At 39.7% G+C, this 288358-nt stretch overlaps 16 protein-coding genes and 2 long non-coding RNA genes across 30 annotated transcripts in view; 11 read left to right on the forward strand and 7 right to left on the reverse strand.

The window, feature by feature from the left end:
• Positions 1-7793: 7793 nt before the first annotated feature.
• LOC115434612 (uncharacterized) lies at positions 7794-60088 on the reverse strand. The gene is made up of 8 exons (XM_030156647.1): positions 59800-60088; positions 44080-44768; positions 25320-25484; positions 19199-19361; positions 13078-13205; positions 12307-12428; positions 9994-10098; positions 7794-7851 (listed from the first exon to the last, which is right to left on the reverse strand). Exons 1-7 carry the CDS (start codon positions 59876-59878, stop codon positions 10002-10004), a joined length of 1443 nt encoding a protein of 480 aa, XP_030012507.1. The 5' UTR covers positions 59879-60088; the 3' UTR covers positions 7794-7851; positions 9994-10001.
• Positions 60089-62445: 2357 nt separating this feature from the next.
• Positions 62446-68639, reverse strand: aifm2 (AIF family member 2). The gene is made up of 9 exons (XM_030156909.1): positions 68532-68639; positions 67221-67406; positions 66787-66902; positions 66254-66373; positions 65985-66077; positions 65760-65868; positions 65534-65686; positions 64824-65024; positions 62446-64681 (listed from the first exon to the last, which is right to left on the reverse strand). Exons 2-9 carry the CDS (start codon positions 67402-67404, stop codon positions 64530-64532), a joined length of 1128 nt encoding a protein of 375 aa, XP_030012769.1. The 5' UTR covers positions 67405-67406; positions 68532-68639; the 3' UTR covers positions 62446-64529.
• A 2054-nt stretch (positions 68640-70693) lies between these two features.
• ninl (ninein-like) lies at positions 70694-107223 on the forward strand. 5 transcript variants are annotated; one of them, XM_030156736.1, is made up of 34 exons: positions 70694-70836; positions 72658-72830; positions 73690-73901; positions 74095-74191; positions 74962-75161; positions 78906-78972; positions 82181-82275; positions 82360-82506; positions 84182-84352; positions 84997-85133; positions 90419-90559; positions 90642-90816; positions 91080-91190; positions 92738-92824; positions 93214-93222; positions 94509-94662; positions 95129-95191; positions 95343-95467; positions 95540-95620; positions 95694-95821; positions 98210-98347; positions 99257-99383; positions 99762-100687; positions 101162-101266; positions 101436-101505; positions 102212-102379; positions 102973-103089; positions 103169-103282; positions 103363-103509; positions 104078-104227; positions 104636-104749; positions 105610-105813; positions 106537-106650; positions 106757-107223. In XM_030156736.1, the coding sequence occupies exons 3-34, from the start codon at positions 73719-73721 to the stop codon at positions 106946-106948; spliced, it is 4857 nt and encodes a 1618-aa protein (XP_030012596.1). In that variant the 5' UTR covers positions 70694-70836; positions 72658-72830; positions 73690-73718; the 3' UTR covers positions 106949-107223. The 5 variants fall into 5 exon arrangements, with proteins under 5 accessions (XP_030012596.1, XP_030012594.1, XP_030012597.1 ...); XM_030156734.1 differs by having other exon boundaries at positions 99257-100687; XM_030156737.1 differs by lacking the exons at positions 99257-99383; positions 99762-100687.
• On the reverse strand, positions 80569-82530 carry LOC115434673 (uncharacterized). The gene is made up of 3 exons (XR_003937575.1): positions 82396-82530; positions 81856-82294; positions 80569-81418 (listed from the first exon to the last, which is right to left on the reverse strand). It is a non-coding gene; the product is annotated as an uncharacterized LOC115434673 (long non-coding RNA).
• On the reverse strand, positions 83597-107360 carry LOC115434672 (uncharacterized). The gene is made up of 3 exons (XR_003937574.1): positions 107257-107360; positions 90758-90765; positions 83597-83609 (listed from the first exon to the last, which is right to left on the reverse strand). It is a non-coding gene; the product is annotated as an uncharacterized LOC115434672 (long non-coding RNA).
• Positions 107361-109206: 1846 nt separating this feature from the next.
• Positions 109207-113962, reverse strand: gins1 (GINS complex subunit 1 (Psf1 homolog)). The gene is made up of 7 exons (XM_030156743.1): positions 113756-113962; positions 113398-113462; positions 112566-112664; positions 112400-112490; positions 109686-109802; positions 109536-109610; positions 109207-109346 (listed from the first exon to the last, which is right to left on the reverse strand). Exons 1-7 carry the CDS (start codon positions 113828-113830, stop codon positions 109278-109280), a joined length of 591 nt encoding a protein of 196 aa, XP_030012603.1. The 5' UTR covers positions 113831-113962; the 3' UTR covers positions 109207-109277.
• Positions 113963-113975: 13 nt separating this feature from the next.
• On the forward strand, positions 113976-129151 carry abhd12 (abhydrolase domain containing 12, lysophospholipase). Of its 2 annotated transcripts, XM_030156742.1 has the most exons (14): positions 113976-114095; positions 115326-115485; positions 119320-119441; positions 120327-120432; positions 122941-123060; positions 123622-123652; positions 123727-123772; positions 124677-124806; positions 124991-125028; positions 125950-126029; positions 127130-127212; positions 127292-127370; positions 128558-128685; positions 128776-129151. In XM_030156742.1, exons 2-14 carry the CDS (start codon positions 115328-115330, stop codon positions 128810-128812), a joined length of 1158 nt encoding a protein of 385 aa, XP_030012602.1. In that variant the 5' UTR covers positions 113976-114095; positions 115326-115327; the 3' UTR covers positions 128813-129151. The 2 variants fall into 2 exon arrangements, with proteins under 2 accessions (XP_030012602.1, XP_030012601.1); XM_030156741.1 differs by lacking the exon at positions 113976-114095 and having other exon boundaries at positions 115196-115485.
• Positions 129152-130342: 1191 nt separating this feature from the next.
• On the reverse strand, positions 130343-147149 carry pygb (phosphorylase, glycogen; brain). The gene is made up of 20 exons (XM_030156740.1): positions 146743-147149; positions 143762-143863; positions 143579-143657; positions 142185-142288; positions 141799-141933; positions 140470-140581; positions 140153-140235; positions 139395-139538; positions 139017-139109; positions 138792-138938; positions 137946-138109; positions 137749-137863; positions 137565-137666; positions 136518-136665; positions 135611-135669; positions 135389-135530; positions 133657-133864; positions 132088-132222; positions 131846-131912; positions 130343-130992 (listed from the first exon to the last, which is right to left on the reverse strand). The coding sequence occupies exons 1-20, from the start codon at positions 146983-146985 to the stop codon at positions 130828-130830; spliced, it is 2547 nt and encodes an 848-aa protein (XP_030012600.1). The 5' UTR covers positions 146986-147149; the 3' UTR covers positions 130343-130827.
• A 1936-nt stretch (positions 147150-149085) lies between these two features.
• Positions 149086-151674, forward strand: LOC115434670 (barrier-to-autointegration factor-like). The gene is made up of 4 exons (XM_030156744.1): positions 149086-149146; positions 149253-149288; positions 150799-150929; positions 151528-151674. Exons 3-4 carry the CDS (start codon positions 150804-150806, stop codon positions 151672-151674), a joined length of 273 nt encoding a protein of 90 aa, XP_030012604.1. The 5' UTR covers positions 149086-149146; positions 149253-149288; positions 150799-150803.
• A 459-nt stretch (positions 151675-152133) lies between these two features.
• entpd6 (ectonucleoside triphosphate diphosphohydrolase 6) lies at positions 152134-167153 on the reverse strand. The gene is given in 21 exon segments (XM_030156745.1): positions 152134-154019; positions 155367-155399; positions 155401-155480; positions 155666-155722; positions 156806-156857; positions 156859-156940; positions 157026-157128; positions 158305-158370; positions 159237-159279; positions 159281-159318; positions 160391-160465; positions 161983-162030; positions 164079-164130; positions 164132-164155; positions 165308-165334; positions 165336-165441; positions 165763-165850; positions 166875-166928; positions 166931-166972; positions 166975-167080; positions 167082-167153. Coding segments are annotated over 21 exon segments (1296 nt in total). The 5' UTR covers positions 167118-167153; the 3' UTR covers positions 152134-153935.
• A 22893-nt stretch (positions 167154-190046) lies between these two features.
• Positions 190047-195341, forward strand: vsx1 (visual system homeobox 1 homolog, chx10-like). Its single transcript, XM_030155528.1, is given in 10 exon segments — positions 190047-190291; positions 190294-190368; positions 190371-190406; positions 190409-190510; positions 191561-191636; positions 192359-192482; positions 192918-193113; positions 193952-194103; positions 194106-194161; positions 194163-195341. Coding segments are annotated over 10 exon segments (1104 nt in total). The 5' UTR covers positions 190047-190080; the 3' UTR covers positions 194239-195341.
• A 2837-nt stretch (positions 195342-198178) lies between these two features.
• On the forward strand, positions 198179-202537 carry LOC115433940 (zinc finger protein 596-like). 3 transcript variants are annotated; one of them, XM_030155525.1, is made up of 6 exons: positions 198179-198372; positions 199051-199226; positions 199598-199655; positions 199724-199784; positions 199933-200624; positions 201620-202537. In XM_030155525.1, exons 1-6 carry the CDS (start codon positions 198244-198246, stop codon positions 201851-201853), a joined length of 1350 nt encoding a protein of 449 aa, XP_030011385.1. In that variant the 5' UTR covers positions 198179-198243; the 3' UTR covers positions 201854-202537. The 3 variants fall into 3 exon arrangements, with proteins under 3 accessions (XP_030011385.1, XP_030011386.1, XP_030011387.1); XM_030155526.1 differs by having other exon boundaries at positions 199051-199178; positions 199601-199655; XM_030155527.1 differs by having other exon boundaries at positions 199051-199177; positions 199600-199784.
• A 1580-nt stretch (positions 202538-204117) lies between these two features.
• acss1 (acyl-CoA synthetase short chain family member 1) lies at positions 204118-242737 on the forward strand. Its single transcript, XM_030155530.1, has 14 exons — positions 204118-204736; positions 212099-212195; positions 215122-215321; positions 220896-221071; positions 222540-222692; positions 227421-227565; positions 232816-232956; positions 234258-234350; positions 237707-237819; positions 240323-240449; positions 240747-240874; positions 240990-241053; positions 242024-242145; positions 242305-242737. The coding sequence occupies exons 1-14, from the start codon at positions 204406-204408 to the stop codon at positions 242476-242478; spliced, it is 2064 nt and encodes a 687-aa protein (XP_030011390.1). The 5' UTR covers positions 204118-204405; the 3' UTR covers positions 242479-242737.
• Positions 242738-244594: 1857 nt separating this feature from the next.
• Positions 244595-248584, forward strand: LOC115434796 (gastrula zinc finger protein XlCGF57.1-like). Of its 3 annotated transcripts, none has more exons than XM_030156936.1 (6): positions 244595-244797; positions 245363-245429; positions 245692-246124; positions 246319-246557; positions 247046-248000; positions 248054-248584. In XM_030156936.1, exons 1-5 carry the CDS (start codon positions 244690-244692, stop codon positions 247969-247971), a joined length of 1773 nt encoding a protein of 590 aa, XP_030012796.1. In that variant the 5' UTR covers positions 244595-244689; the 3' UTR covers positions 247972-248000; positions 248054-248584. The 3 variants fall into 3 exon arrangements, with proteins under 3 accessions (XP_030012796.1, XP_030012799.1, XP_030012798.1); XM_030156939.1 differs by having other exon boundaries at positions 247046-247971; positions 248134-248584; XM_030156938.1 differs by having other exon boundaries at positions 248125-248583.
• Positions 248585-249398: 814 nt separating this feature from the next.
• Positions 249399-258654, forward strand: apmap (adipocyte plasma membrane associated protein). The gene is made up of 9 exons (XM_030156040.1): positions 249399-249682; positions 250116-250232; positions 250965-251080; positions 251162-251254; positions 251543-251659; positions 251950-252124; positions 252211-252345; positions 255004-255196; positions 255914-258654. The coding sequence occupies exons 1-9, from the start codon at positions 249591-249593 to the stop codon at positions 256121-256123; spliced, it is 1248 nt and encodes a 415-aa protein (XP_030011900.1). The 5' UTR covers positions 249399-249590; the 3' UTR covers positions 256124-258654.
• A 2911-nt stretch (positions 258655-261565) lies between these two features.
• Positions 261566-269891, forward strand: syndig1 (synapse differentiation inducing 1). Its single transcript, XM_030155194.1, has 4 exons — positions 261566-261737; positions 262987-263644; positions 265049-265186; positions 269107-269891. Exons 2-4 carry the CDS (start codon positions 263051-263053, stop codon positions 269263-269265), a joined length of 891 nt encoding a protein of 296 aa, XP_030011054.1. The 5' UTR covers positions 261566-261737; positions 262987-263050; the 3' UTR covers positions 269266-269891.
• A 2167-nt stretch (positions 269892-272058) lies between these two features.
• cst7 (cystatin f) lies at positions 272059-275645 on the forward strand. Its single transcript, XM_030155294.1, has 4 exons — positions 272059-272185; positions 273151-273341; positions 275026-275145; positions 275520-275645. The coding sequence occupies exons 1-4, from the start codon at positions 272080-272082 to the stop codon at positions 275625-275627; spliced, it is 525 nt and encodes a 174-aa protein (XP_030011154.1). The 5' UTR covers positions 272059-272079; the 3' UTR covers positions 275628-275645.
• Positions 275646-276955: 1310 nt separating this feature from the next.
• Positions 276956-288358, forward strand: part of cul9 (cullin 9) — a 26288-nt gene continuing 14885 nt past the window's right edge. For all 4 annotated transcript variants that reach the window (XR_003937502.1, XM_030156170.1, XM_030156171.1 and 1 more), the window contains exons 1-11: positions 276956-277098; positions 279849-280526; positions 281881-282035; positions 282417-283022; positions 284776-284920; positions 285267-285457; positions 285528-285714; positions 286440-286649; positions 287223-287451; positions 287718-287919; positions 288104-288294. Coding sequence is in view for 3 of the 4 variants with exons in the window: in XM_030156170.1 (XP_030012030.1) it covers positions 276957-277098; positions 279849-280526; positions 281881-282035; positions 282417-283022; positions 284776-284920; positions 285267-285457; positions 285528-285714; positions 286440-286649; positions 287223-287451; positions 287718-287919; positions 288104-288294 (2936 nt within the window). In the remaining variant the exon portion in view is untranslated. The remainder of the gene's footprint in view (positions 277099-279848; positions 280527-281880; positions 282036-282416; positions 283023-284775; positions 284921-285266; positions 285458-285527; positions 285715-286439; positions 286650-287222; positions 287452-287717; positions 287920-288103; positions 288295-288358) is intronic.

Consider the following 288358-nt stretch of genomic DNA (forward strand, 5'->3'; position numbering starts at 1 on the left):
TGACAAAAAGCTCTGACACTTCTGACACTTATAGAAACACACACCTTCATCAAACTAAATACTTACATACAATTAGGGATGTAACGAATACCGGTATAGCGATAAACCGCAGTAAAATTGCAGACGGTTAGTATTACTGTTTAAATTCTAATTCTCATGATAACCATGTTTGATTGCCACACTTTTCTGGAGAAAACATAAAGATCTACTTTTATGTTAAAAATTTGAGTATAGTTTTAATTTATTACAATTTTAATTTTCTATACCTAATATTTGGAACCAATATTCACTTTTAAAGTCTTTGAAAAGGTTCGTTAACCATCTGTGTGTCATTTATGCAATAAATTATATAAATTTTTCAAATCGGATTTTATATATTTTTTGTGTGTTTTTTGTCCTTTTATGTTTTTATAGTAGGTTAAAGTGAAAAAATAATAGACAGATGATATAGATGAAGTTGTGCTGAAAAAACAGATCCCAAACATGGGAATAGTAAACATTTGTTTATATAGTATATAAAGGACAAATCAAAAGGACTGAAAAACAGACAAAATAGACTCAGACCACTAAGGGTTAATATTTGAATGTTTCTGACACAGAAGGGACATTGTGCCTATTGTTTTATTTGTTTTTTGTTTGTTTTTTTAAAAATACAACTTGGTTAAATTATTTCAGTGTGTGTATCAGTACTTTTTGAACATTTTGAGCACAATTACATCCAATACCGTGATAATAATGATAACCGTGATAATTTTGGTCACAATAACTGTGATATGAAATTTTCATATCGTTACATCCCTAAATAGAAACATATATAAACCACATAGAAACATATATAAACCACATAGAAACATATATAAACCAGTTCAGCCTCAGTAAACCACACCTTGGCAGATCTCTCATATCTTGTTCATCTACAGTTCCATTATTAGCCAACTTTGCATCATTTCAGTTCAGCTAGCTGTTGGTAGTAACATCAAACTTTTTTTTTTTTTTAATATTATAAAAGATTGCATCCCTCTGTAATTGGATTACTTTTCTGCCTCCTCTTCTAAACTGTGCAGCTCAGGTCTTTTCCTGCTGATAAACTCTCCATCCTTTACCTGGATGTTCAGTTCTCCACCTGTCTGACTGTCCCTCACACACACACATGCGCAGTGAGCACCGGTCTGGGAGAGCTCACCTGAGAAATTACAGAGGGGGGGGGCAGTTACGTTTTTTCCCTCTCATTTCTTTGTTTTTAAGACAATTAATGAGAAGTTATCCTGTCCTCAGTTACCAGTCTATGCGTGGGCTCCGCAGCCCTGGTCCTCCACAGCCACTGTCCTGCATGTGTCAGATGTTTCCCTCTCCCAGAACACCTGACAGTCGTTATCAGGCTCCTGCAGAGCCTCATGATAGGCTGATCATGTGAATCAGGTGTGTTGGTAGAGGGACACATCTAAACCAGGACAGTGGCTCTGGAGGACCAGGGCTGCTGAGCCCTGGTCTATGTCATGGACCCGCACGCACGGACACACATACGCACGCGCATGCAGGTAAACAGACACATGTCCAAATGTACATGTAAATGACACCTCTGATATTCATCTAGCTGACGTGACCCAGGCACAACAAATACAAACATGTTGACAACTTTCGCTACTTACGGTTGGAGACACAACTTCTCCTGTCAGGTCCAACTAGCGGCTAACTGTAGCTTTTACAAGTAGGTGGAGTGACAGCGGGAACGGCCAATCACATGTACGATAGCAAAACCGCACAGCCAATCGGAGAGTGATAATTAGATTAGAGGCGGGACTTCTAGCAGAGACAGACTGTTAACCCTTTGTGTGCCAGAATCATTACCTGAACACCAGTGATGGGACTGTTGGCTCTGTGAAGGAGTCATTCAGCAGACTGGCTCTGTTATGTTTTTGGCATTCTTTTGAAACCCCAGTGTTTGAATGACTAAATAGGCTACATGTGATGTTTGACATTCCATTTTAAAGGTGTTTAATTGGAGCAGCAGTAAATATTATCTGACTGTAAAACAGAATGGTTAGTTCAGATGTGTGGGTTAAATCCATGACACGAGAGGAGACATTAGACAAATGATGGAACTGGAGCAAAAACATCCCAGTACATTCTGTGGACTAGTGTGTAGAATAAAAATGAAGAAGAAAATAAAACATTTTCTTATGAAATAACATTTTATTCTCCTCAAAACAAGAACAATAAATGTGTGTAAACATACGGAAAAAACTGCACAAAACACAACAGTGATGAATCAGTGCAGTTACTGAAATGCCTGAACTGGAGTCACATTCTCCAGTGTCATGCCCATCTTTTCTTTCTGAAAAGTGCATCCAAATCCTCCTCCTTTTTCTTTGGCTCATTACTCACAGGTGCTCACTCACTCACTCACTCTCAAACTTTTCTCTAGTTTCCTCCAGTCTTCCAGCTCCGCCTCCTCCAGTCTTCCAGCTCCGCCTCCTCCAGTCTTCCAGCTCCGCCTCCTCCAGTCTTCCAGCTCCGCCTCCTCCAGTATGCTCACCTCATGCTTCAAACTGTTGTTTTTTTTGCGAACTTGTTGCCATCAGACATGCTCAGTGCACTCTTTTTTTCTGCTGGAGCATTCTCCTCCTGCTCATTGCCTCCCCAGTGACATTAAATTGACAGGCAATCAGACACTCCCTCTTTAAAAAAAAACAAAATAAATAAATAAAAAATGAACGGCTCTTTACAGACTCGGTTCCCATTGTTCATTTCAAAGAGCCGTTCAAAAGATTCGATTCGTTCATGAACGTCACATCACTACTAAACACTATGAACAGCGGTTGGATTGGCAGGGACAACACAGTAGCGGCTGGATATTGTAAGGACATGTCCCTAGCGTCCCTGCGCAATTCTACGCCCCTGCATTGTTGTATGTATTTTTCTGGTCATATTACTAATAAATGAATGAACTTGTAAGTAGTGATGATGACTTGTTTGCTAGAAGTGCACCTTTACTTTATTCTTTACTGAACTTCACTCCTTTGAAATTGTAGAGGACCAAACCTAAGGGCCAGGACAAAGGTGGTAAAATTAGGAAAAATAATAAATTAATAAAGTTAGAAAAATGCTCAACAAAAGCTCAAAAAAATGTCAATTAACAAAATGAACAAACTGAGGTCAACTAAACCAGAACTGCCCTCACCAGACAATAAACTAAGGTGGGCTTAAACAGAAGGGGACTAACCCAAATCAAACACAAGGGGGCAGCATTACACTAAGAAATTAAACCAAAATATTCACTTAGTCAAAATAACATAAAAAGCAAATAATCATAACTAGGCACAAAATACTAACTGTGAAATAAGTGTGATGTAAACCAAGAATTTAAGCAACTAAATTCACACAAAGAAACGAACAGTTGAGTTTGACGTGCATGACTCAGAGCTGGGATTCTCAAATGTTTTCCAGTGGAGTGTCCCCTGAAACAGACATGTTTAAGCCAAGTATCCCCAACTCTTGCTTCAGCATTTTTGATTGAAAAAATGATTAAAAAAAAAAAAAAAAAAATCCTGTGCCAAAGTTGTCTGTTTTTATTTTCAAAATGTTGTAAACAAACATATATTTAACTTTAATATATTAAAAATAACAAATCTTTATAAGTAAATTTCGTGTGCAAAAATATAAACTGAAAAGTGCCGTCTTCATTGAAATGGAAAATAAATTGATTGGACATTAATAAATAAATGAACCTTTCATCAGCAAAAAATAATGATCTAATTATTCACATAAACTCATCTTGAATAATATAAAATAGAAATGTTCTTAAAATGTCATCAAAGCTTAGGGTGGGCTCAGAGTTTTAAAAATATTGAAATGAAATCAGGTCAGAAGTGTCAGTTTTAGCAGATGAATGTGTTTATTGTGGTTTATATTTCTGCAGTAATTCTCATTATTTATTTTGTATTCACCACATGACTACTTATTTAATGCATTTTCCCCAAAAAACTTCAAGTGCCCCCTGGGCGTCTTCCAAATACCCCTGGGGGGGGGGGTACACGTACACACATTTGAGAAAGACTGGCCTAGAGGATGTAACACCAGCGATGAAAAACACAAAGTCCAAACAATAAAAATAATTGAACAAATGAATCTTTACTAAATGTCTGTTTAATTTTTCTTTATTTTGAAAAATAAAGTTGAATTTGGATAAAAACAAATATAGATACTGTTAGGGTTTGGGTTCACCCTGATGTCAAACAAAGAAACATTGGCATAATTTACATATAAAATGTATTTTGTCTTAAAATTCCATGTACATCCCTTGTATTGACAGGATACATCATAGTATAAAGTACAGTTAAATACATGAAGTTTAACCACACTGGAGTAATTTCTGATATTATATGACATATTTCTTAAACTCAAAATATATTGAGGAAGTACAGTCAGTTTCTATTGTGTTGTATTTAAAACAGTAAAACATCCATCACTATATGTGCAGTTAAGGAGAAGCTTTGTCTGAAAATATTTTCCTTTCTGTTAACCGATGTAAAAGACTGAATATTATCTCCATCTGTGGAGTAACGCCTCCCTGACATGTCCACACCGTCACCTTATATTATTTAATGAGTTCAGCTTTAATTATATCATTGATTTTCTGTTTCTATCATGAATAAAAGGATCTGATGGGTCTGAAAGCATTTAATCTGTATTCTAGATATGACCTGCAAATAGGAAATGTTAGGTTTAGACGCCTGAGAACGCACATTTAAGGAACTCAACCACTTTATTGGTTATGGGGTCAGCCATTCAAGTGGAGCCACTAATTACTGATAACACTGGTCAACAACAAATTAATTGTTTCAGTTTTTGGAGCTGATTTAGGATCATTTTGGTGCTGAATCCAAAAATCACATTAATTTTGCTCAATCAGGTCAATTTTCTGAACTATGCTACATATTGGCTTTTGAACATTTTTGCTTATATTTATGGGCATTTTCACATCATATGATACAAAATTCTTTCATATTTCTTGCAATAAACGAGTTCTGAAGATTTTACTTTGGCCAATTTATGATTGTTTTTTTTTAATATTACAGGTGAATGAAATGGCTTCGACTAGAAGATCTTGCAAAAATAAGCCTGACGTATTCTGCTACATCTGCGCTGAATACACCATTGTACCTAACAGGAATCAAGTAATCAAATTAATTTTTTTCTCTTAAAACCTATTCTGGGTGAGAACTATATCAAAAATCAACTGATAAAGTCACAAAAATGTAATCAATTTTGTGAGAAGATCAAATTTTTCAAAATCAAATTAGCAAAAAAACCTGACCTGATTGAGAAAAACAGATGTCATTTTTGGATTTAGCGGTGCAAAATGGTCCTAATTCAGTTGAAAAAACCTAGAGAACTTGCAAAAAACATTTTTTTGTAACCCAGTGTAATTCACTGATTAATAAAGGAGGAAGGACTGCATCCAACCAGAGGGTGGGACTTCCTGTTGAGTTCAGGGTTTTTCACGTGTCTGATGAATTCTATTGATCCATTTCAGGCCACATTTCCACAGTCCTGTAATTCTACAAATACCATTTAGATCACAGGTGTCAAACATGCGGCCCGGGAGCCAAATCCGGCCCACCAAAGGGTCCAGTCCGGCCCTTGGGATGAATTTGTGAAATGCTAAAATTCCACTAAGATATTAACAATCCTTTTAGTTCAGGTTCCACATTCAGAACAATTCAATCTCAAATGGGTCAGATCAGTAAAATACAACCCAATAACCTATAAATACACATACATCCAATTTTTTCTCTTTGTACATGTAAATATTTTCATGTATTTACACTAAAACAAAGTATAATTTTGCAAAAAATGTGAACAACCTGAAATGTCTTAAGAGAAGTAAGTGCAATTTCAACAATGTTCCACCTGTTACTAATGTTTTGTGTATTTATAGCTCTACTGTGATCTGTAAGTTATATATAATGAACATGTGGAAATGATAAACTGAAGCATGAAATTGTTAAAATTACACTTATTTTTTCAGTTTGTTCATGTTATTCACATCTTTTGAAAGGATAGTTTGTAGATGCAAACATTTTCACAATGTAAATTAACTTTTTTCGCTCTAAAATATAGAGAAAAGTTTGGCATTGACATTATTTATATATTATTCTGTTATTATTTTACTGGTTCGGCCCACTGCAGATCAAAGTTAGCTGAATGTGGAACTGAACTGAAATGAGTTTGACAGCCCTGATTTAGATAAATGTTCAACGCAGTGATGGTTAAATGAACGGGACTAAAGACACAGATTAATAATCTATGAATTTGAACAAGACACACAAAAAAAAAAAAAAAAAAAAAAAAAAAAACGGCACAAACATCACATTGTGTTTTTGTTTGTTTCAGGGTTTGTGCAGACCAACTCTGGAACATCTACAGTCACAGAAAAAATTATTAGACCATCCAAAGTCATCCAAAATAATGGTTCTGTAATCCAGTCCTGACTCCTGTGTGTGTCATGTGACTAAAACAGACAGAAACGAAAACATGGAATGTCTAAAAGCACTGTTTTTGTCAGTACAATGACATAGATATTGATGTAAGAACTGAAGTGATTTTGGTTTTTATCAGGAAAACATGTTAAATGAATAGATATCAGCTCTATAATTAAACTACTATGAGCTAGTTTTGTTGTTCTCATTATATTTGTCCAAACAAATGGACCTTCAGTTGGACCAGGCATTAAAATGAACAAGAAACTGAAGAAAACAAGGACGGTCTAAGAATTTATTTTGCGACTGTATATGTATATGTATATGTATATGTATATGTATATGTATATGTATATGTCAAACCTCATGTAGAGGTTCAATTGTTAAATGTTTGTAGGGAGCGCTGCTGAACCATGTCACCACCGCATCCTAAACCAGACCCATAAAATACAAATGTAAAAACTGCACCTCTGAAACATGTGCAAAGTTAGAAATATGACTCTTATGCGAAAAAAGAAGGATCTGAAAAACTCTGTGTAGCATTTTACCTTTAAACAAGTTTAATTTAACTGACTTTAGATATTCTTACACTATCTGATGAACCATAACAGCATTTAATTTATGTGAAAACAGATCCTTATTATTATTATTATTATTATTATTATTATTATTATATTTTAAAACATGTGAATCTTTTCTGGCTCTATCCAGTGAATTTCCGTGATATAAAGCTGTAGTGGACAGTCGATCGTAGCATTAACTTGTCAAACCCTGTTTGTCGTTAACAGTGTATGAATGGGTTTCTGAAATGTAAATATTGATGGAAGCAGATATTTGGCAGAAGAGAACGTTGTCTGCAGTTAAAAGGAGTTTGAGGGTATTTGAGATGTTCCATAAGATGTAACAGTGGTATTTTGTCTTAGGTCTACATGTTAAGATGATCACCCACACATAGTATCTCCATCACGGTCTGCACACACAACCTACAAAGTGACTAAAACGTTTACATCAAACTGAAACTGACATATAAGACGTATATGTTTCACATTAGTTGGATTTGTACAGTTTTTGCAACAGTAATGGAAACCTCTGCTGCTGTAAATAGTATGATACGGTTAAAATATGTCACAGTGTGGATTATTTGTATTGGATATTAGCCTGTTCCTTTCATCCTAAACATCTCTTTCCATGTACAGAAACACATCTGACGTAAACTCTACTCTTCTTTTTAATGCAGCAGTGTCAGTCCTCATACTCAAGTCCTTTCCTCAGCTCTTGATTCGTCTTTTCTCCACCACCATTTCTTTTTCCCTCTGTGAATCTTTGTGGAAGCTCCTGGATTCTTCTCATGTGACTTATTTTATCTGATCTGTGGAAACAGACATACTGATTTGAGACTGATCATACAGACTCACAGATCAACAAGTAGCTTTTAGAGATTCCAAGAAAATAACTAGAATTTTGGCCACAGTCTGAGGCTTCATCCACAGGAAGGACTTCACATTTTAAACACTTGACATTTCATAAATAACATTGAGTCATGTATGTAAAACATCCCATGATGAGGTGAACTGATAATGCTGCTGAACTTCACTCCTAAGCAGTGGCGGCTGCTCGTCTTTCAGAGAGGGGAAACTCATTGTCAGCTTACATAAAAAAAACTGTCAAGTTGTTTAAACATAAATTCGGCCCACCATCCCTTTTTAAGAAAATGGTCAGTGACCTTATCGTACCAAGTAGGCGTCTTTTCCAGAAACAGCTGAAATTATGTTAAATTGAAACAAGGAAGTCCAATGAGTGTGTTTTATTTACAGTGCAAGAAATGAACAAGTCATTTGGTTTGTCTGATTTCCCAGCAGAATGTGCGACGGTATTAAACTGAACTGTGTCAGTGAAGGAGTAGATCTGAAAACAGCTGTCAATCAAACGGGATTCAGCCTTTAGACTGATCCTCCAATCAGCACGTGGAAGCTCAGCGTCCATTCCGGCCGAGCTCCGCCCACAGCTCCATTCACCCCAGAGACACCAAGCATCCGGGGCCGGACAACATCATGGCATTTATCCAATTAGCGTCCAGTTTAGAGTCAGTTTAAAGCAGTTCCACTCAGTCCCATTGAAGTGCATGGACGCTGAGCGTCTACGGACAAATGCACTGAGCAGAGATGGAATGAGAAAACAGAGACGGGAATGGAGGAGAAGTGAACAACATCTAGTCCACCGATTTGGGATAAAGCTGATTCTGAACCAACTGGTCTGAGAGATGAACGTGTTCCAACACATTTGGAGTCAATGAAATGAAAACAACTGAACAGATTTGAGCATTTAATTTTCGGAATTTTAGGGGAAGCTGAGCTTCCACTGCAGTCTGAGAGAAATTGCCTCTGCTCCTAAGATTTAAAGGGCTCAAATTTCTCTGAACCCACTTTTCTTAGTCTGTGGTTCATTTATTTGTGTATTTGAACCCTAATAGTTCATACAGTTTGCATTTGAACCCTCCAGCTGCTGCAAAACTATCTTTATATTCATTTGGACTAAAATTGAGTGGATTTCTACAACCTGTTTTAACCTCCTCAGACCCAGCTATGGGTTTTCTGTCCACATTTGTGGACAAGAGTTTCACAACTTTATCCAAAAAAAAAAAGAAAAGAAAACTGTCCACCACAAAGGACATTCCATAAAAAAATTTAAAAACTGCATCTGAAAAAACTGTTGCATCATGATGTTTTCAATATAGGCACTGATTTAATAAAAAAACAAAAAAAGCTGGTACTTTGCTGACATTTCCTGGGTCTCAGGAGGTTAATTATTACCTCCGCCAGGAGGTATTGTGATTACTTCGCTTTGTGTTTGTGTGCGTGCGTGTTTGTTTGTTTGTTTGTTAGCAAGATAACTCAAAAAATTATGGACAGATTTTCATGAAATTTTCAGGAAATGTTGATACTGGCACAAGGAAGAAATGATTACATTTTGGTGGTGATCGGGGGTGGGGGTGGGGCCACAGGGGCCCACTGATCTGCCTTGGCAGAGGTCTGCACTCTCCGAGTGCTTTTCTTGCTCTTTCTTAATTAGTTCCGTCTATAACTACTTCTGACATTTGCACATATCAGGTCCAGACTTCAGACGAACATTTCTCAGTATTTCTCCATAATTGTTTGTCAGCAGCAGCAGCTGTAGTCCAGACTGAAAATATGTCCAAACTTGGAGCCGATTTACCTACAATGTTCAGCTGTTGGTTGAATGGGACAGAGCAGCGCAGCCAACAACCTGGAGGGGGCGGGGCCTGAAGTGTCTCATGTGCATTTAAAGGAAATTAAACGGAATTATGCATTTCCAAACATTTCCCTGTGGTCTACATAAACTAAATGCTATGTCTGGGTCTGAATTCTTCATTAATTCCATGTCCATGTCATCTGTGCTGCACCATTGACAGAGGTCACAAAATTTGTTCTTGAGGTCATTAAAGGTCGAATTGGATTTTTGTATTAAACTGTGGACTCAGAAGTGTCTGTACCTGAGTGTTTACTGTAACCAGCTGAAGTCCAGTTTGCTGTGGTGTCCCAGTGCGATCATGGAGTTCCTGTTTCGTACTGCAGGTTCCACTGGTCCCAGGTCAGGTCTGAGGAAAACCGACTGTTAGTACTGAAGGAAGGCTGATTTTATTTCCAGTTATGAACACATGAGTTAAAGTTCATGAAAACTGACCTCAAAATAAAACCTTATGATGAAAAAAATGTATTTAAATGACTGCGATGCAAATGGCTACAAAGAACAATCTATAAATGATGATAATGATGATGATGATGATGATGATGATTATTATTATTATTATTATTGATGAGATTTTAGGTGGAATGATAAAGGTGTAATTTGTATGTATTGAAATCATACCTTTCCAGTATACTCAGAATGTATTGACAAAGTTAAATCTGCTGATCTAAACTGCCCTGTAGGGGTCCCACAAGGCTCTATTTTTAGTCCATTATTATTCCCACCTTGTAATCTGTGTAAATTTGGGGCACTGTATATAAAACTAACATAGACCCTATAATTAAACACCAAAAAAAAAGCTATTAGAGTAATAAATAAAGCTGGTTATCTTCAATCAACTAATTCATTTTTTGTAGGATCTGGTTTATTAAAATGTCCTGATATTGTATATTTAAAAATGATGGAAGTAATTTTTCGTGCTAAGAACAAAAGTCTTCCTGTTTGTATTCCAAAAAATTCTAAGTTAAGAGAAGGGAATTATAATTTAAGACAGCTGTTTATGTTTGAAACATGTAAAGTAAGAACAAATGTTAAAGATTGCCGTGTTTCTGTTATTGGTGTCAAATTATGGAATCAACTGAAGGATGAATTGAAATTGTGTGGCTTGTCAAGTTTTTAAAAAGCCATAATTTGTCAAATTCTCAAGGGCTATGAAAGTAAAATAATCTCTGAGTAATTTAAGAAACTGAATGTAGATTAATTTGTGTTAATGTTTTATTTGCTGCAAGCTCAGGTAATTCAAAAGATGGGAGTAGGAGAAGCAGAAATAAGCCTCTGGTTTCAGCTACTGTTTTCTTTTCAGTTACTAACTGTGTTAATTGTATGTTCTTTATATGTTTGTGTTTCGTTCATAACTGAAATAAAAAATATTCATACTTTATGCATTTATACTGTTAGGACATTTCTGAGCCTGAACACTTTTATTGCAGTAAAGTAGCTGAATCAGTACTTGTACTTTTATCACACTCTAGTTTTACACTACTGTCTGTCAAATATTCGTATCTGTATCAGTGGTTTGGAAGCAGCATTGATCCTCCATTCAAAGTGACTGAGCTGCTGGTCTCTAAACTTGTGGACTAACTGAACCCTCACCCTGTCTCAGCAGGCCTGTGTTAAATCCAGGGGGGATTCTGCTACTCCTTCAGGGTTACCTCAGACCCCCTCCCCCAGGTCTGTCTGGGTCTGGGTCTGGGTCTGGGCCAAGTCCTGGAACACCTCCCATCACAGGGCTGCAGCAGAAACCCCCCAGACCAGTCAGAACCCAAGCTAAAAGCCTCTTTCATGTGACTCTGAGTCCCATCCCAGTCTCACCCTGAAAATACCTCTTTCCCTTCACACTGGCTTTTATTTACTGTTCTCAAATATCTCACATTCCTCGTCCCTCAAACAACATATGAAGAATGTTGCTGTTTTTAACACAGCTACTTTTCAGAGGTTTTCAACTGGAGATACTTCAGCAAAAACAACACAACACATCCACTGTGAATTTGTCTGTTTAGTGTTAATTTAGAGTATAGTTTAGAACAAACTGTGGTCACAAGTGTTCCGTTTATATTGTCAGTTAATATTTTATACTGTTTACATTTCTAAGTATTACAGCTCTCTCAGAAATGCAAACCCAACTGGTTTGACCATGTATATTTATGGGATGACCTTTACTTTCCTGTTTCTTCTTCGGATGTGAAACTTGTCAAACTGAGCCAAATACAGTGATTTTCAGATAATTATTACCATTATAAGATAATTATTACCAAGGTTTTAATTATAGTTTTCATATTTAACTAAGGCTTCTTCACATCAACTTTTTTTTTTGATCAATCAGACATGTTTTTTTCCTTCTTTTCTCCTGTGATTAATACACACCTGTAACAGTGATGAAAAGAGGTGTGCAGACATGTGGACTTATTGGGTTAAGGGCAGGGTTAGAGTTAGAGTTAAGGGTTAGGTTTAAGGGTTAAAGTTTTAGGTTTAGGTCAGAGTTAGGGTTAGGATTAGGGTCAGGGTTATGTTTATGGTAGGGTTAGGGTTAGGTTTGGGTTTGGGTATTTCTGCAGACCTGTACAGCTGTGGGCAGGACATCTTCAGAGAACTGGAGCTCATTTCCAGTCTGCTCTGGTTCCTCAGCTTCGATCTCTTCACCAGATCTTTGACTCGACCCCACGAGTAGTTCTCGCTCAACTGTTGACAAGGACACACAGACACATCAGTCTGAAACACATTTCATTCACTCACACCTTAATTTAAGCCTCAAATCACTGACGTTTCCCTCATCCCTTTAAAAGACAACTGAAGCAACATCAAATAACCCAACACCTGTAAACAATTCAGAAGACAGGTAGACATAAACATATGATATTAGCAAACACATGCACACACACACAGGCATACACAATTATAATTAGGTTTATTTATTTAATATTATTATTACTTTGGGGTTTTTTTTTTTCTGTTTTTAATTTTAATTTGCAGTATTGTTAGTATTGTTAATGTTGTTTTGTTTGACTGTTGAGTGTTCTTAAGAAGGAAATGTAAGGGTGAATCACATTGTTTTTATGCTTGTAAATGGATACGGTATGTCTGTTTGGAATAGGATGACCCCAGGAAGAGTTGCTGATGTCCTGCATCAGCTAATGGGGATCCAAATAAATAAGTAAATACATACATACATACATACATACATACATACATACATAAATACCCCATATTCTCAACATAGTAGAGGTGTATGTGTTTTCTTCAGTTCTGAGGTGTTTTGACACACACATCTATAAAAGTCTTTCTGCTGATGATGAACAGCAGCATTTGAATGTAACATGACCTAACTCACCCTGCGCTGGGGGATGCAGAGCCCCTCGGTGCTGGAGCCCAGGAACCGAACCTCCCCCTCGGTGTAACTCCTTCTGTTCAGGCCTCTCCTCCAAACAGGAATGGGTTTGAAGCCCTCACCGTTCAGATCTGAAGAAACAACAGGAAGCAGTTAATGTGTGGATGAGTTCAGCTGAAGACACAGTCACATGCGTCTGTTCTTTTATTCAGTCTCCGTCTGTCGGGGATGTTTCTCAGGGTTTTTTTTTTTCTGTCAGTTGGATCATGTCAGGTTCACTTACGAGTTCAGCTCGGACTGGAAAAACTGCTGCAGGACAGTTCTTTAACCACTAGGAGGCCCCAGTGAACTGAAAAAGCTGTCATGTCTCTATAGTAGGGCTGCACGATTAATCGATTTTAAATCGAAATCGGATTTTTTAATTAGGACGATTTTTAAGAAAGGGAAATCGTAAAATCGATTTCATCTCTCTCGTGCCTGCGGGCCGTGCGCTTGCGGGCTCCCGTAGGCTCCTCCTCCTATCAGTGACAGCGGTCTGTCACAGAACTCCGTGTAATGACCGGACTTTAAATGTGTTCATGAGCCCGCAGTACTTATAGCACTGTAAGCCGTGGCTTCACGCACGGATCCCGCAACTGAAATAGAACTGCATGCGGATCACTCATCTTCCGTTGTCCCGGATCCGTACCGTACTGTCTTCTTCTGATCCGGGTCCGGGTCTCGGGGTCATCAGCCTCAGCAGAGGAGCCCACACAGCCCTGTGCCCACACACATCCACCTGCTCCAGGATAGAATCCCTCCAGTGTGTCCTGGGTCGGTCTGTTCCACACACGGATCCCCCAGTTTAAACAGAACCGCATGTGGATCACTTATATTAACCTGGTCCACGCACACACACACGCACGACTGATGCCTGTCACTGACTTACATTGGTATCACTTCTGTGGGCCCAGATACCCAGGAAAAAATAAATCAATAAATAAAATTTAAAAAACAACAACAACAACACACATATATATATTTTTTAAAAAATTAAATAATTAATTTAGTCCTCTTACTTGCTAAATTTTTCATTCACAAATGTAAGTTCTGTAACACAAAACCAAATATTATTTATTTTTTGAAAGATGTTGAACTTTATTTAAAGCTGTTAGATAAATCTGGAAACAAAAAGGCTATAAAAAACATAAGTATTTGCTCTGATTTGGACATTGTATTATAGTGTATTCCCCCTGGCAAACTTATGTTATTTTCTTGTTGCATACATTGTTTGTATACTCTATTTCATTCAATAAAGATTTAATTAAGAAAAAATAAACTTCTGTGGGTTCATCACGTGATACCATCACAGATTTGAGGTCAGAGCAGTGCCTTGCATTGTGGGCTGCTCACGAAAACGACATGCTGACTTCTGTTGTCTTTTGTAGTTTTACCCAAAAATCTAAATCAAAATCGAAAATCGAGTTTTTAGAGGAAAAAATCGGGATTTTTTTTTTTGCCAAAATCGTGCAGCCCTACTCTATAGAAATGCTCTTTACCAAAGTGACAGAGGATTTTAAAATACTGGGAATAATGTGAGTTTAATCCAGGTCAGATCATCACATTTAAGGATTCAGATTCATGTGAGTTCTAGAGTTTTAACTTAGAGACGGAAGTTGAATGATGACACTGTCCTGCCTGTAGGGGGCATTAAAACCACTACAATGCTTTAACCACAGAGGAAGAAGAACAGAACAGAGTAACAACTGTGTGTTTATCATCATCATCATTATCAGTCTCAGCATGTACATCACTTCTCTCCAGACACAGCACACACCAAACTGGACATGTTCAATGTCTCATTAAATCCAACATCTCACTGGTCAGATAGCTATCACCCTGGTATCACCCACACATCCCCCAGGTATCACTAGGGCTGTGTATTGGCAAGAATCTGGCGATACGATACAAATCACAATACTAGGATCATGATATGATATATCACGATATATCATCATACTGTTAAAAAAGCAACTTTTTTGTTTGTTTCTTTTTTTTTAATATTATTTCCTGGAAGAACTGAATTACACCAGAATGTACAAATATTAAATACATTTTTATTTGATCAGAAAAGGATCTAATGCTATATCACAATTTTTTTTTCTAAGTCTCCTAGTTTCAAAAGGAACTAAAATGTGCCTCTCTCAGACAGTAAAAAGTGCTTTTAGGATGCTTCAAAAAACCATTATTGAATAAAACAGTGTTAAATAATAATAAATAAAATATAAACAAAAAAGAAAAACAAAAATGAACCTCTGCCATTTTTGCATTTGAATAAATACCTAAAAATATCGATACAGTACTTTTTCATATCAATACAGTATCGTGAAATGAAACATTGCGATATATTGCAGAACCAATATTTTCTTAAACCACCAGGTATCATCCACGTATCACTGAGCTATCACCCAGGTAAGACCCACATATTAGAATTTATTTTGACGTATAAGATTTGTTAAGTTACTTTGAGGAACTGACATCTGACTTTGTGATCAGTAGGAAAAAAAATGGGGTAAGGGGGGAGGGAGTGTATAAGTTGTACTTCATCCTGCTCCTTTTCAAATGTTGGTTGTTTTTTTTTTACTTTGTTTCTTTTTGGTTTTTTTTGTTTTTGTTTTTATATTCAAAATAAAAATAAAATATCACCCAGGTATCACCCACTTATCACCAAGGTTATTATAGTTTTGCATTTTTCCTTGTAGTTTAATTTTATTTAGTTTTGACTTTTTTTTCTCTAATTCAGTTCGTTGTAATTCGTTTTTAGAGCAGGTTTGCTAGTTTTTATTAGTTTAATTTTTTTTCTAAATGCTTGGTTTTAGTTTTGTTTTAGTTTCGTCATATCTTTTATCTTCCTCACCGTCGTATTCAAATAAATCCCAGACAGGACTCTGCTGCTTTCTCCCAACTTTAGTCTCCATGTTTCCAGGTAGAGTGGGGACCAGAAGACGACTGGAAACCACAAGTGACGAGAAGTGACGGAGCGTGAAGTGTTGTATGGTGCCGCTAGCTAAAATTGCTCGAGTGAAATAAATCGATTTCATATCAATCCTACATTGACAAAAACAAAAACGAAGGGAATTTTATCCATAATTTCTATATCTTTTAGTTAGTTTTGTAAGCACACAATACAGTTTCAGTTAGTTATCATTTTTTTCTTTTAATTATAGTTTTTATTTATTTCAGTTAACAAAATGTTTTTACAACTCTAGTTTTCATCATTTTGTTAGTTTTCGTTAACAATAATAACCTTGCTTATCATCCAGGGTGAGGGTTAGGGTTGATACCAGGCATCACCCATCACTCTTCATTTACAACAGACTGATGCTGAGACAAAACAAGTATTGATGTTGAATGTGTCATGTTTGTTTGAGCTAAGACTAAAAACCTCTAATATCATGTTCTCTGTGTCTCTGAGACATGTGTTTGTTCACGTGTCGAGGTCTTTTTCTGCTTTTTGAGAAGGGAGTGATGACTGCTGTGAAAAATGATGATGGAAGTCAGAGCCGCTCTGTTATTTGCCTCCTCTGCCTGTATGAGCTCATGGTTTTTACTGACAGACTGGTTGAAAACAAAAACAATGTAAGCCTGGGAGGACTATAGACTCATTCACACAAACTAAAAGTAGCTGAAAATACTCTTTGTTGTATGATAGTAAATTAATTAAGTTCCCGGTGGATTAACCCACACAAAACCCAAACATCCATCGTTAACCAAAACCATCTGCTGATGTAAAATATTTAATAATTGTTGATCCACTAATCCTATCAATACATGGAAATAATTGGTGTAAAATGCAGTTTGTCATCTTTTCACGGCCATCAGATATGACCCTTTCAGAGGCTCTGTGGTTACCGTGGAAACACAATCTTTTACAACATTAATTCACCAGTAAAACCCATGGAGTTTGATAAATGACAGTGCTTGAAGACACTTGGTTTATGTTCAGTTAATGATATATTTGACTCAAAAAGTTACAACTTCAATTTGATCTTTAATGAATCAGTGAATTAAATATAGGAAAATACTTGATTTTCACTTAAATAAATGCAAAATACAGAGGATAATATTAGAATAAAGGGTGACAAATTTCCCTCGGGATCAATAAAGTATCTATCTATCTATCTATCTATCTATCTATCTATCTATCTATCTATCTATCTATCTATCTATCTATCTATCTATCTATCTATCTATCTATCTATCTATCTATCTATCTATCTATCTATCTATCTATCTATCTATCTATCTATCTATCTATCTATCTAAATCACTTAAGAAAGGTTCAGTGGGGAGAAATATTAATTCGGGAGCTGCCACAAAAGTAGTGCTGGGTCTTTATGGGTTAAAAGTGAAAAGTGTGTACATCTACGTTCATGTGTGGAAATATTCCCTACATTTGTTTACACCAACTTCATTTACGTTTTATCCAAACAGCTTCTTTTCCTACAAGTAAAAATGATCTTGGGGATGTGGTCATCATTCTGCTCAGGTTTCTTTAAAACCAGAGTTTAATAGATGTAGATGCACCCTATGATGGTCCAGGTGACACTGAACTGTGACTCTCCGATCACACTCTGAACGTCCGAACTCTGTTTTTGTGTTTACTACTGACTACTGGGGCCCCTCCGACTCCTCAACCTCTTCTCCAGATCCAGTTTCCTGCCTGTCAGAGGAAAAAGGAGTGTGGCATTCCTCTGTCCACAGGACGTTCTGTGTTCCCACTCCAGTCATAATTCCATCGCTCCCCCCACGGGACCTCAGAGCCGCTCCGAAAACACTACAGTACGATAACATGTGGGCAGATGACTAAACGTCACCTGGAGAGGGTGTACGATGACAAGGTCAACAGAAAAGGCAGAAAAACAAGTGAGGCTGCTGCAGGTCAGCCTGAAACTGAAGATCTGCTAAAGCTTTTTAATAACACACCCATTAGATCCACTAACACTGAAACTCAACCTGTGTGTGTTTGTTGACACATCGCACTGCAGCAGGTTATTAAGGCTGATCCAACTACTAATTAAACTGTAGGGTTAATTACAGATAGCTTCACTCGCCTCTATGGAAACAAACACTATCACATGTCTCATAAAAATACAGTGTGGAACTCCAGTGGGGGGTCTATTCACAAATTACCATCTGCGTAAAACGGTAATTGATCTGTTTGTCACACCATGAAAATATTACATTAACTATGTACAAGTCGCCTCCATAAAGTCCATGATTCTACAGCCGTGAACAGACCTCTTCTGTCTGTGTTACATCAGGTTGATTTGGTTTATTCCACCTTATTTCATCCTAAAGTTTGAGTGATTTTAATTAGTTGTATCATCCTTCTACCAGACAGAACATCAGACTGTGTAATTAAATAAATATATAACACCGTCAGAACTATCCTACTCAGCTCACATTCACTTTAAACTGTCTGTTTACCAGTGAATTTATAATATTTTACTAAAAGCATTAGAAATATGTTTGTACCAATAATGTCACTAGGAAAGTGAATTCAAATCTGTTTATTGTGTCACAGATGTTAGAGTATCAATATAAAGAGTTTATGTTTGTGCATCGTCTTATTTTTCTAAGACATGAAAACAGTGATTTTTACTAAAATTGAAGAGTGAGACATTTCTGGAACTTCTGGGTGAACATATGTATGTATACATGTATATATGTATGTATGCATGCATGTATGCATGTATATATGTATGTATGTATGTGTGAATTTATGTATGTATGTATGTATGTATGTATATGTGTATAAATTTATGTATGTATGTATGTATGAATGAATGAATGAATGAATGAATGAATGAATGAATGAGCGTATGCATGCATGTATGTATGTATGAATGTATACAATTTCCCAGACTGGGATCAGTAAATGCTGTCTATCCATATATTCAATGTCTCTTTGTCTCTGAGTCACAGCTTTGGGTTAAACTTGGTCTGGAACAGCTGGACTGTTTTTAATTTCTACCCATTTTGTGTTAGTTAAGAAAAATCACCAACTTTCAGACAAATGTGTAGTTTATGGTGTTTTACTGCTGTGAGTGTGTGAGTGGTGCGATCAGCTGTAAACGTTTACCCGTGGTGGCTGACATGAGCGGGTGGCAGCTGACCTCAGGGATGGTGGACAGGTCAGACAGAGTCCCAGGTGGAGACAGACACTCACTTGTGGACTGTCTATTGTGAATGTCCTGAAAAGCCAGACCTGCTGCTCCACAGCTGCAGTGCTGCTGGAAAAAGTCCTGTTCACAAAGAAAAGAGCATACTCAGTATACGTACAATTTGGTTTAATAACAGCATACATGCACTGTTGCATCACCCTAGGACAGGGGGGTCAAAGTCATTTTAGTTAAGGGGCCGCATTAAGCCACATCTGATCTGCAGTGGGCCAAACTAGTGAAATAATAACATAATAATATATAAATAATGCCAACTCCAAATTTTCCTCTATGTTTTAGAGTGAAAAAAGTACAATTATGTGATGAAAATGTTTACATCTACCAGCTATCCTTTAAAACAATGTGAATAACATGAACAAATTGAAATGTCTTCAAAAAACTAAGTGCAATTTTAAAAAAAAAATATTATCTCTCAGTTTATCATTTACACATGTAAATTACAACTTACAGATCACAGTGGATCTACAAATACACAAAACATTTAATAACAGGCAGAATATTGGTAAACTTGCACTTCAGACATGTCAACATGTTCATATTTGTTCAGGTTATTCGCATTTTTGTGAAATGATAGCTTGTTTTAGTGTGACTACAGTAAAATGACATGAAAATGTTTACATTTGCAAAGAGAAAAATGTGGAGTTGTGAGTATTTATAAGTTATTATGATAGTATTTTACTGATTCGACTCACTGCAGATTAAATTGGTCTGTATGTGGAACCTGAACTAAAATGATTAATCTCTTCAGTGTAATTTTTGCATTTCACAAATTCATCCCACAGGCCAGACTGGACCCTTTGGATTTGGCCGGATTTGGCCCCTGGTCCGCATGTTTGAGACCTCTGCCCAAGGGTTATATGGACTAGGGTTAGGGTTATAAGGGTAAGGTTCAAGGTTCTAATAGTTTTGGATTTTTCATTATAGTTTAGTTTTATTTTGTTTTGACTTTTTTTTTTTTTTTTCTCTAATTCAATTAGTTTTAATTCATTTTTAGAGCAGGTTTGCTAGTTTTTCTTAGTTTTCATTTTTTCCCTAAATGTTTAATTTTAGTTTAGTTTTAGTTTCTTTATATCTTTTCTCTTCTTCTCTGTCATCGTATTCAAATAAATCCCAGACAGGACTCTGCTGCTTTAGTCTCCATGTTTCCAGGTAGAGTGGGGACCAGAAGACGACTGGAAACCACAAGTGAACACAAGTGACGGACCAAAAAGTGTCGTATGGTGACAGCAGCTAAAATTGCTTGAGTGAAATAAATCGATTTCATATCAATCCGACTTTGATACAGACGAAAACGAAGGGAATTTTATCCATAATTTTTATACGTTTTAGTTAGTTTTGTTAACATGCAATACAGTTCCAGTTAATTATCGTTTTGTCTTTTAATTGTAGTTTTTATTTATTTCAGTTAACGAAAATGTTTCTTCAATTCTAGTTTTCATCATTTCATTAGTTTTTGTTAACGATAATAACCATGGTAGGGTTATATGGACCAGGGTTAGGATTTTAGGGACAGTTCTACAGAAGACATGCCATGGGTCACATGGGTGCTACTAAAGTCAGAGGATGCGATGTGTTTTTTCCTGCTCTACTGTATGAATCATTCTATTATTGTGAGGTCCAAAAGGCTGGTGAGTTGAAGTCATTTCCTGATGTGTTTCCCAGAGTTTTGTGGAGTTACCTTTCACCCACTGTGGAGGGTTTGTTCGGGTCCATACTTCTGGGCCTCTGGAACAACACATCCATCTCACATCAGCCTACACACATTCTGCTCCTCATATCTACACAAAGCTCTGCTCCCATCTGTATTACATAACAGCTTCTCATTTACATCCTCACACAGATCTGGGGTCAGATCTAAGCTGCAGATGGTGCTGCGGCCTCATCATTTGTGTTTTTTTGTTAAAGTTTTAGGTGTTTTGAACTGTTCGTATTAATTCAGCTCTCAGAGAACAAACATACCGAGCATTAAATACACAGTCAGTTAGTTTATGTATTGGGATTGGGTTGCGTTAGAATCCAAGAGGACCCCCATGGAGAACCAGATCACAAACACTGTCCAAGTGTTTCCCAATCACTGAATACACCAAAGTTTTAATAGTTTTGGATTTTTCATTATGGTTTAGTTTTATTTAGTTTTCACTTTTTTTCTCTTTAATTCAGTTAGTTCTAATTAGTTTTTAGAGCAGGTTTGCTAGTTGTTATTAGTTTTCGTTTTTTTCTAAAGGCTTAGTTTTAGTTTAGTTCTAGTCTTAGTTTTAGGGTTTTTTTTATAACTTTTCTCTTCCTCACTGTCGAATTCAAAGAAATCCCAGACAGGACTCTGCTGCTTTCTCCCAAATTTAGTCTCCATGTTTCCAGGTAGAGTGGGGACCAGAAGATGACTCTAAACGACAAGTGATGGACCATGACATACACTGTAAAAAATTACTGTGGAATTAACACCAAAGAGTTGTAAAATTGCAACATAAAAAAACTGTAAGTGACAATACAATACAAAGGTGGTTATTTGAAAAGATTTTTATGTTAACGATTAAATCAAATATAGCTGTAGTTCTTACAGGAAGAATATGTGAACAAAACCAGATTTGTATGTAAAAATTATGTATTTCTATTGTTTTTAGAAAATAAAGCTGTAAATTGAAAAACAATGTGGTGCTGTTTAAATTGCAAGACCATAATGTTGAAATAATGGCCTATTTGCTTTTTTTTTTTTTTTTTAATAAAAAAAGTTATAAAAAAGTAAACATTTAACAATTTAACATTTTAAACTTGTAAATTAATCGGTTGGTAGAGTTGGTCAAGCAGCTCGTCCAATAACCAAAGGGTTGGTAGTTCGAATCCTGGCTCTGACTGTCCATATGTCCAAGTGTCCATGGAAGACACCGAACCCTAAATTGTTCCCAGTTGGACCTGGAGGCTTCAGAAAGTGCTTTGGACACCATGAAGGTGGAGAAAATGTGCTAAATAAGTGCAGTCCATTTACCAGTTAAATCCAGTGTTAAATCTACATGTTTAAAATGTTAAATCTACATGTTACTCCGTAAATATGTTTACAGTTGGATGTGTTTTTTACAGTATTGTTCTAGTAACCACAGCCAGTTTGTTTCTGTAAAAACAGGATTTTTTTTTCACAGTGTACCATATGGTGCCACCCGCTAAAATTGCTCAAGTGAAATTAATCGATTTCATATCAATCCGACATTGACAAAGACGAAAACGAAGGGAATTTTATCCATAGTTTTTATATATTTTTGGTAGTTTTGTAAGCACACAATACAGTTTCAGTTAATTATTGTTTTTTTCATTTAATTATAGTTTTTATTTATTTCAGTAAACGAAAATGTTTTTTCAATTCTAGTTTTCGTCGTTTCGTTAGTTTTCATTAACGATAATACCCTTGGAATACACACGTTAAAAACTGACATGTGTCATCTCTGTTTTGTTTTTTAGATCTGGTGAGGCTTCTTTCCAACCTGTAGTTGAGTATTTCTGTTTCTGCTTTAATTCCTACATGTTCCACACACTGTAGGTCTGTTTTCTATTTTACTGCTGTCCGTCTTGTGAACGTCCTCCCGTCTCCAGCTGTTCCTGATGCTGATCTCCACACTTCAGAACATTGCGAAGGTCCTTTTTGACCTCGGCCTTTTCATGTGTCATCTTTGACGTGGACTCGTCTCACAGCAGGAAGGAGACAAAAGAGAAGCCGGTGTGTTCCATCACAACACAACGATTCAGACTCTTGGACTACCATTATTAAATCAGCACAGGAAGGTGAAAATACTGAATGTGAAGTTCAGCGCTTCCTCTGTCTCTGAGTCGACGCTGTTCTCAGAGTTTCTTTGAAGTTCTGACCTCCTGCTGTTCATCTTTACAGCTGTTCTGGCCTTTTGATCCAAACTGACTGCTCTGGTGTCACTCCAGGTCTATTCATCTAAAATCCTTCTTTATATCACACCAAGACCAAGCTTTACACCAAGGCCTCGAACTGGAACAGGGGCATTCCAGTTATTATAAAAACTCAGAGTGACACAACACTGATTATGATTAAAGAAGAACCTGTTTTATTCAACGTTTCTTTAAAATTACAGTAAAAACTGACTAAAACTATACAACTGTCGTGATCTGACTTTGAAAACATTCAACAGATTGAGTTAGACTATTCAGGTAAATATGTCCAAAATGTATCCTAATGTCCCACTAAGACGTACATGAGCTCATGGGGTGAAATTCACTTGTCTTGGCTCTAAATTTAAGTAGTTCATCAGTTAGTTGAACGAACCAGAAAAACAGCATCATTTTAATCTCATTCTGGCACAATATAAATGTATTTTCCTTCATTTGTTTAGTCATATTTAATGTTTTGAGTCTACAGCTGCCACACAGTGTTTCACTGGTATTAACTGACCTTGAATCCAACATGTTCGATAAAATGGGTTAGAGTTTAGGGTTACCACTAGGTCAGGGTTAGGACAGTGGTTCCAAACATTTTATGGCACTTGACCTCATCTTAACATCACAAATTAATGGCGACCCCAGACATTCAAAACGGAGACATTTTTTTGCTAAAATTAATTTGTTTTTGATCATGTAATACTTTGCAATACTATGCTGCAAATAAATGTTCATTTTTGATGACATTTATTCTATATAACGTATATAATGCACCTTTTTGGTGTCTGCTTCTCAGTTTCTCTTGTAGATGACTTAGCAGGGTCAGGCAGGCAAAGAAATCTTTCCATTCTCTGTTCGGTCTGATTTTCTGACTGTGGCTCTGTCTGAGCAGGTTGAAACATAGTAACATAGTAATGTAGTAACTTGATTTTTATTACAAGAAGTGTGTGGTGTTTTAATTATAATGAAATATATATTGAATCATTTAAAAAAAAATGTTTGTTTGTTTTTTCAGACTGATTACACTCTATGTATTCATCATAATGTACTCCATGTGTCATCCCCCCCCCCCAGTCTCTCTATATCTCTATCGCTCTCTCTTTTCTCCTCCTTTACTCTCTCTCTCTCTCTTTAACCCCAACTGGTCAAGGCAGACAGCCATCCTTCAGGAGTCTGGGTCTGCTCGAGGTTTCTGCTGTTAAAGGGAAGTTTTTCCTCACCACTGTCACCAATCACAAGTGTTTGCTCCTGAAGGATTCTGTTGGGTCTCTGTAAACTTAATTTGATTCTGATTTGAATTGATAAAGCACTTTGTGACTCTGTCTGTGAAAAGTGCTCTATAAATAAAATTTACTTTACTTTACTTTACTTTTTTTGTATCAATTACTAGAAATTTCAGGTAACCCCATTTGAATTCCAGGCGACCCCACATGGGGTTGTGAACCCAAGGTCAAAAACACTGGGTTAGCGGTTAGGGCAGTGTTTTTCAACCTTGGGGTCGGGACCCCACATGGGGTCACCTGGAATTCAAATGGGGTCGCCTGAAATGTCTAGTAATTAATAAAAATGAAAACTTACTCATAAAAAATATATGGTGAGTTGACAGAGAAAATCCCAATCCATACAAGACAAACTGTGAAGCTGAAACTGCATTTATTGCGGTCAGTTTCAGATGCTGCAGCTCTTTGATAATTCATAGTTTCAGTTCTTGTTTGTTCAGTATTAATTGTCCTCCTTGTAAATCACAGCTGGACTGACTGTACATATCCTGACCAAGGAAAATAAAATTCTTCCTTTGTGCAGTAATCTACACCTGGATTTACTGCCTCCGTCCAAAACAATATGCATTATATAGACTAAATGTGTCTAAAATTAATGATGAAACTATTACACGATCAAAAACAAATTAATTTTAGCAAAAAAAAAAAAAAAGTCTCCATTTTGAATGTCTAGGGTCAGCAGAAATTTGTGATGTTAAAATGGGGTCAGGAGACAAAAAAGGTTGGGAACCACTGGGTTAGGGTTACCACTAACCCCCTCAGGTTAGGGTTAGGGCTAAGGCTAGGGTTAGGGTTAGGGTTGTGGTTTCCACTAACCACTTCCGGTCCTGGTGCCGTTCCTCAGACTCACCTCCTTGGTCTTGGTCACCCTGCCGTCCTTCTGCAGACCACAGATCTGTCTCTGCAGTTGTAGGTTGGTCTCCTGAAGCTGTCCGATCTTCTCCAGGAGCTGGCAGATGTGTTCCAGATAACCCAGCCCTGATCCCAGAGGATTCTGGGAACTGGTCTCCTGGGCCTGGACAACCACAGGACAGACACATTATTCAGACAGAAAAGCACAGGGTTTGTGTGGTTTGAGGTTTTACTGGTGTTGAAATAAAACAAATAACAGATAAGAAGAAATGAAAAAGTGTCCAGTAAAGTTCCACATATCAGAAGGTAGAACATTCTGTTGATGAAGTCAACATTCTTTGTTTTTTATTAAAATGGAAGGTCTGCTTTTAGTTTTTGCTTTGAAGACACTGAACTCTTTAAAAAGTAAAATTAGTACAGGGTGATAAATTAAAATCCATGAAAAACAATCACTTTTACTTTTTTGTGAACTGTATTATTTACCTGCTTCAAGACTTCAGACTTTAACTCTCCATCATTCAATATGTTTTATTTATTCAATCACTCATAAACCTCTGATGGGTTCAATCGAGTCAATGTCTAATCGTGATAAACTGATAGATACTGCAGGAATCACCATAGAAACCACTGTCGACTTGTTATCTATTAAACTAAGTTTTCTCTAAGTTTTTTCTCACAGAAATAAAAAGATGAAACTCAAAATGGAGAGATTAACATTTTGCTGAGGCTCAAAGCTGAACATCACATGATAAGGTGGGGAAAATGGATTTGTTTTATTAAAAACAATTAATGTGTGGTTTGTCTCATAGTCCTGTGAAATGTTCTATAAACTGCTGCTCTAAAAATTTAATTGTGTATCTTGATTGCTATTTCATAAATGTAACCTAAATTATCTTTACTATTAGATTTTGACTATTATCTATTGCTGATTGTTGTTTGTTATGTTCTCTACAACAAAATGATAAATAACTAAAAACTAAGTGTCAAAATAAAAGATGAAACTGGTAGGTTTTTTTGTTTTGTTTTGTTTTGTTTTGTTTTGTTTTTTTTACCATTTTTCAGTCCAACATGGTGGAGGTTTAACTCTGCTGATACACATTGATGTTACATCAATCACCAGGTTTTCATTTCTTATCAAGAAAAATAGGTTTATATCCACAAAAACTAAACCCAGAGGGAAACACATGAAGCTCTACTGCTGTTTCAGATCTACCTTTAGTCCAGAATGGTGGAAAATCATCTTGCTGTGTGATTTTGTTGAAATGGAAAAACATGTGACATGAGGATGACTGTGCAACAGATACATTCAACTATATCTGCTGATATTTTCCAGTCATGTATTTTGTCTTGTATCTGTTTGTATTTTATTACAGAACTGTCTTACTGTTTGGTTTCCATCTCTGGGTAGCAGATAAAACACTGGGGCAAAACAGGGAAAAATAACATTTATGGCTGCATTTCAGCTTTAATGTTATGTCCAGACATTATATTCCACTCCCTACAGTGTTCCTGCTTTGTCTTTGTATTTTATGGCTCCTGAAACATCTTTATAAAAGGTGTGTGAAAGCATTCCACTGCCACAGAACACAGATCTGTGGGTAAATTAATGTGAACATGAAGAATAAAAAGGACTGATGTGCTGCCTCCTTATCTTCACTTAAACTCATACACCCTTCGTTGCGTAATCACTACATACCACAAACAGTTTCTGACTGATTTTAAAAGGTCTTATTTTCCACATTCCCATGTTGGAAGTGGGTTTAGAATGAACACAACTGAGTCTTTTCAAGGTCCACACATGACAATCAGGTGTTTAAAGGTTTTAAAAACACTTAAAACAGAAGGATCAATCCTCAAATCCTCCAAGACCAGGGTTAGGGTCTTTAATGTTAGGGTTAGGGTCTTTAACTTTAGGGTTTGGGTCTTTAACATTGCGGTTAGGGTTAAGGTCTTTAACGTAAGGGTTAGGGTCTTTAATGTTAGGGTTAGGGTCTTTAACTTTAGGGTTTGGGTCTTTAACATTGCGGTTAGGGTTAAGGTCTTTAACGTAAGGGTTAGGGTCTTTAATGTTAGGGTTAGGGTCTTTAACTTTAGAGTTAGGGTCTTTAACTTTAGGGTTTGGGTCTTTAACTTTAGGGTTTGGGTCTTTAACATTGCGGTTAGGGTTAAGGTCTTTAACGTAAGGGTGAGGGTCTTTAATGTAAGGGTTAGGGTCTTTAATGTTAGGGTTATTGTCTTTAACTTTAGGGTTAGGGTCTTTAACTTTAGGGTTTGGGTCTTTAACATTGCGGTTAGGGTTAAGGTCTTTAACGTAAGGGTTAGGGTCTTTAATGTAAGGGTTAGGGTCTTTAATGTTAGGGTTATTGTCTTTAACTTTAGGGTTAGGGTCTTTAACTTTAGGGTTTGGGTCTTTAACATTGCGGTTAGGGTTAAGGTCTTTAACGTAAGGGTTAGGGTCTTTAATGTAAGGGTTAGGGTCTTTAATGTTAGGGTTAGGGTCTTTAACTTTAGAGTTATTGTCTTTAACTTTAGGGTTAGGGTCTTTAACTTTAGGGTTTGGGTCTTTAACATTGCGGTTAGGGTTAAGGTCTTTAATGTAAGGGTTAGGGTCTTTAATGTTAGGGTTAGGGTCTTTAACTTTAGAGTTATTGTCTTTAACTTTAGGGTTTGGGTCTTTAACATTGCGGTTAGGGTTAAGGTCTTTAACGTAAGGGTGAGGGTCTTTAATGTAAGGGTTAGGGTCTTTTATGTTAGGGTTATTGTCTTTAACTTTAGGGTTAGGGTATTTAACTTTAGGGCTAGGGTCTTAAATGTTAGGGTCTTTAACTTTAGGGTTAGAGTCTTGAAATTTCGGATGTTTCCAGTTTCCTGCTTCTGCTTTGTCAGGGTATTTTGTAAACATTCATTCATTATTTCTGATTTATGTTTTCATGTTGATGTGGGAATTACCGCACAAACGTGTTTTTGCGTCACGTCACGCAACAGTTCTTCCAAGTATGAAAAGAGGATGTTTGACACAAATATTTATCCCCTCGTCAACATTCCTACAAATGTCCCAACAAAAGCAGGATATGAGCTCAGATGAGTCTCCGCCCATTTCCCTGCAGAGAAACTCCAGACTGGGAGCTGAACTGGAAACACTGGAAACACTGGAAACAATGGAGCTCAGTCCAAGTTGAGCTGACATCACTCACTTCCTCTGAAGATCACCTTCACACAGTTCCCACAATGCACTGGTATTTTTATTCCCACCTCCTTCATTTCACGTTCAGTTTACATCATTAGACACATTGCATTTATGTGAATTCATGTGAACTTTAATACACACTTGGGAGTATTTTTCACTTTTGATGTAAAAACTATGAAAAGTGTATTTGTTTCACACCCAAACCAAGGTTATGATAGTTTTGGATTTTTCATTATAGTTTAGTTTTATTTAGTTTTGACTTTTTTCCCTCTAATTCAGTTAGTTTTAATTAGTTTTTAGAGCAGGTTTGAAAGTTTTTATTTGTTTTCATTATTTTTCTAAATCCTTAGTTTTAGTTTAGTTTTAGTATTAATTTTAGTTTTTGCGTATCTTTTATCTTCTTCGTCATCATATTCCCATAAATCCCAGACAGGACTCTGCTGCTTTCTCCCAACTTTAGTCTCCATGTTTCCAGGTAGAGTGGGGACCAGAAGACGACTCTAAACGACAAGTGACAAGAAGTGACAGACCATGAAGTACCGTATGGTCTCGTTAGCTAAAATTGCGAGAGCGAAATAAATCGATTTCCTATCAATCCGACATTGACAAAAACGAAAACAAAGGGAATTTTATCCATAATTGTTATTAGTTTTAGTTAGTTTTGTAAGCACACAATACAGTTTCAGTTATCGTTTTTTCTTTTAATTACAGTTTTTATTTATTTCAGTTATTGAAAATGTTTTTTCAATTCTAGTTTTCGTCATTTCGTTAGTTCTTGTTAACAATAATAACCTTGACCCAAACACGTTAAACTCTACTGATCAACATTTATATAAAGACAAAAAAACACTAAAACATATGAGGTTAAAACCACAAAGCCATCGTATACCTAGTAAAAATATGTCCTCGTGTCACTGTGTCAATATATGAGGTGATGTGAAAGATGTCATATGACCTTAACCATAACAGACGACGCCATGGTTTCAGCGGGTTAGGGTTAGAGGTAGGAATAAAAACAACTAAACACAACCCTGGTCTCTTTGGTTGGTCCACTATAGTCCTTCCAGCCATGCTGTTTACAATATGGTTAAAGAAAGAGAGCAAAATAATTATCTATGACTATCCTGATCACCTATCTGTTTATATCGGTAAATGATATTCTCTTTCATCTATATACGTGTATTTGTTTTTATTAGTGGTTTTCGTATTTTGAGATCCAGGTTGGGTTGGTATGGGGGTCGCCACTGGTTCTGGGGGGTGGGGTTTATACTTTGTCTGTCACAAAATCTTATATTATAAAATGTGAATTTCTTTCTTTTTTTGTATTGTGCTTTTGGATATGCACAATGAAAACAAATTTTAAAAAATGTATAAAAATAAATAAATAAAAATAGTCCTTCCAGCCTCCTACTGCTACAACCTGCCAAGAGTTTGGGGTTTTAACCCTTTAACCCCTGATGAAGTTCTGAATATATGATTTATTTAAATATTCATAAAAATTCAACCGTTTGTTCAATAAGAAAAATTTCCAAGCGTGCTGATGGAATAGACCTTGTTCTTTCCATAGACATCTGAACATGCTCAGTTCACCCCCTGCCACCTGTGGAATGGGGGGCAAAACACAGAGCAGTGAGTGAGACCGACTCACTATAAAAATAGACAGTTTGGGCTTTTTTTTTTTTTTTTTTAAACATAATTTTCCTTGTGGTTTTTTGTTTTTACTATTGTTTGGTGTTGTGGTGATTTTCCTTTATCATTATTATTTACTGTATTTTAACTGAGTTTTGATCATGTAAACGCTTTTTGGAGTTCAACCAGGTGTAAAAAACAGCTAGACTGATTTTGAACAAAGGAGCCCAAAACTAAAACTACTGGGCCCAAATTCAAATCCTTGTTGTTGTTCAGTGTGTTCCAGTTCACAGTTGATGCTCCACATCCTAAATCTCTTATTGATGTACATTCTAAGTGCCTTATTTATTCAAAACCTGTCAAACTTCAGTTCCTCTCTTTGTCTTTTTTCTGTTATTCCACCAGTTTTGACCCTAAAACACACATTAAAACAAAACCACTGAAGAGAAGGAACACAAGCACTTACTCACAGCAGCTTTAATGAACCTGAAACACACCAAGGTTATTATCGTTAACGAAAACTAACGAAATGATGAAAACTAGAATTGAAAAAACATTTTAGTTAACTGAAATAAATAAAAACTATAATTAAAAGAAAAAACAATAACTGAAACTGTATTGTGTGCTTACAAAACTAACGAAAACAGATAAATTATGATGGTCCGTCACTTGTCGTTCAGAGTCGTCTACTGGTCCCCACTCTACCTGGAAACATGAAGACTAAGTTGATAGAAAGCAGCAGAGTCCTGTCTGGGATTTATGTGAATACGACAGTGAGGAAGAGAAAAGTTATGAAGAAACTAAAACTAATACTAGAACTAAACCAAAACTAAGCATTTACAAAATAATTAAAACTAATTAAAAAAAAACTAGCAAACCCGCTTTAAAAACTAATTAAAACTAACTGAATTAGAGAAAAAAAAGTCAAAACTAACTAAAACTAAACTATAATGAAAAAACCAAAACTATTAGAAGCTTGAAACAGCTGACAGTTCACAGCAGCACCTTTACCTGGAATCATGTCTGAGTGGTTTAAGGGTTAACACAGTCACCTGGTCATTGACCTCTGGCTGGTTCCCTACATGTTGAAAAGTGACTCTATAGGAACCTCAGGTGTTGAGGTATGACTCGGACGGCCCAGAACCAGGTATCAGGATTTGACGATGTATGCTCGGGATGTTCCAGCTCTTCCTACAGGGTTAGGGTTAGTTCACAGTCTGAGCTGAAAACAGGGCTCTTGGTTGAACGGGTCCGAGCGGTGTTGGAGTCCACTTCATGTCATACAGCACCTGTTCATCAGAAAACTGATTTCTGCGCTGATACTGTCTGACGGTGGCCTCTCTCATTCGGACCCTCCCTGTTTCCAGAGCTCAGAGCTGGATTTATCAAATAGGTGTCAAATATCTGAAATGACTCGCATATTTAGGAAGATAAAGGCCCTTTGATTGGTCCTCGGGGGCCCCTGGAGGGTGGCGGGGGGCTTTTAGGGGCCCGGCTTCACAGGGTTTAGGGGTTCACTGCTGACAGGAGTCCGGTCTACTGTCATCATCTTCTTCACTTATCACCACGGTTAATAATGTAAGTCCTCAACAGCACAAGGAGGCTGCACTTTCTCTCCTCAAAAATGTGAACATGACAGTTTCTTATTCTTTGACATGTTTCAGTGAAGTTCAGTAAAGCTCCACGTCAGTACAAACAGTGTCATGTAGAGCTCGGTAATACGGACAAAAATACTGTATCAGTCAACATACAAATAAGAGATCATAATAAGTATAATCTATAGTCTGTAAAAATACTACTGCACAACTGGTGCTTTTAACGAGTATTTTATTACATTTTGCACTGTTCTTTGCCTTTTGCACGGCCTCTATTCCACTGTGTACATATTTTACATATTTTACATTTTACCGTCTATATTCTATATTTGCATTCTACTGGAGCAAGTAAATGCAACAACATTTCACTGTGTATATACTTGTATATCTGAAAGACAATAAAGTCTAAGTTTAAGTCTAAGTGTCAAATTATTAATAAAGTTGACAGCGGATTTTTAGTCCTAAATGAGGCCACAAACCAGGATCACAGAATAAAAACCACATAAATGACAGAAACACATTAAAAATACAACAGGAAAAACATACTGGCACAAAAATGTACCTACAGTAATAACAATAATTATTATTATTACACTAATAACAATAATAATTATGATATGACAATAATAATTATTATTGTTGTTATCATCATTATACGTCAGACTTAGTTTGTGTTTTTCAGGACACTCTGAAATGTACCTACAATAGTTGATATTCTGATTTCCTGCACATTATATCACAGTGTAAAATAAATCACAACATCAACTATCCTCTTCACTCACTCAGCTGCAGAAATCACAGATCTGCTAAAGAGGGTGGGTTAACACTAACACCAACACCAACCCTAACACCAACACCAACACCAACACCAACACTAACACTAACACCAACACCAACACCAACCCTAACACTAACACCAACACTAACACTAACACCAACACCAACACTAACCCTAACACCAACACTAACACCAACACCAACACCAACCCTAACACCAACACCAACACTAACACCAACACCAACACCAACCCTAACACTAACACCAACACCAACACCAACACTAACACTAACACTAACACCAACACTAACACTAACCCTAACACCAACACTAACCCTAACACTAACACCAACACCAACACCAACACTAACACTAACACTAACACCAACACCAACACCAACCCTAACACTAACACTAACACCAACACTAACACTAACACCAACACCAACACTAACCCTAACACTAACACCAACACTAACACTAACACTAACACCAACACTAACACTAACACCAACACCAACACCAACCCTAACACCAACACCAACACTAACACTAACACCAACACTAACCCTAACACTAACACCAACACCAACACTAACACCAACACCAACCCTAACACCAACACCAACACCAACACTAACACTAACACTAACACCAACACCAACACTAACACTAACACCAACACCAACACCAACACTAACACTAACCCTAACACTAACACCAACACCAACACTAACTCCAACACTAACGCTAACCCTAACACTAACACTAACCCTAACACTAACATCAACACTAACACTAACCCTAACACTAACACCAACACTAACCCTAACACTAACACCAACACTAACTCCAACACTAGTGCTAACCCTAACACTAACACCAACACTAACACTAACACCAACACTAACACCAACACCCACACTAACTCCAACACTAGTGCTAACCCTAACACTAACACCAACACTAACACTAACACCAACACCAACACTAACACCAACACCCACACCAACACCAACACTAACACTGACACCAACACTAACACTAACGCTCCTCTTTATCTGCTTTAATTTACCAGCCCTTTATCTTTTTGGATTTCAACAAACTCCTGAAAGATAAAATATCTCAGCTTAGATTAAACATCTTGATAAGTGAGTGAAGACCATACAACACCGACTCAAGACATGAAAAAACTAAATGACCAAATCATCACATTTTGTCCTTTTGTTTAATTATGTGATTTTCACCAGTGGATTCACAGGTCAGGGTTGGACATCTTCTTTTCTATTTCTTATTATCTGATATATTTCGGCTGGAATGGGTCTTTATCTGAGCTGGACTTGTCTGTAACTGTCCACCTTCCTCTGCTGCTGACTCATTTCAGTCTGGGGTTCATCATCCTGTTTGTCTTTGACAGATGTTGACGTTCCATAAAATGCGGCAGAAAGTCGAGGAGCGTTCATGACCTTATCGTACCTTCCTCCCTGCTGCTTCATTCCTTTCCCACACTGTCATGTTTGGCAGATAATGGAAACATCTAGGGTCAGAGGAGGCTTCTGTTTCCACGGTAACCTCTGTGTTATTTATCTCATCACGCCAATATTCTACATGTAAGTGTGGAAATACAGGCTCAAAGAACCAGGGCAGGTTTTAAACAGTGAATAATAACCAGGTCAGTCCCAACACACAATCAGATTATTATTATTATTATTATTATTATTATTATTATTATTATTATTATTATTATTATCCACAAAACCTGTTCAGTACCAGCAAAATCTGTGTCACAGAAACTCATTTTTAAAAGAGTGATATTTAGCTTTTTTTTTTTTTTTTTTTAAATGGAATTCTTCATTTTTCCACATTTCCCTGTGGTCTCCATAAACTGTAAATGCTCTGCTTGGGTCTGAATTCTTCATTCATTCAACTCCACAGGTCCATCTTCAACCCTATTTCTGACTAGAGACACCAGAAAGGGGATTTGAAGCGCTGGCTCTTTAAATGCACATGAGCCACTTCAGGCCCCGCCCCCTCGAGGTTGTTGGCTGTACTTTCTGTCCATTCAGCCACTTGTGTTTGTTGATTCAACCAACGACTTAACATTTTTAGTAATCAGCTCCAAGTTTGGACATATTTTCAGTATGGACTATAACCGCTGATGCTGACCAAGGGTCTAATAGTTTTGGATTTATCATTATAGTTTAGTTTTATTTAGTTGTGACTTTTTTTTTCTCTAATTCAGTTAGTTTTAATTCATTTTTAGAGCAGGTTTGCTTGTTTTTATTAGTTTTCATTTTTCTAAATGGTTAGTTTTAGTTTAGTTTTGGTATTAATTTTAGTTTTGTCGTATCTTTTCTCTTCTTCTCTGTCGTCGTATTCAAATAAATCCCAGACAGGACTCTGCTGCTTTCTCCCAACTTTAGTCTCCATGTTTCCAGGTAGAGTGGGGACCAGAAGACGACTGGAAACCACAAGTGACGAGAAGTGATGGATCAAAGTGTCGTTTGGTGCCACTAGCTAAAATAGCAAGAGCGAAATAAATCGCTTCCATATCAATCTGACGTTGACAACGACAAAAACGAAGGGAATTTTATCCATAATTTTTATGTTTTAGTTAGTTTTGTAAACACACAATGCAGTTTCAGTTAGTTATTCTTTTCTTTTAATTATAGTTTTTATTTATTTCAGTTAACGAAAATGTTTTTACAATTCTAGTTTTCGTCATTTCATTAGTTTTCAGTAACGATAATATCCTTGCTGCTGACAAACAATTATGTTGAACTGGAGAAATGTTCGTCTGAAGTCTGGACCTTAAATGTGCAAATGTTATGATGTAACTAGTTATAAAACGTAACAAATTAAGAAGGAATTCAAACAGGTTGTAGAAATCCACTCGATTTTTGCTAAAATGAATATAAAGATAGTTTTGCAGCACCTAGAGGGTTCAAATTCGAACTGTATGAACTATTAGGGTCCAAATACACAAATAAATGAACCACAGACTAATAAAAGTGGGTTTAGATAAATATGAGCCCTTTAACTTATAAATTTTTAAACTCATTTATTAACTATATAAACTTACAGCTCTGAACCTCTAAACTCCCCAACTATTAGGCGTATCCTGCTACTTTAATTTTAACCAATGGTCAGAACAGACAGTTTTATTTAAGGGAGAAATGACACTAAATCAGCTCCAACATGAGAATATTTCTAATAAATGTATAATATCATAAATGAAACAATGCCAAATGGGATGTGAAGAGGTTTAGTGAAGGTTTTACCCGTGATTTTTTTTTTCTGTTTTCTGGTGTGAATGAGACACATCAATACTTTATACTTGCAGTAAATGTTTCATGTATATCTCATTTTAAGTATTTTAAGTATTTATTTATTTGCACATCACAAACAACAAGAAAATCTATATATTTTTTTAAATTATCATGCAGGTAACACCACTGTGTAGGAAAAGATAGAAGCAAAAAAGTGTTGTATAAATACCTCCTCAGAAATAAGCAATACAGAAAAAAGAAAAAAAGAATAAAAATAGGATATAACTGAAATAATAATTAAAACATAAAAAATACAAATCAAATGATATTAAGCCTTGAATTTTTTTTTCATAAATTACAGACCTTTTCAGATGCTTTTTAAATAATGATAAAGAAGATGATGATTGAAGTTCAGGATGTAGATTATTCCAAAGATGTGTTTCATCATGTAGCGTTTGTGTTTAATCATTCCATGCATCGTCTTTTCTGTCTGATTCTGTTTCACTCATTTAGGTTGAAGTCAGTTGATGAATGGGGAAAAGGGTTGGGGGATGGGGGGGGTTTACAGTTTGTTTACTTGTGCTGAAGGAAACTGTTGTCATCAGATCATAAGCTTGGTTCAGACTGAGTGTCTGGTGTTCAGGGCTCATTCTGCAACTGAAAACCCCTGTGGTCATTAATGAGGATGAGCAGCGACTTGTTTTCATTCATGTTACCGAGAAACAGAGTGCGCTGGTGCAGACTGAACACCTGACAGCTGTGGAAGCTGCAGAGTCATAATCACCTGTTTGATGTTCCTGAAAACCCTCAGTCCGTCCTTTCATTACCTGCAGCTATTACACTGAACATCTGATACAGCCACAGTTTCCATATGAATGCCCTCTGTTGTTTCAGGCAGCAGCACGACACGTTTAGACACAGGGTTTAGAACCGACGGGTGACAAATCAAAGAAAAACCATGTGTGTGACACAGCTGAACCACCGCCACATCAGCCACTGTTTTTCAGGCCACAACACATATGAACTGGAAACCAGATTTGTTTTAAAGGAGTGATATTTTGCTATTTTAAAGATTTTGTTTTTCAGTTTTCAAATAAGCATTTACATCAGTATAGGACATATGAACTAGTCCAAGGCAGAGCAACACACGCAAACAACAAGCCCAAACCCACCCAAAGGTTCAGAGAGAAGGAAAAATAAATGAAGAAAAGAAAAGAAAAGAAAAGAGGGCACACAAACTAGCTTTTATCATGAAAAAAAGAAAGAAATTTAAATAAATATTACAGTCTGATGGATAATGGTTGTGTTAATAGTCTGTTTTTTTGTAAGTAGTTCTGTGATACCAAGGTTCACTGCAAAGATGAGGACAGAAATGAAAAAAGAGAAAGAATGAAGAAGTCTACTGGAAGGGCATTTTTCTTTTTTAAATGGAATTCTTCATTTTCCCACATTTCCCTGTGGTCTCCATAAACTGTAAATGCTCTGCTTGGGTCTGAATTCTTCATTCATTCAACTCCACAGGTCCATCTTCAACCCTATTTCTGAGTGATGACACCAGAAAGGGGGTTTGGAACGCTGGCCCTTTAAATGCACATGAGCCACTTCAGGCCCCGCCCTCTCCAGGTTGTTGACAGTGCTTTCTGTTCATTCAGCCACTTGTGTTTGTTAATTCAACCAACATTTTAGGTAATCAGCTCGAAGTTTGGACATATTTTCAGTACGGACTTAATTCAAAAAATCTTGTCAAGTGAAATTCTCTTGCTGCATGGACAGATATTTCACTTGTTTTCAGTACCTTTTCCCTCAGATTTAGTGTTTTTGTCTTGTTTTTAGACACCTCTTTTTTCCGGTGTAGCATTTTACTTTTCTTTTTATATATAGGGTTAGGGTTAGGGGTACCAAGGTTATTATTGTTAACAAAAACTAACGAAATGACGAAAACTAGAATTGAAAAAGCATTTTTCGTCAACTGAAATAAATCAAAACTATAATTAAAAGAAAAAAGATAACTAACTGAAACTGTATTGTGTGCTTACAAAACAAACTAAAACGTATAAAAATTATGGATGAAATTCCCTTAGTTTTTGTCTTTGTCAACATCGGATTGATACGAAATCGATTTATTTCGCTCAAGCAATTTTAGCTAGTGGCACCATATGACACTTGACGGTCCGTCACTTCTCGTCACTTGTGGTTTCCAGTCGTCTTCTGGTCCCCACTCTACCTGGAAACATGGAGACTAAAGTTGGGAGAAAGCAGCAGAGTCCTGTCTGGGATTTATTTGAATACGACAGCAAGGAAGACAAAAGGTATGATGAAACTAAAACAAAACTAAAACCAAGCAGCTAGAAAAAAATGAAAACTAATAAAAACTAGCAAATCTGCTCTAAAAATGAATTAAAACTAACTGAATTAGAGAAAAAAAGTCAAAACTAAATAAAACTAAACTATAATGAAAAATCCAAAACTATTATAACCTTGTGATGTACATATTATAGTGTGTGTGATATTTTATCTTGTTTTTTTGTATTTAACTTGTACCTTAGCCGAGAACTACCTGCCTAAATTTTTAACGTTCACATATGATGACAATAAAAATGTTTGAATCTTGAATCTTTAGATCCCATTGGTCTGTATGTGGACCCTGAACTAAAATGGATTTGACACCCCACCAACTGGATTTCTCCAGGCCATGAACACAACATCTGAACACGTTCTCCTCATGATTCAGACTTACAGGCTCTGGGTGAATCTGTGCTCTACTGACTCAGTGGACCAAGCCTTTATTGTTGGCCCATTAAGATAAGGAGGGGTATTCCTTCCAGCAGACGACCCTCACTTCCTCTGGGTTAGTTGTTGATGGGGGGGGGGGTTGATAGCTGTTGATCTTATCCACCACTCCACAGAGACCTACTGAGTGATCCACAGACGGGAACTCAGACCAGGATCCAGGAATGACCCCGGTGGCGTGCACAGACCCACTTAGAAAAGAGCAAACACACAAACAAACACACACCCTGCACTTCCTCTGAGTCCACATCCACATGAGGACCAGACTGGAGACTACGGTCAGGAAAGAGAAATAAAAGCCTCCAGCAGAACCAACCAATCACTCAAACTGAGTTCATATACAGCAAACAGCAGATATCACACTATACTGACTTATTAAAAAACATAAAACCTCTGCCTTGATCGTCTTACAAGGAAATGTCTTTTCTCATTGAATGATCCCGTCTTTCCTCAGTATCAGAAGCTCAAAGGATGGTGGATTTACCAAAGCCCTAACCCTAACCCACTGAGTTTAGACCACGGCTGTCAAACTCAGGATCCACATTCAGCCCAATTTGATCTCCAGCGGATCAGACCAGTAAAATAATGGCATAATAACCTATAAATAATGACAACTCCAAGTTTTTCTCTTTGTCTTAGTACAAAATTAATGTAATTATTATTATACATCATTATGACTGTTACTATTATCACCACAATAACTTAATAACTTTATATACATATATATATATATATATATATATATATATATATATATATATATATATATATATATATATATATGTATATACACATAAAGCAAAACCATCTATTTATCATTGTTATTATTGTTATGGTTATTAGGGATGCACCGATTCCGATATGAGTATTGGGTATCGGCTCCGATACTCAGTGTGTGTACTCGTATTTGTACTCATAAAAGTAATCCGATGTAAATGCACCAACACCACTTACGGCTGTGTGACATTCACAGTTCAGTGCAGCAGGTACAAGGAGGAGGAATACTGTGTGTGGAGTGTGAAGAGTGTGGAGATTTTTCAAAATAAATGACGGTGATAAAAGTAACGCTGACTGTAAGTAACGCTACAGACACAGACAGATACGGACGCAGTGCTCTGTCCGTCCTCTGCATACATTCCATCCGTTTTCCAGGTGCTAGCGAATGCATACCCAGACGGAGAGGGGTACGGAGCGGTGTGGACCGCCGCCAGCGGAAGTGAAAACCAAACTTATCGCTCATTTCTCTTTTCTCTTCCTGCTGGAGCTTCGCTTTTAAACCTTACCAGTGAAAACGCTGCAATATTAGTTTCACATTGGTGTTACCTCTGTTGTCTCCATGTTTGTTATTACTGACTTTCTTCTTATTCTTCTCATTAAACTTTCCTCTTCTTCGTGGTATTTGTCCAGTATGGTTAATTCAGAGCGGCGCCCCCTGGTGGATTAATTGACAAACGCTCATTCCAACACATTAAATGTCAGTAGCAGCACTTTGTTCCAGTCAGACTAATGACAACGACAATAAAGCACATTTACAAAAGGAACTAACGACTGGAATGGGATTATTAAGTACTTGTATCAGTACTTGGTATCGGCAAGCACTCAAATGTAAGTACTCGTACTTGTACTCGGAATGGAAAAAAGTGGTATCGGTGCATCCCTAATGGTTATCATTACTTTATCATTACCACCTTGCTGTTTTTATTAGTACATTATGATGTGCAATTGAGTGTTTTTTTCAAATACTGTTTGCTTTTTAGAGTTGTTGTTTTGCTATATTTTTGTAGTATTTCTTATGTGTATATCCAGTGTTGTGCTGCTATTGGAACCTCAATGTCCCGAGGATTCTGTCCAAAGGATCAATAAAGTTCTATCTAATGTGATCTAAAAAAATAAAATAAAATAAAATAAACAAAGCATTAAATTGTGAAAATATTTACATTTTACAAAAAACTGGAAACAGCTGAAATTTCATAAGAAAAATGAGTGCAATTTTAACAACATTATGCCTCAACTTATTATGCATTACACACAATGTTACACATACTTTTGGTAATGGGCAGAATATTGTTAAAATTTTGGAGTTTGGAACTAAAATAAGAATAATATCTACAATACTACATCTCAGCTTATTATTAACACAACTTACAGATCACAGTGGATCCAAAAATGCACCAAATATTTAGGAACAGGCAGAATATTGTTAAAATTGTGTATTTCAGGTTGTTAGTATTTGTTTTTAATTATGCATTTATTTGTAATTTATTGTGAAAGGATAGTTTAAAAATTGTTGATATTTTCATTGAGAAATGTTGTTGTTTTTTTCACTTTAAACCAAGACGAAAATTTTTCATTATTTACAAGTTATCATGGTATTATTTTACTTGAGATCACATTGGTCTGTATGTGGAACCTGAACTAAAATGAGTTTGACACCAAAGGGTCATGAATCTTATTTTGGGGTTAGGGTGAGTACTCTGTGTTTGGTGGTAAAAGTTTGTTTTGTTCTGTGTGTCAAGACAGTATGAGTTCGGGTCATGACTCTTATTTTAGCTGCAGTGATGAAACCTCCTGATGATACAATGTCTGTGAAGAGTTTACAATTTGAGATAATGACAGAGGACATGAAGTCAGTTCGGTGTTCATCCTCACACTGGAAAAAATCTAAATCTTACCAAGTCTATTTTTCTCATTTCTAGTCAAAATATCTCATCACTCTTAAAATAAGACATAATCACCTAAAGAGTAACTTTTCGGTGAGATATAGGAACATTTTTTAGACAATAGATCTTGAAAATCTCAAGAAATCTTACCAAGATAATTTTTCACTTGTTCCATTGACAGATTATTAATTATTATTATTATTATTATTATTATTATTATTATTATTATTATTATTATTATTATTATTATTATATTATTAATTCAATATTTTTTTGTTTAATTTAAGCAAAAAAATCTGCCAATGGAACAAGTGAAAATTATCTTGGTAAGATTTCTTGAAATAAGATTTTCAAGATCTGTTGTTTAAAAATAAGTTCTTCTATCTCACTGAAAAGTTAGTCTTTAGGTGATTATGTCTTATTTTAAGTGTGATGAGATATTTTGACTAGAAATGACTAAAATACACTTGGTAAAATTTAGATTTTTTTTATTGCACATCTGAAGTCACCATAACATTTCTAACTCAACACATGGCACTGTCTGATATGAACCCATTAGGCTGTTTTAATCTGCTGTTTCATCCTGACTCTGTAAACCCTGACAACATGGAGCTGTAACATGTAAAAGCCTGTTTGGACAGAAAATCATCTTAAAGGTGGATAAATCTCACTGTTGGCGCCACTGGAAACCAACAGACGTAAACTGTCAGGACAGCGTGGACGGAGGCAAAGACAGATGAAACTATTTCATATTAGAAAACATTAGAGTGTTTCTTTACAAACACTTCACAGCAAATGGTTGTGTTCAGTATTTACCTTATTAGACTCTGTTAATTACCACATACATAATTACACATGATGTCAAACTGTTTTGCCTGTTTTGTGATTCTTATGTAAATGCACTGATGTTGACATAATCTGGAATCTTTTTGCATAAATAAAAAGATGATTCGGTTTGTTTTACAAGAGAGTGAATCCTAAAAACTGATTTATACTTTAGTTTAACTCTAATGCAGGCTTGTAGAACATTTTATCCCACACACACAACTACTCTGTAGGTTTTAATTCAAAGTTATAAGTCCAGTTTCCCTTCTACATGTTTGTGCAGGTTAATGTGGTTGTGTTCTGCTTTAATTATATTTACCACTGGGTTCATCTTACATTTAATATGGTGAGAAAAGTGTGACCCATACACCTGGGTTTACATTTCATTACAGTATTCACAATCAAATATTAACCATAAATCCATTTTATTTGTTTAATCCATTAATTAAAGTAGAGTAAAGGTGGCTAGGTTTACCTATCATTCTCAGTCATTGTGAATAGGACCAGAATAAATACAAAACCAGACTTTTCTTAGATCTAATGGTTGCAATTGGTCTTCAGTTGAATGTATGAAGTTTTATGTTTAACCATACTGACTTGTGTCTGTTCATGATCAGCTCCAGTTTCTCCAACACGCATATGGCAATAATGACACTCTATACATTATATATGAAATTATGATTTTCTTTTTAAACTGAAAAGCAAAGTGGGTTGATAATAAGTGCTGTCAGTCATGTGTTTAAACCCTATCTGTCCAGAGGAACAGCAGAACCCAGTTCCTCTTAGACCACCTGAGTTACAACATGATGAAAAGACATTTTGACCAGAGATGAATAAATAACCTTCAGGTGATCTGGTGATGTGGGGGAAGACACCCCCCCCCCCCCCAAAAAAAAAAGGGAAAAGTAAGCAGACCTTACTAATACCCCTGCCCGTTTGAACAACACTTTGCCCCATGCTGCCCACCCAGGGATTAATTTTGAGTCTAAACGTTCAATCTTTTTAAAAACTTTTCAAAAATCTGTAAAAACAACAACAAAAAAAAGCAAAAATTCAGAGAAAGGCAAATGTAAAGAACGTGTGTGTGTGTGTGTGTGTGAACTTTGAAAAGAATTAGGAGAATAATGTTCAAGAAATCAGTTGGACAAATTATCTTGGCTGAGATTTAAAAAAAAATCCCAAAATTGAAATTTCGCCATGAATCTGCACACTGCACCTTTCCTAGTTGTAAAGAACATGTGTGAAATTTTAAAAGAATTGGGTGAATAGTGTCCAAGGAATAGGTTGGACAAAAATCATAAGTTGAAATTTTCAAAAATCTGTAAAAAAAATCCCAAAATTGAAATTCAGCCATCAAACTGTGCACTGCACCTCTTCTAGTGATACAGAACATGTGTGTCAAATTTGAAAAGAATCAGGTGAATAGTGTCCAAGAAATAGTATCCAAGAAATCAGTTGGACAAATTGTCTAAGTTGAAATTTTAAAAAATGTATTTTAAAAAATCCCAAAATTGAAATTCAGCCACAAATCTGTGCACTGCACCTTTCCTAGTTGTAAAGAGCATGTGCATGAAATTTGAAAAGAATTGGGTGAATAGTGTCCGAGGAATAGGTTGGACAAAAATTGAAAGTTGAATTTTCATAAATTTGTAAAAAAACTATCCAAAAATTGAAATTCAGTCATCAAACTATATACTGTACCTCCTCTAGTGATACAAAACACATATGTCAAGTTTGAAAAGAACTGAGTGAATAGTGTCAGAGAACTCAGTTGTCTAAGTTCAAATTTTTAAAAATGCATTTCTAAAAATCCTAAAATTGAAATTCAGCCTGAAACTGTGCACTGCACCTCTCCTAGTGGAACAGAACATATGTGTCGAATTTGAAAAGAATCGGGTGAATAGTGTCTGAGAAATAGGATGAACAAAAATCTTGGACAGATGGAATTCCTGGTATATCTATAAACACCCCACCCCCACCCCCACCTGTCCTCTATAATAAGAACAATAGAAGTGCAGAGCTTACCTCACTGAGTCTGCAGCACTCGTCCATGTAGTGGTCCAGGCTGTCGCTGGTGGACCTCCTCCTCAGACCTCCCTCTGGGGTGTTTACTGTGGACCGACGCCTACTGCTGTCTGATTGGATGGCTTCTACAGGCTCCTCACACATCTGCTCATCTCCTCCAGGTTTATTATCTGAAGTTCCACACTTGTCCACATCGTCTTCAGAATAAGAGTCTCTGAGTTCTTCTCCAGGTCCGAGTTCTGTTGTATCCACTGAGCCTTCTACCGGTTCACTCTCACAGCCCTGTTCATGGGTCTGTAGTGGTTCTGTCAGACCTGTAGACTCTGAGTTCAGGTTTGCTGAGTCGCAGGAGGACTCTCGGCTGTGGACCACGAAGCTCTGCTCAGACCCGGTGGGTGTGGATGGAGAGTTGGCTCCGCTGGGCAGCTCCACTCCAGAATCCTCCGACTCAAATTTATACAATCTGGGCAGCTGAGAGTCCGAGAAGATGGAGGACAAGTAGTCTGATCCAGACTCCACCTGAGGGTTAGGGGTAGGGTGGACCTCAGAGGGTTTGTTGAGGTCTTGCTCAGAAACAGTCGAGATGGTGGACACAGAGTCATCGGAAATCAGCAGCCGCTCATGAAACGTACTGAATAGTTTCAGTTTGGTCAGAACCACCTCACTGTCCAGAACCGTGTCAGATTTACCTGTTGAAACAAAAAAAAAAAAAACAACAAATCCAGATGTCATGTGCATGGACGTATCTACAACATCAATTTATCCACAGCAGGGATCTCAAACTCCTTTTCTTCCAGGGGCCACATTCTGCCTGATTTGATCTCCAGTGAGTCGGACCAGTAAAATAATAGCAGAATAACCTATAAATAATGACAACTCCAAATTTTTGTCTTTGTTTTAGTATATAAAAAAACCATTAAATTATGAAAATACTTACTTTTATGAATTATCCAAACAAAAAAGATGTGAATAACCTGAAAAAACTGAAATGTCTTATGAAAAATAAGTGCAATTTCAATAATATTCTGCCTCAACTCATCATTTCTACATGTGCATTATGGATCAGATCTACAAAGACACTAGACACTGAGGAACAGGCAGAAAATGGTTAAAATTGTGCTTAATTTTCTTTAGACATTTCAGGTTGTTCATATTTGTTCAGATAATTCACATTTTATTGTTACAGGATAGTTTGTAAATGTAAATATTTTCAGAATTTAGTTTTAATTTTTGCACTAAAACAAAGACAAAAATTTGAAGTTGTCATTATTTGTAGGCATAGTGTAATATTATTTTTTTCACATCAAACCGAGAAGAAAATAGAGTCATTATTTTTTGTTGGTTATTCTGCTGTTATTATTTTACTGTACATCATATTGGTCTGTATGAGGAACCTGACCTAAAATGAGTTCCACAGGCTTGACAGTGGAATTTTTACACTTTGTAAATTCATCCCAGGGGCCAGATTGGACCCTTTGGCAGGCCGCATTTGGCCCCCGGGCCGCATGTTTGAGACCCCTGATCTACAGGCTGAACCGCCCATTCAAACACCTGCTCAGTGCTCCACAGCTCCATGAATGTTGTAAAAACACCTCAAATGAAACAAAAGACCCCAAAATACCTGAGTGTGGGCCAAAGTTAAAGTGTAGCTCTGAGCTGCCAGAGAGTGGATTTACTGGAGTGCAGGTATTTCAAAGATAGCTGAATTATATAATCACTGGCTGAAGTATGGCTGTAAAGACTTTTAAGGGCATTTGGAGAACATGATGAACACACTGTAATATTCTGTTCATCTGATTTAAACACAGAGCTTCATCACAAACTCACACAGTGTGTCCGTATTGATAAGAGTGAATACCTGAAGGAAACCTGAGACCTGCCTCAGTATTATGACCTTCAGTCCAGCTTTGATGTGAAGCTCAGACCATTACAGTCTTTCCCCCAGGGGATATCTGATAGGTCTGCTGTCAATCTAAAAGCATTTCTACACCTTTGTGTTTTCAGAGAACAGCATTTTCCCCTCTGGGGCCCAGGGTTAACATTTAAGCTCCAGGCTGTTGTATTTGTTTGGCTGAAAATTAAACTCATTTCAGTATAAAATGCCTCCAGAGGGTTGATCACACCTCAACAAAAGAGGAGGCTCAGCGACTTCCTGCAGCGCGACTCAGAGAAGTCGCCAAAGCAAATATGAGATTAGAAGTTCTTTGAAGTGGTAAATCCGACATATTTAGGAGGAGGAGGAGGGGGAGGAGAAGGAGAAGGAGGGGAGGAAGAGGAGGAGGAAGAGGAGGGTGAAGAGAAGGGGCATTTTTTAAAATTATTAAATGGAAAAAAAAAAACTCATGAAGTTTATCGGTTTGTGATAAACTGAAGATATGTTCAATAGGGTTAGGGTTAGGGTACAGTCTGGAGTTAGAGTTAGGGTTAGCCCAGCCAGCAGGTCATTGTGGGCTCCAGAAAGGTTACATCTGGGCTGCATATTAGGGTCCCATGTGGGTTTGTCGCCGTTTCCATGGTGGCCCCACATGTGTTTGCCCATATCAGAATCAGAATCTAAATCAGAATCAGAATCTCTTTATTGTCATTGTACCAAGTACAGCAAAACTGAGGTAAAGCTCTCAGGTTCAGTGCAAGAATTTACAGACAGACAACAAATATCAGTAAAACAACAACAAATATCAGTAGAAGGCACAGTTATTTACATTGAAAAATAAAAAAGCATTGCAAACTAAGATATTTATAAAACAGAATTTAAGTCGTGCAAATAACATGAGGAGTAGTGCAAATGACATGAAAGATAAATATTGTGGGATAAATAGTGTGAAGAATAAATAATATGACATATTCAGATCTCTGATTCTGATTCTCATATGGGCAAATACATGTGGGGCCACCATGGAAACTGTAGACAAACCCACATGGGACCCTTATATGCAGCCCAAATGTAACCCTTCTAGGGCCCACATGGACATACTGGCTGGGTAGGGTACATAGTGTACAGTTCGGAGTTAGGGTTTGGGTACAAAGGGTACAGTTTAGAGTTAGAGTTCAGGTTAAGGTACATAGGATACAGTTTAGGGTTAGAGTTAGGGTACATAGGGTACAGTTTGAAGTATGGCTAATAAGAGTTAAATAATCAACTAAAACACTTGTGTATAAACATTAAATGCACCTGTTGTTTCATTCACATTCAACCCATTACAACCATTGAACCACTATTACTATAGTAATAAAGAGAAGATCTGTTTAACAGATAAGGAGGAGATCGACTTCAACTGTTTCATATCTGTAGATGTTAAATTATGATGAAATATCAAGGCTCCAAACTCCAACCTGGTGGGTTTCATTGTGTTCATCCACTTTGACCTGTAATGGATGGGACCTTTTTTGCAGAGGAACTGCAGTACTTGGATGGTGTGCACTGGTACTATTACAGAAAGCAAACAGCAGCAGCTCTGCCATAACACTGATAATAGTCTGACTCACACCAGCTTTGGAAACACGTCTCTTCCCATGTTAAACAAAAGCTCCCTTTTCCCACCATGGTTATACCGAAGAAAAACAAGCACATTTACAGTTAAAAATCAGCTCTCTTGCATTAAACACAGTTTGTCCTCTAATAAAAGGTCAAGATTAAATAACAAAATTCAACAAATACCGCAGTGAACAATTCCATGAAACTACACTATTTACTAACAGGTGTAGGTTAGTGGTGTGAGGTAAATAAGTTTCCTTAAATCCAAGTAAAAACAGGTTGAAACAGAGATAGACGCTGCAGAAACACGATATCATGTTTATTTCATTGTAAATGATTCTGAAAAATGCATAACAAATTTGAGAAATCCAAAGTATTATAAAATTATCATTATCCTACTGATTTTCTTTTGTTATTAATTGTCACAGACTCTGGATGTAATGAGATCTTGTCTGCTGGTATTAAAGAAAAAAAACAAAAACAAAAGCTGCTCATGTTTGAGGAAAAAGCTCTAGCTGTCATCTCTGAAAACAAATTCTGCTCTGTGAAAACTAATTTCCTGTTTTTGGCAAATTGTGGGAAAACTGTGTGCAGTCGTTTCCACTGTGGCATCAGCATGTCACGCTGAGGCTTATTGTTTTAAAGCCATGGCCTCGGCAAGTTGAGAGGATTTAACACTGACTGTGGGTTTATGTCTGTACATAAATAAATTCGAGTTTACGTCATGAAAACGTGGATTTTCTGGTGACGACTTGACAGAATGAAGGTATATGAAACAAATGTAGAAACAGATGTTAAAAATGGACGTTAAGTTTTCAGAAAAATGTAAATCTAAGTCTAAAATCTTTACATGTATACCCAGATTGTCCATAAAATGTCAATGTGACTGAAGACCATGGTTGTTAATATCTGCCATCATCTGGTCTGTGTTTTCCACTTATATGAGATTAGATCCTTTAAAGCCAGTGTAACGGAGCTGTGACGGACTGTAAACTCTGATAACCAGCAGATACACAGGTCATCTCTGAGGTCAGAGATCAGGTTTAATCACTGATCTGCTAATATAGGAGTTACAGAGACACCGGTCACATGGAAAGTGTCTGAATATACACATCCTGTCATTCAACAAAACCCTTGAGTCTCCTAATCTGCTACAGATCTGGATTTTATCACCTTCCATTGACTCTTCTATTGGGAAACAGGTCAAATTTACACAGAAATCAGAGTCTTTAAAACTGTTGACTTCGAAGATGTTGACTTAGGGGGCAAGTTTTAGGGCTAGGGTTAGGGGAAGTTAAGGTTGGGGTTAGGGTTGGGGGGGGTTAGGATTAGGGAGTAAGGATGGGTTTGTTTGGTAAAATATCCATATAAAGGGTTTGGGTTAGGGGACATGTTTTAGGGTTAGGGGTGAGGGGCTTGTTTTAGGGAAGGGGTTAGGGGTGTTGGGGAGTTAAGGATAGGGTTAAGGGGTTTGCTTTAGTACTAGGGTTAGGAGATGTGTTTTAAGGTTAGGGAGGATGGATGGGTTTGTTTGGTAAAACATCCATATTAAGGCTGGGGTTACAAGGTTAGGGTTGAGAGGCTTGTTTTAGGGCAGGGGTTAGGGGGCTTGGGGGTTTGATTTAGTGCTAGGGTTAGGGTTGGGGGGTTTGTTTTAGTGTTAGGGTTAGGGTAAGGGGATTTGTTTTAGTGCTAGGGTTAGGGGCATTGTTTTAGGGTTAGGGGGGTTTGGGGTTAGGGAGGATGAATGGGTTTGTTTGGTAAAACATCCATATTACAGTTAGGGTTTGAGAGTTAGGGTTGGGGGGCTTGTTATAGGGTTTGAGAGTTAGGGTTGGGGGGCTTGTTTTAGGGTTTGAGAGTTAGGGTTGGGGGGCTTGTTTTAGGGTTTGAGGGTTAGGGTTGGGGGGGCTTGTTTTAGGGTTTGAGGGTTAGGGTTGGGGGGCTTGTTTTAGGGTTAGGGTTGGGGGGCTTGTTTAGGGCTAACCCTTTGTCTTAACAACAAACCTCCACTCTGGTTCAATGGATTCTCCCTCTTTCTGTCCCTCAGTTTTTCTTCTACTTTAACGTTAGATTCTTCTGTACTCAGAGTATCTGTTACTTTTATGGAGGTGCAGCCAAATTTCATTACATGGAAATACAATGACAGTAAAGCCTCTTATCTTATCTTCAACATTTTCTCCTCCTCACCCAAGAACTCCACCCACTTGAGGGCCTCAGGCTGAATGACCCTGATTGTGGTGGGCTTCTGGTCAGGGGTGTTCCAGGTTTCATGTACCAACATGTGAAGCGTCACCGCAGCATCTGTTCACCTTAACACGGACCTGTTAAAGCCTCATAAACTGACCCAGTTTTCACCCAATCAGAAGGTCTGATCAGACATTCATTGACCGTTTCTTTCTGAATTGACCTCATTGTGCTTTAAATCTTCTTAAAGTTTTGATTTGTGGTGATTTTAGTCTGAATCGCCTCAGAACAGATCGAACACAGACGACTGGAATCTGAATAATGCTTTATATTATGAGGCAGGTTTCCAACAGCGTTATGTAGGTCAGTGCTGGTCTCTGATCTCACAGCGATAGGAGCAGGTTCTGTTTCCATATCCTCTACTATTACCTGAAGTCAACAGGTAAAGGGGAGGCAGATGGAGAAGCTGCGTCCGACTTCACAGACGTCAGTAGAAACGTGTTCAGTTGACCCACTTCATCACGTTCAGTTTTACAGTTTATGTCAACTGTGAGTCAGAGGTAATAAAACTATCAACACAAGTGAATCATTTCACAGATGAGATACTGGTGAACACTGTCACTACAGGTGACGTCTGGACAAAAGAATTCAAACTGCAGCAAAAACATGAAATGAAAATAAAATAATCAACTAAAACAGAAAATGTTATTATAGGTTAGAAACACTGATAATAATGGGAAAACCAAATGCTGTGTAACTGAAGATGCATCGTGAATATTCAATGAAGTAAAAGTTTAGTTTGAAAAAATGACTTCAAAAATCATTCCAATGGATCCTGCACTGTTTGTTTTAAGACTTTATCCAAAAGGTCATAAATATAACAAAAGTGAACAAATATTAATAGATATGTGTCTTTTACATGCCAAAAGATCCATTGCAATGTTTTGGAAAAAGATTAGCAGGTCGAGTATTATGTACTGGGTGAATCAAACGTTGATAACTTTTCCTTTGAACAGATATACAAAAAGGAACAGACATACAAAAAGGAAGGCAGGATATGTTTGAAAAGATAGGGGAACCTTTTAAGATGTTTGTTAAAAGTGTTGATTTAGTAAATGACAATGAGGAGGAATAAATATTCAATTGTGTAAACCTTACAACAGGGTTAATGAGTTCAAATACCCGTAATTGTAAAAGGGCATTAAATTATGCACAAATGTTTATGACTGAGAAGTTTGTGATGTGTATGTGTATTGTTTATTTGTAATTTTTCTATTTTTTTGTTTTTGCTTATAGCACTTGTAATGTTGCAGGTGCCTTTGTTAATGAGGCACAGGTCTATAAGCTTGTTACAATTGTGTGTATATTTACAAGTGTATGTGTGTATATGAAAAATGTGTTAATAAATATATTGTTAAAAAAAAAAGTTCAGTTTAATGTACACAGTCCAAGTCTGGTATACAACATGTGATATTTTTTTTCATTTATGTACTTGATGTTGTTTTGAAGCTGCTTTCTGAGAGCGAAACTAAATGAAATGTGCAGACGTCGGTCATTCTGAATAATCTGAACAATTTAATGCATTAGTGCAGATTCCCGTCACTTGCTCTGATACTGATCCGCATCAGCTGCATCATCTTTTCTCAATTACAGCTTTAAGAACATTTATTCTCAGTGACAGAACAGCTTAGGAATTTCTTTCCGAGAAACAGGAATGTGGAAACTACGCAAAAGTTCCTGAGCTCTGAATCTAATTAACGGACGGATCAGTGTCTTTTAACCCTTCGCGAGTCTGTTCAGGCCTGTGATTCTCCACATAGTTTCTTTCAGATTTCAGACTAGACAAAGGAGCGTCTTGACTTTAATGACACAGTGAAGTCGTTCCTCCCACTGGGCTGTGGAAGCGGACTCGTTGTCTTTGTGATAAGGTGGTGGCGGTTCAGGTCCAGGTGTGGGTCTTTATCCTCCCAAACACAAACACACATTGTCCTGTAATCGTCTCCACTCTGACTCAACCTGTTTTCACAGTAGGTGTCTGACTAAACCGACAACATGTCATTAAAGCTGCTGTGGATCTGCTGCTGTGAGCCTCTGGTCCACAAACATCCACAAATGGGTTAGATCTGGACCTGAAATAGGGTCAGATCTAAACCTGGGTTAGACCTAGACCCGAGTTATAGTCAGATCTAGACCTGGGTTAGATCCAGACCTGGATTAGGGTTAGATCTAGACCTGGTTTAGGGGTCATTAAAGCTGCCGTGGATTTGTCCTGAGCCTCTAGTCCACAAACGTCCTGCAGCCGTTTCCCATCAGCCCCCTTACATTCCACCACTCCCTACTGTCACTCAGATGGGTTTAAACTCAGGTTCAGCTGGTCCAGTCTGGTCTGAAGAAACTCAAGAGACCTGATCTGCCTGAGGGCTGGATCCTGGAGCTGGATCCAGGGTCTCGGAGACCAGGGGCTGATGGGAGTCTGTCTTTTACACTGATTTCACCTCAGTTAATGAGTCATGTGTCCTTAAAGTATGAAGCTGGTGGATTTGGACCAAAGTTTACAACAGATTTGATGTTTGTTGTTGCGGTTGTTTGTACACTGTAAAAACAAACCTTTAGAATCTACTCAGTTAAAGTGAGGTAACAATTTGCACTCATTTTGGTTGAGTAGATTTTACCCCATATTTTGAGTAAAATGTGACAAAATTTAACAGCTATAACACACTAAAAGAAATCAGGTAAAATCCACCAAACACATCCCAATAGATTACACAACAAATTACTCATAAAAAGTGGGTAATATTAACTCTCAGTTGTTGATAGAAATATGTTCATCCACTTAATTTAGGGCTGGGAGGATCAATCTAAATATTGATAGTATCGATATTAAGGTGTTTGCGTATTGGCATTGGATCGATACTAGCGTGATGAAATCGATACATTTGATGCAGTTTCTATTCTGTACGTCCAGCAAATCACTCAGTTTTCCCCTCTCTCTCTCTCACTCGGAGAATAATGAAACAAAGAAGCAACTGAGCTCATGGTGCAAGAATATGCAACTCAACAGAAATATTCATACAACAAAAAAACTAATCAAAACAGTCAAACACACCATAACGGTGCCATATATTAAAAGAACAACACTTCTTATCAACTCAGAATACTGTAAAACACATAAAAACTGTCCCCACTAGTTTGTCCCAATGAATGCTGGGAAACTCCCCCCAGCTGCTCCTCACGTCACAATATTATGGTGTAGATTTTATATTATTTTAAGTAGCAATTGTTACTGTTAACAAATAGGTAGACTTTAACCAGTCAGAACAGATTTCACTGGCTGACTATTAATGATGATTAAAATGGAACTGATTTCCATAGTTTGTATTTACCAACCCCCAAAACTCTTTTTCACAGTGTAACAAAGAGTGTAAAGTATTCTGTTTGTGACCTGCTCATCATATCCAGGTTTCAGAAAGCTGACTAGTCTTCTCCTCAGTCTGGATTATTCTTCCTACTGTAGCAGAAATTTAGATGGTCGTCTATGTGAACATCTAATCCTAGTTGTTGACCAGTGCATACCAGGTGGGAGATGTTTGATGTCAGAGAAAATGCATCATGAATGCATCATGGGCTCCAGTACCTTTTCTTCTCTCTGTGTTTAATCTTACTTCATTTTCTTTCTCGCAAATTTTTTTTTTAGATCCTTAAAACCTCTGAACAGTGAGACGTGAAGTTTTTCCCAGTCACAGTAAATAACTGATTTTCTATCACGACAGAGCGCACATTCCATTTTTACATCGTTTATCACAGCTGCTTTTCTGAAACAAATGTGATTAATATGTGGAACAAAAAGTACTAATGGAACTAATGTAGAAAACGTGATCATGTGGATTTTAATTGAAAATCATCTTGTTTTCTACAGACATCAGATGGTGTTACCACCTGAACTAAAGGTAACTTTTCCTTCAACTTTTTTTTCTGTATAAACATGAACTAAAACTATGATAAGTGTTTGGTGTCCAACAGAACCTTCTCATTTAAGATCAAATAAGAACAGGATTCTGGTTTAAGCGGAGAATGATCTGATAATATACATATACCTATGCATACTACATGATGTATAAAATTAACTCCTTTGCACATTTAATGTTTCTGTCTTATTTTAAGTTCTCTATGTTTTAGGACCTAGTGGTTCATTTGATCACATTTTAGGTCATTTTTGTTACAGATGTAGTGTTTTTTAAAGGCTGATAATTTGGAACAGAATCAGGATAGCTGTGAAAATGTCCCATTAATAATGTATAATAGTTCTATAAAAAAAGATCAGACTTGTAGGATACGCCGTTGTGTACATATACAGGTTTGTAAATGATTCGTCTCACTGTGGAGCAAAAAACATTGGTGATAAATGTGACTTAAAAAATCAGAAGACACATGAAGTGTCTGATTAGCAAATGTAACAAAGGAACAGGCTGTTTTTAATGACAACAAGAACTGGAAAGAGTTAATATTCAGACAAAAAATGAAAAGGTCATGTAGAAGAACCTTTGGATTCCTAAAATGTGCAGGTTTATTGAGCAGGTGAGTCGTCCAACCCTACTTAACAGGTTTACGTGTTTTCAGAGGATTTCAGGGTAAAACTGTGCTGGTTTGACCCTCAGGCTGAATGTCGGCTCTTATGGCATCTGAACAGGCTCAGACAAGCTGCCTGGTTTTACAGCCCAGGTGGGTTATGGGTAAGCCAGCACTGTTAACTCTCTGGGTGGTCAGATGGAGGAGGATGGACACTCGGCTGTTCATTCATTCATTCAGTTCATGCAGGTACACTGAGATAGAGGTTTGATCTGCAGGAAATTCAGTTGACAATAAACTGGTGAATAAGAAACATGGATAAATAGTAGTGATTGAGTTAATCTAGTAAACACAACAAAACATTAAGACTAGTGAAATGCAAAATTTACAGCAAACAAATCTGCTAAAACCAGAGGTAAAATGTGACGATATTCAAATATATTTATGACATATGTACTGCTTTAAAGTTCAGTTTAATCCTGTTGAGTTCAGTTTAAATGTAGATTAACAGTGTTTAAAGTAATATGAATTTATTCATGTCTTTTTTAATGTTCGGGTTAGGAAAGGTTTTTACGTAAGATCTGATCTGATCAATGATCAATGCTCAGAGATATGAGCATCTAGACCTGGGTTAGGGTTAGTTAGTAAAACTGTCAGGGACACCGAGGCTGTTTGGATCCGGGTTCAGAGCTCCTGCACATTCTTGTCTTATCCTGTTGGTTTCAGTTTGTGATAGCGCTGAACAGTGGTAGGCCTCCGCTAGCTCCGATAAAGAAAGGGAGTCTGGGTAACGTTAGCTGACGGTGGAAAACAGAGGAGTCTGGGTAACGTCCTTAGCTGATGGTTTAAACAGAGGGGGGTCTCTGCTGGACCACAGATCACTCAGGAGTTTCAGGACCTGGTGCATCAGCAAATGTAGACCTTCATTCTGAAAGAGAGATATAGTCCACACAACATCAGCCACAACCAACTGAAATCCAATCATAATGAACCAAAGTCCAATTGCAACAAGCCAAAATCCAACCACAATGAACCGAAATCCAAAACCAAAATCCATCCACAACAAACCAAAATCCAACTACGAGGAACCAAATTCAACCACAACAGACCGAAATCAAAACACAAAAACAAAATCCATCCACAACAAACCAAAATCCAAAAACAAAACCAAAATCCAACCACACTGAGATGAGTTTAATCTGTGACGAGGTCAAACTAAACACTGATGTAGGAAATTCTGGCTTCATTTTCTGTGACCAATCAGTGAGAGGCATCAATCATAACACTGATATATGTCATTTTAATAATAATAATAATGACAATGGTTTAGACTTATATAACGCTTACATTGGATCCATTATTCATTCACTGGTGGTGCTAAACTCCATCTGTATCCACAGCTGCCCTGGGACAGACTGACACAGACGGCCCCTCCCACCACCAACAAACATTCATACATATTCATACACCAGTGTGAGTGACACTGGAGGTGAGGTGGGTGAAATGTCTTGCCCAAGGACACAACAGCACATGACTAGGACAGACAGGGATTTGAACTGCCAACCCTCTGGTTATTGGACAACCCGTTCTAACATTTTCATCTTGTGAGGATGGACTCAGCCGTCATCTGTTTTATGTGTTATTGTTTCACTAAGTAAAAAACAGACTTGTGTTCATGCAAAATAAAAATAATGGATGATTCACCTCATATGAGCCTGTGGTGAAAATGTAAGGAGTATAAAAAATACTTCAAATACAATACATAAAAATGCATGAGTTACAGAAGAATAAAAGTAGCTATATTTAGTATTTAGTAAGTATTTGTAGACTCTTATGTTCTACCTTTAGGCTGTAAAAATGCAGACTCTAACAAACTGGTTGTTCTCCATTTTTTCAGCCTCATAAAGCAGAAAACCTCAGATTTCTGTCCAGTCTTTCAGTGTTATTTCATCCAGACTCAGCTTTCCTCTTCAACCTAAACAGCGATGAAACGATAACAGACAAACACAAGAGAAGCGCCAATAAAAAGCTGCTCCCCACTGCACTGTACACAATGTAAGTGTTATCTTTACAACGGGCCTCTTCTTCCTCCTCTGAGGAACATGGCAAACAATGTGAGTGCTGTCAAATAGAGCACAGAGCTGCTCAGAGTCTCAACAATGGGCAGATTTATCCTAACCCTAACCCTCCTCCCACCGCCGGGCGGCCGCAGACTCTGCAGCTCAGCAGGTGTGGACGCTTGTACTGTAAATACGCCGACGGAGAAATCTGAGAGAGGAATGTGAGGCAATCTGACACTGGGATGAGAAACAAACAGGGATGAACCGGAGATCTGCAGCCGAGATTTACCTCCAATGATCACATGGTGACAGGTTTTACAGAGTCAGCCACGAAACACAGGGTTAGGAATAGGGTTAGGGTTAACCTACCACTAACACTAACCCAGAGGAAACAGAAGGTTAGGGTTAGGGTTAACCTACCACTAACACTAACCCAGAGGAAACAGAAGGTTAGGGTTAGGGTTAACCTACCACTAACACTAACCCAGAGGAAACAGAAGGTTAGGGCTGGGGTTAGGGTTAGGGTTAACCTACCACTAACACTAACCCAGAGGAAACAGAAGGTTAGGGCTGGGGTTAGGGTTAGGGTTAACCTACCACTAACACTAACCCAGAGGAAACAGAAGGTTAGGGTTAACCTACCACTAACACTAACCCAGAGGAAACAGAAGGTTAGGGTTAGGGTTAACCTACCACTAACACTAACCCAGAGGAAACAGGGGGTTATGGTTAGGGTTAGGGTTAGGGTTAACCTACCCCTGACACTAACCCAGAGGAAACAGAAGGTTAGGGTTAGGGTTAGGGTTAGGGTTAGGGTTAGGGTTAACCTACCCCTGACACTAACCCAGAGGAAACAGGGGGTTATGGGAAGCCTCAGTCTAACCCTAGCCCATCACCAGGAGTGAACTGACAGTGTGTTTTAAAGGAAGCCTCACCCTAATGCAGTGTTTCTCAACCTTTTTTGAACAAAGCCCCACTAGCTAACTAACTAACTGTCTAACTGTCTAACTAACTAACTGTCTAACTAACTAACTCACTAACTAAATGACCACACCCCCCCGGGTTGAGACCACTGATCTAACGTAATGCTTTAAGTTCTGATAAAGTCTGCATTTCAATTCAGTCCTTGTATTAAAGCAGAATGACATGTGATTCTAAGGGCCTTCACCATTTTCAGGTGCTTGTGTCTTTATTTGATCTTTATTTGACTTTATTTGATCATATTTAATTTTACCGTATTTTATCTTGATTGAGTTCAGCTGGTCTAATATAATAAGGCTACGGTTGTATAATAACAGATTTGTAACGTTTCCTTCCCTCATATTAAACTCATTTAACCTCGGTTCTTCTGCTGCTTTTGTCTCATATACAAAGAGTGATTAGAAGATGCTTGAATTTCCTCGTTGTTTAGACTGTTCCTCTGTGACAGCTGTTATTCTATCCCGTCCTGATTTTACAGCAAACACATGGAGCAGGTCAAATATACATGTGTTTTATTGTTGGAGAAACCACAGCTCAGACTATGTTACAGCTCAAGTTTAATTTACATCAACTATTGAGATGTGATGAGGAGAGTTTATGAACCTTCACACGGGTTTCATCCTTGTGACTGTTTACATGGTTCATTTTATGACTTAAAATATGAGAATGCTGTTAAAACCCTTATTACACAGAATGATGGAGACGTTTCTGTGACTGGAGATGTGACGGATCTGCTTCAAAACATCTCTTAAAGCCTTTTACAGCTTTTACTCGTTAAATAAGAACAGAACAAAGCCCAGAGTTAATCAGCTTTTAGAAGATGAATACAGAAGAAACAAATGAAAGGAGGCAGTGATCACGTCAGGATCAAATACAACGACCTGCACAGATGGATGTAGTAGGAGTAGGAGTAGGAGTAGTACTGACCTTCTACTGCAGTAAAAGTACAACATATTGAAATGTAAATGTGGTATTTCAACATTTAAACGCCTCTGATGTCTCATTCTCCATGTGAGTTGTAGCTTCATACTTAGAGTTAACCCTAAACTAGAAGGTACAGGAGTACCGATCAGTTCTACAGTTCTACACCCAATGTCTGTATGGTTTTAGCTTCAGGTCAGGTAAAGCACTTTGGTTAGGGTTCAGAAAAGGTCCTAGTTCAGTTTAAAATCCAATAAAAACGTAGTATTTTTCAAATCTGTATTTTAAACGAAACACTGGGATTTTTTTTCTAAAGTGAATCATAAACAGTTTAACCCATAAAGACCCAAACATCTCTTACCAACCAACGGCTTCTGCTGATGTAAACTGTTTAATACCAGTTGATCCACTAATCATATCAATACATGTAAATAATTGGTGTAAAATACAGTTTGTCATTTTTTCATGGTCATCAGATATGACCCATTTGGGCGTTCAGAGGCTCCGTAGTTACCATGGAAGCACAGTCATCTTCTACAACATTGATTCACCAGTTAAACCCATGGAGCTGGATCAGTGACAGTGGATGGACACACTGGGTTTATGTTCAGTTAATGATATATTTTACTGAAATAGTCATTTTCTCGGCAGTTTTCACTGTTTTTGATATAATAACCCTCAACTTTAATCTGAGCTTTTATGAACATCGACATGGTCAGTAAATTAAATACAGGAAAATACTTGATTTATACCGATAGAATGCAAAATACAGAGGGTAATATCATAATAAATGGAGATAAATCACTCAAGAAAGGTTAGATATAGAGAAAATTTCATTTGGGAACTGACACAAAAATAGCACTGGACTTTTATAAGTAAATAACGTCTTTTTTTTCTTTTTTCTTTTTTTTTTTTTTACAAAAGAACACAATTTTTTAAATAAACTTTTGCTGATAAAACCTAAACCTAAACAAAATATACACACTATTTTTACCAATTTACTTTAACCACATGTTAATCAGCAACAGTTAGTGAAAAAATAAACCCTCTTCATCTAACAAAGAGACATCAGTTATCAACTACCACTCAGATCAATGTGTATTTTGACAGATAAATGTAGTGACGGGAAAAGTGCAACATGTGGAGTAGAAAATACAGGAAATATTCAAGTATAAGTACCTCAGATGTGTATTTTAATGCAATACTGCATTAAAAGTTTTAAGTTAAATTCCATGTCTGGAAGTATTTGTACTCACTAAAGCAACTCCCATGTAAAAATACCAAGCTACACAGACATGAATGTATATTTACAAGTTAACTTATTATTGGATAAACTACAAAAATGATCAAAATCCACACATGAGACTTGAACTATATGTGTCCTCAGGCGTCTTTAAGATCCACAATGAGAAGAACCAGTTGTTTTTTGCTGACAGTAAATAAATGTGAGACCAGCAGAGCAGTAGAAGTGTAAGAAACAGTACAAGTAGCTCTGACACAACTGAGATCAGATGGAAAAGCTGAACGTACCTTTTCTCCACGGAGTCAGGATGGACAAGGACTTGTTCCAGCTGATCACCAGACCAGCCTTCCTCCTCTTCACACTCATGGTCGAGTCAAAATCCCAGAGTTCCAACAAACTGCCAATGTGTCGACAAGATGATGAAGTTTCAGAGGCTTTTCATCCTGACGTCAGGGTTCGGATGGAGTTGAAGACCCCCACCAGCCTCCTCATGGTCCCTGATCCTGGACTCCCAATGAAGACCCAGTCCCAGTCCTCCAGCTGAGCAAAGTGAGGAGGGTTGAGCTGTACCGGCAGCATGAGGAGGAGGAGGAGGAGGAGGAGCAGTAGGCGGAGCAGGAAGAGGAGTCTGATGACCACTTAGATTTACACTGAAAACCCCAGAAGAAACAGAGTGAGGAGGGCTGAGCTCCACAGAGCAGTTCAGAACCACAGAGCAGTCCAGAACCACAGACCAGTTTTAAACAGTATCAGTTCATTCATAGTTTTATTGTTTTAAAGTGAATAATTAAATCATTGGTCGTTAAAGATCCATCCGTTTTTAATGGGTTAATATTGACTTTCTCTTATATTTGATATCAACATTTTTAACTAATTTGTTCTTGTTGTTTTTGGACATTTGTTGTGTACATTTAATTCAATTACATTTTATAGAAGACCCATAAGATGGATGTTGGAGGAATTACATTTAATTTGCAATCACTTTCTATTCTTAAACAAAAACCAGTGAATTTATATGTATTTATGTCATTTACTTGTACAAATGTTTTCAGAATTCATTTTGAGCCTAATAATCAAATGTGAGTTTTGCTGCACATTGTTATAAAAGCTATTAAAAACAGCTCCCATTAAGTTTGTAAACTTCAGATGATGTGTTTCTGACGCGTCAATCAGACATTATTCAGTGATACTAGTTAATGAATAAACAAGTATTTCATGAGTCAAATCAATATAAATTCCACTGTGATGAAACGTGTCCTGGTTTGTTGGCTCTGAAACATCCGATGGTCCTGAGGGCCACATGACTTTGGGTGGAGACGTTAAAGTAAACTCATGTTAAATCCACGGCTGATATTGAATCTGTGTGAAGGATTTACTGAATGAAAGTCAGCTGATCTACTTTATCTGGATCTATTACAACAATACATGAGCTCAGCTTAAATGACACCAGATGAAAATACACCAGGAAGTCAGGCATTTTAGAAAGTAATCTAATCACAACATCCAAATTAAATGGAAGAAACAGCAACACATACAACAGCCAATTCCTCTGTGAATCCATCAAATATCCCAAAAACCGTGCATTAACAGACTGTGAAGCCAGTGTGTTAGGGTTAGGAACAGGGCTAGGGTTAGGGTCTAGTCTCACCAGTATTTATCTCTGTGACCTTCCGTCTCTCACCTGTTTCCCAGTCTGTCATCACCGTCTATATTTCACAATTAACATCATTCCATCATCAGTTCATCATGTCCTCCATCCTCCAGGAAAACACTTTTCTTTTTGTTGTAGTACCACGTGTGGCCACTGGGGGCATTAACATGAAATCTATGTGATGCACTGGGATCCAGGAATTTTTAAATTATATCATTACTATTATTATTCATTCATTCATTACCTGAATTTATTGAATGTATCATTATTATTATTATTGCTATAGATTCATTTAATGATAAAAACAACTTTACAGCCCTGTGAGATGAAAAACTCACAAAATCCTTCAATCCATCTGTTTAGACATGTGAAATACAGCACTACCTACTGACCACGTGAAACAGTCTCGTACAATATATTTACGACAAACACTTGAGTGAAAATTCAGAGCTTTTTTCTGATTTCTTGAGTGTGCTTAAAGTTTCTTTATTTAGGTCCGTGCGGTTTAGAACAGAGGTCGACATTCGCCGTCTGAACGTCATTTATGTTCTGAAACTAAAGGTTTCAAAGGTGGAAATCACATGTGTGGAAACAGCATGCTTGAACGTGTTTGAGCCAAAGTCTGTCATTAAAAAGAGCTTGTTTTCTCTAAAAATAACAGTAGAACAGGTGGAGACACCCAGTGTTTCATGTCTAAAACCCCCTGAGCAGTGTTTCATAGTTGTTCAACATACAATAAAGACTTTCTGATCAATAACAGAACAATACACTCCATAACGGAACAGAAGAAAAACAACAACAAAAAAACTATATAGGAGGGTCAGTAATTTACCTCAACTCATTCACATTTACTTCAGTTCCATCATGTTTTTTTTAATTTCCTTTTGGTCTGATTATGTCATTTATGTCAGACTGTAAATTGTCCTCCATTTTGTCCACATGATGCTGACAATGTGGAGGTGTTTGGTCTTCTCTAATTCTTCCCATCAGCCCCAGCTCTAACTGATAAGGCGCTAAAGGTCTGAGTCGGAGTTGTGTGGTTTGGCTGCTGCTTTCAGAACCATGCAGGGCCAGAGGTTCCATAATATTATCAGAATTCATCATGTTCCTGAGAACCAGGACTTCAGAGGGATCGGCAGAGTCCGTCCTGTGTGTTTTGGCTCGTCTGAATCCAGGAGAAGATTCAGGGATAAGAGAAACCATGTGTGTGTCCAAACAGCCTGTGTTCTGTTGAATTAATACTTCTGCAGCTGATAAAACAACACAAACACATGTGGACCCGATTGGATGTGATTTATTCCATGGGACCAGGTTCACTGCACACCTGTCCATGTTTTATTAATTTAGTCATGAATCATAACGGAGTCGAACAACATTTTAACACTTTAAAGTCATTACAGTTTACAAAAGTTGGTTTTTATTTGGGTCTGAGCTTCAATAGCAGAACAGCCGTCTTGTAATTATTCAGATTGTTATCATTGTTTTTTGACAAAGGGTCACATTTGGAGGCCCAAAACCCTGCACATGCATCGGAAGAGGTGAAGGTGTTTATGGGTTTGGAGAAACAGCACCACATCGCCCTCTACAGGAATAAACCGGGCTCTCATTCAGTTTCAGATGAAACAGATCTGGTCTACACAAATGAAACCCAAATAAACCAAAAGCAAAAATGGTCTGTGATCACAATGAATTTTTTTATTGTTTTAATTTTATATAAAAAATGAAGAAAAAAAATGAAAAAAACAAATGAAGAAAAATGAAATGGCACAGGCTTTCTGTATCCATGGAACAGTGTTTCCCATACAAAGGTTTATGGTTAAGGATAAGGGTTAAGGGTTAAGGATAAGGGTTAGGATTAGGGTTAAGGGTTAAGGGTTAATGTTAATGTTAAGGGTTAGGGTCAGGGTTACAGTTAAGGGTAAACGGTTAGGGTTAAGGGTTAGTGTTAGGGATGAGGGTTATGGTTAAGGGTTGTAATTGGGGTTAAGGTCCCTTACACTGTCTGGTTGTTGGTTTGTTTAAAATAAACGTGAGTGAAGATTTGATACTTTTCTTTCTTTAGGATTACGGTTAAGGGTCAGTGTTAGGGTTAATGGTTAGGGATAAGGGTTAGGGTTAAGGTTAAAGGTTAAGGTTAAGGGTTAGTGTTAGGGATAAGGGTTAGGGTTAAGGTTAAGGGTTAAAGGTTAGGGTTAACAGTTAGTGTTAGGGTTAAGGTCCCTTACACTGTGTGGTTTGTTTAATCTTTTTAAAATAAATGTGAGTGAAGATCTGATGCTTTTCTTTCATTTAATTGTCTTTTTTTTTAAACTTGTCTCTGGTGTTCATTGACTGACGATCATCTTCTCCAGCAGAACGTTGTTAATGTCCATCACTGACAAACTGGGACACATCTGTGACATTAACAGGTGTTTTTTTTTTTATACAGCACACCTGGTTTTAGAGTGTGTGTGTGTGTGTGTGTGTGTGTGAGTGTGAGTGAGTGAGAGACAGAGAGAAAGAAAGAAAGAAAGAGAGAGAGAGAGAAGAGAGAGAGAGAGAGAGAGAGAGAGAGAGAGAGAGAGAGAGAGAGAGAGCAACATTTCTGAAATCAAATCACAGTTCAATAACAGAAAACGTTCAGTGAACATTATTTTATGGAGTTTAAAGCACTAATACCATGTCTGTGTGTCCTGATACTTTCTGCATCAAATACAACTTCAGTAATTGTACACAAACATTCCAGTCGATTGCTACAACACTTTCTGATTAACCTGCTCATTTCATTATCATTTCTTTTATAAATCTACAGGCTATAATAGTTTCATTTGACGTAGATTGTACTCAGTATCATCTTCTACAAATTAAAGAAAAAAATACATTCTCATGTTAGAGAAGCTGCAAAATGTTGGATTAATAAGGAATCAGAGGATTTATGACATTATTGAACAGTTTCATCAAATATGAAGCAGTAGATACAGTACGCTCTTATAACATATATAAAATGTAATAGATTTATGTTGAATATATACCTAATGGTAATAGAAATAAACTGCTAAATAAAGTAAACTCTGTCTATAAAACTCAAAGTAGAGGTGACTTGATATATTTTTAATTAATCTTTTAATTAATATTAATGTTGACATTCAAATCAGTCTATTCTTTGTTTGTCTAATGTATTTTATTGAACGTAATAAACCAACAAGAAGGAGGATGAATGGAAGGAAGGCACAAGAACTCTGACCTTTGACCATAAATGACCAGATTTTTGGTCCAGCCTCAGCCTCATAGCTACAGGATGTCATGGAGATGTGATGCTGTGCGGGTTCATCCAAGGATAAAGACCGGGTCTCAGGTCCTGAGCGAGGTCTGAGGAAAATGTTCAGGTCACGGTTGTTTCTGCTCCATTTCCCTCCAACTCTTCCACAGCAGAAGATCTCTGCTTTTCCCCAGAGCGACAAGGCATCGAGGCAGACGCAGCCCGTTGAACTGACCCACGCCGTCATCTCGACCCATCGCCAGCAACATGGTGACACTCCCTGCAGCATCACAAACATGGAACGGACGAAATGAAACGTCATCAGATAAATGGAAATGTCATCAGGCAAAAGGAAACACCCTCAGGTAAACACTGACTTTCAGATGATGATGAGGCTGAGGGTGGAGGGTGAAGGGAGTTACCTGTCCGATAAGACGTCAGTGGTTTGCCACTCAGACTATTGCTGATATTGCTAACAGCGACGGCGGCATGCAGTCCGGCATGGTATGCCATCTTTGGCTCTGCGATGTTGGCACAGTCGCCCACAGCGAAGATGTTAGAAAAACCTTGAACCTGTAGGTGTTCATTGACCTTCAGAGCTCCGTCATCAGCCAGACAATCGGCTGCAGAGACAATGAAATGGAGACACAGAAACAGATACATCGGACACGTGTCCACGTCGAATCTCCTGGACAGACCTTCAGGTTGGACCATGAACATCTCAGAAAGACTGTCTACTGAATCTAAAACCAACTGAGCAGATCAACCAATCACATGTGATTGTGGAGGGGTGAACTACTCCCCCAGAACCAAAGACACCTTTGAGCGGACAAGCTCCAACTATGTCCATCCAACGTACAGCACACAGACCACGGAGGACAGATAGACCATGTTTCTACTCACTGATGGATGATGTCTCTACTGACAGATGGACAATGTTTCTACTGACATATGGACAATGTTTCTACTGACAGATGGACGATGTCTCTACTGACATATGGACAATGTTTCTATTGACAGATGGACGATGTCTCTACTGACAGATGGACCATGTTTCTATTCACTGATGGATGTTGTCTCTACTGACAGATGGACAATGTTTCTACTCACTGGTGGAGCTGTTTCTACTCACCCAGGTTAGATGCGTAGGCTGCAGAGTTGACCCTGACTCCGGTGCAGCAGATGATCAGGTCTGTGGTCAGAGTCAGGCCTTTATCTGTGGTGACCTCAGTGTTTTTTCTGGTCACGTTCAGCTGCAGCTGCGACAGGTTTGTCACCTTCTGCCCTGAAACACCAACATCAGGTTGACACACCTGTAAACCTGACAGAATGCACATGTGTGCTCAGGTGAGTCATACCCAGCAGAAGCTCCACCCCCTTCTCCAGAAGAACCTCCTTGGCCTGTTGTCGAACACTAGGGAGCAGCTCTGAATCTGCCAGAGCTATCCTGGAGTGGACCAGAACCACCTGAACACCAGAGAGGAAACACCACCATGAGCAGGAGTTGAACCTGTTGTGAACCTGGAGGTGAAGGTCTGATGTAGAGTTTAGAGAAACAGTTTCACTTTTACTGAGTTAGTCACCTTCTTCTGTGGATATTCCGTCTTTATCTCTGCAGCCATCTCCACTCCAGTGGAACCTCCACCGATCACCAACACTGAGTCTGCAGCCTGCATCTGAACGCATCACGCATTAAACACATAACAGTAACACGAAGGTGAACAACACAACAATATCAGGATGTAAACACCACAACAATAACACAATGTAAATAACACTTGTATGTCTGGTTGTTGGTTCCACTGATCTCTGATCTGTTTTCATGCAGGTTTTTCTGGCAGTCGGTCTGTACCTGAGTGACCATGTCGTCATAGGCCTGGATCGCCGTCTGAAATGATGCCTCTGTGTTGAACTTCCCAGGAAATGGACCATCAGTCCCAGTACACAGGATCAGGTGGGTGTACTGGATCTCCTGCAGGGCCACAACATTACAAACTCATTTCAGAATGAGGTTCTGAAGGACCAGGATCACAGCACCAAACTGGTGAAATAATGTCATCCAGCAGATCCAGACGAATGCACCCCCCCACTCCCCAGGTTCCAGGTTCACCCATTTTAGTTACATGTTCTCAATAAACCACTTTTGATCCAATGATAACTTTTATCTATGACTGTACATTAATTTCACTGAGACAAACCTGGACAGAAAACACAACCTTAAACGTTTTCAACAGTTTTTACTAGATTAAACCACTAGATGGCAGCAAACTAGATCTTTTGACTGTTTTAACTATATTTGGTGAGGGTGAAGTGTATTTTTAAGGATCTAGAACCAGAAACAAGCAGATCATTAAAGGGTTAAAGTATCTCAGTGTAAAACCTGACCTGTCCATCGCGTAGAATGACCGTCTGTCTGTCAACGTCCACTTGTTCAACTCTACCCTGAACAAAACTGTCCTTGAACGTCTCAGCGAACGGGATGAAGGTGCTCTGAGCAAAGCCTGGAGGACACCACAGGGTCAAAGGTCACAGCGACAGGGGTCATGAACATTAAACATGTGATATATGTGACATGAATATTAAATAAACCCACGATATGTGACATGAATATTAAATAAACCTGCAACATATGTGACATGAATATTAAATAAACCTACGATATACGATATATGTGACATGAATATTAAATAAACCCATGATATGCGACATGAATATTAAATAAACCCGCGATATATGTGACATGAATATAAACCCACGATATATGTGACATATATTACTTAAATACATGTGCTGTGTCGGTGGGACGTGGTTGGTTTTACCGGGTTGAACTGACGCTCGCAGTGACGCCACATTGTGATGAAAAGCATCTCTCATATCGATCAGAGTGAAAGGGATTCCTTCAGATTTCAGACCCTGAGCAGCAGCGATGCCCCCAAATCCCCCGCCGACCACGACCACACGAACCCCCTGGAACCGGTCTATGGAGGACGACTGACCCCCCATGTCTGTGACACAAAGGGTGAAGTTAAATTTCATCAAATGGACCAAGGCAAGGTAGGTTTATTTATATAGCACATTTCATGTGCAAGACAATTCAAAGTGCTTTGCATGAAACATTAAAAGCATTACAGCAGAAGGCATGGGAAAAACAAACAAACAAAAATCAGAAAAATAGATAAAACGGATAAAAACTTTTTGCTTAAAAGGAACAGTGCAGATCTGAACTGTTGAATAAAAACTATTCAAATGTAGCTGAGAACAGATGGGTCTTTAACCTGGACCAGGATGAAAATGGAGCTGCGGACAGTTGTACAGTTTTCATATTACATTAAATTAACTAAATGAGTTCAATCTATTTTATTCAAGAGTTAAACATGTTTAAAAGTCCAAATTTTTACGTTTCTGCGTTGGTACTGTCTGACCCAGTTCTACTTTCGATTCATATTCAATTCAATTCAGTTTAAGTTCAATTCAATTCGTTTAAGTTCAGTTTAATTTATAGAGCCCAATATCACAAGGTCGTCACACAGGGCTTTACAGAAATTGTTGAATTGATAAACAAACAAACAAACAAACAAAATTAAATAAAATGAAAAAAAAAAAAAAAAAAAAGAAAATGAAAATGAAAATAACCAGTCTTATTTTTACAACAGTATTTTAATCCATATCTACTGGACCAAAACACTGAAACTGGTTTATTACAGAACAGCAAGGAAGATATTCAGGAATAAATACATAAACTTTTTTTTTTTTTTTGCTGTATCATCTTCTTATTAAAACACGCCATTTATCCAGTTTACACATCCACTCCCTCACAGGTCAACCCTGTTACTACATGCTACAACACAGACTTGAACCAGGTCTGACCAACAGTTCATACAGAACCTTAACCATGACATACATCAACTGTAAATGTTTATAATAAACTCGCTGTGTGTCTGAATAAATTAGCTGCTGCCTTTTTCGGTTTTGCGTTTGTTGCTGTACGTTAGTATTTATTCAGTGCTCAGCTGTTTCTAAAGTTAACGGTAAACCCTTGAGTTTCTAAGAAATGCTTCCTGTTGCTTCATAATCTCAGAAACTTTCAGATCGCGTGATTTCCCACTCACTGCGGTGGTACATGAACTCACCTGCTCAGGTTTTAACTGTACTTTTTCAGATTTTAATGGAGTCTTCGTTAATTCTTCATCTATTCTTCATGTACGCTGTTAAAACATTGACAGGGTTGTTGTAATTGACTTCCTCCTCTGGTCACACCTCTTATGATAACACCAGCCATCAGCCAATAATAGCTTTGCTGAGTTCAGTGACCGTAGGAAATTTAGCTTCCATCAGTTATGTTACAATACATAACGTTTTCATCACATTTTCAACTAGTTTAATCTTTAAACTTTTGCATTCAACTTTGAAATTCTATGTTGTGTTTCATTTTTATTATCTTTACTCATACATTAATCACATTAATTTCAATGAGACATTAATTTGATCTTTTACTTGTTTCTTCATGATTCTATTTTGTTTTTGCAGTTAAAAATGCTGTAAAACTGACATGAAAATTAAACAGAAATAGATTAAATATATTCACTGCTCAGGTAAACAGTGTATAGAATATATAATATTTTACATCTTTTTATTCTTTTTGTTTTTATTGTGACGACTGTGATGTGACATTTTCATTCACATGTTAATATTTTCCTATCTATCTATCTATCTATCTATCTATCTATCTATCTATCTATCTATCTATCTATCTATCTATCTATCTATCTATCTATCTATCTATCTATCTATTAATTATTTAGGAAATTTAATTTAATCAACGATGTTCTAATTTATTCCTACAGTTTTACAGTTTAAACAAGTGACAGTTTTATGAATAAGTTTTTATATTAATGAATTCACAGGAAATAATAGCCCTATGAGATCAAATAAAATGTTTGATAACACAATTGTATATACGGTACTGAGAACTTATATCTAAGAGATTGATAGAAGATATTAAAAAGAGATGTTTGTTTTTTTCCACAGGTCCTGTTGTTCTGTGGATAAAAAAAACAAACAAACCTGGTACTAAATCAATAATAGTGACATATTACAAGTTATTATGGGGAACTGGAGACATCTTTAATATGATTAACAACTGCTGTTTAACTCAGTTTAAGGTTTTTTTCTGAAAGTCTTTGTACTTTAACACATGTTTAAATGATGAACCCGGTTCTGGGTTGGACTGGGTTAAATGATGAACCCGAGTCTGGTTCTGAGTTGGACTAGGCTAAATGATGAGCTTTTGAGTTTGACCATGTTAAATGACGAACCTGGGTCCGGTTCTGAGTTGGACTGGGTTAAATGAGGAACCAGGTTCCAGTTCTGAGTTGGACTGAGTTAGGCTATATCAGGGGTGTCAAACTCATTTTAGTTCAGGGGCCACATTCAGCCCAAAATGATCTCAAGTGGGCCACTCCAGTAAATAATAACAGTGAAAAAAGTTACATTAAATGATGATAATGTTTACATCTACAAAGTTTCCTTAAAAATTTGAATAATAGGAACAACTTGAAATGTCTTAAGAAAAATAAGTGCAATTTAAAAAATATGCCTCTGTTTATCATTTACACGTGTACATTATAACTTACAGATCACGGTAGATCTACATATACTCATAACATTTAATAACAGTGTTGGTAAAATTGCATTTACTTCTCTTAAGACATTTCATGTTGTTCATATTTGTTCAGGTTATTCAAAATTTTTGTAGAAGTATAGTTTGTTAATGTAAACATTTTCATGTAATTTAACCTTTTTACACCAAAACAAAGAGGAAATTTGCAGTTGTCATTGGGATATTATGATAATATTTTACTGCTCTGATCCACTTGAGAACTAATTGGTCCGTATGCATCTGTATGTGGAACCTGAGTTAAAATGATTTTGACACCATTGATTGTTAATTTCTTCAGCATAATTTTTGCACTTCACAAATTCATCCCACGGGCCAGATTGGACCCTTTGGAGGGCCGGATTTGGTCCCCAGGCCGCACGTTTGACAAATGTGGGGTATATGATGAACCCGGCTCTGGTTCTGAGTTGGACCGGGTTAAATGATGAGCATGGTTCCGGTTCTGAGTTGGACCGGGTTAAATGATGAGCATGGTTCCGGTTCTGAGTTGGACCGGGTTAAATGAGTCCTTGGGTCGGGTTCAACATGGCGGCCCCCTGTTGGTTTTATTTTGAAGGGGCAGACCAGATGTGCTTCTAGTGTTTACCGGATGTTTGATGCTCCGGTCTCCGCTCCGGTGCCAGTCTGCTCCCTCCGTTATCTGTGTGTTTCTGTGTCTGTGGGTTTAACGGTGAACGGACCGGAGCTTCTGGAAAACATACATGGAGGAAACGTGAAGTTTAACCGGAGAGAAACGGAGAAGAAGAACTTTTCCCGCGGTAAGAAATCTACATTAAACTTCGACATAAAGATGAAGTTACGTGTTTTCCGACTGGAGACTCCGTTACAGCCGTTATTCGGTGTCTCCAAAAGGCGCACAGTGACCTTTGACCTCGTAAGCGTTATTTTCGGTACTTTTTCGGGTTGTTTTAGGAGCTGCGGAGTCGCGAGCCTTTTGTTCCACAGACTCGCGACTCCGTTCCCATGGTGAAGTTTCTGCTCGCGAGACTCAGAACCAGGCGAGAGTTTCGAAAAGAATCAACGATCAGGATCAATAATACACCGAAAATTAGCTTTAAAACATGCATTAAACATACTGTTGTAAATAGAGGGTTTACACCTTCAAATATCGAAAAAGAAAACAAATCACATGTTTTATTCAAAATTGAAAAGATGTTAAAAATATGAATTGTGCACTTGTTTTGAAAGAAAAAATATGGAATTTTGATAGAAAAATTTTTTTTGACAAGATCAAAGAAGGTGGAACTAAAAAAGAAACATCTGGAAGTAGATTTTAGATCTGATGAGGTTAATTATCAACAGGCCAGTGACATGATTGGATTAAAAAAGACAGTCAGAAGTAAAGATGGACAGAGGTTCACCAGTCTGAGAAAAACTGAGTCTATAAACTATGGAACAATAGAAAAATAGTGTTAGAATAGAATAGAATAGAATAGAATGCCTTAATTGTCATTATACTTATGTACAACAAAATTAACAGAGACAACTCTCTAGTGGTGTGTAGTGCACAACAGTTTAAAAGAAAGTAAAGAAAAGTGTAAATATATATACAGAATAAAAACAAGCATGTCACCAACCGAGAAACAGTAGAGATAAATATATATTGCACTTTGACCCTGGCTGGACACTAAGGATATATGTTAAACATATATCCTTATCTGAGGTATTGTCATTGCAATGTTCATGAAGAGCTTGGACATCTCATCTATGGAATGTAATATAGTCAACGGATTCAGAGAATCTGACTAAATCTCTGTTCACAATGTCGAGGCTGAACCTCAGTCCTGGATTTGGCTGGTCTTCAGGTCCTCAGGCTGCACTGCATTAACCACATATGATTCTGTGGTTAAACCAGTGCATGGGCTGAGGAACACTCCCACAAACCACCGTCTGAGCACAGTTCACCATCACATCCACAAATACAAGTTAAAGCTCCATCATCATGTAAAGAGGAAGCCACATGGGAACATGATGCAGAGCCAGCGCCGTCTTCTCTGGACCAAAGTTTGTTAAAATGGACCGAGACAAAGTGTAAATCTGATCTGAGGTCTGACCAATCAGAGTGTGAGATTGTGTGTAACCATGGACGCCGTCCTCCGGTCCAAAGCCTGCATCTGTGATGGTATGGGGCTGCATTAGTGTCTATGGAATGGGCAGCTTCAACATCTGGACAGAACCATCCATGTGAAAGGGATCTGCAGGTTTACATCAACATCTGCTCTACCCAGACCACATCTTTCACTCAGAACATCTGGAATATTTCATTCAGACCATGTTCAACCACAGATGCATCTATTCCAACAGCATGGAACCTGGAACAACTTTATGAACATTCGTTGATGCTGCCAACATCTACATTAAATACTTATTTTTTTCTTGAAATGGTCCATTTTTCAAAATATGAGTTTGTGAGGTCTGAAAATTACTGCATCCTTTTTTTAGCTTCCAAATGGTTTTGGGGTTGTGGCTGTAAAATTCTACTTTGTATTTACTATATTTTACCAGTTTATTATGGTTTTTTTTATTACCTTTCATCCCATATATTTGATGTGTTGCCATATGTTGTGCTTCATCCCCAGGTGTTTGAGTACAATGTGTTGAAATGGAGGTGGAGCGTCTCCTTGGTGTCACCAGGTGGAGCTGGACAGTAGGCGGAGACCCGTCAAGTCCAGATTATTAATTATATAACAACAACCATCGGAGGGTCGGATGTGTCAGCATTGATCTGATTCAACAACAGAGGATGTGACAGGTTTCAATATCCATACTCCTGTAATCCATGAATCAGAAGTATTAGTCTAATACTCAGAAATATTAGTCCATTAATCAGTAGTAGTAGAATTTGTGTCATTGTTAACATGTTCTCTCCATCCAAACCTTAGTAATAATAATAATAATAATAATAATAATGATAATGACAATAATAATAAATTGAACAACCACAAATATAGCATTTAACTTGTTAAAACTCACACAGAAGCAGTGATTTAAACAATAGTTCATTATCTTAATGAAGTAATTAAAAAAAAAAAAAAAAACACAAATAAACACTAGTTGATTGTTACCAACAGAACTATGGGCTGTGTTTACTGTTGGAACTGATTGACTCATTGATTATGGCTGAACTGTCCTGGTTTATGTACAGTTCACAGCTTCATGTTTGTCCAGTAGTTAGAGGACATACTTAACTACAGATAATGAAACACAATAGCACGCTGCTACGAGTAGAACTATTCATTCAACTTCAGCATTGAAGTAAAAATGAAAAAGTACAAATCTGCCAGCTCTAAAAAAGTAGTGGTTTTCATTTTGCTGAAACTCAGATTGCCCTCATTCATACTATTAAAAATGAACAAAGTTAGCAGTAACTCACAAATTCACAGCCTAATGTTGTCTTTTCAATTCAGGTTGTATGTTGTTTTCCACTTTTTTAAAAAGTAGGTTTAAAGATAAAATGAAGATGTAAAAACTCCTCTGAAGTACAGTAATGAAGTATTTGTACTACATCAGTGTATTTTACCATGTGTGTATAGGGCATGTTGTGTATAATTATAAACAGAGTATTTCACTAACCCCAGAAGGAAGGTGGTAAAATGTTCTGTTTGTAACAGGTGTTGGCGTTGCTGTGTGATTGGTTGAAATGGAGGAGGCGGAGTCCAGTCATTACGTGGATCAGCTGAAGGCGGAGTTTGACAGCTGTGATACAACGTCCACCGGCTTCCTGGACCGAGATGAGCTGACGGCACTGTGCCGGAAACTGCAGCTGGACGCCCACCTACCACTACTGCTGGACACACTACTGGGACAGCAGACCTATGGACGGGTACGCGCTTATATAGTATCAGTTATGTAATGAAAGTACTTGTTAGTGTATTTTAATTTTTGTTCCTGTGTATTGAGTTCTTGCTCTGTTGTCAGTGTGACATTAAATAAGTGAACTACATTTGGACTATATTTGGACTACATTTCCCATACTTGTGGTGCTCATCTTGTTTTTCCTCCGTTTTCTTCTTTAGGTGAACTTTGAGGAGTTCAAGGACGGCTTTGTGGCCGTTCTGTCTCGTTCTCTGGACTTCAGCACCTCAGAGGATGACAGCAGTTACCTGGAACCAGGTAAGACCTGGTCCTGAACCAGGGTGGTCATAGTCCTGGTTCTGGACAGTACTGATGTGGTTCACAGTGGATGAATGGTGTGACTCAGGTCCACACTGACACATGAGATGATCTGAAACAGTTGGTTTGTGTTCAGCTCTGAACACATGCAGCAGTGAAACCTATTTTAATCACCATCATTTAGAGTATGTTCACTGCTTTTTGCTGTCAGACTTCTGTCCTGAAGGCGTTGTATTGTTGTTTTCAGTCTCTTCACACCTTCAGTTCCTCATCTGAAGTACCAGAGGTCATTTCAGGTCACAGCACGTTGACATTCATTTATATGAGTTTAATAACATAGAGAAAAGTGACTCTAGATCAGCGGTAGGTTTGCAACATTGATTCTGATGAAGACACTGATAATGAGGTAGAGTTGACATCCAGATACTCTGGTGTGCTTCTGGACCAGGTCCAGGTCCTGGACCGGTTCCTGAACACAGATGTCCTCTATCCAGGTTTATAGTGAATGATGTGTTAAAAGTTTGTCCAGGGGTCAAACAAGTTGTTTAAACTAGTGATAATGTTAACCCCAGCTGACTTAAATAACCTTAATGTCACAGATGGTTTGTACATACACTGGTTTTTGAGGAACACTGGGGTTTTATGAAACCAGCAGGTGATGTGGACAATCTGAACCCAACAGATTTAAAACAGAGTCGGTACTGAGGAATGGAATGGGATTGTCCTTCATTGGTCTGTTTTAAAATATGCATCTGTCTGTGTGTCTGCAGTCGTTCCAGAGGAAGTGAAGCCAAAGTTTGTAAAGGGTTCTAAGCGTTATGGCCGCCGCTCTCGTCCTGACGCTGAACCGGACCCAGTGACCTGTGACTCAGAGGACTCGCCACCGTCCAGAAACCGGGCCACGGACTCGTCGCCGTCCGGAGTCCGCAGAGCCAAACTACGACGATCGACGTCTCTGGAGAGCGTGGAGGTGAGTCACATGGTTTAGTTCCGCCTTTATATCCTCCCCCGGCCTCATGGGTACTGTAGTATTTAAGAAGTATTAGTACCCACATTGGCCTCATGGGTACTGTCGTATTTATTTTGGCAAAAACATTTTGTTGGACTAAGGATGAACTGCTCAGGTCAAAGGTCAGATCAGGTCAAAGCCACACCTGATGATCCAGAAGATGATGCAGATCTAAGAGCAGGTTGTCATTTAGTGCCATTTGCCTCCATATCTGATGTTGGTTTTTACACTTGTAGTTCATGTTCATATAATAATAATCATCATAATAATTTATGATGATTATTATTGTTATTATTATTATTGTGTTCATATCGTACCTGTTGATTCTCTGTCTGATCATAGAACATCTACTGAACTGTACAAACATGAACCTACATCCTGGATCCACTCATTTATAATGTTTTCTGTGAATATGTGTCTTTATTTCTCACATTTCATTATCTTGTTTTTGAGGAGTTTCAGTGCATTAAATAGTTCTCAGCTGTTGGTTATAGTGCTGGTGTCAGTTCCGGTTCTGCAGACCGACCCAAACACTGGGTTCTGGTTGTAGTGCTGGTGTCAGTTCCGGTTCTGCGGACCAATCCAAACACTGTGCTGAGGTAGGGCTCAGATTTCCAGGCGTTGTGCGATTCAGCTGCAGTCGGTGCAGACTGTGAATACCTGATGGAGGAGGAGGGAGGAGGAGGGAGGAGGAGGGAGGAGTCACCGGGGGGAGGTTCGGTGGTTTCGGGGGCGTCGGAGGTTTTTCAGGAAGTGGGTTTGTGAGGAATGTGGGTCCTGGCAGCGTTTCTCTGCTGGTCTGGCTGCAGATCATAGATGCATCGCTCTGTTCACTTGAGTTTTTCACAGAAAGAAGCTGTTGATTTTACAAAGGTCAACGTTTTCTTCCAGTGTCTGAACATTTGTGTTATTTCATGAGCTGATGTTCGTCTGTCTGCAGTTTAACATTAAAATGAAAATGTCACTGGAAACTCAGTCCTAGGGTTTGGACTAAAGGACAGCGCTACACTTTTAAATATGTGATAGATAGATAGATAGATAGATAGATAGATAGATAGATAGATAGATAGATAGATAGATAGATAGATAGATAGATAGATAGATAGATAGATAGATAGATAGATAGATAGATAGATAGATAGATAGATAGATAGATAGATAGATAGATAGATAGATAGATAGATAGATAGATAGATTTCTCTTCTGTTTAGTTTAAAAACACTCCACCACATCAAAAACACAGTACCACAGATAAAAACAAATAAAACACATAAAATGGCTAAAAACACTAAAAATTATATTGCTTCTTGTGTTTTAATTCTATACAATACTTTGTGGAATATCGGCCCACGCCTTTATTTACTTGCTGCATATGTCTTGGATTCAGGTCTTTATTTGTAATTTCCTCTTTTTAATAAAAAGAAATGATCCTATTCAGCATGAAACCTGGTCTTGATCTGCTCACATTAGTAAAGTAAAAAAGTAAATCAGTTTCTACAAATACAAGACTTCCTTTACTGTTACAAAATGAAAGCCTTCTCGTATGACCTGGTTTTATTTGAGGAAAGTTTGCATAACACTGCAGCGTATGTAATGACACAGTCTTTACTAATATTTGTATCAATCAAATACTGATAATAGTCAAAGTCTGGACACATGGACAAACCTAAACTCACAGGTAAAAAAATAAAAATAAAAACAAAGAAAGTTGTGTTATGTTTCCTCACAGTGATGGATTGATATGAGTGTATTCACCACATTCACTTGGTCATTGTGAAAAAGAAGAAAATGCTCTGAAATTTTCTTCCACCAAAATTTCTTGGCAGAATATTTTTACAAAGCAGATGAGCGTCCAAGAGTCGACTCCTCTGCACGGCAACAGCAGCTGATTGGACAGTGGAAATAGTTCAGGCTGGAGCTCAGGACACAAACACATCTGCTGGTAACTATTCACCAGAACAGAGAATGTTCAAGATCTGAACACAGAAGAAACACCAGAGCCGAACATCTCAGTTTGTCATTATGTTTTTTCAGGTCACATGTTGCTGTAGGCAATAATGATCTATGTCTGACAGCTGATTGGTTATCAATAAACACCGTGTAATTGATCAGAGCAGCTGCTTTACATCAGTGTGTTCACTCTGTTTGAGAGTTTGTACGTTGGTGTTGGTTCTGCAGATGAAACATGGTCGTCACTGTGGGTTTCATTCTGCTCCAGCAGCTGAAATCAGATGATGAGAAGTTCATCCAGGTACAGAAATGAGTCTGTCAGATCCATGAGCAGCTTCTCCTGGACTGGACTTAAGACCATCTGTCCTGAATGAAACAGAGAGGATGAAGCTCCTCCTGGTCCTGAATGAAGCCCAGAGGATGAAGCTCCTCCTGGTCCTGAGTGAAGCCCAGAGGATGAAGCTCCTCCTGGTCCTGAATGAAGCCCAGAGGATGAAGCTCCTCCTGGTCCTGAATGAAGCCCAGAGGATGAAGCTCCTCCTGGTCCTGAATGAAGCCCAGAGGATGAAGCTCCTCCTTGTCCTGAATGAATCTGAGGATGAAGCGCCTCCTGGTCCTGAATGAAGCCCAGAGGAAGAAGCTCCTCCTGGTCCTGAGTGAAGCCCAGAGGATGAAGCTCCTCCTGGTCCTGACTGATTAACATCCATGATGAAACACTGTTAAAGTATGAGATGTTCTGTGCAGTGCAGTCTCTGTATTCATGAGAACAGTCACACAAGACATTCTCATATGTAACACTGACTTCATTTAGGCTTTCACACACTTAATATAATGAAGATGTTTGGTGAAATATTTCTCCTGTGGTTTTATTAGTTGTCAGAGTCAGGAGTCTTTAAGCATCTGTTTACTTACTGTCATCAAATCCACTCATATTCAGGGATGTTTCCATCTAATGCGTCATTTCTGTTTGTTGTATTAATTCAGTGAACACAGTTATTCACTGTTCACCACTTCACAGTCCCCCTTTATCCTAACATTGTTATGTGATATTTGATTTTTTTATTTTTTGTTTCCCATTTATGTGTTTTTTTTTAATGCAAAAATTCAAACTGACTAAATCCAGCTGAATAATAAGGGTGTGATATTTCCTTCATGGTACTACACTGATCCCACAATATGTTCGGCACTTTATTTTACCTAAAATCACATAGTTTTGTCTTTTTTCCAGTAGACAGAGAACGTGTACCACCAGTGGAACACATGCCATAGTTTTAGAACCATGTAAATAACCTGTGTGATTTGGTGTTAAACTAAACTTAGGGGTCACGAGTTCGGTTTCCCACAGTGTGACGGCAGAAAGGCTTTAATCTGTTCAACATGACCGTGGTTATGACTGAACACACACAGAGTTAACATCAGTTTAATAAAAAAGTACTTGGATTTCATTTATAACTACATCTGAAATTAAACCAACCTTCTGATTTAATTAATGATGACTTTCATCAACATCAGAGAGACTTATGTAATAATCAAATACACTTTTCCAACATGTCCAGTGTGTTAGAACTAATGAGCTCAGGAATTCCTTGTGATCAGTGTTTGTTGGTGTAACTCCTCACACACACACACAGATATTTCCCATCATGCTCTGCTGCTCGGTCTTTCATAACTGAGTGCTGTTAGTTAAACTGTTCAATGGACCAGTTCACACACATAAACAGTCAGACTGCACAGACCTCCATGTTTTCTCTGCAGAGCCTGAAGTCTGATGAGGAGGTCGGAGGTCACACGGACAACAGCCAGACAGACTTTCAGTCTAAAGGTAACATACTTTCAAATTAAAAGCCTTTAAAGCGAGTTGTTCAGATGCAGGGATGACCGATATGTTAATGGTGATCAGCAGATCTACAGGTAGAGCAGGCAGATCATTATACAGACAGTTTTGAATGTTGGTCTATGATCTACCACCCCTTTCACTGACGCACACAGTGTCCACTCTGAGACCTCATCAAACACACAGATCAACCACGGAGTGACTGCTGGCCTCAGTGGTCTAAGTAAAGTAATAAATGAAAGTATCTTTAGATGTTTTTAATGTAAATAATGTTACACTTGGTCTAGGGCATAGGTGTCAAACATGTGACCAGGGGGCCAAATCCGGCCCGTCAAAGGGTCCAATACGGCCCGTGGGATGAATTTGTGAAAGGCAAAAGTTATACTGGAGAAATTAACAATCAATGGTGTCAAAATCATTTTAATTCAGGCTCCACATACAGATGCATACAGACCAATTAGTTCTCAAGTGGATCAGAGCAGTAAAATATTATGATAATATCCTATAAATCAGGGGTCTCAAACAGGCGGCCCAGGGGCCAAATGCGGCCCGCCAAAGGGTCCAATGCAGCCCCTGGGATGAATTTGCAAAGTGCAAAAATTCCACAGTCAAGGCTGTGGAACTCACTTTAGTTCAGGTTCCACATACAGACCAATATGATCTACAGGAACATAACAGCATAATAACCTACAAGAAATAATGATTCCATATTTTCTTCTCGGTTTGATGTGAAAAAAATATTACATTATGGCGATAAACTTCAAACTTTTGTCTGTTTTAGTGCAAAAAAATAACATTAAATTATGGAAATATTTACATTTACAAACTATCCTGTAACAATAAAATGTGAATAACCTGAACAAATATGAACAACCTGAAATGTCTAAAGAAAATTAAGCACAATTTTAACTATTTTCTGCCTCTTACTAAGTATTTAGTGTCTTTGTAGATCTGATCCATAACGCACATGTAGAAATGATAAGTTGAGGCAGAATATTGTTGAAATTGCACTTATTTTTCTTAAGAAATTTCAGTTTTTCATTTTTGTTTGGATAGTTTATAAAAGTAAGCATTTTCATAATTTAATGGTGTGTTTTTTGTACTAAAACAAAGACAAAAATTTGGAGTTGTCATTATTTATAGGTTATTCTGCTATTCTTTTACTGGTCCGGCCCACTGGAGATCAAATCGGGTTGAATGTGGAGCCTGAAACAAAATGAGTTTGAGACCCCTGCTATTAATCATGACAACTGCAAATTTTATCTTTGTTTTGGTGTAAAAAAGTAAAATTACATGAAAATGTTAAGAGAAGTAAATGCAATTTTACCGACATTCTGTTGTTAAATGTTACATATATTTGTAGATCTACCGTGATCTGTAAATTATAATGTAGACATGTAAATGATAAACTGAGGCATAATATTTTTTAAATTGTACTTATTTTCTTAAGACATTTCAAGTTGTTCCTATTATTCGGATTTTTAAGGAAACTTTGTAGATGTAAATATTATCATAATTTAATTGAACTTTTTTCACTGTTATTATTTTACTGGTCCGGCCCACTTGAGATCATATTGGGCTGAATGTGGCCCCTGCACTAAAATGAGTTTGACACCCCCGGTCTAGGGGTTACTGAGATGCAAACATGATGTGAGACTCCCCTCCTTCCATGTCCCTTAACAAAAAAGAGCAAGTTACAAAAGAAATGACCAGCAATCAACCAAGCTGCAATTTGAGATATTTATTTATACAAGAACAGAAAAAAAATGAAATCAGGAAGGGAATCAAAGTAACAAAAATAACAAACAGAATAATACCTTAAGCCCACTATGCTTACCTACCAACATAAACCAAGAAAAACCAAATTACATTATTCTTACCTAGACTCCTAACCAAGAGAAACAGGAGAAAACTTAAAGAAAAGATTCCCGCCTTTTGAGTCTGATCGCAAAAAGAAGCTCTCCAAACAAAACTACAGACTGCTGCTCAAACAAGGGGGATGGGAAGAGAGGAGTCCACAGGAAGTAGGGTGATTCAGCTTTATATTTTCCCGCTCACCGCTGAGCAAGGTTATTATCGTTGACGAAAACTAGAATTGAAAAAACATTTTCGTTAATTGAAATAAATAAAAACTATAATTAAAAGAAAAAAAAAAACTAATTAAAACTGTATTATGTTCTTACAAAACTACCTAATACATATAGAAATTATGGATAAAATTCCCTTCATTTTTTTTTTCTCAATGTCGGACTGATATGAAATCGGTTTATTTTGCTCGAGCAATTTTAGCTCGTGGCACTATACGGCACTTCACCATCCATCATTTCTCGTCACTTGTCATTTAGAATTGGCCTCTCATCCCCACTCTACCTGGAAACGTAGAAATTGAAGTTGGGAGAAATGAGCAGAGTCCTGTCTGGGATTTCTTTGAATACTACAGAGAAGAAGAGAAAAGATATGAAAAAACTATAGCTAATACTGAAAATAAACTAAAATTAAGCATTTAGAAAAAAATCAAAACTAAAAACTAATTAAAACTAACTGAATTAGAGGGAAAAAAAAGTCAAAACTAAATAAAACTAGAAGCACTCGGAGAGCGCAGACCTCCGCCAAGGCTGATCAGTGGCCCCCCCCGTGGGCCCCCCCACCCCCGATCACCACCAAAATTTAATCATTTCTTCCTTATCCCATTTCCAACAAACCCTGAAAATTTCATCCAAATCTGTCCATAACTTTTTGAGTTATGTTGCACACTAACGGACAGACAAACAAACAGACAGACAGACAAACAAACAAACAAACCCTGGCAAAAACATAACCTCCTTGGCGGAGGTAACTAAACTATAATGAAAAATCCAAAACTATTATAACCTTGCCGCTGAGGAACCAATCATCACAGAGCGCTCCAGCTCCACACCTGCAACTCATCCTCACTCAAAACACAATCTGCAAGGAGAGAGAGACAGAGAAAAACATACCCATACACAGAAGAGAAAAGAAAAACTACAAAAAATACAACAGAATATCACTAACCCTTAACAATAATTTTAAAATGAAATATGGTCGCCTCTGGTTTATAGTGAAAATTCTACTGTAAGCATGTTTGGATGTTTACCGTTCCCTTGAGCTCTGATTGGTCCTTCTGCACTGTGGCAGCAGCTGATTGGTCAGAAGTTTAATGTCACATGTTCTGCAGGTTCGCAGCAGGAGGAGGTGCAGCTCGCCATAGTGGGAGGAGGTGTCCTGGCGGCGGTGTGTGAACACATGGGTCTGCCACAGCTCAGCGCTCAGGTGAAGCCCCGCCCACCGCCTGTAAGAGCACAAATGTGTTTCCGTGTGCTCCGCTCTGTTTTACCTTTGACCTCTGACCTACAGGAGCTCGACGTCCTGCTAAAAAAGTTGGATGCTGACCTGGATGGCAGAGTTAGCCTCAGAGAGTTTCAGAAGGTCCTGTGTGGCTCCGCCCCCATCTCCTGTTCCACACCTGTACGAACAGCCAATCAGCAGAGGGCGCCACAACGGGTCAGACAGACGCATACGTGTACATATACAGTCCACATAAATACACATATGTATATAAACATACATGTATATTCATATGAACGTGTATTTTAACAGACCTTTACTGACATGTTGAACTGTGTTAATGTGACAGTCAACATTTGATTATATGTATATATTTTTTATTGATTTATTTTGGATATGGAAATGGTACAAGCTTCCTGATTGCTACTAACTGACTTCTTTGCACAAAATAATATAGAAATGAAAATTCAAGGAAGCAAAAATAATAATTCACACATATTCATACCCATACACATACACTTACATATACAAATGTATATATACACTTATACATACATACACATACACATTCACATAGGCTTCTCTGCCTCTAATCCCTATGCCATATCAGTGAGTAAATGACAATAGTCAGTAATGATAATTATCAATTATCAATTGTAACTGCAAACAAAATATTTTTGTACATTTTCTTAAACTGGTTCATATTTGGACTTTACTTGAGTTCCTCACTTAGATTGTTGTATAACTTGACACCAGAAATAGATAAACAAAAACTTTTTAAGGTTTCAGTGAAATGAGAACTCAGAAGATAAATTATTTGATTTTAGTAACATATATCTCTGTGAATCTGGGTAGAAAATAATCTTCAGAGTTTCTTGGGGGTTAAGTTTCAGCTGGTGAGTCTTAGGAATATGTGATGATGAGGTTTACCTGGTTTAAGGTTCAATATTCATGTAAATTTATGTGAGTGTTCAGGGCTGATGTGAACTGCTCTGTACAGTGTGAATGAAGAGGTCATTTAGGTGAAGTCTGGTACACACAGGGTTAACAGAGGGTCGACAGACAGACCACGCCTCTGCCGCAGCTGTCAGGCATCAGTCTAATCAGGTGGGCGGGGCTTGAAACAGGTGCTATAGGTGAACGGGCAGCTGCTCAGACAGACAGGTAACAGACAGACAGACAGGTAACAGACAGGTAGACGTCATCATGCACTGTTCATCTGGTCTGAGATCAGGCTGTGGTTTGTTAACGTGGATGAGGATGGAAAAGATGACGACAGGCACCGCAAGCCACTGCTGCAACCAGGTGACCTTTAACCCCTAACAAGTGACGAAACTGAAAGGGGGGTCAAAGGGTCAGGGGGTTCAGGAGGAGCGGAGTGGGATAGGCCTCTCGTTAATAAATACAGCACAAAAAGCTCAGTCGTTCCGTTCAGATGTTGAAATCATTGATTTCACATCAGTTTGGTTCATTTTGCATCCAGAGAAGTCCTGAACTCATCTACTGTTCGTCTTTTTATTCAGAAATTCAGATGATTTTCAGTTTTATTTACTGTCAACATAAAACATGACTGAGATGGTTTTTTTTTATTTTAATCACTGATGACATTTTGAGTCAAAGATGAAGCTAAATTATTAAATAAAGGTTGGAATGAATGAACTTGTCCCGCCCCCAGTAAAACTAGGCTAATCCAGATTACATGTTACCACACAGAACAGGATGGGTTCATTCTGCTGATTTAAACCAACACAACCAGTTGACTCTGTTCAACTCAAACAGACGAAGCAGCGCTTCCACCCGGACCAGTACCGGTACTGGACCGTACCGATACTGGACCATACTGGTCTAACGTGTACTGACCTCCATCCTCTGGTTTGTGGTCCTAATGCAGACCCAGTTAGATGAGTGCTCGGTCCGGTCCACCTCACCGTCCCTCCTGACGGCCACCGTGGGTCAGAGGGTCCTGAGCCGACTGGATGATGGCTCGGGGTGCACCACTCCGGATCAGGTGATCGCTCTGTGGACCGAGGAGGGGATCCGGAACAGCCGGGACATCCTGCAGGTCAGTACAAACTGGGACCAGGATCTAGATCTAGATCAGGATCAGGTCTTGGATTGTTCTGTCTCAGATTAAACCAGTGTTGTCCTCTAATATATTAATGAATCTTCTATCTTACTGAAACTCTATGTCCTTCCACTTTATGAATTATTTACTTCTCCTGCAAAAATCTCCTGATGTGTTTGTGTGACAAACTGGTGTGTTTGTTCATCGTCGAGTTTAATCTTCACATTGGTGGTTTTCTGGGTTTTGGTCTGAGCTGCTCCTCATTCCTCTGTGAATCATGACTGATCCTGGAGAGACTGACCGAGCATGATCCAGATTGTCTAACCATAACCCTAACCCTGTCTGAGGACATTTGATGAGGATCTGAGTCTGTTTTTATGTGAAGTCCACTTTAGCAAACAGAGGAACGAGCAGTTTAACACCAATTACAGTAATGACACTGAGGTGTGTGTCGCAGCTGCAGAACCAGAATAAAGACGCCTTTAGACCATGGGTCATTAAGCTTCTATTTTTTATAAACCACATGGATCTACTTCCTGTTTCAGGACCAGCTGTTGCTCTGAGACATTCCTTAACTTTAGAGATTTCAGGTGGATTTCAGACAATGAACTGTTGAAGGAGCAGTCTGTTTCTCTTTCCAGACTCTGGATTTCTCCCTGGAGGAGCGTCTCAGTTTGGCCGATCTGACTCTGGCTCTGGACAATGAACTGTTGGTCGGTGGCAACGGCATCCACCAGGCGGCGCTCATCTCCTACAAGAATGAGATCCAGCACCTGCAGTAAGTTTATCCACATCTAATACAGATAAACCAGACCTACACTAAGTTTATCCACATGTTTAATACAGATAAACCAGACCTACAGTAGGTTTATCCACATGTTTAATACAGATAAACCAGACCTACAGCAGGTTTATCCACGTTTAATACAGATAAACCAGACCTACAGTAGGTTTATCCACATGTTTAATACAGATAAACCAGACCTACAGTAGGTTTATCCACATGTATAATACAGATAAACCAGACCTACAGTAGGTTTATCCACATGTTTAATACAGATAAACCAGACCTACAGTAGGTTTATCCACATGTTTAATACAGATAAACCAGACCTACAGTAGGTTTATCCACATGTTTAATACAGATAAACCAGACCTACAGCAGGTTTATCCACATGTTTAATACAGATAAACCAGACCTACAGTAGGTTTATCCACATGTTTAATACAGATAAACCAGACCTACAGCAGGTTTATCCACATGTTTAATACACGGATAAACCAGACCTACAGTAGGTTTATCCACATGTTTAATACAGATAAACCAGACCTACAGTAGGTTTATCCACATGTTTCATACAGATAAACCAGACCTACAGTAGGTTTATCCACATGTTTCATACAGATCAACCAGACCTACAGTAGGTTTATCCACATGTTTAATACAGATAAACAGACCTACAGTAGGTTTATCCACATGTTTAATACAGATAAACCAGACCTACAGCAGGTTTATCCACATGTTTAATACACGGATAAACCAGACCTACAGTAGGTTTATCCACATGTTTAATACAGATAAACCAGACCTACAGTAGGTTTATCCACATGTTTCATACAGATAAACCAGACCTACAGTAGGTTTATCCACATGTTTAATACAGATAAACCAGACCTACAGTAGGTTTATCCACATGTTTCATACAGATAAACCAGACCGACAGTAGGTTTATCCACATGTTTAATACAGATAAACCAGACCTACAGTAGGTTTATCCACATGTTTAATACAGATAAACCAGACCTACAGCAGGTTTATCCACATGTTTAATACACGGATAAACCAGACCTACAGTAGGTTTATCCACATGTTTAATACAGATAAACCAGACCTACAGTAGGTTTATCCACATGTTTCATACAGATAAACCAGACCTACAGTAGGTTTATCCACATGTTTAATACAGATAAACCAGACCTACAGTAGGTTTATCCACATGTTTCATACAGATAAACCAGACCGACAGTAGGTTTATCCACATGTTTAATACAGATAAACCAGACCTACAGTAGGTTTATCCACATGTTTAATACAGATAAACAGACCTACAGTAGGTTTATCCACATGTTTAATACAGATAAACCAGACCTACAGCAGGTTTATCCACATGTTTAATACACGGATAAACCAGACCTACAGTAGGTTTATCCACATGTTTAATACAGATAAACCAGACCTACAGTAGGTTTATCCACATGTTTCATACAGATAAACTAGACCTACAGTAGGTTTATCCACATGTTTAATACAGATAAACCAGACCTACAGTAGGTTTATCCACATGTTTCATACAGATAAACCAGACCTACAGTAGGTTTATCCACATGTTTAATACAGATAAACCAGACCTACAGCAGGTTTATCCACATGTTTAATACACGGATAAACCAGACCTACAGTAGGTTTATCCACATGTTTAACACAGATAAACCAGACCTACAGCAGGTTTATCCACATGTTTAATACAGATAAACCAGACCTACAGCAGGTTTATCCACATGTTTAATACACGGATAAACCAGACCTACAGTAGGTTTATCCACATGTTTAATACAGATAAACCAGACCTACAGTAGGTTTATCCACATGTTTCATACAGATAAACCAGACCTACAGTAGGTTTATCCACATGTTTCATACAGATAAACCAGACCTACAGTAGGTTTATCCACATGTTTAATACAGATAAACCAGACCTACAGCAGGTTTATCCACATGTTTCATACAGATAAACCAGACCTACAGCAGGTTTATCCACATGTTTCATACAGATAAACCAGACCTACAGCAGGTTTATCCACATGTTTAATACAGATAAACCAGACCTACAGTAGGTTTATCCACATGTTTAATACAGATAAACCAGACCTACAGCAGGTTTATCCACATGTTTAATACACGGATAAACCAGACCTACAGCAGGTTTATCCACATGTTTAATACACGGATAAACCAGACCTACAGCAGGTTTATCCATATGTTTAATACACGGATAAACCAGACCTACAGTAGGTTTATCCACATGTTTAATACAGATAAACCAGACCTACAGCAGGTTTATCCACATGTTTAATACACGGATAAACCAGACCTACAGTAGGTTTATCCACATGTTTAATACAGATAAACCAGACCTACAGTAGGTTTATCCACATGTTTAATACAGATAAACCAGACCTACAGTAGGTTTATCCACAGACACAGGATTGGTTTAGATTCACTGATGAAACAGATTCAGTGGAAACTGCTCAACTCTTTACTTTTACTTGATAATTTGTCTTTGTTTTTCATGTCACATTTTTTATGTTAATTATTGATGCTTCTGCCCTCATATCATACAGTTCAGATCAATTCACCGATCAGTGATCACATCCTCTGACCTTTAACTCAGCCTGAAGGTCAGAGGTCGAGTCCAGTCCAATGTGTTTTAGCCTGGCTGTTATGTGGGTCAGTGGGTCTGAGATGTGTCAGCTGGTCTAGGATCAGTTATTGGTCTGATGTAGATTCATCAACATTCATGAACATGGAGGGCTCCCCCTGCTGGAGGAGCACTGAACTGATGATGGGTAATGCAACGTTCAAATCTGTTGGGTATTTCACTTTTTAGTCCATGTCTTTAGGAATCTCTGGTCTACTTTCAATCAAGGATTAATTCTGTGAGAATGTTTTTCCTGTGCATTAATCTGATTAATGAGCTGTGACTGAAGCTCCTGTTTTCAGTTCTCTATCTGTTCTCCTGTTTTTGTCACCACTGCTTCTGTCTTTTCTGTCTGTTGAGTGAAAGGACGTATTTCATCTGTATCTAGGTCTTTGCTTATTTCAGACACAAACACTAAACACATGAAGAAAATTTTACAAACACATGTGTAAAGTTAGGTCAGAAATGTGTAAAGGTTCGTATGAAAGCTACACCAATGACAGAAACTCAAACAGGAAGATGAGAAATAACATTAAAGGTCCCATATTATGCTATTTTTCAGTCACGTCATATAGGTCTCAGAAGCCCAAAAACATAGTATTTAAGTTTGTTCGCCCCAAAATAATCCTTTGTTCGGAGTTTCAGCGGTGGAAAAGTCCCTCTCACCAGCCCTCCTCAGAACAGGCTGTTTCTGGGCACGCTAGCGGTACTACGGGACGTATGTGTTCTGAACACACCAGTCACCTGTCTGAAATGGCCCTCTCTCGTCTCCAATACACATGTCTCAGACAGAACGTCTTTCCAAACACTGGCTTTCTTTGCCTTGAGGCGTGATTGAGCCCCGACGGAAAACGGCGGTGTTGTGTCGGGTTCGTGGACCAGACACGGAAAGCCGCCTGCCGCCACTAATGCAGGCAGCTGCTAACAAGCCTGATGCTAACTGTACTGATGCTAACCACAAAAGGCCCGTGTTCACAGTAGTTCTGTTCAATGTCTCTGGATATTATCAGCTCGTGCATGTTAACGGGGACGCAAACGTTAGCAGCAGTAACCGAGCTATGTTAGCTGCCATGCTAACGTTAGACGTACACATCAACACCCACCAGCTTATCCGTGATGTAGGGTTATGCAGTAAAGATACAAAAAATGAGAAGAACTTACATCTCCTACACTTGGACTTGGGTCACGAAGCGTTGGTACTGCGTCCTTCTTGGTTCGGAGTCTTTGTGCTAAGCCGCAGCTGTATGGGCCCATGTTCGAAAAACACTCGTCCGTGAAATGCCGGGCACACACATACAAGCGTTTGGGAATGTTGTTTGGTCCATGAGCATCACAGACAGAATCCAGACACTTTTTACGGAGAGGCTCGGAAGTGGGGAGCAAAAATAAACTCTGGTGTTGGTGTGTGCAGCCAACAACACCACAACCTGCGTGTCTCGCCTTCGCCATGTTTGTTGTCCCAGAGCTACTTTTCCAGGGCGGGGCTCACCTTTTCATGCAGGGTGGGGCCACAGTCAGGGGGAGGAGTTAAATCCGCTTATGTCGTCATAAGCGGACCCAACTCAAACTGGGCCGTTTGAGCATTTTCACAACATGTGGTGTAGCAAGGCAGGAGGAAACAGACAGTTTTCAGATTCCAACCTCATAATGAGGCTACTGCAACACACACTACTGTAAGAAAACTGTCACAAAGTGAGATTTGCATAATACGGGACCTTTAGGAGTAAAAAAATTGACAGATTATGTATTTTAACTTCCTAAGACCCAGCTATGGGTTTTATGTCCACATTTGTGAACAAGAGTTTCACAACTTTATTCAAAAAGAAAACTGTCCACCACAAAGGATATCCCATAAAAATTTAAAAAACTGCACCTGAAAAAAACTGTTGCATCATGATGTTTCCAATATAGGCACTGATTTAATAAAAAACAAAAAAAAGCTTGTACTTTGCTGACATTCCCTGGGTCGTACGAGGTTAAAAATGCAGAATTCAGGAGTAAAATGTAGTTGTAGTGTGTATTTATTGTCCGTCTTATGGATTTTATTTTTTTTCTGATTTCAACTTCACAATAGAATAGAATGGAATAGAATAGAACATTTTTGTCATTGTTATAGGAATAATGGAAATCAATTTAGCAGCTCTTTCTGTTTAGCAGCAAACATTTAAAGTGCAAAAAAACTGTATAAAAATATCACACAAAATACTGAGATATATTGACAATATACAAAAACTACAAACATGAAATATTAAATATACAAATACTTCTAAAATACCACTAAAATATACCAAAAGCTAATTCTATACTACAGATAAGGATATGTACAGGTAATAAAGGATATGTACAAGGTAAAATTAAACACAAGGTGCATGGATGTGATTATTGCACTGAGGTAGGGTGAGTATTGTATTGGGTGGGGTGGGGGTGTACATATTTGTACTTGATTTTATCTTATAACTGGAGCTTAATTTTCAGCCTCGTGTCACATGAAACCTGGTTTTTGTTGTTTTTTTGCCGTTGGTCCTCAGTTGGATGTGACTTCTGATACGTGCGCTGTGATGTAAACAAAGGTTGTGTTTTTCAGGATGGTGTCGGAGCAGGCGTGCAGAGAGCGGGATAAGGTCAAGGCGGATCTGGACCTGGCGGATCAGAGGAACCTGAAGCTGGTCCGAGAGGTGGACGACCGCCACGCCAGCATGGAGACCCTGAACCAGAGCCGCATCAGGTCAGACTGGCCGCACGCTGACCTCAGACCGTTCACAGCCAATCAGAACGCAGGGTTTGACCAATGTCTGTGTCCACCTCAGGGACCTGGAGCAGGACTTCAGAGACCGTCTGACAGCTCTTCGCAGTCAGTCGGAGCAGGAGAGTGAAGCTCTGCTGCAGCAGCTTGACGGAGAACGGAGTGGGCTGAAGGACGAACTGAGGCTGCTCAAAACGCAGGAGGCGGAGCTTCAGGAGGAGCTTGGCACTGCCACACAGGTAAGTACAGATGAGGTCACAGACTGGACATGGACTTGAGTCTGTTTTAGTTTAGGACTGAGAATATTAAAGCTGGTTAGTGTTAGTCTGTGCGCAGGATTTATCAACAAAAGAACAGAAAATCACTGGTTGAGCGTCGTTTGATAAAGTCTTTGAATGATGTGTTCAGACTTTGTAAAGAACACATTAATGAAATGTACATTTATAGTAAAGTGTGTGATATTTTTGTGATCAGGGTGTGTGTGTTGTGTTTGTTTATCCAGGAGAACCGGCGTCTGGAGGAGGAGCTCAGTGTTGTGAAGATGAAACTGACGGAATCTGAGAGTTCAGTGAATAAACTGCAGAAGGACCTGGACCAGCTGCTGCATGACAAGGTAACGCAACAACGACAACACAACGACCGTCGTGACATGACCAGTGACCACACCTGTGTGTGGGTGTGGGCCAGTGGTTCCCAAACTTTTGTGTCTCATGAAACCATTTTAACATCACAAATTTCTGGCGACCCCAGACATTCAAAACGGAGACTTTTTTTTTTCTTTTTTTGCTAAAATTAATTCATTTTTGATCACGTAATAGTTTACTATACTATGTTGCAAATAAACGTTAATTTTAGACACATTTAGTCTATGTAATGTATATTATTATGGACAGAGGCAGAAAAGCCAGGTGTAGATTACTGCACAAAGTGAGAATTTGATTTTCCTTGGTCAGGATATATACAGTCAGTCCAGCTTGGATTTACAAGGCTGACAATTAATACTGAACAAACAAGAACTTAAACTATGAATTATGAAAGAACTGCAGCATCTGAAACTGACCACAATGAACATTTGACACATAAACAGAACCACAGTGCTGCAGTTTCAGCTTCACAGTTTGTCCTGTCTTTTATGCATTGTGATTGTCTCTCTCAACTCACCATATATTTTTTATTAGTGAGTTGTTGTTGTTGTTGTTGTTGTTGTTGTTGTTGTTTTTTATCAATTACTAGAAATTTCAGGTGACCCCATTTGAATTCTACGCGACCCCAGAGTTGAAAAACACTAACGTAATGGGTTCATATCAAACAGAGCCATGTGTTGAGTTAGACATGTTATGATGACTTCAGATGTGCACTGCAAAAATGTAAATCTTACCAAGTGTATTTTTCTCATTTCTTGTCAAAATATCTCCTCACACTTAAAATAAGACATAATCACCTAAAGAGTAACTTTTTTTTTTTTTTGCCAAGATAACTTTCCTTTTTTTTTTTTTTTTTTGCTAAATTCAATATTTTTTGCTTAATTCAAGCAAAAAATAAATCTGCCGATGGAACAAGTGAAAATTATCTTGGTAAGATTTCTTGAAATAAGATTTTCAAGATCTGTTGTCTAAAAATAAGTTCTTTATATCTCATGAAAAGTCACTCTTTAGGTGATAATGTCTTATTTTAAGTATGATGAGATATTTTGACTAGAAATGACAAAAATACACTCGGTAAGATTTAGATTTTTTCCAGTGTGAGGATGAACACCAGACTGACTTCATGTTCTCTGTCATTATCTCAAATTTTAAATTCGTCACAGACGTCACCGGGAGGTTTCATCACTGCAGCTAAAATAAGAGTCATGACCCGAACCTGTACTGTCTCAACACACAGAACAAAACTGATGTAGGGTCACAGGTGGATTAGAACATGTTCATAAATGGATCTGAAGCAGTCTGAACATGGACTCTACCCGTGTTTGGGTGTAGGGTGACCGGTCTCCATGTTTCTGATCAATAATTGATGAGGTTTCTGTGTTTCCTGCCTCCTCCTTTTTCCTCTTCTGAACACTGACTTTTCATTTTTACTCCTTTTCTTCACATTGTGTCTTGGCCTGTGATTAGTTGTTGAGCTGTACCTTTGATCCAATGTGCTGCATGTTGTGTTTGACAGTTTGGCGGTTTGGACCCGTCTGGCGCCAGCCTGACCCATGAGGAGCGTTTCTCTGAGATCGTCACAGAGTACGAACAGCAGTGTAGGGTAAGAACACAAGCACACGTGTGTTTATCTACATGTGTGCACACCAGTTTCATGTGATGTTCAGGCGTCTTCAACAACAGGCAGAGGGTTCTGACTTTTACAATAAACAGTAAGAACCAACTTTTTCACCTTTAATGAACCCAGTTAGACTCATTTATTTAATACTTTGTCATGGGGAGTTGGAATTGAGAATGTTTAGTGTAAATATGGGGGGTACATGGCTGGGGTGACAAATCTGAAGAAGGTCTTTATCAAAAAAAGAAATAATAAATGAATAAAATCAAAACCTGGTATGATCTGATTAAAGCTGCTCCTCAATGTGAATCAGAAGAAACACTCTGAGTTCTGTTTCTGTCTGTGTACCTGAACGCCTCGTGGCTCTTCAACAGAAAGTCAAGGTGAGACACTTGAATGTCACAGGTATCATCTGATATCTGAACTCTGACCTGGGAGCTCCTCTTCCCCTCTGATGTGATGTGTAGTTTCTGACATTGCTGTTGCTGCTGTTATTGCTGTTGTTTCTATTTCTGGTTTAATTCAACAGATCCATGACTGTGATGATGTTCATTTAATGTCCTGACTTTACATTTGAGTAAAAGTAACTGATGTGAGTTTGTGAAGATGTTAAAGTATAAATTAAATCTACATCTATATCACAGCCTTGTGTTCTAACATTATCAGAGATCATCTGTGTGTACTTCACTGACCGTAAAGATCGTCTACTATACTTAGACTAAGGTTGTTCTATCAGGATATGATTTTAGAGCAGGGGTGTCAAACTCATTTTAGTTCAGGGGCCCATTCAGCCCAATAGGATCTAAAGTGGGCCGGACCAGTAAAACAATATAAATAATAGGATAAGAACTGATAAATAATGTCAATGCCAAAGTTTTCTGTGTTTTTGAGTGAAAAAAGTAAAATTCCATAATGAAAATGTTTACATCTACGAACTGTAATTGAACGTAACTTGAACAAATTTGAACAACCTGAAAAGTCTTCAGAAAAACAAGTGCAATGTTAACAATGTTATGCTTTAGTTTATCATTTATACATGTGCATCACAGTGGATCTACAAATACACAAAACATTTAATAACAGGCAGAATATTGGTACAATTCCACATACTTCTCTTAAGACATTTCAGGTTGTTCATATTTGTTCAGGTTATTCACATTTTTGTTAAAAGGCTAGTCTGGAAATGTAAACATTTTAATGCAATTTTACTATTTTTTTTTACATTAAAACAAAGAGGAAAATTTGTGGTTTTCATTATTTATAGGTTATTATAATAGTATTTTACTGCTCTGACCCACTTCAGATTGAATTGACCTAAAATGATTTTAACATTTTAACATTTGATTGTTAATTTCTTCATTGTAATTTTTGTATTTCACAAATTCATCCCATGGGCTGGATTGGACCCTTTAGTGGGCTGGTTTTGGCCCCTGGGCCGCATGTTTCACACCTGTGTTTTAGAGTGTCAGGTTTTTTTTTTAGTGATGGAGGACGTCCAGGGTTCCTCAGTGTTTCCACGCTCTTCTCTGTCGTCTTTTGACCAGTTAACTTTAGAACCGGCCCAGACTTTACAGGGGTTCTGTGAGTCCAAACTTTACTGTGGTTCGGTGAGGGTTAGTTATGCTCCATGTAATGCTGCATTCATGAACCTGTTGTGAACCTGTTTTAGGAGCTGCGAGACAGGAACGATGAACTTAGCTCAGAGCTGGAACTCATGAAGAGCCAGAAGAACGAGAGGACGGCACGGCGCTGCACAGGAACCGAACCGGAACCTGGACTGGACTGGACCGAACAGCACGACGACAACACCGAGTTTGACTCTGGTAACACAACTGTAACACAAGTATGACACATCTGTGTAAACAGGACACATTTGATGACAGTGAAGGTGTCGCTGCTGATCTGGGTTCAGTTTCACGCCTGTAGGTTTTATTGGAGCTGCTTTACACTCATTCACATGTTTTTCATTCTGAGACAAGTGAGTAGAAACTGAGGATCAGGTCTGACCTGCTCAGGTAGACTCATAGACACGCCCACCACACACAGACACGCCCACCGCACACTGATACATACAGACTCACACTGAGGTTTGTGTGCATTCCGGTGTCATCGTGTCTCACAGTGAGTCTCTGATTGTCTCATTATCCATGATCAAATAGTGTTGTATGTCCCTTGTCCACGTGTTGTGTGTCCACAGTCTGTTGTGTGTCCGTTGCATGTCTGTTGTGTGTCTACAGTCTGTTGTGTGTCCGTTGCATATCTCTGATTGTGAGTTTGTGTTTCTTTCAGACGACTCTGAGCTGAAGCGCAGTTCGTCTCCACAGATCAGGAGGAAACCGATGGATAAACCAGGTGAAGGTTTTACCATTAAACTGTGAAACATCTGTTGTGTGTCCGTTGTGTGTTTTCAAACTTCCGTTGAGCGTTTCTGCCTTAGATGTTTGACAGCAGGAGTCCCTCTTCATCGTTGGGTGTTCATTAGACATCACCTCTTCATCCTCAGGTCTGAGCTCATTGGATGAGGTCTCCGGTCCAACTGTCAGCATCCAGACTGAACTGGCCCTGGAGCAGCTGAAGCAGAAACACCAGCAGGAGCTTCAGCAGCTCAACGTCCAGTTGGAGACTCAGGTATAATGTGATGCTGCGACCAGGAGATGCATGAAGTAAAGAGCTGGTGTTGACCTGACCTTTCCTCGTCAGGTGAACTACTATGAACGTAGTCTGGACCTGATGAGGCAGAGTATGGAGGTGGAGCGGAAGGACATCTCCCAGGCCTTCAAGGTGAATGTCAGAACAACATCTGAAACACAGGAACTGAAGCTGTGATGGTAACAGTGTGAGCTTTGTGCTTCAGCTGGAGATCAGTGAGCTGGAGGATCAGAAGGTTCAGATGGAACAGCAGGTGAAGCAGCTGAAGGAGGCACTGGATAAACTACAGAGTCAACCACGAGGAGGCGGTAGCGGCGGCGAGCAGGAGCGAAGGTGAGGACTAGCACCTACTCAGACCTCAGGTACCGTTTCAGAAAAGTCAACAATCAGAGCATTCTGAGGATGACGGAGGTGAACTCAGAACAGCTGAACAGAAATAAGAGTTTGAGGTTCTGTTTGGACCAGAAGTCCCAGCTGAAGCCGAAGGTCAGGCTCCACCCACTTTCACTCTGAAGAATATGGAAAAGTTCTTTGGTCTGTTTGTCAGGTTCTTGAGCATCGCTGAGCCCAGGATGTTGGGATATTTACAGAATAGGAGGCACATTGTGGAGGGTGTACAACAGTTAAAATCATTATTGACCTGATGACACATTAGGTATGAGTGTTTAGAGATCTGTCTCTGCACCGCCTTGAAGATTCTTATTCTGTAAAATGAACATTGAGGATGGATGAGGTCGGTGATCACTGTGTCTCCTACCGTCAACCCCCACCTCTGTCACAACACGTACGTAAACACACATGGATGATGCAAACCACGGCAGCAGAACGGGTTCTGCAAACCTTTAGGTGTTTAAATCAATCAAATGTTCAATCAACCTAGTCGGATGTTGGACATTTTTTTTAACTTATATTTTGTTGTTTCATTTTTGAAATTTTACAACACAAATATGTAGAACAGTCAATTGTCATCCTGTATATTGTCCATTTTTTTCCATTGATCTTCACAAGTTGCTTGCTGTAGTCTTATGATATATGTAAGTCTCTCCATGTTGTGAATTTCTTCCACAATGTCTCTCCAATTATTTAGGGTGGGGGGGGGTCCTCTTTGCACCATTTTCATGTGATGGCTTTTTTAGAAGATGCCAAGAGGATTTTAATCAAATATTTATCCTTACTTGGTCTGTCTTTTCCTGTTAAATGACCCAAATATAACACAGTACATGTCCTTGGTAGTTTGTATCCCCATATTTTTCCAAGTTCTTCGCTGATATTATTCCAATATTGGGATAGTTTTGTACACTGCCAAAAAACTTGCACATGACCCACATCCTGCTCACCACACAACCTCCAACAGCGCTGAGGTAATGATAGTGAAGCCCTTTGGATCTTTGGTGTTAGAAAAAATCTCATTATGTTTTACCAACAAAATATTTTCCAATTTCTGGAATTAGACATAGTCACTTGAGTTTCACATATTTCATACCATGTATCATCACTTAATTCTACCAACAGTTCTTTTTTCCATTTATCTCTAATATACAGAGTTGAAGTTTTCCGGTTAGACACCAATCCCTGATACAGTTTGGATATCACTTTTCCTCCTTCGTTCTTATACGCTTTATCCACAATTTCAGTGATCTGGTTTATTTCACCTGGGAGGTCTGGTTTTATCTCTTTTTTATAATGGCCTAGATCAGCCCCTAGATCAGGGGTGTCAAACTCATTTTCTTCCGGGGGCCACATTCAGCTAAATTTGATCTGTAGAGGGCCAGACCAGAAAAATAATAACATTATAACCTATAAATAATGACAACTCCAAATTTTTGTCTTTGTTTTAGTGTAAAAAAAAAAACCCTTAAATTATGAAAATACTTAATTTTATAAAATATCCAAAAAAACGAAAAACCTGAAATTTAAATTAAAAAACGTAAGCAAATTTAGTGCAGTTTTAACAATATTATTCCTCCACTTATCATTTTTACATGTGCATTCTGGATCAGATCTACAAAGACACTAAACACTGAGGAACAGGCAGAAAAATTGTTAAAATTGTGCTGAATTTTCTTTAGACATTTCAGGTTCTTCATATTTGTTCAGGTTATTCACATTTTAGTGTTACAGGATAGTTTGTAAATGTAAATATCTTCATAATTTAACGTTATGTTTTGCACTAAAACAAAGAAAAAAAATTAAGTTAATTCTAGAATATTTTTTGGCTTAATTCAAGATTTTTTTTACTTAATTGAAGATTTTTTTTTGCTTAATTCAAGATTTTTTGCTAAATTTGAGAATTATTTTTTGGCTTAACTGAAGATTTTTTTTTTTTTTTTTTTTGCTTAATTAAAGATTTTTTCCTTAATTCAAGCTAAATATTTATTTATTTTGCTCAATTCAATTCAGGACTGTGGAATTTTTGCACTTGGCAAAAACATCCCAGGGGCCGAACTGGACCCTTTGGCGAGCCGCATTTGGCCCCTGGGCTGCATGTTTGACACTCCTGGTCTAGATGTTGGACATTTTTTAATGTCCGACATGTGTCCATCAACTACTGACACATGACGTCACAGGTTGGGTTTAAGGTTGGGGTTAGTCACCTCTGCGGACATCTCATGATAATCACTGCTCCCTCTACTCTTCTACTTGCATTTCTGGTGGGAGGGGCAAGGAGTCAAGGGGAGGAGTCAAGGAACTGCTGGTCTTTAGTTGTGTTGATGTTCCCAGAATGCAGCGGGAGCGGGCAGAGATGGAGCAGAACTTTGCCAGAGAGATCGGGAACCTGGTCCAGAGGCTGAGCGCTGAGAAGGACCAGCTGGAGGCAGAGCTGAAGCTGAAGATGGACCAGGAGGTGATGGTGGTCAGGTGGGTGGAGCCACAGTTGGACACCTTCAACAGCTAGGTTTGGTTAACAGAAAACACATTCAAACAGAAACAATAACGAGCCATGTCTCAGGCTGCGTTCAGACGAAGGTGATGACTCCACCTCCTCATAAATACATGATGACGGTGAGGAAGGAGGTGGAGAAGAAGAATGGTAGACAGCAGAGTCTGTCCATCACATTTTGATATATGTCACAGTATCTGTATTTATTTATAGTCTGATGGGGTCACAGATATGCAGAGGTTTGAGGATTCATCTTAAACTTTTGAGTAGAATGGGAACAGTGACCACGAGGGCAGAGTCTCAACTAGTGATAGGTGTCATCAAGACTCTATTGATATGACTCTGATCAATATTAACAGGGTTACTGTTCAACATAATTATAGGTTTTATTTTGTCATTTACAGAATACTCCTGATATGTCCTGTCTATGTGATATACATGACAGATGTACGTCACACTGTTCATTTCTCCTGCTGGACATGTTGGACCTTCTCTGGGTTTATCATGTTTCTACCTGAATATGATAAAGTTATGTTGTCCAGTGAAGCGTCCATTTTCTGATTTAGTTTTGGGACAACACCACATTACAGACCTGATCCTAAATCTCTGATCTCGATTGAAAATCACAAAAATTCATCAGAAAATTTGTCAAATATTGTTTCTGTAATACATGAGACATATTTTACTATTTTTCTATGATCATCAATAATAATCTGGTCCCAGGGTTTGTTACCCAGCCTTAGTCTGAATGCATCCTTAGACACAGCTCAGATCAGAACTATGTTTATATGGACTAATTCAAAGGAGCCAGTTAACTGACCACTAAAACCAGTTAAAACCAGTTGAATACAGTAAATCTAGCAGTTTAATGGTGGGTGTGTGAGCAGGGCAGAGGCGGAACAGCAGCTGGCAGTGATGAAGCTGCAGAACGCCGAGGGACAGCGTTGCCTCCTCCAACAGCTTCACCAGGAGCGGCACCTGCAGGCGGGGATCAGCCAATCAGAGGTCATGGAGGCGGAGCTGGGAGCCTCCAAAGGGCAGTGCTTAGAGCTAGAAGCAGAGCTAAGAGCCTCCAGGGGGCGGTGCTTAGACCTGGAGGCAGAGCTCGGAGCCTCCAGGGGGCGGTGCTTAGAGCTGGAGACAGAGCTCGGAGCCTCCAGGGGGCGTTGCTCAGAGATGGAGGCAGAGCTGGGAGACTTCAGGAGGCAGTGCTCAGAGCTGGGGGTGGAGCTGGGAGACTTCAGGAGGCAGTGCTCAGAGCTGGGGGCGGAGCTGGGAGACTCCAGGAGGCGGTGCTTAGAGCAAGAAGCAGAGCTGGGAGCCCTCAGGGGGCGGTGCTTGGATTTGGAGGCGGAGCTGGGAGCCTCCAGGGGACAATGCTTGGATTTGGAGGCGGAGCTGGGAGCCTCCAGGGGGCGGTGCTCAGAGCTGGAGGTGGAGCTGGGAGCCTCCAGGGGGCGGTGCTCAGAGCTGGAGGTGGAACTGGGAGCCTCCAGGGGAAGGTGCTCAGAGCTGGAGGCGGAGCTGGGAGCCTCCAGGGGGCTGTGCTCGGAGCTAGAGGTGGAGCTGGAAGCCTCCAGAGGGCGGTGCTCAGAGCTGGAGGCCCGCCTGGAGGAGGCCTGTTCACAGCTGGAGGAAAGCATCAGTTTCTTGGAGTCTCATGAGGTCCTGAACCGTCACCTGGAGGAGGAGCTTCAGCAGCTGAGCAGTAGGAAGGAAGAGGAGGCAGAGTCCCACACCCAAAAGCTGGAGCAGGTCGTGGCTGAGGTGGACTCCCTGAAGACGGACCGGGCCCGGCTGATCCAGGACCTGAAGGAGCAGGCGATGGCAGTAGACACGCTGCAGGTAGAGCTGGACGGTGCAGTGGAGGAGCTGAACCAGAGGCGGAGCGCCCATGAGGTTCTGCAGGAGGTTCTGACACAGGAGCAGACCAGGTCACAGCAGCTCCAGACCCGTTTGGACCAGGAGCAGGAGGAGGCAGTCCGTCTGAGTCAGGAGAACAACAGCTACACCAGGCTGGCGGACCAGCTCTCCACCCAGATCGTGGAAATGGAGGAGGAGATCTCCACGCTCCGTGACCAGATCCGGGACCTCAGCTCCCAGCTCAATGACACCGCAGACCTGGTCCTGGAGCTCCGCACACAGCTGAACTCCAGAACCAGCGAGGTGGAGCGGGCCATGCTGGACTCCCAGAACCAGCTGAGGGCGGCGGAGGTGGACTTTGAGCAGGAGAAACAGCGTCTGACGGAGCAGCTGGTGGACATGGAGCAGCTGGTTCTGGCCCTGGAGGTGGTCATGGACCCGGCCAGTCCGCACAGGTTTGTGGAGGTCCGGAACCTGGGCCTGGGCCTGGTCCAGACAGTGACTAACATCCATCCCGCAGAACACATTTCTAACTAATCGCATGGATCATGTGACCTGCTGCGGCGCATTGGAATGCTCTAACTTCATCTCTAACCGAATGACAAACGCATGAACGCACGGCGGCCATCTTGTCTGTGTTCTGTTCGCCATCATCATCTGTTTCTATTCTCTGCATCAGATCTGTTTAATGCTTATGATTGATTATTGATTAACTTCAACATAAGTTCTGTAAATGTGATTGATTATTGATTACCTTCAGCATAAGTTCTGTAAATATGATTATCAGTAGAAGTTCTGTAACAGTAGAACCTCTATCATTTAATCTTCTCCAGGCTGTGAACCGTCACCGAAGGCGTGACGTCATCTCTCCTCGTCAGCGTTGATATTTTTGTGTACTTGTGTGTGTCTGACTTGTCGCTGTGTTGCAGGACTCAGCTGGAGGAAGTCCGATCTGAAAATGCCGCGCTGCAGGAGCGACTGACTGTCCTGCAGCAGGAAGTCCAAAACCTGGAGGATGACATGGCCAAGAAAAGGTGAAACATCAACGTCTCATTTCATCAGATTCACTCAGTCACACAAACCTACTGATGTAGAAGTTCACCTCAGCTCTAATCCAGGGTCAAACAGATGGTCATTGGTGGAATCAGAAAACGAATTGATTTTTTCCTGATAAAATATCACCCTTTAAATATGATCTGACAGGAGGAAACTGGAGGAGATGGAGCGAGAGCGAGATAGGAGTCGAGAAGAAGAAGAGAGGCTGCACAAAGAGGTGAAGAAAACAGTCTTCAAAAATGAAAGTGGTGTTTTATTGACCAGAGGTTTTAGTCCAACAGGCAGGAGGCAAAGAGGAGGGGAATGGATGTAGGAGGACGTGGAGGTAGAAGATGGAGGAGGAGTCAGACGGAAGGAGGTGATCTGATGTTGAGGCACAGAAAGGGAAAACAACAGTAGTAGTAGTACTTGTACTAGTAATGGTAGTAGTGGTAGTCATAGTAATGGTAATGCTGGTAGTGGTGGTCGTAGTTGAAGTAGTTGTGATTGTGGTAGTATTTGTGTAGTTGTAGTAGTAATGGTAATGGTGGTGGTAGTGGCCGTAGTAATGATAATTCTGGTAGTAGTAGTAGTGGTAGTACTAATAGTGGTGGTAGTAGTAGTAGGGGTAGTAGTGGTAATGCTGGAAGTAGTAGTGGTAGTACTAATAGTGGTGGTAGTAGAAGGGGTAGTAGTGGTAATTCTGGTAGTAGTAGTAGTAGTAGTAGGTTTTAGTCCAACATGGCAGTAACTGTTACCATGAACAAATGTTTCACTTCCAGTCTGGAAACATTGACAGTAGAAAAGACACAGATCAGAGGAAAAAAGACCACACTGTTTTTTCTTTGAGGAACTTTTAGTCCAAATGGAGACGTAGCTGTGAGTGCAGTGGCACCTCATGTTGACCTTCAGTCAGTGTCTTCACCTTCTCGTCCTCTGTGCAGAACTCCAGGTGCCGGGAGGAAGTTCTGGATCTGAGCAGCAGAAACCTGCAGCTCAGCAACGACAATGCTGAGCTCAGCACCCGTCTCCGTGGAGACCAGGAGTCGGTCCGGATGCTGCGGGAGCGTCTAGCTCAAGTGTCCAAGGAACAGGAGGAGGAGGGTGCCACGGTGAGGGATGAGGTCAAAGGTCACAGGAGCAGCATAGTATACATGTTTACTATGGAAACGCTTCCAGTGCGTCGTATTGATCTTGTTCATGTCACAGACCAGACGGCGTTTGTTAATATGGACCCTCTGAAGCTCTAACTGGTCTGTCAGTGTCGGTAGTCCTGCCTCCAGCACTGGCTGTGGTCCAGGAAAGACTTGGTGCCAGTCTGGAACCAGGTTTTCTGGACCCCATTCCGTTATTTACCAGGGGTTCCAGATTAAGCAGTGGTTCTGAACTAACCCTGGACCTTCTACAGTGTAAAAGGAGCTGTAGACTCAGAGTGTAAACAGAAGTAAAACAGTGATGACAAGGGTCAAGCATCAGAAAAATGTTTTTTAAATGGATTTCAAATGTTTTTAAAAAGTTGACCTATGGGATTAATCAAAGTTGTATTGGTGGTTTGTTCCTGTTCTGGTTGAATGAAGGCTGTTTTTCCATGTTCACTTTTATTCTCTGACCTGAATCAATAGAATCTAGTTGGTTCTGTACCTGAAGATAGTGACTGATAGGTGTCTTCAGTGGGCATGGTCTCACGTGTGTGTGTGTGTTTCAGATGCGTCAGCTGCAGGACGCTGCCGTTCAGCAGGAGCGGGAGAAGGTGCGACAGCAGACGGTCTGGACGCAGGAGAAACAGCTGCTGGAGAGAGAGATCAGCTCCTACAAGGGGAAGGTAGAGAACCAACCGATTCGTAATCACTCTGTTCATTCATTCTAAACACGGTGACAGGATCCAGGTGTTTTTGTGTCAGGTGGGTCGGCTCTCTGAGCTGGAGGCGGAGCTTAGCAGTATGACCCTGAAGCAGCAGTGGTTGGAGGACGATAAGGTCAAACTGATGAGAGACGCCGAAGACAAACTCAACAAGGTGACGACTCTGTTCCTCTCAGAACCCAAATGACTCGGTTCCTCTCAGTGCAAACTCAGAACTCAGGTGTGTTTCTACAGGTGGAGCAGCTGCAGCACAAAATGCAAACAGTGGAGGAAGAGGCGGAGTTGCTCCGCTCTCAGCTACACTTAGCCAATGAGGAGACACGATGCCAAGGCCAGGAAGTGAGTGACCTGCAGAAGAAACTTCAGGACGCTCACAACAAGGTCAGTGTCTCCGTCCACGTCACCTCTGTCCACAGTTCAGTTACAGTAGCTTATGAACAGTACGAAATGTGATTTTAAAAATACCATCCATCCATTTTCTGAACCGCTTAGTCCGAGGGTTAGGGGGTTAGGGGGTGGAGCCTATCCCATTTACCTGTGAGTGAAGGTGGGGCTCACCTGGACATGTCTCCAGTTCACTGACTGACTAACCCTAACCCTTCAAAGTCCAGTGGTGTCATCAGTCCAGTTTGTAGTTTGGGTGAACATTCAGGTATTTGTCCAGGAGCTGAATGTCCTGGATGTTCACCAGTGTCTGTCGGTGGAAGTCCATCAGTAGATCTTTGGTTTTTCCTGCATTGATTTAGAGGTGGCTCTGCCTGCACCGACCCACAAAGTCCTGGGGTAGTTACCTGGACTCCTTGACTAAAAGGACCAGGGTTAGAGTCTGATCCAGAGGTTAAGGATGTTCAGTTTGGTTTGGAAATGTTTCCAGGAGACCTAGTTAGTGGTTAAAAACCTGATTGGTTGGAGAAGTCTTCAAATAAAGAGTCAAGGTGTTGCTTTTCAGGTGGAAGAGCTGGAGTCCAGCACCAGGAAACTGATCAGGGAGAAGGAGGAGCTCCATCAGGCCTTTCAGGACCAGGAGGAGCAGAACTCCATCACTCTGCAGGAGGAGACTCACAGACTGATGGTCCAGAACCAGGAGCTGAACCAGAAGGTCTGTACAGCACCTGGACCCTGTGTTCTCTTAGACACAAGGTTTTTATCCTATATTCAGACCTGAAATAAAGGATGTCTTTGAACAGATGATAAACCAGACTTAGAGGAACATCTGAACACTCTGGTGTGCTGTGAAGGTTCTGCTCACATTCATTCATTCTGTTGATGTAAAGGTTGTTGACCTCAAACCGTCTCCTGATCCACTGACTCACGCTCACTATTTTAGCAGTAGTTGAATGGTTCTTCCACCATCATCTCATCTTCTTCAGAAACTTTCCAGTCTATATATTCAGGTTGTCTGAAGAACCCAGAAGACCTCAGATTAACCTGGAAGAATTCTGAGAGTTTGATCTGTGGGCCGAGCCCTTTGAACGAGGAGGCTTCATGAACTCTGTTGGTGTTTCAGTTGTCTCAGATGCAGGTCCAGAGTCTGGAGGTCCATAAGCTGAACCAGGAGCAGCAGAACCTGAAGACAAAGCTGAGTGAACTGGAGACGGCTCGGACTCAGGCCCAGGACCAGGTAAGACCACCATCTGATCCAGACAGTGAGATGTTCAACACTATCTCAGCTGAGAAAGACAAATAATGAAGATACAATATGAATAAAACCCTTGAGTAGAATTGATGGAGACCAGGTCCAGGTCCAGGTCCAGGTCCAGGTGGATCTTCACAGCTTTGAAAACCTTCAGATCAGTTTATTTGATTTAATTTACTGATGAATGTATGAGGCAAGGTTATTATCATTAACAAAAACTAACAAAATGACAAAAACTAGAATTAAAAAAACATTTTCGTTAACTGAAATAAATAAAAACTATAATTAAAAGAAAAAACGATAACTAACTGAAAGTGTATTGTGTGTTTACAAAACTAACTAAAACATGTAGAAATTATGGATAAAATTCCCTTTGTTTTCGTCTTTGTCAATGTCAGAGTGATATGAAATCGATTTATTTCGCTCGAGCAATTTTAGCTGCTGGCACCATACGACACTTCACCGTCCGTCACTTCTCGTCACTTGTCATTTAGAGTCGTCTTCTGGTCCCCACTCTACCTGGAAACATAGAGATTAAATTTGGGAGAAAGCAGCAGAGTCCTGTCTGGGATTTCTTTGAAGCCGACGACGAGGAAGATAAAAGATATGAATATACTAAAACTAAGCATTTAGAAAAAAAATGAAAACTAATAGAAACTATCAAACCTGCTCTACAAACTAATTAAAACTAACTGAATTAGAGGAAAAAAAGTCAAAACTAAATAAAACTAAACTATAATGAAAAATCCAAAACTATTATAACCTTGGTAGGAGGAGATGATGCTCTAATAAATGTTGAATCAGTTTCACATCGCTTTGGTTTGATGATTGTTTCCATCATTCAGGCGCTGCGTGCGGACACGGCGCTCAGCGTAGCTCAGGCTCAACAAATCCGTCACCGTCACGAGCTTCAGGAACATTCTGGACTTCGAGAACAAGTAGAACTACTGCAGGTCAAACTGAAGGAGGAGCAGAGGCGGAGCCAACAGTTAGAGGAAACGCTGAAACGCCAGAGCCAGCAGAGCAGCTCCCAGATCAGTATCAAACAGGTAGACGGGGGTCAGAGGTCAGACCGGTCAACAGGGGTCAGAGGTCAAGGTCAGAGGGGGTGAACAGGCTCGGAGGTCAGACCAGTGAACTGGGTTCAGAGGGGATGAACAGGGGTTAGAGGTCAGAGCGGTACACAGGGGTCAAAGGTCAAGATCAGAAGGGGTAAACAGGGGTCAGAGGTCAAAGAGATAGACAGGGGTCTGAGGTCAAGGTCAGAAGGGGTGAACAGGGGTCAGAGGGGTGAACAGAGGCCACACTGATGAACAGGGGTCAGAGGTCAAGGTCAAAAGAGGTGAAGAGGGGTGAACAGGGGTCAGAGGTCAAGCTCAGAAGGGGTGAACAGGGGTCAGAGGGGTGAACAGGGGTCAGAGGTCAAGCTCAGAAGGGGTGAACAGGGGTCAGAGGGGTGAACAGAGGTCACACTGATGAACAGTGGTCAGAGGTCAAGGTCAAAAGAGGTGAACAGGGGTCAGAGGGGTGAACAGGGGTCAGAGGTCAAGGTCAGAGGAGTGAACAGGGGTCAGAGGGGTGAACATAGGTCAGAGGGGTGAACGAGCTCAGAGGTCATACTGATGAACAGGGGTCAGAGGTCAAGGTCAGAAGAGGTGAACAGGGATGATACCAGTGAACAGGGGTCAGAGCAATAGACAGGGGTCAGAGGTCAGATGTTTGAAGAGGAGGGGTCAGAGGTCATCCTGTTGAGTGTTGCGTGTTGTGTTCAGGAACAGTACGAGAAGGCGATGTCAGGTCTGCAGCAGAGGACGGAGGAGCTGGAGACCAAACTGAAGGCGGTCCGGATGGTCCTGCAGGAGAAGGTCCAGGAGCTTAAAGACCAGGTATGTCCTCAATCAGGTCCTCGTTTACTGTCTGTGAAGTTCAGATGAGCTTCTTTTGCCTCCTTTTGTTCTGATCTAGTCTCCGCCGTGTTTGTTGGCGTTGCAGATGGCGAAGAACACTAAGTCCAGCATGATGCTGAAGGATCTGTACGTGGAGAACTCTCAGCTGATGAAAGCTCTGCAGGTCACTGAGCAGAGACAGAAAACTGCTGAGAAAAAGAACTTCACCCTGGAGGAGAAGATCCACGCTCTGAACAAACTGTTGAGGGAGATCGTACCTGCATCGCTCGCCACGTAGAGTGAATGAAACGCACCTGGATCTGAAAAACCAACACAATCACACCATCCTGGATCGTTTCCACCTGCTCTGTGTGTCAATCAAAGAAAACAGAACTTTTCATTCACTAAAAGCAATAATTAAACTCTTATCTCACAACAAGATCCAGATCTTTGGAAAATATAGTAAACACTGATGGGAAAAAAACATAGATTTTTACATGAAAATATTCAAATAAAATAGAAGAAACAGCATAATCCACCTCAGGAGTCGTTACTGACACATGAAAATGATGTTACAAATGAAAACAACATAAAACAAAGGCCGACCTTCAGAAACTGGACTTTAAAGGGGTTAAATCGGTTCTACTTTTACACCAAAGGTTCACCTGTTCATCTACTTTCACCTCCTCTGAATCAAACGCGTCTGTTTTCTTGCTTTTTATCTGCTTTTATTGGATTTCTCCTCGTCTTTTACTTTATTCCAGTATTTTATGTAAAGACCGAAAACTGAAATTTGATCCTAATTTTCCCATCAGGCCTTTAGTGAATGTAATGCACTTCCATCATTTTAGGGGTCAAAGTTCAGGATGGTTTGAAATGCACTGTTAAACGTCATGCGACCGCCATGAAAACTGATGATGTCATCAAATCTGCAGCGAGGAGGCGTCGACAGGAGGAAATAAAGAACAAACCAGTAAATGACGCTTTGAGTTCATCTCACAGGCGGTTCGGGTATCGGGGGCGTGGCCTGTTTGGTGAGTTATCAACAGGTAAATCTGCACTAAACCAGTCGGACGACGCAGAGACACTGAAGTATTCAGCCGTAAACGTATTATATGAACTTTTCCTTATGTTTCATGTATTTGATGTTTTTCTGTTGTCGAGGGTCAGTTTTCTGATCCGAGTGAGACCTCACACCTGTGTCTGAGTAAAGTGTTCAACATGAAACCACATTAAATTATCTTTTTATTACATTCCGTTTCTTCTTTTATTCAGTCTCTTAAACATGATTATGAAATGGTTTTTTTTTTTTAATTTTTAAGTAACCTTTATTTACCCAGGCAAGCAATTAAGAACAGATTCTTATTTACAAATGCAGCCTGATCAAAGAGCAATGTTAAAGATTTATTAGGAAAAGATTTCTGATTTAATAATACAAACTATCAACTTACAAAGGAGGAAAATTTTAGTTTTTCTTTAACCTCCTCAGACCCAGTTATGGGTTTTCTGTCCACATTTGTGGACAAGGGTTCCACAACTTTATACAAAAAAAAGAAAACTGTCCACCACAAAGGACATTCCATACGAATTTTAAAAACCATCTGAAAAAACTGTTGCATCATGTTTCCAATATAGGCACTTATTTAATAAGAAACAAAAAAGCTACTTTGCTGACATTTCCTGGGTCTCAGGAGGATAACAGAACTTTTTATTGAACCTTCATTTAACACATATTTTGAGTCGGAGACACTGATAAGTGGCGAATTATGAATTTGAATTGAGCTGCTTCCAACTCATTTACGGTCATAAAAGTCCTGATTCTACATCCCATCACTGGCTTTGTCTTTATTATTGTCTCTAAAAATTGATTCAGGTCTAAAATACATTTGTGAACAACATTCAAAGAAAATGAATAAATACTAGTTTTATTCAGTCTTTTTCATCTGATTTTGGTCCATATCTTAGTTTATGATCAGCTCATCAAATAGTTTATAATCAGAGGAAAAACCTGAGGATTATTAGGTGTAAAATGGATTTAACAAACAAATGTTTTAATGTTAGTAATATAGTTGAAATATGATAAAAGTTAATTTCCTCTTTCCGTGATGGGTTTAAATTAGTTATTTAAGGGTTACAAAATAAATTAACATTATGATCATTTCAGGGTTTATTTCATTTATTCAACTCGTCAAAAATGTTTGTTTTACTTGTTTGTCTTCTGACCGTAATGAAAAGACTAAAAACAAATACCAACTGTTTTCATCAGTTTTCACTGAGGCCAACAGTTTGTTTCTAACTCGATGCATCATCTTCTGTTCATTCAGGCGCATTTTCATCTTTTTACAAAGATTTTAAAACCATAAATACTGGTCTCTTCAACTTTCAATTCGGTCCAAAAATCACGTTTTCGTCATAAAATGTTCAATTCCTGATGGAGTTGAATGTTTCTGTGACAATCGCAGAACCAGAACCTGGACCCTGAACCAGAACCTTCTGTTTACATTCATGTCGTTTATTTACTCGTATGTTTTCAAGTTTCAACCAAGATGCACAGAGTTTCTCAAATGAACTTTATTCACTTTTCAGACGTGAAGAATTAAGTGTCTTCAGGTGGAAACATCAACGTGTCACGACACCACATGCTCTAAAACGCCCTGACGAATCAGCTGCTCGCATTTCCATCTTGGTAGGAAGTGCTGTGGACAAAGGGACAGATGGACGTCAGACTGACCACTGACTTGAACCCTGTACAAACAGTGTTTCTAATGTGTGAAGTTCAGTCATCATCATCTGGATTTGAGGGTTAAATCTGTCGATCTATGACGTTTTAAATCCAGACGAGACAAAGCGCCAAATGTCATCAACGTGTTTAACCCTTTTCTGACCTGACTGTTCTTCTTCAGCAGAATCACGGTCCCGTCGTCGATTTCCAACTCTCCGTGGTCCTTTAAACACCTCACCTGTATAAATACACACCTGTCAGCATCGGGAAGTCAAAGAGCAGCGGCTGGAGGTCAAAGGTCATCGTGTCTCACCTGGATGTAGAGGCTCTTGGGAGGTTTCATGTCCTGAGTGATGTCCAGCCCCTCCCCCGCTCCCAGAGATCGCATGAAGGAGGCCAAAGACTTTTTATACTGACTGAACCACTGCAGCTGAAACATAAACATGACTATCATTAAAGGGCTCATATTTATCTGAACCCACTTTTCTTAGTCTGTGGTTCATTTCTTTGTGTATTTGGACCCTAATAGTTCATTCAGTTTGAATTTGAACCCTCCAGCTGCTGCAAAACTATCTCTATATTCATTTGGGCAAAAATCCAGTGGATTTCTACAACCTGTTTGAATTCCTGCTTAATTTGTTACAACTATAATTAGTTATGTCATGACATTTGCACATATCAGGTCCAGACTTCAGATCAACATTTCTCCAGTATTTCTCCATAATTGTTTATCAGCAGCAGCGGTTGTAGTCCAGACTGAAAACATGTCCAAACTTGGAGCCCATTACCTCAAATGTTCAGCTGTTGGTTGAACGGGACAGAGCAGCACAGCCGACAACCATGATGAGGTGAGTTGATAATACTTCTGAACTTCACTCCTAAGAAGAGTTTGGCATTGTTTCATTTGATATATTAAATATTTATAGGAAATATTCTCATGTTGAAGTTGATCAAGTGTCATTTCTCCCTTAAATAAAACTGTCTGTTCTGACCATTGGTTAAAATTAAAGTAGCAGGAGATGCCTAATAGTTGTGGAGTTTAGAGGATCAGAGCTCTAAGTTTATACAGTTAATAAATAAGTTTAAATGTTTACAAGTTAAACGGCTCATATTTATCTGAACCCACTTTTCTTAGTCTGTGGTTCATTTCTTTGTGTATTTGAACCCTAACAGTTCAGACAGTTTGAATTTGAACCCTCCAGCTGCTGCAAAACTATCTTAAGATTCATTTGGGCAAAAATCGACTGTTTTAATTCCTTCTTAATTGGTTCCGTCTCTAACTAGTTCCGTCTCCACATTTGCACATATCAGGTCCAGCCCTCAGATCAACATTTCTCCAAGTGCGACATAATTGTTTGTCAGCAGCAGCGGTTGTAGTCCAAACTGAAAATATGTCCAAATTTCGATCCCATTACCTAAAATGTTCAGTTGTTGGTTGAACGGGACAGAGCAGCACAGCCAATAACCTGGAGGGGGCGGGGCCTGAAGTGGCTCATGTGCATTGTGTCATTACTCAGAAACAGGGTTGAAGATGGAGCTGTGGAGTTGAATTAATGAAGAATTTTTTTTTTTTTTTTTTACAGTTCTATGTCTTTTAATCTATTCTTGTATTGTACTCTGTTATTTTGGTTTTAATTTATTTTTCTGTACAGCACTTTGGTCCACTGTGCTTGTTTTAAAGTGCTTTACAAATAAAGTTGGATTGGATTGGATGGAATTCAGAGCCAAGCCGAGCATTTACAGTTCATGTAGACCACAGGAAAATGTTTGAAAATGCATAACTCCGTTTAAAAAAGCAAAATATCACTCCTCTAACATTACTATCATTAACCCTTTGACCACAGAGCTACCAGATGTTAAACAATAACAGCATGAAACAGAGTGTGTGAGTTCACACACTTATCTTTACAGTAAATTAAACGGTACTTTACCTTCATCTGTCTTTACTGTCATGTTAAATAAATGATACTTTAGCATCTTTACACCAAACTAAACACTACTATCACGTTTATCACTATGTTCACATTGAAGGTTAAATGTCATCCCACTCCTTTTCGAATGGTTTACTTTCTTTTTATACAATTCTTTTGTTGTTTGATTTTATTGCAAATATTCGAAATAAATAAACAAACAAACATATCTGGTCCTAAATCTGATCCATATCGGATGTTTTTAACGTGACTTCAGTCTGAACAGTCATGACACGTTTCTCTAACCCTAACCCAGAGTTCTGTGCTGCAGGAGGCGGGGCCAGATCCATATTTACTTCATAAACACATGAGATAGACGTCGACTGTTCGCACATGAGTCTGATGACATCGCATTTACATTAGAATGAACGACCACCAAAAAAAAAAAAAAAAAAAAAAAAAATCAGATTTTAACCCCTTTAGCCCTATCGGCCTGCCTGCGGGCTAAAAAATTATATTAGGGCTAAAAAATTATATTAATATTTGTCTGCTATAAAAATATAATAAATCAGGACAATGGATGTTTTTTTCAACTTTTGCTCAAAGTTTAGACCCAAATGTTAATAAAAGTACATCAAAAGTGTATTTTAGTTCAAACATGATTTTTAATCTTTGTGGGGTGAAATATACGCTATTTAAAATCTCCGACACGAACAATTAATTGATGCATATCATCGTCAATCCAGCCGAAAAAAAAAACAGGTGAGGGTAAAAAAATTCTAATTTCTCTTTTAGTTTGTTCCAGTTTACTCAGGCAGAGTAATAGATACAATATTTTAGACAATGGGAATAGATTCTGTGAGGTCTCTAAATGTCCACAGACACCAAGAACATCCATATGAACCTTATTATTGTGAAGTAATTCTTCATTTACTTTGGGTATGTCTTTTTAGGCGTTTTTCCCCTGAAAATATGGTCAGGGTTAACTAAAAATCTGACCTGAATGGGGTCAGACCCACCTGCTCTGAACACATGTACGATATGCGTTCTGCAGCGCCACCATGTGATTTGACCTTTTCACGTGTTGAGTTTTATCAGGGTCTGGGTTGAGTCTTACCTCCTCTGAACACATATGGAACCTGATATTTGGAGGTAAAACACTGCCGTACTCCCACCGCAGAGCTCTGATCCTCAGCAGACGATCGTACCTGAGAGAAAACAACAGGTTACGTCTGACAGCGGGTCACATGACGGGTCACATGACGCTCAGGTGAGTCAGTTACAGGTAGGCGACGAGGCAGCGCTGGTTCCTCAGCAGACAGCAGTGGCGAAGTTTAATGGATGGAATCAAGTCGGCTCGACCCTCACCCTTCGCCTCATTTCTAAAACACAGAGAGGAATCCGACGATCAATGAGCAGGTTATCAATCAGTAAAATCAGCTGATTATTCAGATGGAGAAAACGACTGTACATCATCATTCGCACCCACTTAGTGAAGTTTACAGCTTCATACAAACGACCAAAACTAAACTATGTCACTAATAAACCTAATAATACAGCAGTGAACCTGATCAAATCAACCTGACAGAATCAACAAATGTTAACAGATGTTCAGCAGATGTTTATTAGATGTTGATTGCATGTTGATTACATGTTCGACAGATGTTTATTGCATGTTCAGCAGATGTTTATTAGATGTTGATTACATGTTTATTACATGTTCGACAGATGTTTATCACATGTTCAGCAGATGTTTATTACATGTTCGACAGATGTTTATTAGCTGTTCAACAGATCTTTATTAGATGTTTAACAGATGTTTATTACATGTTCAGCAGATGTTGGTCAAATGTTTATTAGATGTTTATCATATGTTTATCACGTGTTTATTAGATGTTTAACAGATGTTTATCACATGTTCAGCAGATGTTTATTAGATGTTTAACAGATGTTTATTACATGTTCAGCAGATGTTGGTCAGATGTTTATCATATGTTTATTACATGTTTGACAGATGTTTATTAGATGTTTAACAGATGTTTATCACATGTTCAGCAGATGTTTGTCAGATGTTTGACAGATGTTTATTAGATGTTCGTCAGATGTTTGACTTACACATCAGCCTGGTTCTGTTCATACAGAGACTCCATCTCCTGAAGAACCTGACGCAGACCGTCCTCCTATTAACAAAACAGAACAAAAACATCTTAAATACATAGAAATGTAATGAACAGAGCAACAATAAACCAAAGACCTTTGAATGTTCTCCCCTTCTCATGTTTTCAGGATGAAAAGAACAGTTTGATAAAAAGTCAAATGACCTTCTGTTGTGAACAGAAACCAGTCACAAAAACATTAAAGTGCGAGAATATAAGAATGTAACGATAAAAACACACATGAAAACTCGTAAAAAACAGTCATATTTATGCTAAAGTCGGCCTCAGTTTTCACTGTCGGTGCCGGTAAAACTCACGTTAAACGCCGGTAACTGTCCGTCGTTCATCCGGTGCAGTTCCCGGATCAGCTCCATGGCCTTTTCACAGAACATCTTCAATCACTTTAATTCTCTAAAACTACTTGTGTCTTAATATTTTTACGCATTTGTTTCTACTTTGAGTCTAAATGAGCTTCGCGGGAAAATCAGACCGGGATGTTTTGATCACGTGGTGGGTCATGTGACTCTTCCTCCGGATGCTGCATTGGGACAAACCTGAGTGAGAGCGAAGAGCCTGCGGACATTTTAACTGTAAAACCACTGAAAGTCCAACAGAATGAAGAGAAATGAGCTCATCCCTGCGTTCTGATATGTAAAGGTCAGCAGTGAACAGTTTACAGTTAAATAACAGCCGTGGGCGGGAACGGACTCTTTATCGGCACTTTCAACGCGGTTTGACTTCATGTCAGCAGCTAAAAATAAACCACCGACTCCGGTAAAACCAGCCAAACCCAGAATGCTGTGGGTTTAGTTTATCCAGAACCAGTTCAATTTGACTAAAACTGACGAACTTTTCCAGTCTTTTTCTGATAAAATTGATGCTTCGACGGAAATGGAATGCTGCATTCACTAACCACCACAAAAGGAAAATCTTACAGTAAATGTTGGTTCTTTAACAGGTGTTGAACTATAAATAATCACTGAATTACTATTTAGAGTTTTATTTTACTTTTACTTATTTATAAGCATGTATTCATTTTTACCTTAGTGTAAATCTTAGTTGTTCAGTTTTGATTAACATTTATGTCACATCATTTGTCCTCCTCTGTAAAACTTTTTAATCTTTTAATATCTGTAGTTATTTACTTATAAAAACAGCCGGTGAGGATATTTATGTAAATATGTTTTCCTTTTACAAAAATTATGTCAGAATTTCAGACTATAGTATATTTTTGCCATGTTGCAAAATGTTCCATCTATGTTTATGAAACAAGGTTAGGGGTACTTTGTCAAAAATTAATTTCTGAAATTATCAATACAATAGAAATAATTTCAAATACTGAAAACAATATTTAGTGTACATCGATAAGACAATAAAATAAAAAAATCAAGTATATTTAAAAGTAGTACTGAAATGCTAAAAATAAATCTATTATAGATATCTACACAAAATAATAAATAATAAAATCAAAAGAGAAATAAAATATCCGAATACTGGGATAAAAATAGTCGTTAAAACGTAAAATCTATGGCAGTGACGTTACTGTAAAAACCCGTAAACATTAGGTTTTGCTGTTTCTGAGATGTACTGGAAGGCACCATGCGCTGTCCCTTTTTTTAGTTCCCGGAAGCTGGTTTTGTTTTGAAACTCATTGCTCCGACGCTCCCTGGAGGCCGTGGAGGCAGCACAGGGTGAGCACGTGGCCTGCCTCCGCGGCCTGTGATTGGCTGCGGTGTGTGATCAGCTGGTCTCTGCGGGGACTCTGCTCAGGTCTCTGTGGTTCTGGCTCCTCCGGTCCTCCTCCGGTTCTCCTCCGGTTCTCCTCCGGTCTTCCTAAGACCCCGACCCTCCCACTCCGCCCTCACCGGCCGTGTTTCACCTCCACAGGGATGCGAAAGCGGAACAGCTCCCTGACCGCGGAGCACGACCCTCTGCCGGACACCGACCCGCTCCTGAAGCAGCGACCCGGCGGAGGAGCAGTGGGGCCCGGCACCGGCGGCCGCCAGGGCCCGGGAGAGCAGCGGACCATGGGGAAACCGTTCCGGAGGTAAGACCTGGACCCGGTACTGGAGCAGATGCAGGGGCAGGTGGGGGGGTGGGGAGCCGGACCCAGACCTGTGTTTACTAAAATCTGAATAAAAAAATAAATAAATAAATAAGGCTGTTTCTTTGAGTCTGAATGAAACTGATGGATGTTTTTAGGGCAGAGGAGGATTTAAACTAAATAAAGCCGCATTTTATGATGAAATTAGATTAAATGAGATTTGTTGTTTCATCTGACACAAACGAATTCTAAAAATAATGGATTTGTTTTAAACAGAACTGACAAACTGCATCATATTCAATGAATAAAGTCTCATATCTTTATTCAAATGTGACAAAAAAGTATTTTTAAATAATTTCAGATGTTATGTTAGTGAAAACAGTTACAAAAAATGTCTGTTTAAGTTCAGCTCTGGTTGGTTGTTTTTCTCACCAGATTTGATCTTTCATAATATGTGATATAGTAAGTATGAAATAAAACAGTACATGATGGAGCTAAAACAGGTAAAACGTGACCAAAACATTTCTAATGAATATGTGAAAGTGTATTAACCATTTCAAAGCAGTGTTCAGATATAAATGAATGAAACACCTGGGCTAAAGTTAAAGCCACCTTCCTTATCCACATGGTTTTCTGTAGTTAAACAGGTCATACTGATTTCACTGGTTTTCTTTGGTTTCTCTGTTTTGTTTTGATTTTTTTGTTTAGTTTTTTTTTTTTTTTTTTTTTTCTGGTTCGTGTATTTGTTTTTTTCTGGTTTCTCCCAGACTCTTCTGGTCCAACCTGAGGACCAACGTCTGAGCTTTAGTTTCATTCTTTGAATAAATGAGATGTATGGAGGCTAACAGTTTCTTTAGGTTTCCAGTCTTTATGCTAAGCTATGCTAACAGCTGCAGCTGCTTGACGTGTTGGTTCATAATGTGAAGGTAAATAATCTGTTACTGATCATCATCTGCTCATCTGTCTATTTTAGATCTGAGATAGTTTTACCTTTATTTCTGAACTACGTCCACATCATTATTATTATTATTATTATAACTGTTCCTCAGGTTCAAACATGGAAAAAGGTGAATTGATTAATACAACATTTTAACACATTAAACTATGAATCACTGGTGTTTTAAATGTTTTTATTTTTTCAATGATTATTTATGGATCAGTTAATTTATTCACATTTTCAGTTCAGACATTTTTTAGGCTTCGTTTGTCCTTGTTTCGTCAGACGTCTGACTCTGGCACCCCATGTTGACCTTTGACCCACATCCACTTCCTGTCTGTCCACTGATCCTCATTAAAGCGTCTCAGATTAAAGAAGGTCAAGCTGTTCTCGGAGAACGCTGCAGTGCATTCTGGGCCGTCACAGGCTCACAGGTGGAGTTTGAAATCACTCTGAAAACAGGAGGATGATGATGATGGTGATGATGGTGATGATGATGATCAGGACTCTTGGAAATGCCTCAGATCATCTGTAACCTTTGACCTCCTTCAGATCCAGACTTAGACCAGGGTCATGTGATGGAAACGTCTCAGTCAGCGAACAGGAAGTGACTTGAGACGACAGTGTTTGTTCGAGTTACTTTAACTCTTTCAGTGCCAGATCAGTTTTTCATCTTTGGAGCTTTTCTTTAAATAGGATTAAAAGAGAAAAAAACTCTGAATCAGAGTTTTTCTGCTGGTTTTCAGCATCATGTGACATTTCTGAATAAAGACGTGATTATTCAGATAAATGTGGAACCGAAGGAGGGAAAGGGACGTCGATGGCGTGTTAGGTTTGAGTCATGAGTTTGTGGTTGTTTCGACACAGGAAACAGACGTGTGATCTGACAGAGTCAGCGTTTGACCTCTGACCTCTGATTACACACATGCAGTAGAAACAGATTCTACTGTTTGGTCAAAGCATCAGAAACACATGGAACTGAAACAGAAAATAAAAATGGCACATTGAAGCTGCTCCATAATCAGCTATTATTTAGGTGATTGATTGGTTGATTGATTGGGTCCAGCAGGTGTGATGTATGTGTAAAGTATCTGATGTTCGTTCTTATTATGTCAAGTTTTATCAGCGCTGTTGGATTCGATCTTTCTTCATTAAATCAAACCCTTTAGTTTGTTGTGGACATATTATGGGATGTTTGTGTCATTAATGTTGTTCATCCTGTTTATTCCAGTGGGTGAACAGTGGTTGTCTAGGACTGGTTTTAGCATATTTAACCTGCACAGTTTGTATTTTGTTCTGTTTTTCTTTGATGGCTGATGTGTGGTTTTCTCTGTTTTAATAGAGTATCATCTGCATACACGGATATCTGGGCATTTGATTTTCTGTTCTGTGCAAACGGCGCTATGTTCAAGGAAACTATTAACACAGATAAAGGACAATGATGTTTTATTTTTGTGAAATGCCTCCTTCAGTCGGTGTGAGTCTGTGATGTTCTGGATGGAACCGGACTGGATTTCTGTACGCTATGGGGACATGAAACTGGTGTTTGAGGTGGAGCAGTTCATCTGAAGGGTTAGACAGGACCAGGTCTAGGTTGGTTCAGGTCATGAAGACTGATATTCTGGTCTTTATCTGGGATCAGTCTATATTGTGGTCTTTATCCTAGATCAGTCTATATTCTGGATCAGTTTATATTCTGGTCTTTATTCTGGATCGGTCTTTTTTGGGGGGGGATCAGTCTCTATCCTGGATCAATTCATAATCTGGTCTTTATCCTCAGTCAGTTTATATTCCAGTCTTTACCTTGCATCAGTCTTTATTCTGCATTAGTCTATATTCTGGTCTTTATTCTGGACCAGTCTATATTCTGGATTTGTCATGTGATGTGAACTGGATGTGGATAATACGACTGGCGTTAAACCTTTTAAGGTTAGTTCCTCTAAAGGCCTCATATGTCATGTTCTTCTATTGAACATTATTCTAAATGGGGTTGTCCATGACCTCTGTCAGGGTGAGATTCCGCCCCCTCGGCTGTATTCTCCGTTTCTTCTTGTTTTGCTTTGGGTTTGTGTTTTTAGTTTTTGGATTCCATCTCTGTGGGTTTTTGTTTTGATCTAATTATCAGTGAAAAGAAGAGAATCTCAGATGAGGATGTTTCAGAAGAAATAAACTAAATGTGGTGAACCTCTGGTCTGAGTCTGAAACATGCAGGAACATAAACGGCTGAAACTGGAGCCAGTGTTCAGGTCTGACGCAGGTGTAGTCCTCGTCCTGGTCCAGACTCAGAGTCCCCGTCTGTGTCCCCATCAATAATTCAGCTGATGGATCCAGTAACAGACGAAAAGGTTTACAGCTCACATTACAATAAACCTGGACCGGGACTGGATCTGGACCTGGACCAGGACTGGAAATGGACCTAGACTGGACCTGGACTGTTTCAGTGTTTTTTTTTCCTTTGTTTTCCAGGTTAAATGTTCTGTTTCAGTGTTTTCTTTTCTTTTTATTGTACGGGGTTAAATGTTTTGTTTCAGTGTTTTTTTTTCTTTTTATTGTACGGGGTTAAATGTTTTGTTTCAGTGTTTTTTTTTTCTTCTTGTTTTCCAGGTAAAATGTTTTGTTTCAGTGTTTTTTTTCTTTGTTTGCAGGTTAAATGTTCTGTTTCTTTGTTTTTGCTTTTCAGGTTAAATGTTCTGTTTCAGTGTTCTTTTTTTTTTTTTTTTTTTTTTCCAGGGTTAAATGTTTTGTTTCAATGTTTTCTTTCTTAGTTTTCCAGGTTAAATGTTCTGTTTCTTTGTTTTTTTCTTCTTGTTTTCCAGGTTAAATGTTCTGTTTCAGTGTTTTCTTTCTTTGTTTTCCAGGTTAAATATTCTGTTTCAGTGTTTTTTTTCTTTCTTTTCCAGGTTGGGCGTCCTGGGGAAGATGAAGCGGGTGTTCTTTTGGATTCTCATCATCTACGTTTCCATCCCCTGCATCATCAAACTGGTTCCATCCATTCAGGCCAAACTCGTCTTCCTCAACTTCGGTCAGTATTTTGTCGTTTTTTCACCAAACCCAGTCATTTTCATGTGTTTAATGTTTCATTCGTCAGGTTTTACCTCCTTTATAGATACATAAATGTGTGGATCTGAAACTGACGGATCCAGATAAAGTCATGTTTATCTGCATTTTCTGGGCGTTTCACTCTGAGTTGGTGTAAAAGCCACGGTTAACAAAGTGATAAGGTATGCACTTCTAACTGGTTTAATAAGTTCTGATTCTGATCGTGATGTAACAGCAGAGACTGAACCTGTTTCCATCATGAGGAGGTTTATCAGCGCTGAACTTTACACTCTTTCAGTTTGATATGAACGTTTGGATCTGGGCTGAAGCTGTTTTCATTGTGGATCAGTGTGTAAACTCTTTTCATTCTGGATGAATAGATTTACTGTGGAAAAGGTGAAACGGCCCAAACCCTCCTGTTAAGCCACAGTCCAGAGTTCATTCATTTAGTGACTCATTCATCCATTTCATGTGTATTTAATGTATGCATTTGTCAATAACAGCTTCTTTTACAGAAGTTAGTACAACAATAAAAACCTAAAGAATGACAAACAACCATGAAATCTTATTAAAATTGAAGGTAAATGAATGAACCTTAAGTAAAATACAGTGAATTTAGACATTTAAAGTGAAGACGGAGCTGTCGATGTTTGGAAAATGAAGATCAAAACCTAAAGTTTGTTTCACTCAAAATTTCATATGTTCTTGTCTGACCAGAAAAGTATAAAATTATAGAGATAATTACAGAAACCCAAGGAAAATTATAAAATAATCAATAAATATTAATGAGTAAAGATCTCCTGTTGATTAATCAACATGATGTGGAGAAGTCATGTGACCTCTGACCTCATGACCTCTTTATCCTCAGTGAGGATGCCGTACTTCATAGACCTGAAGCGACCCCTGGACCAAGGCTTGAACCACACACACAACTTCTACCTGGAGCCTGAAGTCGGACAGAGAGTCGGAGTCTGGTAACATGCAACTGAAACATGTTAAAACACGCAAACACGCAACTGAAACATGTTCAAACACACAACTGAAACATGTTCAAACACACAAACACGGAACTGAAACATTTTAAAACACGCAACTGAAACATGTTGAAGTACGCAAACATGCAACTGAAACATGTTAAAACACGCAAACACGCAACTGAAACATGTTCAAACACACAACTGAAACATGTTCAAACGCACAAACACGCAACTGAAACATGTTCAAGCACACAACTGAAACATGTTCAAACACACAAACACGGAACTGAAACATTTTAAAACACGCAACTGAAACATGTTGAAGTACGCAAACATGCAACTGAAACATGTTAAAACACGCAAACACGCAACTGAAACATGTTCAAACACACAACTGAAACATGTTCAAACGCACAAACACGCAACTGAAACATGTTCAAGCACACAACTGAAACATGTTCAAACACACAAACACGGAACTGAAACATTTTAAAACACGCAACTGAAACATGTTGAAGTACGCAAACATGCAACTGAAACATGTTACAACATGCAAATACGCAACTGAAACATTAAAACATGCAAACATGCAACTGAAACATGTTAAAACACGCAAACACACAACTGAAACATTAAAACACGCAAACATGCAACTGAAACATGTTAAAACACGCAAACACGCAACTGAAACATTAAAACACGCAAACATGCAACTGAAACACACTAAAATACCCAAACACACAACTGAAAACTGTTAAAACATGCAAACACACAACTGAAACATGTTAAAGCACACAAACACACAACTGAAACATGTTAAAGCACTCAACTGAAACATGTTAAAACATGTAAACATGCAACTGAAACATGTTAAAGCATGCAAACACACAACTGAAACATGTTAAAACACGCAAAAATGCAACTGAAATATCTTAAAGCACACAAACATGCAACTGAAACACGCTAAAATACCCAAACACACAACTGAAGCATGTTAAAACATGCAAATATGCAACTGAAACACGCTAAAATACCCAAACACGCAACTGAAACATGTTAAAACACGCAACTGAAACATGTTACAGTGCACAAACACGCAACTGAAACACGTTAAAACATGCAAACATGCAACTGAAACATGTTAAAGCACGCAAACATGCAACTGAAACATGTTAAAACACGCAAACACGCAACTGAAACATGTTACAGCACTCAAACATGCAACTGAAACATGTTAGAGCACGCAAACACGCAACTGAAACATGTTACAGCACTCAAACACGCAACTGAAACATGTTAAAACACGCAAAAATGCAACTGAAATATCTTAAAGCACACAAACATGCAACTGAAACACGCTAAAATACCCAAACACACAACTGAAGCATGTTAAAACATGCAAATATGCAACTGAAACACGCTAAAATACCCAAACACACAACTGAAACATGTTAAAACACGCAACTGAAACATGTTACAGTGCACAAACACGCAACTGAAACACGTTAAAACATGCAAACATGCAACTGAAACATGTTAAAGCACGCAAACATGCAACTGAAACATGTTAGAGCACGCAAACATGCAACTGAAACATGTTAAAGCACGCAAACATGCAACTGAAACATGTTAAAGCACGCAAACATGCAACTGAAACATGTTAAAACACGCAAACACGCAACTGAAACATGTTACAGCACTCAAACACGCAACTGAAACATGTTAAAACTTGCAAACATGCAACTGAAACATGTTAGAGCACGCAAACACGCAACTGAAACATGTTACAGCACTCAAACACGCAACTGAAACATGTTACAGCACTCAAACAGACAACTGAAACATGTTAAAATGCGCAAACATGCAACAGAAATACATTCAACACACATTAAAACATAAAACTCAAATATGATAAAACCTGCAACTGAAACACGTTAAACATAAAACCCACACATTAAAACACGCAATATAACAAAACAACAAACAAAATAATAATCTTTATTTACTGTGTCTCATGTTTCACTAGAAAAGTACAAACCAATTCACTAATTCAATAACATAAAAGACACACTTGATAAAAACATCAGGTTTTATAAAAAAGAAAGAACTGGACGTAGATGAACTAAAGTACATGAAAAACACCTCAAAGAGATGAAAAGAAAGCTGAAGTGAAATGTGTAAAGGCTCTTGAACAGATGGAAGACCCTGAACCTGAACCTGGTCTCAAAGTACAGGAGGGTTAAGTTCTACAGGGTCTGAGGTGAACCTGGAAGATATAGACCATAAAGATATGAACGGGTGACGGGTAGATAAACACGTAGGTAAACAGGTAAATAAACATCATTGTCAGTGTTCTTCAGATTGTGAATCCGTCCGTTGGATCAGTTGAACCTGTAGATGTGATCGATGGAAACGATTCACCTGAACCATCAGACTGTTTATATTATTCATGTTTAGGGGTGATTGATATTTATTTACTTCTGCTGATGTGTTTGTTTACTGTAGGCACACGGTTCCTGCTCACATGTGGAGGGAAGCTCAGGGCAAAGACGGCGCCTGGTACAACGCCGAGCTTAACTCCGCCCACGCCGTCATCCTCTATCTCCATGGAAACGCAGGCACCAGGTGACCCACACACTGCACCAGAGGTGATGTAACTCAAGAGGGGGGAATCCAAACCCATCCTTTGACCTCTGACCTCTGTCTAAATGGACCAGAGTTTGTTTCCTTGGATGCTCCGCTTTGTTCGGGCAGGGGTCAAAGGTCACCTGGACTCTGAAGTCCACCAATCAAACGAACTCTGGTCCACCTCCAAACGCTGGTGTCGGTTTGCTTGTGCTGAGAAATGTCCATCAAACTGCGTGGCGTCGAACCCAACCCTGCCCCGCCCACTTTAACCACGTCCCCCGGACCCCCCTGGTGTGAATGCCCTTAAACTGGTCACATGACTCCATGTGAACCAATGGGTTGAGTCAATGACGTTCACACCTTCAGGTCCACAGTGGGCTCAGACCATCGAAGTGATCAGAACGTGGATCACGTGATCCAGATCATTAGGTGGGTCAGAGTACATCTGGACTTGACCCTTCAGTTACATCACCTTTCACGCCTTCAGTCCTCTGTGACCTTTGACCTGTGTGGAGTGACTGGTGCTGACCTTTGACCTGTGTTGTGTGTTCTGTGCAGAGGAGGAGACCACCGAGTCCAGCTGTACAAGGTGAGACATTTACCTGTAGTTCTGACGTCCACCAGCAGGGGGCAGATCCAGACTAACGCCCTGTCCTCCTTCAGGTCCTCAGTTCTCTGGGATACCATGTGATCACCTTTGATTACAGAGGTGAGCAACATATACACTGAGGTCAGGGGTCAAAGGTCAAGGCTGGGGTCAGACCTAGTGTCAGGGTCACGATTGTGGATCTGGAGCCATAACAGAAGGATTCTGCAGGGTTTAAACCTGCAGGTCCTGGTCCAGTCCCTAGTCCTGTCTGTGGTCCAGTTTTTGGTCCAGTTCCTATAATAATAATAAATTTTATCTGTAATGTACTTTACATTTTTATCTAAAAATCTCAAAGTGCTACAGGCAGGGTACAATAAATACAGAGAATAAAACTAGAAAATAAGTAAGACAGATAAAAACAGTTTAAAAATAAAAACAGTTTCAAAATGAAGACAATTAAAACAGGTGAAGCATGCACAGATCATGGATATGCTTTCCTGAATAAAAAAGTCTTCAGACCTTTTGTAAAGTGTCCTCGGTCTGTGGGGCTGGAGGTGGTCAGGCAGGGCCTTCCACAGACGGGGAGCAGCAGCAAAAGCCCTGTCACCCACAGTTTTAAGCTTTGTCCTGGGGGGGCACAGACGGTGCGACTGGCCTGACCGGGTTCTGGAGGTGGTGTGGGGGGTGAGGAGTTCAGTGAGGTAAGTGGGGGCTTCACTGTGGAGACAGTGATGGGTGTGAAGGAGGGTCTTCTATTCGATGCGGAGGTGAACAGGAGTCAGCGTAGTGCGTGAAGGCAGGAGTGATGTGCTGGTGTTTATGCGCCCTCGTCAGGATCCTGGCAGCGCTGTTTTGGATGTGCTGGAGTTCCTGGTCCAGTTCCAGGTCTTGCGGTCTTCCACAGACTGACAGTGAGCCTCAGTGTTCATAGTGTCTGTTTTGGATCATGTGGATTGCGCTCATGTTGACCTTTGACCTCCAGGTGATTCCAGAGTCTTTGGTGAATCTGATTGGTTGTTGACAGGTTGGGGGGACTCGGACGGATCTCCATCTGAAGGAGGGATGACGTCAGACGCTCTCTTCATGTATGACTGGCTGAAACAGAAACTGGACAGAAGGCCTCTGTACATCTGGGGACACTCTCTGGGAACTGGGTACTGTATCAGCTCATGGTGGATCTGAACGGATGTAAATGTCCAACCTGCGTCACATTAGTCGTTATTTTACCTCTTGTGTTGAACGTGCAGCAGATCATCACCAACACGAGTCCTTCATAAATGACTGAATGAAGTTCATCCGTGGTTCAGTCCTTCTGTTCATGTATTTTTTGTTTTTCAGAGTCGCCACAAACCTGGTCCGACGTCTGTGCGACAGAGGTAAACGATGATTCACCTTTTCTCAGATACAGAACTGTGTTAACCGGGTTAATGTGATTAAAGCTATCAGCGTTTATAAACATGGAAACACATGAAATGAGTTGATCCAGGTGTTTAAGTCAAGGTTCTAATAGTTTTGGATTTTTCATTATAGTCTAGTTTTATTTAGTTAGACTTTTTTTTCTCTAATTAAGTTAGTTTTAATTAGTTTTTGGAGCAGGTTTGTTAGTTTTTATTAGTTGTTGTTTTTTCTGAATGCTTAGTTTTAGTTTAGTTTTAGTTTCAGTTTTTTCATATATTTTATCTTCCATCCTATCCAAAGAAATTAGTGAGGTTACCCTGAACACTTCATTTGGGGGTGGGGTTAGGGCGGCTCTGACTGAGCACAGACACAAACACATGTACAGTACGATGGTTAAATTCCCTATAGCAGGTTGGAGGGGGTAATGTAGGTGGGGGTGCGATCCATACACAACGTCACTTATGTGAAAACGAAACTGAAACTTTCCATTCTTTCACCGTTGGCCTCCCGACTTCTATACCTCTCTTATACCGCTGATCTTAAACAAAATTTTCACACAGTATCCTATATCAACATTGGCAAAGACGAAAACTAAGGGAATTTCATCCATAATTTTTATCCGTTTTAGTTAGTTTTGTAAACACACAATACAGTTTCAGTTAGTTAGCGTTTTTTTCTTTTAATTTGAGCTATTTATTTATTTCAGTTAACGAAAATAATTTTTCAATTTTAGTTTTCATCATTTCGTTCGTTTTCGTTAACGATAATAACCTTGGTTTAAGTTAAACTCAACAAATAAAAAAAAAGCAAAAACATTAGACATAGATGTAGACGAATCCACTTGGAAATATAAACAGTGAAAGTCAATGGGCTCACAGATGAACTTTGTTGTGTTTCAGGTGCTCCTCCAGATGCTCTGGTCTTAGAGTCTCCGTTCACCAACATCAGAGAGGAAGCCAAGAGCCACCCCTTCTCCATGGTAACGACATAACATGCACAGTGACACACATTAAACCAGGGGTCTCAAACATGCGGCCCGGGGGCCAAATGCAGCCCGTGGGATGAATTTGCAAAGTACAAAAATTCCACAGTCAAGGCTGTGGAACTCATTTTAGTTCAAGTTTCACATACAGACCAATATGATCTACAGGAAAATAACAGCATAAAAACCTACAAAAAAATAATGACTCCATATTTTCTTCTCTGTTTGATGTGAGAAAAAACTACACTATGCCTATAAATAATGACGACTTCAAATTTTTGTCTTGGTTTTAGTGCAGAAAATAACATTAAATTATGAAAATATTTACATTTACAAACTATCCTGTAACAATAAAATGTAAATTATCTGAACAAATATGAACAACCTGAAATGTCCAAAGAAAATTCAGCACAATTTGAACTCTTTTCTGGTTGTTCCTCAGTGTTTAGTGTCTTTGTAGATCTGATCCATAATGCACATGTAGAAATGATAAGGCAGAATATTGTTAAAATTGCACTTATTACCTCCGCCAAGGAGGTTATGTTTTTGCCAGGGTTTGTTTGTCTGTTTGTTTGTCTGTTTGTTTGTCTGTCCGTTAGTGTGCAACATAACTCAAAAAGTTATGGACAGATTTTGATGAAATTTTCAGGGTTTGTTAGAAATGGGATAAGGAAGAAATGATTAACTTTTGGGGGTGATCGGGAATGGGGGGGCCCACGGGGGGGCCCACTGATCAGCCTTGGCGGAGGTCTGCGCTCTCCGAGTGCTTCTAGTTTTTCTTAAGAAATTTCAGTTTTTTCGGGTTATTCACATCTTTTTTGTTTGAATAGTTTATAAAAGTAAGTATTTTCATAATTTAATGGGTTTTTTTGCACTAAAACAAAGACAAAAATTTGGAGGTGTCATTATTTATAGGTTATTATGTTATTATTTTACTGGTCCGGCCAACTGGAGATCAAATTGGGCTGAATGTGGAACTTGAAAGAACATGAGTGTGAGAGCCCCGCATTAAACACACATGAAAACATGAACATGCACATTCACACACGTCACTGTCTGTCTGTGGTGTTCACCAGTCGTCCACTGTCTGTCCTCAGGTTTATCGGTTCCTGCCTGGATTTGACTGGTTCTTCCTCGACTCCATCACGGCCAACAACATCCGTTTTGCCAGCGACGAAAAGTACGCTACGGGGGGGTGACGTATTCACGTTATGTTCCTGTTGCTGTTGTGTTGACGTTGTGTTGCCGTGTCTCCACAGTGTCCACCACATCTCGTGTCCCGTTTTAATCCTTCATGCTGAGGACGACAGCGTGGTTCCATTTCATCTGGGAAAAAAGGTACGAAACACACAAACCTGGTCCAGGTCAAAGGTCAAAACCCGAGTCCACCCATATGACACAACGTCCAACACCTGGAGATGAATTCATCAAACGACACGACTCAACAAACATGAAAAACAACCACTTTATGAAGACAAACGTTAGTCACTGAAACAAACGAGGAATAAAATAAAAGAATCAAATATTAAAAAACAGCGACGGCGGATAAAGTCGAGGAAATGTTCAACAAACGGTTTTAATGTTGCTTTTATCTGTCCAGTACTAACTTGTCTGACCTGTGACCGGTTTTAGTCCATTCTCAACACACAGCGCCCTCTGTTTGAACCCAGTGGAACAGCAGCACACTCACTGTTCATGAACTTTGACCCTTTACTGAAGCAGACGTCACTGCTTTATGTCAATGTGTACTTTACACACAGCCCACACACATCTGATTTAATACAGAAGAATAATACAGTAACCAGTGGGTTTAAAATGACCAGGTGAACCTGTTTAGTCCAGTGGGTGAACAGTTGTCTGCTTTGTTTTATTGTGTTAAACCTGACCAGTTTGTGTTGTTTTGTGTTGAACCAGTCCAGTTTGTGTTGTTTTGTGTTGAACCAGTCCAGTTTGTGTTGTTTTGTGTTGAACCAGTCCAGTTTGTGTTGTTTTGTGTTGAACCAGTCCAGTTTGTGTTGTTTTGTGTTGAACCAGTCCAGTTTGTGTTGTTTTGTGTTGAACCAGTCCAGTTTGTGTTGTTTTGTGTTGAACCAGTCCAGTTTGTGTTGTTTTGTGTTAAACCTGTCCAGTTTGTGTTGTTTTGTGTTAAACCTGTCCAGTTTGTGTTGTTTTGTGTTAAACCTGTCCAGTTTGTGTTGTTTTGTGTTAAACCTGTCCAGTTTGTGTTGTTTTGTGTTAAACCTGTCCAGTTTGTGTTGTTTTGTGTTAAACCAGTCCAGTTTGTGTTGTTTTGTGTTAAACCTGTCCAGTTTGTGTTGTTTTGTGTTAAACCAGTCCAGTTTGTGTTGTTTCAGTGTAGGTAATGCCAGTAAATCCCTGGCTCAGTGTGAGTCTGTGGTGTTCTGGTTCTGGTCCAGATTCTGAGTCCATTTCCCACAGATGCTTTAGAGTTAAAAACATTTGGACTCGTGGTGAAACTGTTGGTCAGATGTCCTGACTGAATGTCCATCCTCTTCATCTTTCAGCTGTTCGACGCGGCGTCTCAGTCCAAGAGTCTGAGCGGACACAAAGTCCAGTTCGTCCCTTTCGCTTCATCTCTGGCCTACAAACACAAGTTCATCTACAGGAGCCCAGAGCTGCCAAACATCCTCAGGTACCGCCGTCCGCCGCTCGCCGTCTGTCACATGCTTTTGTTTGGGCAGTTTTTTCTGGGGTTTTAACCTTCTTTTCGTCTGGTTTTCAGTAACTTCCTTGGCTCGGCTCATCCCGTTGCTCAGTGACGACGTTTCGGTGTTTCTTTTGAACTTTCTGCTGTTGGGTTTGTTTTCACGTGAATCGCAGACTGAACTGAACTGAACACAAACACCATCATTCCTTTTGTCATTGCCGTGTTTTTAACTGATTGTACTGTACGAGGAGGAGGACGACGACCAAACAGAACAAACCCAATGAAGAAAAAGCCGTTGGTATGAAGTCTTCATGGTCTGGTCTGTGGGATGAGTTTGTTTGTTTTTTAAGTTCATCTGATCATGTCTGACTCTGGTTTTAAAATTCTTTGGGTTGAACTGAAGGCCTGTTATGACTTGAATTATCAATTAAAATATTTCTTGTTTTCTTTATCTGTGATTCTCATTTTTATAGAGTTTTGAGTCCTATATTCAGGACTACATTACCCATAAGGCACCTGCACTCTAGGCTTTTTCATACTTTGATTTACAGGTGCGGGAGACTTTCATGACCGATTTTTCATCAAATCTGTCAAACCTCAGTATCATGAATCTGTTCGTCTGTCTGTCATTCCTCACCTGAATCTCTTGCATTACAGTGAACAGTTTCTTAGTTCCATCCACCAGAAACAAAACCATTTGTTTACAAAGCGAGCTGGGAGGGAACTCGGGCATCTTTGGAATTTTGTTGTGACGTGCATTGTGGGAAGCGAAGGCTCGCGCAGCCGCCTGACAGCGGCAGCTGGAACAGACACAATGCGGAAACGGCAGGAGCTCCCTACCCTCTATGATTATTCCTCCAGCCGTTTCCGCTGTTTCCGCTGTTTCCGCATCGTGTTTCATCCATATAATATCATACGGTTGCGCTGCCGCTGCTGCTGTCAGGTGGCTGCGCGAACCTCCCTTTCCTACAATGCACGTCGCGACAAAATTCCGAAGATGCCCGAGTTCCCTCCCAGCTTGGTTTGTAAACAAATGGTTTTGTTTCTGGTGGATGGAACTAAGAAACTGTTCACTGTAATGCAAGAGATTCAGGTGAGGAATGACAGACAGACGAACAGATTCATGATACTGAGGATATGACTGAGGTTTGACAAATCTGAGGAAAAATTGGTCAAGCAAGTCTCCCGCACCTTTAAATATTAAAAACTTCAGTTGCGACAAAAATGCAGAACTTGAAACAACCAATGAGCTTCAAACCAATGAAATAAACCAATAAACCTCACATTCAAAAGAAAAACGACTAGAACAACCAGGATGAAATATTTCAGTCGTACATCTGTATTGCATGTGTGCCTCGGGAATCACACAAAATCCGTGATGAGCTGACCGCTGCGGTTTGTCATATTTATGTATTTTTGGTCAAGGAACAGACTAGTGAAAACAGCAAGTTAATAGGACCAATATTTTGGGAGATATTAGTAATTTTGGAATACCACAGCCTCACAATCACATTGTTATGACAATAACGCTTTGGTGGTGACTGCTGGACAAATGCGGTACAGCATGCACAAATACACAACAGCATAAAAACGACCACATCTAGAACCCGAGGATCCCCACAGGTCAACGCACTAGTATATGTTAACAGTTTAAATCCCACTTTATTCAGGTTTACGTCCAAATATGTCAAACATTTCCACTCACTTTTTAAAAAAATTATTTTAAATCAAACACACAAACTTTTGGAGTTTTTCATCCCAATGTGCAGCTCATTTTAAGACAATGATACTTTAATTACATTCATTTATTTATTCACTCACATCAACTTTTAGCCAGACTTGAAAAATCTGAATAGAAAGAAAATGAGTTTTATGTCAATTTCGGAGTTAAAACTATCATCGACCTCATCTGTTCTACTTCTGTCAAAAGCAGTCAAAGGATTGGACGCAGATGAACTGAGGTTTTACAGTAAATATCTGGTTAATGTGTCCAGTGTCGACCTGATTCAGACATTCAAGGTCAACGGAGCTGCCTGGGTCCAGACCCCTAACCCTAACCCTGGATTCTTAAACTGTGTCCGACCTGGATGTGGACGGTCTCCTCAGCCCCAGGCCAACCTGGTCTCCTCAGTCCTGGGCCTTGAAGGGTGGTTCATTAGGCGGAGGGATTGTCACGTCGGACGGTTCCACACCCCAGATCTCCGTGGCGTACTGTCGGATGGTCCGGTCGCTGGAGAATTTCCCAGAGGAGGCGATGTTTCGGATCACCATCTGGGTCCAGGCCCTGGGGTTCTGAGGAGACAGGAAGCAGGGTTCAGAAGCCAGAAGACAAGACCCCGACCCGACAACTGAAGACCCCAACACCAACTCAAGGACTGAAGACCCCGACCCCAAACTGACAACTGAAGACCCTGACACCTAGGGGTGTAAGAAAATACCAGTTCTGCAATATATCGTGATATTTAATTTCACGATACAGTACTTTTTAATATCGATACAGTATCGATATTTTTAGGTATTTATTCCAATGCAGATATGGCAGAGGTTCATTTTGTTTTTTTGGTTTTCTTTATTATTTATATTTTATTTATTATTATTTAACACTTTTATTAAATAATGGTTATTTGAAGCATCCTAAAAGCACTTTTTACTGTCTGAGAGGCAGATGGCAGTTCCTTTGTTGGGATCGCACAAAAATACTGTTCTGATGTTAGTTGTGAACTAATAGAATATGAACATTTGAACAGGATCTGAAACTGGAATGTCTGTAAAAGATAATTTAAGTTTGAACACAGGAAAATTTTATGATGTAGCATCAGATCCTGTTGTGATCAAATAAAAATGTGTTTAATATTTGTGCAGAGTTCGGGTGTAATTCAATTCTTCAAGGAAATAATCATTTAAAAAAAAAGAAACAAACAAAAAATTGCCTTTTTAACAGTATCATGGTATATCGTATCGTGATCCTAGTATTGGGATTTGTATCGTATCGCCAGATTCTTGCCAACACACACCCCTACTGACACCAAACCGACGACTGAAGACTCCAACCTGAGGACGACCGAAAACCCCCACCTGACATCTGACGTTGACTGAAGACCCTGACCTCAACCCAGTAACTGAAGACCCCAATCCTAACTTTTACCTGGAAGAGCAGACTGACTCTGTCCTGACACGAGACATAGGACTCGAAATCCGCAAAGACCTTGAACCTGAGACATGGAAAAAACAGAGACCATGTGAAATATAGACACAGAACCCAGACCATAGAACACACCACACAGGCTTAGTGTCAGGCGTCTTTAAAACCTCAGTCTGTGACGTATAGTTTCATTGTCATTCAGATCAAACGGTTTTTCTGCTGCTGTTTGTTCTGCCTGTTCTCACCTGTCGTGGTTCAGGAGCATGTCCACCAGGTCTTTGAATAGGTCCGGTTTTTCTGGATTGAAGAATCCGTTCTGGATCTGGTCCACGGCCAGTTTGAGCTCCGGCAGACGCTCGTAGAACTCTCTGGCGTCGTACCTGCAGGAAGCGATGGTTAGTTCAAGAACAATCCGACAAACCCAAAGCTAAGAACAGGACACATAAAACCAGATTTAATAAGATATAATATACGGTTTTAATTTGTTATAAGGCTTTCATTTTCTCTTTCAATCTGAATTTATTGTATTTTATTTTTATATAAAAAAAACATGTTTGATTTGTTTTTTAATTTGTGACAAAGCTTTGAACTGAAAATACTAAACTAGTAAAAAGAATATGAAGAAATCCTCACATTTAACACAAAGTACTAAATAAAAACTGTGGGTAGATGAATAATGTACATTTATCTTAAACAGTTTGGATTCAGTTTTTAAAATGTTTGAAGATTTACTGTATATGAGTTGATTCTTCATCTTTAGGATATTCAGTTAAAACTCTTTTAACTGTAAAGGCTGAGTTTGTGGAAAACTATGAAGACTAAATATTAACAGAACAGAGGAGGTCTACTTTCATCTGAATCTATTTCCTGCTGAAGCTTTAGGTCACAGGTGTTAAACATGTGGCCCGGGGGCCAAATCCAGCCCGCTAAAGGATCCAATCTGGCCCGTAGGATGGATTTGTGAAATACAAAAATTACACTGAAGATATTAACTATCGAGGATGTCAAAATCATTTTAATTCAGATTCCACATACAGACCAATTAGAATATCAAGTGGGTCAGACCAGTAAAATACTATCATATTAATAAACATATAAATAATGAAAACAGCAAATTTTATCTTTGTTTTAGCGTGAAAAAGTAAAATTACATGAAAATGTTTATATAAAAAAACTGTTATTTTACAAAAAATTTGAAAAACCTGAAATGTCTTAAGATAAGTAAATGCAATTTTACCAATATTCTGCCTGTTATTAAATGTTTTGTGCATTTGTAATTGTAAAGTAAGTTGTAATGCACATATGTAAATGATAAACTGATAATCTGAGGTATAATATTGTTAAAATTGCACTTGTTTTTCTTAAGATGTTTCCAGTTGTTCATGTTATTCAGATTTTTGTAGATGTAAACATTATCATAATTTAATTTTATTTTTTCACTGGTATTATTTTACTGGTCCGACCCCCTTGAGATCAAATGGACTCTATGCACAGCCCCACTACTTCCTGAACTTCAGGTGGCTCCTTTATTTCCTGTCTTTCATTATTGGACACACTGATTAATCCAGGTGTGTCTGCTACTTGTTGGGACAACTGATTGATTAGGCACACCTGGATTAATCAGTGTGTCCAATAATGAAAGACAGGAAACAAAGGACCCACCTGAAGTTCAGGAAGTAGTGGGGTTGTGCATAGAGCCCATTGGGCTGAATGTGGAACTGAACTAAAATGAGTTTGACTCCCCTGCTTTAGGTGAAGTGAGCTGCTCAGTTGTACAGACGGTCTGAGGGGTCCCTGAACGCAGCGTGCCTCACCCCTTCTTGTCCACCTCCTCTACGTCGGACACTCGCATTCCGAAGATGAACAGGTTTTCCTCTCCGGCCTCCTGGGCCATCTCCACCGTGGCTCCATCCATGGTGCCGATGGTCAGCGCTCCGTTCAGCATGAACTTCATGTTTCCTGTTCCGGAAGCTTCTGTTCCAGCCGTGGAGATCTGCTCCGACAGGTCAGCGGCCGGGATCACTGGAAACACCGCCACACAACATCAGAACCACGTAAACGTCCACTGTAGTCTGTGGTTCCTATGGCCATTCCCATCACTTCATACATGGTTGCTATGGCGATTTGCATCACTTCTCCCACTGAATTATAGACACTGACAAACTGAGATTTCAGTGTAGTGGTCAGTCAGATGTTTGTGGTTCCTCAGATCATTAACCCTTTCAGTGTGAGTTCTAGTTGACTGGTGTGAAGGCGCTGACATAAATGTTCTATAAGTTTAAACCACAGGTGTTAAACATGCGGCCCGGGGGCCAAATCTGGCCCCCCCACCAAAGGTTCCATTCCGGCCCTGCAGGATGAAAATGCAAAAATGAACCTGAACAGTCCAGGTTGTTCAAATCATTTTGGTTCAGGTTCCACATACAGACCAATGTGATCTCCAGTAAAAATAACAACACAATAACCCAGAAATAATGACAACCACAAATGTTCTTTGTGAAAAATTATGTGGAAAAAATTTAAGTGAAAAAAATAACATTCCACTGTGAAAATAGTTACATTTACAAAACTATTCTTTCGCAATAAAATGCAAATAAATACATAAATATAAACAAAGATGAACAACCTGAAATGTACAATTTGAACAATATTCTGCCTGTTCCTAAATGTTTGGTGCATTTATGGATCCACTGTGATCTGGAGTTGTGTTAATAATAAGAGATGGAATATTGTAGAAATTGTTTAAATTTTAGTTCCAAACTCCAAAATTTTAACAATATTCTGCCTGTTCCCAAATGTTTATGGAACACTGTGTGTAAATGTACATGTAGAAATAATAAGTTGAGACATAATATTGTTAAAATTGCACTAATTTTTTTTAAATCAAATTTCAGTTTTGTCAGGTTATTCACATCTTTTTTTGTAAAATGTAAATATTTTCACAATTGGGGTTTTTTGTACTAAAACAAAAAGAAAAACGTGGATTTGTCATTATTTATAGGTTATTAAGTCATTATTTTACTGGTCTGGCCCCCTTGAGATCAAATTGGGCTAAATATGGAACTGAACCAAATGAGTTGGACAGCCCTGGTTTAAACTGTTTAAAGTCGTGGATGTGAACGGTGAGTTTAGTGGATTTGAACAGAACGGTCTAGTTTCTGATTGGTTTAATGGTCCGTTGGATGGAACTGGTGTCACTCTGAGGCTCATAGTTCAGATTCTTTAAGTCACTGGGCTTTGGTCCAAACACTGTCTGAAAGAGGACAAATGCAGCTCCATCTGTGGTAAATATGGACAAACTGGATGGAAACAGACTCAGACCAACAGTAGGATGAACAGGAAGGAGAAAAGAGCATCATCCAATACACAGATATTATTAAAAACCCCAAACAGACACAGAAAAACATCTGAGTTTAACTGTGGTTTGATAAATACTGGACTAGATCCACATACTGACCCACAAGATCTGGAGTCTGGAGACCAGGTTCAAGTCTGAACCTGGTTTCTATGGTAACGAATGATAAGAGTGATGTGTTTTGTTGTCACCTCTCTCTGCTAAAGACACTCTGTAGTTTTCCAGGTAAATCAGCTTCAGCCTGTTTCCCACCGCTGGGTCATTATTGATCACATGACCCACAGACGTGATGAGTTTGATGATCAGTTTGGCCATGTGGTAACCTGGAGCCGCCTGCAGACAGGAAAGGGTTCAGACAACACAAATCCAACGCTACAGCCTGTTCACGTGTTTGACTGTGGTTGAACCTTCACCTTTCCACCGATCATCACCGTCCGAGGGACAAAATGTCTCTGGGGATCCAGTTTAATCCCTGAAAGACCAAAACCACAGATTAATAATAACACACTCGACCACTTTAACATTTTAGATTCAATACGTTCAAAAATAATCAACATGTAAATAAAAATCAAATATAAATCACAGACTTTACACTGAAGTAAAGACTTGGTTCTTGTTAAACACTTAAACTGTACTTTTCTAATTTTATTCAGTAAATAATGTTAATGTCGAACAATAGGATCAACTGGTCATTAACAAGCCTGTAGGGATGTAACGATAGGAAAATTTCATATCATGGTTATTGTGACCAAAATTATCACGGTTACCATTATTATCGTCGTGTTGTTGAAATGAGCTCGAAATGTTCAAAAAGTTCTGATACATACACTGAAATAACTTAACCAAGTTGTATTTTGGAAAAAATAAATAAATAAATAAATAAAATAATAGGCACAATGTACTCTCTCTCGGCAGAAACATTCCAATATTACCATGTAAACATCAAACATACAAATGTGCATTAAAGATGACACCTTATGGACACTGTTTGACCATTTTCCATAACAACTTTGAGTAGTTTTAGTTTCTTTTTCATAGATAGATAGTCTCTCTCTCTGTGCAGTAATCAAACACAGTTATCATGATAATTAGAATTTAAACAGTAATATTAACCGTCGGGAATTTTACCGCAGTTTATTGTTATACCGGTAATTGTTACATCCTTACAAGCCTCAAATAAAATAATACAGAACACTGTTTTTTTTTTTCATTATTTTTAAACTTGTTTTGCTGTTTTATCGTCTGTTTCTCTCCATGAGTCTGTGCTGCAGCACCAGTCCGTCAGCAGGTGGCGCTGCAGTATGTGATGAGTGTTCGTACGGTTGTAGAGGGTGATGACGTGCAGACAGTTCAACAGCTGCCTCTTGTACTCATGGATCCGCTTCACCTGGACGTCGAACAGGGACTCTGGGTCCACCTGGATCTGGTTCTGCTTCTGCAGGAACGATGCGAACTTCAGCTTGTTCTCCTAAGAAACGAGACGAGTATCTTCAATGGATTGGATTCAGTCTGTTTTTAGCGGGTTTGTGTTAATAGATGATCAGATAAATAATTCTACAAATGAACACAACACCTGTATCAGAGACAGTCCCCATGTGACATCATCTAACGCCACCGCCACTGCCGCATGCTCACCCACTACCACACAGGTGTCAAACAAGCGGCCCGGGGGCCAAATCCAGCCCGCAGGATGAGTTTGTGAAAAATAGCAAAAATTACACTGAACATATTAACAATCAATGATGTCAAAATCATTTTAATTCAGGTTCCACATACACACACATACAGTTCAATGAGATTTCAAGTGGGTCAGAACCAGTAAAATATTATTATAATAACCTATAAATAATGACAACCCCAAATTTTCTCTGTTTGTTGGTGTAAAAAAGTAAAATTACATGAAAATGTTTACATTACCAAACTATACGTTTACAAAAAATGGGAATAACTTTAACAAATACGAACAAACGGAAATGTGTTAAGAAAAGTAAATGCAGTTTGACCAATATTCTGCCTGTTACTAAATGTTTTGTGTGATTGTAACGCACATGTGGAAATGATAAACTGAGGTATAATATTGTTAAAATTGCATTTGTTTTTCTTAAGACAATTCAAGTTGTTCATGTTATTCAGATTTTTAGGAAACTTTGTTTGATGTAAACCTGATCATAACAGAATTTTACTTTTTTCACTGTTATTATTTTACTGGTCTGTTTCACTGGAGATCAAATCGGACTGAATGTGGAACTGAACTAACATGAGTCTGACAGCCCTGCACCCCCAGAACATCCAACCCTAACGCAGATGGAGGGACCATGTGAGGACCACCATGGAGTCAGACCTCCTGTACTCTTGTGTCGTTCCCACCTGTTTGACTTTGGCCACGTCTCTGATAAAAGCCTCGTCATCCACAAACTCCAGAAGTTTCTTCAGCTGCTGGAGGTCAATGACGAAGTCTTCACCGATTCGCTGCAGGAGGAGGACACATGAACATCATTCTACTGACGCTGATGAATCCGGACGCGTTTGAAGGCATCACAGCGGCGTTCACCTCAGAGATGACGTCTGACAGGCCGGGGTTACACAGCAGCAGCCAGCGGCGAGGCGTGATACCGTTTGTTTTATTCTGGAACTTGTCAGGATCCACCTCATGGAAGTCTCTAAACCTGCAGGACCATAGACACATTTACCATCAAACCACACGCTCTCCTGACGTCATGCTGCGCTCTGATTGGCTGTGGGACTCACACAGTCTCCTTGACGATGTCAGTGTGGATCTGAGCGACACCGTTGACGGCGTGGGATCCGACCACGCACAGGTGAGCCATGTTGATCCTCTTCGGATCGCCTTCTTCGATCAAAGACATCCGACGAAGACGGTCCACGTCACCAGGAAACAGAGCGGCGATTCTCTGAGAAGAAACGGACTTTACTGAAACAGCAGGAGCTCATCTACTGTCATTTAGAAGATGGGGTCATGGGGGGGGGGGTCATGTGCATCAGATTTGGTTAGGGTTAGCAGAGTCCAGCAGAGTCCAGCAGAGTCCAGCAGAGTCCAGCAGAGTCCAGAGCATCAGGGTTTTCACAAACACTTTAGTCTAAAGGTTAACGTCAGTAGAGGCACAGACTAGAGTAGAGCCTAACAGAGTCCAGTAGAGTCCAGCAGAGCCTAACAGAGTCCAGTAGAGTCCAGCAGAGCCTAACAGAGTCCAGTAGAGTCCAGCAGAGCCTAACAGAGTCCAGTAGAGTCCAGCAGAGCCTAACAGAGTCCAGTAGAGTCCAGCAGAGCCTAACAGAGTCCAGTAGAGTCCAGTAGAGCCTAACAGAGTCCAGTAGAGCCTAACAGAGTCCAGTAGAGTCTAACAGAGTCCAGTAGAGTCTAACAGAGTCCAGTAGAGTCCAGTAGAGCCTAACAGAGTCCAGTAGAGTCTAACAGAGTCCAGTCGAGTCCAGTAGAGCCTAACAGAGTCCAGTAGAGTCCAGTAGAGCCTAACAGAGTCCAGTAGAGTCCAGTAGAGCCTAACAGAGTCCAGTAGAGTCTAACAGAGTCCAGTAGAGCCTAACAGAGTCCGGTAGAGTCCAGAGGAGCCTTACGTCCAGGTGTCTCTGGTTGATGTCGTAGATGATGAGCAGGTGTCTGGGCAGCAGCTTCTCGAACATGTAAACGGGCCAACGCTCCAGAGCCTCAGGAAGAACTGTGTGGTTGGTGTACGAACACGTGCGACAGGTGATGTCCCACGCCTGGAACACGTCAACACGTTACAGTCACATGTCACATGTTCGTCTTAATCATCTTAAACCCTCGCTCTGCGCTCTGACCTTCTCCCAGTCCAGTTTCTCCACGTCCACCAGGATCCTCATCAGCTCAGGAATGGCCAGAGCCGGATGAGTGTCGTTGAGTTGGATGGCCACCTGAAAGCACCACAGAAGAAGAAACACACCGCCAAGAACATGTGAGACTCCACACACACGACCCAAACAACACGCCAGGACGTCCTTCGCGTCCTCCACCTGATGCTCAGTTTGGTTGGATTTAAAGGAGCATGTCTGTGATTTTACACATGAGACCAGGTCACAGAAGATCAGATTCATTTTACTGTCGACCTTTAGCTTCTCTGAACCTTCACTGAGTTTCTCCAGCTCCTCAAACAGTCTGAGGGCGTGTCCAGTCCTGAACCACCTCCACCTCCTCCTCACCTTTTTGGGGAAGGTGTCGAAGGACGTCCTGACCGGGTCTCTGCAGCCGAACTTGGACGACTTGAACCTGCGGATGATGTCCTGCAGCGTCGCCGCCACCACAAAGTATTCCTGTTTGAGACGGAGCTCCTTCCCCTCGAAGAACTGGAATGAGAAGAATGTGATCTAAACATCAGTGAAAACACTGATACGATCTGACTCTGCCTCAGCGTATCACATGTGCACAGTCTACTGAGCATCTGGAATCTGTTTTAAATCTGTTTTAAAGACGCACCTATTTGCACTGGCTTTTAATACACGAGTGTGAATTATTTGTTTTATCTTCTAGTTGTGTTTTTAGATACTATTTATCCTGTTATTGTGGATCTGTTTTTATCTTATATTTCCATATGTACAGACTACCGTAATTTCCGGTCTTTCAGCCGCTACTTTTTTCCACACACTGTGAACTCGCGGCTCTTAAATGATGCAGCTAATTTATGTTTTCTGGGCTAACGATCGATCCGGCTGACGAAGAAGGAAATAGAGCTGCTACACATAAGCTTGGCATCAATGAAGCGATGGTGAGACGCTGGAGACGGGGTGAGCGTGGCTTTTAATCCGGAAAGTACAGTAGTTTTATCATATTTTGTATTTTTACCTATATCTTTCTGCAACACTTTTTTACGTTGTTGTAAATGTGCTATATAAATAAACTTGACCTTCATATCAGAGCTTCCGATTGGTGGACAGTGTGTCATGTGACCTGTCAGACTCACGTTGTCGTTGGGATACAGGACTCTGGAGATGTTCTCTGCCAGGTTCCTGTCCAGAACAGCCTCAATGTAATCTCCAACGTTAACTGTGACACGAACAGAACACATTTATGCATTGAGGCATTCAGGTGACTGCGCTGTGACATCATACAGGTGACTCCACTGTGACATCATACAGGTGACTGCGCTGTGACATCATACAGGTGACTCCACTGTGACATCATACAGGTGACTGCGCTGTGACATCATACAGGTGAGAACAGCGTATTTACATCATAAATCATCAGATAATGAACCGTCAGATCCATCATGTCACGTACAGTTGTGGAGTTTGAAGTCATCTGGAGCTTTGGCCGACCACAGTCTCATGGTGTTCACCGTGTTGTTACGGTAACCAGGGACGGGTGTGTCATATGGCATCGCCAGGATAACCTGTGCGCACACACACACACACACACACACACACACACACACACAGATTCTGACTGTACGAATACAAGGTAAAATGTTGGAAGGAGGAGAGGACCTGGATTCATGTACAAGACACTGACCTGTGTATACAAGGTTAATATACAGTAAATACTACTACTGCTATTAATAATAATAATAATTGGAGCTGAAACGATTAATCGACTCAAAGTGATCCAAAAAAAAAAATCATTCAACCACAATTCTCCTGAATCAAAGCTTTGTTTCCTTCATTTCTCTGCTGTTAAACATTGGTTCCACTGTTGTGTTTCACACGGATGGTTATTGTGACGCACAAAGAAGCTTCAGTTCAGGAAAACTGCAATAGAATATTTCCCTTCAATCAATTTGAGTCGATTAATCGAATCGTGAATTTTTGCATTCGCTTCAAGCACCTAATTGATTAATCGTTTGCAGCTCTAACAAGTGTTCAGAGAACGCAAACCTCCGCCAAGCACCCTGAATGGTGTGCATGTGTGGATCGACTATTTCTGTTTAAATTAAACAGTTTCAAGGTTGTTCCATACAGCAGAAAAACTGTGGTCAAACATGGTAACACATTTTTATAGGTTTTACATTTTTGTAGTTATAATTTGATTGAATGAAAAGATTTGAACTGTAGGTCTTCAGTACAGGAGGTCTGTAGTTTGTTTTAATTTATTTACTTATTTATTTATTTAATTTCATTTATTTATTTATGTATTTATTTATTTATAGAATTTTAATTTTAAGAGAAGATCAATATTTGTTGAGTTCTAATTTTAAATGTGTGGTAAATGGGATTTTCAGTGTTAAATGTAAATGTGCACAGAGTCCACATTCCACAGTGGATGTGGACAATTTAGTTCCAGATACAAGATATTGTTCTAAGCTACGGGTGGGTCAAATTGGACGCTAATTGGGATCGTTTTGAATTTTTTATGAATTTTGAAAATGTCTCAATGATGACAGATAGGAAAATTGTAGATGTTGTGACCTTGCTGTGACCTTGAACTTTGTCCTACTGGGACCAAAATGTACTGGGTTGGTCCCAGGGCCTAGGCCTATCTGTGGGGAAGATTTGGGAAAGATGGGTGGAAGAGTTTTACACTAAAGTTGCTAAAAACAAACAAACAAACACACACACAAACCAAAGTGCTCACATTACCTCCTGGCAGAGGGAATAACAGACATGTTTTCACCTGCGTATCGACCCAGTCCACGCCTCCACCCTCCCGTTTCTCCACCCGTCCGTAGAAGTGAACCGGCAGCATGTACTCCGGTCTGGCCTTCTCCCACGGGTTTCCATATCTCAGCCAATCATCTGCCTCCTCCAACTGAAAGGGCGGAGCAACAGTCAGACAGATAAGACAGTTACAAAGTTTTAATTGGTCTTTTGGTGTCGGTAGCCCCGCCTCTGGCCACACCTCCAGACCCTCATGTATTGGTGTTTCAGCTCAGTGAAGACCCGGTACCAGTCTGGAACCGATTCTTCTGGTGACAGAAATTGGCTTCAGATTAAACACCGGTCCTAAACTAACCCTGGACCCGGGTCTGGTTCTAGGTCTGGGTCTCAGGTGGACTTTACCTGCCATCCGTTCCTGATCTTCTGGTTGAAGATCCCGAACTCATAGCGGATCCCGTAGCCGTACGCCGCCAGACCGAGGGTCGCCATGGAGTCCAGAAAGCATGCTGAGGGCGGGACATTCAGGGACAACAGGAGATTTGGACACTTCAGGAACATGAGGATGTGAACACTGTCTGTGGTTGAGTTTACATCAACATTATCTTCTGAAAATGGAAACTTAGGATGGAAGGAAGCTGTCCATGTAAGAACATTAATGCAAAATGTTTTCCGTGTGCAGGACTTGGTGTTATTAACGCTGTTTTTAGATTAGATTAGACTTTATTGATCCCACAATGAGGAAATTCACTGGTCAAGGCAGCAACAGAATAAAGTGCAAGAAAAAAATGTGCAGCATAAGGATTGTACAAAAAACAAACAATATAAAAAATAATAATAATAATAATGGACAGGATTTTATATAGTGCTTTTCTAGACACCCAAAGTGCTTTACATTATTGACCCATTCTTCATTCGCTCTCACATCCTCCCTCTGGTGGTGGTAAACTACATCTGTATCCACAGCTGTCCTGGGGCAGACTGACAGAAGCGTGGCTGACAATTTGTGCCTACGGCCCCTCCCACCACCAAACATTCACACGCATTCATACACCAGTGTGAGTGGCACTGGAGGCAAGGAGGGGGAAGTGTCTTGCCCAAGGACACAACAGCACATGGACAGAGCGGGATTCGAACTGCCAACCCTTCGGTTATTGGACGACCCGCTCTACCATCTGAGCCTGAGAAGGTAAGGCAATCAATAGGCATTTATGTGAATATATTGACATAAGAGTTGAAGTGCAGTCTGTCAGAGCGTACAGGTGAACCACAAACTGAACATAGTTTAACATTCAGCTGACTAGCGATGTTGGAAAACATCGGTTCTGCAATATATCGTGACATATCATGTCACAATACTGTATCGATATTTTTAGGTATTTATTCAAATGCAGATATGGCGGAGGTTCATTTTTGTTTTTCTTTATTGTTTATATCTTATTTATTATTATTTAACGCCATTTTATTAAATACCGGTTATTTGAAGCATCCTAAAGGCACTTTTTACTGTCTGAGAGGCAGATGGTAGTTCCTTTGGAAACTAGGAGACTTAGAAAAATGTTGTGATATAGCATTAGATCCTGTTCTGATCAAATAAAATTTTGTTTGGTATTTTTCTACATATTTCTGCTGTAATTCAATTCTTCCAGGAAATAATCTTAAAAAAAAAAGAAACAAACAAAAAGTTGCCTTTTTAACAGTATCATGATATATTGTATCGTGGTCCTACTATTGTGATTTGTATCGTATCACCAGATTCTTGCCGATACTCAGCCCTACAGCTGACGTGTTGAACCAACCTGCCAGTCGACCCAGTCCTCCGTTTCCCAGACCGGCGTCTTCCTCCATTTCCTCCAGCTCCTCAATGTCCAAACCCAACTACACAAACACAAAACAACACCACCATGACACCTCCAACACACATCAGACCTGGACCACACCTGGCCCAGAACCCAGTCTATGGTCCAGACCGATGTCGGTACCTGGTAGATGGCTTCATCGCAGGCTGTCTGCAGACCCAGGTTGATCATGGTGTTCTGCAGAGTCCGTCCCATGTAGAACTCCAGAGACAGATAATAGACCCTCTGAAACACAGACACAGTGGGTTCTGTTGGTTCTGTTCACGTTTTCAACTAATGAATAAACAAACAAGTTGACAAACTATACTCCAGTTTCATCTCCAGAATATCAATCAAATTATTTATATAGCACCAAATCAAAACAAAAGTTATCTCATGACACTTTCATTTCATTTTTTTCATTTCATTTCATTTATTTCATTCATGGTTGTGCATTTCATCACCAAACATTCAATAATCATCAAGTAAACAGACATGTACACCCATGCTCGAAAAGGAGCAGGATGAAGAAAATCTTACATTTCCTGCCCCCTTCTGAATAATAATAGCCTTAATGGTTAGTCGTACACAACCAGATATAAAATCATATTTATAAAGTCAGACAAACCAAACTAAATACATCCAAAAATAATACAAAATTAACACAAAACCAAGTGCAAACTACATGTCCAGGAGAAAAAACATCAGTAAACATATACCTGACGAAATGATGCAAAAACATTAAATCAGACCAAAATAAGTAAATAAATGTCATAAGATGCAGTACAAAGCAAAACGTAAAAACTTAGAACTGTTCATATAATCTCATTGTTTACATATGGAGTTGGTCCAAACCAGACTGACGCCAGTTTACAGAAACTCAACAGAACCCTCCAGGAGTGAACACCAGTGAGTGGAGACAGAGGAAGGACAAAGTACCTTTAACTGCAGAAACCTGGAGCAGAACCAGACTGAGGAGGATGGACGAGTGACAGGAGGAGAGGGAGGGTTAAAGAGAGAGGAAAGGAGGAAAGAGAGAGAGAGACTGGGGAGAAGGGGGAGGTGGGGGGAGACACATGGATGGAACTGATGAACAGAAAACTGAACTAGAACTGAAGTAGATCAGCTGGAGTTAGAATAAGAACTAGAAACCAGAACAAAGGACCACGACTGTTAGTACTACTACTACAAATACTAGTACTAACAGTGGATATACTACTACTACAAATACTAGTACTAACAGTGGATATACTACTACTACAAATACTAGTACTAACAGTGGATATACTACTACTACAAATACTAGTACTAACAGTGGATATACTACTACTACAAATACTAGTACTAACAGTGGATATACTACTACTACAAATACTAGTACTAACAGTGGATATACTACTACTACAAATACAAGTACTAATAGTGGATATACTACTACTACAAATACAAGTACTAATAGTGGATATATTATGGGGATGTAACGATTACCGGTATAATGATAAACCACAGTAAAATTGCAGACGGTGAGTATTACCGTTTAAATTCTAATTCTCATGATAACTGTGTTTGATTACTGCACTTTTCCAGAGAAAACGCCTATGTAAAGATCTGCTTTTATGTCAAATATTTGAGTATAGTTTTAATTTATTACAATTTTAATTTTCTATACCTAATATTTGGAACCAATATTCACTTTTAAAGTCTTTGAAAAGGTTTGTTAATCATCTGTGTGTTATTTATGCAATAAATTATACACATTTTTCAAATGGGATTTTAGATTTTTTGTGTTTTTTGTCCTTCTGTGTTGATATAGTAGGTAAAAAAAATAATAGGCAGTTGATATAAATGAAGTTGTGCTGAAAAAACAGATCCCAAACATGGGTATAGTAAACATTTGTTTCTATAGTATATAAAGGCAAAATCAAAAGGACTGAAAAACGAACAAAATAAGCTCAGACCACTAAGGGTTAATATTTGAATGTTTCTGCAACAGAAAGTACATTGTTCCGATTATTTTATTTGTTTTTTGTTTGTTTGTTTTTTTCAAAATACAACTTGGTTAAATTATTTCAGTGTGTGTATTAGTACTTTTTGAACATTTTGAGCACAATTTCAACAATACTGCAATAATAATGATAAGCGTGATAATTTTGGTCACAATAACCGTGATATGAAATTTTCATATGGTTCCATCCCTAATATATTACTATTACAACAGTCAGTACAAATACTATAAACCTCTACCGTCTATGGAACTATATGATAAACACTATCATAACTATATGGAGAAGTGAGTGATGACAATGAACCATCATGATATTCAGGACAGATTTAGAGAATGTGGACGTTCAGGAACTGAACAACAAACACAACATAACAACAATAACAACAAACAACAGGCACAAAAACAAACACAATGACAATCAAGTCCAGCTGAACTCGTGTCCTGCTCAGTTTCAGTTTTTGTTCTGTTTTTTTTTTTTTTTTTTTGGTCTTTTATTGTGTACATGTGATGATTGTTCCTGTTCATTTTGTTTTTCACTCAATTCAAATGGTTACATTTCTGGTAAGCTAAAACACTACATCTCCCATAATTCTTTGAGTGATGAGGAACAAACTGCTGAAACTGTTGACTCAGAACATTACACATAACGTCCTGACCCACAAACTGTCCAAGTGTCTGTGGGTTCAGTGGGATCATCAAATCTCCCAGAAGAAGCCGTGACCCTGAACACACCATACCGCTTTGTTAAAAGTGTTTTTAAGGTTAAAGATGCGTTTGTGTTCCGTAAAAACCAAACACTGCAGACCTTCATGTCAAAGGTTCCTGTTTATTTAATGGACTTTGGTTCAATAAACTAACGGTGCATTCTTTATTTCACAATTAGATTGATTTATTTACTTTGTATCGCATTTTTTCCTATTTTCTCTCATCTTTTAAATATTCTTTTGTTAAACTTCAGCCGAATTCGGGACTTTCCTCTAAACTTTCACACCATCACTTCACATCAGGTTTGTTTCGTTGGTTCATTCACTCATTTTCGGACCAAACCTTAAACCTGGTCATCTCCTAACGGGCTTCCGTCGGTCCCGGTCCCGGTCCCGGTCCCGGCCTGGTGTCTCACCTTCGGGTCCTTCTCGTAGTAGTACTGCTGGGTCCGGATCCAGCGGCCCACCAGGTGGTCCCGGACGGTGTGCGCCAGGGCGAAGTAGTAGTCCCGGGGGGTGGCCACATTGCGGTCCTTGACCAGGGTGAAGTGCAGGTGTCTGTTGAAGCTGCTCTTCACCTCCGCCACGTCCCCGAGTCCCGCGATGCCCCGCACGCTGATCTGCTTCCGCCTCTCCTGGTCCGTGAGCGGGACCGCCATGTTCCCACAGCCGGCGGAGGAGGCTCAGAGGCGGACTGAGGCCGGACGAGCCGCCGCGGACGCACCTGGAGCTCAGGTGGAGCCGGAAAAACAAGTACAAGTCCCACCCACTCCTACACCCAAACAAACTAACAAACAGCTGCCAGCTGTGGAGTGGGCGGGGCCTGAGGGCACTGGGTGGGTCACCTGTGGAATGTAAACAAAGATCATGAAGCACAAGCAGAGGTGTCACTCTGAGGGAAAGTTGTAAAATGTGATGAAACATTGAAACCACATTAGATTAGATATTAGATTAGATTAGATTAGATTAGATTAGATTAGATTAGATTAGATTAGATTAGATTTTAGATTAGATTAGATTAGATTGAGGCAAGGCAGGTTTAATTCTACAGCACATTTCATGTACAAGACAGTTCAAAGTGCTTTACATAAAACATTAAAAGCTTTGCAGCAGAAGCAATAACAAGTATAGACATGAGAAAAACAAACAAAACAAAACAAAATCAGATAAACAGATGAAACAGACAAACAGATAAAAACTTTAAGGTTAAAAGAACAAAAACTCTATTCAAATGCAGCTGAGAACAGGTGGGTGTTTAATAACCTAGATTTAAATAAACTGAGTGTTTCAGCTGATCTGAGGTTTTCTGGAAGTTTGTTCCAGACATGTGGAGCATAGAAGCTGAACGCAGCTTCTCCATATCTGGTTCTGACTCTGGGATCTGACAACAGACCGGATCCAGATGACCTGAGGGGTCTGATTAGATTAATTTAGATTAGTGTTGCGGCTATTTGTCATCAAATTTAAACAACTTAAAAGTGACTGAACTTAAGACTTTAACATAACTCAAACAACTACTAGATGAACCATGGGTTTGTGGTTTACAGTCAAAAACACAATGTTCATACCATAGATGTATTCCAAGTGGTTTATTTTCAGGATTTTTGCAGGCAAACAATCAAGGCCTTTTTACTGTCTCTCTTGCTCATCCTGGATAACTGGACAACTGTGACTGACTGACTGGTTAAAAAAAACCATAGGCCCACCCAGGTCCATGATGATCTAACTTGGTGCTGCCTATTTATACCCAGGTGCCCACAGTCTAAACCAATGAGAAAACAAACAAAACAAAAGGTGCTAAATACTAAATAATGAAAGTAATAAATTAAAAATTGAAAAATATTCTAAATATTAAATAAACAAAATAAACAAACAAAAAATAAACAATTAGCAAAAAATACTAAATTACTAACAAAAAAGTAAATTAACTTTGAACAAAAAAATAAATAGACAAATAGCTCCTACCATTAGATTAGATTAGATTAGATTAGATTAGATTAGATTAGATTGAGTTTAAATGACCTCTTGGGCAGAGTCTCTGGGAAATTAAGGTTCCAGCAGCAGCTCAACATCGTAGTGGGTCCTGAAGTCCTCCTGATCCGTCACATGGACGCTGTGGGTCAGTGAGCTCATCCATCGGTTCAGAGAGACCAGACAAAAACCCCCAAAGACTCTGAAAAACAACTAACAAACACAGAGCACACTCCAACGTCATGTAAAAACTAAACATGTTAAGTTAAAAAAAAAAAAAAGCCTGCTATTACATGGAATAACATGGGTTTGATACAATTCCCATGTAAACCAAAAGATTACATTTGGAATTTTTATTTCATATCTTATACATTTTAAATAGTTGTGTGTGTGTGTGTGTGTGTGTGTGTGTGTTAGATTTTCATTTTAAAACATTTTCACCTATTTTAAGAGATTTAATATGGTGAGTTTAGTTCATATAAGTATATGATATTGATGTTAATGATGAATTGTTATTATTATTATTATTATTATTAGTAGTAGTAGTAGTAGTAGTATTGTCTATTCAAAGATTAACCAGACCAAACAGAACCACTGATCATTTCCAAATCAATGAACCGATTCTTCATCTGAACTGCATTAAATCTTACAATTAGGCGACAAAAAAATTCAACAAATAGAAAAGATGAAGGTGATTTAAATTTACGTGGAGTTACTCATCTTGACCCTAAATCATCTTTGACTCTGTGCGTCATGATGTCATGTCAGAACGTGAGTCGTCTTTTTTTCTGGTTTCACAAAACAACACAGTTTCACTCAACTTTCATTCGCTTCTTCGTTTCTGTTCAGGTGAGTTCAGACCTGACGTCCGCTACGTCATTGACGTCATCACTCTTTAAACCCACGTTTTGAGGCTCGTTTTGAAGTTTACCCATTTGTTTGTTTGTTTGTTCAGCGCGTGAGGCGGGTCCGGGCTCAGCAGAACCTCCAGGTGAGTCCGTTTAATTAAGTCTGAAAGAAAAATAAAACTGAAGTAAAAGCGTGTAACCTGAAACAGAAGGAAACCCTGGACTTCAGTTTGAAGTTCTGAGTGAATGGATTTGGATGATTGACAGATTCAATCACATGTCAGGTGCTAAGGTCAAAGGTCAACAGGTCCAGGTCGAACCCAAACTAAACCTGAATAAATGTAAAGATTTATTTAGATTTATTAAACTGCGCCTGTGGTGTTTTATTGTGGTCCTGGTTCTTCTTCTGGTCCTGGTTCTTCAGGTTCATCAAACCCATGTGATCACAGTCTGTCTTCTTACTTTAATGGTTCCAGGTTTAGTTTCAATCTTTTTTTCTTTTTTTTTTTTTTTTATTCCAGTGATTTTTATTTTTTTTTTTTTAATTTTAATAATTTTTAAGGTAATGAATTTTGTGAACCTGTTCATGATCTAAATACCTTCATGTGTCTTTTATGGTTCTGCTTTAACCTGTTTTTCTTGACTGTGTTGAAGCTGTTGGTTTGTTTCCTGTGTTTGTTTCAGTGAGTTTGATTCATAAGTTTAATGTGAATTATTCACAGTAGGGTGAGACCAAGCAGTGACACATTTCCTGTTCAATAGTCTCTGTGTGTGTTCAACTAAATAACTGATCTAAATGTTTAATATGTGTATGAATAGGTCTCAGTACGTACTTTAACATGACACGTTACAATTTACAGAAATAAAATTTAGGGGTAAAAATACTCAAATTACTGCTGCGTGATACGGGGACTCAAAGTGAACTTTTTTTTTTTTTTTTTTTCACCTTATGCAAATGTATAAACATGCTGTTCTCATAAGAAATTGATCCTAAATGAAACATAGGGCTTTAGCTCTGGTGTTAAAATACAATTGTGATCAATATTGGATAAAAAATATTTAAATAAGTTTTTATGAACACAAATATGTTGGGACATGGAGACAGCAGTGTGGACCTTTGTTCAGTATCACAATAAAAGACTGACTGGAACTGAAACACTACAAATATGATCCTAAACTTTTATTGAACAGACATATTACAACTGAAGTGATGTATATAGATAATAGCAGAGCATATTTGAATTATAATTAGACTGGACAGAACCTTTGAATATTCATGTACTGTTGAAGAATTAGTTCAACAGATTCACAGACTGAAAATATCACTGATACAAGAACTAATATTATTAAAGTTAATAGTGCATTTACATATTTGAGTCCTTTTTAGGTTTAATATTATATAGTTATATCTTTCTTCTACAAGTGACTGAAATTTTGTTAATAGTTCCTAAAATAGAGTTCTTAAGCTAAAAAATGAGCCTATTTGAGAAATGGTAGGTGAAACTTTAATTTATGACACTAATGTTGACTTTGGCCCAGTAACAAACACTAACATGTCTCTGATCAAAGTCACACATCACCTGAGGTTTAGGTTTCACTTCAGATGGACTTTTCATCTCAGATCAAATGTGTTTATTTTTATTTATTTTTCAGTCACCATGTCAACGACATCTCAGAAACATCGTGATTTTGTTGGTGAACCAATGGGAGACAAATCGGTGATGGCGCTGTCGGGGATTGGAGGAACTCTGGGAAAGAAACTGGACGAGCAGGGCTTCGACAAGGTACGCAAACACACTGGTTATTTACATTAGTTTGTTTGTTTACTCCAGGTCTACATGGTCCTGGGTCAGTTCCTCCTGTTTATTTATTTTTGTTTGTTTGTTTGTTCATTTACTCCAGGCCTACGTGGTCCTGGGTCAGTTCCTCCTGTTTATTTTTGTTTGTTTGTTTGTTTACTCCAGGCCTACGTGGTCCTGGGTCAGTTCCTCCTGTTTATTTTTGTTTGTTTGTTTACTCCAGGCCTACGTGGTCCTGGGTCAGTTCCTCCTGTTTATTTTTGTTTGTTTGTTTGTTTACTCCAGGCCTACGTGGTCCTGGGTCAGTTCCTCCTGTTTATTTTTGTTTGTTTGTTTGTTTACTCCAGGCCTACGTGGTCCTGGGTCAGTTCCTCTTGTTTATTTTTGTTTGTTTGTTTGTTTACTCCAGGCCTACATGGTCCTGGGTCAGTTCCTCCTGTTTATTTTTGTTTGTTTGTTTACTCCAGGCCTACGTGGTCCTGGGTCAGTTCCTCCTGTTTATTTTTGTTTGTTTGTTTACTCCAGGCCTACGTGGTCCTGGGTCAGTTCCTCCTGTTTATTTTTGTTTGTTTGTTTACTCCAGGCCTACGTGGTCCTGGGTCAGTTCCTCCTGTTGAAGAAGGATCCTGAAATGTTCACCGAGTGGTTGAAGGATGTCACCGGAGCCAACTCTCGTCAGGCCGGATCCTGCGCCCAGTGTCTGAAGGAGTGGTGCGACGCCTTCCTCTGAGGCCACGCCCTTTTATGCCTCAGCCTATGCCTCTTTGTGCCTTAGGCCCCGCCTCTTTGTGCCTCAGGCCCTGCCCTGGTTGTGTCTTTAAGTATCTGTTCGACTGGTGTAATGTTTACATGAATAAAAGCTTTGGATTTTCAACACTTAATCTTTTTGTTTCTTTTCTAAGAAACGGTTTCTTCTGAGTGTGGGCGGGGGTCCAGGGTCCGTTGTACGTCTTCCACAGATCTCACTCCTTAAACCTTTGTCCATCTGAACACGGTGTCTCTGCTGGAGGACGTCCCTGGTGTCTCAAACACCAGGATGTGAAGGAGGTCCAGGACTAATGCAGGGGGCGTGTCCAGGGTTTTAAAGTGTTTTTACTGTATTTAACATCGTCTCATGACCTGAAAATACCACAAATCAAAGCTGTGTTAGAGGTGAAATGACTCGCGCTGATGTTTTATGGAGTCACTGAATCAGATTTAATCCAACAGATTTTATTTGACTTTACAGACATTAAATTTTGTACAAATGGTACAAAACAATCAGACTTGCTGTCCGTTACAAACTGTTTTAAAGGGTCAGAGGTCAGAGACAGAAACAAACGACCTAAGACCTTTGAAAAAAACCAAGAACAAAAGATATGGAGTGAAGTTACCTGAGAAATGTCAACACCTGTTTCGAAATTACATTCACATGGAACTAAATGACCAATCTGTTATTGTAAAGGTACCGTTGATGTTCATTAAATCCCTTCAGTTCATCAGGAAACACTGATCTGATGTGGACGTAACTGCACATTTTACTAAAAACATCTTTAAAACTTTGGCTTTTAAAAACAAAAGAAAACGAGACCAAGTTCACGTGAATTACAGTTTTTCTCCATTGGTTTGGCTCATTTCTTGAAACGGAAATTACATTTTCAAATTGACAAGTACAATCGAGCCAAACCAATGGAGAAAACCTGTAATATGAAATGGGAGTTTTAACAGTACATAAACTGGTCTGATCACAGACCAACGCTTCAGCGACTCTTCAGAAATCACTCCTTTACTGTAATGTCATGATCTGAACATCTGAACATTCAGTGTTTCAGGAAAAACTGAAGCGGTCGTCACATTATCGTCATGTGGAGCTCATTTACCATCCAAAACAAAACTACGACTAATACCAAGTCTGTCGGATGATTCAGCAACACACAAAAGAGTCTAAATATTACATTTCACAAACAAAGGTTTAAAAAAAAAAAAAAAATACAAACTATAGAGAAAAAAAAAGAAATGATTCGTCACAATCCTTCAATGTGTTTCTGTTGATATTCTGGCAATTATTTCACCTTCACAGCAGCAGGTGGCGCTGTGAGTCTGTTAAACAGAACACTGCACCAACTCTGAACCTTCACTCAGATGTTGAATTTTCCCGTCATTAAAAGACAGTAAAAGTCAATGTGACGTAGGATTTGTTCTTCATATTTGTTTGTCGGTGAATTGTGCTGAGTTTCTACGACAGGTTTTTTTTTTGTTTGTTTCAACAGGAAATGAGCTCCATGCTTTTGGCACCGGCAGATTCCAGTTTAATCAGATGTGAATCATACTGAGGTTATTACATAAACCAGTCTCAATACGATGATAAATACAGTAAAACCTGCTTCTATGAGGTCAGTCTGTTAAACATGTGATGACCTGTTATGGCTGACGTTTAATTCACCTGTCCCATCCTCACCTGAGAGGCGGAGTCACTTAGAACTGCGTTCAAAGATGATGGATGCGTTTGAATCACCAATAAAATGGCAGAACCTTCATAACAGTTTTTACTAAAGATTATAAACAGGTTGTAAATTATACTCAGGTGGTAACAATCTAAAAAAGATTTAATATCCAGAAATCCCGAGATCCTTTATTCGACACATCAGGCCAGAGAAACTGACTCTGACATCAGATACCCATCAAACACCGAGGCCTGTTTTGACCTTTAACACTAAAAACTAACACGTACATGTTTACATACTGTACATGTACATATACTTATGCATACATGTACAACTACATACGTGTACGTGTGATTGTTATTTGGTCGAGCCCTTGGAGTGAACCTAGAAGTCAAAAATATAAACTGATCTGTGGATCAGTTATGGATCCCAGTTCTGGATCTGGTCTGAGGTCCAGGTCTAAGGTGACTAGACTCCACATTCCCACCTGTACGGAAGGTCACATGGTACCATGAAGCAGCCAACGGGAGTGAGCCAGTGTCCAGGAGGAGGAGGTGGTTGGTTTGACTCAGTGTCTCTTCAGGGACTCGATGTAATGAAACGTGGCTCCCAGAGCCCAACTGGTCTCCGCCTGGTTAATGGTTCTGGCCAACTGCAACACAACACACACAAGTCAGAGGTCACAGCCTGTGTGATAACTGTGACATACACTCAACATCTCCAACGCCGCAGCCTGTTCGTTTGTTTTTCCAAGTCCCTTAAGTCTATTAATTACTCTCATTAATAAAATACCATTTAGACTCATCATTTCAGAGCGTCCTCAGATCTTTGTCTCCAGTTCAGGTTCACCTTTACGTCAGCCCTAAACTAGCTTCAGGAAGAGGGTCTAGTTTAGGGATGTAACGATATGAAAATTGCATATCACAGTTATTGTGACCAAATTATCACGGTTATCATTATTATCGCGGTGTTATTCAAATTGTGCTCAAAATGTTCAAAAAGTACTAATACACACACTGAAATAATTCAAAAAGTTGTATTTAAAAAAAAAAACAACAAAGTAAAATAATTGGCACAATGTACTTTCTCTTGGCAGAAACATTCAAATATTAACCCTTAGTGGTCTGAGCCTATCTGGTCCGTTTTTCAGTCCTTTTGATTTTGCCTTTATATACTATATAATGGTCACTTTAAAGTTTGATGTTTGCACTATGGATACTTGTCACTTTATTTTATTCTATTTTTCTATTTTATATATATATACATATATATATATATATATATCTTAGATGTGCCTTTTATATTATATGTGTGTAAATATGTATGCCTAATGCCAAGAGCTGCTGGATGAAATTTCGTTGTGCCTCGCATAATGACAATAAAGATTCTATTTTATTCTATAAACAAATGCTTACTATACCCATGTTTGGGATCTGTTTTTTCAGCACAACTTCATCTATCTCATCTATTATTTTGCACTTTAACCTACTATATCAACACAAAAAGGATAAAAAACACACAAAAAATATATAAAATCTGATTTGAACCTTTTCAAAGACTTGAAAGTGAATATCGGTTCCAAATATTTGGTATAGAAAATCAAAATTGAAATAAATTATAAATATACTCAATATTTGACATGAAAGCAGATCTTTACATAGGGTTTTTTCCCCTAAAAGTGCAGTAATCAAACACAGTTATCATAATAATTAGAATTTAAAACGGTAGTACTACTGTCGGGAATTTTACTGCGGTTTATCATTACACTGGTAATCGTTACATCCCTAGTCCTAGTTTATTGTTGTTTTTAAACCCTTCATGCCACAGTGTCATCCCACTGGGTTCTAGTTCCACACAGGAACCCAGAGGGGTTAAAGGTCATGGTCAGACCCTGGGACTCCACAGGGTCCTCTGATTGGCCCATCAAGTTCTGTAGGCAGAGCTGAACCTGCCTGAGGGAACCGGACCCGGTCTGGATTAGATGGGATGAAGTGCTCACCTTGAACTGTTTGTGTGGAGGGAAACCGAGCTCCCTGCAACAGAACCGAGATGTAGACCAGGTCCAGACAGAGGAACGGACTCTGCACAGGACTGACGGACAGTCCACTGCACACTGAACAACACAACAACACCACACATTCAGAACCAGGATGTGGTCAGATACGAGGAGTTGGACAGAACCCAAGACGTTCTTTAAGGAATAAATACAAACTCTAGATAAAGAAATTGACGTTACAACCAGGGCATTAAATGAATGAGATGCAGTTCCATATACACCACCAGGTGGCACTGTCTCACCTCTTTTAGCAGCGTTGATGTACTCAGACACGGTGATGGTTCCTCCTGTCATCTCCTCTGGACATAAAACAGAAAACAATTTTTTTATCTATGTACAAATGTATACATTATCTTCAACATTTAATGGACACTTAAATAACTTAAATCTTAAAAATCAAATTACACAAATAATTAATCCAACTTTGTAAGATTGAATTCTAAAAAAAAAAAAATGGATGATCAGTCTTCTCGTTCATGTGCAAAATATCAGATCTTCTGTAAATGTGTTCGTTGATCTGAAAAAAGTGAATGAATGAATTAATGGATGAATTATTTACGGACAGAGACATGTATGAATATGAATGTGTATGTGTATGTGTGTGTGTGTGTGTATGTATGTCAAGGTTATTATCGTTAACGAAAACTAACGAATGACGAAAACTAGAATTGAAAAACTTTTTCGTTCAACTAAAATAAATACTAACTATAATTACAAGAAAAAATGATAACTAACTGAAACTGTATTGTGGTGTTTACCAAACTAACTAAAACAGATAAAAATATGGATAAAAGTCCCTTCGTGTTCCGTCTTTTCAATGTTGGATTGATACAAAATCGATTTATTTTGCTCTAGCAATTTTAGCAAGCGGCACCATACAACACTTCACGGTCTGTCACTTCTCGTCACTTGTCATTTAGAGTCGTCTTCTGGTCCCACTCTACCTGGAAACATGGAGACTAACGTTGGGAGAAAGCAGCAGAGTCCTGTCTGGATTTATTTGAATACGACGACAGAGAAGAAGAGAAAAGATATGCAAAAACTAAAAGTAAAACTAAACTAAGCATTTAGAAAAAAATGAAAATAAAAACTAGCAAACCTGCTGTAAAAACTAATTAAACTAACAGAATTACAGAAAAAAAAGTCAAAACTAAATAAAAACTAACTTTAATGAAAATCCAAAACTATCATAACCTTGATGTATGTATGGATATATTGTGTAGTGTTTATATGTATGTATGTATATGGTGTGTGTGTGTACGTATATATGTGTAAGTATTTATGTATAAGTGTGTGCATGTATGTATATACTGTATATTGTATGTATGGATGGAGAGGCAGACAGACAGACGTCAGCTGACCCAGTTACCATGGTTTCTCACCGATGGCGCCGAGGTCAGCTGCTCGGTCGTAGTAGTAGGAGAAGGCGTAGTAAGTCTGCCTCCGCCGCCTCCGCCGCCTTCATCACTTTCCTGTACAGAACCTTCTCCACTTTGGTCAGACAGCCCTCGTACCCGCTCCCTGAAACACACAGCACACACAGGTTCTACCCCGCAGTTGCATGATGGGAAAGCAGACAGACTGTGGTGAGAATCAGCTCACCTGCTTTCTGTCCTCTGACCGGTGTACACGACGTCACTGTGTTCCCACCTGCCCGAGTACTCTGGAGCCAGGCATGGACTGACCAGCTCAGTGCTGACCCCTACTGCTCACAGAAACACAGAGCAGATTTAACCCTTGAACACTCAGACCGTCTAAAAACATCTGAGGACCACCTAGCACAGTCTGATCAAACACATGTACCGTAGAATTTACCTATAGTTTAATTTACAACAACACCAGAGCTCATCATAACCAGTAACTCATTAATGAACATCCTCTGGCATCGAAAAAACTGAACTGATTAGGGACGTTTTTTACACTAAAACAGCTGGAATCAAACTTATTATTAAAACTGTGTTCCTTTATTCAGTGAAATGTATGATTCATTCTGATGTAAAATAACAAACTGTGTCATTTTAAATAGAACCACTAGATGTCATTGTGGCATCCACCACTGGTTTTACCAAACAGGAAGAAACATGTGAAGGAACAGTATGGATCTGTCCATGTTCATCTGTTAGTCAATGACATGTAACTCTGACATTCACTCTAGAGTTATTATTTCTGATGTGCATGTTACTGCTGACAACATGTTCATATTTCAGTCTACTATGTCTGTCAAATCTAATGTGTGTTGGTTTTTATACTGCTGTGGGTCCTTTAACACAACTCTATTTAGAATAGAATGCCTTTGTCATATTACACATACACAGCAAATTAAAATGTAACTCTTCATACGCTGTGATTTAACACGGTTTATTTTGGTGTCGACAGTTTTAGTCCAGGTTGGAACAGATGCAGAGATGGAGGTGTTGGTCTGTTGGTGGTTGTGTTATTGGTCTGTTGTGGGTGTAGTGTTGGTCCGTTGTTGGTCCTGTGTTGTGTATTGTTGGTCTGTTGTTGGTGTATTGTTGGTGTACTGTTGGTCTGTTGTTGGTGTATTGTTGGTTTGTTGTTGGTGTATTGTTGGTCTGTTGTTGGTGTATGTTGGTCTGTTGTTGGTGTATTGTTGGTCTGTTGTTGGTGTATTGTTGGTCTGTTTTTCTGTCCACTTCTGTCCATGACTCTACAAACCCAGAGTGAATCTGTGCTGCGGCTTCTTACAGCAGCTAAAGCTCAGCAACAGCTGCAGGCAAGGAATTAATCTTGGTGTGTGTTATTAAAAGATTAGATAATGGCTTATTTATCTCTGGTGGGTTGGGGGGGGGGGGGGTAAAAAGATGAAGATGATGATGAAAACTGGAAACAACAAGAACATGCAGGCTGAAAATCTACCCACAGGGAGAAGAGTCAACGGCTCCCAAGACAGCGATACGAGCCGACATCAGGCCCAGACCCAGGTAACGAAAAAGAACAGAACCAGAACCAGTTAGAGCCATACCAGGACAGAATCACAGTGACCCTGTTAACTGTGTCAGAACCACAACCACTCCAGTAACCATCCATACACTGTAAGGCTCATGTTTATCTATTTTAGACTTCACAGCCCTCCGTAGTGAACATATACTTTACAGATCTTTCACCATTTAACATTTCACTATTTGCATTATAGTGATCATATACAGGGGTTGGACACAATAATGGAACACCTAACATTGTGGCATCATAGAAGGTGTTTCCATTATTTTGTCCAACCCCTGTATTTCCCTGAAAATAAATAGTGTTTTTAGACACAGCTTCCACATTCAGTAAATGACAAAGACATGACAAAAAACATGGTTTTCAATTCAAAACCCTGGATAATATTAAAATTAAGGGTTCCATTTGCCTGGAGCAGATTAGACAGAGAAAAAGAAGCAGGAACATCTATGACTTCTAAATTTCCCTGAATTCTTTAATTCTCCGACAAATAAAATATAAAATCTGGTCTTTAAATGAAAATGCTGAAAACATGAGAAAAGTCCTGCCTTCGTTGGAGATGTTTGAGAATGCAGATGATTTATTGGAGAAAATGCTCTAACGTTTTCAGAGATTTACCTGTAACTTGACTTAAACATTTACCTCCCATTATGACATGATGACGCATATGTATTAACACAGTGACAACATTTGGATGGTTTCACATCAAGTTTTACATGTCATCATCTGGACCGGAGCCTCAGTCAAGAATCTGAAGGTGAATGATGATACAGAAACTAAAGAACAAATACCATCAGTGAAGAAACACCAAGCAACCAAAAACAGGCCTGAGTTTGGTGTCAGTGAGGTACCTGTGAGTGTAGACCGTGTGAGTGTTGTTGAACATCTGAAAAGAATCGGATGAAGTCGATGGGCGACATCTGGATGGTTTTCTGGAAAGATGAGAAGATGTTATGTCTTCTAACACACTAACATTCAGTCTGTTCTAGCTCGTGGATCATCACTCAAAAGCACAGCATTTACTGACATTGCTGTGTTTAGTTTGTACTAAACCCTGTGTGATTGGCCCGACCAGCACATGTGACCCTGTCCTAAAGAAAAGCCAGCTGTTAATTCAACGTGCTGTTGAGATACAGCTGATTCCTGTTGAACAGTTCAATTCTGCACCTCATCAAAGTTCACTGAATATATTTACAGGTTTTATTTGTGCCCATTTGTGTTTCCAGTGATGTCCTCAGAGTCCTGGTCATGTGACATGTTTCAGTATATGTCACAATGGACAGATTAGGTACTGTTTTCTGGGTGTATATTTATTGTGTGTGTGTGGTGGTGGGGGGGTACTGTTTTTCCTGTGTATATTTGTTGTGTGTGGGGGTACTGTTTTCCTGGTGCCTTTTTGTTGTGGTGTGGGGTACTGTTTTCCTGGTGTATATTATTGTGGTGCAGGGTACTGTTTCCTGGTGTATATTTTATTGTGGTGCAGGGTACTGTTTTCCTGGTGTATATTTGTTGTGGTACGGGGTACTGTTTTCCTGGTGTATATTTATTGTGGTGCGGGGTACTGTTTCTTTGTTGAATATTGTTGTGGTGGTGGGTACTGTTTTCCAGATGTAAGGGGTTCGGTTCATATCCCCAGGTTGGGGTCGGACCTCATAAACGTTCTCCAGCGGTCAGCGTGTTTTCAAAGTGGGGGTGTGGATGGAAAAGGCTTCGTCAGTGTTTGTAATCAGTTCCTGGTTTACATCCTCCTGCTGCTCAAAGAGGATCTGACCACAGAAGAAGAAGCAGACTGATGTGGCGATGTTGATGACCAATCCCCGTATACGAAGCCTGACCTAACATAAAGACCTCCTCCGCCTCCTCTGCTGATGTGAGGGTGTTTATTTGGGATTAGAGAGGCATTTACAGATTAAAGCCCCTAAGACGGAGCCATCCTGGTAGTTTGACAGAACACACATCTTCCTCTCCTCTCACTCTTTCACTGTTCATGTGCTTGCATCACCTCATCCCCCGGGGGCTGAAGGTGATCTGAGTCGACCCCCCTCCCAGATCCAGCATCCCCACAGTGGGCGAGTGGGGCTCTGTGGAGGCCACCTGAAAAACAACACAAACACACTAAAAACACAAAAACCACACGGACCGGCCTGCAGCTTAATCCAATAACAGGTAATCACTGTTTCTTGTCCATTTAATCTGGGTTATGCGCACACCTCCACCTCCTCCCCTCACATGACCACACAAACCTTCATATTTTCATCAAAACATGACAGAAACATGTTATTCTCTCATACACGGGTTTATGTGTTTGTAATGAGTAATACGATGTCTGGGGACACAATGAATCCCATAATGTCATTAAAATAGGATTGGTTACGACTCATCCTATGAAAAGTATCTGAGTAAACGAGAATTTTCAGAGGAAAATGTGTTGACGGTCTGCACATTCACCCACAAAATAAGTGATAATTACAACATTTACAGAGAACAAACAGTTTAACAAAGAAGACTGAAGTGTGGTTGCCATGGTGATCTGAGCACTTCACACATGGTTGCTATGGTGATTCTCATCACTTTGTTTATGAATCTCACACTGAAAATGAGATTTCAGTGAAGTGGTCAGGTCAGATGTTTGTGGTTCTCAGTGGGTTCCTCAGATGATTACCCTTTCAGTGTGAGTTCTAATTGACTGGTGTGAAGGCGCTGATGTACATGTTCTGTAGGTTTAAACTGTTTAAGGTCGTGGATGTAAACAGTGAGTTTAGTGGATTTTGAACAGAACACTCTGGTTTCTGATTGGTTTAATTGTCCGTTGGCTGGAGCTGGTTTCACTCTGAGGCTCATAATTCAGATTCTTCAACCTCCTAAGACCCACTGTCCACATTTGTGGACAACAGTTTCACAACTTTATACAAAAAAAAAGAAAAGAAAACTGTCCACCACAAAGGACATTCCATAAAAATGTTAAAAAACTGCATCGGAAAAACTGTGTATCATGATGTTTCCAATATAGACACTTCTTTAATAAAAACAAAAAAGGCTGTACTTTGCTGACATTTCCTGGGTCTTAGGAGGTTGAGTCACTGGCTTTGGTCCAAACACTGTCTGAAAGCGACAATGCAGCTCCATTTGTGGTAAATATGGACAAACTGGACAGAACGGCCTCAGACCAAAAGCATAATGACAGGAACGAGTAAGAACATCATCCAATACATAGCCATTAGAAAACCACAAACAGAGACAGAAAACATCAGAGTTTAACTGTGGTTTGATAAATACTGGACTAGATCCACATACTGACCCACAACAAGAAGGTCTGAAGTCTGGAGACCAGGTTCAAGTCTGGACCTGGTTTCTATGGTAACGAATAATGGAATAACCAGGCTCCACAGATTCACTTCCATTAGAAATGAATGTGATATTTACTAGTTTTTGCTGAGTTTCCCTGCGGTGACTCAATCTGTAGAACTCACACTATGGATGAATTTTACACACATTTTATTATATAATTTGCATAAAATGCATGTGAGGAGTTAATACAACCTGCTTCTGTAATTTGACAGATAACACACGTATGTCAGTGTTTGTGATGTGATGGAACCTGAATTCTCACCTAAGAGGAAGTTGATAGTGATCCAGGCTGAAATCCCTGAGAAGAAAGACAATAATGAACAAAATGTATGTAACACTGTCTGTCTAAAAATCTATGTAACGTTAAGAACCTTAAATGATCTAATGATAACACTGACATGGGGTTACTGTAATTATTAATTATCCTGGTTTATCAGTTCACCTATGAAGACACATCATGGCCTATTTACATAGACAGCAGAGACAGTCTTGTCAGTTTGTTAACACGCGAGAATTTGTAAAACTTCCACTGTTGGTCTGTAATTGAACCATTATTGTCTAAACTGAAGCACTGAATGTGACACTCGGAGGATGTGCTTATTCAGGTCAACTCAAAGATGACATTAGTAGAATATTTGCTCTGAGCTGTATGCATTAGTGCCTTTTACCAGCGACCTCTGACCCTGAGCGCCTGCAGAAGTGGATGATTAGGGCTTGATAGAAAACTGTATCATAGGAGCTTTACCATAAAACTCTTAGAGAGACGTTAAGAAGCAATTTTCAAACAAAACAAACAAGTGTGGAGATCGACCACACTGCTAAACACCGGCACTTAGCCCCAGCCCCTCCCCCTCCCCCTCCCCGGCCCCCATCAGAGTCTGCATTAACAATAAGTCAGGACCGGCCCGGCGTAATCTCAGCTGGGATCAGCGTCCGGGCCAAGAATGGCCGAATATGTGGCGTAATATGGCAGGCCATCCGGTTTGAGCAGCGACCGGAGGAGCAGCGCGTCCATTAGACGTGGACGAGGATAAGAAGTTAATTCATCATCGTTTATGAGCTGATCCCACTCACAGAGAAGGAGAAAACAGCCCAACACGGCTCAGAAATAACCCCTGATAATGGGGCCGTCCCTCCCCCTCCACATTAACTGGGACATTATCCACTTGTATGAACGACTTTAAAAGGATTGGATTATATGTCCATACACCAGCAGCCTTTAAAACCTCCATGAGACACAGACTTGTGAAGCACATCTAAACCCGCCCAGTCCACACCTAGAGCAGCCCGGTCCACAGCTAGACCTGCCTGGTCCACATCTAGATCTGCCCGGGTCCACACCTAGACCAGCCCAGTCCTGTCTAGACCAGCCAGTCCCATCTGGATCCAGAGGAGGCAGAGTCACGAATCAGGAGTTAAAAGGGTCCATGAGTCCAGACCACGGTCCAGGTTTTCAGCTAGGTTTGGACTGGAGCTGAGGTCCAGTGTTAGGTTTGTATGTTTCAGTGATGAAAGCCAAACACATTGATGTTTCACATAATCTGAACACATTAAAGGATCAACAGACATCCTGATCCAGATCAGCAGAGGTCCTGATCCACATCTCCAGGTAATGAGTTCATAAAGGTCCGCCAGGTTTTATGATCATTTCAGTTCTTATATCGACAGACCAATGTCCTCTGCCCGACAACAGCAGCTGACTGGTCATAAATGAAGCATAAGACTCAAACCAATGAGTCTCGATCATAACAAAAAAAAGATCAAACTGAGGGAAACTTCAGACACAATGTGAATGTATCTGTGGGTCCACTGTGTTTTCAAAGCTTGTGTGGTTTTATGGGATGTTAATCCTCCATATTGTTGAATCCTGAGTAGTGATGCTGCTCATTCGTCAAACCATGGTAGGATCTAAAAAGACACAACAGACCAATGTCGCCTCTGACCCACGTCTGATGGATCCAAATGGACACAGTAGACCTGGAACAGCACCACCTCTACAGAGGTGCATTCTGGGTGTTTTCAGCCTAATCCGTTTTCATCGTCCTGGAGACCAGACTCCACCTGATTTCAGTTTCTGACCAAACACAGAGCTGCGATGGGTGAGCTAAGAATTCATTTCAGATCTTTTCAGGACCTGAACCCTCAGGATCTGGTCTCATTAGACCCTTTCAGACTGAATCCTGCTGCGATGACATTGTCAGCTTGTACTCATTTGACGTTTTATTGGTTTGTTATGTGTACATTTGTCTGAACTTTAACTGTTTTGCTAAAAGCCGTTTATTTCTCAATACAGGTTTACTCCTACATTTTACCAAATATGTAAATGACTGGGACTCATGGACGTACCTTCATCAGTGCCATCCATGATGGACACACTGTCATCTGCAGACAGGAAGGGGGGACTCTGCAAACAGCGCCCGCACCTGGATGAAACAGGAAACAACACTATGTTCAATAACCAGGAAACAGTTACCTGCCGCCATGGAGGTAATGTGTTCTGCCGGCATCTGTCCTGTGTGTGTGTGTGTGTGTGCAAGATAACTCAAAAATTTATGGACGGATTTGGATGAAAATTTCAGGGAAATGTTGATACTGGCACAAGGAACAAATTATTAAATTTGGTGGGATTGGCGGGGGGACACTGATCTGCCTTGGCGGAGGTCTGCGCTCTTCTAGTTGCATATGTTTTCAGACTGAATGTTTTGAAGTCGGTGCTGTGTGACGTTACACACTCTGCTCTGTCATTGGTTTCATTTCAGTCTTTACAAGATTTCGAATAATCCGAACCATATTTTGGACTTTAACATGGATTTGGACTCTGTATTGTTAATTTATGTTAACGAAGCCGAGCAGCAGCTTTTCAGTGATGAAGACATGACAATATGTAAGAATAGGAGCACACAAGTCCTCCATGACAGCAGCAGCAGAGGCTCATGGGTACTGGAGTATTTGTAGACGTCAACCTAGGACATCCAGGTGTGAGTTTTAGTTTCATGACTGAACATAATTCATGGCCTGTTATTCATTAATTTCTTGTGCGTTTGTGTTGTGTGCCTATCCACTCACAAGTGATTTATATTAAATTGTAATAAACGCTAAGCCCCGCCCCCTCCACAGTAATCAGCTCTGTGTTTGGCTGAATTAGAAACAATCTGATCAAAGTCTGAGCAAAGCTTCAGATTAAATCACATTTTGGCTGACTGCTCTAGTCCTGTTATTACTGAGTACTTAAAAGCTTTAATAGACTTTTACTCTTTTGGCTCCTGATGATGATGATGATGATGATGAAGAGGAGGGGGGCAGGATATTAGCTAAAGTAATTCAGTTTGCATAATGTGTTCATCTGAATGTGATCCAGAACAGAAGATTACTGAAGTTTATGTTTGAGTCTCACTTCAGGACACGTTTCACAGTTGGACCATGTGTCCTCTGTGAGGATACAGAGCAGATGTACGCAACGGACACAGGCGTACTGACGGACACAGACATACTGATGTTGGATCAGGTTGAACTTTGACTCAGTTCACGCTGATCAGGGTCGTTAACCCTTGTGGACCTGGGGTTGGAGGCATTACCGTGTCCAGCAGGTGGGTGGCCTTCTCTTCCTGGAAGTAGGCGGAGTCCCCGCTGTAGCCTTCAGGACCACAGGGTGGAGTTCCAGACTGAGGATGGGACGCTGGACTTTGCAACCTCCAACAGCTCAGCAATCCTGCAGTACACTGGACACAGAAACAGACATGGACATGGACAATGACACAGAGACAGACATAGACAATGACAAAGAGACAGACATGGACAAGGAGACACAGAGAGGGAGACAAACATGGACAGAGACAGACAATGTCCACAAGACGTCCACATGTTAGACCAGAAATGACCCTGATTTAGGGTTTGGGTTCTTCAGGTTTTATTCATCTTAAATCCTTGACACAGGTCAGACAAACGTCCAACTATGGTAGAACACTTATGTTTTGTCTTTAAATAGTGGTTTTTAGTCTGTGGTCTTTGATGTTTCTGAATCTGTTTTGACTGAGTTCTTACCTTCTCTGGAGCATCAGCGTAAGCAGACAGACCCGGTTTGATGGCCTTGAACGTCTCATGAGCCAGTTTAGGGGCTTCTTTTAAAAAAAAAAAAAAAAAAGAGCAAAAAACAGAAAAACATATGAATAAAACACATATGACTAAAGCAGAGACAGTGAGTGAAACCAGTGTGAGGTTCAGGTTTGCCTCCTTTACTGTAGTTTCCCATCACGACCTTCAACCTTTGGCTCCAAGTGGCTGAGCCTTTAATGACCATATCCAGACTGTGAACTAACAGGTGCCATTACATCATTATCTCCACGGCAACAAAGGAGCCAAAACTGCACTCAGCGGCAGTGGATGGGCTTATGTGGATGCGTTAACGAGGCATTTGGCTGCGATGGGAACTGAGTGTAAACCTAATAAAACCACGGCTCTAAATGCTCTAATGAGTCTGTGCATCCAAAGCTCCTCTGTCTCCGCTCACAGCTGGTAATTACTGTTGGGGCCAACACGGTTTTAAATACACTAAAAGCACCTCAGGACCATCCACATCAGACCATGTCAGTCCAGAGCCTCAATTTTAATGTGGACAGAATCAGAATGGGTTTAGGCGTTAATGCTAATCCTGCAGTCACATGCTCACCGCAAACTGTTATCTTAGCTTAGCATAGAGACTGGAAACAGAGGGAAACTGTTAGCCTAAGCAAAGAGAAGGCAGAACCTCTAACAGCTGCAGACAAGACGCCAAGTTGAAGTGGATGAGATCACACCAAAGTGAGTTCATTCTCAGGCTGTGAAGAAGTTCAGCTACATATAAGGGAAAACCTGAAGACATTCACTTTAAGGATGATGGAGGCAGAGAAATTATATGAAGGCAGAAATAGAGAAAAAAGACCAACTGTGGTGGAAAAGTATACATTTAATGGTTTCAATGTCCTGTCAAAAACTGTCCATTAAAGGAGCCCCAGTCTTTCTTTTGTCAAACATTTTAAAACCAGTGTCTGCACATCTGACAGCTCTAACAGCAACTGGTCCCTACAGCCATCAATCATAACATGACATCAGGATGTCTCAACGAAACGGAAACATTTATTGGACCGAGTTTGGGTCTTTTCTCACCATTGTGGTCCATGTGGAACTTGAAGACGTGGACCCTGGTCCCGGTGCTCCCGCGTCAAACATGATGCCATACTGGAAGCTCTGCCCCTCTAACGAGGCTGTCTATCAAAGCCAGGCCTTGGGTGAGGAGGCGGTCTGAAGGTTTCAGGCATGTTAAAGGAGTAGTGACGCTTGACAAACATCAGGTAAACAAGGAGGCAGAAGAGGGAAGAGGAACAGCACCGCCAGCTTTGGCCTCTTCATCACGACTCATTCTGAGATGAATGCAGACAGAGAGGTGTATCCTGGAAAATAGAGGCGTAAAAGAATATCAACAAAGCCAGACTGGTGAGGCTGGATTCACCTCAGGTTCCTTTCACCATCATGACTCTGATTAATGGACAAAAACATCATGTGACAAATCAAATAAATGTCTTCTGAGTCTACGATCAGTTTCAACCTCAACAAATATTTGTCATTTAGAGTCAAAAAAGCACTAGTCTGGAGTCAGTGTTACACATTTATCATCATTAATCAGATGGATTTGAGCCATGACCCTGGTTCTGTTCTGAGGAAAGGAACTGATCAGTTTCAGGACAGAGGTTCACGTGAAAAGAAGAACATCAAACTAAAAGATGAAACAGTCGAGGTCAAAGCACATATTAGTTTAAGGAGTTTGATCATCTTAAATGGAGGTAACAGTTTTTTACAGGTTCAGTGTTTACAGATGAAGAAAATCAGCAAATGTGGACCCGCACAAACTACCTTGCATCCAGTGGTTTGTGGAATTATCGCCTTTTCTTCTTATGTAAAGCCTAATATTACTGAAAGTTAGCTGACAACCACGAAGTCACAGGTCTGACTCAGATTTAACCAAAAGTTAAACGAACAAGTTTAAGGAAAGAGTTTGGTGTATACTCTGTTCACACGTTCTCCGGGCCAAACGTCTTAACAGTCACACGGGAACACTTTATTCATTTCCAACTTCACAGTGTTTTCTAGATGCGAACTGTGAGTTTTATCCTTAGACCAGGACTCATTCACTGCATAGAACGCACCTGTTAGCATTAGCATTAGCATTGATGTTTACCCGCAGCTAATGGTCACAGAAACGGTAAATACTGAACTGTAAACTGTGATTAATCTGATTAAAACTGTTCTCGGTGACGTACCGGTAAAAGCCGCGAGTTGTTCCGTTAAAACGACACTTATCTCCTCAGTTTGTGTCTGAAAAGTGAAAACAAGAAAAGGTCGCCACTGGATGACGTCAGAGCGCCAGTGACGTTAGCTGAACCACGTTTCCAAAAATAAAAAAATATATATAAAAATAAACACGTTTCCAAAATAAGTATATTCTTATTCTTATTCTTAGTCTTATTCTTATAGTCCTTATGTAACGTTTGATCACTGAAAGTTAACACTGAGAAATCACCAAAAATAAACAGAATATTGAAAGTATACAATGAAAACTTTTAAAAACAAATTAATGAACATTTTCATCAACAAAAATCATATCCACGGTTATTAGATTGAAAGTGGAAATGGATAATAATAATAATAATAATAATAATAATAATATATATAATAGAATAATAATAAATGTTTCAATAATCATAATGTTGTGGTCTGTAGGATCCTCAGAGACATTCATTCATTTCCTCTTCATGCGTTTAAGGATGGACTTACTTTCAGTGTCAGATGAATCCACATGTTTGTAAGACTGGATAGACCCAGTGTCAACAGATCAATACTCTGATTATTCATCTGATCAGGACAAGGTTCTAACACATGGTTTACATTAAACTTGCTTTAAACTGCAACTGTTGATGAAACCACAAGGGAATAAAGGTCAAAGGTCACAGGCACCAAGGCGGGCTTTGGGAGGATGAGTGGACGGAGCAAACATCTGCCACCAGTCCAACACTAGAGAAGAAGTGACACGTGAAAGAAACAGTCACATGTATGGTTTCAGTCAGAGAAGGACAGTTTATTGATCTGAAAATTAAGAAAAATAATAAGTAAAAAATCTCACTTAATCAAGAATATAAAATAATCAGTTATCGGCAGCATAAATCTATAACTATAAACTAGAATAACAATCCATCTAAAAAAATTGAAATAACAGATAATCATCACAAATGCAGTAAAAGTAAAGCCGTTTGTAAAATGTGAGGAGTTGAAACTACAGGATTTGGGTGAACTTGGGGAGGAAAAGCAGATCACTACTGAAATATTCTACTTTATTTCCTACTTTTACAGGTTCTTTTAAGAAAACGGGCCTATTTTGTGAATCAGTTCATTTTTGTAAATTTCAATAAGAAAAAGCTGCTGATAAAACTGATGGACGATGCGTTCACTGGTCGCTGAGTAAAGTGGATAAATCTGTGCTGAGCCTCAGTGCATTGTGGGCCTTTTGGAAGGTCAAGCATGTGATCTTTCCGTTCCTCTCCTCCTCCTCCTGCTACCTCCTCCTCCTCCTCCTCTTCTCTTCTTCCTGATCCTTCATCTCTCTGCCTCCATATATGTAATTTAATCTATAAGCCTCTAATAGCTTTTATCAGTTAATGGGTGCAGGACGTTAATGGTTCTGTAATCTTTCTGCCGCTGCCTTTTTATTTTCATCACACTGATGGTTGACAGAACAAAAGCAGCGCTGAGTGGATCCTAATCGGCTGCAGATTTACATACAAATGACATTTACAGACAATTACGTCAGTTTGAGACAATAATCCAACTAAGTTGTTAATCGACACAGAAGACCATCTCATAGGAACTTAACTGTGTTTCCAAATGAAAACTGACGTCTGTTTCATCTTCTTCAGCATGTGAAGTTGTTTCATTAACCCATAAGACCCAGCACAACTTTTGTGTCAGTTCCCAAATGAATTTTCTCTATATCTACATTCTTAAGTGATTCTCACCATTTATTTATAATATCATCTTCTGTGTTTTGTATTTATCAGTATAAATAGGTATTTTCCCATATTTAATTCACTGAAGATGTTCATAAAAGCTCAAATTGAAGATGAGGGGTATTATAATTATCAAAAAGCAGAGAAAACTAATTAAAAAGTGTCTTTTTCAGTCAATATATCATTAACTGAACATAACCCAAGCATTTCCTTCCCCTGTCATTGATCCAACTCAATGGGTTTTACTGGTGAATCAATGTTGCTGAAGATGATGGTGTTTCCATGGTAACTACGAGCCTCTGAACATCCAAATGGGTCTGATGACCATGAAAAGATGACAAACTGTATTTTACACCAATTACTTACATGTATTGATAGAATTAGTGAATCAACAGGTATTAAACAGTTTAGATCAGTAGATGGTTTTGGTCGGTGATGGATGTTTGGGTCTTTATGGGTTAAGACAAAAAGCGTCCAATTGTCGTCACACTCTTATTCTGTACATATTCATTCTGTTCAGTCTGGGAAGAACTTATTCATGACAGTTTTACTTAATTCACAACTTTTTTTCTTTCTTTTCTGTTGCTTCGGTAGAGTTTCAGAACTTTTGGTTTTCAGAAATCACACAGAATCCTCTCGTATATTTATATTTCTCAGTACACACCAGAAGTTTTCAGTAGGTTTCTTCTTCTTCTTTTTCACTCAGTCAAACCCACTGTCACACATCAAAACATAAAAAAATTCAAGACTGATGTGGAAAAAACTGAACACATCATTCAATCATTGTTCAAACCCTGCCCACTTCAGAGCCTGGTTACTCCATCAAACGTTGCCATTGAAAACCAGGTTCAGACTTTAACCTGGTTTTTCCAGACTTCAGACCTTGTTTTTTTGGATCAGTATGTGGATCTTGTCCAGTATTTATCAAAAACCACAGTTAAACTCTAATGCTTTCCTGCGTCTGTTTGTGGTTTTTATAATATCTGTGTACTGGATGATGTTCTTAACTCGTTCCTGTTCATCCTGCTGTTGGTCTGAGTCTGTTTCCATCCAGTTTGTCCGTATTTACCACAGACAGAGCTGCATTCGTCCTCTATCAGAAAGTTTTTAGACCAAAGCCCACTTACTTAACCTTCTACGACCCGGGACATGTCAGCAAAGTACAGCCTTTTTTTTTTTTTTAAATTAAATAAGTGCCTATATTGGAAACATCATGATGCAACAGTTTTTTCAGATGCAGTTTATACATTTTTTAAGGAATGTCCTTTGTGGTGGACAGTTTTCTTTTCTTTTTTTTTTGTATAAAATTGTGAAACTCTTGTCCACAAATGTGGGCAGTGGGTCTTAGGAGGTTAAAGAATCTGAACTATGAACCTCAGAGTGACACCAGTTCCATCCAACGGACCATTAAACCAATCACAAACCACAGACCCTGAGGACAAAGGGACGCTGGACAGACGCAGAGACACATCAGTAACTGTCAGACAGTTTGCGACAGAAGGAATTAACCTACGTCCAGTGTTTTTGCTGACGTTTCAGCTCCGGTTTTCTCTGAATGTTTCCTGAAGGTCACTGAGTTGGAGCAGATTAAACTCATCGTATCCATGTCCGTCCACTCCGGGGGGACATGTCCACCACAGGGTTCAGCCGTCCTCTGATCACAGGCCTTTTCAGCCCAAAAATGATGAAGATGATGAAGACGCTGAGGGAGACGCAGCCTAATAAGACTCTGAAATAAGGCAGCTCAGTCCAGATGTCTAATCCACTGACTCCCAAGATGAAAGTGGAATCTTCTATCAATTATTATCCTGACATAGTGAATTATATCCCCAGAAATCCCTCAAATTATCCCCTAATAATCCTCCTGATGGGATCACATGACCCAGATACACAACCAGTCACAGGACATGTTCACCAAGACGTTTAGGACATGAAACAGAACAACCAGCATCAACAGATCAGCCATTAATTCATTTCATTAATATTTTTTATTATTTTAATCAGGTCTTCAAGTGTCAGACTGAAACGGATGTTAAGGAGACATTAAAGGAACAAACTGAAACCTGATAATACTTTGATTATTAGTATTTAACTATAATCTCTTGGTTTATCTATAATCTATGATCTTTTTTTTTTAGTGACTTGTTTTCATCTTCTTTTCTCTCTTTAATCTTCTGTAATTTGTCTTTTTTTATAATCATTGTGTGTTTTTATAGGTGGGATTATTAGTTGCTGCCAATTGGATAAGAAGATCTGGCTGCATAAATAAAATAAATAGAATCAAATCAAATCAAATCAAATCAAATCAAATCTATAATGGTTGTTGATGTATTTGATAAAACTAGTATCAAATGCATCAATATTTAATTTGGGGATTGATTCACATTAATTTCTTCATTATATTTTTAGTGTATGTCATTTTCATCAGTTGTGATATTTATGAAGGAAAATTGCAGTTTTAATGACACAATAACACAATAATACGTAATTTCCGCTGTATTGAACTACAATAGAGACACATCTGTTCCATTTACATGAAAACTATTTAATAAATGATGAGAAATTATTCAGTAAATTCTGTCTCTGTTTTAGAGACAATCACCTGATAAAACAGTGAAGAGATTATTCACTATTACAGAATAAATAAAACCTGTTCATGTTGAAATGGAAAATAAATGAATGAATAAATAAATGTTTTAATCGACAACCAACAGTGAAAATGATTATGAGCTGGTTTTGGTCCAGATTAACAGTTAAAGACGCTGCTGAGTAATTGGTCATGATGACATTTTCTAAAACCTCTAAAAACCAATAAAACAGAGTGAAGGGCAGCGTCTCCGCCTCCGGCCAATCCGCTCTATTTTTGGAGGAAAAAAACAAGGAAAGAAAGAGAATCGCCGATTATTGGATTATTTACATTGCCCTCAACATGACTGAGCCGCAGAAATGAAATTAAAATGTGTTGAATGGGATTTTCCAGGAAAGTCCAGTAAAAACCACGACGGTAATAAGGAACCACTAATTCTCCTAAAGTCGATTAAACACCATCTCATCTGAGGAAATACACAACGGAACAAAGAACCAATAAGATCTGGATTAGACGCCACTAGAACGCAAGAGGCAGATTAAAATCTGATTATTATGGCCATGCGGTTCCGTGTTCCTGCTCCCAGGCTTAGTGCCACGGTTCCAAACAGGCCGCTGGATGAGAACCGCCACCGGACGCCAGAACCTTCACAGCATGAAGAACCACAGCAGAACCAGAACCAAGCCATCAAAGAACAAAGGACCATAGCAGAGCCATAGAAGAACCAGGCTGTCGAAGAACCATAGCAGAACCATAGAAGAACCAGGCTGTTGAAGAACCATAGCAGAATCATAGAGAACCAGGCTGTCGAAGAACCATAGCAGAACCATAGAAGAACCAGGCTGTTGAAGAACCATAGCAGAACCAGAACCAAGCCATCAAAGAACAAAGAACCACAGCAGATCCATAGAAGAACCAGGCTGTTGAAGAACCATAGCAGAACCATAGAGGAATCAGACTGTCCAAGAACCACAGCAGAACCAGAACCAAGCCATCAAAGAACAAAGAACCACAGCAGAACCATAGAAGAGCCAGGCTGTCGAAGAACCACAGCAGAACCAGAACCAAGCCATCAAGGAAAAAAGAACCACAGCAGAACCATAGAAGAGCCAGGCTGTCGAAGAACCACAGCAGAACCAGAACCAGAACCAAGCCATCAAAGAACAAAGAACCACAGCAGAACCATAGAAGAACCAGGCTGTTGAAGAACCACAGCAGAACCAGAAAAGAACTGGGCCCTCGAAGAACAAAGAACCATAGCAGAACCATAGAAGAACCAGGCTGTCGAAGAACCACAGCAGAACCAGAACCAAGCCATCAAAGAACAAAGAACCACAGCAGAACCATAGAAGCCAGGCTGTTGAAGAACCACAGCAGAACCAGAACCGGGCCCTCGAAGAACAAAGAACCACAGCAGAACCATGGCAGAACCAGAGAGGAACCGGGCCCTCTGAGAACAAAGAACCACAGCAGAACCATAGAAGACTGGATAATGGAAGAACAACGGCAGAACTGGGCCTTCAAAGAACAAAAAACCACAGTAGAACCGGGCCCTTGAAGAACCAAAAATCACAGCAGAACCAAGCTATTAAAGACCAAAGAGCCACAGAAGAACTGGGTCTGAGCCGTCAGCACAGGATGAGAAGATAAAATATACATTTAACTCCACCTCAGGAGTTAAATTAACTCTGTACTGAGTTAAATTTACAGTCATAAAAACACTAACACTCAGAAGGATTTATTTACTGTGTCTGGTTTAATGAAGAAAGAGTGAAATAAACAGTGAAATAAACAGTTAAATTATAAGTAAAATAAACAGGAAAATAAACTGTTAAATAAACAGTTAAATAAAAAGTGAATAAACAGTTAAATAAACAGTGAAATAATCAGTCAAATAAACACTTAAATAAACAGGTAAATAAACAGGTAAATAAACAGGTAAATTATCGGTGAAATAAACAGTTAAACAGTAAAATAAACAGTGAAATAATCAGTAAAATAAACACTTAAATAAACAGTTAAATAAACAGGTAAATAAACAGGTAAATTATCAGTGAAATATTGACAGATCTCAGGAGGAGGAGAATTCAAACCTCCTGGGTTTAACCACATTTCATCGACTTCATTAACTTTATCTTTTAACTAATAAACATGTTCTCGTTCTAACTCGAACCATGTTGATCTCGTATGAAAACTAATTAATGACATTTCTACACATTCATAAAATATTTACGTCTGAGAACACAATGGACGCCACGACCCTAAAGGTCAGAGTTCGTCTGAAGTGACAACGTCTGATGAGTTCCTGAAACTGAACACAGTGATGTAACAGCGACACAACTTTACAGACAAAAACTCACAAACAGGAAATGACGGACACATAGAAAACAGTAAAGAGCTGTTGTGTATTCGTGTATCTTTGTGTGTAATTGTGTATATACAGACTTGTGTATATTTGTGCATGTTTTGTGTATATTTTGTGCGTCAGTGTGTACATCTTTGTGTATTTTTGTCGTCGTTCATTTTCCAATGGGTTTTAAACAATGCCTTGAGATTAGCCCCCAGAGTCAGAGTGCATCAAATAAAGAAAATTGCATTAAATTATCCCATTAATGTTATATTTGCTGGTTGTGACGTTATGTAATGAAACAAAGTGGTTTTACTCACTTATCCCCTCAGGACTCATCAGGACGAAGGAGACACGCTAGGAAATGAAAACTGGATCGTTTTAATGCAGCCGCAGCAAATGAAAAATGCCCGAGGACGCAGTGGCTTCGTCCACGTGGTTGAACATTTAACAGGTTTAACTTTCCTTTTACAGCCACTGAAGAGTGTTTACGAAAATATATAAATCAGAGTGTTTACGTTTACGATGACCATGACATAGTGGTGGTTGATCAACATCAGCATCCAGACGTAGGGATAGATGGAGCAATCCCCAGTGACTGCAACATGAGGAAGACGGGACAGAAGATACAACATTACATTTAGCAGACGTGACTTACAAAGAAGAGGATGAAATCAAGCATCAGCGCTAAAGTACAATAAGCAAAACATTATCAAGTGGAAGAAAACTGGGTGAAATGCAACTGTAGGAAACAGGGGGACAGAACAAAAGAAATGGGATTATATTAAGGGAGAAGTCAACTTTATTTATAAAGCACTTTAAAAGTACGTAACTTTAGTATGTAACTTGGGAGTCATGATTGATAATCAGTTGACCTTCACGGATCATGTTGCCTCTGTCACCCGATCATGCCGTTTCACTCTGTTCCCTAAGAAAGATCAGGCCATACCTAACCGAACAGGCCACCCAGCTCCTGGTGCAGACTATGGTTATCTCCCGTCTTGACTACTGCAATGCTCTTCTAACGGGCCTCCCAGCTTGTGTTGTCAAACCACTACAGATGGTCCAGAATGCAGCAGCGCGTGGTCTTCAATCAGCCTAAAAGGGCACATGTCACCCCTTACTCATTGAGTTACACTGGCTACCCATAGCTGCCCGCATCAAATTCAAATCTTTAATCCTAGCCTACAAAATTCTCCGTGGGTCTGCTCCTGTCTACTTAGGTGCACTAATAAAAGCTTATGTCGCCCCACGACCACTCCGCTCGTCTGGGGAACGTAGTCTGGTGGTCCCCAGACCTTGTACAAGACAATCCAGGCTCTTTTCATGGGTCGTTCCACGTTGGTGGAACGCTCTACCAAGTGCTACAAGAACAGAGTCATCCCTGCCTATCTTCAAGAAGCTCCTGAAGACCCAGCTCTTCCGAGAGCACCTCCTGTCCTAGCACTTCCAAACATTCCATTTTAAATATTCTAATAAGGTTTTTCCCAGGACAACCACAGATTCTTTCACGATTATCTCTGGACCTGCTGCGGTGGTCCGGCCTCTTCCCTGCCCTCATCATCACCACTCACTTATCCTCAACCGCCTCCATGTCTCCCCCTACTCCCCCTTCTCCCCCTCTCCCCCGTCTCTATCTCTATCGCTCTCTCTTTTCCCCTTCTCTACTCTCTCTCTTTAACCCCAACTGGTCAGGCAGACGTCCATCCTCCAGGAGTCTGGGTCTGCTCCAGGTTTCTGCTGTTAAAGGGAAGTTTTTCCTTCCACTGTCACCAGTCACAAGTGTTTGCTCCTGGAGGATTCTGTTGGGTTTCTGTAAATTGACTTAGAGTCTGGTTTTGACCAACTCTATATAAAAATGTCAAGAGATAACTTTTTTGTGATCTGGCGCTATATAAATAAAATTTGATTGATTGAGTGATTTAATTGGTTTTCCCCTGTAAGTCACTTTGGAAAAAAGCGTCTGCCAAATGCGTAAACATAAAAGCAACACAGTTGGACAAAGTTCTGCACACAGACCTAAAACAAATAAAACACATATAAGAATGACTCAAATGATAAAAGTAATTATACATTAAGACAATAAAGGCCAACCCTCACACAGAGTTAAAAACCAAAGAGAAAAACTATGTTTTAAGAGAGGATTTAAGAGTTGTTCTCCAACCAGTGGACACTGTGGATAATACTGTCCATAGTTGTTGTCCATCTTTTATTTATACATAAAGACATTTACGTCTAGTCAGTTCTGATCCCTGGAATCTGGACCTGGACCTGGCATCAGCAGTCGCCATGGATACACAGCTGATGGATTGTAACCAAACACCTTCACAGCTGCTTGTAAAGAAAAAATCCATGGATGAAAAATCTGACTCAATCTCATGTTTGTTCATAAAATACACTGAGGAGACGACCTGCAGCTGTTCGTCCAATCAGATCCTGTTTCCAGCCTCGTCCTCTAGGAGGTGCGGTGCTCTTCACTGTCTCTGACGCTCTCAGACTCCATGGAAACGGCCTCTAAATCCTCAGACTTTAATCATTTTGCTGCCGTGGCTGCAGAGACACATCAGACATATTTGAACAATCATGTAGAGTTAGATTAAGCATTCGATTATTTAATATCAATGTTCCATCTGCTGTCGGACACGCAAATCTGATCAAACACAAACAGAATCAAATCAAAACCAAACTTCACAGCAGCTCACAGGTCACACTGACACAGAGGATTCTGGGAGATGTCGGGTGAGTCTGATCTGGATCCATCTGAATCCAGTTTACATCAGACCAGTGTGCATCAGACCCCAGACCACGTTTGGACCTGAACCACATCTGGACCTGAAAACCAACACAACTGGGTCCCATACCAAAACTGGCACCTGAATGAATGAATGAATGAATAATGAATGAAGAATGAATGATTTTTTTTCAAACATAAAAAACACCATAAAATCACAAACAAAAGTAATTATTAACATAAAACAACCAAAGTAAAAACACAATTTTATACTGTTATACAACAGAAACACTAAATCCAGTTGTATATATTTATTTATGTGTTATTTACAAATTGAAACCTGTGGAAGAAGTAAACACGTATTTTCCCTTTTTTTCTGACTCATATTATAACATCATGATATTAAACCAGTACATAGTTGATCAGCTTAACCAAAACTATGACCATCAAAGCACAGGAAAAGAAAAAACTTAAATATTTATATATATATATATATATATATATATATATATATATATATATATATATATATATATAAAAATATAGAAATAAAATTAAATGGTAAAGTCAGATAAACATGACTGTTCAGGATGTGGATGTGACCCTCACCACCCTGAATCATCGGATCAGATTATCTGATATTTATTAATATTCAGTTCTTTAAAGATGAGTCTGAATCAGATAAAACTGAGGCAGGAAAATGTCCTGAGTTTGGATCTGATCAAATCCAGAATGAATTCGGATTCATTAATAAACTGATCAAATCCAGAATTAATACAGATTCATTAATAAACTGATCAAATTCAGACACTGACCATATTTTAACCAAGAAAACAAACCTCATTTACTACATCATTTCCAAAATAAACTCATGTTGCAGGAGGAAAAGTCCTGGATTCATCTTTTAATCTAAATTAATTCTGAATCACTTCCTCTGTATCGTTATGTGATGAATTTTTAATTTAATCATATTTTATTTGTTTTTGAGACGCAGATGAGTAAACCTGGACTTGGTTAAAGTTCATTGAATCCTGTTTGTCGTCCTCTTGTTCCCCTTAATTTCCTGATAACCTGTTAATTTTATTGTTTTTCACTCACATTACATGATTACTGCAATGACCCAGGACTCAAATCACTTAATGCATTTTATTATTGAGGCCAGGCCTTGGCCGCGGCCTCCTTTAGCTAAATGACTGTTGATATTTGCTTTTAATTTAAGCAATCCACTACAAGACTCATTAACATGCTGGTAGATTAACTGGTTCCAAGCTGAGGTTATCCGCCTCTTAATGCCCTTTCCATGGAGATAATCCCTGCTAACTTGGATTGGAGGCTACAATGAGATAAGCAGCGAATATGAAGAGATGAAGGAGACCTTCTGATTCCATCCAACAATGATTGTTTTTCGCTTTTCACTGCAATTTGCTTAATTTGGGTGTTATTGACCAGAGCTGTGTCACGGAGCCACAAAAGTATTATTAAACAAGAATAAACAGACGACACGGATGCAAAACAAACTGGAACTGGAATGAAAACCAAGTTAACCCTTCCATCACCACAGCAACAGTAGTTTAGTTTAGTTTAGTTTAGTTTAGTTTAGTTTAGTTTAGTTGTTTAGTTTAGTTTAGTTTAGTCAAGACAATGTGTGTCATTCACTGAAATAATATGTGAAAGAGAAAGCAGAACAAGACAAGGAAAAACAGAAAACATAAAATCAGATTAAATAATGAAAGGTCATTTAATAAACAGTGGTTTATTTTCATCCATTCAGTTGAATCCAGTCTGGATGATGTGAAAATAAAATAATGCAATTCATCTCAGATTCAAAAAAGTAAAGAAGGTCCGCATATTAATGTTAAATGTCTGGGTAAAGGGTATATTATAAGTACTTGTTCTGTGTTCCTTGACCTCAGAGAAGATGTGTTGTAAAGTGTCTAAACCGAGTCTAAACTGAGTCTAAATTGAGTCTAAACCGTCTGATTCTGATTTTTATTCCGTGTGGTCAACAGTGAACCTTTGTTCCTGGATTATTCAACTCTCTGTAAAATGTTTGTATCAAAGCAAACGCTGACACATATGCTATTTTTTCAATTAAATTACCACTGCCCCCCCCCCACCCCAAACCCCCCGCCCTCCTCCTTTGTCTTCTTAAAACACCACCCTGTTCACTCGTGCCGAAGGGGATTTGCTTCGTGGCAGATTGTAGGAAAATCTGCACCTACAGTGTCAGAGCAGATTAGGAACAGCGGGATTACAGAAGGACTCGAGGAAACGCAAGGAAAGTAGCTACAGCTGGGGGGGGGGGGGGGTAACGGCAGATATGACTCCCATGGTGCACCGAGGTTTTGCCCAAATCCATCACAAAGTTCAACTAATTTATAGAAGATTTGGACGTCTGTGGTTCAGGAGGAAAACGACAGAGATGGATGAAAAATTCACTGGTTGCCATGGTGACCCCTCCTCTTTTCCCAGAGTTCCATTTGATAAAGTCCTCAGTCAGAGGCTTCTGATTCTCAAACGGTTCCTCAAATCACCCAAATGTTTCCACCATGGTTTGGAGGTGATGTTCTGAAGGTGAGTTTTATGGAGGGTTAGTGTAAACAGTAGAAGACCTTTAACCTGGACTAGATCAAGGTTATTATCGTTAACGAAAACCAACGAAATGACGAAAACTAGAATTGTAAAACATTTTTGTTAACTGAAATAAATAAAAACTATAATTAAAAGAAAAAAACAATAACTAACTGAAACTGTATCGTGTGTTTATAAAACTAACTAAAACACATAAAAATTATGCATAAAATTCCCTTCGTTTTCGTCTTTGTCAATGTCAGATTGATATGAGATCGATTTATTTCCCTCAAGCAACTTTAGCTGCTGGCACTGTAAGATGTGCAACAGTCACTTCTCATCATTTATGGTTTAGAGTCGTCTTCTAGTCCCCACTCTACCTGGAAACATGAGACTAAAGTTGGGAGAAAGCAGCAGAGTCCTGTCTGGGATTTATGTGAATTCGATGGCGAAGAAGATAAAAGATATAAACAAACGAAAAGTAAACTAAAGCTAAGCATTTGGAAAATAATGAAAACTAATGGAAACTAGCAAATCTGCTCTAAAAACTAATTAAACTAACTGAATTAGAGAAAAAAAAAGTCAAAACCAAATAAAATTAAACTATAATGAAAAATCTAAAACTATAACCTTGACACACACCAGTATGACTGTCCTGTATGTGCCTCACCTGTACTGTCTGCAAACTGCAGTTCTACTCTTTTGTAAATATGGATATAGTCTACAGAGTTTTATTACTTAATGCTATTATTATTGTTTTTTTTTTTTACTGTATGTCTTTTGCACTATCTTTATGCATCCACATTTTTCTTGCACTTTTTTCTGTTGCTTGACCAGTGAATTTCCTCGTTATGAGCTCAGTAAAGTATAATCTAATCTAATTTAATCCACAAATCCTGATCCACAGTACTAAAGTTTGAAGTCTGGGGCTCAGGTTAACGTCAGAACCAGGTTTATACATTAATGTCTGATGGAGTGATGATTGAATTGACTAAATTAATAGAAACAGGATGAAACATGATGAACATCAGACACCAACTGGAAAGATTTTCAGACGGTTCGGTCCATCAGGTGGTTTGGTCCATTGGGTGGTGATGGTTCAGTCCATCTGATGGTTCGATTGATAACTGGTTTGGCCCATCTGATGATTCAGTCCATCAGGTGGTTCAGTCCATCAGATGGTTCAGTCCATCAGGTGGTTCAGTCCATCAGGTGGTTCAGTCCATCAGGTGGTTCAGTCCATCAGATGGTTCAGTCCATCAGATGGTTCAGTCCATCAGGTGGTTCAGTCCATCAGATGGTTCAGTCCATCAGATGGTTCAGTCCATCAGGTGGTTCAGTCCATCAGATGGTTCAGTCCATCAGGTGGTTCAGTCCATCAGGTGGTTCAGTCCATCAGATGGTTCAGTCCATCAGGTGGTTCAGTCCATCAGGTGGTTCAGTCCATCAGATGGTTCAGTCCATCAGATGGTTCAGTCCATCAGGTGGTTCAGTTCGTCAAATGGTTCAGTCCTGGAATTCCCTCCCCAGTGAGTCTGGTGTTTCTGATTCATTACCCCAGAGTGAAAGGGGGGTGGGGGGTCAACAGATGGTAGGAGAGAGGAGGGTGAAGATGGAAAGGACGACCCCTACCCCCTCCCCTCCGAGGAGGAGGAGGAGGAGGAGGAGGAGGAGGAAGTGGAGCCGTGGTGACCCAGCAGACAGCTGGTGGTCTTCAACTCACCGTTATCATTCATCACTGGGGTAGAAACACCTCCAGGAACTGTCTCAGCCCCCCACCCATCCACTTGCAAAACCAGGTTCTTCAGGTGCAAATGGTCCAACTGGTCCAAACGGTCCAGAGTCAGGCTCCAGGTACTGGTTCTCCTCCATCACATGGATGTCAAGAGAACATGAACTCACTCCCTTAAACTGAACCGGTTTCAGAAAACCATCAAAACCTGTCGTACAAGGATCTGTGGAGATCTGAGGTCAGGACATAGGTCAGAGTCAGGTGGGGTGGGGGTAGGGTTAAAGGTCAGTAATGTGTCTTCAAGTGTCGTCAGGAGAAACTGGAGTACACCTGTAATATATGTGAAGTAGACCTGTAGTGGACCTGTTGTGGACCTGTAATGGACCTGTACTAGACCTGTACTAGACCTGTAGTGGGCCTGTATTGGACCTGTAGTACTACCTGTACTAGACTAGCGACCTGAGTAGACCTGTAGGAGACGTCTACACGACTAGACCTGTAGTGGACCTGTATAACCTGTAGTAGACCTTACTAGACCTGTGCTAGACCTGTACCCTGTACTAGCCTGTGCTAGACCTGACTAGACCTGTATGGCCTGTACTAGACCTGTGCTAGACCTGTACTAGACCTTATGACCTGTAGTGGACTTGTACTAGACCTGTAGTGGACCTGTACTAGACCTGTGCTAGACCTGTAGTGGACCTGTACTAGACTGTGCTAGACCTGTGTGACCTGTACTAGACCTGTACTTGGACCTGTATGGACTTGTACTAGACCTGTAGACCTGTACTAGACCTGTAGACCTGTACTGACCTGTATAGACTTGTACTAGACCTTGTACTAGACCTGTACTGGACCTGTATGGCTTGCACTAGACCTGTACTAGACCTGTAGTGGACCTGTAGTGGACCTGTGCTAGACCTGTACTAGACCTGTAGTGGACCTGTGGACTGTTGCTAGACCTTAGACCTAGTGGACCTTGCTATGACCTGTATGGACCTGTAGACCTGTAGCCTGTGCTAGACCTGTAGTGGACTTGTACTAGACCTGTACTATAGTGAAATAGATCTGTATTAGATGTGTACTTGATGGGTACATGTGTGCATGCGGTGCCGGCCTCCATTTGCATAATACTGGGCTTTACTTACCGGCACCGTTGGCATGGTGTCGTGGTGTCGGCGGGTCGTGGTTGCCGTGACGCCCGACGCCACTGTCGTCTGTACAGTATTAATTGTTTAATCATTAGCCATTAGCGCTAATGGCAGCAGACTCTGCATGTTGTTTGTCTGGCTTGGCCTCATATACTTTAAGGATGAGATTATTAATGTAAATGAGGTCTGGGTGGGTTTTGGGGTGGTGTGGGGGTGGGGGGTCCTGGTGTAAGAGTATATGGTCCAGACTCCAGACACCGTCAATTTAAAAAAGTTTATCCCAACCCAGAGTGTTTACATCAGTGATTAGGTTAATCTATTGCATAAATGTGCATGTATGAATAATTAGTGGGCCACGGGGCTGGAGGCAGGGTGGGGGGGGGGTCAAGGGGCGGGGGGGGCCTAGACTGACGCGTGGCCAGACTATTGTTACCGTTAACAATGACATGAACAATGAGCAGCACAAGGCGTCTGCAGGTGGCTGAATTACTGCTATCGTTTACAGAAGGTCAGAGCTGCTGCGCCATTTAACCACAATTAACCACATTATCCACAATTAACCACATTTAACCATTTAACCACATTAACCACATTAACTACATTTAACCACAATTAACCACATTTAACTACATTTAACCACATTATCCACAATTAACCACATTTAACCACATTTAACCACAGTTAACCACATTAACCACATTTAACCACAATTAACCACATTTAACTACATTTAACCACATTATCCACAATTAACCACATTTAACCACATTTAACCACAATTAACCACATTTAACTACATTTAACCACATTATCCACAATTAACCACATTTAACCACATTTAACCACAGTTAACCACATTAACCACATTTAACCACAATTAACCACATTTAACTACATTTAACCACATTATCCACAATTAACCACATTTAACCACAATTAACCACATTAACCACATTACCACCCACATTAACTACATTTAACCACATTTAACCACATTAATTATCCACATTACCACATTTAACACATTTAACCACAATTAACCCATTTAACCACATTTAACCACATTAACCACTTAACCACTTAACCACCTTTACCATTAACTACATTTGACCACTACATTTATTTATTTATTTATTTATTTATTTTGATGTTTGTTTGCCTATCATTTTGTACCAGAACTTATATTTTGTTCGTTGATTTTTGTTTTGATTTCACTGTCGACATGTTCGAAATAAAAAGAGAGAAAGAAAAATAAAACAAACACATTAACCACATTAACTACATTAACCACCTGTAACCACATTAACTACATTTAACCACATTAACTACATTTAACCACAATTAACCACATCGACTACATTTAACCACATTAACCACATTTAACCACATTAACTACATTTAACCACATTAACCACCTTCGACTACATTTAACAATATTAACCACATCAACCCCAATTAACCACATTAACTACATTTAACCACATTTGACCACATTTAACCACATTAACTACATTTAACCAAATTAACCACATTAACTACATTTAACCACATTTGACCACATTTAACCACATTTGACCACCTTCAACTACATTTAACAATATTAACCACATTAACTACATTTAACCACATTAACTACATTTAACCACATTTGACCACCTTCAACTACATTTAACAATATTAACCACATTAACTACATTTAACCACATTTGACCACATTTAACCACATTTGACCACCTTCAACTACATTTAACAATATTAACCACATTAACTACATTTAACCACATTAACTACATTTAACCACATTTGACCACCTTCAACTACATTTAACAATATTAACCACATTAACTACATTTAACCAAATTAACCACATTAACCACAATTAACCACATTAACTACATTTAACCACATTGACCACTGTGCTGCTCCAGGTTTAGTGGTGTCATTAATGCCCACTTTAACCCACTTTAACATGATTTAACAGTTTAACATGTTGAACACAGTTTAACCATCGACACACCTTGTTAAACACATTTTAACCACAGACCATCTGATTATTCACAAAAACTACATGTAAAAGTTAAAACTACATGTTCAGGGTCAGTTTATCAAAATTAAACCACAGAACAAACTACATTAAAAGAAATAGAAACATGTTTAAAACCTGCAGGAACTTCATAACTCTGACATTAAAAAGTAAAAACAACACACGTCTGATCATTAAATCATTAAATCCTGTTTTATGGGATTGATTAATATGAGAAATAAATAAAGATTCTTTGTCGTCATTGGATGATCATATAATGAGACTCAGGTGCACTGTACCACATTCATACCCAAATATTCTCACACAAAAATTAGACATGTTAAAACATATCATTCATTTCATATAGGTTTTTTTTTGTATAATTAAAAGTCAAAGATCCACAAGTTGTAAATATAAAAAAAATAATTAAACTGTCAAGTTTAATATTATCAGTTTATTTGTTTCACTCATGATTTAACATGTTTTCATGTTCATTAAATATGTGGAGGGAAAAATAGCCAGAGAAGTTTGATTTACATGTTTTTCTTCTCTCTCACTCTCTCTCTCTCTCTCTCTTTTTTTTTTTTTTTTTTTTTTTTTTTTTAGTATTTTTGTGTTTAATGACAGTTGAACATTTTATTTGTAATATTTTCTTGATTGTACTTTTATTCATTATTGTGGTTAAATTGAATCTCTGTTTATGTTGTTTTTTTTCTGTGTTTTTTTTTCTGTGAAGTTGTTTTTAACCGTTTAGTTGCTGCTGTTTTCATCTGCATCTACAGGACCTTCTGGGAAATTAAAGGAGAAATAATACATTTCAAAAATGAATGTGATCCTCATATAGTTGTGTTTAGGGTTCAAACCCACAGGTGTTTTTTTGTTGAATCTGTGTAAATATTCCGCTCTCAGTGACTGGGTGAGGGGCTGATGAACACATGAGGCCAGTCATTGACTTTCTAATGGATTCATCCAGTCTTGGTTTCTGTTGGCCGTTGATTTATTCCTTGTTGATTCTCGGGGAAAAACGCCTCCTCTTTTCACCGGACGCTGCAATAATCAATGACCCGAGCATCGTATTCAGTTCATGGTTTCAGTTCGTTTCCTTCTGTGTTCCTTCTGTTGCTGAAATTCTGAAATGCTGAAAGTACAAACCAGAGGCTTCGTCTCACTGAAAAACCTGAACGTCTCATTAAACCAACATTAACATGATAAACTTCAACTCAACCTTCACTTTTATTCGTTGAACCTTGAAACAACCTCACCCCTTTCAGAAACAGGAAGTAAAACTGTATTAATATTTATGTATCATCTTTGAGAAGCTGAGACACAAAGTGAAATAGAAAACACAAACATGAACAAAACAGTCAATATTTACCATCAAATAAACAAGAAATAAAAAACAAAGCATAAAAACAGAAAACACTAGTGTTTATTGAGTTGAGTCAGAGGTGGACATCCACAGTCCATGTCCAGGACAGGAGACACATTCTCCTAATGTGTCCACCGGCTTGGGGGGTCTTAGAACGTGATCCTGAAGCAGATAGAGACCCAGAACTGGATCGATGTGAAGACCTGGACCAAGTCAGTCTCATCCAGGACACAAAGCCATGGACCAGTGGATGGACAGGACAATAATGATGCATTGATTAAATTTAAGATGATGATTAAAAATGAACTGTTGAGATGTTGGATGATATGATGGAGGTTGGAGGATATGATGGAGGTTGGATGATATGATGGAAGTTGAATGATAGATGGAGGTTGGATGATACGATGGAAGTTGGAGAATATGATGGGGGTTGGAGGATACGATGGAGGTTGGAGGATATGATGGAGGTTGGAGGATACGATGGAAGTTGGAGAATATGATGGAGGTTGGAGGATACGATGGAGGTTGGAGGATACGATGGAGGTTGGAGGATATGATGGAGGTTGAATGATATGATGGAGGTTGGATGATACGATGGAAGTTGGAGAATATGATGGGGGTTGGAGGATACGATGGAGGTTGGAGGATATGATGGAGGTTGGAGGATACGATGGAAGTTGGGAGAATATGATGGAGGTTGGAGGATACGATGGAGGTTGGAGGATACGATGGAGGTTGGAGGATACAGTGGAGGTTGAATGATATGATGGAGACTGGATGATATGATGGAGGTTGGATGATATGGTGGAGGTTGTAGGACATCAATGGTATCTATCGATGTCCATCCTTCAGTGTCCGTCCTTCAGTGTCTGTCCTTCAGTGTCCATCGGTGTAACGGACACCGATGGACGGACGGATACTAATGGACATGATGCAAATATTAATTACAACAGACAGAAATAAAATGATAAAGACATGAAAAATGTAGACAAATTCAGTCCGAGGATAAAAAGCTCAGACAAACCAAAAGAATAAAGACCTTAATCTGAAGATTATTGAAGCGCACATGGTCAATCTGCTCCTTCATATGAAGGTAATCCACGGCATTTTTCAATCGAACATAAGTTTCTGTGGTGAAAACACACACACACTCTTTAATCCAACCTCAAACCCATGTCGTGACTTTATCCAAACCTTTATAATCTGACAAACTCTGGAGCCACGTCAGCGTTTGGTTCAGAGAAGAAGAAGAACCAGGATGTTGAACGACCACAACGTCCTGACGGTCAGCAGAACCCAAAAACCAACCACAGATACAGACGTTAGGGTTCCACTGGAGCATTAAAAGGACCAGGGTTCCACTCCTCAACAGTAAACTACATGTGCCATTCACAACCGACACAAACCCTTAACCCGAAAAACACAGATAGCACAAACCCTTCGTTTGAAACACGCAACTGACACAAACCCTTAACCTGAAAACAAATATAACAAATCCTTAACCTGCAAAAACACAACCGACACAAACCCTTAACCCGAAAAACACAAATAGCACAAACCCTTAGTCTGAAAACACAACCGACACAAACCTTTAACTCAAAAAACACAAATAACACAAACCCTTAACCCAAAAACCCTTAACCTAAAAAACACAAATAACCAAAAGTCTTAGCCTGCAAAACCACAACCAACACAATCCCTTAACCCAAAAAACACAATCAACATGGAACACAAAAAACACCCGAAAAACCCAGTGACAACATCTCTAAATCCGAAAAACACAAATAACACTAATAACACAAACCCTTAACCTAATAAACACAAACAATGCAAACCCTTAACCCGAAAAACACAAATAAAACAAACGCTGAATCTGAAAACACAACCGACACAAACCCTTAACCCAAAAACCACAAATAAGACAAAACTTTAACTCAAAAACCACAAACCCTTAACCTGAAAAACACAACCAACACAAACCCTCAACTTGAAAAACACAAATAACCCTTAGTCTGAACAACACAACTGGCACAAACCCTTAACCCAAAAAATCTCAAATAACTAACCATTAATGACTTCAATTGTATCTGATTGTGGTCCTGGTCCTGGTCCTGGTCCTGGTTTGGGTTTTGGTCCTGGTTTTGGTCCCTTTAATGTTTAATATCAGAGTTTTTCAATGAGACAGAAACTTAAAAACTGAATGTCATCATTCAAATCTGTTGAACAGAGTTGGACCGTAAGACGTCCAGTGTGTTTTCAACGTTTTAAACAAAACCTGATTCACGTCAGCGTTTACGTCTGTTTTCAAACTTTATTGACTAAAAGTGCAGACAAAGACTCAACACAAACTGACATAATGTGTTGAAGACATTTCATCTGGTTTTATTTCACCTGTTTTAATTGTGAATAGTCTGTTCAGTATCTGTTATTATTTAAAATGTGTCTTTTTATCACATAATGAACTTTTTTCATATGGAACATCATTTAACTGATTTTTTCTATGTGTATTCGATATATTGATTTAACAAAAAACAGGATTAGAACCAAATATCTTCCTTTTTTAATGTATATTTCAACAGATTTATTAATTCTATTTCTGCTCTTACAAAAAGTGGAAATTTAAGTCTATTCTATTCTATTCTATTCTAAATTAAACTAATGCATCAAATGCATCTGCTTTTTTAATAAATGTCATGTTGTTTCCTTATGTTTATGCAGAATTAATGTTGTTTTTTTTAATTTTTAATTTCCATTAAAATAGATTGATCGAGTTGTTTAAATAGCATCTAGATAAATATAAATATTAAGTAATATTCATCATCATCAGCATCATTTTGATTATTTTTTTTCACTTGTTTTAACTCATTATTAAAAATGATGTAAAACAAATATTCGTTTATGTTTTAATGTATAATTAAATTAAAATACAGCTAAATAAAGGATTTTAAAATCCTTAAAAAGATATATAAAAAATAGGCTATATGATTATTTAACATTAAACATTAACAAAAACCTGCTTCATAGTAAAACATGTGATATTGATGAGTTAAAAATCCATTTTATTGCATCAATGTAAAACTGTTGAAGTTGATTTATTGGTATCAAATAATGGATTCATAAAAATCGCCTCTTTACATCATTTATATAACTTATAGGCCTACATGTTAAATAAATGATATAAATAAAAGTTAGGCTACATACTAAATCGCATGTAAATGACTGAAATCAGCGACTATAGAATTATTTAAGTACATCATTTTCCCATGTTTGTTAATTTATGGTTTTAGGTTTTTTCTGCCGAAATTGATTCCAATGTAAAAACAGCCAATTGATTTAAGTTTACCACACAGCCATTTTTTACTCCTTTATTTCATAATTAAATGTATTTATTTTTATTAATAAGGCCCTGTTTGGACTGTTTTCTCCGCAGATAAGACTTTAAACTGGTTTTAATGGGATGAGTTTAACTGGTTTGTGTCTTTTCAGTTTCCATCGTGTTCGATCCTGTCGGTGATTATCGGTAATTATTGGTTCTTTTCAGCTCCTCTTCGTCCTCTGATCAAAGATAAACAACAGAAATTAAAAACTCTCCTCTGAGCAGAAAAATCCTGATCGGATTGAGGGAAAATTGGTGGCAATTAATCCCCTGGGATTGAAGGCGAGGCCCCGCCCCCTGCCCATGGCGCCCGTCGATTGGCTGGTCTGATCCCCCACAGACCCGGACCAGATAAAGGTGACCCGGGCAGTACCGGTCCGTGACACCAGTCTCAGCCTCAGCCTCCTTTCATCCAGTGCATCCGTGTGATGAGCTCCATGGCGGTCCGGGATGATCTGGAGGAGAAGCCCCGGGTCAAGCTCCTGTCCCCGGGCTTCGGCATCGACAAGTCCCGGCTCCACGGACCCGGGCTCCGCTCCAAAGGCTTCGCCATCACCGACCTGCTGGGCCTGGAGTCGGACATGCAGGCGCGGCAGCAGCCCGGGGGAGGGCCCGGTCTGTCAGCGGATCCTCAGGGCGGACCGGGACCCGGAGGAGCCGGGCGGGCTCCGGGGCGGCCCTTGGCGGGTTTTCGTTCCCGGGCGGGTCCCTCCCGCTCGCCTCGGCTTCCTGTGCTCCCTGGCGGCGCAGCAGCCCCCGGGACCCCCTGCTTCCTGCCGGGTCACCTGCCGTTGCTCCAAGCCCGGGCCGAGTCCCACTATCTGCAGAACCTGGAGGCCCAGAGGGACGCTTACTCCGGTACGACCCAGACCGGGTCACCCACCCGGGGAGTTAAATGTGTAGCCTATGAACTGGTCCAAATGGGTCCGGATGGGTCTGGATGGTCCTGGTTCCATGTGGATGTCTTCTTCGTTTTAATCCTCCGGTTTTCAGCCTGATGAGTTTTATTCCATTTTAATATAAAAGTTTTAAAAACATCGACTGAGATGAAAAACTTAAAATCACCTTTTAAATGTTATGTAAAACAGAAAAAAAACACATTTAAAAACAGAAGGAAACTATTATAAATCATTTATTTCATCTTAAAATAAGATTCAGTATTAATGTTCAATAATGAATTAAAACCTAAAATTGCGGAACTCCTTTTTTATTTTACAGTGTTTTATTTTATGTCTCTGCTTTAATATTTAATTTATGTCTTAAATTCAGACTCATCTCTGGTTTTTAATTAGTAGATGTATTTGTTAATTCTGTTTTGGATCGGGTTTCTGTTGGTTTTGTTTATTAAAAATAAACTAAATCAAATCTGTTTCTGAAAAACTAAAACTGACAAAAAGCCTGAACTAAGAGTTTTCATTTTAAACTCGTTCAGCTCGGTATTTTTCACGTGTTTTTCCCCTCTACAAATCGCGCTTCATTCAGTTCATTTAGATCCTAATTAATATAAACTAATTATGATCAGGCTAATATTTTCACTGGTTGGTGAAATAGAATAAAACACGTTAAATTACAAAAAAGAAAGAAAAAAGAAAAGAGAAAAATACAGTAACAGTAACTGAAGGCGTATTAATAAACTGATATAATTATTATTATATGTTAATGATCGACGTGGACTTCGTTTGTTTCGTTTTTTTTTTTCTTGCAAATTATCGGTGTCAGGAAAAAAAATTAATTTAATGTTTGTGTTTAGTTGTCTTTGTCTCGATACTGTTGTTAAGTATGTTTTCACGTGTTTTAAGTCAAGTGTTTAATACAGGAATCTGTTCTGTTTTATTCTGTTCTATTTTATTGGGATTTGTTTTTATTCTCCATGTATTTTTACACGTGTTTTCTGTGTTTTCTCTGCAGATGAAGAATGTCTCTCGGACAGAAACGACTCTAAAAGTTCTGCAAATTCACAGAAGAGGAAGAAAAGGAGACACAGGTAGAAAAACACGATTCAGTATCAAATAAATTATTAATAACTCATCATATCAATTAAATCTTTTGTTAGAATCTGTCAAATCTGAGCTGTTCATTAAAATAGATCAAATGTTTAGATTTTCTTTAACATTTATAGTCAAATGTGCTGAATTTAAAAAAAAAAAAAAAAAAGGACATGATGAACTGAATGATTTGCTCAATGAATAAAATAATATCAGGAAATAGAACAAAATACATTTACAGATTCTTTACCAAATCTGAGAATATTTTTATTTATTTATTATTTCAAATTATTTATGTGAATTTGAGAATGTGATTTTTATAATAAATAAAGTCATAAAATAAACTGATGTTAAGTCAGTTCAATTCAGTAAGATACAACGTGTATTATAAAAAACAATAATTAAAAAAAAAAAGAAATTATATAGCCTATAAGAAAATATTAGTTTCATTTCAATTAAAGGGAAACAAATGAACAAATTCACAAACAAAAACAAATAAATGTGTTTACATTGATCCAATGACAGACTTAGTTCATTATTTAAATGAGAGATGTGAAATAAACAAAGTAAATAAAACTCAACAGAGTTCTCTTTATTCTTTATTATTATTAAATTTCAGAAGTAAAAAAAAAAAATTAATTATGTTTTAAGCTGGTGTTTGTTGTTATAATATACATGTTTGTCTGTTTGTTTTTTAATCTGTTTGTTTATCTGTATTCAGGACGGTGTTTACGTCCCACCAGTTAGAGGAGTTGGAGAAAGCCTTCCATGAGGCTCATTATCCTGACGTTTACGCACGAGAGATGCTCGCCATGAAGACGGAGCTTCCAGAAGACAGAATCCAGGTACAGACAACCGGTTATTGATCAGTTATTGATCAGCAGACAACTGCTTATCAGTAGACGATCAGTGTCCAGTGACGTGTGAATCAGTCCATGTTTATCTATCTCATTAAAACCAAATGTAACTGATGGCAGTGGTTCCCAACCTGTGGCGTGTGGCCCCTGCAGGGGTCGTCTCATGAGTCTGGGGGGTCATCACAGATCAAGAACATTTCTGTAAAAAAAAAACATTTTTAACAGAATTTTCCAATCTATAAAATCTAAAACTGTCATAAGAAAAAGAGGAAAACCAAAGCTCTTTTTCTATTTTCTTAAATTCATTAAAGCTTAACTCATTAAAAATATTTGTAGTTTCAGAAAAAAAATGATGGCACTTTATTTTTAAGGATAAGAGTTTCTGTGTTTTAACCGTGTGTTGGTTGTGGTTTTTTTGTGCAGGTGTGGTTCCAGAACCGTCGCGCCAAGTGGAGGAAGCGTGAGAAGTGCTGGGGTCGCAGTAGCGTCATGGCCGAGTACGGTCTGTACGGGGCGATGGTCCGTCACTCCATCCCGCTGCCCGAGTCCATCCTCAACTCCGCGAAGAACGGCATGATGGGATCCTGCGCCCCCTGGCTGCTCGGTGAGCCGCATGCACGTCAGTGCCACGCCCACGCACCACACCACACACCACAACACACACCTAGACACACCCACACAAACATGTCACATGACAATACCTTTAGTTATACACTACATTATGGAACAACAACAACGAACAAGAAAAATTAATATAACCTGACAAGGCGTCACATGGACACACAACAAACACATCACATAGTAAACACATTATTCACAAACCACAGAACATACACCTACATGCATGTACAAGTACACAACATACACCTACATGCATGTACAAGTACACAACATACACCTACATGCATGTACAAGTACACAACATACACCTACATGCATGTACAAGTACCAACATACACCTACATGCATGTACAAGTACACAACATACAACAGTGTCATATGACAATAATAAGATAGAAAAACTAAAACAAAAGCAGAACAAAACTAAACCCTGAGTCACTGTTAAACCTTTAACAAACCAAACACTGAGTTATTGACTTTAATGTCAGTCAATGTCAGTTCACCTGCATCTGCTTCAGTGACGCATTCAACAGGTTCAAACCAAACCTGGTGAACATGTCACTTCATCAAACACTGGAAATTTATCAACATGTCCACGTCCACATGTCTCAGAGTAACAGAGCATGCGGACAAATGGTCTGTGTTGTCCATTTGTCCATGGTACCATGTGGACGTGATGTCCTCCAAAGTGGACATCATTGTCCATGTGGACATGGCGACTTCCATGTGGATGTGATGTCTTCCATGTGGACGTTCATCCTCCATGTAGACATCTATTGTGGTACATGTGTCTTCTGCAGACTGGACTGAGTTTCCGTCTCCTTTCCGTCCCACAGGAATGCACAAAAAGTCTCTAGAGATGTCGAAGAAGTGTCCCAGTCCCCCAGGTTCAGACTCGGCTCGTTCTGACTCGTTCTGCGAGTCTTCGGAGCGCCGCGGCGTCCTTGAGTCTCGGGAAGAACGAGACGCAGCCGAGGAGGAGGAGGACGACGACACGAGGAGGAGATGGCCATCGACCTGTCGAGCTCCTCCAAACAACAGCAGCAAGGAGGGCGGAGCCTCGCTAAGGACTGCTTCCTCTCCACGGCAACAAAGTGGTGGTGAATCAGATGAGCAGAGCTGAGGCATAGAGGAGTCAGTCACAAACTGATGGACGCTGATGGACGCCGTCAGACCAGACTCTGACAGAGTTTCTCTTCTGAGAGCGGAGCATCTGATAGGCTGTTGGTTGAGGAGAAACGGCGGGAGCAGCCAATGAGAGAAGAGAATGATTGGATTCTGTTGTTACACATTTGGACATTTAGACTAAAACTATACTTTAAAGCTCTGTATGAAGATGCATGAAAATCATTTTAACTAATTTTAAAACCAAGTACAGAAAATCCTGTCATCTGGATGTACACTGACATGCTACTATGCTGATGCATTAGCCCAACGTTAAAAATTCATCTGTTTAAATAAACCTTTGGGCTGTTTGGTTACAAGAAGGAATTATTATTAGCAAACATACAATTAGCAATTATTGATTTAATATGTTAACAATTAATAACATCACTGTGTGTTATTTACACATTTGCATGTTATCCATATTAGCTAAAATGCTAACAAACAAATAATTAATATAACAAATGCCTTTTATGCAATTTACATTTTGTTCTGATTTTAGTTGTAAAGTAAAAACAATAAAGTATTGATACCCACTGATCTGTTGGCAATATTTTGTTAACAAATTATATTAGTAATGTGTAATACTAGTACAGTACTGGTAATAAATTCAATGGAATGTTACAACCAGTTAATGTACATGTAGGTTGAGTTCTCAGAGCCGCACAAAGTGAACTACATCACATCATAATGTGAACAGAAACATGAAAAAGTAAATCCATCTGCTCCTAGAAGGGAAACGCTAACGTAACATATCACAACAAGGATCCTACATGTCCTTCAACAAATCAGACTTTTACTAAATGAACTGATGTAAATGAAAACTGTCTGTGTCTGTCATAATGTACTGTTATGAGAGTATGTTTTATATCCCTGTCTGGAAAATAAGAGACTATTTAACGCTTTATTCCTGTTGGTTTGTGTTTTAATATTGACTGTCTGTGATCAGCCTGAAACGCACTGAATGTAATTTAAACCTACTGTTGAAAATCTCTCTTTATTATTAATATATGTAAATAGAGCAGTGGGTGAATAAAAAATATTTTTGATCATTGCTTTTAATCATTGTGAGTTCGTTTTCATTTTAAACACAACAAAATATGTCAAACCAGGAATTATTACATTATGTTTATTTAACTTCAACCTAATATTAACACTGAAATAAAAAATATGCAGTTACACAAAAGTACCAGATAAAATGTATTAACTAGTAGTCTTGATGTGTTAATTTACATCAACATACTTTTAAAACATAAAAAAGGTAAAAAGACAAAAAGGGAAAAAGGAAACAATACAATGTACAACAAAAGTACAAATATAAGGCGGGTAATAAAAACACTACTCTATGTAGAAGTATACATGCTAACATAGAGGCCAAAGGGACACATTTAAATTAACATTAATAATTAATAGTATGACAAAAATTGTGCTAACAGTATTTGTAATACTAATACGCTAATGTGGTCATGTAAATGTTAGCAGTATTAGCATGAAAAGCTAATAGAAACATATCAGCCCAATGTCATCAGCCAAAATGTTTTATGCTAATTTTAAACATCATTATTGGGTTAAATACAAGTTAATATAGGTTTCTTCAAATTATTCAAAGCAGATGCAGATTGCCAGATTTTCATTTGCAGAGTTACGTCCAAAGGATAGGACTATAGGATCTGGGACAGTGATGAGCAGGACTGGGGCTCCACAGGGCATTGTTCTGGCTCCCTTCCTGCTCATATTGTACACAGTGGACTTTAAGTACAATTCTGAGTCCAGTCACATTTTTACATATTTTAATGAAAACTGCCTCCTACTGAAGACGTCCAAGACCACAGACAGCTCAAATCTGCTGGATTTCTAAGACATTTCTTCGTAGATAAAGCTGGTTTTGTTTTTGGAGAGAAGCTGGACACTGTGGACTATAGTGGAGAAATCAGTCAATCAATCAATCAATCAAATTTTTTATATGGCACCAAATCATAACAAAAGTTATGTCATGCCACTTTACAAATAGAGCTGGTCAAAACCAGACTCTCAAAATCGATTCTGAATCAGGTAAAGTGCATCTTGGATAATTGGACCATCCTCTTCATCTTATTCTGCAGTGGATGATGAAGCTGATGAACATGAAGGACTTAAAGGTTTAGAAGATCCTTAATCAGAGTTGACAACACCTCAGTCTCATTCAGTGGTTCATTGACTTTTTTGTGCTTGTTTGGGTTTTTTCCATTTTTTCTTTCTTTGTTTTTCTTGAGCTGATTAAAACTATGAATTTCCCTCCGGGGATCAATAAAGTTCATTATAGGTGTTCTGCCAAGACTGTGTCGGCATACAACAAATTATGTATTAAAACATGACATAGCACTGTTAGACTTCAAACCCTGGATTCAGGAGGAACAATGCAGTCATGGAACACTGGACCAGCTCTTTACCCTCTACAGGGTCTTAAAGGGCTCATGGGAGTTTACCCATTTGATCCACCTGTGTATGAAGGTCCTGGTCTTGGTCCCAGTCCTGGTCCAGGTCCCGGTCCTAGTCCCGGTCCTGGTCCCAATGTACGATGGTCCTGGTCCCGGTCCTAGTCCAGATCCTGGTTCAGGTCTGATCCTGGTCCCAGTGTACCATGGACCTCTTCTTGGTCCTGGTTCCAGACCTCGTCCTAGTGTACGATGGCCGATTTAACTCAGCAATTGGTGCTGCTGGTTATCTGTTTACCTAAAAAGTTTCAGAAAATAAATCTGACTCTACGACTGAAAAATAAGCCTTAGCCCTGATGAGGTTTTCCGGGTTGCTCCTCATGTTCTGGTCACATCCTGGACACTGTCTGTTTGGCCTGTTGTCCTCTGGGAGGCACTACAGGTCACTGGAAACACAAACAACTGACTCACAAACCGCCTCTTCCTATTGGAGATCAGCACCTGAAACATGCAGAAATGAGTCAGCATTATAGTAGACTTATCCGTGATGTGGATTACACCATATACAACACACACACACACACACACACACACACACACACACACACACACACACACACACACACACACACACATACAGGGTGGGGAAGCAAAATTTACAATACTTTGAGGCAGGGACTGAAAGACAGTGTACGACCAATTAGTTTATTGAAAGTCATGAGAATTTATTTGCCACAAGAAATTTACATAATAGGAAAAGTTTTTATCCTTTGTGTCCTCCTTCTTTCTCAATAACTGCCTTCACACGCTTCCTGAAACTTGCGCAAGTGTTACTCAAATATTCAGGTGACATCTTCTCCCATTCTTCTTTAATAGTATCTTCCAGACTTTCTGGTAATAGTTTTGCTCATAGTCATTCTCTTCTTTCCATTATAACAGTCTTTATGGACACTCCAACTATTTTTGAAATCTCCTTTGGTGTGACGAGTGCATTCAGCAAATCACACACTCTTTGACTTTTGCTTTCCTGATTACTCATATGGGCAAAAGTTTGTGAAAAGGTATGGATAATAGTGTTAGGTATGATTATGACATCATTATGTTTGGGTTCAAAACAACTGACGTAGTGCCTGCTGAGAAAAAACAACTAAATATTCATTGTAAATTTTGCTTCCCCACCCTGTTTAATCACATATAACGTATATTCAACATGGGGATTCAGCGCTTTGTTGCTGGTTGTTTGTGTGTAAATACTAAAGATTAAAGAAACAGACCAGAATGTTTTAAGGGTTTACATTATTTGTGTAAGAACGATTCATGTCTACAAAGGAGAAATCTTTAAAATGGAACAGACCAAAGTTTAAAAGTTTTTATTGTACGTTCTAAAATTAATTTTGTGAGGAAAAAATAAAGAAAGAATAAATAGATATATAAATAAATAAAACATGAGACAAGATAAGTACGTCACTTCCTGTTTGGGTCACGTGATTATGGCCGCACGTACATGAAGCTAGCAATTAACGTATCGTTTAGTGAATAAAATCATTAGTATGTTGGATTTAATGACTTTTAAAGACGAGCTTTCGCTCATCATAGATACCATGGCCAAATCGGTGGTGACTGAGATCTACACAGCGGCGCAGAAAGTGTCTTTAAACAAACAAAACCCCGAGGCGGAGGTAAGCTAATGCTAAAGCTACAGCCCTAGAAGTTAAATTAACCCTGTCAGCTCCAGTGTTTGAAGATGGATTCAGGTTCTCTGATTTTATGTGTCTTAAATGTGTCTGGCATTATGTCGGTTTATTAAAATTCATTCATCAGGTGATGCAAGCCTGTTCCCCGCAAAAACTTTAATTTAACTGCAACTGAAATGCAAATGACTAGTATTAACAGTTCAGTCCGTAAAGGAGATAAACAGACTATGGAGCCTTAGTTAGTACTGGAGTAAAACGGGTAAAATATTGATGTAGAATATTTTTACACCACCAATTTAACTGAATGCTCCCAAAACCAGTGGTTTTCAGGGTCAGTTTTGAAACTAAATCATTAAATCATCCAAAAGTTGAAATCACGTACAAAACAGAATGAACTGTGTTGTTCTGTCATGAACGTGATGATGGTCTGATGTCAGATCAGTAAATCAACTCCTTTCATTTCATGTTTGAAGTTTATTTTTGTGCGTATGCCTCATGGGTTGTGGCTATACCTTTTCCTCTTTATACCTTTATTGCGTTGAGAAGATCAAAATGAACCCTTTCAAAGTGAATCCTCTCTGTTATGACTGGTAACAGATGAGTTCTTGTGGAGGTGAACTGATGGGATGTTAGTGCTTTTTTTTTTTTTCTTTTTTTTTCCAGAAGAGACTAGCAGCTCTTGTTGACTGTTTGTGTGTCGAAGCTGTGGAGAAAATCCTGAAGATGGTGGAGCTGGCTGTAGTGAAGAACCAGGAGAGTCCAGGTCCAGTGCTGAAGGAGGCTAAATGTGAGGAGGGGAGCAGAGGTTTACAGACACCTCAGACATCAGCAAGTCAAGGGATAGTTGTGTCTTGACAGCAGAAGAGCTTCTCCGCAACTTCTTCTGTCACATGATTTGCTTTTCCCTATCTGTAGATTATTTTGTTGGTTAGTTATTCTGTTCCTTAAACCTCAGTAGCAGGTTTAATGCAACAGGTTTGTCATTATTATTCATTGTGAGTGTTTTTTAATGTGATCTGACCACAGTCTCTTGTAAATGAAAGCTGTTTATTTTCTCATGAATCCCTTTGTCCAGTTGTCATTTTAATGTAGCAGTTCATCCCAACATGAGGAGACACCTGTCATCTGCTTGGTTCAGTCATAGATGCTAAAATTAATGATGTGATTATTATGGAGGTGGTGAAGTGATGCAGTGGTTCCTGTGTTTCAGGTGGGGCGGTGCACAATTGACCCCTGCTCTAGGACAGACCTATGTCCTGCTGTTCAAGGTGAGTGTTTGAAGCCACAGAGACTCCGACTGTTGGGGCTGATACGTAACCCTGTTGTGTATCTGCAGAATGCCGATGCCTCATCCAGATGTGTGTTCATGCCTGTGCAGAGCTGCGTCCAAACCCCCGGTATGTTCATCCACAACTGGGATATACCCACATCCAAAAGATCATTTATACAGAACAGACCCTGTGTTGAGTTGACTGTAAATGTAACCACTGCTTTAATCTTATTCACTAAGGGTCATGTTTAGTTTTTACTGTTGTTTGTTTTCAGGTGAAATCCATCTCCGTGATGCAGCAGCTGAAGCTCTCCCTCCTAGCACTGACTCCTCCCCTTTCCTTCACACACAATCTGACCTCCCAGATCACCAATACGCCCGGCCGTCCTCTCAGATGTTACCTGAAGGGGTCGGAGTCAGCACCAGACGCAGCAGGAAACGTCAGGGCAGCAGATGGATGAAGACTTCCGACAAACCGACAGAGGGACTGGACTGGTCTCACGCATGTTCTCTGTGCAGGATGTTGTTTCCAAATGCAGAGCGGCTCTCAGACCACCACAGGAAGTCCCACCCAGTGTGTTCTGTGTGTGGGACACTGTTCACCGGAGTCCTGAAGCTCCGACAACATGAGATCTCAGAACACGGCCTGCTGCCCTTTACCTGCAACTACTGCCCCAAAAGATTCAACCACAAAGCTCACCGTGACCTGCATGTTAAGACACGCCACACGGGGGAAAAGACATGTCAATGCGACATCTGCGGAAAAGGATACGCCTGCATCAGTGTGATGAAAACGCACCGCCTCACACACTTTGATAAGGCATTCATCTGCAGCATCTGTGGGAAGAGCTTCTACCATGCCTGTCACCTGACCCGCCACAAGATGGTCCATCAGGATGAGAGGCCACACAGGTGTCCAACCTGTGGGAGGGGCTTCACGCAGGCTGCCAACCTGCGCAGCCATCAGGTCAGAAATGACGTCATTCAACATTTATCAGCAATCTGGGGTCAGTTTGACCTGTGACCTGTGTTTTATGTGATTGTCATTAGTATTTACCACCCATCACAGATTAAACAGACCCCATATATAAAACGTAACTAACCCTGACCCATAATAACAGGTGGCTTAGTACATTATTTATTTATTTATTTTCACGTATTAACCTTTATTTAACCAGTAAAAAAATCCCACTGAAATCGAGCTCTCTTTTACGTGTGACCAGGTCAAGAAGTCAGCAGCACACACTATATTCAATACAAGTTTAATAGATAGGCAATAACAATAAATTAAAACGGACAATAATTTAATGATAACGCAAAGTTTTACAAATTATGAAGAGCAATTTTAGTTGAAGTCAGCCGCAATTACAAACACAGGCGCTGTCCAGAGTATTTACACTGCCTGTTCCATAAGAAGGAATGAAAAGCTTGGAGTGAAATGAGTTTTGGTAACTTCATCTCAGATTGAAGGGTATTCCAGGCAGGGGGTGGGGTCCAGTCTGAACTGTGGGAACATTCGGTTGATAGATATCACAAGTCCGTAAGGCATAACGGCTACTGGTTCTTTGAAGGAGAGAGGATAGGTATGATGGAAACCTAAACCTAAGCAGACTGACTCTTACCCGTTTGAGAGGACTGAACCCTGACTGAACCTGAATAAACTAGAGCTGCAACCGATTAAATGATTAGGTGCTTGAAGCGAATGCAAAAATTCACGATTCGATTAATCGACTCAAATTGATTGAAGGGAAATATTCTATTGCAGTTTTCCTGAATTGAAGCTTTTTTGTGCGTCTCAACAAGCGTCCGTGTGCAACACATGGAACCTAATGATTAACAGCGGAGAAATGAAGGAAACAAAGCTTTGATTCAGGAGAATTGTGGTTGAATGACTTTTTTTGGATCACTTTGAGTCGATTAACTGTTTCAGCTCTAGAATAAACCTTTGACTTGTCTTTTCAGGTGATCCACAGCGGAGAGCGGGAGCTGTGTTCTATCTGTGGAAAGCGTTACCGCTGTCTGAGGAACCACCTGATCAGTAAACATTCAGACGAGCTGCCTCTGACTCAGACCGTCATCAGCTGCAACGTCTGCGGGAAGAAGTTCCCAACGCCTCACAGTTCAAAGTTCACCAGAGGAGCCACACCGGCGAGAGGCCCTTTAGCTGCGACATCTGTGGGAAGAGCTACCGTCTGAAGGAGCTACTGAAGGACCACCGCCACACCCATAGTGGCGAGAAGCCCTACAGGTGCCCACAGTGTCCAAAAACCTTTAGCCTCAGCACCAGCTTCACCCGACACCGCAGCATCCACAGCACAGAGACACCGTACAGTTGCTCCACCTGCGGGAAGCACTTCAGACTGCACACCTTCCTCAAAGCACACCTGCTGACCAAGGCTCACCTGAAGAAGAGCCAGAGGAGGGCTCAGCCTCTGACCTCTGAGGCTGACCCCTGACCTCTGACCCCTGACACTTTGACTCTAATTTAAGACCAGCGTGGTTTAACCCTGGTCCTGGGTTCAACTTGAGAGTCCGGGTCTTCGTATCCAGAGGGAATCCAGTTCTTCAGTTTGTTACAGATGTAATACCACTGACGGCCACTAGATGCTGCTCATAAAGCCTGTAGATTCACACTAAACCGAACCATAACAATAAAACTAATTTTGCCCAGGACTCATTCTGGTCTCATTGGTTTTATGTGGACCTTCTACTCAGAGATCTGGTCCATGGTCCTGGTCTGGAGGTGTTTACTCCACTCCACTGTTCATCAGGTCTAATCAAAGCTGAAGATGATTGACAAGTGTGATTGACAGTTCGTTTCTGTTGAGTCAGACTTTCAGTTTCTGTTTATCTAATAAAACACATTTTTTTTCCAAAATATCTCCGGTGTAGAGGAGATGATTTACATGATAAGACCTAAAATGACTTTATTGGACATGCTGGACTGTTTCACTGAGTCAGTTCACCAATGACTGCTCAGACTCCCATAGCCCCGCCCCTTTTGTCTAAATGGTCAGAGCCCATATGGTGACAGGCCCTTTGAAGACTCAGGCCTGTCTGTGTGAAGGTCTGTGTCTGTTCTCTCTGGGTTCTCCAGGATCCTCGCTCAGTCCGAACACATTAGATTCTTCTTAGATCATCAGGTGTGAATGTGGCTCTGTCCGTCCAGGTGACCTCATCCAGATGAACTCGTCTAAATGTTGTTTGTTGTGTTGCTCAGTGAGTTGATCTCCTTTATGACAATAATGAGAATTAAAAAAAAAAAATTCAAAACACCAACGGCAGCTCAGAGTCTGAACATGAGTGAAATAAACATATAAAACCACAGCTGTGATGTTCTACTGAGCTGAAACATGTCACATGGTCTGGATCGGATCAGAACCAGGCTCACTGAATCTGTCCAGGTCCAGTTCTGTGGGGCACTTGTGAGACCACATTCTGAAGGAGTCATGAGGTCCATTAGGGTTCTCCAGAGAACCCATCCATGTCCAGGACCAGAATCCTCTTTGTGAATCTTTCAGGTAATTTTCCCACTTAAACATGTATTAAATGTAATTATTGGACAAAGTTAATTTAGATTGAGTTGAACATTTCGTTCAGTGTGTTTACAAGTAAATCCATGGAAAATAGTCAAAATATAACGGAACACATAATTAAAAAAAAAAAACTCAAATAAAAAATTGAGTGTTAAACCTCAGATTAAATGAAACCTCATGTAAGCTAAAACCTCAGATGAAATATTAAACATCATTAAATTTCGAATTTTAGATTAAACAAAACCTCAGATGAAATAAAACTTCAATTTAATGTTAAACCTCAGATTAAACATTAAACCACAGTTTAAATGTCAAACCTTAGATTAAATAAAACCGTTATTGAATAAAGCCGTATTAAACAAAACCTCAGATTAAATATGAAACCTCAGATTAAATGAGATCAACAGAACCCAACGTGAGTGTGGCTGTAGTTCACACTTTGACCTACAGGGGGCAGCGTCCATTAATTAGTTTTATTTTTCAGGCTAAAATTTCATCCTTAAAGCGATTTTCATAGAAACTGAACATTTATTAGTTTTTGTCATTATCAAACCACTTTATTTAAAAAAAAAATTCACCTGGTTGTAAATAATGATAATAATAATATAATAATAATAATAATATAATAATAATAATAATAATAATAAATAACAACTGCAGTTTGATTAAAACACATCATCATTTGAAAGTAAAATATGTGTTTTGTCAATGCGTTCACAGATCATTTTCATGATAAAGTAATTAAATGTTTGACACAAATTATGTTTAGATTAACAGAATTAAAATGAGTTAACTGAATTAACTGTTTTATAAGATAAAGATAAAATTCTGATTTTGTTTCAGTGAAATGAGTTTTTTTCATTAATGTTCATTAATGGAGAAGTTGTTTTTTATTACATCAGTGTCTATTAATAGGTGATGGATTATTGATTTTAGTTCTTTTATAAACTGGTCCTGAGGCGGATCCCGGTCCATTTCAGAGTTTGACCTTATTAAACCTAATCAATTAATAATTAAACTTATGATCTCCTGCTCTGGGTCTGATTTCATTTCCTGTTTCATCGGGATCCAGTTTTAAAAGAATCCCGGTCCTGAAGGCTCTTCATACGTAGACCCGGTCCACCCGAGACCTGGACCCACCCGAGACTCTGAGACACGGGGGCGGGGCAGAATCCGGATCCGTCTCAGACCGGATCCCTCTCAGACCGGATCATGGCTTCTCACAGCAGCAGCGGGAGTCTCAGAGTCCTCCGGGCCCTCCTGACCCGGACCCGGACCCGGACCCGGACCTGGACCTGTAGCACCAGACCCCCGGTCCCGCAGCGGAGCCTCAGCGCCTCCACCGGTCCTCCTCCAGTCGGACCCGGGATCGAACCCTTGTCGCATTCGGAACTGTACCGGCTCTCCATCACGGATCCGGATCGGTTCTGGGGATCCGCTGCGCAGAGACTCCGGTGGGTCCAACCCTTCCACCGGGTCCGGGACTGTGACCTGAGCTCCGGGAGGATCGGCTGGTTCCTGGGAGGGAAGATCAACGTGTCCGGTGAGTCCTAACCCGGACTGACGCGGATCATGGACCAGTCCAGACCCGGGTTAAACGTCATACCTCGGGCATGTTCTCATCCTGTTCATTCAAACTGTGGTGGTCAAAGCTGCGGGGCGCGGACCAGCTGAGGTCCTGCTTTACTGGTTCTACTGGAGAGTCTAATTCCATTTAATGGATTAAAATAATAGAAGCACACAACGGGTTTAATGCTACTTCATATACTAATTTTCATTCATTTTCTGACTCATGTAACAGTGTTTTACCATGAAAATCATCTAAAACTGACTCCACAGTAAGGCTCTAATAGTTCTGGATTTTTCATTATAGTTTACTTTTATTTAGTTTTGACTTTTTTCTGTAATTCAGTTAGTTTTCATTAGTTTTTAGAGCAGGTTTGCTAGTTTTTATTAGTTATCGTTATTTTCTAAATGCTTAGTTTGAGATTTTTTTTTTTTTTAATCTTTTGTCGTCTTCTCTGTCATCGTATTCAAATAAATCCCGACAGGACTCTGCTGCTTTCTCCCAACTTTAGACTCCGTGTTTCCAGCCCAGCCAGCATGTCCATGTGGGCCCCAGAAGGGTTCCATTTGGGCTGCATATAAGGGTCCCATGTGGGTTTGTCGCAGTTTCCATGGTGACCCACATGTGTTTGACCATATTAGAATCAGAATTAAAATCAGAATCAGAATCTCTATATTGTCATTGTACCAAGAACAATGAAATTGAGGCAAAGGTTTCAGGTTCAGTGCAAGAATTTACAGACAGACAACAAATATCAGTAAAACAACAACAAATATCAGTAGAAGGCACAGTTATTTACATAAAAAAATAAAAAGTATTGCAAACTAAGATATTGTGAAACAGAATTTAAGTCGTGCAAATAACATGAGAAGTAGTGCAAATGACATGAAAGATAAATATCGTGGGATAAATAGTGTGAAGAATAAATAATATAAGATATTCAGATCTCTGATTCTGATTTGGGCAAACACGTGTGGGGCCACCATGGAAACTCCGGACAAACCCAAATGGGACCCTTATATGCAGCCCAAATAGAACCCTTCTGGGGCCCACGTGGACATCCTGGCTGGGAGGTAGAGTGGGGACGACAAGACGACTCTAAACAACAAGTGACGGACCGTTAAATATCATATGGTGCTGCCAGCTAAAATTGCTTGAGGGAAATAAATCGATTTCATATCAATCCGACTTTGACAAAGACGAAAACTGAGGGAATTTTATCCATAATTTTTATATGTTTTAGTTAATTTTGTAAACACAATGCAGTTTCAGTTAGTTATCATTTTTTTCTTTTAATCATAGTTGTTTTTATTTCATCCATCCACCCACCCATCCATCCATCCATCCATCCACCCACCCACCCATCCATCCATCCACTTATTTCAGTTAAGGAAAATGTTTTTTCAATTCTAGTTTTCGTCATTTTTAGTTTCTGTTAACGATAATAACCTTGCTCCGTGGTAACAAACATGATGTGACTGCAACAGAAGGTTTTAATCAGTTTCTCAGCCCAAACATCAGTGTCTGTTTCTGGAAAAGATTTGATCCAGTTTTTCCTCTAGCCCATGGTTCTTACACATAAAAACAGACACAAGTTAAGATTCTTTTATGGCCCATCATGATGCTTAGTTTTATTGGCTTAGTCTTTTATTCCTGATGTGGTGTTTTTTTTTTAATGGACTGTCTTCTCTCTGTAGCACTTTGAGATTCCACCAAATGAAAAGTACTTTATAAATGCAATTTCTTCTTCTTCTTCTTCTTCTTATTATTATTATTATTATATTATTATTATTATTATTACTATTTTTATTATTATTATTGTTGTTGTTATTATTATTACAACTTAAGGTTTACATTAACTCCTGTTTAAAGTTTTATGCAGTTTCTTGTGAGACGTGAATGAGAATCTGTGACTGATTTAAGATGTTTTCTTTTCAGTCCTTCCTTTTCATTCTCCGTTCCAGGTCATCCCTCATGTTGTGGTTGTTTTTTGTATAAACTTCATTCACTCTGTGATGAAGCTGATTTTCCTTTTTTTTTTTTTTTTTTTCTTAAGTTTTTTGACATTTTCTACACCCATATTTAACAAAAACAACAAAAAAACGAACAAACCAACATTGCTTGGGTACATTACACATATTTCATTACATTTGCATTATACAGTCTTTCCACCATTCGGAGTTCTGTAAACAGTCCATTTATTCCGCTTTTAGTCCATTTGAGCTTCCTATAGTCACAGTCTATGAGTCACCTTTTCCACTGTATATATTCCTTCAATAATTGTGATTCACTGGTCCTGTGTTGGTGGTTCTGTCTTTCCCCAGTTCCTTTAAGTAGCTTTTTTCCAACCCACTAACAGCAACTAACCAAATATATGTTGTTTCCCACTACATTTCCATCAGATAAGTTACACAAATACAGAACACCACAGCACATTGAAATCTCATACCCCATTACTTGTTCTAGTATTCCACACACCATTTCCCAAAACACAGTTATTTTATCACATTTCCAGGAAACATGTGTGATCTACATCAAATTCTCCACATTCCCTCCAACATTTCTGCTGTCTGTTTAACTGCTTACTTTTCATCTTAGGTGTAATAAAGAAATGCACCAGATTTTTCCAGGAGAATTCCCTCCAGTTCCGCAAACGAGTGGATGTTTGGTGTTAAATAGCTGATTTTCACTCTCTAAAATACTGAGCTCCAACTGTGAACAAAACCAAAAGGAAAACACAAAAGCTCAGCAGGGTCAGGATCAGGGTCCGAGACAAAGGACGCTCTGGCCTCTGACCTGTGACCTGTGGAGGCGGACTCTGAAGCACTGAAACCTGATGAGTTTATCGGATCACTTTAATAAGTTGTAATTGGTCCTGTTGAACAGGTTTTTAATCCACAGAAACAAACACCACAAAAAACACAATAAACTTCCCATTCATTTCAATGGGCTGACGTCACTAAAGTGGTCAAACTCTGCCCACTTCAGAGCTTCATTGCGTAGAACTTGTGTCTGGGAGCGGCGATGGGCTCTGAGAAGGCAAAGAAAGGCAGCGCCAAGTTCATGAAGCCATTTTTAAATGAGTCCAGCTTCTTATGGCCTTGGACAATATGTTACCGTAGAAACATGGATCGGATTTGAACATGGTCTCAGGACTTGAGACTCACTGTTTACATCACAGGTGTCAAACATGCAACCTGGGGGCCAAAAGTGGCCCAATCTGGCCTGGATGAATTTATGAAATGCAAAAATTGCACTGAAGATATCAACAATCAATGGTGTTAAAATCCTTTCAGGTCAGTTCAGTCTAAAATGGGTCAGACCAGTAAAATACTATCAGAATAACCTATAAATAAAAAATACCACAAATGTCTCTCTTTGTTTTAGTGTAAAAAAGGTAAAATTACACAAAAATGTTTACATTTACAGACTAGCCTTTCACAAAAAAATTCAATAACCTGAAAGGTCTGAAGAGAAGTATGTAGAATTTCACCAGTATTCTGCCTGTTACTACATGTTTAGATCCACTGTGATCTGTAAGTTATGATGCACATGTATAAATGATAAACTAAAGTGTAATATTGCTAAAATTGCACTTATTTTTTTAAAGAATTTTCGGGTTGTTCATATTTGTTCATGTTATGTTCAAGTAGAGTTTGTATGTCAACATTTGCATTATGGAATTTGACTTTTTCACTCAAAAACACAGAAAACTTTGGTGTCAACATTATTATCAGTTCTTATCCTATTATTTATATAATTTTACTGGTCCGGCCCACTTTATAACATATTAGTCTGGATGTGGCCCCTGAACTCAAATGAGTTCAACACCCCTGGTTTATATCCACGTCTTCCACACAGTTTACACTAAACCTACAGAACAAAGACAGGAACACTAGTAGGGTTAAAGAGTTAGCATCATGCTAACAGGAGGCTGAACCAGAGTCAAGTCTTAAACTGATGAAACCCTGGGAAAGGGTTTGTTAAACTGACTATTACTAGTCCAGGGTAAATTAAACTAACTATTACTAGTCCAGGGTTAGTTAAACTAACTATTACTAGTCCAGGGTTAGTTAAACTGACTCAGAATGTCATTAGTCTGGGTTTAAATAATTAGAGCAGGGGTCTCAAACTCATTTTCTTTCAGGTTCCACATTCAGCCCAATTTGATCTCCGGTGGGCTGGACCAGTAAAATAATAGCAGAATAACCTATAAATATGGACAACTCCAAATTTTTGTCTTTGTTTTAGTGCAAAAAAAAAACACATTAAATTATGAAAATACTTTTATGAACTATCCAAACAAAAAACGTGAATAAACTGAAAAAACTGAAATTTCTTCAGAAAAATAAGGGAAATTTTAATAATATTATGCCTCAACTAGTCATTTCTACATGTGCGTTATGGATCAGATCTACAAAGACACTAAACACTGAGGAACAGGTCGAAAATAGTTAAAATTGTGCTTAATTTTCTTTAGACATTTCAGGTTGTTCATATTTGTTCAGGTTATTCACATTTTATTGTTACAGGGTAGTTTATAAATGTAAATATTTTCATAATTTAATGTTTTTTTTGCACTAAAACAAAGAAAAAAAATTTGAAGTTGTCATTTTTTATAGGCATCATGTAATATTTTTTCCACATCAAACCGAGAAGAAATATATAGTCATTGTTTTTCTTTGGTTACTCTCTTATTATTTGACTGTAGATCATTTTGGTCTGTATGTGGAACCTGAATTAAAATGAGTTCCACAGCCTTGACTGTGGAATTTTTGCACTTTGTAAATTCATCCCATGGGCCGGACTGGAACCTTTGGTGGGCCACATTTGGCCCCCAGGTTTGAGACCCCTGAATTAAAGTGACTCAGGGAAGAATTTGTAAATGATAAATAACAAGACCAGACCCCCCCTCTTGTAGTCAACTGACTGATGAGCTAATGTTGACCCCCCCCCCCCCCCATCTCAGACCAGTGTACTCGGACCAGTGTAGAGGATGGACCAGTCTCCTTATGGTCCATCATCACTCAACACTGTGGTGATGAGTCCAGTTGGATCTGTTAAACCTCCTGATCCAACTGAGCCGCTGTCAAACAGAGGGTTCCGCAGGCCGTCAAACCCCACCCTACCCCTTCTTCATACAATCCAGGCTGTGACACATGACCCTGTGGGGGAGGGGTCCCCCAAGTCCTGAGGATGTAAAGGAATGAAACTATGAGCTCTGAAAACAATGTTAATTCAGACCAAATAGTAAACACATGAAACCCAAAGAAACGCTAATAAAAATAAAAAATTTGAAAATAAACTATGATAAACTGCTGCATGAGGGGAAAATGTTAAAACCACTGAAAATAGTGGAAAAGTCATAGAATTTAGTTTTAGAAACACAAGTTGTCGCCTTTTGAGCAGATTTGTCACAAAATGTGCTGAATCATCTGTAAACTGTAAAAGAAACTTCAGTAAAATGAACCAAACAGACTGACTTCTACTACATTCATCTGATGTAAATGTGATATTTTATTCAGATTTTACTGGATAAATGTGGGCTTTCTGCTACATTCAGTGTTTTTTATTTCCGTTTGATGGCGTAGATCCTTTCAGTTCTACTCTGTCTGTTTATCATGACTTTATCCTCTGCTATTTCTCTGATAATAATCCAATAATATTCCAATATCCACGTCTGCATTCTTCTGTTGTGTTACATAAATTATTTTTTCAGCAGAGACACAAAGTGGATCTTCAGCCTTAAACCTGTTAAAGGATTAATGTTCAATCGCAGAATAAATGAAGATGTTTCATCAGAACAGTGTTGCATTAAACTATACTTATTTATTACAGTTATTTGGAAATAATCAGATAAACAGGGTGGAAATGAGGACGTTGTATTTAACTTATTTAACATTTAGCAGGTTTTAACCCCAACATCTGCTTCATTTTATTTCTGTTGAATCAGCTTGTTTTAAAATATAGAAATGTCTTATATGTTGAATCTGATCGATATGATTATTTATAAATAATTAGATATCTAATTACAATATAGACAATTTGAGGATAAAACTTTGAGTCACATATGAAAATCACAATATCCAACATGTTTTTAAGTCAGTGGAGTAAAAACCTGTTTAAATATTATGTTTCCAAGGGATTGAACACACCCTGAACTACAGTCATGTTATCATATTCATATAGGTAAGGGAAGTCAAGGCAAGTTTATTATATAGCACATTTCAGCAACAAGGTAATTCAAGGTGCTTCACACAGGACACTGAAATACAACGACAAGGGAAAAAGAAACACATTTAAAACATAAAAGAAACATGTCAAAGGTGATTAAAAACAGCAAGTAAGAAAACAACACATAAAACCCAACAATATAAAAACACACACATATTAAAGTAAGAGTTGCAGTGCAGAGTTTGGAAAGAGAATATAACATTTAAAAAGTCAAAAGCCTTTTAGTCAAAGGCAGCAGCGAACAGGTACGTCTGGAACCTGGACTTAAAAGAACTCAGACTCTCAGCAGACCTGATATTTCTGGTAGTTTGTTCCAGATCTACGGAGCATAGAAACTGAACGCTGATTCTCCATGTTTAGTTCTGACTTTTGGAACCCAGAGCAGACCTGCACCAGATCTGGTCTGGATGGTTCAGACTGGACTAGAAGGTCTCTGATGGATTTTGGGCCTAAAATTCAGTGCTTTATATGCTAGTAAGAGAATTTGAAAGTCTGAGAGACAGGGAGCCAGTGTAGTAACCTCAGAACTGGACTGATATGGTCCACTCTCTTGGTCTTTGAGCAGCAGCATTCTGGATCAGCTGAAGTTGTCTGATTGACTTTTTAGGCAGACCAGAGAAGATACTGTTACATTAGTCAACTCAACTAAAGATAAATGCATGGACAAGTTTTTCAAGGTCCTGCTGCTCAGTCCTTTAATCCTAGAAATGTTCTTGAGGTGATAGTAAGCTAACTTTGTAATTATTTGTATGTGGTTTTTAAATTCAGGTCTGAATCCATGACAACACCCAGATTCCTGGCCTGGTCTGAGGTTTTTAACTGAAGTGACTGGAGCTGCATGCTGATATATTTTTTATTATTGCAGTTTTCACTCGCATTAATCAATAATTAGGTAATAGATGATTCACCTCAAATTCAGTAAACAATAATATTTTAAAGTCATGAAATTCTGGTGTTGTAAGATATTTGTGTTTATTTAAAGCATAAAAATCATGTGTTGATATTTTTGACATGTTTTATTTTCCGTGTTTCCTGTTGTATTGGTCCGTCCATCTATTCATCTGTCTATCCATCCATCTGTCTGTTCATTTGTCTGTCCATCAGTAAACTGTCTGGACGTCCATGTGGACAAACATCCGGACCGGGTGGCTCTGATCTGGGATAGAGATGAACCTGGCACAGAGGTGAAGGTCACATACAGGTATGAACACCTATTCAGTCTGTACATACGTTCTCCTTCTATGCAGATGATACCCATGTCTATATTATTAATTCTGTGTCATCCTTTATTGGTTATTCTATCGATTATCGATTAGTCAGATGACAGTTGGATAGAAACCCTGACCTGCTTCTACAGATCTGGGTTAGGACTTTTCAGACCGGGCTTCAGTTGGTCTTTTAGCTGGTGTCATGTGACATAGTAAATGACAGCGACATCACATGTGAAACCAGGAACTAGTCCGGTCCTTCCACGACAGGTTGGGTCATTTCTGAGATTTTTAGTGTTTAGTCCACAGCTGTAAACATGAAGACGGTGTTATTTCCAGTTCCAGGTCCAGGACTGACCATGAACGGGTTAACACCGCATCATTTTTGACTGATTTCAGGTTTTTCCATCTAGAGCTGTTGCATTAACAGCAAACTATCACTGATCTATTAAAAAAACTAGAAGATGAGAAACACTAAACTGAAACTTATATAGAATTATTAATTCATCTTTAGGTTAAAATATGAATTCATCACCTACTTCTCAGTGGAATCATACAGATTACATCATACATTTAATAAAAGCATTGTCCAAACTCTTTTAATCCACTAACACTCACTTTAATGTCATAATATAAACCTTGTGGTGTTTTGGAAATATTTAAGTCTGTGTCTAGTTATTGCTTTCATCTTCAAACTGCAGAGTCACATGTAGAGGTCAAGGTGTTCTGCTACTAAAGAAACAATGTCTTATCAAACTACATGAACACTGCGGTTTGTTTTGATTTAGTTTTACTGAAGAAACTGTAAAGACACAACTGTAATAAAACAGTAAAATCATTTTTTGGTTTGGTTAGAGTTCAGAAATAAAAGTTACTCTGAGGAAATAAACTGAGGTCATGAAATGAGAAAGACTTTACCCAGAACATTAGAGGTGTGCAATGTTACCAAAAATTACTGCATCAACCATAAACCTAAAGCGCTACACACTTTTAATACCCTTCGGCCGAATATAATGAAAGATTCTGTTGAAGTTACTGCCCTGTAATTTAGATTAGATTGTATAAAACTTATTACATACATGTTTTTATTTGAAAGTACTCAGATATTATAACTTCACAAGGTCATTGGACCTTGAAAAAGTAGGTCAAAGTGACCTATTCTCAATAGGCTTCTGCTCCATGACAAGATGCATCCGCAGTATAAATGTGGTGCCGACATCTCAACGCATTCTTCAGATAATGTGCTTATGTCGTTGAATGGACAGACGGACAAAAGATGACAAAACGATTATAATACCCCTTCAGCCAGAAGTGAGCCGAGGGTGAAAACCCACCACGGCCCAGAGACTCAAACACACCACGGCTGGTTCATGTTCAAGTCCGCAGGTGTCAAACATTTGGCCTGGGGGCCAAAACCTGCCCGCCAAAGGGTCCAGTCCGGCCCCTGGGATGAATTTACAAGTAAAATAATGGCATAATAGCCTAAAAATAATGACTCCAAATATTCTTTTTGGTTTAATGTGGAAAAAATAATAATATTATACCTATAAGTAATGACAACTTCAATTTTTTTTTCTTTGTTGTAGTGCAAAAAATAATATTAAATTAAGAAAATGTTTACATTTACAAACTATGATGTGGAATGTGAATAATCTGAACAAATATGAACAACCTGAAATGTCTAAAGAAAATTAAGTGCAATTTTAACAATATTCTGCCTTCTACTAAATGTTTTGTGCCTTTGTAGATCTGATCCTTAACGCACACGTATAAATGAGAAGCTGAGGCAGAGTATTGTTAAAATTGCACTTATTTTCTTTAGAAATTTCATTATTTCAGGTTATTCATGTCTTTTTGTTCAGATAGTGAGTAAATGTAAATATTTTCTTAATTGAATGTGTTTTTTTGCACTAAAACAAAAAGAAAAGTTTGGAGTTGTCATTACGTCCTCCAAGGAGGTTATGTTTTTGCTGGCATTGGTTGGTTTGTGTGTCTGTCTGTCTGTCCGTGTGCAAGATAACTCAAAAAGTTATGGACGGATTTGGATGAAAATTTCAGGCAATGTTGATACTGGCACAAGGAACAAATGATTAAATTTTGGTGATGATTGGGGGGGGGGTCTGATCTGCCTTGGCAGAGGTCTGTGCTGTCCGAATGCTTTTCTAGTTATTTAAGGCTATTATGCTAGTATTTCACTGGTCTGGCCAGTTCAGATCTAACTGGGCCAAATGTGGCCCCTGAACTAAATGAGTTTGACACCCCTGTCTAGTCTCTGGAGTGAAGGATGTGATCGAGAATGTGGTCATGAGTCAGTAGAACCATTGCTGTCTGCAGATGATCCTGATCCATATGATTCTGATTCATGATCCCTTATCTCTGTTGTCCTAAACTTCCCCGTCTGATAGCATCATAAATGTACACGGATGTAAACAGGATCATAAAAGTAGAGGCCGTGCAGAGGGAAAGGTTATATCATTAAAGGTTATTGTTTTTTACAGTCTTCCTTCACAGAACTTTAGTGTCAAGATGGGAAAACTGACTGTACTGTACTGAATTTGACTGTAGTTTCTATATTTCATCAGTTCCAGTGAAGTCACAGTGGAACGTAGATGTTTCAATGATATCTAATGTAGTTTTAACCTCCTCAGACCCAGCTATGGGTTTTCTGTCCACATTTGTGGACAAGAGTTTCACAACTTTATACAAAAAAAAAAAGTAAACTGTCCACCACAAAGGACATTCCATAAAATTTTAAAAACTGCATCTGAAAAAATTGTGTGCATCATGATGTTTCCAATATCAGCACTTATTAATAAAAAAGACAAAAAGCTTGTACTTTGCTGACATTTCCTGGGTCTTAGGAGGTTAATGTGATGAAGATCATTGTGGACCGTCCTCATCCTCATGGTGGTCCCACAGGGGTCTTCTGGAGACCACCTGCCGCCTCGCCAATGTCCTGAAAAGCCATGGGATCGCTAAAGGTGACCGCGTGGCCGTCTACATGCCTGTGTCCCCGCTGGCCGTGGCCACCATGTTGGCGTGTGCTCGTATCGGCGCCGTGCACACGGTGGTGTTTGCCGGGTTCAGCGCTGAGGCTCTGGCGGGTCGGATCCAGGACGGTGAGTCCACCTCAGACCCTCAGGTATCAGTGGGTTTAATACAGACAGAGGAGCATCCACAGAACACCCCACATGAACCCGAAACACAGACGCACATGAAGAACCACATACAGGGCACAGAGTGGGATGAGACCAAAATGGAGCTAAAAGAGAGAAGACTAAACCCAATAAAATCAAACAGGTTTAATATTAGACGTCAACCAGTGGATCTGTTAATGGTAACTGACGGATATCGCCGATGTTCTTCCCTAAAAAAACCTGAGAATGAAAATGAAATTTGAGTAAAATTAACTTTAATGATAAAAACCAGGAACTCAACAAAAAATAATAAAACAAAATGTGAACGAGATCAGACTTAAATTTACTAAAAACACAAACTAGTACGTCATGTTTTTTGTCCTCCAGTTTATTCTGCTACAAGTGAAAATACAAATAAATCCTAAAGTTTAAGTGTTTTTACAGAGTTAATATTAATAGTTCTTTGGAGCTGTATAAGCGATGAACAGAGCTGATCTGAAACCAGTCGACTGAGACCATCAAGGTCAAATGTCTCTGTTTTCAGACGAGGACGTGTAGACTTGAATCATATCTGATTAAATCTTGTTCCACTGGTTCCACAGTTTGTGGATTTTACAAATCAGGAATGTGTGAAATCTAACATTTAGACAAATAAAAACACATGAACAATTATAAAAACCCTATTTGTGTTCAGGTGAAGTCATCAGACACAGACCGGCTCATTCCTTTTATTGTTTCAAACTCGCTTCCGTTTTTCTGTTTATGTCGTTGCTTTATCTCTGGAGGTTAAACTGAAGGACATACGTCTGTGTTATGGAAATATTCACCGGCTGCAAAACCCAAACACTGAGCAGCCGTGCATGATGGGAGTTTGTAAGTAGGACAGAGTGTATGGAAGCCTGCAGGGGACAAGACTCAAGCCAAACCTGACCTTGAACATGTAAATCCACAACGTTATGATACGAGTGTACATCTGTGGTATTTGAGTAGAAATAAAGGTGTTTTCTTTTCAGTTCAGAGTCTCCACAGAACCTGAAAAACATGTTAAATGTAGAGTTTAATAGTGAAAGAATAATATTAATAATGTTAATTATTAGTTTATATATTTTAGTTCATAACAGTGACCTTTTCCTCCATGTTGTCAAGTGTTTGTATGAAAAGGTTCAGGTCTTGGATCCAAAGTGAATCCAGTGGTTGAGTTTGTTTAGGTGTAATACCACTGACGCCAGTCGACTCTCATTGAACTGAAGTCTAGAAAGGCAAGCCAAGGCAGGTTTATTTCTACAGGGTGGGGAAGCAAAATTTACACTGAACTTTTTTTTTTTTTCAGCAGGCACTACGTACTTGTTTTAAAAACCCCATCACATAAACTTTTCCAATAATGAGTAATCAGGAAAGCAAACGTCAAGAGTGTGTGATTTGCTGAATGCACTCGTCACACCAAAGGAGATTTCAAAAATAGTTGGAGTGTCCATAAAGACTTTATAATGGAAAGAAGAGAATGACTATGAGCAAAACTATTACCAGAAAGTCTGGAAGATACTATTAAAGAAGAATGGGAGAAGATGTCACCCCAATATTTGAGGAACACTTGCGCAAGTTTCAGGAAGCGTGTGAAGGCAGTTATTGAGAAAGAAGGAGGACACATAGAATAAAAACATTTTCTATTATGGACATTTTCTTGTGGCAAATAAATTCCCATGACTTTCAATAAACTAACTGGTCGTACACTGTCTTTCAATCCCTGCCTCAAAATATTGTAAATTTTGCTTCCCCACCCTGTATAGCACATTTCATGTACAAGACAATTCAGAGTGCTTTACATAAAACATTAAAAGCATTACAGTGTGGAAAGAATAAAAAGTATAGGCATGAGAAAAACAAAAAAACAAAAACAAAAAACAGAACAAAATCAGGTAAATAGATAAAACAGATAAGCAGATAAAACAGATAAAAACTTCTGCTTTTAAGACACAGAAGTCATCTCAACGGTTTTATTTGGACCTTCTAATCAGTGATCTGGTCCATCTGAATTACTGATCAGTTAAAGCAGGGGTGTCAAACTCATTTTAGTTCAGGGGCCACATTCAATTTCAAGCAGGCAAAACCATTAAAATATAATAGCATAAAAACCTAGAAATAATGACAACTCCAAGTTTTTCTCTTCATTGTTTGTGCTTTAAAACACATTAAATTATGGAAATATTTACATTTACAAACTATCTTTTCACAAAAAAGATGTGAATAATCAGAAAAAATGTTAATTTCTTGAGAAAAATAAGCTAAATTTTAACATTATGCCTCAACTAATTACTTGTACATGTGCATTACACACAATGTTACACAAACATAATATTGTTGAAATTTTGACGTTTGGAATGTGTAACTAAAATAAGAATGTCTAAAATATTATGTATCAACTTATTAACACAACTTACAAATCAGGTCTACAAATCCGCAAAACATTTAGTTACAGACAGAATATTGTTAAAATTGTTCTTAATTTTCAGGTTGGTCATGTTTTATTGTAATGGTTATTAGACTATTATTTTACTTTAGATCACACTGGGCTAAAACCAGTTCAACCCTCATGACTGTTAATATCTTCACTGTAATTTTTGCACTCCATAAAATCATACCACGGGCCAGATTGGACCCTTTGGCGGGCCGGTTTTGGCCCCTGGGCCGCATGTTTGACACCTGTGAGTTAAAGAGATTGCAGCTAAATAATACTTTGATTGACAGGTTTGACTGACAGTTTGTCCAACTTTCAGAGCTTCTGTTTATTGTGTAAAACTTTTTTTTTCCAGATAAACAACCTTACTATAGATGTGAATGCAAATAATTTACACTAATAAGACATAAAATGACTTTGTGATGAAGTATAACGTTAGCTCATGACCTCTCCCACTCCTGAGGCTCTGTTCCTTTTGTCCAAATATGGTCAATTCTGGCTTCAAAAAGTTAACGTGGAGACGACCAAATCCAATACTGTCCCTCCACAGAGGGGGAATGTGAGAGCGAATGAATAATGGATCCTCTGTACGTGCTTTGAGTATGCATTCATAGAAAAGTGCTATAGAAATGTAATCCATTATAATAATAATAATAATAATAATAATATATAATATAATAATAATAATAATAATAATGATAATTTATTATTATGCGTCATTTATTCTGTATTAGACAGGGACAGTTTGATTAATGACCAGAGACAGAAGAAGCTGTAAATGAGTCCACGAAAACAAGAAACATTGCTGATGATTAAAAAAAATAACAATAAAAAGAAATAAAAAAAAGAAAAAAACAAAAAACAAAAAAAAAGAACACAGTAAAATAACTGTATTTGTTCTTTTCATTGGTAAAACAGTTCACAGCCCTTGGAAAAATGTACAAATGAGGAAAATGAAACAAGAGACAAAAACAGCGTTAAAAAAACACATCAAACATACAATGAGATGAAACCAGTACTTTTTATATGTCGCAGCCTGTACTCTTATTGACCTGGTGGTGTTTTTTCTCTCCCTCTCTCAGATAAAGAAGGTTTAGACTTTGACATCATCTGATACTTCAGGAAACATAACACTTTTCATGAACTCAGTTATTTATAGACTGAGCTGCTGGTTAAACCAGTTCAACGGGTGTTTTATGTCTTATATTAACCCTAATGACATGAGATGTTTGTTCAGGAATAAAACCACAGGGATGTTTCAGCAACTAGTTGAAGGAGGTGAAAGGTTTATTTCACACCTTCACATTTGAACAGTGGGTTTAATGTGTGAATAATTTAAAAAGTTTATCTGCTTCACAGTTGTCAAACATGTGGCCCGGGGGCCAAAACCGGCCCACCAAAGGTTCCAATCTGGCCCGTGGGATGAATTTGCCAAGTGCAAGTTAGGGCATCAAACTCAAAAATAACATCATAATAACCTATAAATAATGACAACACCATTTTTTTCCTTTGATTTAGTGCAAAAAACATTAAATTATGAAAATGTTTACATGAACAAGCAATAAAATGTGAATAACCTGAACAAATATGAACAACCTGAAATATCTAAAGAAAATTAAGAGCAATTTTAACAATATTCTGCCTGTAACTAAATGTTTTGTGCCTTTGTAGATCTGATTGGTAATGCATATGTATCAATGATAAGTCGAGGCATAATATTGATAAAATTGTACTTATATTTCTTAACAAATTTAATTTTTTTCAGGTTATTCACATCCTTTTTGTTTGGATAATTTGTAAATGTAAATATTGGCATAATTGAATGTTATTTATTGCACTAAAACAATTTGGAGTCGTCATTATTTATCAGTTATTCTGCTATTATTTTACTGGTTCGGCCCACTTCAGATTAAACTGGGCTGAATGTTGCCCATGGAAGAAAATGAGTTTGAGACCCCTGATCTACTTCATAGAAACGCTGTGACTTTATCTCATTTAATGGAGTCTGGGTTTCCTGAGGTCTGGATGGCAGATCACATATGCTTTATATGATTTAACCCATTAACGTCCTCAGTAAGAAGAAAACAGCTCTGTTTATGTCCATCATTCTGTTTCTGGTCCAGAACAAGAAAACGTCCACATTTTTCCATAAACCTGCTGTTGGTGAACAAACTCAGATGGAATCAGCCAATGTGGATCTGGATTTTGTCCAGTTGTCAAAATTTGGTCTTTTACACTGACTTCGGACTGTTCATATTATAACCTGATATTTATCAAAACAGAAACAATTAAAATGATAGATAGATAGATAGATAGATAGATAGATAGATAGATAGATAGATAGATAGATAGATAGATAGATAGATAGATAGATAGATAGATAGATAGATAGATAGATAGATACTTTACTGATCCTGAAGGAAATGAAAGAGCAGATGTTGTTATGAAACAGTCGTGTATTTACTATAAATATAGTGCTTAAGACACAGTAAAACACAAAACTGATGAATTCATGTTACTTTATTCTAATAAAACAGGAAAATTGAACCTCAGCTTCACTAAAATCTGTATTTGACATTTGTACAGAATGTTTTTAGACTAAACTGATAAAATCACTTTGACTTAATTCACTGCTGATTCATTGACTTTATTTATAATCTGAAATTTGTCCAGATTCAGCCACTGTTTATTCTTCAGCAACAGCTGGTGGATGGTTTCAGAATAAAATACGTGACCGACGGGTGGAGATGAAGCAGTTTAACATGTTTCAGTCACATATGTAGAATCACAATGTCCAACATGTATGACCATAAACCTGCAGCAGCTTCCAAACATGGACACTGACCTGTGTTCTGTCTCATATGTTACATGTTCTGTCCCATATGTTCCGTGTTCTGTGTCATATGTTGCATGTTCTGTCTGATGTATTGCATGTTCTGTCTCATATGTAGCGTGTTCTGTCTCGTATGTTATGTGTTCTGTCTTATATGTTCCATGTTCTTTCTCAAATATTCCGTGTTCTTTCTCATATGTTCCATGTTCTTTCTCATATGTTCCATGTTCTGTTTCATATGTTCTGTTTTCTGCCTGGTATGTTCCAGCTGAGTGTAAAGCCGTGGTCACCTGCAATCAGGGAGTTCGCGGCGGGCGAATCATTGACCTTAAAGCCACGGTCGACACAGCGGTGAAAATGTGTCCGACTGTCCAACACGTGTTTGTGGCTCAGAGGACAGATGCACCTGCAGTCATGGGACACCTGGACATCGCACTGGAGGAGGTTTGTCACATGACCCGCATGATCTCTCACCTATGGATCGTTCAGGCGTAGAGTGAAGCTACTAGTTTTAGTACCAGTAGAAACACAACAGAACCAGTAGAAGTAGATGCAGGTTTCACCAACAGGGTCATGTGATCCACACAGGAAACGAGGATGCACGACAATTTCATTTAGTAAAGACCACAGAAGTATAAAGCTCACTGTTTCCACACATCTGTACTATGGTAACATCAAGTTTTCTGCTTTAAACTGAAATTCATAGATGCTCACTTCAACAGTCGCTCAAAATAACCATGTCTTATGCTGCGTGCCAGGCAACCTGTAACTCGTGTTTTTCCAACCTTCTACCGCTGAAAATACACTGGAATGTCAGTCAAACCTGTGACTTCCCACCCATGAACTCGTACTAGATTGATGTACTCCCAGTTCCCAGTTCTGACGTCACGTAGCAGTGGCGGCCCCCATAGATGTGGTGTTTATGCAAATTGTTTATCAAAACAAGGTATTGTGCTGACAATATTTACCTGCAAATGTTCTGTACAATCAGCAGCTACTTTAGTGTTAGCTAGTTTTCAGTCCATTGAGTGCAAGAATAAATTAATACCAAATACATATCCAAATATACAAATAACAGAACATAAAAGGTAGAACAGCTTCTCTTGCCTCATGCATCGTTTTTCCTCCTCTGTTTCCCTCAAATAAGCAAAGAGCAAACACCTTTGGCGATAGAAATGATTGTAAATGAACATAACGTACGGTCCTCCATGCTGGTTTGTTTACATCTAACTATCACAATTGCTTGTGCTCAGGCAGTTTGGCGTGACTTGCCTGGAACGTTACAAAGTTGTGAGTTGTGGTTTGAAGTAAAACAAAAAGCTCAAAAAATGTCCTGGAACGCAGCTTTATAATCTTCACGTGCTGTATCAGCTGATAGTTTACATTATAGCTCTTTTAGCTTAGCTCTGTTAGCTTAGCTCTCTTTTTAGACAGAAAACAGCCACAGTGAAACTACAAACCACCTCTGTTTTCTGCTCAGTTTGCGTTGTCAATAGCTGAATGAAAGATCTGTTTGGAATCGTCCAAACAAGGTCAGAACTATCACAGGTTACTCTGAACCGTGGATCAACAAATGGTAACTTTTCAAAGACAATAGCATCCCATAATAACTTTATACCTTCATAAGCCTCAGAATCAAACTCACCCATGTGAAGAAACGCTGTCATTTCAGCATCAAACTCCATTCCATTTACAGCTGAGTCCAGTGGAGAAAACAATGGCTCTATTTTTATCACTTCTTTTCTTTGACTCAGCCGTAGCATTCATTTTCTTCACCATGGGAGACCAGCAGAGTAACTCACTACTCCCTCTAGTGATCACATCCCACAGCGACATGAATTCAGCTCATATTTGTGCAGTGCTTGGACTTCTTGGGCATAACATCCTTTACGGCTGATGTTATCTCCTCCAGGTGATGTCCCGTCAGTCTCCTGTCTGTCCTCCAGAACCGATGGACAGTGAAGACCCTCTGTTTCTGTTGTACACGTCAGGAAGCACTGGAAAACCCAAAGGCATCGTCCACACCCAGGCCGGATACCTACTGTACACCGCACTTACACACCAGGTAAATGCTCACCAGGTCACACACAACAGGTAAACGTACAACAGGTAACTTGTTTGATAAGGAGTGTCTTCTTCTGTGGTGTTCTGCCATGGACACCATTGTCTGTTGAATCTTTTTAGAATGGTCGTAGACTCGTACAAGTTCCGATGTTTCTTTGGCGTTTCCTCCATGGTTGTTTCTGTATCGTAGACTCGTACCTGTTCCAGTGTTTCCTTCGGCTTTTACTCTGTGGTTGTTTTTTTGTATTGCAGACCTTTACCTATACTGATGTTTCTTTTGTGTTTACTCCGTGTTTGTTTTCCGTATCGTAGACTCATACCTGTTCCGATGTTTCTTTTGTGTTTACTCCGTGTTTGTTTTTTGTATCATAGACTCATACCTGTTCCGATGTTTCTTTTGTGTTTACTCCGTGTTTGTTTTTTGTATCATAGACTCATACCTGTTCGATGTTTCTTTTGTGTTTACTCCGTGTTTGTTTTTTGTATCATAGACTCTACCTGTTCCGATGTTTCTTTTGTGTTACTCCGTGTTTGTTTTTTGTATCATAGATTCATACCTGTTCCGATGTTTCTTTTGTGTTTACTCCATGGTTGTTTTCCGTATCGTAGACTCATACCTGTTTCCAGTGTTTCCTTCTGTGTTATTCTGTGTTTGTTTTACGTATCACAGACTTGTACCTGTTCCGATGTTTCTTTGGCATTTACTCCATGGTTCTTTTTTGTATCGTAGACTTGTACCTGTTTCGATGTTTATTTGGCATTTACTCCGTGACTGTTTTTTCGTACCTGTGCTCGTGCTCATGGTGTGCGTCATGCCCACTCCCTGGACGTCTGCCTCTGTGGACAGTAGACACAGTATTAACCCGTCTCTATCTGTGAACGCTGTGTCTACCTGTGAACTACCTGTGATTACTGCGGAATGAAGCTCTTCAGAGTTCTTCAGTGTTTTTTATGAGTCAAAGTTGGTTCAAATGTGGACCAAACTCGCTGACTGGATTTCGGGTTCATGAACTGAATCATTTTATCTCATTTTTGATTGGATCGAGTGAGGGTTTAACAGCTGTGTTCAGTAAAGACATGAAATATTAGAATGGTTTATGTTGTTTTAGGTGAAGAACATTGTGTTTGTGACTTATGCCATGTTTCCACCACGTGGAACCGGCTCAACTCAACTCACCTTGCCTCGACTCTGGTACCAGGTCCTATTCCTGGAGACCGTTTCCATAACAGGATACTACTGACTTTACAGTACCTGGACATTATAGCCATGCGGTGCGTTACTTCCGTGTTGTCTGCTCAGAGAATTGCTGATAAACTCACACGTTGCTTGTTGTCTTGTCAAGCTCATGCTAAATTTTCACACCAGCCACCACTGAATCTCCTGGACCGTCCATGGTGTAGTTTTACTGGCTGTCATCATGTGGATTAACCTCCCGCTATATTTACTGTAAACTTCCGCATCTATTTTTTGTAAAACGGCGGGTCACAGACACAACTCTGACCAATCAGTGGTCCGCAGTGTTTACACGTCACGTTTTACTATCTGGTCCCCAGTCTTGGAACCTCAGCGGAGGTGATACCAAAAAACTAGTACCGGGTAACACATTCCAGGTCCTTTTTCGTAATGGAAACGCAAAAAGGCCGAGTCGAGTTGAGTCAAGTCGAGCCAGTACCATGTATTGGAAACGCGGCATTAGATGTGGGTCAGAACAATTTATGAACACTATATGTAAAAACTATGAGTGTTCAAAGGGTTCATCCACTGTTTGTTTCCACTTTCAGAAGAAAAAATAAAAACCATCTCCTCTGGTTGTTTTATAGAACGTCAACCTCATCACATGTAATAACAATCTATTTAGAGAGTTGTTTCTTTATGAAAACAAAGAAAGACATGACAGACAGAAATGAAGACATTGGACTGAACTCAGACTGAACTGACACAATGAGGACATGAACACATCCAGTGGATCCAGGATTCCAGACCAGAAGCTAGGACCACATTCTGCAGAATCATCTCCAACACGAGGCAGACGGTTAAGTGAGGACAAGAGGAGAACGTCATCTACAGAGTCCCAACGACATGAACCCACGTTCAGAAGGAAGAAGAATTTAACCTTTAGAACCCATGGATTCACATCAGAGGGATCTGGAACTGTTCCCAGTCTGTTGGAACCAGACTGGAGTTTAATGAGCAGCTGAAAACAAAGCAGATCTGTTACACAAGTCGACCGACAACAACCACACGCTGTAGTCAGAGAGGAGAGGACGGAGAGGAAGAGGACGGAGAGGAAGAGGACGGAGAGGAAGAGGACGGAGAGGAAGAGGAGGAGGACGATGGCGAGGATGGAGAGAATGCTGGCCTGTGAATAAATCTGCCTCCAAAGCTTTAAATTAGCTTTTTTTTCTGATTGACAACATGAAACATCTGCTTCTGCACATGTTCCTGTATGTGCTGCTTGTGTGTTTGTGTGTGTAGTGTGTATTGTGTGTTGCGTGTGTTCAGGGATCGACATGATGTTGGATAATTGAATAAAACATGAGCCATAACAGAGTGAGTGGAACCTCAGCCAAATATTCACCAGTGCTAATTCTAAGAGGCTTACGTCTGCTCAGGGTAGGGGTGGGGGGGCAGAGGAGGTGTTTTGGTTTGGTGGAGGGGGGGGGTTGGATCGCTGCTGTCTGGATGAAACAACACAACAAAAGCTGCTTTATAGAAGATGAGGCCTGTTGGACCAGACGTTGCTGAGCGACATTCCTCGACTCCACAGACATTTTATTTTATACATTCAGGATCCATTCATTTGACTCTTTTACACCTTTCTAAACAAATCTACTCTGTGTGTTAAAGCGTCGTACCGCTGGCAGCCACTAGATGATGCTCCACAGAGCCCTGGTTCCTCACACTGCACCGACACATTTACGTGTTTTTCCAGGACTCATCGTGGTCTCATTGGTTCTATAACCCACCCCCCGAAGGGAGGCACGGGGTAGTGTTTTGGTTTGCTTTGGTTTGTTTGTTTGTTTGTTTGTTAACACTCTAGCAGCAAAAATATTGGTTGAATTCCTACCAAATTAGATTTATAGATTGCCAGTGACTCAGAATAGATCTGATTACATTTTGGGAAAAGTAGGTCAAAGTTAACTTTTTAATTAATTTTAACTGTCTTCTTTTTCACATTACTTATAATGGCCGAAATTTCAAATGTCTATAAAACACAAATTTAGTTTCAATTTACGTCAAACTTGGCATATAGATATATGTTTGTATATATATATATATATATATATATATATATATATATATATATATATATATATATATATATATATATATATATATATATACAGGGTGGGGAAGCAAATTTACACTGAACATTTAGTTGTTTTTTCTCAGCAGGCACAACGTCAATTGTTTTGAAACCAAACATATATTGATGTCATAATCATACCTAACACTATTATCCATACCTTTTCAGAAACTTTTGCCCATATGAGTAATCAGGAAAGCAAAAGTCAAAGAGTGTGTGATTTGCTGAATGCACTTGTCACACCAAAGGAGATTTCAAAAATAGTTGGAGTGTCCATAAAGACTGTTTATAATGGAAAGAAGAGAATGACTATGAGCAAAACTATTACCAGAAAGTCTGGAAGATACTATTAAAGAAGAATGGGAGAAGTTGTCACCCCAATATTTGAGGAACACTTGCGCAAGTTTCAGGAAGTGTGTGAAGGCAGTTATTGAGAAAGAAGGAGGACACATAGATAAAAACATTTTCTATTATGTAAATTTTCTTGTGGCAAATAAATTCTCATGACTTTCAATAAACTAATTGGTCATACACTCTTTCAATCCCTGCCTCAAAATATTGTAAATTTTGCTTCCCCACCCTGTACATATATATATATATATATATATATATATATATATATATATATATATATATATAGAGAGAGAGAGAGAGAGAGAGAGAGAGAGAGAGAGAGAGAGAGAGAGAGAGAGAGAGAGAGAGAGAGAGGCAATTGATATGCTGACATCACCACACTCATAGACATGATGACATCGGCTGGATCGATGCCAAAATATGCTACAATAGGTGCGAGGGGTGGGGTTTGTTGTGCCTGGAACCACTTGTTTGGATCTGAAATTATCTTATATGTGATCTGGTTCTGGAAAATACTGATTTGTCAGTGGGATCTGACGTCCAATAGAAGCTTTGATTGACAGCTGTGATTGGCAGCTCTCTTAACGTCTGAGGAAGACTTTCAGAAATTCTGTGTATTGAGTGAAACATATTATTTCCTCAGAGTTAATAAGTGAAACTAACATTTACGCTAAAGTGACATTGTTTGACCATTTAGCAGTAGCTTATGATGACCCTTTTGTCCAAATATGGTCACTTCTCGTGCCAAAAGGTTAACTTAGTGATTTCAAAAGACAAACTACTGGTTTTCTTCGCATCTATTTGAAACAAACAGCAGTCGTCAAGGTTCAATTACTCTATAATGATCTTTACGTTTTCCTCAAAAGCGAAGGAAAACTAAATAGTAATGAATGAAAACTCATTAAGATATAAACATGTCTTCATTTTTCTTCATAAGGTAAAAACAAAATGTCATAGACTGAACATTTACCCATATAATTAATAGTTGTTGATCTCGTCTCATCTTGTGTCTGCAGACGCTGGGGCTTGTGGGTAATAGTGACGTCACTGAATGTGTTGTTTTTCAGTATGTGTTCAACTGTCGGGAGGGCGACGTGTTCGGCTGCGTGGCTGATGTGGGCTGGATCACCGGACACAGCTACGTGGTTTACGGTCCGCTGTGCAATGGCGTCACCACCGTCCTGTTTGAAAGCACACCTGTCTACCCCACCCAGGTGAGGGGCGGGGCCAAAGGGTTAAAGGTTAGAGAGACTGTAAACAGGACACACTGCTGGACACTGGGGGAAACTAGAGTCCTGAGTTGATACGGTTCATACGTCATCAGATGAACTTTAATACGTTTGTGCTTTGTTCAGTTCAGTTTAAAGAAGCATCTGTTATAGGATAAAATAATGTGAAAGTGAAATAATTAGATCATATTTGGAGGCTAATAACACTAAAACAATTACTTAACATGGCAATAAACCTATGGCTGCAAATGATCATTACTGTGCAACTGAACCCAGAAAATAATACAAACAAACACTATTTCATCATCACGTCAGAAGAAAACAAGAGCAGTTAAAGATGTCAGCAGCGTTGATCGGACGCCTCGACTGCATCCAGATGTTTTAATTCAGGTGACAACGTCGACGTTAGGTCAGATAGTGAGTGTGTGTCAACACCTAAACAGCTGCAAATGACAAAAACTGAGCAAACGTTACAAGTTAAAGTAAAATAATGGACTTCCAGCTGGGTTTACCATCCAGTTCCATGAGGGTTTTGATGAATCTGGAACCATGTTTGGACCAGATCTGGGTCAAACCTCATGTGAGGGCACTATCCATCCACTTGTGTTAAAATTATTACTACTGCAGAATCTGCACCATAGATTCAACAGAAGATCCATCAGAAACATCTCTAGATGAAACGAACCAAATGTAAAGGAGTTTGTTTGAGGTGTGTCTGTAAAACCAGGCATATGACAGACCACCAGGACTGGTCCTGGGCAAACCCAATAACTGAAGCCTTCACTCTGGTCTCATAATAATAATAATAATAATAATGATAGTAATGCATCAGTTTTATGTAGCACGTTTCTTTTTTTTTGTTCAAAGTGTTTTTATTACATATCTGGTCACAGAAAAGCATAATACAGTCATTGTTTTTTGTTTTTTAACCCAAACCCATGAACATTTCCACCCTGCTGCACCAAAAAAAAAAAAAGATAATTGACAATAATAATAATAAATAAAAATAATAAATAAGGAACACAGATATTAGTCACAGACTCGTATTAATAAGACTGCTCTGGAATAAGTGAGGGATCGACTTCTTTTTTGTGATTCAGAACAGGTTGCCAGGTACTGAAAAACTTATTGGCACATCCTCTTATAGGATATCTAATTTTTTCCAATGTTAAATGATGTAAAGGATCCAGAAGCCAAGATTTAAATGTTGGAGGTTGTTTATCTTTCCATTTTAGTAGTTTTAGTCTACGAGCTAGAAGAGTGGTGAAGGCAATTAGATTTTTAGATTTTTGGTTAAAAGAATGTGATGTAATACCAAATATTGCAATTGTTGCCTCAGGTTCAATATGAGACCCTGTTACATCAGAAAGAAATTTAAATATAGACTGCCAAAAGTTTTTCAATTTAAAAAAAAAAACCCAGAACATATGAGGCAGTGTGGCCGGTTCAGCTTCACAACGATCACAAGTAGGATTCAAGTCCGATTAAATTTTTGTCCACTTCACTTCAGACCAGTGCAGTCTGTGAACCACTTTGAACTGAATGACTCTATGTCTTAAACAGATTGAGGATGAATGATGTCATGAAGTATAGATTGCCGTACATCTTCAGTAAACCAATTCTTTCTCCCATTTTCTTTGAACACATGCCAAGGCTTCCAAATAACAGGAATTGATTACAGCGTATATTTTGCCAACTGTCCCTTTGGAATGTGGATTGAAGTCCAAAATTATAAAATATATAGCACTTTTCTAAGTACACAAAGATGCTTTACAATAAACAGCTGGTTGTAAATGTAAAGTACTGAATGTCTGATTTCCGTAGAACACCGCCTGATAACCAGATGACGTGGCGTGAAACTGGGACACGGCGGCAGACTGGTTTACCCGTGGTGTGTTCTGAGGGGAGGCGTAGTGGGCGGGGCTGAGCAGATGAATGAACAGGTTTATGAGTCAGTTACTCATTAATGTTCCTTTATCAGCGTCTGTTGGAGAGCGGAGTTCAGCTCCTCGTTTACATCATCACCTCTGAGCTCTGATTGGTAACAGCTACCTTTGGTGACAAGGATGTGGCTTTGACCTTTGACCTGACAGGGTCCTGAGTGTGTAGAAGTAACTGTGAATGTGAAACTAGAGATGAAAGACCATTTTCTGTAGTGAAGTCATCTGAATGTGAGCGTGACTGTGGTTCTAATCGTCTGCAGATCAATAAAGTCGTGTCGTCCATTGACAGGAAACACATGGACTCATGATTTAAGTCACAGGTGTCAAACATGCGGCCCGGGGGCCAAATCTGGCCCGCCAAAGGTTCCATTCCGGCCTGCAGGATGAAAGTGCAAAACTGAACCTGAACAGTCCAGGTTGTCCAAATCCTTTTGGTTCAGGTTCCACATACAGACCAATGCGATCTGCAGTCAAAAGAACAACATAATAACCCATAAATAACGACGACAACTTTTCTTTGTGAAAAATTATGTGGAAAAAATTTAAGGGAAAAAAATAACATTACACTGTGAAAATATTTACATTTACAAAACTATTCTTTCACAATAAAATGCAAATAAATACATAAATAAATAAAAACAAAGATCAACAACCCGAAATGTGCAGTTGTAACAATATTCTGCCTGTTACTAAATGTTTTGTGCATTTATGGATCCACTGTGATCTGGAGTTGCATTATTGATAAGAGATGTAATATTGTAGAAATTGTACAAGTTTTAGTTCCAAACTCCAAAACTTTAACAATATTCTGCCTGTTACCAAATGTTTATGGAACACTGTGTGTAAATGTACATGTAGAAATAATAAGTCCAGGCAGAATATTGTTAAGATTGCACAAATTTTTCAATTGAAATTTCTGTTTTTTCAGGTTATTTACATCTTTTTTGTAAAATGTAAATATTTTCATAATTTAATTGGGGTTTTTTGTACTAAATCAAAATGAAAAACTTGGATTTGTCATTATTTATAGGTTATTAACTCATTATTTTACTGGTCTGGCCCGCTGCAGATCAAATTGGGCTAAATGTGGAACTGAACCAAAATGAGTTTGACAGCCCTGGTTTAAGTGGCCAAACTGATCCAGGTCTATGTCATATCTCAGACAGTAACATATGAGCGGATCACAGGTCTTCTGTCCACACTCTTCTGTTGTTGAAGGAAACAGTGTAAAATCATGTGTCCAGTTGTTGAACCTGGACCTGAAGGATTCTGGACTCTACACGACGGTGAGGAACAAGTCCAGAAAACACCTCACATTACGTTCAGATCTGTTCAAATTACCATCAGATGTTGACTTTAGGATGATGTTGAACATGAATTTGGATTGAAGACCCACGGAGTTCTTCTAAAGTAGAATCTCAGTCCATGATCTGAACCACAGTTTTGTCTCTTATTAAATTTGGTCCAGTTTTATCCAGACCTGTTCCAGTTTTAATAAATCCAGAGTTTTGCAGTTAATCCAAATGTTTTTAATGCCAATGTAACTCTAAAGTATCTGTGAAAATCAGACTCAGCGAACATCACAGTTCAGAAGGACCAGAACATCACAGCCTCACACCGACTGTTTCCATGACAATATAAAGCCAATAAATCCAATAAACGTTGTTAATCAGATAATTGTAAGGATCAGATCTGATGTGCACTTCACAAATATGATAATCCATAAACCCTGCTTTATATCCCTAGTTTGTAGCAGATGATTATATCCTGAAATATCCTTGTATGCAGATGTTTTATGTTTTCCTGTTTTATATATATACATAGATATAAGAAAATCACACATCACCAATTCAGCAATCATCTCATTGTTTCTTCAGCAGCAAAACAACACATTACACAAACAGTGCAGGTTAAATACATGAAAACCAATACTAGAGAATCACTGTTCACCCACTCGGTTAAAGACATTAAAGCTAAAAGCCGATAATGCAACAAAATCTAAAACAGGGCTCTCAAACTCATGTTCTTTCAGGTTCCACATTCAGCCCGATTTGATCTCCAGTGGGCCGGACCAGAAGAATAATAGCAGAATAACCTATAAATAATCACAACTCCAAATTGTTGTCTTTGTTTTAGTGCAAAAAAACCCCATTAAATTATGAAAATACTTACTTTTATAAACTATCCAAACAAAAAAGATGTGAATAACCTGAAAAAACTGAAAATTCTTTTCTCAACTTATCATTTCTACATGTGCATTATGGATCGGATCTACAAAGACACTAAACACTTAGTAACGGGCAGAAAATTTTTAAAATTGTGCTTAATTTTCTGTAGAAATTTCTGGTTGTTACCATTTGTTCAGGTTATTCATGTTTTGTTGTTACAGAATAGTTTGTAAATGTCAATATTTACCTCCGCCAAGGAGGTTATGTTTTTGCCAGGGTTTGTTTGTTTGTTTGTTTGTCTGTCCGTTAGTGTGCAACATAACTCAAAAAGTTATGGACAGATTTGGATGAAATTTTCAGGGTTTGTTGGAAATGGGATAAGGAGGAAATGATCAAATTTTGGTGGTGATCGGGGGTGGGGGGGCCCACGGGGGGGGGGCCACTGATCAGCCTTGGCGGAGGTCTGCGCTCTCCGAGTGCTTCTAGTTTCATAATTTAATGTTATTTTTTGCACTAAAACAAAGACAAAAATTTGAAGTTTTTATATTACTTATAGGCATGAGGTAATATTATTTTTTTCACATCAAACTGAGAAGAAAATATGAAGTCATTATATTCTATAAGTTATTATGTTGTTATTTTACTTTAGATCATATTGGTCTGTATGTGGAACCAGTGCTAAAATAAATTCGACAGCCTCGACTGTGGAATTTTTGCACTTTGCTAATTCGTCACACAGGCCAGATTGGAACCTTTGGCGGGCTGCATTTGGCCCCCGGGCCGCATGTTCGAGACCCCTGATCTAAAATATCCTAATATCCTGATTCTACACTGTGTGAAGGCATCACTTCATGTCATTATTTCATCAAAAACAGAACGTTACACAAACTCACACAAAAGGAGTCTGACAGACACCGATGGACCTACAGCTCTTGGACTTTAACTTTAACCATTTTCTGTTTGTCTTGTTTTTTTTGTCTTATTGTCATGTCTATGTTGTCATGTTGCTGTGTTTATGTTGTGGCGTTGTCATGTTGTATGTGTTGTTGTGTTGTATGTATTGACGTGTTGTTGTGTTGTCATGTTTGTTGCGGTGGCGGTCCCATCCTGTCTTGTGCGCTGCAGGTCGGTACTGGGAAACCGTGCAGCGCCTGGGGATCAACCAGTTCTATGGCGCCCCCACTGCTCTACGTCTGCTGCTGAAATACGACGACACCTGGGTGAAGAAGTATGACCGCTCATCTCTGAGGACGCTCGGATCAGGTCACATGACACTCAGTGTGGTGTATTATTGGACCACTGCTGTTTGGGTCACACTTGATCATCAGGTTAAAGGGCAAATCCATGTAAACTGTGAAAAACAGGATCATGTTCAGTCAGACCTGAATACGGTTTCACTAAACAGATAATAGTACAGCCATGATGAGACCAGAACCTGAACAGAATCCACGTATCGGATCACAGACCAGTTCACAGACCAGATTACAGACCAGATCACAGGCCAGTTCACAGACCAGATCACAGACCAGTTCACAGACCAGATCACAGACCAGATCACAGACCAGATCACAGACCAGTTCACAGACTAGTTCACAGACCAGGTAACAGACCAGTTCACTGACCAGATAACGGACCAGATAACGGACCAGTTCACTGACCAGATCACAGACCAGATCACAGACCAGTTCACTGACCAGATAACGGACCAGATCACAGACCAGATCACAGACCAGTTCACAGACCAGATCACAGACCAGATCACAGACCAGTTCACTGACCAGTTCACAGACCAGGTAACAGACCAGTTCACAGACCAGGTAACAGACCAGTTGACAGACCAGATAACGGACCAGTTCACAGACCAGGTTACAGACCAGTTCACAGGCCAGATAACAGACCAGATTACAAACCAGTGACTGGTCCAAACCCAGTCCTCTGTGGTTTTAGACCTGATCCTGATGCTGTGGACCAGGTGATGTCCAGATAGTGGATCTTAAATTCTAACAGCTCCACCCACCGACCAATCAGCTCTCTAGAAGATTCACCACGCGTCAGTGTGAGGATGATAAAATAAAATAAAATAAAATAAAATAAAATAAAATAAAATAAAATAAAATAAAATAAACTGAGGTCGGAACAGAAGGTCTGAGCTCTATCTAAAGCTCATAATTTTTTTTAAATGATCCATCTCTATAAACTGGTTTGTGGTGAATAATCCAGGCTGTGTTGTGCCGTCAGCAGGTGGCGCTGTAGGCTACAGTTCATGTGGCTGTAAGAAACAGAGTAGAAGAAGTAGAACATTCTGTTATTCACTACATCACAATGACTCTAGAATGGTGTTTCCATTTCCTCTATGCACATTTGAATATTATTATTATTATTATTCATGATTTTACTTGTCTCTGTCCTTGTGCATCGTTGTTCATCATTGTGCATTGTTTTGTGTCTCTGTTGTTGTATGTCTGTTGTTGTGTGTTCCTGTGCATCACTGCATGTCTGTTGTGTGTCGTTGTGCTTCGATGGCCATTGTTGTGTGTCTGTCATCGTGTGTGTCTGTCGTGCAGTCGGAGAACCCATTAACCACGAGGCCTGGCACTGGTTCTACAGTGTGGTCGGAGAGGAACGCTGCCCTCTAGTGGACACCTGGTGGCAGACAGGTGAGGAAACACACACTGTAGCCACTTTTACACAGAGATCCCAGAAAAAAGGTGAGATGGTGAAATGGTGATCCCACCGTTTTGCCACCATTGACCGATTTCCACAGCCAAACCAAAGGAGTACCAGAGGTGAGACAGGCTGGACTTATACACAGTGGACCTGTGTTCACCAATCAAAGGGGTGGAGACACAGTGCAGAGTATAGTGGGATGTATAACTTGCGTGTTAGAAATACCCCGAGCATAGCGGTGTTGGTTCTCAAAACAACGATGGAGGATGAACAGAGCGCAGCCATGTTTATTTTAGATCTCAGTGTCTTCCCAGTCCCATATCTTTCTGGTCACACATGGGGGTCGCACACGCAATACGTCATCAAAACGTCACACCTTGGTTCCGGAATAAGAGGTGTTCCTTTTACATAGCATTCTTGGAGCAAGGTTATTTTCGTTAACTAAAACCAACGAAATGACGAGAACTAGAATTGAAAAAACATTTTCGTTAACTGAAATAAATGAAAACTATAATTAAAAGAAAAAACGATAACTAACTGAAACTGTATTGTGTGTTTACAAAACTAACTAAAACGTGTAAAAGTAATGGATAAAATTCCCTTCATTTTCGTCTTTGTCAATGTCGGATTGATATGAAATCGATTTAGTTCGCTCTAGCAATTTTAGCTGGTGTCACCAAACAGCACTTCACTGTCCGTCACTTCTCGTCACTTGTGGTTTAGAGTTGTCTTCTCATCCCCACTCTACCTGGAAACATGGAGACTAATGTTTGGAGAATTCACAGTCCTTTATGGGATTTATTTGAACGTGACGGCGAAGAAGATAAAAGATACGACAAACCTAAAATTAATACTAAAACTAAACTAAAACTAAGCATTTACAAAAAATGAAAACTGAAAAAACTAGCAAACCTGCTCTAAAAACGAATTGAAACTAAGTGAATTAGAGAAAAAAAAAAGTCAAAACTGAATAAAACTAAACTATAATAAAAAAATCCAAAACTATTTTAACCTTGTTCTGGAGTCCTGATTCCACCTTTATCACGGCTCTGTTACTACCTCCAGAGGTGTTACAGAGACCAAATGATCCACCATTTTGTTTCCAGAGACGTTGTTCCAGAATAAAGGTGAAACATTCCCAGAACAGAAGTGCTGTGTAAAAGGGACTTGTGATAATGAAACATGAGACTCACACCTTTACATCTGAACCCTGTCCCCTGACCCGAATCCTCATCTGAATCAGAACCGTCAAAAACACAGTCTTTGTAGGTTCCATCTCATTCGCACCCAAAACATCACCAGAGTTGCTGTGTTCACACCTGTTCACCTGCCACTATGTTGGCTTCTTGGAGCTGGAAGTGACCATATTTGGACAAAAAGGGGTGGGTCTGCAGAAACAGGAAGGATCATGGGTTATCTAACGGTAAATGCTAACTTGGCTCTAAACTTCATCAGACCTTTATGTAATGACATGATATTGTTGTTGTGACTGTTGGTGAACCTGACAGCATTAGATCTTCTACTGACCTGAGATCAGATTGATGGAGGAAACGTCTACAGTGGAACAGATGGACTATGGTCCAAATGAAACCAACCACACCAGAACCGGACCGGTACAAACATATTTACTGTGTATTGCTGTGGTTCAAATCAGTGTACGTCAATGGGAGCTGTTTGGAGCAGCATCTAGTGGCCATCAGTGGTATTACACTTTAACAAAGAATTCACTTTGGAGTCAAAGACCTGGACATAATATGGGAATGATGTGGACACGACAGAGGGGTGACAAGGACAGGATATGGGGACGGTGTGGTCATGGATCCATCAGTGTGGTTCCTTTACTCTGGTCGATTCTCTGTGTGCATATTTATAGATAGGGCTGTGTGTTGGCAAGAATCAGGTGATACGATACAAATCACAATACTAGGATCACAATACGATACATCACCATATATCATGATACTGTTAAAAAGGCAATTTTTTTGTTTGTTTCTTTTTAAAAATGATTATTTCCTTGATAAATTGAATTACACCAGAAATATGCCCAAATACTAAACACATTTTTATTTGATCACAACAGGATCTAATGCTATTTCACAAAATGTTCCTGTGTTCAAACTTAAAGAATGTTTTACAGATGTCACAGTTTAAGATTCTGTTCAAATGTTCATATTCTATTAGTTCAGAACTAACATCAGAACATTATTTTTGTCCAATCCCAACAGAAGAACTAACATTATTTAATAAAAGAGTGTTAAATAATAATAAATAAAATATAAACAAAAAAGAAAAACCAAAATGAACCTCCACAATATCTCCATTTGAATAAATACCTAAAAATATTGATACAGTGCTTCTTGATATCGATACAGTATTGTGAAATGAAATATCGTGATATATTGCAGAACCGATATTTTCTTACAGCCCTATTTATAGATAAACAAACTCAAAGACTTCAAGACGGTAGAATCTTAAATATAAACTTTGTGTCTTAAAAGGACGTCTGATCATCTGTTTAACTATCACATATATTTATCTGATTAAAAGACTACATTGCGAATTTTCTTTTTAATTTTGGAAGATGTTGTACGTAGATCACAGTTGTATTTACTAAAGACAGTTAGACGAGACCGTCGCTTCTTTTTCTGCATTTGTTGTGGCTTTAAGTCCGTCTGATTCTCTCTTTACTGCAGCTTTAGGCCTAATTTGACCGATTAGCAGCTGAACATCTGCAGCTGTGCAGAAAATGAATTAAGATGAAATCAGGCCCGACCCCGTCGACCCCGGACCGGGACCAAGACCAGGAGGAGGAGGATCACTGCTCACTGACCTAATTCCTCGACAATCAGAGCCGAGCACTGCCTGGGTTTAAATCAGACTTTAAAGTCTGTGCCAGATGCTGTTGCTTTCTCTGAAAACCACCCAAATCCCCAATAAATTAAGAAATTAAAGGAAATTAAAACTGCACTTAAAGGCAGCGCCACATGCCCTCTAGTGGCAGATGGAGGAGCTACAGTATCAACAAGTGTCCAGGTCAGAACTTGAACATGTTTTTGACAACAGACGTTTCATTTCCTGATAAAGACACCGATCATCAACCCTTAAAAGATCAGATCAACCTGAATGTTCCGGTTTTATCTGTACATCAAACCTGGTCAGACCATTAGGGTTAGGGTCAAGGTTAGGAGTTGGGGGTGGGAGTGGGAGTGGGAGTGGGAGTGGGGGGGTTGTTGTGTTTGGGGTCAGGGTTTGGTGTGGGGTTAGGGTTGGAGTTGGGGCGTTTGGGGTTCCTGTCGTTTGTGCGTTATATGAATGCCCTGGTCTGATGCATGAACCCTCTGTCCAGAGACCGGTGGGATCTGCATTGCCCCTCGTCCTGCAGAGGAAGGAGCTCCCATCATCCCCGTCATGGCCATGAGGCCATTCTACGGCATCGAGCCAGTTCTGATGGGAGACAAGGTGAGACGCAAACCCACACATACACCAACATCACACAGATGTACACAGACGACGACTGTAAATGTTGACCAACAGCACTGACGTCCGCAGACAGAACTAATGAAGGATGACGTCTGGACTCGGGTTCAATTCATCGTCCTGGTTCTGTATGTTCTCCATGCGAATGGTTCATTCCATCTGAGGAAAATCATCTGACAGATTGAGTTTCATTATATGCAGATTTTCAGGATTTTACACAAACTGAACATGAGCTGGAAACACATTTAGTCACTAGTGATGCATCAGTTGACTTTTAACAACGCTGATGAAAACATGAACAGAAGGTCAGGTCTGGAAACTTCAGGACTAAAGACCAGCTGGATCAAAGATCCAGGCAATTGGACCAAACATTAACGTCCATACTTAGGAGAAGGAAGACAAGGATGAAGAGGAGGAAGATAGAGAGGACAAGGAGGAGGTGGAGGATGATGAAGGTCAAGGTCAAGTTTATTTCTACAGCACATTTAAAACAATGAAAGCTGCTCAAAGTGCTGTACAAAGATATAAGTAAAATACATGATATAATGTCTCATAAGAACAAGAACAAACTAAAATAAAGCTGATAAGAACAGATACAGAATAAATAAGATAAATGGAATAGAGCATCTAAGATTCAACTAGTCTAAAACTAGATAAAAGCCAGTGCAAATAGGTGTGTCTTTAAAAGAGGTGGACTGTACACATGAGATGTGTTGGGGCAGAATTTTCCAGAGTCGTGGATCCTCCACAGAAAAGGCTCTGCCACCTTGAATCTTTAGACGAGTCTGTGGCACATCTAAAATCAGGCGATTTGAGGACCGTGTTTCCGTGGGTGAATGCACACAGTTAAAAGCTCTGAAAGATATGGGCTACTAAACCATTCAGGCACTTAAAAACAGAATAAAATTTTAAACCGGACCCTGAAAGTGACAGGAAGCCAGAGCAGGGGAGATGTGGTCCCGCCTTCAGGTGGAGGTGATGAAGATGAAGATGAGGAGGAGATGGAGGATGATGGAGATGTGTGTTCTACATGTGACCCATCAGATCCATGAGATCCACTGGACCCACTGGACTCGATACCCAGTCGGCCTCTGGGTCTCATTAACCCCACTTGACCCTGAAGATGAAAGGTCGTGTGCTGCCTTCAATGACGCCCGTCTCTTTAATCTTTCAGCATCTGTTTGCTTTGATTAACAGACTTTGAGCCGTTGGATTCTTTATCCATTTCACGCTTTAATCTGAGTCTGACTCTTTCTCATCATCAGTTACTGAAGTCGATGAGATTAGACTCGACCTTCTTCACTTCACGCCAACGTCTCCTCACTCTACCCACAATCCTCTGCTCTTTAACGCTGCCGCCGGTCCGATCCACTCTGGTATCTCTGAGTCGGGTTTTAACGTGACACTGTATCTGAGGATGACGACGTTTATTTTCACGAATAACTGACTCTGAAATAAAATCAAACTCATTCATTTTCTGGACCTGCTTTATCCTCACTAGGGTCATGGGGGTCGCTGGAGCCTATCCCAGCTACTTATGAGCGAAGGCGGGGTTCACCCTGGACATGTCACCAGTTCATCACAGGGCTGACATATAGAGAAAAACAATTACTCTCACATTCACACCTCACAAAATCAAACTGTGATGAGTTAAATCATCTCTGTTTACTTTGATTTAACCTGTTAAAAGTAAAATGTATACATTCAACTTTAAGTAACAACCGTAAGTTTTCAGTCCAGCATGTCTTCATTTCTTAAACTGTAACATTTAGTTTAACGTCATTTAATCATAATTTTCATAATCTATTGAATAAAAGGTGAAAGCGTGGTTGTTTCTGATAATTAAAGTGTTAATTACAACGATAATTTGTTTCCACGTAGATGAATCTTCGCTTTATAGAAACGCTAAATGTGATGTTTGTTACATTGATCAGTTTATTTCTAGACTTTATGAACATTTTAGAAACAGATCAATGATCAGTTTTATTTCCAGATATTTCAGGAGGAATCTGAATAAAACAGATTAAAAAGAACGAAAATACAGAAACAATGAGAGCAAAGAAAATACTAATTAAAGATGTCAGCTGAATAACGAGATTCACAGATTTCACAGCTGATTAAACCAGTAACAAACCAAAAATAATAAAATGAGCACATGAAAAAGAGGTTTTTGACATTTTTTTTGTTGTTGTTGTTTGTTTTCTTAGTTTTTGTTTTGTTTTCCTGGTTCTTTAATGTTGCATTGGAATCTAACAGATCAACAGGATTTTTTTTAACTTCATATGAGACACTTTTTTTTTTTTTATTCATCTGTGTTTGTTTCAGTTGGACTGTTTTCACTTACAGCGCTCAGTGGTTTTTTGAGTTAATTACCTAGGGGTTTTTTGCCTACATGTTTGTTCCTTTCTTTATTAGTTTATTTATTTGCTTCCCTGTTTGTTTGTTTGTCTGTTTGTTTGTTTGTCTGTCTTTTTGTTTGTTTCAGGGGGTTCCTGTCAGTGGGCCGTCAGTGGGCGGGGCTTTGTGCATCCGTCAGCCGTGGCCTGGAATGGCTCGGACCATCTACCGAGACCATCAGAGGTTTGTCGATGCCTACTTCAAACCATATCCAGGTGAGTGTGTTTACCTCCAAAACAAACTAAAAACAACATCAGCACTGATATTAAATGGACTGTTGTCCAGACCAGGATGCCAGAGAACAGAAGAAGAACAAAACTAAAGACGAAAATTTGATTTTAAAAATCCAGAAAACACCCATAGAAATAAAAATAAATCAATAAACCAGTCTACCAGAAGACTAGAGGGTCAGATCTGACCTGTGGGAGGGTTTGTTTGTTTCATGTGTCAGATGTTTATTTACTGTTGTTTATTTTATGACGCATTCAGTAAAGTCGTGTTGTTTCCTTCAGGTTTTTATTTTACTGGCGATGGCGCTGTTCGATCAGACGAAGGTTTTTATCAGATCACAGGACGAATGGACGACGTCATCAACGTCAGCGGACATCGACTGGGGACAGCGGAGATAGAGGATGCTCTGGTGAGGACACACGGACACGGACGTGGACATTATATGGACATGGAATCAGACATGACATGGACATGGAGACACCATCCAATAGAATCTGAATGTGTCCCCATGTGTCTGTCCTCAGGACGAACATCCTTTGGTTCCTGAGACGGCAGTGATCGGGATCCCACATGACATCAAAGGAGAAGGTGAGACTGGAATCCACTGGATTTAGGTCCAGAAAAAAAGGGTCAAAGGCTTGAAGAAGGTCTAGAAGGTCCTGAGGGTCCTGACGGTCCTGAAGGTCCAGAAGCGTCACCTTAACAAAGTCCAAAAAAGTAAAAAATTGAAGGTGTTGAGTGTGGGATGTGATGCATTCAGGTTCCTGAGGCATGGTAGGAACTCCTGGTGTGTGTGGGTTGTGTTTTGGTGTAATTCTGAGGCAGTGCTGCCCCCTACTGGTCTGTTGAATCCTCATTTTATCTGCTCTGTTCATCCACTCATCACCACAGACATTTAACTCTTTACTTCTGACATTTTAAATTTGAAATCACCATCACTGAGTCTTTCTGATCATTATAAAACTAAAACATGGACATATTTCATTTTTACAGACTCTCTGCTGTAGGTTTTTCATTTTTAAAACTCGCAGTTTATTAACTGTTACTGATGAGACATGAAAAACTTCCTGGATTCAGATTTTTACATCTAACTAATCCATGAACTGATCCTTAAATGAGCTGAACAGTGAACGCATCATGGGAATAAACTGGACTGAACTCCAGTTCTATGAGTTCATGAACCGTCCTCAGATACAACCAACATCGTCACAGACAAGTTTAGTGTAACAACTCACTTGAAACCTGAAAACTGTCCATCTGGATCCACAGCCAGACAGACAGCAGTACGTTGAGGTGTTTAATGTTCGATTTGACAAAATGTCAAAACGGTTTTTACGTTGTTTAGTGAATGTTTTCTAACTTGGATAAAGATATGGCTTCAGGCCTAAAAACTCATGTGTTAAAGTATGTGTGGTTCAGTGTGTGATGACGTGTTTTACAAAAAGGGTGACAGATCCTTCACGTCCAGAATGAACCAGCGGAGGGCCCTCACAGGGCCCCAGAGCCACAGCTTGACCATCCCTTTAAACATCTGCTGTTTGTTCTGAATGCATTTCAGTCCCATTTGCCTTCGTGGTCTTGAAGGATGATGTCGAACTTGACTCCGCCCACATCCTAAAGCAGCTCAGGGACCTGGTTGCCACCAAGATTGCCAAGTACGCCGTCCCGGATCACTTCCTGGTCAGTTTACCCCTTTACGTAATGACCTCCAGAGCCCAGTGGCAGGGGGCCGAGGGCCACTGGTTGACCCCCGCAGCTCTGACCTCTGACCTCTGACCTTACGCATCTTTTTTATGCATATATTTTCTGTTTTGTCTCTCCTGTCCTCATCGTCTCCAGGTCGTGAAGCGTTTGCCTAAAACTCGTTCAGGGAAGATAATGCGTCGCATCCTGAGGAAGGTTGCCATGGGAACGACCGGTGACCTCGGTGACGTGTCGACCCTTGATGACCCGTCTGTAGTCACAGAGATCATCGAGGCCCACAAACAGCACAAGAAGCAGCATCAGAGATGAACTGGGGAAGTGGGCGGAGCTTAGCACTTTGTCAGCCTGTGATTGGTTCCAAGACAGAAGTTTATCAGTTTTATTAATAAATGTGAAAGGCCTCTTTCAACACTTTTCTGCCTATTAGTGGCATAATAGTTAACTTCAGTGAAGTCACATGACTGCAGGTCACATGTCACTGTCACAAGGTCATTGAACATGATTTAGTTGAATTATTTTATTCAGTTTCATCATCTGAGGAATCAGTGAACTTTAAAAGCAGCAGGACTACAGTAGAAAAAAAACATCTGGAAGTGGTGATGATGGCAATGATGATGATGATGATGATGATGGTGGTGGTGATGAAGATAGTCTTTAAATGCACTGTCTGACTGTGAGTAAAAGAATTATAAACATGAGAATAAAGTCAAATCCAACTGTGATGAATATTTTTAACCCTTTCATGCATACTGGTCACTCCAGTGGACAGTTCTTCTCCAGCTGTTCTCTGTATATTCACAGGTTGTGTTGTTTTAGTTCCATATCAGCCGACACAGTGGACGCTTATGCACCATCCCATACACTGACATTCAGACCATTACTGTAACTTTCCTGTTCTTGATAAACCTGATCTGTACAATCATATTTGGGTGTAAATCAATTGCTAATTGTTATTAGACTGTAATTAGCAGGGTTTTTTCATATTATTTGAGTGAATAATAACTAGCATAAAATGTGAGAAAACATCAGATCAGCAACATTAAAAATGTTTTTTATTTCATAGTTTTCACACAATATATCAGTAAGTACATGTTTCTTTGCTTCAAAAATTAAATTAATTAAATGGTGTCCAGCTAAGTGGACATTTTTATAACTCCATGAAAAATAGGTTTATAAAAAAATTTCAATTACATTTTCTTCATGCCTAAAGCTGACTAAAAACACTCAGGGATAAAATCTTGATTAAGGTTCTCATAATTCATACATGAAAGGGTTAATGTTTTCTGGTGATTTTTATGAATGGGTTGTTTTATTCATTGTAAATCAGTTTTTATTCTGATTGTAAATGTTCAAAAATAAATTGTAATAAATAAACTGTAATAAGTAAATACATGTATGCTTTATTCTGGAGAAATATTCATTTTAATTATTACGAGCACAGGAGCCTGAAGATGTTGTGATGGCAAAGGCACTCAACACCTTCAAACCCAGGCTGCACAAACACTGGAGCCATCACCCACTTTGTTACAACTACAAAGTGACTGATGTGAATTGAAAGACTAATTTTGGGGTATAGGTTTCAGCCTTCACGCTATATTTTTGTATTGTGTTGTATTACCCCACAATTTTTTTTTTTCTTCTTCTTCTCTGGGTTAGGGGCTTGGCCATTTGGGATGATCAGGTTCACCTCCCACGGTGCCCTCACCCGGCTGTCATGAGTCAGGTAGGCTTTAAAAGGAGCTGGAGCTCAGCTGACTGTGAGCTGTCCAGGAAACAACACCCCCTTTGGTTGGTTGACGTTCTCCATTTAGTTTTTCAGCTGGCCACGTTTCATCTGTTTGTCCTCCTCTCCCCCTGACCACTGACTCCCACTTCCACACAAGAGTTCTCAAGGCCCACCTTTTCATTTCTTCTGTCTTTACGATAGACTAGTAGTAGATAGAGTAGTGGGTGACTGAGAATTTCATTCTCAGTCTCCTTTTAGAAGCCCTGTAAAAGCCTCCTACTTTAGCTTTACCCCTTTTCCTTGGTTTTGAGCAGTTTTGTTAGTTTCCCAACTTGCGACCCCAGTCCATGTTTTGTTGGATTCTGTTTTGTTTTCACCATTAAAGCATAATGTTGTTTTTTATTGTTTGTACTATTATCTTTGTTATTGTTATTAATGTTTTATTTAATATTTCATTTTGTTTTAAGTTTACGCTTCAACATAATGTGAACTCAAGTTAATGTTAATGGCATCAAAGCTACTGTTTCTGTTTAGTTTATTTTAAACTATGTATTTCTTCTTCTTCTTCTTCTTCTTCTTCTTCTTCTTCTTCTTCTTCTTCTTCTTCTTCTTCTTCTTCTTCTTCTTCTGTGTAGTTTCGTCTTCCGTCCTGCAGGGGGCGGACTCTCCAGGCTGTCTGTCTCCTGCCGTAATCAACAGGAAGTGTCGTGAATACATACAGCGGTTCCTCCGAGTTTACAGACCGGTACCTGAGTTAGTGTTTAAACCAGGTTTAAGGAGTTGAACCGGGTTAAATGTCTTCTTTTGTCGAGCAGCTCGTGTCCGCCGTCATGAAGGAGTTTATAGAGACTGCAATACCGGAAATATGTCAGAGATTTAACCCTGTGAAGAACGAGGCGGAGGTGAGACAAACAACAACAAAACAGCTGATCACCCTGTAAATAAAAACAGCACCAACAGCTGATCACCCTGTAAATAAAAACATAAACAGCTGGTCACCTGTAAATAAAAACAGCACCAACAGCTGATCACCCTGTAAATAACAACACAAACAGCTGATTATCCTGTAAACAACAACAACAACAACACAAACAGCTGATCACCCTGTAAACAACAACAACACAAACAGCAGATCATCCTGTAAACAATAACACAAACAGATAATCAGCCTGTGAACAACTACAACACAAACAGCTGATCATCCTGTAAACAACCGGCTGATGGAAAGTTTTGGGCACAGTTAATTTTTTTTTTATTAATAAAACATGAGTCATTTTTATTATTGCATTTATATATTTGTAATATTTCTGTGTTTCCTATTAATTCCATATCTCAGAGTGTTAATGTGTTTAATGTTGTTTTTGTCTGTTGATGTTATCAGACTGATTATAAGACAACTCTGTAATCCAGGATGTTGATGTTTGTTTGTTTGTTTGTTTGTTTGTTTGTTTGTTTGTTTGTTTACAGCTGCAGGCCGTGATGTCCAGACTTTGTGATTCTCTGCTTCAGGAGCTTCGGCGACTGCTGAAAGAAGGTAATGCTTTGGCCTCATTAATAATAAATCATTAACGGGCCTGTGAATAAATTAACACTTCTATTCTCTGGATGTTTTATTTTGAAAAGGTAACAGGAAGTGTTTAATGCAGATCGAACAGTTTATTTTAATGAGTAAAACTGAATTAATTTCACAGTAAAAATGATCCCAGATTTTTCCCACATTCGCAGATGAACCAATTGATCAGCTGATCATACTGAACCCGGTCCAGGGGGTTGAACCTCTGACCTCTGACCTACAGGTGACTCACCCAGTGCAGCTGTGGTGGTGATGCAGTCTGACTCCGCCCCCACTGCAGCAGAGGGAGACACTCCACTGGAGGCCACCGACCAATCAGATGCTCTCACAGGTGAAGAGGTGACACCAGCTAGCAGACAGCCCCGCCCCCTCCACAGCAAGTCCCGCCCATTCACCTGTCCCATCTGTGGTAAAAGGTTCTCTTCCCGCAGCAGCGTGTCCGCTCACCATCGCACCGCTCACCTGCAGCATCCGCTCAGGTGTGCACACTGTCAGAAGGTGTTCCGGACCACCAGGCACCTCCGGACCCACCAGACCAGGACCCGACCGGACCAAGGGATGCTCACCTGCCCCACCTGTGGACGGACGGAGGACACGCACTGTGGCCTGAGGAAACACAGGCTGAGCTGTCAGAAGGACGATGGCCACGCCCACAGGTTAGAGGTCAAACACAGGTTATTCACACACCAACATCTGTTTCATCTGACAAACAGAACCATGTCCACTGAGATCCCTCCAGTCCAGGTCCAGGTCTTGATGGTCTAGGTCTTTATGTCCCGGTCCAGGTCTTCATGGTCTAGGTCGTCATGTCCCGGTCCAGGTCTTCATGTCCTGTTCTCCTCTGGTCCAGGTGTCCGACGTGTGGGAGACAGTTCTCCAGACTCAGCTACCTGTCTGTCCATCAGAGAGTCCACCTAGACATCAAGCCCTTCACCTGTGGAACATGTGGGCGGGGCTTCACCAGGAGCCGTAGCCTCCACGTCCACCAGGAGACGGTCCACAGAGGACGGAGACCGTTTGTCTGCAGCGTCTGTGGGAAGAGGTTCAGTCAACAGGGTGGACTCAGGACTCACCTGAGGACCCACACAGGTACAGATGGTCACATGACCATCAGGTGTGATGTTTAGTCTGGATCAAATTTTTATTAGGTTCAGTTTTCAGAGTCTGGTTTAGACGTGATAGGGTCAAGGTCAAAGGTCAGACGTTCCTTGTAACTTTAACACAGACGTTCATTCATTAAAGTCGAACTCAGTGACGTTTTTAAACCATATGCTCAGAATTGAGGAGTTGACGTCATGTCCACAGACCACAGCCTTTTCACTGTTGTCATGTTGTCACTGACACAATGAAACAACCATTGAAGTACAATAAAAACAAGAATAAAAACACATCAAATAAATAAATAATAACAAAAACGTACAGACGCTGAGTGTCAGTGATGATCTGACTGTTGATGTTGTTTGACATGTTCGTTGTGGTTCCTGTTGAACAGAGCGCGTCCAGGAGTCACTAATGATTGTTGGACCTGCAGAGGCAGTGACAGATGGTGAGTGACCTTTGACCTTTGCCATTTGCAGGTGAGCGTCCTTACACCTGTGACCAGTGTGGGAGCAGGTTCTCCAGCCGCAGCGCTCTAACCGTCCACCGCCGCGTCCACACTGGAGAGAAGTCCTACAGCTGCGACACCTGTGGGAGGAGTTTCAGCGTATCGGCTAACCTGCGCCGCCACTTGCTGGTCCATGCGGGACGCCGCGCCTTTGGCTGTGATGTGTGTGGCCGCCACTTCTCACAGGCAGCTCACCTGAAGGCGCACGGCGCCGTGCACAGTGGTCAGGTGTCGTTCATCTGTAAGAGTTGTGGGAAGGGCTTCCGACAGCGCGGTGCCCTGCTGGTCCATGAACGCATCCACACTGGCCTCAAACCGTTCACCTGCACCGACTGTGACCGGAGCTTTGCCTCTGCCACATCACTGCAACGCCACCGCCTCACACACAGCGGTGCCACACCACACACCTGTGACGAGTGTGGAAAGAGCTTCAGCTCTGCCCACATCCTGAAGACGCACCTGCAGCTGCACGGCGGCACCAAGCAGTTCACCTGCGACGTATGTGGGCGGGGCTACAGTTCGCAGAGTTACCTGAAGACGCATCGACGCAGTCACTCGGAGGGGAAGCCGTTCACATGCCCTCATTGTCTGAAGAGCTTCTCCACGGCGTCCAGTCTCAAGCTCCACCTCAGGGTCCACAGCGGCGAGAGGCCCTACGTCTGCGAGGTCTGTGGGCGGAGCTTCAGTGTCGCCCAGAACCTGGTCCGACATAACCGAGTCCACAGCGGTGAGAAGCCGTTCACCTGCAGCATCTGCAACAAGAGCTTCAGCCAGAACAACAACCTGAAGGTCCATCAGATGGTCCACAGCGGAACCAGGCCCTACAGCTGCCAGACCTGCACCCGGACCTTCAGGACCAGTAGGGGCCTCCGGGACCACCGCTGTGGGACCACCTGAAACAAGCAGGGATCAGCAGAGACCAGCAGGGGCCTTTGACACCATAACTGTGAGACCACCTGAGACCACCAGGGACCAGCATGGCCTTCAGGACCAGCACTGGCCTCCGAGACCACTGCTGTGGGACTGCCTGAGACCAGCAAAGACCAACATGGCCTTCAGGACCAGCAGGGGCCTTAGAGACCACCACTGTGGGACCACTTGAGACCAGCAGGGGCCTCTGACACCACCGCTGTGAGACAACCTGAGACCAGCAGGGACCAGCAGAGACCAGCAGGTCTTTCTTTCTTTAGTCAGTGTTTGGTCCAGATTCTCAGAGGGGTTCTGGGTCTGTTTCTGGTTCTTCGTCTGGTTCTGTGTCTGACTGATGAAATTCATTCTTATTTTAAATGACCAGTTTCATGTCTTGGTTCAGTGTTTGGTTTGATGTTTCATCTTCACGTCCATGGAAATGAGTCTGAGCCTGTTCTAGAACCAAATGGAAACAGCTGGAATCAGTTGGGTCTGAAAACCCTGAACCCAACCTACATTGGAGACCAGAACTCATCCAGTACCAGTTACTCATCGACTTGTTGTAAAAATCTCACCACAGTATGTTGGATACACATAATAAAAAGTAAAATATGGAAAAAAAAGAACTTCGTATATTACTTTTATCAATTCTTTACAATATTTTTACAGAAAAAATTAGAAAATTACAATTCCCAGGTGTGCTTTCACTGAGCAGATATGCCCGTTGTCATATGACTGTAACTTTTTTGTTAACAGGAATTTTTCAAAACCAAAAACAGGATAGAATTTGCTAAAAAAAAAAAAAAAAAAGAAAAGAAAAGAAAGAAAGAGCTATAATAGGGTGTTGGGGGAGAATTACATTTTTTTTTTAACACACATGTATACTTCTCCTTGACCAGGCCCAGTAGTAAATATATTAAACCAATGCCAATCATCAATGCAACAGGAAAAACAGGAAGGGTCTGTCCTGGTTAATGAGGGGATGACATCATCAGTGGATGATGATTCACCATGACAACGGGTCACTGAAAAATAAAATAAAAACATAAACAAGGATAAAGAGGCAAAAAAAGACATTAAATGACTTTAAATGCAATAAAAGAACATGAAAGAAAGAAAACAAGACAACGGGTCATTGACAGGCGGAGCTGCCATGTTCATTCAACCCAAGTGAAAAAAACACAATATGTATGTTTATCTAGAAGAACTACCACATGTAGTTGTCTTTATTTGTAATACTGATTTTATTTATTTGTGTCTTTGTATTGTTTTGCTTTTATATTTTTTTTTATTAAAGATAAATTATCTTTTCTTTTATTTCAGGATTATTATCATTATTATATTTTACATGAACTTTTAATTAATTCCTAGTCACTTCTTCTGTTTAATTTAATTTGATTTAATTTTCTCCGTGTTTTTTCTCCGTTATCTTACTTTGAAGGGTCGAACCGGAAGCCGTATCTTTTCCGGGTCAGACCTCTTCCTGTTCCTGTTTTCGTTTTTTGACAGTCTCTCGGGCTCGGTTGTAGTTTGTGTTTGATCTGAACCGGGTTGAACCGGGCCACAGAGACCCCTTCCAGCTTCTGACCCGCGGATCCGAGTCCAGGATGAAGGAGGTGGAAGGTCTGCGGTTCCGGAGGCTGAACAGACCCACGGTGATCACGGACGAACTGCCGGAGCAACGCTACAAGGGGACCGGGTAAGAACCGAACCGGTACAAGGACACCGGGTAAACAGGACCTAGTTAATATTTGAAGTCTGTCTGATGTTCATCATATTATTTATGAGTGAAGGGATTAAAACAAACACATGAATGCAGAAACCTGTGATAAAACACCAGATAAATGTCAGACCCTGTGGGTCTCTGAGCTGATGGTTCACTTCATCCTCATGAATCATGTGTTGAAACTGAAGCTTCATGTCTCATCTGTGAAACCAGATGTTGTGTTTCCTGTGTAAACAGGTTCTGGTCTGTTTCATGCTCTTCTTTTACATGTTAAGATGAGCTGATGTTTGACTTTGAGGCTAAATGATGTGTTTCATGTTTGGGCTGAAGATCTGCAGGGTGTGTTTACGGTCAGGTTCTGCGGGTTGGAAACCCGACACTAATGTTGTCCTTGGTGTCGTTTCAGGACGTACAGTGGGAAGGTTTTCCAGGTGACTCTTCTGTCCCTCGGAGGTTTTCTCCTCTTTCCTCTGCTCTTCATCATCCTCATCCTCGAGTCTCCTATCCAGCCTGAAGTCCTCAGGTGAGTCTGACTCTTGACATGTCCGAGTGTCCCTGAACGCACTTTGACCGGTGTTTACGTGGTTTGAGGTTTCACCTCCTCTGACTCTGTGGTTAATCATTAATAATTAAGAAAACATTCATTGTGGATATGACAGAGTTTTAACAAAACCACACATGACTAAAAATAAAGTGTATGATTGTATTTTTAATGTTTACACCACAGTCGAACACATGAAAACAAAACAAACACATGCAACTCAAACCTTGAAGGAAAATTCTATCATGACATATTCTGGTAAAATTAGGTTAGAGTTGGGGTTAGACTTGAAACCAAGGCCACAGTAGAAAGATCAACATGACATTCAGAAAATTAATCCAAATGAAGGTTGAAGTTCAGCAATAAATAAGTACATCGTCATAAATAAAAGCCAGTTTGACAGAGACGTGACTTGAATAGAACTTAATGTAAATGAAACAAAATGTTTCAAACTCTAATTGAAAATTAATAAAAATGAGCCGACGGTGCTGATGTAAAATGTCTGGAATAATACGTGTACCAGCAGCAGGGTCAGGGGACAGGGGTCAGGGTTGACCCTCAGGACAGGGTTAACACTAGGAATGTGGTCAGGGTTACCCCTGAATGACAGGTCATGAGTTCTGGTTCTACCAGTCACCATGTATGTACCAGGTCCCCTTCTGAACCGTCCGTATTCTTTGTGTTGCCCCCTGCTGGTCTCCTGCCGTTCTTCAGTCTGAAGGAACCTCCGCTCATGTCCGGCTGCTGGGAACCCAACCTGAAGCTCCGAGAGGCTCAGAGACTCTTCGAGGACCAGCTCGTGGGACCGGAATCCATCGCCAACATCGGAGGTCAGAGGTTAGAGGTTAGAGGCCACAATCTACAATGAAGCTGAGGATGTCTGACTGGTGTTCCTTTGTCTTCTTCTGCAGATGTTTTCTTCACCGGAACAGCTGATGGGAAGATTGTGAAGCTGATTGGACGAAGAATCCACACGGTGACAAGACTTGGAAAACTGCCCTGTGGTGAGAGAACTGACTCTGAAGTTTAACGGTTAGGCTAAAAGTTAACGGTTAGGTTGAAGGTTCTTATCGTTTGAATGAAATAAAACTGTATTTTTGGTGGAAGGTTTTAAGGTTTTAATTTTTCTGATTTCTGTGTGGTTTTACTTCATCTGAATCAGATGTTGATTGATATTATTGTGTTTCTGTGTCACAGTCTGTGGATTTAACTGGACTGGGCTGGTTTAGTAATGTCATAAACACCCAGTCTGATCGTTGTTGTTGTTTTTTTTTGTGGTGGTTCCGGTCCAGGTTCCAGGGAGGAGGAGTCCAGCTGTGGGCGTCCTCTGGGCATCAGAGTTGGACCCAATGGGACCCTGTTCGTGGCTGATGCTTATCTGGGTCTGTTTGAGGTCAACCCGACCACAGGTGAGAACCAGATGTTCAGATCCAGGAGTTCCACCATGACTGAGAAAATTTACTCCCACATGAATTAAACAGAAACACGTAATGAGTTAATAATTATTCAGAACGAAGTGAGGATGTGGAGAACTGAAGGTGTTTTCGTCTTCATACAAAGTATCTTGTCTTTAATCGTCTGTTTCTGAAGGGTTGACATTTATGGTGATAGTTCCCGACTGATCATCAGAACAGTTTTGGTGCAGACCTTCTCAGAGGGTGACAGTGGAGGCCTTTAAAACTTTAACATCCATCCTCAGGTGAGGCGGTCCGCCTGGTGTCTGGGGGTCAGCTGGTCGGTGGCAGGAAGCTGTCGTTCATTAACGACCTGGCGGTGACACAGGATGGAAAGAAGGTGTACTTCACCGACTCTAGCAGCAGGTGGCAGCGCAGAGACTACTTGCACCTCATCATGGAGGCCACAGCCGATGGGCGGTATGGTGGCGATTTCTAACCTGGTGGTGGTGGCGGCAGCAGCGCATGACCGTTCACAGTGAAGACGTGTGTGTTTGTGTTTCCAGGGTCCTGGAATACGACACCGAGACCCGCGAGCTGTCTGTGGTGATGGAGAACCTGCGATTCCCAAACGGCATCCAGCTGCTGCCGGACGAAGAGTCAGTGCTGGTCGCCGAGACCACGATGGCCAGGATCCGCAGGTAACTCACCTGGAAAATGGGTAACTCACCTGGAAAATGGGTAACTCACCTGGAAAATGGGTAACTCACCTGGAGCAGTTTCATCTTTACTGAGTTCAGATTCGTGTGCACAGACCTTGACACAGAGGAGACTCTGCTTCTCTTTATTCATAGAAAGTTAAAGGTATTAGACATTAAAACTAAAACACCCAAAATGCATTTCAACCACAAATGTCCAATCACAGAGCTACACATTCTCCTGTTTCAACAAACATGAGACTTGAACCAAAATTTACCAAATCAAAAGAATTAAGACATGAACATTGCACTGAAGCACCATGTGACATTGTGTAGAACCTATCTGAGCAGCCAAGGCTCATGGGTAATGTAGTCAAACTGACCTTAATCCCACAGTGGATCAATAAAGTCATGTCATATTTATTGGTGTGTTTTTTCTGTTAATCTTTTACATTAAACCAGTTAAATTATTAAACATCTATTGTCCTGATGTAGAAAAAACTGAGAAATACAAAACATTAAAATGAAAATACATTAAAAAAAATTGTGTAATAAAGATATGATTAAACTAAGTTAAAACAGACTCAGACACAATCCCAGAATTCAGCAGAAACTGAATGTGATGTTACGTAACGTCTGTGTTTCCATGGAAACAGTATAAGCTCCAGGTTTATTTATAATATGTAGATGCTGTTAAAGGGTTTGTGTGTGGGGGGGATGTAAGTGTAGTTCGTGTTCAGGCTTAAAGGTCAGATTTAGGAGGATTTTGGGTTTTTTTATTCTGCAGATGTTTTGGATTCAGTGACACAGAGAAAACAGTATTTTTACGCAATTTTTGTATATTTGTTAATTTATGCGTTATATAATATACACAGTATGAGTTTTCACCAAATCATTGAACTAATACCAACTGTGACAGATTGAATGAGGTGTTATTTATCATGAAGACATTGGATTGACCACTCATCTGCTCCTACATGAACACATCACATTATTTTACATAAAATATAATAAAATGAAATCAAAGCAATGAATCAAATCCATTCTGGATTCATGAGGATTAACTGAAGGCTCTGTGTGTCCTCAGATCCAGGACTCATTTACAGACCTGGACAGGAATAAAGAAATGTCCTTCAGTTACTACTGTCTGATCTCCGTAGAAACAGGAAGGAAATGCTTTCACAATAAAAGCCCTGTCAAGAAATGAACTTTTTCTATGTGTTGAAACACTTGAGGATGTTAAAACATCAAAACCACATCCATTGGTTACATCAGAAAGAACGACTATTAGACCCAGAAACAACCGTTGCAACGGTCGTTTTCCATCGGACTAGCATCTACTCTGTGTTGAAGTTACAGCTCGTTCACAGTCGACTGGACATGGATCTGATGTCACAGATAACGCAATCACACATCAACCTCATAATACTGAAAATGTGCGGAGGTTAAATTATTTGTAACCTTAACAAACACTGTGACCAAGTATCAGTTTTATATTTGTTCAACACCTTTTAATAGATATTTTATAATAATTTACAAATGTTTTATTTTTAGTCTTTAACAGATATACATCTATTTTTATAACTGTTACAGTGTTTGGATGTAAATTATTTAGTCTTGTATTTATTATCTGTGTAGTTTTAAAATCAACCAAGTCATGAATCTTAACGTAAATGAATAATAGTATATTTGCAAAGTAATCTGATCCATGTTCAACTGTTCTTAGTGTCTTTTTGATTCAGATTAGTGTTGGTTTAAAGTGACTAAAGGTCACATATGGATTCAATAAACCCTGGATTCATTCTGCATAATACTGTAGTTGTTTTAGACAGTTTTGTTTTGACACTTTGTAGTTTCCAACATCATATGTGATTGATTATTCATTTTAAATTTCCAAAAATTATAAACCTAGTTTTACTGAAATCTACTGATAACTTATTTATATCAAATCATCATGCTAAGACTTTCATTTCATTTTCTATTGAGGTCAGAACTTGTTTCCAATTTTATAAATGTGTCTGATCAACGAATAAGATCAATCAGATCATTGATGCACAGTGTAAACAGTTTAGGATCCAGTACTGAACCCTGGGGAACCCAACAAGTAACTACCAAGAAACAGAACAGTTTTTTACCTGTACACCACTATGTCTGCTCACTCACTCACTAGGTCTGCACACTTCTTCTACACAGGAGACACATAGGCCGTCCTCATGGCATCACAGCGTTCCTGCGCCCCCCTCTGGCTGGATGCATGTAGTCGTTTTAATACTTACTATTTCAACATATTTGATGTTTTTTCCTTCATTTTAATGTGTTTTTCTTTGTTTTGTTGCTCTCTTTCCTCTGTGTGTTTGTTAAATCATCATAAATCTTTGCTCTCTACTTAAATGAAAAATACATGAATTTAAATAATAATGGATTAGATTTCTGTAGCGCTTTTTTTACATCTGTATTAAAGTGTGGGCAGACGCTGGAGGGGAGTGGTTTCTACAGTTGAACTTGAAACAGAAAAGGGTTTGCTGAATTTAATGAAATGTGAACAGGGTTCTGGTTCTGGATTTTCAGAGACTTCTTTGATGTTGTTTCCTGTTGGTTTATCTGAAAATGTAATGGGCGTGATCATGCTGCCATGTGACCTGTGACCTTTGACCTCATCAGGGTCCATGTGGCTGGTTTAAATAAAGGCGGGATGGACACATTCGTGGACAACCTTCCCGGTTTTCCCGACAACATCCGACCCAGCTCGAGTGGAGGTTACTGGATCGCCATGTCCGCCGTCAGACCCAACCCTGGCTTCTCCATGTTGGACTTCCTTTCCCAGAGACCCTGGATCAAGAAACTCATCTTTAAGGTAAAGGGTGACACAGGGTCCAGGGTTCAACAGGATCCAGATCATGAAACGTCATGTAGGACAGGGCCTGGAGGTCACATGATAGTTTGGAGCACACTGGCCTAGCGGTTTTTCATTCAGTAAAATTTGATCTGATCTGATCTTCATCAATGTCAAAACCTGAGTCTGGTTTTAGTTTCAGTCTCTGAACTGAACCTCTGGTCTGGATCATAGGACTCTGTCATCTCCTCATCGTGTCCACAAGTCCAGACTTAAGACCTGGACCACATGTTCGCTCTGGTTTTAACTTAACATGTGAATTAAAAGTCACTGTTTCTGAAATGTTTTAGTCCTCACTTTCATCCAGTGAAGTGAAGTTTTTAAGCAGTGACATGAGGATCTCCTGATTAAAACCTGATGGAGGTCTGTGCAACTCAGGTCTTGATCCACATCCTTCATTTAAGTCCATGTTTGATCAGGTCAAACCTCACAAAGGTCCCACTGAAAAACAGTTATAGAAAGAGTTTCAGTTCAATTTGGTTCATCAAACAGACCAGATCCACCATTTGCAGATGATCCAGCATCTGTTGAGCTTCTCCTTTTAATGTGGTTCATGTGGATTTGGACCCTGGATCTGGATCCTGTATTCTGTTCATATCCTTCCCTTTGTTATGTCTGGTTCTTTTCAGATGTTTTCGAGGGGTTTGTGGGTTGTAACCTCTCGGTGTTTTTCTGCAGATCTTCAGTCAGGAGGTACTAATGAAGTTCGTTCCACGGTACAGTCTTGTGGCTGAGCTCCATGATGGTGGCGTCTGCACGCGGAGCTTCCACGACCCCAATGGCCTGGTGGCGGCCTACGTCAGTGAGGTTCACGAACACGATGGGAATCTGTACCTGGGCTCATTCCGCTCGCCGTATATCGCCAAACTTGACCTGAAGAAGGTGTAAAAAGGATCCGCCAAGCCGCATTTGTCTTTAACATGAGACCAAACGCAGCAGGAGGTCCGCCGTCACCGGTGACGATTCATCAACACCTCAACTTCCTGACGACTATTGGACAGATGACGGTGATGTTCAGCTCAGACGTTCACTGTGTCCTGAAACCGTTCACTTTAATTAACCTCCACAACTTCCTGTTTGGTTTTACAGTGTTATATTTCCTCCATGTTAACGTGTTACCGGTGTAGGTCATGTGACTGAGGTCTGCACCACGTCTAGTCCAGTTTGTGTCTGATCAGCATCGGGTCACAGAGTTCAGCGTTAAGGTCGACCTGGTCCATTCCTGCTGGTCCGGAGGGGTTTGGAGCTGGACTGGTCCATTTGGTCCCTGTCCCATTCAGACTGGTTCCACATGGCTCGGGTCAGGTCAGACCAATCAGGAATAAGAAAAGTCAATCAGGACCAAACAGACAAATCAGAACCCATCAATGACCCGTCTGAATTCAAACGCAAACAAGCCTTAAGTATAAAGTGGGATCTTCATCAGCTCCATTGACAGACTGTAGATGTTCTCATTCTGTTTAACCTCGCCACCCCGACCTTTGACCCCTGTCAGGAGCTGGTTTATCTGATCCGGATCTGTGTGGGTCGGTTCAATGCCTGACTGAAGATGAATTTATTTGAAAAGGTGTCATTGTGGGTCGGAGCAGTGTTTGTTTTTAGTGCCATCCAGTGGTGAAGACGCAGATTTCCCACTGAAAACCTGAAGTGTGTCGTCAGAATCAGTTTGTTTTGTAGGTTCTGGTCTTTTTACTGAAGAAGGAACCGGTGAAGAACCTTTACACTGGACATCACCTGATTCAACCACTCAAGTGACCGGTTCTGAAACTGGTCCTGGTCCTGGTCCTGAATCTGAAACTGGTCCTGGTCTGTAGATGGATCTGGACTCACGCTGAGGATTGTCGTGTTCTTTAACACGTGTCAATGCCGCATCAGCGACAAAAATACATGTCACCTTGTCGGCCACTTTGGATCTGCATTTCTTCAGGTGTTTTGATGATCACTTCATCAAGTGTCCGTCCACTTTAATGATTACCGCATGACGCATGATTAAATCTGAATGAACACGTATGTTTTCATCCATGTTTTCAAGTTCAGAGTTCAGGTTCGGTTCTGGTCGATATTCACTTATTATTCAAGTCCACGTTTGGCTCGGGGTCGTGTCCATCCTGTCATTCATATATTTAATGTCTTTCTTACCATGGCAATGGCCAAGTGTACTGCAGCACCATTCAGTATCAAGTATGTTGCGGAAACACGTGACATTACAGATATTTAACGCAGTGAAGCGGTTGTAAAACACTCACCGTTGAATCTACGCTGAGACCAGGAAGTCTTGATGGGATTTAGTTTCTCAACTTAGGGTCAGGGCCCACAATGGCCCATGGATCTGTTTTTAGAGCAGTGAAGTCCCACCCCCTGGAGTTGAGCCCAGTGGACGAAATTTCAGAACCACAATGTGTGACGTCTTTATCTTAAGTTCTGTCTTAACTACTGTGACTGTCAGTTTCTTTATTTGTAAAATTCTGTTTTAAATGGAGACACTTTACTCAGGACCCAATAATTATTCTCTGTTCAGGTTTTTACTGAAGCTGTAGAACATAAAAGGGGTGGGGTTTGAAGGGGCGGAGTTTGGACTCTATTGGGTCAGAATATGAAGAGTGAATTCATTTCCCTGCAGAGGAGAAATGTCAGACACAGACGACGAAAACAAGACTCAATGAGATAAATATAATGTAAAGGGTTTGATATATATTTATAACGCTGGTCGAGAACCACAGCTCCTCTGTCGACCCAGCTCCAGGTCCTGATGGTCCAACATGACCGACTCGTTTCCCAGTAATGGACTGCGGCGTCTACATCTGTGTTGATGCTAAACCTGGATGTTGGAGAAGATGCAAAGGACGGCGCTCACCTTTGGCCTGATCAGTTCAACTAGAACCACAGAGACCACCGCAAAGGTCAGGCTTAGGTCCCCCACCTGAACCTGGTCCTGGTCCTGGTCCTAAACCACTGCAAAGGTCAGAGTTGGGTCCACAACCTGATCCTGGTCCCGGTTCTGGTTCAGGTCCATCTGCCTGTGAATGCGTTTCATCCAGTATTTATTAACTTTAGTGTGTTTTGAGGTAAAAGTTTGAACCTGACCCTGTTCCTGGTCCTGAACCTAATCCTTAATCCTTAAAGAGTCTGAAGAATTGGAGTCCATTAAATAAATGTTATGTCCATGAGGTTTGTGTTGGTTCTGATTGTGTTGGTTCCTTTGCTGGTTTTGTAGATCCAGACTGAGGTGGATTTTACAGACATGATGTGTTCAGGTGCCAAATGTTGGTTCTTTTTTATTCTTCAGACTGAATCTCCTTTAACCCAACATTTCTCTTTCTTCTTGTTTTTATTTCTGGACTTATCTTCTCTGTTCTTTGAATTGGTCTTATTCTGTGCTGTTCAGCTTCTTTAAATAAAACCTGCTGTTTTACCAAACTTGTATCTGAGTCTGAATTTTAACATCAAATAATAACATCATCTGCTGCTTTGGACTAAAAATACACAGAGACAAAAACCAGAACTGAAAACCTTTAGTTCAAGTGTTTGTTTATCACGTCTTTAGTTTCTGTTTCTAAATTTAGTTAAAGGCTGAGTTTTATTAGACATGAACCTATTATTAGCGACATTTATCACTGGACAGTAATTCATCTGGGATCACATTTGACTTTCTAAACAATAAAGGAAGAAATTACAGGTTCTGTCTGGTTTAAAAAGTAGAAAACACCAAAAAGAAATTCATTAATTTAGGGTAAAACTGGGTCTGGGTGTTTGAGAGTTAAACCAGGTCTGGGTCTCTGAAGGTTTAACCTGTTCTCTGAGGGTTAAACCAGGTCTAGGTCTCTGATATGAAGGTTAAACTCAGTCTCCGAGCGTTAGACTGGGTCTGGGTCCCTGTAGGTTAAACTGGGTCTGGGTTTCTGAGGATTAAACCAGGTCTGAACTGTCAGTAAAATCTGCTGCGTTAAACATGAGTCCGTCAGTACCCACGTGTTCACCAGGGGACATGACCAAAGCAGGAGAATAGGGTCTTCAGGTCACACACAATGCCGGTAGGTAAATCTGACATTGATACAAATCAGCCACTGAGACACTGTTCACAGTGTACAGTTCCACAGGACCACAGCACTCCACTGACACAGAACTGAAGTCACACTGCATACTGTCACATCGAACATGTAGCTCCACCCACCTTCTCCAGCCTCTAGAGCAGGGGTCTCAAACTCAGATCCTCGAGGGCCGGTATCCTGCATGTTTTAGTTGTTTCCCTCCTCCAGCACACCTGACGGTCGTTATCAGGCTTCTGCAGAGCCTGATAATAGGCTTATCATTTGAATCAGGTGTGTTGGAAGAGGGATACATCCAAAACATGCAGAATACCGGCCCTCGAGGATCTGAGTTTGAGACCCCTGCTCTAGAGCAAAGAACACCATAAAACAACATATAGAGTATTTAGAACAATAATTCCTATTCTATACTTTCAACTATCTCTAATTTGTTGTTTCTTCCATCAGTTGGCACAGTACTGTGGTAGCAAAACACACAAAAGAATGAACTGAAGTATGCATCATATATGACCACAGTACTGTGGGAACAAGAAGCAAATGAGTTCATGTAACAGTATCCCTGACTGGCTCTAATACAGTGGTTCCCAACCTTTTTTGGCTCGTGACCCCATTTTAACATCACAAATTTCTGCCAACCCCAGACATTCAAAACAGACATTTTTTTGCTAACATTAATTTGTTTTTGATCATGTGATAGTTTGCTAAACTATGTAGTAAATAAACTTTAATTTTAGACACATTTAGTCTATATAATGCATATTATTATGGACGGAGGCAGAAAAGCCAGGTGTAGATTACTGCACAAAGGGAGAATTTATTTTCCTTGGTCAGGATATGTACAGTCAGTCCAGCTTGGATTTACAAGGCTGACAATTAATACTGAACAAAGAAGAACTGAAACTATGAATTATGAAAGAGCTGCAGCATCTGAAACTGACCACGATGAACATTTGACAGATAAACAGAACCACAGTGCTGCAGTTTCAGCTTCACTGTTTGTCTTGTATGGATTGGGATTTTCTCTGTCAACTCACCATACATTTTTTATGAATAAGTTTTCATTTTTATTAATTACTAGAAATTTCAGGCGACCCCATTTGAATTCCAGGCGACCCCATGTGGGGTCCCGACCCCAAGGTTGAATAACACTGCCCTAACTGCTAACCCCTAACACACTGTTTTTTGACCTTGGGTTCACAACCCCACGGGGGGTCACCTGGAATTCAAATGGGGTCACCTGAAATTTTTAGTAATTGATAAAAAAAAACAAAAAAAAAAAAACATTTTTTTTAAATGATTCAATATATATTTCATTATAATTAAAACACCACACACTTCTTGTAATAAAAATCAAGTTACTACATTACTATGTTACTATGTTTCAACCTGCTCAGACAGAGCCACAGTCAGAAAATCAGACCAAACAGAGAATGGAAAGATTTCTTTGCCTGCCTGACCCTGCTAAGTCATCTACAAGAGAAGCTGAGAAGCAGACACCAAAAAGGTGCATTATATACACTAGCAGCATTGTACCCATGGTGCCATTGTATGATAGCATGAGAGGCTAAAATGCCCTCCTGTGGTGCAACAGTGGCCTTGTACCTTAACGCCCTCCCGTGCTGCAACATCGATCATACATCGAGCGGACATCAGACAGACACAGAACATGTAGGATTATATAGAATAAATGTCGTCAAAGTTTGTCATGTCCTTTATGGACTGTGATTGTCTCTCTCAGCTCACCATATATTTTTTATTAGTAAGAAGTTTTTTTTTTTATTATTATTATTATTATTATTATTTTTTAATCAATTACTAGAAATTCCAGGCGACCCCACACGGGGTCCTGACCCAAGGTTGAAAAACACTGCTCCAGTACAAATATTAACATTTGATTGGTCTGTGGCAATAGAAAAACCAATATTTTTTGCCATAGTACTGTGGCAGTAGCCATTGTCTTATTATTTTCTTTATTTTCATTTGATCTGTGTTTTTGTCTCATGTTGTTTACGTCGTATTAACTGAAAAACACCTGTCAAAACACCATTGATGATGATGAAGATGATGAAGGTCTTTATCCTGAAACAGTAGGACTTCCTCTCTAAATCTGTTTCAGATCTGTGGACCAGAAGAAAGTGTGAGGTCAGAGGTCACGTGCGGTGGTTTGGACGTGCTTCAGCTGAGGGGATGATGGAGGAGATAATGTGAAGGGCTTTAAGACCATGAGGAGGAGACGCTGCTTCACCAGCACTCAGCTCGTCTGTATTCAGCACACGCCTCCTCCTCCACCTCCTCCTCCTCCTCCTCTCCATCTCTGCAGGACCACCGTCCTCCGATCAGTCGATCTCCTGCTTCTCCCTCCATCCGACTCCCAGGGCTCAGAGGAGGAGACGACGAGTGGAGCCCAAGACGATGGATGATGGACATACACTGGGTCTGATGTCTCAGCTCAGGAGGTGGGTGTTGTTTACCAGAACCACCGGTCTGAGGGGTCTGTGATGGTCTGAGGTGGACTGAGAGGATCTGAAGTGGTCTGAGGGGGTGTTATATGGTTTATGGGGGTCTCAGGTGGTCTGTGGTGGTCTGACAGGTCTGAGGTGGACTGAGATCTGAGGTGGTCTGAGATGTTCTGAGGGGGTCTGAGGGGGTGGTCTTAGATGTTCTGAGGTGGTCTGAGGTGGTGGTCTAGGGTGGTCTGAGGGGGTCTGAAAGGGACAAAGGGAGACTAAGGGGGTCAGTGGTGGTCTGTTGATCTGAGGTGGTCTATTGTGGTCTAATGCGGTCTGAGGAAGTCTATGGTGGTCTGAGGTGGACTGACATGGTCTAAGGTGGTCAACATGGAAACACATACAACATTCAGTCAACGATGAGACCACACAGCACTGGACGCCATCATGTGTACAAGATCACGGTGTGTTCAGGGGTGGTCTGGACAATACCATGGTGTAAAAACAGTTCTTGTTCTCTATTAATGTCATAACTGTTGTTCTTCATCGTGTATTGATTTATTTGTAGAAAATGTTTGATCCCTTGAAGGCATCTCCTCAGTCTCATGTTGAACCAGCAGAGCCTGGACTTTTATTCTGAAGGACAGACTGACAGGATGTTGTCTGTTGGAATAATCTCATCTGTGTTTCAAAAACCTGTGCTGTGACACCTGAACACAACACAGTAATATGACACACAACTCTGTCACATTAAGCTCACTTCTATAGAGATGAAACTAGGACCGGAACCGGAACAGACCAGTATATCCCAGTCCCAGTCCAACAGCATTAGAGAAACCCGAAACAACAGAACAGAGTCAAACCGAATCGAATCAATCTGACCAGAATAAACAGAATCGAGTGAAACCTGACAGCGTCAGACTGAACTGAACTGTGAAACTGAACTGAATCAACTCAAAAGAATCAAATTAAACTGAGCCGAGTCAAACCAGATCAGTCTGCATTGAATCATGATCGTTGTAGCCAGATCTGGAACTAGGAACAGATGCTCAGCCGTAAAGTCACAGTTTTTACGTAAGTGAAAACATTAATCACATCGACGAAAAGAAAAAGCAGGAACTAAATCCAGACCCTGTGGTTGAACGAGGGTCTAAAGCAGAGTGAATGGTCTTTAAGCCTGTGTCCAGTTTGGTTTGGTTTAATCTGGATTGATCCTGTCCGAAGCCTCTAATGGACCTGTTCACCTGCTGCTTTATAGGAGAGTTCATCCTGCCATGTGTGACCCCTGACCTCTGACCTCTGACACACACCTCTGAGGGGGGATGGAGGGAGGAGGAGAGGAGTCTGAACCATCCTCAGATCTGGACACATCCTCTGGGAGACCAGGAGGACCAGTTTCAGGGGGTCCAGGAGCACCAGTTTCAGAAGGACCAGGAGGACCAGGTACAAGAGGTCCAGGGGGACCAGGTCCAGGATGTCCAGGAGGTCCAGGTCTAGGAAGCTGCAGACCAAATGGCCTCATCGACACGCACAGCCAATGTCCAGAGCCTCAGGAAGGTCCTCATTACCAGGCCCAGGTCCTGGTCCCAGTAGACTCCTCTTATTGTCAGGAGTGGGGAGGTGGTGCCCCCCAGCTCCTGAACCCCAGCGCCCTCCTCCCCCATCAGATGGCCTCCCCACGTCTCCTGCTGTGCTCGGATGGTGTCCTGAAGGTGTGGGGTGAGGCAGCGCTCAGCGACTGCTGTGAGACCACCTTCATCGAAGGCCTGCCTCCGAACTTTGCTTCCTCCAGCGCCGCCACCAAAGAGGCAATGCTGTTCACTGACGGGAAGTTTATGGACTTCAGCGAGGAGGACGTGAAGATCCAGACGCTGTCGCACGATATCGATGACGACGACGAGTTCCAGGAGTTGGAGGTGAGTCACAGATCATGGACAAAGTTCACCTGAAAAGGACTCTGGATCTGGACTCTGGGTTTGGACTCTGGGTTTGGACTCTGGGTTTGGACTCTGGGTTTAGACTCTGGGTTTGGACTCTGGGTTTAGACTCTGGGTTTAGACTCTGGGTTTAGACTCTGGGTTTGGACTCTGGGTTTGGACTCTGGGTTTGGACTCTGGGTTTAGACTCTGGGTTTAGACTCTGGGTTTGGACTCTGGGTTTAGACTCTGGGTTTGGACTCTGGGTTTGGACTCTGGGTTTAGACTCTGGGTTTGGACTCTGGGTTTAGACTCTGGGTTTGGACTCTGGGTTTGGACTCTGGGTTTAGACTCTGGGTTTGGACTCTGGGTTTAGACTCTGGGTTTGGACTCTGGGTTTGGACTCTGGGTTTAGACTCTGGGTTTGGACTCTGGGTTTAGACTCTGGGTTTGGACTCTGGGTTTGGACTCTGGGTTTGGACTCTGGGTTTAGACTCTGGGTTTGGACTCTGGGTTTGGATTCTGGGTTTAGACTCTGGGTTTGGACTCTGGGTTTAGACTCTGGGTTTAGACTCTGGGTTTGGACTCTGGGTTTGGACTCTGGGTTTGGACTGTGAGTTTGGACTTTGGTTCCAGACTCCGGTTCCAGCGGTGAATGGGATTATCTGCAGCTCATATTATCACTGTTGGATGAGTCACAGCCAATCGGTTTTGACGATTAGCTGTGATTTAATCCATCAGGGCCAGGATTACCCTCAGAGCAGCTTTAACACAGATTTATTCAATTGATGTTCAGGTAAAATGTGCAGGAATTCTAAAAACACAAAAACACTTTTTCTGAATCAGTGAAAATAGAATAAAACTTGTTGACGATGAACAGATCTGTCACTAAGCATCTGGTTTTATCATTAAAACGTCAAAGGTACAAACTATGACTCCCAGGATGCCTTTCACCAGCAATTATTCAGTCCAGGATGATAAGAGTTAACGAACACAAAAACCAAACAAAACTAAACAAAACAAAATATGCTGCAGTTGCCATGGAGAAGATGCCTCGAACGGTTTCCACACAGAAACAGGAGAGGTTGAAGTGCTGCGATTGGATGTCTGTTAAAGAAATGTATCCTGGGAGTTGTTGTCCAACATCTTTCTTACATGAAATCCAGCCTTTAACTGATTTTAATGTGAAACTCTGTAACCACGGCAACGGCAGTGGTTCTCAGCTGTAACAAGGTGACAATGTTTAGAATTCTCTACAGCTCTGATTGGCCTGTTCTGCCCAGCAACAGGGACTGATTGGTCAGAATATGAAGGAAGACCATGTTAACACTATCAAGAGGGACGTTAACCCTTCAAAGTCAGTTTGTTTGTGTTTTCAGTTGTTTTTGTGCTTGTTTGCGTCAGAGCGACTACTCCAGCGAATCAGAGAGCGAGGACGCCTTCCTGCTGATGCCTCCCAGAGACCACCTGGGCCTCAGCGTCTTCTCCATGCTCTGCTGTTTCTGGCCACTCGGCATCGCCGCCTTCTACCTGTCACACGAGGTGAGAACCACGGGAGTCAATCACTGAGGTCAGGAAGTTAGACTAACCTGACTTTATTTAATCTGTAGGATAAGGTCAAAACCACTTTAAAGACTCGATGAAAACTGGGTCTGGGTCAGTGGTCTGGGTCCCAGGGTCCAGGTCAGGGTTAGTGTTCTTGGTCTGGGGCCAATCATCAGCTTCGACGTTAACACACTGGCTCATGTAGCTGCTCTGCTCACATGATTAGATTTTCATGATTGAAAGAGTGTAGAAGCTCCTCACTGTCCCAGACTGAACCAGTCAGAGGAGGCCCTGCCCCCTGCATCTGATTGGTGTGTAATTCAATTTGAGTGGAGTCGTTTCCTGACGACGAGCTCCTTAATAACATTTCCAGATTTTGCTTCGTTTAGAGGCTGAAGATCAGGATTGATTAGAGTGTGCTGATCAATCATACAACATGTGGACAAACACGAGAAGACACCGACAGCCAATCAGAGCAGCCCATCACGATGCAGCTCTGACACTGGTCACATGATGGAAAACAGAAAACATCCGTCATCCATCCACATCCATCTGTTGTTTACATGTTGTTTAGATGTTGTGTTAGTGTTGTTTAGGTGTTGTTTAAAGCTGCGAATGACTTTCGTCACCAATTTTTCATCAAATCTGTAAAACCCCAGTCATAGCCTAAGTATCCTGAATCCATTAGTCTTTCTGTGATTACGCACCTGAATCTCTTCCTTCATGGTGAACAATTTTGAAGTTGACTCCATCATAAGCAGTCCATTTGTTTACATACCAAGCCGGTAGGTCACTCTTGTTTTTTTTTTTACTTTGTCACGAAGTGCATTGTGAGAATGGGAATTCCACGCAGCCGTAGTATGGCCATAGCAGCAGCAAACATGGAAATGACTTCATTGCTTCTTGCTGCTGTGGCTGGAATTTTGAAAAAGGCCCGAGTGTTGGTTTGGTTTAGGTTTCAGTTTGGTATGTAACCAAACAGCCTGCCTGTGATGGAGTACATTTTGAAGTTGTTCACCATGAGGGAAGTCACTCAGGTGCGTAATCACAGAAAAACTAACGGATTCATGATTCTTAGGCTATCCCTCGGGTTTTACAGATTTGATGAAAAATGGGCGACGAAAGTCATACGCAGCTTTTTGATGTTTTTTAGGTGTTGTTCGGATGTTATGTTGTACTTTTTTAGATGTTGTGTTAGTATTTAGATGTTATTTAGATGTTGTCTAGATTTTTTTTTTAGATGTTTAGATGTTGTGTTAGTGTTTAGATGTTTTTTAGGTGTTTAGATGTTTATATGTTGTTTAGGTGTTTTTTAGGTTTCTAAATGTTATTTAGATGTTGTCTAGGTGTTTTTTTTTAGATGTTTAGATGTTGTGTTAGTGTTGTTTAGATGTTTTTCAGGTGTTATTTAGATGTTTATATGTTGTTTAGATGTTTTTTTAGGTGTGGTTTAGATGTTTATGTGTTGTTTAGATGTTTTTTTAGGTGTGGTTTAGATGTTTATATGTTGTTTAGGTGTTTTTTAGGTGTTGTTTAGATGTTTATATGTTGTTTAGGTGTTTTTTAGGTGTTGTTTAGATGTTTTTTAGTTGTTTAGATGTTTATATGTTGTTTAGGTGTTTTTTTTAGGTGTTTAGATGTTGTTTAGATATTATATGGGGGGTCAGTTCCACCTTCTGGGGCCTCTCCCCTCCACCTACTGTCATCTCCTCTGGTTGGTTGAGATGCCAAATGTTGGTCCCTCCCAGTGGGCGGTCTTATTGTTGGTGATGTGCCCCACAGTGAGACCACATCCTGAACAGAACCCGGACCTGAACGACACTGTTGAAAAGACACAGTTCCACACTAGGACTGGTCCAGTAGATCATGGACATGTGAGTTCTGGTCTAGACGGCGGCATTTGAACCGGATCAGCCTCGGGTCTGAGTGTCGCTGGATTTTCTGCTTCCTGATCACATCAGCATCATCCAAACCCAATTAAAGAGCAGCTTGGTCTTTGCTTTTTAATTTCATTTCTGCTTCTGCTGTTGTTGTATCTGCTCAGTGTGTGATGGATCTGTGTCCAGAACGTCCAGAACATTTTGAACATTCAGAACGTCCAGAACGTTCAGAACATCCAGAATATTCAGAACATTCAGACCACTGCCTCCAACCCAGAAAAACACCATATTCAACCGTCTGTTCATGTAATGAAATTAATCTATTAACATGAAGATACGAAGTTCTCCTCAAACACAGAAAAGTTCATTTTAACCTCCAAAGACCCAGGAAATGTCAGCAAAGTACAAGTTTTTTTTGTTTTTTTGTTATTAAATAAGTGCCTATATTGGAAACATCATGATGCAACAGGCTGCAGGTTTTTAAATTCTTATGAAATGTCCTTTGTGGTGAACAGTTTTCTTTTCTTTTTTTTGTATAAAGTTGTGAAACTCTTGTCCTCAAATGTGGACAGAAAACCCATAGCTGGGTCTGAGGAGGTTAAACTTTATTTAAAAGAAAAGCATCAACAGGAAACTCAGAAGGTGAAAGCTTTAAGGGTTGAGTAAGAACAGATGAAAATAGAAAAAGAAAGGATATCGAAGTGTAAGGAAATGAAAAACCAAACACAACATGACAACATGAATAAATAGAAACACCTCCTATGTCTTTGTTTTCTGTTTGTCTTGAGGGATTTTCACCAGTGTCTTTTCTGTGTTGTTTCACAGTTGAAAAATATAGTACAGATACTAGTGTTAAATATAGTAGCAAAAAGTACAGATACTAGTGTTAAATATAGTAGCAAAAAGTACAGATAGTAGTGTTAAATATAGGAGTAAAAAGTGCAGATAGTAGTGTTAAATAGAGGAGTAAAAACTACAGATTCTAGTGTTAAATATAGGAATAAAAAGTACAGATACTAGTGTTAAATACAGGAGTAAAAAGTACAGATAGTATTGTTAAATATAGGAGTAAAAACTATGGATTCTAGTGTTAAATACAGGAGTAAAAAGTACAGATACTAGAGTTAAATATAGGAGTAAAAAGTACAGATAGTAGTGTTAAATATAGGAGTAAAAACTATGGATTCTAGTGTTAAATATAGGTGTAAAAAGTACAGATACTAGAGTTAAATATAGGAGTAAAAAGTGCAGATACCAGAGTTAAATATAGGAGTAAAAACGATGGATTCTAGTGTTAAATATAGGAGTAAAAAGTGCAGACACTAGTGTTAAATATAGGAGTAAAAAAGTACAGATACAAGAGGTAATATAGGAATAAAAAGTACAGATACTAGTGTCAAATATAGGAGTAAAAAGCACAGATAGTAGTGTTAAATATAGGAGTAAACACTATGGATTCTAATGTTAAATCTAGGAGTAAAAAGTGCAGATAAACTAACTACTAACTAGACTAAAATATGCAAATATTAGAGTTAAGAACTGTAAAAGGAAACAAATCCTGATTGAAATATTGTAATCTTCTAAACCAGGGGTGTCAAACATGCGGCCTGGGAGCCAAATCCGGCGCACCAAAGGTTCCAGTCCGGACAATATTTTGTCTGTCACTAAATGTTTTGTGTATTTGTAGATCCACTGTCATCTGAAAGTTATAATGCACCCGTGTAAATGATAAACTGAAGCATAATATTGTTAAAATTACACTGATTTTTTCAGTTTCTTCATGTTATCCACATTGTTTTAAAGGATAGGATTATGTAGACATAAACATTTTCATAATATAATTTTACTTTTTTCACTCTAAAATATAGAGAAAAGTTTGGAGTTGACATTATTTATATATTATCATTTTACTGGTCCGGCCCACCGCAGGTCAAATTTGGCTGAACATGGCCCCTGAACTAAAATGAGTTTGACACCCCTGTTCTAAACCCTCTTCTGTCTCCGCCCCTCTTTTGTCTCCGCCCCCTCCTCCTTCAGACCAATAAGGCAGTGTCCAAAGGCGACTTTCACCTGGCCAGCTCCAGTTCAAGGCGGGCTCTCTTCCTGGCCGTACTGTCAATCACCATCGGGACAGGGATCTACGTGGGCGTGGCTGTGGCGCTCATTGCTTACCTGTCCAAGAACCACCACTGGTAGGACTTACCCATCAGCCCCGGGAGCGGACAGGGCAGGTGGGCGGAGCCTGAAGCCTCTGGTGATTGGACATGAACTTGTTTTTGTGTTTGTAATCTAACAACGGTTCAGTTAAATGTGACTCTGAGTCGGTGTGAACGTCTTGGTTTGATTGTTTCTGCTTTTTTCATTCTGTCTTTAATGGGTTTAGTTTGTGGCGCCTTTGTCTGCAGGTGAAATGTTTCTGAGGGAACCGGGATTTGACCGGAGGAATAAAACTACAGGTGTGAAAGTACATGTATGAAACTACGCTGACACGGTGTGGGGATAATGTCTATTAAAGTAAAGGACAATGGAGCTTGTTGTGTGAATCCTCTTCTTCCAAAACCAAACTGATCTCATTCAGAAACAACATGAATCTGAAACATGAATCACACGAGTCTTATGACAGAATGTGGACAAGACTCACATCGTGTCCACACTAACACAGATATTTGTATAAACACTGACACATAAATATTTTTCTTCTATTTAACTGAATTCCATCAACACAATCTTTGTTTAACTAATTATGTTGACTCCAACCATGTCCAACATCTGGTCCTGTGGACACCGTGGATAATACTGTCCATGGTTGTTGTTGTCCAACCTGTGGATAATACTGTCCACAGTTGTCCAGCCTGTGGACACTGTGAACATTTCTCATCACACACTCAGCTGTGATTGGCTGGTTCACTCAGCTGCTCAGTGATTGGCTGTTTGTCTTGTTTTTTATGGCGTAGAAATGTTTGCAAATTAAACACTCCACTCAAACATCTGACTGTGCTTTTCTTGTTGAATCCTGGTTGTTTTTGATATTTTTCTGGTTTTAATCATGTGTTTGATGAACATGGTTCAAGGGGTTAAAGCTGGTTCTCTGTCTCAGTGGCTCCACCTGCTGGTGAAAAACACCGTGTACATGAAAACCTGCATCTGAAGGATGGACATGGAAAATAAATGTATGTTGTTTCATAGTAGGACCTGTAATTTTTCTATATTTATTACACTGTGTCATGTTAAAAACCTTCCTCTGAGGATGTTTGACAACAATGATGTGAAAAAAAAAAACTGCCCTGAAATATTATTCAAAGTAAAATTCTGCTTATGGATTTCCAGTATTTTAACTTTTTATCTGTCAGTTGGTTCAAATGGTGATGCATCACATTAACATGTAAACTCTATTTATCAGCTGCTATGGTCCAATATCAAAACTACGTGTTATTTGGTAAAGTCTGCACATGTGGTTTTTGAAACTCAACAACAGAAAATAGATTAGAAACAGAAACAGCTCCATCCTCCTAACACCCATAAGACACTAAGACTAATTAAAGACACGTCTAGTATAATAAATAATATTCTTTTCATCAGAATAAACTTTAAACATCAGTGGACCAGAACAATTGGACTGAATTCACATAAATCTGAGTGAGTCAGAGGCCAGATGTGGTCAAAGTGTTAAATGTTGGGTCAGCGTGAACCTCATTTCACCAAAACAAGGAACAGAGGAGGCGTGGTTCTGTTGTTATGGAGACAGAGCAGGTGTAGGTCAGAGATCATCAGACCCTCCCGAGTTCACGTCTTCACTTGGTGTTTATAGAATAGAAAACTTCTTTAATGTCACTGTTACAGAAACGATGAAAATCAGTTTAGCAGCAGCATCTAAGAAAAGAGTGGATATAAAAATATTCACAACTGCTTCAGAACCAGGTTTATGATATTAATAAAATGTTAACTGTAACCCTGACTGGACCTAAACAACCCCCAAAACACATGACGCCATATATACACATCATATGTACACATACACAAACGTACACATACAAATGTACATATACACATACGTACACAGTATTTCCATGTTATTTACTGGTTCCATGGAAACTGGGACCTGATCCCAGTGAGCTCAGGTGAGGTTTTCGAATACAGGTGAACAGTCTGAGGTTTGACTTTTTCAGACCTGGACATTATTGCTGTGTCTGTGAAACTCAGGTTAACGATGTGTTCAGGTGTCATGGTTTAATTTTCCAGAACCAGAGGAAACTTGTGACGTGGCTGTAACTGCAGTCATTCAGATCATTGAGCTCTTCTGGACAGATCACAGGTGGAATAAATACCCTGTTTTTTTTTTCTCCAGTTCATTTGGTGTCATCCTTTACTGTTAATTTCAGTTTCACATCCACCATGTTGGACCTGAATGAAGGGTTTGACTTTGTTCTTATACATTTCTTTTCTTTTACATTATTTTCTAAACACAGAATAGAATATTGACCTTTATGTGTCTACTGTGTGGGGAACTTTTGAAATAATGTAATTATTGTTAATATTGTTTTTCAAATTTGATATTATTCACTGTATATAACTGGATATTGAGCTTATTCATCTGTTGTTTGTTGTAATAATGTCATCACTGTTTAAAAGAGACTCTTAATGACAGTTTTGAAAGTTATTATTGTATCTGTGTTGTTGTTGTTGTTGTTGTTGTTGTATTCTGTACATTGTCATCATGGGCCGGGTCTCTGTCCATAATAAATACTACTGAGCATTTTACAGCTTAAATAAAGGCCTCAGGAAAGAAATAAAAGGATCAATATTCATGTCACATATATATAAAATATCCCACATCCTGTTAATAACCATCTCCACAGTTCATTCCTTCTCAGTCAAACTCAGGGTCAGTTTCCATGTTGACATGAGCTCCTCCTCCTTTTATCAGGGGAAGCTGTTGCCTGGTAACCTGAGGGGCGGAGTCTGAAGCACCTGCTGACGGAGCAGGAAGTGACACAATGCACTGAAACCTACATGTTAGTGTATTTCTTCCTGTTTGAACAGAGTGAAGACAGTTCACAGGAAGAGATGATGGCTGTGATGAGGAGGACGCTGCTCGCCGTTCTGCTCGGCATTCTGGGTAAGACACCAGACCTCCTGTTAGTTTAACATGTTCAAAATGTTCAACAGGTTTAACAGGTTCAACAGGTTTAACTCGTCAGCTGAGTGTGTTCAACATGTGAACCTGCACAGAATCATCATCATTATCACACAGATGAAGTAAACTCCTTCCTCATCTCTGACGGACATTCATTTCCTCTTCTAGTTTGTACTTTTACTCATGAAAATACTTTAAAAACATGTTTAATCCTCATTAAACTGACGATGATGCTGTGCAGACGTGACATAAAAATGCTCCAGTTTTCTGTTGATCAAATAAAGTAGAAGTAAAAGTATGTACAGATACTACAGTTCCCATGAGCCTCAGCTGCTGTTGCCATGGAGAAGAGGCCTCAGTCTGTGTCTCCATCTCCCCGCCACTAAACAAGAACATGTGAAGCTCTGTGATAGGATGCTTGTTGGTGAAAGGCATTATGGGAGTTCTCACCATTATCAGTGTGATTGTATGTGGTTTTTAAAGTGTTGAAACTCAAACCTTTCATTTAGTTTCAGTTTAGTGTTAGTACCAAGTTTTAGTTGAGTTTTACTTTGTTCTACTTGATTTTTCAGTTCTTTCACTGTGGTGAGGACCTGTACATGGAGTATTTCCAGTACTTTGTGCAGATTTATTCTAAAGTAAAAGTAGAATGTTTTAATCCACTGCAGATTTAGGGTTGACAGAGATTCAGGTTTTTACATGAAACAATTAATCAAGACCTTTGTACTTTTTTTTTTTTTAATCCATTATTTAGGACAATGATATAAAATTTAACATTTAGATAAATCGACATAAAGATGATAAACAAGACAATGAGTTGGTTCCAACAAGTTAAAATAAGAACCGCCCAGTCCTAAAACTGGACTGAACAGGTCTGGTCCAGTCCTGGTCCTTGTCCTGGTCCTTGTCCTTATCTGGTCTTGGTCCTGATCTGGTCCTGTTTCCAGAGGCGAGTTCGTTGGCGGTCCAAGGTCATCAAGGTCGTCATGTTCATATGATCCCTGGGGCTCCATCCAATGTCAGTTTGAATGACCGCCGCCTCCATCAGGTCGTTCTGACCACCGCCTACACCTACAATAACCAATCAAACGACGCCTTCCTGTTCAGACCCTCCAGTGTCCACCGAGCACAGAGACAGGTAACACACCTGTCCATGACCCGGTCCATGACCTCTTCATATTTGTCTTCATTATTATTTTATTTTATTTTATTTTATTTTATTATTAACCTTTAGAAACCAGGAAAAAGGGCTCTTTGAGATTGAAAATCTCTTTTCCAGAGTGTCCCTGAACAGACAGCAGCAGCAGATACAGAAAACAGAGGTTTCACCCATTCATCCACATCAAACCCACACATAAAACACTAATAGCATACATATAAAACACCATCAATTAATTCAAAGGTAGAAAAAGTATAATTAACAATATTCCTCAAAAGCATCTCAAAACAGAACCCAATTCAATCAATTAGAAAACCATCTCCATCTCTATTTTTCCTTTCCTGTACATTTCAGATGACTTTGACTGTATTTACACAGAGCAGCTTCTGCACTTTATCTCCTTCTGTAGGTTCTATTTAGTGGAACCAGAACATTTTACAGGTTTCAGTCCCATTTGTGTTCTAACTTTTAGAACACAGAGATATAACAGATCCTGGGACCAGAGGCTGTAATTATTAAACTCATTCCAACAGATGTAAACCAGTAAATATGAAGGAAGCCGAAATAAAATATATATCAATAAAATAATACCAGTGTTTGAGTCTGTCTGTCCACCTGGATGGAGTAAATAAAACACAGTGATGAGGTCATATTTTAAGGTTTTTAACAAACCTCAGAGCTTTGTTATGAAAAGTATTAACAGCATGTAAACACTGTGAGGACGCTTTCATATAAATAATGTCCCATAATGCAACACTGGTATGAAAAAGGCAGCAACACGATGCTATTTATAATCGAAAGAAAGATAAGATTTAATCTAGAAATAGAAACTCATGTCTGTCTTCATGCATGTCTTCATACATGTCTTCATGTTTGTCTTCATGTGTATCTATTCAATTCATTTTTATTTATACAGCCCAATATCACAACAAAGTCGTCTCACAGGGCTTTACAGAAACTGTTGAACTGATTAAAAAAAACATAATGAAAATGAACAAACAGTGAAGTAATCAGTTACTAAACAGTCAGTGAAGCAAATGGATCAATGCCCCGGGCATCCCCTGTCCTTAGCCCCTCCTTCTCAGAAAGGAAAACCTCCCAAAAACCCAGTGGGAAACAAAGAAACCTCAGGGAGACCCACAGTGAAGGACAGATCCACTCCCATGGACGGACAGGCTGTAGATGAGACCAGGACTGACGGACATCCATTTGCTGAGAAACAAAATTCGCAACAAAACAAAATTCACAACAAAATTCCAAAGATGCCTGAGTTCCCTCCCAGCTCTGGATGTAAACACGTGGTTTGTTTATGGTGGATGGCACTTCAAAATTGTTCACCGTAATGCAAGAGATTCAGGTGAGTTATCACAGAAAGACTTACAGATTCATGATACTGAGGATATGACTGAGGCTTTACAGATTTGATGAAAAATTGGTCACGAAAGTCTCCCGCACATTTAAACAGCCACATCTGAAGCAGTAGCCCCTCCCCCAGAGGGGAGTGAGGTAAAGGGACCCAGGGTGAATAGCAGTGAACAGATTAAATAAACTAAATATTGTAGATTATCAGTAGTGAAACAGATGCGTCCCCCAGCGTTATTGCTCCTTGTTGTGGGGTTCAGTCCGTTCAGCCTTCATGCTTTTCTTCATGTGTCCGTCTCAGATCGTGAAGGGGCTTCGTTACATCATAGACCTGGATGTCTCCAGAACCGTGTGTCGTAAACGTGTCCCAATCCCAGACCTGTCTCAGTGTGAATTCCAACCTGAAGGTCGTCTCCACCAGGTGAGTCTGGCATTGACCAATCAGAGAACAGGACACACACACATCATGTCTGGTCACATCATGGACTGTATGAGTCCATCAGTGAAAACCTGGATCAGATCAGGTTTTTGTCTTCAGTCCAACATGACCATCATCTTCATCCTCATCACCACCACTGTCTAATCAGATTATAGCGAGTCTTCATCTGCTTTGAATTACTAGAGCTTACATTCTTTAACAGTGACACCAGCTTCACCTACTGGTAAAATCAAGTATTACATGTGGACACAGTAACATCATCATCATGTCCAAATGTTTGAACATGTGGATGAATCTAGTGCCTATTTTCTACTGAACACAAATAAACCGGTCTGTGATGTGATGTGTTTTTGCAGACGTTCAGATGTCACACCGAGGTCTGGTTCATTCCATGGACGAACCAAACCACCATGCAGGTTTTCTACTGTAAAGACACGGAATCTGACGTCTACTCACACAAATAAACCCATTCAAATCAAGTCCACCTGCTCCGTTGGTCTTCTTCTGCTGTCCATGTTTGGGTCAGATGAGGAACAGCATCCCCTACCTTCATCTAAACCACCTGCTTTTAAGGGTTACTAAAGTCATTTTCTGTTTTTAATGGCTTAAATGATTTCAAACTTGCTGAATTCATGTCATGTTTTAAAAGAATTTGATGAAACTAACTCAAAACATTTCAACATGCCTTGACTCAGGATCAGATTTTATTTTCTTTACAGAGCAAAATGAAAGAATCAAAATAAAAATTTTATGCATCGTGATAATGTCCATGTTTCTGAATAGTCACACTGTTAATCAATAATCACCTCTGACGGGAGACTTCTGCTGTGTGTCTGCTGCATCATTATCATATTTTTATGTAATTACTTGTTGTTTTTTTTTAAACCATTATCTCTATTGTATTTTACATCTACTCATCCTTTATAATCTCTTCCACCTGAGGTTCACTTCACTTATAATCTGGAAAATTACTTCACATATTGTTTTATTGTCATTTAATACAGATGTAGTGAATCAGAGAAGTAATATTTACTTATATATTGTCATATTCTAACCTTTTTGTATATTTAATACCACTCTGACATTTTCTGGACACATCAGATCTTTTATTCTCTCCAAGAATCTGAAACAACAGTGACAACAACAACAACAATAATAATAATAATAACAATAATAATAATAATAATAATAATAATAATAATAATAATAATAAGAAGAAGAAGAAGAAGAAGAAGAAGAAGAAAATTTTTTTTATTTACTTCTCATCTTTCAGTTTGGTTTAGTTTTTAAAAGATTTCATTGTATTTTTGAAAAAAATATTTACGTGTAACAGAAATGAGATTAGAATAGATTGGACTGAAATAAATTAAATAAAATATAAATAAAAGATTCAAGATTCTTTATTGCCATTCAACATATGACATGTAGAATGACATTCTGATCCACAGGATTGATAGTGAAGGCATATTTACACAAACATGTAATTTACTTTTTTTTTTTTTTTTTTAAATAGAAATACAACAAAAGCAGAGTGCGGACCGTATTAAAAAGTAGATTTAATAAAAGTGCATTTCATCGAAATCAAACAACTTAAACTGAAATAAAAGTAGGTAAAACTGAAATAATAAATTAAAGTAGGTTTCTTTCGTTCAGCCTCAGATGTGTCTCCAGTGCAGTTCCTTCCCAGGCCTGTGGGGGCGCAGTGCAGCCGCTGACCCCCGGCCCTCTCCGTAGAAGAAGCCGATGTGCGGCTCCGTCCGCTCGCGCGTTACCGTTCCATTCACAGTGCGCAAATGCGCATCCTACAGAGCAGACGTCCGGCGGAGAACGGAGACAGCACCGGGAGCAGGCTGGGAACCGACGCGTCAGGGCGGAGACGGAAACACAGACTGAGGCCGAGAACTGAACCCCAGGGGAAGGTCTGCGACACGGCAGGTAACTCCGACCCCCGCCCGGGGCTCCACCGACCCGGACCCGGTGGGGAGGGGAGGGGAGGGGAGGGGAGGGGAGGGAGGGGGGCGTGCAGGCCCGGCTCTGACATCCGTAGATACCGTACACAGCGGAGTCACACCGAACTACGTCCTCAAACCTCCTCATTCTGTAGAACACGACCCTGGTACCGGAACATACGGACCAGAAACCCGGTTTAACACGTCTGACACTTAAAACAGGACATACGGTCCAGTTCGGCTTGAATATAACCTGTCAGTCACCAAACAGTCACACGGAGAACCAACTTTAACCCGGTTCTAGTTCCCGTTGCACCGGGACTGTCCCTCTGCGTCCCGGCGCAGAGTGGACGGACAGGACCTGACATGTCCACCGGGTAAACAGCAGGTGAACGTCAGGTGAACATCAGGTCCGGTGGGTTTGGACGCCGAAGTGTCCTTCAGACTCCGATGGATCCGACCAACATCTGATCTGTTGTCAACATGAGACTTTGATCCAGTTTGAACCAAATGAACATTAAAGCTAGAGGTTTGTCAACGGAGGTCTGGTGTGACGTTCACTGTCACCGACCCCGTTGTTTAACATGTTTAATACACGACACAGGATTAAATTAGACATAAATAAACGCATTAATCATCACCTAGACTCAGATACTGAACTTTAAGACATGGCTCAGATGCGTCAGGTCTAACTATTCCATCAGGAAACAGGTGATCGTGGACACAAGTTGACATGTCATCCACATTAGAGCCTGCGTTTAGTCTGCATTGAATTGATTGAATTCCATTGATTAAAATCTGCTGACTTACTCTTATGGATCTAATGACTTTATGCTCCATGTATCTGTTGTTTTAGTTCTAATCCGTGAAGTTTGACATTTACAGATGGATATTTTGGTCGAGTTCGGAAGTGAACATTACTACCAGATGAAACTCTATATGTTTTCATGAAATACACCGAATTATTCTGCGTCATTAATGAACTTAATTAACACCCAAGTGTTGTGACTGAGTTTAATCCAGAGTTGAACTCAGCAAATGCTAATGTACACAATGTTGAAGGTTTGTAGATGGAGGTTCGGCATGACGTTCTGAGTCCGACAGCGTGTTTTGCTATCTCACACTCTCGTCATTTTAATAATTTAACCAGCTAGTTAGACAGTTAACAGGTTAAACACACACTGTGCATGGAACCTGTTAACTTAACGACCCAGCTGTGCTAACGTTAGCTCCGGCGGCTAGCTTATCACACTGTTGCGTTCAGATATCAGGGATCAGGCTATTTGCTGGAACTTTACTGACAGTCCCAGTGTCAGACTGAGGGGACTGGAATGAAGGGAACTGGGGTGACGGTAACCAGTCACTTACCGTCTGGTTCAGCGGTTTAAAGTTAACAGTTTCAGGGTTTTAACTGTATTGTCATCAGGTGTCTCACTTTGACCGGAGGCTTCATGGAGCCCGGCTCAGGCAACACACCCAATAACACATGTGATATCCAGAGTTTAGTCCGATCCAGAAAGAGGAAGCAGGCTCGAAAAATGAAAACAAAACTTAACTGGTGAACATTCACCAGTAAAAACCAACACATGAACACAAATAATCGTTTTTTCTGTCTAAAGTTTCATAAGCTGCAGTTTTAAACTACACTGAATTTTAACCAGAAAACATTTATTTAAGGCGGAAATTATTGTCAGAGAGGAGATGGTTGAAGTGGCTTAAAATGGATTGAATGGTGTGAAATCATAATCAAAACTGAATTAAAATACTCTTGATCAGGACTGTAGTTACTGACAGAAAATGATCCCAATTTGTGGATGCATTTCTGATATTGAGGCTTTTATTTCCACTTTGAACCTGATGTCAGACATTATTTAAGGATAAATACAAGTTACTGTTGAGATATTTGGTTTGTTTAGTGGAAGAAATAAAAATGAATCAATGAAATTATGAGTTGATAAAATGAAGCAGAAATTAATATAAAATATAAATTAGAGATAAATTATTCAGTGACTGAATTAAAATAGTGGTGATGTGATGAACACAAAGTTTACATTTTCATTTGAGGAATGAGGCCTTGAGTTGGCTGAACCAAAAACTAATGTAAGAATAAGGAAGTGATGAAATGTACTTTATGTGAATAGTTACATTGGTGTGAATTGAGTATCGAGCTGTTCTTTGGGCTGAATTAATAAAATATTGATATTGTTTCATGAAGAATTGACAGAACTGATAAAAACTGGCAAATTAAATTGTATGAATCACACAGAGACTGACTCTGTTTAGAAGTTTATTTTTCACACTTTATTCTAAATCTGACAGTTTTTCATAAAATATGTTGATTATTTTACAGTTATAATGCTTTAGTTGTTTCTTTTTCCATAATTGTTCTGTTTCTGAGTTTTATGAGAAAATACATCAACATCTTTATTTTCAGTCATCATTCAAGACTCTTGGTCTGTGTGTGTGTCTCTGTTTTTGCTTAAGGAGTGTTACGTAAGTGAAATACGCCTAAAATGAACTTACACATGATGTTTAGTAGAAACTGTTTGAGGCTTCATCTCTATGGTGACAGCAGATGTGGCTCATGGGTAGTGTTGTGTTTGGAGGCAGATTCATTGACATGAAAAGGAGACTTTGCAGCTTATGAAATGATTTCTCCTCCAATAGTTTTAGTCCTCAGTTCCTATAATAACCCTGATCTGATGACATTATTTGACCTGTCTCCCATTTCCATAGCGACCATGGTGGGCGAACGCCGTAACGGGAACCTGCTGGTCCAGCTCGGTCCACGGTTGCAGGCGTATCCGGAGGAGCTGATCCGCCAGCGCCGCACACACGATGGACAGACGGAGTACCTGATCCGCTGGTGCCTGGTCACTATAGATGATGGCTCCACCTCTGGGGGTGGGGCCAGTGAGACGGGTGGAGCTGGGAGCAGCAGCTCGGGCGCAGGCACGTCCAGTGGCTCAGCTTCCGGAGAGACCAAACCAGAGAACATCCTGATGTGGATGTCAACAGAGGACGTTTATGCCAACTGCCCCACACTGCTTGGGAAGAGGAAGGCAGATGCTCAGCGCCCCCTGCAGGCGGAGCAGCGGCGGGGAGAAGCCGCTGATGGAGGGCAGGTCCCCGCTGACGTCACTTTTGATGAGGTGGAGCTGTCCGACATGAAGGAGGACGTCAAGAACCTGGTACGACGAGCTCGGAAGCAGATGGCCAAGAAGAGCGACTTCTCCATCAGCATCACTCACACCATCCATGTGCTGAGCGCCTACGCCAGCATCGGCTCGCTGGTCGGTGTCTTCAAGGAGACCGGCGCCCTCAACCTGCTGATGGAGCTGCTCTGCAACAAGGAGACGCAGACCAGACGGAGCGCTGGCAAAATGCTCCGAGCACTGGCATCGCACGACGCAGGTACCCACAATCCTCTGCTGTAGCCTGGGAGAACCAGGGGTGGGTTACCAAAAGCTGAGTAATATGGGTCTGTAGGTGAGGTTGACATATCTAAACATCTGTATGTGAACAGAATCCGTCAGGATGCTGCAACATTTAACACAAACACAGAGGTCAAAGGCTGAGGTCATTGAATAAATGAACTCAAACATCAGTTGTCAGTGAATGAATTGTGAGATAGTGAATGATAAACTCCGGACCAATGAGGAGACCAGAACCTATGTGAACAAAAGGCGCTGTGGAATGATGGGATTAATGTAAAGTAATGCTTTTTTGAAAGACACTGCTGTGGACCAATCAAATGAGAGTATCCCGGACCAGTGGCACAAAGTCCCACCTTTTTGATTCTCAGGTTGAATCTTGGAGGAAAATGGGCATTCACCTACATCATACATCATACGCTGATGTGTGTTTTATGACCTAATTCATGAACATTGATGTAAAGTTATTATAGTGCAGTTCTTAACATGGTTTAATGTGTCAGTGTGGATGTAGTCGCATCGACAGTTTGATCATTTAAACAAATAATGCAGTGTCATATTGAAGAGCGTTCTGGCCCTGTCATTGGTTGAATATTTAAATGTTTGGTCATGCTGAAGAGTGAAAGTTGATGAGTAGTGGATGTGGTCAATGCTGTATTTGTCTTTGTGTCGTCAGTGATTTTTTTAATATTTCACTCTGAATTTCCTCCTCCCAAAGTGATGAATGTGAAGTGCTTTGTGTCTGAGTGACAGTTTGACCTCTGACCCCTCAGTATCGGAATCATTGTAAGATTGAGACCTCGCCCACATTTCCTGAAGGTGTTTCAGATTCATGTTATGGAGTAAGGTCGCGTATATTCACAACACCACAGTCTGAACTGAAACAAATCTGTCGATCATGATTTTACTACATATTTTTACATGTTAACAGTTTATTAACAAGAATCATCGATTCATATCAGAATATGTTCATGTAGATTGTCAGAGTTTGAATTAGAGACTCCTTATGAGTAAAACCTGTAGGATTTAGTGGAACATCATCCAGCCTTTACATCCCAAAATGGTAGGATTTCTATTCCAGTATGACTTAATCACATCACATAACTAATTTCTTCTGTAAGTGTTGATGTTCTTTTTTTGGTCTTTTGTTCTTTCTAGGTTTCTCTCATTCAGTTGTTGTTGTTCATCATCTTCTTCTTTCAGTAGTAAAGTCTCCACCTCTAATTTTCCCTTCAGATTCATCATGTTTATCCATACATTGAATGTTGTTGGTGTTTGTTGTCACTGTTTCTGTGGTGCGTCTTTGACATTTCTTCTTCTGTGGTCGTGTGCAGGCAGTCGGGCGTACGTCCTCCTGTCCCTCAGTCAACAGGATGGCATCGAGCAGCACATGGACTTTGACAACCGCTACACACTGCTGGAACTGTTCGCAGAAACCACGTCATCGGAGGAACACGGCATCTCCTTCGAAGGGATCCACCTGCCTCAGGTAAACGTCTCCTGGGTTCGTTTATTAACCTCCAACTCTGGTAATGAAAACAATATGCCTGGTCATGTGATGCAGATACTGATGCATATCACCGTCACCCAACACAGAACAGGTGATACACAGATTCGACTTGTTTAACTCTTCTTGTTTAACCAGAATTTTCATATACACCTGGTGACCCAGACCTGAACGAGAAAGTACTTGGACTTTAACTCTCTCCACATCCTACTACAAGACATCTAGATGTAATGAAATGGTCATCGGCTCATGTTTTGTCTTTGGTTTGTGTTGATGAAGTGTCGGCGGCGGCAGCGAATCGTACACATGAATATTTTCAATGTGAGTCGGTGTCAGGTGTAATTATGTGTTTTTCCTCGTCAGATTCCGGGGAAGCTGCTGTTTTCTCTGGTCAAACGTTACCTGTGTGTCACATCACTTATGGACAAACTGAACACAGCGGGGGCGGACCCTAGCTCAGATAGACAGGATGCCAGTCCCTCCCCTGCATCCACAAGCTCCGCCCACCAGGCTGAGCACCTGCGTGTCCAGCGGGAGTTTGACTTCACCATGGCCATGGCCAACCTCATCTCGGAGCTGGTCCGGGTCATGGGCTGGGACCGTAACCGTCAGCCACCCGATGGCTCCACCCCCCGTCCGGGAGTAGGCGTGGTCAGTGCAGAGGAGCGGGGAGAGGAGGCTCCACCCCCACTCCTCAGGTCCATCTTCCAGCCTCGGTTCTGTGCCTCGCCAATTGCATTCCCTGCCAGCTGTGTGTCGGTAATACCCGCCGCCACGCCGGCCAAGAAGAAGGGTGGAAACAGCTTCAAGACGAGCTCGGACTTTGCCAGCCGCTCCGCCTACGTGGAATACGTCCAGGACAACCTGAAGAGCGGCATGGCGGTCCGCATGTTGGAGGACTACGAGGAGGTGAGCGCTGGAGACGAGGGAGAGTTCCGCTATAGCAACGACGGATCGCCGCCTGTACAGGTTAGTCACATGGTTCACCTGAGGTCCCCCCTTTGACGATGCAGATGCACGAGGGTCTGAAAGACCAAAAACATATAAGAATAATAAAAACAAACACCACAAACAGGCTGATACTGATAATGAAGCTCCTGAAGTTCTGCAAAACTAGAGAACTTGGTCCAAGCCATCCTTCAGTTATGAGCTTTGGACCCCAACAGGAGGGACTCCAGGTCCAGGTCCCATTCCTGGTCCATGTCCCAACAGTCTTACTGTTTCTCTGTCTGGTCGGTCTGGTCTAAACATTATTTTGGGATCTTTTGATTAGAGCTGCAGATATCGATTATTTTTCTAAACGACTGATCAATCGATTATTTTCTTTGATTCGGGTATACAGTTAGTTGTAAATCCTGTGCTCAGATCTCTGCACTGGCTTCCTGTGGCTCAGAGAATAGACTTTAAAACAGCTCTGCTGGTCTATAAGGCTGTCCATGGTCTAGCACCAAAGTACATCTGTGACATGTTGGTCCCATATGAACCATCTCAGACCCTGAGAACCTCAGGGACTGTTCTTTTGCTGGTGCCCAGTCAGGACTAAACAGGGTGAAGCTGCGTTTCAGTTCTATGCAGCTAAACCCTGGAATAGTCTTCCTGATGATGTGAGACAGACCTTTACTGTGATTATGTTTAAGTCCAGGCTGAAAACAGCTCTGTTCAACTGTGCATAGAACAACTGAAAGGGTTCTATCTGCACTCTTCTCTTTTACTTTTTTTGAATTGATTATCATTTATGTTTTATTGATTATGTTTTAATTGTAATTGTGTGTTTTTAACCTGTCTCTTTTCCATTTTTGTAAAGCACTTTGAATTGCCCTGTGTATGAATTGTGCTATACAAATAAATCTGCCTTGCCTTGCCTAAATAGTAAGTAATTGTAAAAATGTAAAACAGACATATCTGAAAATGACAAGCAACTTGTCCTTTATTCCAGAACCAGCTGAAACAACAACTACAAACAGTATGAAAGTAAAAAGATACATAAAAAATTATCTATATAGAAATAATGACAATATAAAAATACATCTAAAATTATCTGTAGATATAAAGAATGCCTGCGTGTGTTTATTCCATCAATTCTTTAACCAACAGTTACAGAAAAGCATGAATTAAAGTGATGCAGGAACATGCAGTTTTTTTCTCCATAACCAGCAACTGCTACATACATTCATTATGCTAACAGGGTTAATTTTAGCCTGAACTTTTACATTATGTGTGGCTCTGCTCTCAGGACTAATGCTGACTGAGCACTATAATGAACCAGCTCTGTACATAGTGGATGCATTGGACTGTTTTTTTTTTTTTGGTTTGTTTTTTTGGTTTGTTTTACCTATTTGTTTTTCATTTTAAAGTGTTCACACACTTTAGACATTTTCTGCCTTTTTGTCGTCTTCTCTTAAGTTGTTTGTGTTGATCCTGGCGTCATGTGCATCACAAGCATTTTTGTGAAACATGACAGTGGAACCAATGTTTAGTGGGAGCCAAATTGAGGAAACAAAGCTTTGATTCAGGAAAGGTGCAATCGAATAATTTTTTTAATCGATTCATTTCGATTAGTTGATTGATTGATTCATCGTTTCAGCTCTATTTTTGGTGTAGAATCTCAATCCAAATTGTCTCTACTCTAATAAAATGTAGCCCAGTTTTCCTGTGCTTTGTGGAGGTTTAGGTCAGGCAGACGTTCTGATTGGCTGTTCACCTGTCTGCATGTGGTCTCCAGGTATACTGGAACTCTCTGTCCAGGACCTACTGGGTCCACTGGCACATGGTGGAGATCCTGGGCAGTGGCAGCAGCAGCCAGGCCAAGGACAAGGAGACGCAGGAGAAGGCCACGTCTCTGACAGAGACACTGAGACTATCTGCAGGTAATGTCACGGGATGGGGCTGGACAAGGGATATGGGACATGACGTAATATGAGATGCATCACACAGGACATTGGACAAGAGATATGACACAGGGGATGTTCCACACAGAGCTGAATCATCAGGGTGTCTATGTCTTTAACTAGGTCTTTGTTGATTCAGCCTCTGTGTGATTTTCGTTTTAACTTGTTGACAGGTTCATCGGCATTAGATGCTGTTGTTTTAATAAACTAATGATGGACTGGATATCATGTTTTAACCTTTGACCTTTTAGTGCTGTGACTTTGGACAGTTGACATGTGTAGATCTGTGATTCCTGTGTCCACTTCTGAATGGTGTTGTTCTCAGTGAGTCAGATGTTCTTCTCGAAGCCTCCTGGTGGTCTGTACTCGTTGCCGTACTTATCAGAGGGCGTCCAGGTGGAGGCGGCGGCTCTGAGTCGTGCAGAGTGGTGGGAGATTTTGTTCTTCATCAAGAAACTGGAGCTGAAGCAGCAACAGGAGGTCAATGCCATCCTGCTGCAGAGCCTGGACGACCAGGTAAAACAGAACAAACGCAGAGCATACTGGGAAACCCAGAAACCAAGGCTCTAAACCATATATCCCACAGGAGGCGGAGCTGGACGACTCAACTCTGATTGGTCTGTCTGTCCCTGGAGACGTGGCGAAGAAGCTGCTGCATTACCTGAAGCAGAAGCTGCCGTCGTCGTGTCTGAGTGACCTGCTGTGTTCGCACACCTTCACCAAACACTACCTGAGGAGAGGCGGAGGAAGTCTGGAGGATGAGGAGCTGCTGGGTGAGGACACCAGGAACCAAACAATGTTCAATGCACCCGAATTGGATCAAGCTGCCCCTAGTTTGTGGAATGTGTTCAGGAAAGGGCCCCAAATTTCCTGGAACTTTTTGTTTGAATTTTGAAGCAAGTGTTTAATTTTCTCAACTTTTAGGTAGCACATAGTGTGTGTTAAAAAATATTACACATATCAAAAATAAAGTCTGTCAAAGCCTCCACAAGATGCTAAAATATTACACATATAAAAAATGTACCTCCTCAGTTACGCCAGCAACATAGTCAGAGGGTTTGATTTCAACCTGACCTTTAGAATCAGAGATGGAGAACTGAACCCCTGTGACCAGAACCGGACCAGCACATATGGATGAAAGTACCTTTGGAAATATTCCATTTTTCACAGTTAGGACTCAGCTCAGGGTAAATATGGGATGGTTTACTGCTGGGGATGTGGGTCTGATGCACAACCTTGGTCTGAATCAGCAGTGACAGGCACATAGAGAGAGAGAGAGATACTTTATTCATCCCATAGGGAAATTTACAGGTTCCAGCAGTATCACAAACTTAAAAACACAGTAGTACAAAACACGAAGCTACTGGAAGGGCTGCCACTCGTGACGGCGCCAGAAGAGGAATAAAAAAAAAAAGTCTAAGTGTTCAGTCTAAGTGTGGAACTCCAGGTGTTTCCTGGGTCAAGGCTGAAGTTCTGATGAGTCTGTCTGTGTTTCCAGCTGAGAGCACTTTGACGTCGCCTGGTCTTGGAGGGGGAGGAGCAGGAGGACAGAATGCCTCCTCCTCATCCTCAGGCTCCACCTCCTCAGCCTTGGGCTCAGTCTCTAAAAAGGCCAAGAAGGAGCTTCCACCCGACTCGGAGACGGAGAGCGAGCTGCCCTCAGAGGATGACAGTAAATATCCCGAAGACTTGGATGACAAGATGAAAGGTGGGACGGGATTGAACGGGTCGGTACTGGTTCTCACTGGTTGTATGGGTCTGTCTCTGTTTTGTAGATCTGTCACTCCTTCACTGACTCTGAGGGATTCAGACTTGGTTCTGGACTCAGCTGGCTCTAGTTCCACAGATGAGGAGTGTTTCACTTCTGAACCTCAATGTTCTGACTCATGACTCCTCCTCTGCTCTGAAATAATGTTCTAAAAGAACCGGTGACTCATAAAACCTCAGATAGTTTCAGATTTAATCATCATGGTACTGGTGTGTGGAGTGAGTTGAGACCTGATCCTTCTAGCCCGGGGTCTGTAAATCTACCCTGTGTCCTGTGTTAGTACAAACACTTCCTGTAATCCTTTCACAGTAAAGGCATCTGGATGAACAAGACTTTTAATTGTGAACCATAGAGGACTGTACTGTGCACGTCCTTCTGATCTTGTTGCAGTCCACTGCACTGTTCATGTTTTTATGTCTGTTGTGGTTCTACTTGTAGTTCAGCACAGTAGAGGGTCTGGATGTGGTCTTGATCTGAGACCAGTACTGACAGGATGGTGTTTGTTTTGATCAGTGTTCAACAACCCACGGGTCCAAGGCAAGAAGACGGTCCTGGAGAAACTTGGGGAGGTGGTCGACATTCTGAAGAAAGGAGGATCTGGATCTGGACCTGCATCTGGACCCGCATCTGGACCCGACCAGGCCCAGCAGCTGGCGGCTGTCCTTTTCATCACCAGACTGTTAGAAGAGAAGGGGGGCCAGGAGAAGAACTCTATGAGAACCGACTCAGCCCAGACCATCAGGTGAGACCAGTATAGACCCCAGACCTCAGGTGAGAGCAGTACGGACTCAGACCATCAGGTGAGACCACAACCACAGACCCAGACCACCAGGTGAGTCCTGTATAGACCCACAGACTGGGTCCTGAAGGTGTTGACGGTCTTTACTGGACCGGGTTCTGAAGGTCTTGAACAGACTTGGTCCTGAATTTGTTTAACGCACCAGGTCCTGAAGGTGTTGAAGGTCTTTACTGTACCGGGTTCTAAAGTTGCTGGTGTTGGTCTTTCAGGGACCGGGTCTTGAAGCTGCTGGTGGAGCTGCTGTCATCATCTTCTAAGGACCTGGTCTTGGGTACTCTGAGACTCACTCGCCTGCTGATGCTGAAGTACGAGTGGAGGGTGTCGTTTGCCACAGAGGGTGGAGTCAAAGCTGTGTTGTCTTGTATGCAGGAGTTCTCCAGTGTCGTTCACGTTCAGCAGCTGGGGCTGGCGGTGAGGAACACATGTAGAAACATGTAGAAATATGAATGAACTCATGAGTCTGCATGAAACACAGGGTTATGGTTGTGGTGAACCATAAGTCAGACTCCTATGGATAACCATAACCCACATGGTTTATTCGTGTGAGTCACTGTTGAAAGTGTGTAAAAGGTCTCCGATGGTTTCCTTCATCCAGACTCTGAAGGTCATCACTGGCGCCAATAAACACGACCTCCGCAGTGTCGGCAGCAGCCTCCCTCTGTCTGAGTCTGGGACGCAGATGATGCTGGAAATCTTTGCCAGCATCGGCTCGGCCACGCCCGAAGGCTCCAAAGGACTGCTGGGAGTGATTCCCAATGCCATCGACCTCATGCTAAAAACCAAGGGGTAAAGACACCATCTGATCTCTGCACCTACATACCTAATGTCTCCCCTGACCTCTGACCTTTGA

Source organism: Sphaeramia orbicularis, chromosome 15 (assembly GCF_902148855.1).
Source record: "Sphaeramia orbicularis chromosome 15, fSphaOr1.1, whole genome shotgun sequence".
NCBI classification, from domain to species: Eukaryota; Metazoa; Chordata; class Actinopteri; order Kurtiformes; family Apogonidae; genus Sphaeramia; species Sphaeramia orbicularis.

What these genes read in the sequence shown, in the direction of transcription:
- LOC115434612 (XM_030156647.1), bottom strand. Translation starts at nt 59,878, where the DNA reads ATGAGTGTGAAGAGGAGGAAGGCTGGTCTGGTGATCAGCTGGAACAAG. An exon ending in GGGTGACCAAGACCAAGGAG is followed by an intron (nt 19,362 to 25,319) that starts GTGAGTCTGAGG and finishes CTTTGTGAACAG; the next exon opens with GACTTTTTCCAGCAGCACTG. An exon ending in TCTGCATCCCCCAGCGCAGG is followed by an intron (nt 12,429 to 13,077) that starts GTGAGTTAGGTC and finishes CCTTGTCAACAG; the next exon opens with TTGAGCGAGAACTACTCGTG.
- aifm2 (XM_030156909.1), bottom strand. Translation starts at nt 67,404, where the DNA reads ATGGGGGGTCAGTCGTCCTCCATAGACCGGTTCCAGGGGGTTCGTGTG. An exon ending in GCGAGCGTCAGTTCAACCCG is followed by an intron (nt 66,903 to 67,220) that starts GTAAAACCAACC and finishes GGTGTCCTCCAG; the next exon opens with GCTTTGCTCAGAGCACCTTC. An exon ending in GGGGGTGGAGCTTCTGCTGG is followed by an intron (nt 65,687 to 65,759) that starts GTATGACTCACC and finishes TTGGTGTTTCAG; the next exon opens with GGCAGAAGGTGACAAACCTG.
- ninl (XM_030156734.1), top strand. Translation starts at nt 73,719, where the DNA reads ATGGAGGAGGCGGAGTCCAGTCATTACGTGGATCAGCTGAAGGCGGAG. An exon ending in CAACACCGAGTTTGACTCTG is followed by an intron (nt 94,663 to 95,128) that starts GTAACACAACTG and finishes TGTTTCTTTCAG; the next exon opens with ACGACTCTGAGCTGAAGCGC. An exon ending in TCCAGGAGCTTAAAGACCAG is followed by an intron (nt 106,651 to 106,756) that starts GTATGTCCTCAA and finishes TTGGCGTTGCAG; the next exon opens with ATGGCGAAGAACACTAAGTC.
- gins1 (XM_030156743.1), bottom strand. Translation starts at nt 113,830, where the DNA reads ATGTTCTGTGAAAAGGCCATGGAGCTGATCCGGGAACTGCACCGGATG. An exon ending in GAACAGAACCAGGCTGATGT is followed by an intron (nt 112,665 to 113,397) that starts GTAAGTCAAACA and finishes TCTGTGTTTTAG; the next exon opens with AAATGAGGCGAAGGGTGAGG. An exon ending in CCAAGAGCCTCTACATCCAG is followed by an intron (nt 109,611 to 109,685) that starts GTGAGACACGAT and finishes GTATTTATACAG; the next exon opens with GTGAGGTGTTTAAAGGACCA.
- abhd12 (XM_030156742.1), top strand. Translation starts at nt 115,328, where the DNA reads ATGCGAAAGCGGAACAGCTCCCTGACCGCGGAGCACGACCCTCTGCCG. An exon ending in AGAGCCACCCCTTCTCCATG is followed by an intron (nt 126,030 to 127,129) that starts GTAACGACATAA and finishes GTCTGTCCTCAG; the next exon opens with GTTTATCGGTTCCTGCCTGG. An exon ending in GAGCTGCCAAACATCCTCAG is followed by an intron (nt 128,686 to 128,775) that starts GTACCGCCGTCC and finishes TCTGGTTTTCAG; the next exon opens with TAACTTCCTTGGCTCGGCTC.
- pygb (XM_030156740.1), bottom strand. Translation starts at nt 146,985, where the DNA reads ATGGCGGTCCCGCTCACGGACCAGGAGAGGCGGAAGCAGATCAGCGTG. An exon ending in GCGATGAAGCCATCTACCAG is followed by an intron (nt 143,658 to 143,761) that starts GTACCGACATCG and finishes GTGTTTGTGTAG; the next exon opens with TTGGGTTTGGACATTGAGGA. An exon ending in CGGTGATGATCGGTGGAAAG is followed by an intron (nt 135,531 to 135,610) that starts GTGAAGGTTCAA and finishes TCCTGTCTGCAG; the next exon opens with GCGGCTCCAGGTTACCACAT.
- LOC115434670 (XM_030156744.1), top strand. Translation starts at nt 150,804, where the DNA reads ATGTCAACGACATCTCAGAAACATCGTGATTTTGTTGGTGAACCAATG. An exon ending in ACGAGCAGGGCTTCGACAAG is followed by an intron (nt 150,930 to 151,527) that starts GTACGCAAACAC and finishes TGTTTACTCCAG; the next exon opens with GCCTACGTGGTCCTGGGTCA.
- LOC115433940 (XM_030155525.1), top strand. Translation starts at nt 198,244, where the DNA reads ATGTTGGATTTAATGACTTTTAAAGACGAGCTTTCGCTCATCATAGAT. An exon ending in AACAAAACCCCGAGGCGGAG is followed by an intron (nt 198,373 to 199,050) that starts GTAAGCTAATGC and finishes TTTTTTTTCCAG; the next exon opens with AAGAGACTAGCAGCTCTTGT. An exon ending in CCTATGTCCTGCTGTTCAAG is followed by an intron (nt 199,656 to 199,723) that starts GTGAGTGTTTGA and finishes GTGTATCTGCAG; the next exon opens with AATGCCGATGCCTCATCCAG.
- acss1 (XM_030155530.1), top strand. Translation starts at nt 204,406, where the DNA reads ATGGCTTCTCACAGCAGCAGCGGGAGTCTCAGAGTCCTCCGGGCCCTC. An exon ending in ACATGACATCAAAGGAGAAG is followed by an intron (nt 241,054 to 242,023) that starts GTGAGACTGGAA and finishes AATGCATTTCAG; the next exon opens with TCCCATTTGCCTTCGTGGTC. An exon ending in CCGTCCCGGATCACTTCCTG is followed by an intron (nt 242,146 to 242,304) that starts GTCAGTTTACCC and finishes CATCGTCTCCAG; the next exon opens with GTCGTGAAGCGTTTGCCTAA.
- LOC115434796 (XM_030156936.1), top strand. Translation starts at nt 244,690, where the DNA reads ATGTCTTCTTTTGTCGAGCAGCTCGTGTCCGCCGTCATGAAGGAGTTT. An exon ending in TCGGCGACTGCTGAAAGAAG is followed by an intron (nt 245,430 to 245,691) that starts GTAATGCTTTGG and finishes TCTGACCTACAG; the next exon opens with GTGACTCACCCAGTGCAGCT. An exon ending in TCACCTGAGGACCCACACAG is followed by an intron (nt 246,558 to 247,045) that starts GTACAGATGGTC and finishes TGCCATTTGCAG; the next exon opens with GTGAGCGTCCTTACACCTGT.
- apmap (XM_030156040.1), top strand. Translation starts at nt 249,591, where the DNA reads ATGAAGGAGGTGGAAGGTCTGCGGTTCCGGAGGCTGAACAGACCCACG. An exon ending in ATCCAGCCTGAAGTCCTCAG is followed by an intron (nt 250,233 to 250,964) that starts GTGAGTCTGACT and finishes GCCGTTCTTCAG; the next exon opens with TCTGAAGGAACCTCCGCTCA. An exon ending in TGAGGTCAACCCGACCACAG is followed by an intron (nt 251,660 to 251,949) that starts GTGAGAACCAGA and finishes ATCCATCCTCAG; the next exon opens with GTGAGGCGGTCCGCCTGGTG.
- syndig1 (XM_030155194.1), top strand. Translation starts at nt 263,051, where the DNA reads ATGGAGGGAGGAGGAGAGGAGTCTGAACCATCCTCAGATCTGGACACA. An exon ending in ACGAGTTCCAGGAGTTGGAG is followed by an intron (nt 263,645 to 265,048) that starts GTGAGTCACAGA and finishes TGTTTGCGTCAG; the next exon opens with AGCGACTACTCCAGCGAATC. An exon ending in CCTTCTACCTGTCACACGAG is followed by an intron (nt 265,187 to 269,106) that starts GTGAGAACCACG and finishes CTCCTCCTTCAG; the next exon opens with ACCAATAAGGCAGTGTCCAA.
- cst7 (XM_030155294.1), top strand. Translation starts at nt 272,080, where the DNA reads ATGTTAGTGTATTTCTTCCTGTTTGAACAGAGTGAAGACAGTTCACAG. An exon ending in CGTTCTGCTCGGCATTCTGG is followed by an intron (nt 272,186 to 273,150) that starts GTAAGACACCAG and finishes TCCTGTTTCCAG; the next exon opens with AGGCGAGTTCGTTGGCGGTC. An exon ending in TCCACCGAGCACAGAGACAG is followed by an intron (nt 273,342 to 275,025) that starts GTAACACACCTG and finishes TGTCCGTCTCAG; the next exon opens with ATCGTGAAGGGGCTTCGTTA.